The following is a 264,330-nucleotide window of genomic DNA, read 5'->3' on the forward strand; positions in this document are numbered from 1 at the left end:
GTTCTTAGCCGTCTATGGTTAACATGACAAAAGCTTCGAGGTCTAGGATAAGACACAAACAGTCATGGTCCGTTATCTACTATGGTTTGTAGCGATGAATAGATTTTGAGTTCATGAATTACTTCTCATTTCACATTGCAGTTCATCAGTTAAATAAAAGCATGTACAGTCCATTCATTAAATACAGTAGATGAATCACGTGAGATATACATGTTTTGTAATTTTTCCCGACCCAAGTAATCTGTCAAATTAGTTGCAATTTTGTTAACTTTTGTCAGTATACACATAACTTTGCCAGTGCATGTAATTTGAAATACTAGACGTTTATCTGTTTTAGACATTATTTAGTTGAAGATAATCCAAAATTATTGTTCATCAGGCTTTTTGAAAATGAGTTTATTGGCTTTTGGTAATGGCACAAATTATTCTACGCACTATTGCGCAATCACAGTAATGTATTGATCATGCTCAGAAGGGAAAAAATGATAGGTATAAAAAAATGTCACACCACACCAATGTAAGATTAAGAAACAAAACGATTTGTCACTCACCATGTTGATCCCTCTGGGTAGAGAGAAGGATCGGTAGGGGTATCTCATCACCAGTCCCTCATCCCACAAAACTGGACTTGGACTCCTTATTCTTCCCAAAGATTTCTGCCGCAATTCTGGAGGACCTGCTGTTCCTACCACACCCATTTTCCTCTCCCTCTCCAGAGTTGACAATGTGTTCTCCTTCTTCATCTTAATGTCCTTCAGCTCATCCTCCCTCCGGACGCTGTCAATGTCCGTCTCCAGGTAAGCTTTCCCCACAGGCATTTCTATGGGACCCTGCTCCTCCTGCATCCTGCCCCGCTGCAGTGCCGCTGAGCAGGGCAGACTGCTCCTCCACCGGCACTCCACTTGGATCACGTCGTCTCCTGACCCTGTGGTGGTGCTGGGGCAGGTTCTGGGGCTGAGGGAGCTGGATCTCTGGGGAGGAGGGGGAGGCGGCAGTTTCTGGAAGGCCTCCAGGCTGCCTGGGACGAGCACTCTGCCACTGACGTCGTCCAGGAAGTTTGAGAACTTGAGTTTGGCTTCGATCTTTTTCTCCAGCCAACAATAATGCACTGACGTGTTGATCGCATTGCCGCTGTTGCTGCTGCTGCTGGTGGCTGTTGTGGTGTTCTGGCTACTGGAGGTCAGGCTCTGCACGGAACCAGCCCTCCTCCCCCTCCCTCTCCCCCACCAGGCTCCCCCTCCCCATGCTGTCTGTTCTGCCTCCTCATGCAGCTCCACGAGGCTGCATGGCCCTCCCTGGACTCCGTGTGGACGAGTTCTGCTGTGAGGCCCCCTGGCTGAGCTGGAGCTGTTGAGTCTGGCCTGGAAGGCCTCCTGGCTGTGCTTCCTGATGGAGCTGCGGAGCAGGCAGGCCTCCCCGGAGCTCCAGCTGTCTAGGCTGGCGTAGGCCTCACTGCTGCTGCTGATTCTGCTAGGGCTGGGGCTGGATGTCAGGCTGCATGGGAAAGACCTGCTGGAAGTGGGGGCTGAAACATCAGATTCCTCCAACCAGAAATGCATGAATCCAGGGCAGGAGCCAGAGGTGGTGGAGCCTGGGGATAGCTTGCCCAGCCCAGCCCCCTGAGAGAGCAGGGATACTGGGGAGGCTATCCCTGTCCTGTCAGTCAGCATGGAGCTTCTCTGCATGGTAGCTACTAACTAGATCATTTTGGTAAGTGTTGCAGCACTCCCTCACTGTCTCAATCAGCATTAATGGCTGGACCATTGTTCAGTGCACATCACTCATTTTAAAGTGTTCAGGTCCAATTCTGTCCTGTTCTGCCAGTCAGATTGACCTAGGACCAGTCTGGTTCGTTAACACCCCAGGACAAACGAGTGGCCCCCTACCATGCCAATCTGTTTCAGGACCACCCTAACTCAGATATTAAACTAGGACCCCCTGTGAGGGGTGCCACATTGCCCGTTCATGCCAATCTTACAAAATGATCACTGTAGCCTAAATGTGTGGCCCACATACTATAACCCCCATCCCCCCTGTAACAGCCAGGCTAAACTGAGAGCTGTGTTAGTTACTACCCCAAAATCCACCCTATAAAAAGGCTCAAACTAGCATAACAGGAAAACTGCAAAAATACAGTTCCCTCTAATTATATCCCACAAAAGCAGCAAGCCAAGCAACCTTGGAATATCTAAGTTTAATATGTTCATAGGAAGTATCAAGCAGTTCAACAGGCCCTGCTCTGAGAGCACAGTCAAAGTCCTTAATTAGACCATCTATAGATAGCATTGGAGCCAATGAGACTTGTTATGCCTTTTCCAGGTCAGTGGCTCCAGCAGGGCATTGGTCACAGATAGAAACACATGGCAATTGATGGGGAGAGAGAGAATAATGGGACGCAATGTGAGAGAGGGAGACACTAATGGATAATAATCAAGTAAACAGTCACTTGTATGGCATACAAGCTACAGGCTACTGTGGCCTATATTTTCGCAGTACAAAAAGCACAGATCTGTGCAAACAATACTGTAAACCTTATTGTAATCTGGCAGCTTGATTTAATTTTAAACTTTTCTTCTACAAGGGGCATTATGAGGGCGTTATGAGGAGGCGCTGACGCTGTCGTACACATCGATCCAGAGCATCCCAAACATGCTCAATGGGTGACATGTTTGGTGAGTATGTAGGCAATGGAAGAACTAGGACATTTTCAGCCTTATAATGCTGAAACATGGTGTGGTGGCGGCGGATGAATGGCACGACAATGGGCCTCAGACTCTCGTAACGATAACAGTGCATTCAAATTGCCATCAATAAAACGCAATTGTTTCCATTGTCCATAGCTTACGCCTGCCCATACCATAACTCCATCGCCACCACGGGCACTCTGATCACAGCGTTGACATCAGCAAACCGCTCGCCCACACATCTGCCATCTGCCCGTTACAGTTGAAACCGGGATTCATCCATGAAGAGCACACTTCTCCAGGGTGCCAGTGGCCATTGAAGGTGAGCATTTGCCTACTGAAGTCGGTTACCACGCTGAACTCAGTCAGGTCAAGACCCTGGTGAGGACGACGAGCTTCCTTGCAACAGTTTCTGACAGTTTGTGCAGAAATTCTTCAGTTGTGCAAACCCACAGTTTCATCAGCTGTCCGGGTGGCTGGTCTCAGACTGAAGAAGCTGGACGTGGTGGTCCTGGGCTGGCATGGTTACATGTGTTCTGCGGTTGTGAGGCCGGTTGGACGTACTGCCAAATTCTCTAAAACGACGTTGGAGGCGGCTTATGGTAGAGAAATAAACATTAAATGTATGTCCACATGCTACAGCACAAGGTGCACCTCTGTAGTGATCATGCTGTTATATCAGCTTCTTGATATGCCACACCTGTCAAGTGAGCAGATTATCTTGGCAAAGGAGAAATGCTCACTAACAGGAATGTAAACAAATTTGTGCACAACATTTTTGAGAAATAAGCTTTTGTGCGTATGGAACATTTCTGGGATCTTTTATTTCAGCTCATGAAACACTTGACCAACATGTTGCGTTTATATTTTTGTTCAGTTTATATAGGGAATTGTTGACATGCTGTCAAATTTTTATTCTCGATGAAATTTTATTTATACTTTTTTCAATGCATTTTTTCATACCTTTCTTTAATATTTTAAAGATAGAAAGATGATCGGCTATGTGTAAGTCCGGTTTGCGAGTCTCTTAACAAAATTAAATCAAAATATTTAGGCTGACATCATCCAGTGTCCCAAAATGTGTATTTGTGTGATATGCAAATATGTGCATACTTAAATAAATATAACCTAATTTTCATATTTATTACAATATTTCCCGAAAATGTTTAATATAAAAAGTATTATATTTGTGTCCACGTTCAACTGGTATGAGTTGATTGTGATATGATTATGAAAAAAACTACTTTTAGGGTGTGGTGTGTAGCCTTAAATCACACTGCCAGATTATAATGAGGTTTACGGTACTTTTTGCACAGATCTGTACTTCTTTTGCACCACAAAAACGTCACCCTATTTTTCTACTTGTCAATCCCTATCTTTGTAGTTTCTACCCTTATCAGGGTTGGGGTGAATTCCAATTCCACATTTTCCTCATTGAAAAACATGGAAGAGAATAGGAATTGGAATTTCAGTGTACTTCTTGGATTGACCCCAACCCTGACTCTGATCCTTAAACTTGGAGGGATAAGCAAAATCTACATCAACAGGCATGAGTGAGTATAAGGGGAATACTGAATATACTGTGCATACTCTATTCAAATGAGAGAGCCATAGCTGTGATGTTCATCAATATTCAGCACGTTACATAACTTGGTCGATAACGCCTCTGTTCCTCTGTGTGTGTGAGAGCAGAGGGGTGTGTGTGAAAGATTATGATTGGCTATCGAGTGGCAGATAGTCAGACAGCAATGAACTCTACTTATTGCAATGGAGCAGCAGGCCAATTGAGTCACATTATACTCATCCCTGTACCAAGCTCTCCAATTTGCATGCACCCTAACTAGGGAGCCGTTTATTAACATACCCCACCCAAAATGCTCGCTCGGAGCTCGTATAATGATGCCTGCTACAGTCAGCATAATCACAGAGGATGCCCTGGATCAAAGAGCCGAGATCTGAGATCAGGACGACAGCCTAGCCCCACAGTGTATCCCTATGAAGTCAACTTTGATACAGCCATAGAGATACAGTATAATAGTATTCTAGTTCATTCTGTGGATACAGTATATTGTGGTTTAGCTAGTATCTGTATTGTAAGTCTCTTGCTGGGTAAAACCCAGACTCTACCAGTCTCCTGGGTGGTCATTAGTGGTCCATCCGTTATGTAGGGCTTGAGCGATGGATGTGCTGGGGGGGGCCCTGCGCATGCGTGCCCCCTGGTGTTGGGCCCCCACACCCTGCCTGCTGCTTCAGCCCAGACGGTCCAACGGGCCCCGAGGGGCCACCAGCCTGTCTGCTGCTGGGTAGGACAGTCAAGCCTGGCCTACAGTACATGGGGCTCTGTCTCTCTATTTCTCTCTCTCTCTCTGCCTCTCACTCTCTGTCAGTCTGTCTGTCTGTCTGTCTGTCTGTCTGTCTGTCTGTCTGTCTGTCTGTCTGTCTGTCTGTCTGTCTGTCTGTCTGTCTGTCTGTGTCTGTCTGTCTGTCTGTCTGTCTGTCTGTCTGTCTGTCTGTCTGTCTGTCTCCCCCTACCTATCCCCAGACTTTTCTCGACAGTCTCAGCCTCTCTTATGATAAATGTTTTTAATAATCTCTTTTCATTCTCAGGAGGAGAGGGGAGGTAGCCAATTTAGAAGTATCGCCCTGACAGAGAGAGACTGTCAGTCCGTGGCTGCTGCTAGGTAATGTTCCTAAAATGAATTCCTGCTATACAGGCAGTAGAGGTGGAGATAATTGGGGGATGCTTGTTCAATGGTTGCACTGTATTTTGCTCCCCATTGTCGACTGGTTCTGGGGCTCCGGGCCTACATGGACCTGCCTGGCTGGTCAGGGGGTCTCTGGAGGGAGGAGTCGGCGGCATCCGGTCGACTCGTACTAAGCTCTTGTTTATTGCAGGGAAAAGGCTGTGTGTGGCTGTACAGTATGTCTCAAAGCAGTTACTATGGTATTGTCTTGAGTCTGGGAGATATGTCAGTAGACCTATTAGGTCCCTCTCCCATTCTGTTAGTCTGTCAGTCATTGATCTGTCTCTCTCTCTGCATGCTGGTTGGAATCTCTAGGGGGGGACCCCCCCCCCATTCAATTCAATTCAATGGGCTTTATTGGCATGGGCAACTGGAATAGACAATAAAAGGAAAATAAACAAGGGAAACAGTGAAGAATACACTGTTTTAAAATAATATAGACATTTCAAATGTTTTATGACTGGCTATGTACAGTGTTGTAACAATGATGAAGAATTAAAAGTAGATGAAGAATTAAAGGATAATTAAATAAATAGATAAATATAGGTTGTATTTACAATGTCGTTTCTGCTCCAATGGTTTCCCCTTTCTTATGGCAATGGGCCACAAATCTTGCTGATGTGATTCCACACTGCGTTATTTCACTTAACACGTATGGGAGTTTATCAATGTTTGAATTGTTTTCAAATTCTTTCTGGGTCTGTGTGATCTGTGGGAAATATGTGTCTCTAATGTGGTCATACATTTGTCAGGAGGTTAGGAAATGTAGCTCAGTTTCCACCTCATTTTGTGGGCAGTGGGCACAAAGCCTGTCTTCTGCCAGGTCTGCCCAGGTCTGTCTTCCTCTCTCAATAGCAAGGCTATGCTCACGGAGTCTGTACATTATTTTCATTGATTTTATTTTATTTTGTATTTTTTTTACGGGGTGGATCAGCTTTAATATTGCGGATAGATTGTTGCTTCCATCAATGTAATTGTCTGCATCATTTCCAATGTCCCATATATGTATTTTGTAAATATACACTATCGTTCAAAAATTTGGCGTCACTTAGAAATGTCCATGTTTTTGAAAGAAAAGCACATTTTTGTCCTTTAAAATAACATCAAATTGATCAGATATACAGTGTAGACATTTTTAATGTTGTAAATGACTATTGTAGCTGGAAACAGCTGATTTCTTTTATGGAATATCTACATATGCGTACAGAGGGCCATTATCAGCAACCATCACTCCTGTGTTCCAATGGCACATTGTGTTAGCTAATCCAAGTTTATCATTTTAAAAGGCTAATTGATCATTAGAAAACCCTTTTGCAATTATGTTAGCACAGTTGAAAACTATTGTTCTGATTAAAGAAGCAGTAAAACTGGACTTCTTTAGACTAGTTGAGTATCTGGAGCATCAGCATTTGTAGGTTCGATTACAGCCTCAAAATGAACAGAAACAAAGAACTTTCTTCTGAAACTATTCTTGTTCTGAGAAATGAAGGCTATTCCATGCAAGAAATTGCCAAGAAACTGAAGATCTCGTACAACGCTGTGTACTACTCCCTTCACAGAACAGGGCAAACTGGCTCTAACCAGAATATAAAGAGGAGTGGGAGGCCCCGGTGCACAACTGAGCAAGAGGACTAGTACATTAGAGTGTTTGAGAGTGTTTCTAGTTTGAGGAACAGACGCCTCACAAGTCCTCAACTGGCAGCTTCATTAAATAGTATCCGCAAAACACCAGTCTCAACGTCAACAGTGAAGAGGCGACTCTGGGATGCTTGCCTTCTAGACAGAGTTGCAAAGAAAAAGCCATATCTCAGACTGGCCAATAAAAAGAAAAGATTAAGATTGGCAAAAGAACACAGACACTGGACAGAGGAACTCTGCCTAGAAGGCCAGCATCCTGTAATCGCCTCTTCACTGTTGACATTGAGACTGGTGTTTTGCGGGTACTATTTAATGAAGCTGCCAGTTGAGGACTTGTGAGGCGTCTGTTTCTCAAACATGACACTCTAATGTACTTGTCCTCTTGCTCAGTTGTGCACCGGGGCCTCCCACTCCTCTTTCTATTCTGGTTAGAGCCAGTTTGTGCTGTTCTAGACCCCAAACTTTGGAATATATACATACACATATATATAACATTCATACATATACACATATATATACCTACAAACACATACACATATACATATACACTTTTTTAAAGAATATACCTTCCTTTATTATTCCCTGCAAACCCTTCCCCAATTGGAGTAAACTATTAAACAATAACACATAGGCTTGTACTTCCAGCTTATACATACTATACACATTTTACAGACACAATCTATTTTACAATAGTTATTATATTTTGTTTGTTTTTAGTCCTGGCCTTCCTCTACTTCTGATGTAGAAGAATTTCTATTTGCCATATATTGTAACTGTACTTTTCACAAAAGTTCTGAACCTATATACATTTTACAGACCCCGTATGTTTTACATTTGTTATCTTGTTGTTATTAGTTCCACTCTTCAGCTCCATTCAACCCCTCCCATTTATCTCTGAACACCATCCATTTTGGATTTCTATTTGCCATATGTTTTTCAGCTGTGCTGTGATGCTTCACAAAAGTACTGAACATTTTTATTCTCATAGTTTCTACAGATTGTAAATTAAAGATAAACATTTTTGCTTAAATAATTATTATATTATTGATCGATTGACTATGACTTTTCAAATCACCCACTATCTGCAGCTTTAGTTCTAGGTAAATGTTGCAGGTCTTCAGAGTCTGTACATTCTTCATTTGAGATCAGTCACAGTGGTCAGGTATTCTGCCACTGTGTAGTCTCTGTTTAGCGCCAGATAGCATTCCAAATAGTTCTGTTTTTGATTTCTCATAATTTGGTTGGGTCTAAATGTGTTTCTGTCCTGGGGCTCTGTGGGGTCTGTTTGTGTTTGTGAACAGAGCCCCAGAACCAGCTGGCTGATAATACTCTTCTCTCTGTTCATCTCTAGGCGAGGGCTTTGTGGTGGAATGCATGGGCATTGCTTCCTTTTAAGTGGCTGTAGAATTCAACGTCTCTTTTCTGGATTTTGATAATTAGTGGGTATCGGCCTAATTCTGCTCTGCATGCATTATTTGGTGTTTTACATTGTACACAGAGGATATAACTGCAGAATTCTGCATGCAGTCTCAATTGGGTGTTAGTCCCATTTTATGCATTTTTGGTTGGTGAGCGGACCCCAGACCTCATAACCATATAGGGCAATGGGTTGGATAACTGATTTAAGTATCTTTTGCCAGATCCTAATTAGATGTTGAGTTTTATATTCCTTTTGATGGCATAGAAGGCCCTTCTTGCCTTGTCTCTAAGGTCATTCACTTGTGGAAGTGACTTGTTGTGTTGATGTTAAGGACCAAGTAGGTGTAATTCTTTGTGTGCTCTAGGGCAACAGTGTCTAGATAGAATTTGAATTTGTTGTCTGGACCTTTTTTGGAACACCATTATTTTTGTTTTACTGAGATTCAGTTTCAGGGCCCAAGTCTGACAAAATCTGCGCCAAAGATCTAGGTACTGCTTTAGGCCCTCCTTGGTTGAGGACAGAAGCACCAGATCATCTGCAAACAGTAGACATTTGATTTCTGAGTCCAGTAGGGTGAGACCGGGTGCTGCAGACTGTTCTAGTGCCCTCACCAATTCATTGATATATTGAAGAGGGTGGGGCTCAAGCTACATCCCTGTCTCACCCCACGGCCCTGAGGAAAGAAATGTGTGTGTTTATTGCCAAGTTTAACTGCACACTTGTTTGTGTACATTGACTTTATAATGTCATATGCTTTCCCCAACACTGCTTTTCATCAATTTGTATAGTAGACCCTCATGCTAAATTGAGTCAAAAGCTTTTTTGAAATCTACAAAGCATGAGAAGACTTTGCTTATATTTTGTTTTGTTTGTTTGTCAAGAATGGTGTGCAGGGTGTATTAACGTGGTCTGTTGATCAGTATTTTGGTAAGAATTTCTTGATTAGGTTATTACGTTCTTCATCAAACAATTTCTCATTGTTGTTAGTTGTCTTAGGTTTTCTGCTGGAATGTTAGTTGATAGGTCAAATATATTGTTCAGGCTTCCTCCTGTTCCTAAGTTTATACCTTCACTACTGCAGGAAAACATCTTGTCTAGGAGGGATTGGATTTGCTGTTGGCCAATAGTTTTTTGGTAGGTTTCTACACTACCCTCCTTCCATCTATAGTATTTCTTAGTAGTATGCAGTTTGTTCAGCTTCGATGTCTCATGGTTGATTATTGCTCCGTTCAAGTAGATTCTGATTTTGCTGTGATCTGATAGGGGTGTCAGTAGGCTGACTGTCAATGCTCCGAGTGACTCTGGGTTGAGGTCGGTGATAAAGTAGTCTACAGTACTACTGCCAAGAGATGAGCTATATGTACAGTATACTTACCGTAGGAGTCCCCACGAAGCCTACCATTGACTATGTACTGCGACAGAGCTGCAGGAGTTGTGACCTGTTTTTGTTGGTTATGTTGTCGTAGTTGTGTCTATGGGGGCATATGGGGGAGGGAATGCTGTCACCTCCAGGTAGCTGTTTGTCCCCCTGTGTGCTGAGGGTGTCAGGTTCTTGTCCAGTTCTAGCATTTAGGTCACCACAGACTAGTACATGTCCCTGGAGCTGGAAATAATTGATCTCCCCTCTAGGATGGAGAGCTGTCTTCATTAAAGTATGGGAATATACAGTGCCTTCGGAAAGTATTCAGGCAGTTTGCCATTTTTTCCACATTTTGTTAGGTTACAGCCTTATTCTAAAATTGATTAAACCGTTTTTACCCTAATCAATACACACACAATACCCCATAATGACAAAGCAAAAACAGGTTTTTGAAATTGTTGCTAATTTATTTAAGAAAAAACTGAAATATGACATTTACATAAGTATTCAGACCCTGAAATACAGCATATACATATGAGATGAGTAAAGCAGTATGTAAACATTATAAAATTGACTAGTGTTCCATTATGAAAGTGTCCAGTGATTCCAAGTCTAAGTATATAGGTGCAGGGTTGCGTAACCAGGTGGAAGCCGGCTAGTGATAGCTATTTAACAGTCACTACACCAAGTCTGATGGCTTGAGATAGAAGCTGTTTTTCAGTCTCTCGGTCCCAGCTTTGATCCACCTGGACTGACCTCGCCTTCTGGATGATAGCGGGGTGAATAGGCCGTGGCTCGGGTGGTTGATGTCCTTGATGATCTTTTTGGCCTTCCTGTGACATCGGGCGCTGTAGGTGTCCTGGAGGGCAGGTAGTTTGTCCCAGGTGATGCGTTGGGCAGATCACACTTTCCTATGGAGAGCCCTCTGGTTGCGGGCGGTGCAGTTGCCATACCTGGCGGTGATACAGCCTGACAGGATGCTCTCAATTGCTCATCTGTAAAAGTTTGTGAGGGTTTTAGGGGCCTGGTCGTAAAGGCTATTCAAGTCCAGGGTGGAGTGGTGGGCCAGGTAAACATTCGGTTTATAGGCACTAGTCACTGGAAGTACTTACGTTTACCCGTTTTATGGTAGCAGGGTGGAAGTATTTTTGTGGTAGCAGGGTGGAGATAACCACTTGTGCGTTGGGGAAGGTAGAAGAAGCTTTTTCAATCACTCCCTTTCCTGCTGTGCCCACCCTTTCCTGCTGTGGTCTCAGGTCGTTTGTGCCTGTGTGTATTATTGTGTGGCTGGGCGATCCTTGTTGGTCCTCAGACGATAAGGTCTAAGGTCTGTCTGTCTGTCTGTCTGTCTGTCTGACCTAATGACCACCCTAACACAGGCAGGTGTTATTTGGGAGCCAAACATCTCTGAGTTGAAGTTGTTTATGATTTCGAGCAACATCGTGTGATAGATAAGATAAATCTCCAACCCTGAGACACAAAAGCAATCATCCTCACCACTGTATCCTCACACTCAAGAGCAGTTAATGCTATTCCTCCCGAGATAGATCCTATTTTGTCAGTGAACACTACTAGGACACTTTCCCTCTCATCTCTAGGGCTAAGTGTCTTATCAACAAAAATCCTGCTTTCTCCATTCTTTGAAAAAACACTGGCAATGCAACCATTGATTTTAGCTTGTTTGCGGCAGTCTTTCAGAGAATTGTTCACCTGTTTCTTTTCTTTGGGCTTCAAATTTGAATTGGATCTTACGAATGTGTGTTTCTTCACTTTGCTGTGGGTGTCAATAACAGGTGATCTTGTGAAAGCCATGATGGTATAGACCTGGCAGTCAATATGACATCAATAACCCATCTCATGCTGTCGATGCCAGCAAACGGCTATAGGGGCCTTTCCGTGAAAGCTCACAGTGCAATCGAATGAACCACACGGATAAACTGAATAAGGTAAGACCCATTCTGGAGAAAGTAAGATTGGTTTCCTGGGATCTCAGTGGAACAACGCCGTTAGGTCTGCAATAACATCAGTTACCAACCAATTACAGTCCTACAAACCGGAGAACTTAGAAAATAAACATCTATTGCTTAGAGGAGCAGTGTGAAGCAGCAGGATTCGAACCGGATTTGCACAATTCAAGGCTGTTATCCCACTGAGCCTTCAGGTCCCAGTTTACTCATCACACCCATACGGTAAAGCAGGCCCGGACCCAGAATGAATCATTTGGACGGGCATTTGATTTCCAAGGTGGGGGCGCGTATTATTTTCAGGGATGTGCCAAGTGCCAACAGCTTACTTTATTGAGATGTAAAACTTCAATTTATACAATGGGTTGGAATTCCCATTGTTATAGAGCATTTCAAACCTGTAATAAAATGCACAACATGCATAAGCCTACCCATGTCCACGTTCCACGTGTTGACGTGGCTTGCTGCACATCGGCTTCGGCATTACCGGTACATTGATCTCTAACTTCAGCACAATGGACAGTTCCGTATATTTGTATCATGCATGGCCTAGTACCTACACGACATAGGAACCACACTGAAATCTAAATTAAATTCAAATGCTTTTACTAACACTCATCGCAGCTGCTTAAATCACCTTTATGATAGGCTAATGCAAATCTTTGATCGCATTTGCAGAGCAAGGAAAGATGAATTCATGACAGTAATTAAGTAGATTGGGAGGCATCCAAAATGGAATATAACAATACAATTACAATAATCACTCTGTTAAATTATAGGCTATAACACATTTTTCGGTACATTTTCTTAACCAACTTGTGCGCTCAAGACCATTCGTTAAGTAGTCACATTATGGTTATTTTGAACAGATCACCACCGCTTGTGTAAAATTATAGTTTAACAAATTCTTATCAAATAAGCTTATACGATCAAATTCATTGCTTCCAAACTACAACAATAATAACACAAAAATCTACAATAATAATAACACAAAAAACTTCTTTAAATACAAAGATCACCTTATTTCAACATACAGAGCATCCGGAAAGTATTCAGACACCTTGACTTTTTCCACATTTTGTTACGTTACAGTCTTATTCTAAAATGTATTAAATACATTTGTTTCCCCCATCAATCTATACACAATACCCCATAATGACAAAGCAAAAGCAGGCTTTTTAAATGTATTAAAAATAAAAAACTGAAATATCGACCTTGAGATATTTCTACAACTTGGAGTCGACCTGTGGTAAATTCAATTGATTGGACATGATTTGGGAAGGCACATACCTGTCTATATAAGGTCCCACAGTTGACAGTGAATGTCAGAGCAAAAACCAAGCCGTGAGGTCGAAGGAATTGTCCGTAGATCTCCGAGACATGATTGTGTCAAGGCACAGATCTGGGGAAGGGTACCAAAACATTTCTGCAGCATTAAAGGTCCCCAAGAACAGTGGCCAGAGACCGGACTTTCTGCCAAAGTTGCTTCAACAAAGTACAGAGTAAAGGGTCTGAATACTTATGTAAATGTGATATTTTTTAAAATATAAATTTGCCAAAATTTCGAAAAACCTGTTTTTGCTTTGTCATTATGGGGTATTGTGTGTAGATTGATGGGGGGGAATAAACTGGAAAAAGCCTGTAACGTAAATTTTTTTGGGAAAAAGTCAATGGGTCTGAATACTTTCCGAATGCACTCTATACGAAGGAATCCGTTGAGAATGTCCATGTCATATCAATAAAGAGTAAATTATTCCATATCATTGCTGTGTTGTGGCCAGATGTTTTAAGACTACTTGTTGCAGCAGATGAGGCACTATTTTTAGCAAACAAATTTCTAATATCCATTTTGACCACGATGAAGAAAACAAGTTAAGGTAGCCTACTCTTGAACATGACATTCCGAACGATCACAAGGCTGTTTACATAATGCTCCACCCACTATTCATTTCACTCATCAAAAAGAGAAATGAGCTTCATGATGCATTTATGATAGGTCTAAATCCCTGTCAGTCAGAATTTCTTGAGCCATATTTATTTTAACAAGAAAAAATGTTTTGCAGTAATTAAAACTTTAAATGGCCAAATATCATACATTAGTGTTATAGCAACAACAACAAAAATATTAGTCATGCAAAGTTTCATTCAACCATGCATTTTATTTGGACGGGCTAGGAGGTGCGGTAGGGCGAGCATGGCTCCCTAAGGCCCACCCACAACGCCAGGCCTGCAGTAAAGTAATATATTGAAATATATGGTGTTAAATTTAAAATGCACTTTATTTACATTTGATATTATGTTTATGAAATAGATCAATTCCTTTAATATATTTTGAAAATATATGTATAAATAATACACCCATCTGTAAAGTATGTAACATAGAGAAATGCACAAGCGATGGGCTTGTAAAGGATGCCAGAAAACATATCAAAGCTACGTGAACATACAGAGAGTCTTTTAATAACTTTTCTATGCTGAAATCTTTTTTTTTTTTTTTTTTTTTTAAATGCTGAAATATCAAATGATCCCTCCTGGAAAACGACCTGTGAGACAAAAAAAAAATAGCGTAAACATCACTGCAACTTCAGCCAGGCGTTGCTGTCAATTAAAGCTAATTAAATGAACCGTAGCGGAAGGATTGTTCAGTGTCGAACCTCAAAAGGGTAGAGTGCCTGGGCCAAGTTTCTGCCTGTCAACATCGAATGGCACAGTCATCGGTGCCATGAGTGTTGCATGCTGGGCAGGGAGCGATCCAGGCCCCTGGTATGGAGGCGTTGTGGTGATCCCACCAGGGTACAATAGCTTGGGATACCTGCCCCCTAGGCTTCCTTGATCTGCTGTTAGAAGGAAAGGTGTTAGCAGGAGATCATCAGAGAGGGCTATCAATGGCTGGCACAGTCTTGGAGTTAAACCTCGTGTAGTCTAAAGCACTATTCACCTGCTTTCATGGAGTAAGGATTCACTCCTTTGGGGAGACTAGAGTTCCCCAGATACATCCCCATCGGGGGAGGAGGTGGAACAGGCTTGTTCTGGAAAACATATCAACACATTTGCAAATGTATTAGTAACGTTCTTACAGTTGAAATACAATGGTCATCCACTGCTTTAATGACGTGAATTAAAGTGAATACTTCAGTCTTGGGCATGGGACTGGCATCAACCCATCTGTGCAGGTTTTGGTCCCAGACAATCTAAGGAAGAAGATAATAAAGACAATGTGAATCAAGACACTGAGAAATAGATGAATCCACTAGAGTGTCTCTATATACAATATACATAACAGGTTCCTTACAGAATTAGGCTTGTCATCTGGTATCCTTGTCATCTGAGGAACTTCTTCCTTTTCACCGAAGAACCACCTGAGCCAGCCTCCACTGTTTGGTCTTTTCTGTACTGGGGGTGCTGGGCGCTGAGGTTTAGCCACCGGCCAACTGCCAGCCTGGCTCTGAGGATTGGCCTCGGAGTGTTCTGGCTTGGTGATGGTCATTAAAGCAGGATCCGCCACATATCTACTCCGGATATCTGTGACGAGTGGGAGAAATCAAGCCACTCTGCTTGTCACCGTACAGAACAATCACCAGCTGACAGTGTAACTTGCAATGATACTTTGTTACAACCCAAACACAACCAGACTACAGGCAAATGAATTAATTGAGTTAAATCTGTATAAAGTAGACACTTAGACAACACACTCATAAGATAAGGCTTTTCTTATTACCCTTTCTCCTGGCATAGAAATTTCCACAACGTGGAGCATTCACTCCAGCATCCCAGGATCCCACCATGGGGATGATGGGAGGTGGAGGTGATCCATGCCATTCCATCTGTTCCATTCCATTGTTTTTTATAGGGATGATGCCTTGTTGGAATGATTGGTTCTTGTTGGGATCCTCCCTCTGGATGATTCCTATCGGGAGGATTCCGTCCCACTGTGCAGGGGTGATGTTTTTCGGTTGGATCCCCTCCGCTTCAGGTGCCACAGGCATGTTGTCATCAAGGAGCTATCCAGTACAGGTGGAATATAGGAGTTACAAAGACATAATTACCATTACCATTCCAGTCATCATCATCAACATCATCACAATCCCAGGCATCATCATCAATCTTCATAACATCATGATTACACATGACTCATTCTACTCTTGCTGAGACGAATCTACTACCTGAGAGAGGGCACTCTGCAACTCAATAAACTGCCTCTGCATGGAATTCAGCTGCTCATGCATGTGGTTCATTGACTGCTGCAAGTTGTTCACCTGGTTCTGGGTTCTCTGCGTCTCATCCCTAGCGGTCATCAGGAAGTTAAAGATGACTTTAAGATAAAGAGACTTCACCATGTCCATTGGACCATCTTTCAGATTCTTTCTCACCCAATTCCCATTTCATTAGGATGCACCTCTGTGCAGATGTTACATTTCATTAGGACTGCACCTCTGTGCAGATGTTACATTTCATTAGGACTGCACCTCTGTGCAGATGTTACATTTCATTAGGACTGCACCTCTGTGCAGATGTTACATTTCATTAGGACTGCACCTCTGTGCAGATGTTACATTTCATTAGGATTGCACCTCTGTGCAGATGTTACATTTCATTAGGACTGCACCTCTGTGCAGATGTTACATTTCATTAGGATTGCACCTCTGTGCAGATGTTACATTTCATTAGGACTGCACCTCTGTGCAGATGTTACATTTCATTAGGATGCACCTCTGTGCAGATGTTACATTTCATTAGGATTGCACCTCTGTGCAGATGTTACATTTCATTAGGATTGCACCTCTGTGCAGATGTTACATTTCATTAGGATTGCACCTCTGTGCAGATGTTACATTTCATTAGGATTGCACCTCTGTGCAGATGTTACATTTCATTAGGACTGCACCTCTGTACAGATGTTACATTTCATTAGGACTGCACCTCTGTGCAGATGTTACATTTCATTAGGACTGCACCTCTGTACAGATGTTACATTTCATTAGGACTGCACCTCTGTGCAGATGTTACATTTCATTAGGACTGCACCTCTGTACAGATGTTACATTTCATTAGGACTGCACTTCTGTACAGATGTTACATTTCATTAGGATTGCACCTCTGTACAGATGTTACATTTCATTAGGACTGCACCTCTGTGCAGATGTTACATTTCATTAGGACTGCACCTCTGTGCAGATGTTACATTTCATTAGGATTGCACCTCTGTACAGATGTTACATTTCATTAGGACTGCACCTCTGTGCAGATGTTACATTTCATTAGGACTGCACCTCTGTGCAGATGTTACATTTCATTAGGACTGCACCTCTGTGCAGATGTTACATTTCATTAGGACTGCACCTCTGTGCAGATGTTACATTTCATTAGGACTGCACCTCTGTGCAGATGTTACATTTCATTAGGATTGCACCTCTGTGCAGATGTTACATTTCATTAGGACTGCACCTCTGTGCAGATGTTACATTTCATTAGGACTGCACCTCTGTGCAGATGTTACATTTCATTAGGATTGCACCTCTGTGCAGATGTTACATTTCATTAGGACTGCACCTCTGTGCAGATGTTACATTGTGTTATGTAGAAAACCCTTACCCTGACATGGGCTCATGGACCAATGGGATCATTGGTATGTCTCCCTGCTCCTGGTTCACTAAACAAAGAACGCGAGGAAGATTAGAGGACAATGCCTTGGTTCAGAAACGACAGATTCAGCACACCATGACTATTGGACTGTACAAATGAAGTCAAAATCTCCCTCCATTGGTAGTTTTGGAAAAGTTACCAGTATTTTTCAACCTTACATCAGTCCAGTCAGTGCTTACCTTCAGGAGAGTTATCCATGGTTAGCTTTCTCAGAAAAAGACAATCCTTGTGAAGTGCACTCCGTCTGGGTCAACAATACAATGATCCACAGCCTTCAGGCAACTTTCTGTCTTGTGGCTGAATGACGGAACCACAGAACAGCAGTGGTATTGCTCAGTGTTCTGACATATTGAGTCATAATCATGACTGCATAGCTAATAGTTCATCTAGGTTAACAACGCCATAGTAACCAAAGACTCTTCTATTGATTGTGACATAATCAATCCACAGTTCCATTTAATTCTATATCATGTGGAATTGAGATTGAATAATGGACATTTATTTTATTTATTTCACCTTTATTTAACCAGGTAGGCAAGTTGAGAACAAGTTCTCATTTACAATTGTGACCTGGCCAAGATAAAGCAAAGCAGTTTGACACATACAACAACACAGAGTTACACATGGAGTAAAACAAACTTACAGTCAATAATACAGTAGAAAAATAAGTCTATATACAATGTGAGCACATGAGGTGAGATAAGGGAGATAAAGGCAAAAAAAGGCTATGGTGGCGAGGTACATACAATATAGCAAGTAAAACACTGGAATGGTAGATTTGCAGTGGAAGAAAGTGCAAAGTAGAAATAGAAATAATGGGGTGCAAAGGAGCAAAATAAATAAATACAATAGGGGAAGTGGTAGTTGTTTGGGCTAAATTATAGATGGGCTATGTACAGGTGCAGTGATCTGTGAGCTGGACATGTAGGCTACAATCCTATGAGGATTATTATGTCTAATGCCAGAATCAGGACACAGGAAACCACAAGGCCTAGTGGAACACTGACGTTTGCACTGCGGAAAAGTAAAGCCATTCTAAAACCCACTGAAACTCAATACGTCTAGCTTTTAACTATGCACAGAACCATCTTTGTTACACTAGAAGTCTATAGTAGAGTCCTTGCTGAACATCTGCTTCCAAACTCTGTGTTATAGGCCAATGTCTTATAAAAAATGTTATCACTAAACAACTGAATAAGTTCCTCTATAAATAGACCTGCAATAAGTTACAGTGAGTTGATAGTCATTTGGTTGAATTACAGTATTGTAGGCCCCTCCCAGATTTTGGTCGGTGAGTAGGCACTGCTGTGGGAATCATCCTGCTCCTTCTTGTAAGGAACGGGGCCAGCTGACCTCAATACATGTCATTATCATATCACAGTTTCCTGTTGGCAAGAAGCAGCCGTATCACTGTGTGTGTGTCAGTCCTATGTAACACAGCCTAAAGATGTGCCACATGCTAGCCCCCTGGCAGCACGATACAGTCAAGTGCTGTCGCTGTTGTTGACATCCCTGTAGACACCAAAACATCCCCATCCAATCCCGACACACAATTACCACCAACAGATAGTGTTCATACAAACCCTCTTCAAAGATTATCCGGGAAAAAAACCCACATAGGAGACGGATTGGGGCATGTGGCTATCGTTGAGACCCCCCCCCCCCCTTACCTTCTGTTTTCATCCACAGACATGATAATACTCACCTTCTTCTTCTTTTTGATGTTCTTGGGCTTGAACTCATTCTGGGAAGCACAAACACATACAGGTCAATCCCAGACATCTATAGCACTAGAGCAACAGCCACAATCAACCATCTGTTGCATAGGTAAGTGCATATTGCTAGTGGATGAGGTGAACTACCTATTTTACAAAGTAAAATGCTTTGAGAATTTACAGAATAAACACCCTGATCTCCACCTTCACACAAGCATACACCCACACACGCGCACACACACAGCTAATTATAGTGCCTGTGTGATGAGGACGAGGTGTATCTCATAGAAACCAGCGGGGCTACTTTGTGCCTCTAATCCTTTGTTATGATTTGTGTCTTAAACAAGCAGTGCCTACTCAGTCCTCCTAGTGTCAGCACCCAGAGTATCCATGGCAACTGCAGGCTGGGCCCAGCTCATGGAGATGCAGTCTGTTGCCCAACAGGCAGAAAGATACCTCGTGTACACTAAATAGTGTGAATGACAGTGCTCTCCTATGGGGCGTTCCTCCAAGTGCATGGAAGAGAGGGTTTTGATCAACTCTGGTTCCAGCAGGGGGAGGCTGATTGATGCAAGGTTTTACTCCGGGGTCTGAATGAGTTTTCTACATCTGAATGCTATAGTTCACGTGAGAGCCAAAAATGCTAAAGCAAAGGCCAATGTAAACATCACAAACCAGTGAACAAAACAATTCAGCTATTTTGTAGCCATTAGCACCATCTATTGGTGAGATTTGATAATAGATCAAAACAAATCGAACATTCAAATCCATTTCTAACCTTTTTATTCAACCTCGCTGCAACACTGCACACGATCAACCCTTTAAAGCAACAAAAAACAAAATCTTGATATTCTTAAATATAGAAATTAGAGTTAAAAGAATGTGAACAATTCCTCAAATATGTTTTGTGTAAAATCGTTTAAAAACGACATGTGCAACATGAAATAGACTGTCCTTTTGCATAATGTTTATTTCAATTTTAAACTGTAAGCGTAACGCCTGACATGTAACATTTTACAAGCGGAACAGTAGATATGGTCAACTAGCTTTCTTGATATTTTGATAGAGCCTGATACAGCTTTACCTGCAAGTTGAGGTTAATTGGGTTTAAAAAGTCATGTTTTTTATGGAATAGGAAAAACGAATATACTAGAAAAATGAATGAATAGTAAAAAGTGGAATAGATATTAAGTGTAAATAAGTGAAATAAAGCCTGTTTTATATGGTAGCCTATGCATGAAAACCAAAATGCTTCACTTTCATATCAATAAGTATTCTACAGTTGAAGTCGGAAGTTTACATACTCGTTTTAATGACTCCAACCTAAGTGTTTTTCAACCACTCCACAAATTACTTGTTAACAAACTATAGTTTTGGCAAGTCGGTTAGGACATCTACTTTGTGCATGACACAAGTCATTTTTCCAACAATGTTTACAGACAGATTATTTCACTTATAATTCACTGTCACAATTCCAGTGGGTCAGAAGTTTACATACACTAAGTTGACTATGCCTTTAAACAGCTTGGAAAATTCCAGAAAATTATGTCATGGCTTTAGAAGCTTCTGATAGGCTAATTGACATAATTTGAGTCAATTGGAGGTGAACCTGTGGGTGTATTTCAAGGTCTACCTTCAAACTCAGTGCCTCTTTGCTTGACATCATGGGAAAATCAAAAGAAATCAGGCTAAAAAATTGTAGACCTCCACAAGTCTGGTTCAACCTTGGGAGCAATTTCCAAATTCCTGAAGGTACCACGTTCATCTGTACAAACAATAGCATGCAAGTATAAACACCATTGGACCACACAGCCATCATACCGCTCAGGAAGGAGACACGTTCTGTCTCCTAGAGATGAACGTATTTTGGTGTGAAAAGTGCAAATCAATCTCAGAACAACAGCAAAGGACCTTGTGAAGATGCTGGAGGAAACAGGTACAAAAGTATCTAAATCCACAGTAAAACGAGTCCTATATCGACATAACCTTAAAGGCCGATCAGCAATGAAGAAGCCACTGCTCCAAAACTGCCATAAAAAAAGCCATACTACGGTTTGCAACTGCACATGGGGACAAAGATCGTACTTTTTGGAGAAATGTCCTCTGGTCTGATGAAACAAAAATAGAACTGTTCAGTCATAATGACCATCGTTATGTATGGAAGAAAAAGTGGGAGGCTTGCAAGCCGAAGAACATCATCCCAACTGTGAAGCATGGGGTGGCAGCATTATGTTGAGGGGGTACTTTGCTGCAGGAGGGACTGGTGCATTTCACAAAATAGATAGCATAATGAGGGAGGAAAATTGTGGATATATCGAAGCAACATCTCAAAACATCGGTCAGGAAGTTAAAGCTTGGTCGCAAATGGGTCTTCCAAATGAACAATGACCCCAAGCATACTTCCAAAGTTGTGGCAAAATGGCTTAAGGACAACAAAGTCAAGGTATTTGAGTGGCCATCACAAAGTCCTGACCTCAATCCCATTGATGTGTGCGAGCAAGGAGGCCTACAAACCTGTCTCAGTTACACCAGCTCTGTCAGGAGGAATGGGCCAAAATTCACCAAACTTGTGGAAGGCTACCCGAAACGTTTGACCCAAGCTAAACAATTTAAAGGCAATGCTACCAAATACTAATTGAGTGTATGTAAACTTCTGACCCACTGGGAATGTGATGAAAGAAATAAAAGCTGAAATAAATCTCTACTATTTTTCTGACATTTCACATTCTTAAAGTGGTGATCCCAACTTACCTAAAACAGGGAATTTTACTGTCAGGAATTGTGAAACTGAGTTTAAATGTATTTGGCTAAGGTGTATGTAAACTTCCGACTTCAAACGTACCTTGTAAATGCTCCCTTTCATACCTTTACTACGCACATATCTGTTCCTCTATGCAAAGGATTTCAAAGCGATGATAAACCGCAGTACACGAAACCATGACACGCATGGGCAGAAGTCTAGATGCACGAGTGAGAATATACAGGTCAAAATAAAGGAAACAAAAATATTGTGTCTTAATAGGCCGTTGGGCCACCACGAGCTAGAACAGCTTCAATGCACCTTGGTATAGATTCTACACGTGTCTGGAACTCTATTGGAGGGACGAGACACCGTTGTTCCACGAGAAATTCCATCATTTGGTGTTTTGTTGATGGAAAACGCCATCTCAGGCGCCGCTCAGAATTTCCCATAATTGTCCAATTGAGGTGCCAGACAGCCATGGCATATGGTTTACATAGTTGTCATGCTCATCAAATCATTCAGTGCCTACTTGTGCACTGTGGATGGGAGCATTGTCATCCCATAGCGTTTGTAGGCAAAATAATGGCATGCCCTGTATAAAAATGCTGGATGGGATGCTAATTGCTTAATTAAGTCAGGAACCATACCTCTGTGGAAGCACCTAATTTCAATATACTTTTTATCCCTCATGTACTCAACTGTTTCCATTATTTTGGCAGTTACCTGTAAAATACATGTTTGTCTCTGCAGCAAATGAGACCAAATGTCCTTCTCTAAAGATATAAAACACTTTCCTAAATACACTTTCCTGTGTGAAATGTGAACACACTTCATGACATACATTTTCACACAAAAACTAGATACTACATTCTGTAATTAACTGGAATATGATGTATATTGCAGGAAAGTTCTCTCCCTTTTTTTTCTTATGAAAGAGAACATTAGGAGACATTGTAAACTTGTTTTATTTTTGCAAAAATCCCTGAAGTGAGTAGTACATTTTTAGTACAGTATATTCTGATAAAAATATTTTTGTAGAAGTGGCTTTATTTGTTTTATACAAAACCCAGCACAAAAAAAACTGCTGATGACAGGGTCGTGCGCAACTATTTGCATAATGTATTATACCTTCCCACCCCTAGGAAGCTCACTACTTCGTGTCTTTGGAATGCTGCTCAATAAATATCCCCTTGTGGTACTTCTGTCCAATCCCATAAGGCTCGTGTGCAGCGGTAGTCCCCAGCTCCTTGGCACCTTGGAACATCTGGTCATCAAAGAAGATGTGGGGCTGGATCTTCTGCAGGAGGGGCCCTTTAGGGGCCCCGGCTAGGAACAGGGCCTCATCGATCTCCAGGCCCCAGCTCCTGAGGGTCTTAAGGACGCGGACCCCTGAGCTGGCTGCGCTGCGGGATGTTACTAGGTAGGTACGAATGGGGCAGGTCATACGCTCGTTCTTGGCGTAGAACTTCCTCTGGAGCATCCCCAGGGCCTCCAGGAAACCCTTTAAGGAACCCTGAGTGAATGAACGAGACACAGGGTTGCATCATTTTTATATCTAAGCAAATAACACATCAATGGGTTCCACTTTATTTGGATATTCTCCTATTATAGATGGTCTTCAGACGTTCAAACTATCACCAATCAACCAACTACCACGGATGATATGCAACAACTTGCAAGGGTTAAGGTTTGGTCTAGGATTAGGGTAAGCGGGTGTGTTAGTTAAAAAGTTTATTGATAGTAAGTTGAACATCTATAACCCTCTATAGGGAGACTCCAAATAAAGTGTTACCCATCGAGGAAATAAAATGTAATATCAGAATCGAAAAGCTAAAAGAAAAAAAAAAAATGGAGGCATGTACTCTCATGAACACCTGTGCAAGAGGTTTGTTCTCAAACTCCTTCTCATGCTCAAAGAAGGTGTCCAGGCCGTGTTGTTTCACGATGATCTCCGACTCAGAGAAGAGGACGGCGTCCCCGTCAAAGGCAACTTTCAGCTGTGTGTCGGAAAGCTGGTTCTCCACATCTCCAGACGCAAACATGGTCGCTGCTGCAATGCCTATTTATAAAGACATTATAAGGGGCTTATACATGCTCATAACAATGGTATCATAATGTATTACATCTGTAGGCTATATTATACCTATGAAGCGTTACCACAATGTACGTCTACAGTTTTTTTTAACTCTGTTACAAATGTAGTATCCATGCTAACCTAAAACAGTTTAGTCCCTATAGGACAATAAAAGAACGCAGCATTATCAACTACCCTCCTCAATGGCCTCTACGACTTTCTCTCCATCCTTTGAGAGGTACAGGTTGGTCATGTAGGCCTTCAGATAGCCAATGGGGCTTTCCCCTCCCGTCAGACAGAATCTTTCAATGTTTAAATCTGTCAGGTAGAGTGAAAAACATATCAGCACCCCATAGAAATGTGATAGTATAGTCAACAGGCTGGTAGCCAAAGATGGCCACATCCATGCAAATCAGGCATATAACTGTTAAGAAAAAAAAACATTTGGTCACAAAATACCAGTCATTCAATGAAATGCAGCACACAAGTAGTGAGTCTTATAACCATAGAAATATAATTACTAGAATTACTGGCCATTGTATTTCTCTGCTTATAGCACTGTAGTAGGCATGGCTGAGCGTGTCGACCACGAACCGTAGTGGTTGATGCTGTTGATGAGGCGCACCCCGACCTGGGCGTGGTTATTGGTCATTAGGACGATGTCAAACAACTCGTCGCTGTCGGGGTAGAGCCGCCTCAGCCGTGCGTTCACAGTCATCAGAGCCTGCAGAGTGTGTGTTTTTTAGGACAGAGTTGACACAGGGATAAAGTCAAAACCTGACTGGTGGGTGGTAGAGCAACTACTTATAGGTGGTTGCTTCAGACTATTTAGTCCCAAGTTGCAACATATACATACGCAGGCAGGCACGCTCACATGTACTGATAAATGCACAGGGGCGGACGGGGACAAGAATTCGGCCTGGGCATTTTATCCACACCAAGCCCACGTCGCTGTGTAAACCACCATCCCTCCCACCATCATGTTACCACCCCCGGCATGCCACCAACCACACAATACCCTGACAGGCAATAGTGCTGACATAACATTGGTAGTACAATACAGCATTTCTCAACCATTTTCTGTTCCAGTGACTGGCAACACATGGTCCTCTTTAACCAGCTCATTTTCTTTTTTATAAACATGTAAAACCACCACTGGAAATACAACTCACCACTAAACTGGGCCTCTTCTCTAACCATTTTGGTTTGCCTCCCTGTTGTGCTGTCTATTAGTCTAAGCATCGTCTCTGCTGTCACTCTGTGCTGCTTTTGTTCTGTCTGCTTAAGCATTAGACGTTATAAAAGCCAAGCTAACAACTTAGGCTATATATCGCAAACTAGTGCCCGTCTTATATGTTCTCCTGAATCAGCACGACCCATGTTGGATTAACTCTTAAACTGGATTAAATCAAGGTTTATCTAATAATCATTTTAAACCTAGTTTTAAATTAATCCAAGTTCATTTAGATTAGAGGAAGGATTTAATTTTAGTTTTCACTTCAAACCTAGATTAATTTTAAACCTGTTGCTCAATGAATAAAAACTTAGATTGGAGATTAAACCATCTCAAGTGGCAGTTTAGAATTAACTGCTAAAAAAATATGGCAGCATATCTACTGTGGAGAAACCAAAATGACAAGAGTTCCTCAGAGAATAATTAGAGACAAGTTGAATCCTGTCGAGTTTTATGATAATTAACTAATTATTAGGCTATTTACGTGCCCATTTTGTACAACAACTGAATTGCGGCTTATGACATGCCCAGCCTTGATCCGAATGATGATGTTGTGCAACATGCTGTAACGGGCCTGATTACGCTAACATTGTAGTGAAGTTGCATTAATGCTAGTTAACGTGCATTATAGGCATTGATATTTACCAGTTATTTATGCTTACTAAATATTGGTGGTTCGAGTTGTCCGTCATCATAGGGTGATGACTGAAAAATACTTTTGGCTGTAACTGTTAAAACATTGTACTGCAGTGGAGGATGGGGAAGACCATCCTACTCAGTGAATTTCAAAAATGTTTCAATAGTGAAACATTAAAAAAAGTAATCCATTTTAGATACAGTAAATATATTCACGTCACCAAATAACTGATTAAAATTCTGTTTTGCAATGAAGGACTACAGTAGCCTCAACAGCACCATGGTGTAGCCAGAGGACAGCTATTTTCCGTCCTCCTCTGGGTACATCAACTTCAATACAAATCCTTGGGAGGCTCACGGTTCTCACTAGGGATGTGACAAATGAACAAATTTAAAAGCAAAGAAAAAACCCCCCCATCAAATTCCATGTCAACTCACAATGCAGAATAACAGTCCTATTAAGCATGTACGACAACTAGGGCCAGTCATTGAAGTTACAGCGCATTCTGAAAATAATCAGAAACCTTGGACTTTTTTCACGCTTCGTTACAGCCTTATTCTAAGATGTATTAAAATACTTTGTTTCCCTTAATCTACACACAATACTCCATAATGACAAAGCAAAAACAACAGTTTAGAAATTTTTGAAAAAGTATCAAATAAAAAACAGAAATAGCTTATTTACATAAGTATTCAGACCCTTTGCTAGGAGACTCAAAATTGAGCTCAGGTGCATCATGTTTCAATTTATCATCCTTGAGATGTTTCTACAACTTGATTGGAGTCCATCTGTGGTAAATTCAATTAATTAGACATGATTTGGAATGGCACACCTGACTAGATAAGGTCCCACAGTTGACAGCGCATGTCAGAGCAAAAACCAAGCCATGAGGTCGAAGGAATTGTCCTAGGGCTCAGATACTGGATTGTGTCAATGCACAGATCTGGGGAAGAATACCAAAACCTTTCTGCGGCATTGAAGGTCCCCAAGAACACAGTGGTCTCCATCATTCGTAAATGGAAGAAGTTTGGAACCGCAAAAACTCTGCCTGCCCAAACTGAGCAATTGGGGGAGAAGGGCCATGGGTAGGGAGGTAACCAAGAAGCCGATGGTCACTGACAGAGGTCCAGAGTTCCTCTGTGGAGATGGGAGAACCTTCCAGAAGGACAACGATCTCTGCAGCACTCCACCAATCAGGCCTTTATGGTAGTGGCCAGACAGAAGCCACTCCTCAGTAAAAGGCACATGACAGTCCGCTTGGTGTTTGCAAAAAGGCACCTAAAGACTCGCAGACCATGAGAAACGCAATTCTCTGGTCTAATGAAACCAAGTTCGAACTCTTTGGCCTGAATGCCAAGCTTCACGTCTGGAGGAAACCTGACACCATCCCTACTGCGAAGCATGGTGGTGGCAGCATCATGCTGTGGGGATTTTTTTCAGCAGCAGGAACTGCGAGACTAGTCAGGATCGAGGGGGGAAAATGAACGGAGCAAAGTACAGACAGATCCTTAATGAAAAGGTTCACCTTCCAACAGGAAAATGACCCTAAGCACACAGCCAAGACAACGCAGGAGTGGCTACGGGAGAAGTCGCCGAGTGTCCTAGAGTGGCCCAGCCAGAGCCCGGACTTAAACCCGATCAAACATCTCTGGGGAGACCTGAAAACAGCTGTGCAGCGACTCTCCCCATCCAACCTGACAGAAGTTAAGAGGATCTGCAGAGAAGAATGGGAGAAACTCCCCAAATACAGGTGTGCCAAGCTTGTAGCATCATACCCAAGAAGACTCAATGATGTAATCACTGCCAAAGGTGCTTCAACAAAGTACTGAGTAAAGAGTCTGAATACTTAATGAAATGTCATGTTGCTTAAAAAAAATATATAACCATTTCTAAAAACCTGTTTTTGCTTTGTCATTATGGGCTATTCTGTGTAAATTGAGGAACAAAAAAACAACAATTTTAGAATAAGGCTGAAATGTAACAAAATGTGGAAAAAGTGAATGGGTCTGAATACTTTCCGAATGAATTGTATATCTACCGCAGTCATATACCCTTGAAAGCACCTCAGCTATGACATGTTTGTTTGTCTGTAAGGGTAGTGTTTTTTTAAATGCCAAATTGCTATGCCATTTTACTTGTCTGTAAAGGAATGCCACTTCTGAAACGGAATAAGGTCATCACTAGCCGACCAGAATTGTCATTCAAATAATCACGAGCTGCCTGCCTGCAGACCACTCTCCAGAATAAAGTACTTTGAAGTTTGTTAAATACCGTGACATTAGAAAACATCCACTAGGAATGAACTACTAAGACTGAGTATTTTTGGAAAGGAGGAGACTGATTAGTTGCCGTACTTCCGCGAAGACAAACACTTGCATCTTTCATAATGAGCTACAATGGGTCGGAGAGAGAGGGGAGGGGCACAGTACAGGTAGGTCGGCCACCAAGCAGACGGAGTCAGAACCATGCACTAGGCTTATCAATCTGCAATCAAAAGTTGTATCTGGCACCTTCAGTAAAGAAGGGCCTATCAGCAATAAATATGCTAGGATATTCTACACGAAAACGGCTCAAAAACACACACTTGCATCATTTGCAAAGAAAAAGAGCAGGCTAGCCAGCTGCACTGTAAATGTTTTACATTTTAAGGATGCATATTTTTTTTGTTTAAACATTTTAACATTCACACCCACTCAGACTACGCAGAAATGATGACTTCCGGAGGACATCCTCCAACCTATCAGAGCTCTTGCAGTATGGACTAACATCTTGTCCATCCAATCAAAGGATCAGAGAACTAATCTAGTCCTTAAAGCATAAGCTACAGCTAGCTAGCACTGCATAAAGTGTGGTGCGTAGTTGACCCAGAAAGAGAAAGACTATAGTAGAACAGTTAAATTAATTTCTTCCAAAATTAATGAGAAGCAGAGAGAGCTAGCTATATTTCATTGTATTTTTTCCCCCCTTCAGAGTTTACCTTTCACTTACTTAGCTAGTTAATGCAGTTAATTTAGCCTACTCAACAACCTGCCTCAGAGAGGACTGCTATTTATGGTAGCTGGCCAAGCTTACCTTGACTTGCATTCATTTATTGCCAACGGGGCCACCGTTGTAACTGCTTGCTGTACTGCATGATTGTACACATGGATTGTATTGTGGGTTTACTAAATGTTTTTTTTGCCTAGTCACAGACAGCTGTTGTGGACTGAAGTCCAAATTCGAGTATCAGGTAGTAGCATAAACCTATCGATGTTACATTGAGCTGGGTGAATGGAATATGAATGACAGTCATCCAATACGCTTGCAGTAATATAAATAAGGGCATGCTCATAAAAAAATAATAATAATTGTCCTACAAAATCATGAATGGCATTAACTGCCACTGGTGTACAGTAAATATATATTTTGCATTTGTGAAATTATTTTGATGTGATATGAAAGTAGGGGGCTTTGTTTCTAGAACCTCAATGCAATTGAGAATCGATCTGTGTTTAAATTCATATTTTGGCTGTTTTTGCTGCCAGAGCCAATTCACCTATAAACAGAAAATGTAATACCCTTACCAAAAGGATTGCAGTCAGAATGCTGTACAACTGTAGTACTGTAGTTAGAATGCAGTATAACTGCAGGAGGCTGCAAATGCTACATCCAAAATAACTTTTTTTACCACAGTAATTTTGCAGTGTAACTGCAGTTACAGTGCAGTATAACTGCAGTTCTTGCAATCACTGCGTCCAAAATACCACAGTCGACTGCAGTTAGTGCACTTTTACTGCAGTTTCAAAACCGCAATAATTGTAAGGGCACCCTCTGCCTTTTCCTCGCACAGACATACAGGTAGGCCATATCCTTCAATCACTCTCTGAATGAACCTACCTTCACTAGAGGAAACGCCACCCCGGGCATGAGCGGCTCATTGTCGCGCTCCTGTTGATAGGCCACATACTTCTCGACCCCATCTTCTTTGTAGATCTTCCCCTCTGCAACCATGTTGAACAGGGAGCGAGAGGAGACGGCGATAGTAACGGCATATTGGGGTTTGGGCTGTTTGCAAAACAAGCATAGTAAAGAAAAAACGATACGAGACTAGCAGCAAATACACCCGTATTGACACTTCTTTTATCTACAAAAGGCAAACAAGAAATGCGAACGTATCACTTACAGGCCTGGGTTTGTTTGTTTTTAAACTGTCAAAAAAGGCTTTTGCTGCTGTCCAGTCTTTTTCCTCTCCAGCCTCCGTGGCTGTTGGATCGGTAGTTTTGATTTCAGTCATATTTGGCCTGGAAATGAAACGTTTTTAGTCTGATAATTCCGTAACAGTGATTACCAATTAGACGACCAGACCAAGCGACTACAGGAAATGCTTGCGCGATGGTGAAAATGTTCGTGTGTTTTTACCCATGATGCTCAATCACATGAGGTTGGTGGCATCTTAATTGGGGAGGACGGGCTCATGGTAATAGCTGGAGCAGAGACAGTGGAATGGTATCGATACATAAAACCAGGGCCCTAGTCTTTTGGAGGCTCTAAGTGAGATTTGGTTGGGGGGCTCCCATCTCGTGGCAAAACATTTTAGTGCCCCCCCTCTTGACGGTGGAGAGAAAATGTTAAAGCTGCAATATGTAACTTTTTGGACAACTTGACCAAATTCACATTGACATGTCTGTTATAGATCTGTCATTCTCATTGACAGCAAGTCTAAGAAGTGTATGTTCTATGTGCTCTATTTCTATGATTCTCGTTCTTAAGTTTAGTTGTTACAACTTTTACTTTTGGTTTTGTACACCAGCTTCAGACAGCTTAAAATTCAATATTTTGGGTAATGGAAAATATATATTTCACAGCGGTTTAGATGCTACAATGATTATCTACACTATACTTGTTTTGTCACATAAACAGAAAGTAAGCAAATTATTAGAATTTTAGCAACCAGGAAATGGCGGAGCGATTTCTGCATACTGCATCTTTACACATTTTGCAAAGAGGCATAGAGAAAATGTGGCAGTTTTAAAGCAAGTTTTCTTCAATTCTACACGTTTTGTAATGACTTATGACATGTTAATATGATATCTGAGTGAGAATGACTAACAAAATCAATGGGGGCCCCAGAAGGTCAGGGCCCCTCGGCACGTGCCCTGCTTGCCCAGTCTGTATTCAGACAAGATTACTACAAGTTTAGGACATGGCTAATTGAGTGACTGTCAGTGACTTACATAACGAGAAAAACTGCTGATGCACAACCACATTTCGAAATTGCACCTTTTGTGTTCTAATATTCTTACTCTTAATAGTAAGTTGAGACCCTAGCTGTGTTCGAATACCCATACTAACATACTGTATACTACATACTTCATGAGTATATACTACATACTATATACTATTAGTTAATTTTAGTATACTGTAAACGGAACAGTATCCTTTCAGTTGAGTGTACTAGCTCTTTGCCAGTCTACCGGAAGTTGATGCTGCTGCTATGCAACCTCTTGCTAGCTAGCTAGCATAACAAATTACTAGTTAGACATTTTACGACTTCGGGTGTGTTGTTAAATTCAATCTGAAGTGCCAGAGTGCGCTTGTAAATGAAGTGCATTGTCAGATTGTCCGTTTGTAAATTCTGGACGCTCAGGCCGAGGAGTATGGTTGATTTGAGCGTTCTGACCTTACAACGGCAGTCAAGCACCCAAGCTAACGTTGGCTATCTTGCTAGCTACTGACACAAATGAGAGTGACCATTTTACTCGCCCTAGCAGAGCTGGTTAGGCAGTTTTCATGTTATCCAGAGCGTTGGTGACTAACTGTGTTGCTGGCAACAATTGCCTTAACTGACACCGGCCATATTCAACCGATGTTGAGCACTCGTAAATTCATTATTCTGACCTCTGGTACACTCAGAAGAGAGTGCTCTGAAATCAGAGTAGATAGCCAGAGCGAATTTACGAAAGCACCCGAATGTCCATTGAGAACGCACAACGACTATACCATTTAGCTAAGCTAAGAATGACAGGAATAATCAAGTCAATAAACGTTGGGTAGTTAGTTAGATAGCTTATTGTTAATACACTGGCAAGTTTGATGTATAAGTAGCCAATTAACGTTAGGTAGCTAGCTAACATACTGGTACATACTGCTGTAATGATGTGCTATGTGGTTCGAAAGGAATGCGTAGCTAACAAATTGTCAGCCAACATAACGTGTAAGGTAACTTATTTGAAAAGTAATTACTTTATTACATTGCTCAACATTTTGTTAACATTTCTCATAATTAGTTATAGCAATGAATTTGAATCCGTTATCGTTGGACTTCGGCAGTATATTTTCTGCCATTTTCTTCTAATCTGAAAACGATGTGAAGCTACGCCCATTTCCTGAAGAATTGCATTATGGGCCCTAAAGTATGGAAATAGTGTCCTCTGCGTGTATATTTCATATTTTGGTGAATTTAGTACGACATCCAGGAACTTTGGCATACTAACTATATCCATACTACGACCAATAAGCATACTATATACTCAATTCACGCCACAAATAGTACGGTTAGTGTGGGTAGTATGAGTATTCGAACACCGCTCCTGACTGAGTTCCTAAGTGACCACTTATGTCGCTTTTGCCTGGAACCGGCCCTGCATAAAACACATGGGTTCCATGCATTTGATGCCATTCTATTTACTTTCTTCCAGTGTGACTAAAACTAGCCTGTCACTAAAACCAATACTATTGCCATCAACTGGCTGTGGTTAATCCTTACCACATACATGTGAAGTTCTCCTTTTCTTTCCTAAATTCCTTTCCTTCTTTCCTTGCTACCTTTCCTTTCCTTCTTTCCTAGCGTCCTTTCCTCCTTTCCTAGCTTCCTTTCCTCCTTTTCTAACTTCCTACTGTATTTTCTTCCTTTCCTCTCTACTGCCCGTGGTTAATCCCTACCACATAAATGTGGACTCCTCCTTTTCTGTCCTAGATTCCTTTCATCCTTTCCTTCCCCCGCCTTTCCTCCTATCCTACAGCCTTTTAGTTTCCTCCTTTCCTAGCTATCATTCCTCCTTTCCTAGCTTCCTTTCCTTCACTTCCTCCATTTCCTCTGCTCCTTCCTTATCTCCTTTCCTTTATATCCTTACCTTTCCTAGTTCCTTTTCATCTTTCTTCGCTCCCTTTTCCTAGCTTCCTTTCCTTCTTCCTTTGCTCCTTTTCTTTCCTAGATTAATTTCCTCCTTTCCTCGCTCCCTTTAATTTCATCCTTTCCTGGCTTCCATTCCTATATTCCTTCCCTACCTCCCTTTCCTATTCACCATCCCTATCTCCCTTTCTTTATTTCCTTTCCTAGCTCCTTTCAACCGTTCCTATCTCCCTTTCCTTACTTCCTTTTCTTTTCTCCTTTTTTTCATAGATTTCTTTCCTCGCTCTCTTTCCTTTCTTCCTTTCCTAGCTCTGTTTCTTTTTCTCCTTTCTTGGCTTCCTTTCCTTCCCTACCTTCCTTCCTTCCTTCCTTCCTCTCCTCCTTCCGTATCTCCCTTATCTCCTTTCTTTGCTTCCGTTCCTTATTGATTTAATTTCCTCCTTTTCTTTCCTAGATTCCTTTCTTCCTTTACTTACTCCCTTTCCCTTCCTACTTTCCTAACTCCTTTTTCCCTCCTTTCCTAGCTTCCTTTCTTTTCCTCCTTTCCTAGGATTAACCATGGCCAGTAGAGAGGAAATCAAAGGAAGAAGGAAAGGCAGGAATCTAGGAAAGGGAGCTATTAAAGGAGGAAAATAGATAAGCTAGGAAAGGAAATTAAATAAGGAAAGGGATATAGAGAAGGAGGAGAGGAAAAGGAGGTAGGGAAGGAAGCTAGGAAAGGAGGAAAGGAAATACATCTAGGAAAGTAGAAAAATAAATGGAGTTAGGAAGGAGGAAAGGAAAATGACAGAGGAAAGAAGAAAATGAATCTAGGAAAGAAAAGGAGTAGAGGAAAGTAAGCTAGAAAAAGGAGCTAGGAAAGGAAGAAAGGCGCTAGGAAAGGAAAGGAGACAAGGAAAGGGAGATAGGGAAGGAGGAGAGGAAATGGATGTTGGAAAGGAAAGGAAGTTAATAAAGGAGCAAAGGAAGCTAGGAAAGGAAAGGAACCTAGTAAAGAAAAGGAGTTGACATATATGTGGTAGGGATTAATGGCAGCCAGTAGATGGCTATAGTATTAGTTTTAGTGACAGGCTATTTTTAGTGACAGGCTAGTTTTAGTTACAGGCTGCTGTGGAGCTGCAGCTGGATGCATCTCACGATGCTCGCTCTGTGTCATTCTGAAGAAAAAAAAATACTAATGTTCCCAGGCTACACATTTTAAGCACATTACCTGGCTACTTTTTGCATAAAGCCAAAGCCCGCCATATAGTTACTGTTTATCTGGGCGTTATTACAATTAATTGTAATAAAATTGATAAAAACACAGAACATGCAATAATGGGAAAACTGATTAATATTTAAAACTACACAAGATGATCCCACAGGTGAAGAAGCCAGATGTGGAGGTCCTGGGCTGGCTTGGTTACACGTGGTCTGCATTTGTGAGGCCAGTTGGACGTACAGCCATATTCTCTAAAACGATGTTGGAGGCAGTTTATGGTAAAGAAATTAACATTAAATTATCTGCCAGTACCTCTGGTGGCCATTCCTGCAGTCAGCATGCCAATTTCACGCTCCCTCAAAACTTGAGACATGTGTGGCATTATGTTGTGTGACAAAACTGCACATTTTAGTGTCCTTTTATTGTCTCCAGCACAAGGTGCACCTATGTAATGATTTGTGTCCAACATTTGAGAGAATGAACATTTTGTGCATATGGAACATTTCTGGGATCGTTTATTTCAGGTCATGAAACATGGCATCAACACTTTACATGTTGCGTTTATTTTTTTGTTCAGTGTATAAATATTACAAACATTTTTACTTTACGACAGTATGCATTACATAAAATAGCCTATTTGATACACACATAATGCATTCATGTTGACCTATACACTTTTGTATGCATAATCCATCATGCAAATGACCAATTATTAAACGATTTATTGCAAATATCCTACTAGTTCTCATTGCACCTTGACAGGTAGGCTACAGTCAATGTGCGGTGCTGATGAACCGCATCAAACAATGCCCCCCTCCTTCAAACACAAGAATAACTTCTCCCGAGTTTTCACCCCCTCGCCTTGGACCAGTCCGAAACAGAACATCATGGCGATTGATGGTAAGTACACCGTCAACTTGCATGGGACATAGCTAGAATGCTTAGTGACAGTACCATTTATTCAGCAAGATAGATGTCTAGTAATGATATAGATGCACATTGCGTTGTCCCGTCTGCTCGGGCTGTAGGCGGTCTACACAGCGAGACGGGGTGCTGAAGATTAGGCGCAAGAGGCAGGGATGTTGCAGTACCTTCACCGGATGCGCGCGAAGTGGTGTTGAAGTTGACACCGACCAATAAAATAAACGTGACTCGGTCATTACGTTGTTTTAGCTTAGTCGTGTGCATGAAGGTGTCGAAATCTTGATAGGCTACACACATGCTTCCTTAGAAACAGGAGTAAGTGTTCAAGTTTATTATAGGATAATGGGATGGGAACTGTAGGAGCGGTGCAGTCAGATAAATGCTGTCAAAGGTAGCCTACCTGTCAGTTTGTCTTTTTAAAGCTCTGAAAATGTCTAGATTAAAAACTGCACGTCATACACATTTATGGGCTACTTGGTCACGTGTACTCGCACGTTGGTTGGTTGCGATCCCATCTCAGCATTGGAAGTGCTGCAGTCACACCTGGCAAAGGTGAGAGAGAGAGAGAGAGAGAGAGAGAGAGAGACTGTCAGTTGGTGAATGTGCTGGTCTTTAGCCAATGCTCATCTATACTTTACTGGTCATTGGTGTAAATACACAAAATGTTTATAAATTACTTAGGCTATTGCTTTTTTTTGTAACCTATATCCATTTTTTTTATGAGGCAGGCTTCGGCTCAACAGAAAATTGGCGTTGACAGCAAATAGGAAGCGTTTTCTGTAAGCTACAGATATTGCCAGAAGATAGAAAAGCGTTTGCCTATTTTCAAGTGCTTTTGATTTTTACCTGACTTTTTTTGCTAGACGGCTGACGGAAAATATAGAAATATATTAATATAGAAGCGATAGAAAAAGTAGTCACAACTGTTGATATAGGGCTACTGCCAAAGTAAAAACATCATTCATTCTAAGCAGTAGCCTGTTTTGCACACTTTGAGCAACCTCTTGTTTTTTTCCCTTTTCCTCTGCAAAAAAATGTCAACACGGGGAAGGACCGCTTTAACCAAGCTAGTCAAGTGGCTTAGACTCACAAGACAGAGTCGTGTTGAGGTTGATTTTTGTGAAAGGAGAAAGGTTGCCTCAGTGCCCTGACTGCCCTTGCTGCCTTATTGACCTCAGTGATGTATTTCGATTTCCTCCTTCAACGTGGACTTCCTGTGTGTGCTCTGTCTCTGCAAACTCACACCCCATAGAGATTATAGTATACATTCAGTAGTGAGAGGGTAGTTTGAGGGTCAAGAGCCTGAGCTACTATGCGACTAACTATAGTATTAATATATATACTCTCTCTGTAGACAGTAAAGTAAGTCCTACACGACATAGTGACAAGTATGTGTGTTGTTGCATGAGTGCATGTGCCTACGTGTGTGTGTACCTTGCATGTGCCTGTGTGTGTGTTTGTGTATTCGTTTGTGTGTTTGTCTTTATTGTCTTATGAGTTTGTGAAGGTTGGGATACAGGGTTAAGAACATTGATCTATTTACAGTGCGTTCAGGAAGTATTCAGACCCCTTGACCTTTTACCCATTTTGTTACGTTACAGCCTTATTCTAAAATTGATTAAATAAAACATTTTCCTCATCAATCTACATACAATACCCCATAATGAAAAAGCGAATGTATTAAAAATAAAAACAGAAATACCTTATTTCCATAAGTATATACCTTAAATAATGTAGCAAAATGTGGAAAAATTCAAGGGGTCTGAATATTTCTGAATGCGCTGTATATAAGTATACTCTGTGTTCTCTATTCTATTTTACTTCTCAACGTTTAAATTAGACGGTTTAATGGACAGACACGTTCTGTTCCATTTTAAACCCCTATTCAGTTATGATTCCTCCCAGATAAGGAATTGAACCCTTTAGTGAATTCCTCCAGTGAAAGAGCTTCTCATTATGTAATGGGACAGTGCCTTGATACATCTAATTGAACGCGCTTAAACACTTGATAACCCCATGAGATTAGTTGGCTCGAGTTAATTAGTGTGACATCTGCCTCAGTAGCCTGAGGAGGAGCCAATCATAGGAGCCAGGGCAATTTCTTAACCTCTGACCCCTGACGCTCGTATCCCCTTAGGTGGTGGTGGTGGGAGGAGCTGTGGGGTGCATGAGCTCATCTGTGCCAGACGAGGTAAGATCAGGGGGTTGCCCTGTTTGTCTGTCTGTACTCTACTGTACTCTATGCTTCCTTGACTGTCTGCTTGACTGTACTTGCATCCCCCTAAAAGTAGAGAGATGGCTCCATCAAAGCACTTAGCTATCTGTTTTGCTTGTTTGGAACTTTTGAGTATAGAGGGCTACTCTATTGTTACACACTTCTAGAAGATTCTAGATCTGTGTGTGACAGTGGAGGCTGGCGGGAGGAGCTATAGGAGAACGGCCTCATTGTAATGGCTGAAATGGAACGGAGTCAAACGTGGTTTCCATGTGTTTGATACCGTTCCATAAATTCCATTCCAGCCATTACAATGAGCCCGTCCTCCTAAAGCTCCTCCCAACAGCCTCCACTGGTGTGTGAATCAAGTTTTAGACCTCTTCTCCAGAGAAGGCAATAGTATTCATTATTTATTTACCACAGAGGTTTTGTTTCGTATATGGGGGGGGCAACGTTTTCAGATTAACCAATTGCGTTTAAATAAGCGTGCCCTACGTTTCCTTAGTAACCTCAAACATGCTGGACTGCTATGGCTGACCCTGTAAAACAACACATTTCGCTGCACCTATCTGGTGTATGTGACAATAAAACGGTTTTGTTTTATCTGAATGTAAACAGCGAATTATGCAAAGAGGAAATACTAGAATAAATATGGCAGTTTTCTTTACTTCTCATCAGTATTTCAATGTCATATCGTAGACTCTCTTTTTTTTCATTTGAATTTTGTGGACAAACATGGTACACATTTGTCAGAGTAACTCGGCTGTTAACATATATTCCATTAGTTGAATGTCAAATGTTCATGGTCTTTTACTTTTAATTAGTGTTTTTTTTTTGTGAAGAGAATATTGTGGCAGTTATCTAGAAAACAGATGTAGCCCTGAGGCTTTGGAGTTCAAGTTCACATACTGTACAGCAGAATGCGCTTGTTGTTTTCTTTCTCTGATGCTCGGTTCATAGATTGCCCTTGGGAAAACACAACACACACACACACAAACGCATGCACGCACGCACACACACACCCCTACCCATTCACATCCACCCATGCACACACACACACACACACACACACACACACACACACACACACACACACACACACACACACACACACAAACTCAGCTGCTTTGGAAACTCATCATACGAGCCCATCCCATCTGTCAGTATGAGATGAATAAGTCCACTGTGTCCATGACCTCACTCACCATCAGCCTCTATTGCCTTATAACAGTAATCCTCAGTGAGTGCAGAGCGGGACAACAGCATCTCACTCCGAGTGCTGATCTATGATCAGCTCTCCCTGTCCATATAATCATATTCATTCATCTCTAAAAGGCATAACTGATCCTACATCAGCACTCTGAGACTTTGTGAACACAGGCTCGGGTCAGGTTAGCATGGGGCTAGCTAATAGCTAACGCTCCACCAGCGTCTGTCAATGAGATAGGCATCCGGTTACTGCAGGTGTTTGAATTATTTAGGAGCAGTTGACATGCAAACAGCAGTAGCTTATGAAGTGTCACCACCACACTCAGGTCAGGGACAGGGACATACAGGACAGTTGAGCCTGGCTTTTGAACTTCAGGGTCACTTCAGGACCTAATTTGACTCAATTACTGGAATTGTCGTCAGTGAGAGAGGATAGGTACTGTAACTGTGTTGGGTGTTGAGAAGAATCAAGGAATTTTCGACCAAACACGAAAGATCACCTCATGGTCTCGAAGCGTTGTTACAGCTTTTGGTTACGTTGGACTCAATATTAGGATCATAACCGATTTTTGTGTTTTTTTTAACTTATTAGAATGTCCTTTTCTTTGTGTTAGACTCAATAATTGTATTGGATAACCGGATTACCACTAAGGGGAACAGCACACAACGCTGGTGTTTTGACAGAATGGAATAATTCACCATAGCCAAGGCGTGAAGCAATTGAGACACATACACAATCGAAAGCTGCTAGAATGGAGGTGAGCTGTGCACGTGGGTTATTGTTCTCTTATCTCTCCCTCTCTTTCACTCTTTCTGCTGAGCTTTGACTATCAGTCTTTCCGTGTTTGGGAGGAGGAGGAGGAGACAGGAGAAGCCACTACTTCTTGTCTGTTCTCAGGCTTCAGTGGTCTCTGCCTGTTGCCATGGTGAGAAGAAGAGATAGTCCACGAGAAGTCGTTCCTTCTAAACTCAGCCAGGGTTGGATGAATGGTGGACCTTTTCCTGTGGAGATGTAGTGTGAACGAGAGCTGTAAGGCCTTCACTCCTCAGGCAATAGACGTTTTCATATTGATGAACGTCCGCCCACGATACTCTGCCAATGGCCCTTCATAGTTGCTGAATTATTCTCAGTGTTTCTGAATTGTTCTGTGGCAGTGCATGTGCATATCAGATCGAAATGGAGGCTCTCGTGGACTTTTGGTGTGTTTTCCAAGCTTTTCTGGCAGGTCTGTGTTATTTCTGTAATTGAACGCCCACTCATGCACCTGTGGCTATTCCATGGCCTGTATATTATTCATTAACTACCCCTGTTTCCATAACTACAATTCCAACTACAATCCCAAATGAATGGGAAAGATAAGCACCATATCATTTCCAGATCTTATTTGGTGCTATACTCTTTCCATTCATTTGGGGTTGAGGCATTTAGATGGATCGACAGAATTGATGGCGTGAGACCTGGATTCGTCTTGACGTCTGGCAAACGTACATTTTTGACTGTAATATCCCTTGAAAGCTATTTGTGCTCTGTTTGTCCCTGGATCTGCTTATCAGTGAAACTCAATGCCTCAGAGGTCTCCGTTAAAAATAACACATCGGCAAGAAGAGTGGGATGCTGCTTAGTAACATGAGGTGTTGTTGGCCTGCATAAGTGTCTGCTGAGCCTTTGAAGTGAAAAATGAATCACGAACTGACCTGTACCGTAATGGGGAAGCTATCGGGGTTCTCAACTCATTCACGAACTGACCTGTACCGTAATGGGGAAGCTATCGGGGTTCTCAACTCATTCACGAACTGACCTGTACCGTAATGGGGAAGCTATCGGGGTTCTCAACTCATTCACGAACTGAACTGTACCGTAATGGGGAAGCTATCGGGTTTCTCAACTCATTCACTAGGGAGCATTCTCGCACTGCCTCCTTCATTTGTCTCTGTTTGTCTTCTCCCCCTCTTCCTTTATGTCTATGTATGTTTGTCTCCCCTCTCTCTCTCTCTCTCTACTCAGTGTCTCCTGAGCTGCTAGGGGTCCTGTCCTCCATTGCAGCCTTCATGGGCCTGATGGCTCTCTTTTTTCTTTACCTCAGCAACAAGCTGTCAGTGGAGAGCATAAGCGACCTGTCATGTCTCGACGACTATAGCCCCGACCAGCAAGGTAAACACGTCAAGGTGTATAACATGCAAAGTCTGTAAACAGTTTGTTTATTGTTCAATGGGCCTGAGATAGTTTCTCGGACCAAGATTAAGCCTAGTTCTGGACTGAAAATAATATTTTTCTTGTCCAGGTTTAGGTGTAATCTGGGCCTGGGAAATTGTCTCAAAATGATATAAATAAATCCATATACATTGCCTTATGAAAGTATTCAGACCCCTTGACTTTTTCCACATTTTGTTACGTTACAGCCTTATTCTAAAATTGATTATATACATTTTTTCCCTCAGCAATCTACACACAATACCCCATAATGACGAAGCAAAAACAGGTATTTAGACATTTTAGCAAATTTATTAAAAAGAAAAAACGGAAATACCTTATTTACCTAAGTATTAAGACTCTTTGCTATGAGACTCAAAATAGAGCTCAGGTGGATCCTGTTTCCATTGATCTACAACTTGATCGGAGTCCACCTGTGGTAAATTCAATTGATTGGACATGATTTGGAATGGCACACACCTGTCTATATAAGTTCCCACAATTGACAGTGCATGTCAGAATAAAAGGGAATTGTCCGTAGAGCTCTGATACAGGATTGTGTCGAGGCACAGATCTGGGGAAGGGTACCAAAAAATGTCTGCAGCATTGAAGATCCCCAAGAACACGGTGGCCTCCATCATTCTTAAATGGAAGAATTTTGGAACCACCAAGACTCATCCTAGAACTGAGCAATTGGGGGAGAAGAGCCTTGGTCAGAGAGGTGACCAAGAACCCAATGGTCACTCTGACAGAGCTCTAGAGTTCCTCTGTGGAGATGGGAGAACCTTCCAGAAGGACAACCATCTCTGCAGCACTCCAGCTATCAGGCCTTTATCGTAGAGTGGCCAGACGAAAGCCAATCCCTACAGTGAAGCATGGTGGTGGCAGCATCATGCTGTGGGGATGTTTTTCAGTGGCAGGGACTGGGAGACTAGTCAGGATCGATGCAAAGATTAACGGAGCAAAGTACAGAGAGATCCTTGATGAAAACCTGCTGCAGAGCTCTCAGGACCTATAGTCACTGCCAAAGGTGCTTCAACAAAGTACTGAGTAAACGGTCTGAATACTTATGTAAATGTAATATCATTTTTTTTTTATATACATTTGCAAAACCTGTTTTTGCTTTATAATTTTGGGGTGTTGTGTGTAGATTGATGAGGAAAAAAATGTGTTTAATCAATTTTAGAATACGGCTGTAACACATCAAAATGTGGAAAAAGTAAAGAGGTCTGAATACTTTACGAATGCACTGTATATTGATTGTCTGACTAACAATTTAAAACTCTCATAATCACTGTTGAGATACATGCTTGTGGGTGAGAATGTTGTGAATAGACATGATCCCTATTTCCAACCACAAATTGTCCTCCTCATACATGTATAAAGTGTAAGTCATGGATTTCAGATAGTAATACCTTTCCCACACACTCTCATGAACCAAATGTCCCTGCCAGAGCTGTGATTATGATATAATCTAGAACCCACCAGACAGTGTGGAGAAGGACAGCAGCACCAGCCATCAGCGAATCCAACCAACATGGCATTCTTCAAGAGCTTCGGTCAGAACCTGCCATCGGTCAGCATCTCCTCCATCTTGGATTCAGTCAGCAGCAGAGTGGACGACCTAGCCAGCGCTGTCACTGATGCCACCTACAGCGTCAGTGACCAGCTGACCGAGCTCAGCGACCAGGTCATCAAGAAGGTGCAGACAGAGGAGGAGGAGGCTGCAGATGCGGCAGAGGGGGGCCAGGACAGCAAGGAAGGGAAGGCCCAGGAAGGGATGGCCGAGTCAGTGAGGAGCAAAATCAAGCGGCAGGCTTCTGAGGCCTGCTCAAGCCTAACAGACTACAGCTCCAAGCTTAACCAATCCAGTGACTATGGTTTGAAGAACAACCAATCGAGTGAAGTGACCGCAGATGACTATGTTCCAGCCCACTTGGAATGGGTGTGGAAAGACGGAGGCTGGCGAGTCGTAAAACCAGGGGAGAGTTCTGCGGGGGACAAGGAACCAGAAGAAAAAAGGAAGGAGGAGGAGAAGAATAAGGAGGAGAAGGAGAAGACGAAGGCGGATAAAGGGAAGAAGAAGAAGAAGGAGGAGGAAAGGCTGAAACAGGAGGAGGGGAGGCTGAAACAGGTGGAGGAAAAGAAAAATAGTCATGGAGAGACCATCAAGGAAGAGCCTAAAGATATAGAAACCAGCTTGTCCTCTAAAGAGAACCACACTACTTGTCAGGACAAAGAGGGCCAGAAAGAGGACAAATCCAATGTGCTCCACCAGAGTGACGACCGTAGCGATCCACCACAGTCTCCTTGCCCCGAGGAAGACTCGAGAGCATCCAAAAAGAAAAAGAAGGGGGAAGCTGAAGAGGAGGAGAACGAGGTGAGCCCTGGGGGAGACGGAGAGCAGAACGAGACTGAAGCCGCTATATCTCCCGCTTCTGAGGGAAAGGAGAAAGAGTGTGACAAGAAGAATAAGAAGAGGAAAGGGAAGAAAGAGAGCAAGAAGAAGAAGAAGAGAGGGGATAAAGGTGAGAGGGTGTCCTGCTTCCCTCCAAATGTCTCTCTGGATCTCTCCTACTCTCTTCTACCACATTCCATCCCTCTTCTTCACTTCTGCTCTTCATGTCTGTCTGTGACGTTAATTAACTGAAGTCATGGGTTCTAAAACTGGAAACAGATCCTATTTTAACAGTCATGGATGGATCAAAATACATCTGTCTGCAGCTGTCATGTTTACACTTTCAGTTCTTTCTCCTCACTGCTTTACCTATTTCTCTCAAATGATTGTTGTAGATGTGATATCATGGACGCAGCAGAATAGCTTATAAGTTAGAAATATGATAATTCTCTTCTCTGACGTTCGGCCAAGATCAAGTGTAGTATCCATTCTTATCAGTCTGCTATCTAATACGTCCCCTAACTGGAGAACATGAAAACATTTTTTGGAACAGGGTCCCAAAAAAATATCCTTACATTTTTTTTGTGAGGACACATCCTCTGTGGTCTGTGAGTGGAGATGTGTCTTATGTCGGCGGATTGTGATGATGTACTATGATCTTGTGTGTGTATCTGTTTGTCCAGACCAGAGCTGCCCAGAACGTGGCTCTGAGGAGGATAGTGAGGAGGACAGACCAGGGAGACATTCTGAACCCTCAGCCCAGCACAGAGCCTCAGTCTGGGATAACAGACAAAAACACACCAGCGATCACAGCAGTGAAGCCTCCATTGGACAAAGTGAGAAACTCATTGATGTGACAACATACACGCATACACACATCCGAGATGTTTACTAAGTCACAGAGGAATCGTATCCATCGCTCTGTTCCACAGCCAACAATATCCAGAGGATGAGACGGGGCTCTCCCCTCAACGAGAACCAGCCTCCCCCGTATCAGGACGAGGATAGACCGGTCCGGGTGTCTCTCTCATGGTCGGAGGTAGGGGGCCTGGGGGAGTCGAACCCTGACGGCAATGGTACAAGGCACTCCAGCAAGGCCAGCGTTGACCAGGACACTGCGAGTTACCTCAACAAGGGCTATGATGAGGATGTACCTAGTGACAGCACTGCCATCCTGGGACCAGAGGTGAGCTAGGACAAAGACACTCATGCACAAGATGGTGGACTGTTAGCATTTTCCATAGGACACTGTGTCACGCTAGCCGAGCATGCCAACACTACCTGAGCATGTTCACTGGCGTAGCACAAACCCCCACAAGGCGGGGGGGCAATACACATGTCTCTCAGCCTCATGGCAAAATGTGTAGAATAGCAGGCAATTAGCTCAGGGATTCTTGAAAGTCGGGACAATCCTTGTCCTGCAGGGAAACTCAATTTTATTTCGTTGCATTATTTGAGCTTAAAATGTACATTTAGGGGAATGTTATAAGGAAAATATTTTTTCAAGAATTTTCTATATACTTTCGATATACCGTTCTAACGTTTGGGGTCACTTTGAAATGTCCTTGTTTTTGAAAGAAAAGCACATTTTTTTGTCCATTAAAATAACATCAAATTTATCAGAAATGCATGGTAGACATTGTTAATGACCATTGACTACTGGCCTTTTAATCAGAGTTGCAAAGAAAAAGCCATATCTCAGACTGGCCAATAAAAAGAAAAGATTAAGATGGGCAAAAGAACACAGACACTGGACAGAGGAACTCTGCCTAGAAGGCCAGCATCCCGGAGTCGCCTCTTAACTGTTGACGTTGAGACTGGTGTTTTGCGGGTACTATTTAATGAAGCTGCCAGTTGAGGACTTGTGAGGCGTCTGTTTCTCAATCTAGACACTAATGTACTTTGTCCTCTTGCTCAGTTGTGCACCGGGGCCTCCCACTCCTCTTTCTATTCTGGTTAAAGCCAGTTTGCGCTGTGAGTAGTACACAGCGTTGTACGAGATCTTCAGTTTCTTGGCAATTTCTCAGAACGAGAATAGACTGACGAGTTTCAGAAGAAAGCGCTTTGTTTCTGGCCATTTTGAGCCTGTAATCGAACCCACAAAAGCTGATGCTCCAGATACTCAACTAGTCTCAAGAAGGCCAGTTTTATTGCTTCTTTAATCAGACCAACAGTTTTCAGCTGTGCTAGCATATTTGCAAAAGGGTTTTCTAATGATCAATTAGCCTTTTAAAATGATAAACTTGGATTAGCTAACACAATGTGCCATTGGAACACAGGAGTGATGGTTGCTGATAATGGGCCTCTGTACGCCTATGTAGATATTCCATTACAAATCAGCCGTTTCCAGCTACAATAGTCATTTACAACATTAACAGTGTCTACACTGTATATCTGATCAATTGTATGTTATTTAAATGGACAAACATTTTTGCTTTTCTTTCAAAAACAAGGACATTTCTAAGTGACCCCAAACTTTTGAATGGTTGTGTGTGTGTGTGTGTGTGTGTGTGTGCGTGTACATATATTTATACACTGCTCAAAAAAATAAAGGGAACACTTAAACAACACAAGGTAACTCCAAGTCAATCACACTTCTGTGAAATCAAACTGTCCACTTAGGAAGCAACACTGATTGACAATAAATTTCACATGCTGTTGTGCAAATGGAATAGACAACAGGTGGAAATTATAGGCAATTAGCAAGACACCCCCAATAAAGGAGTGGTTCGGCAGGTGGTGACCACAGACCACTTCTCAGTTCTTATGCTTCCTGGCTGATGTTTTGGTCACTTTTGAATGCTGGCGGTGCTTTCACTCTAGTGGTAGCATGAGACGGAGTCTACAACCCACACAAGTGGCTCAGGTAGTGCAGCTCATCCAGGATGGCACATCAATGCGAGCTGTGGCAAGAAGGTTTGCTGTGTCTGTCAGCGTAGTGTCCAGAGCATGGAGGCGCTACCAGGAGACAGGCCAGTACATCAGGAGACGTGGAGGAGGTCGTAGGACGGCAACAACCCAGCAGCAGGACCGCTACCTCCGCCTTTGTGCAAGGAGGAGCACTGCCAGAGCCCTGCAAAATGACCTCCAGCAGGCCACAAATGTGCATGTGTCTGCTCAAACGGTCAGAAACAGACTCCATGAGGGTGGTATGAGGGCCCGACGTCCACGGGTGGGGGTTGTGCTTACAGCCCAACACCATGCAGGACGTTTGGCATTTGCCAGAGAACACCAAGATTGGCAAATTCGCCACTGGCGCCCTGTGCTCTTCACAGATGAAAGCAGGTTCACACTGAGCACGTGACAGAGTCTGGAGACGCCGTGGAGAACGTTCTGCTGCCTGCAACATCCTCCAGCATGACCGGTTTGGCGGTGGGTCAGTCATGGTGTGGGGTGGCATTTCTTTGGGGGGCCACACAGCCCTCCATGTGCTCGCCAGAGGTAGCCTGACTGCCATTAGGTACCGAGATGAGATCCTCAGACCCCTTGTGAGACCATATGCTGGTGTGGTTGGCCCTGGGTTCCTCCTAATGCAAGACAATGCTAGACCTCATGTGGCTGGAGTGTGTCAGCAGTTCCTGCAAGAGGAAGGCAGTGATGCTATGGACTGGCCCGCCCGTTCCCCAGACCTGAATCCCATTGTGCACATCTGGGACATCATGTCTCGCTCCATCCACCAACGCCACGTTGCACCACAGACTGTCCAGGAGTTGGCGGATGCTTTAGTCCAGGTCTGGGAGGAGATCCCTCAGGAGACCATCCGCCACCTCATCAGGAGCATGCCCAGGCGTTGTAGGGAGGTCATACAGGCACGTGGAGGCCACACACACTACTGAGCCTCATTTTGACTTGTTTTAAGGACATTACATGAAAGTTGGATCAGCCTGTAGTGTGGTTTTCCACTTTAATTTTGAGTGTGACTCCAAATCCAGACCTCCATGGGTTGATAAATTGGATTTCCATGGATTATTTTTGTGTTATTTTGTTGTCAGCACATTCAACTATGTAAAGAAAAAAGTATTTAATAAGATTATTTCATTCATTCAGATCTAGGATGTGTTATTTTAGTGTTCCCTTTATTTTTTTGAGCAGTATATATATATTACTGTATATACACACACATATGGCAATAATCAACATTAACTGTATAATTATATTTTGTAGTTTCTTACAATAGCCCTCTGTGACTTTATAAAATATTTCTCTCAAAACTATGATTCATAAAAGATGTGTCCGGAGATTTGGTCAGATTTGTAAAAACTCCGGAAAGAGCAGGATCAGCTTTACTATAAGGACCCCTTATCCATGTCCTCATTACATGCAGTGCAACATGGCCACTCATGGTCTGTAAAGTAATGTTTTTATTGGGATTCCATATTTTACGAGTGTTTGTATTGAACTTTTATTTGTAGAGGCAAAAATATGTCTGTTTTGAGAATCTGTTGTCAACTCCGTGAGTGGCTTGTCAACTACGTCACTGATGGCTAACCCCTCAATATCCTGGAAAAATATTTCATTCACTGTTCTACAGCATATGCTTAAACAATGGAAGCATTTGCTGTGCTAGACCTGTTTGCTTAATAAATGTTTTTTTATGTTTTAAATCTAGAAAAAGATGCCAAAATGCTAAGAAATTTGCCCTAGTGCATTTAATAGTGCTATTAAACAAAACAAAAAGGAGTTTGGAGATTTGTATGACATATTTGATCAAGGCCTTTAAACACTTGTTGGTGAAATGCCTTTCATGGTGTCTGACGGAGTTGACAGAAATCCATATAGTTGCATTTTATGAGAAATAACATGGTGTGAAAGCTAATACTTTGATCTATCAAAATATGTATTTCACATTTTGTTAATATTAAGACAAATATGTGTGGGAGATTATCCCGTCTTTCCAGAATCCCTGAGCTTGCTCGTACCTTGTGGTTTCATGCATTAAATATGAATCTTATCATCCCCTCTCTCTCCTCTTTCCCTCTCTCTCTCTCCAACACCCTCCCCCCTCTCCCACAAGATGGTTCGCTATCCCATCTGCCCTTCACCCAGTGCTCTAAGGGACTATATCTACCCTCACTCTGTGATGTCATAGATGAGGACTGACTAACAGATTCATGCATTAAAATGCATATTTTCATTATCTCTGTCTCTCTCGCTCTCTCCCTCTCACCCCTTCCCCCTCACTCACAGGATGGTTCATCCTCCCAGCTCCCCGGTGGCTATGAGCCTGAGCCACTGGCTAAGTACGGCACGCTGGACGTGGCCTTCGAGTATGACTCGGGCAAGCAACACCTCGCCGTCACTGTCACCGCGGCGACCGACATCCCCGTGCTCAAACAGACAGGCAACATCGCGTGGCAGGTGAAAAAACTTTACTGTTGTACTTGTCTTACTTGCTCTCACATGTAAACATATTTTCTTACTAGCACTGATTTTACTAATAGCGTTTATTTTCCAAGAAAGTTTAACTTGCAATGATTGTGATATGTGATTGTACCTACTACCTTAGTTGCCAGCACTGACTGCAAGTCACCCTGGATGAGAGCATCTGCTTCAGCTTAAATTACGTTGAATTATACAAAAAGAGAAATAATATATTATATGACATTATGAAGGCTCATGCATGCCTATAGCAAGCTATAAAGCATTATACCAAATTCTCATCCTGGAGATCTACCACCTGTAGGTTTTTACTCCAAACTTAATTTAGAACACCTTATTCTCATTGTTAGCTGTTCGCCAAGACCTAACTAGCTGAATCAGGTATGTTAGGTGAGGTTTGAACTGAAAACCTGCCGGACAATAGATCTCCGGGAAGAGGTTTGGGTAGCCCTGCTTTACGTAAAGTGCTACCTACAGTGCATTCGGAAAGTATTCAGACCCCTGGATTTTTTCCACATTTTGTTACGTTACAGCCTTATTCTAAGATTGATTAAATAAAAACATTTCCTCATCAATCTACACACAATACCCCATAATGACAAAGCAAAAACAGTTTTTTAGAAAATGTTGCGAATTTATATTAAAAAAACAGAAATACCTTATTTACATAAGTATTCAGACCTTTTGCTATGAGACTCAATATTAAGCGAAGCTGCATCCTGTTTCCATTGCTCATCCTTGAGTTGTTTCTACAACTTGACTGGACCTGAGGTAAATTCAATTGATTGAACATGATTTGGAAAGGCACACACCTGTCTATATAAGGTCCCACAGTTGACAGTGCATGTCAGAGCAAAAACCAAGCCATGAGGTCAAAGGAATTGTCCGTAGAGCTCCGAGACAGGATTGTGTTGAGGCACAGATCTGGGGAAGGGTACCAAAAGATTTCTGCAGCATTGAAGGTCCCCAAGAACATAGTGGCTTCAACATTCTTAAATGGAAGAAGTTTGGTACCACCAAGACCCTTCCTAAAGCTGGCCGTCCGGCCAAACTGAGCAATCAGGGGAGAAGGGCCTTGGTCAGGGAGGTGACCAAGAACCCGATGGCCACTCTGTTAGAGCTCCAGAATTTCTCTGTGGAGATGGGAGAACCTTCCAGAAGGACAACTATCTCTGCAGCACTCCACCAATCAGCCTTTATGGTAAAGTGGCCAGATGGAAACCACTCCTCAGTAAAAGGCACATGACAGCCCTCTTGGAGTTTGCCAAAAGGCACCTAAAGACTCTCAGATGATGAGAAACAAGATTCTCTGGTCTGATGAAACCAAGATTGAACTCTTTGGCCTGAATGCCAAGCGTCACGTCTGGAGGAAACCTGGCACCATCCCTACAGTGAAGCATGGTGGTGGCAGCATCATGCTGTGGGGATGTTTTTCAGCAGCAGGGACTGGAAGACTAGTCAGGATCGAGGGAAAGATTAACGGAGCAAAGTACAGAGATCCTTGATGAAAACCTGCTCCAGAGCACTGTCGTGTCTGTGACTATCATTAATGTGAAGACTGTTATTTTATCAAATCAATTATGTGTAATTATTATTATTACATGATTAAACTAATCATGTATACTTTAATTAACTAGGAAGTCGGGGCACCATGGGAAAATGTTTATAGTGTCTCTATTTCCCAAATGGACTCTTTCATATATTTTCAATATCTTATCAAAACAGTCACTTATTAATGAATTGTACCTCATCAGTTCTCATTACTGAACGTCACAATCCCTTCGATATCTGCACGAACCCTAGCATAAATTATGAAGTGATATACAAATTGGCTTAATTATTTATTTATTTACTAACTAATCAAATCATAGAAAAACATGAAAACACACACAATTAGTTCATACGTGGGGTATTACATGATACAAAGAAAAAGTCCCTAGCGGACAAAACCGATATGACAGCTTGGTAGACAAAGGAAAGACTCAAGGGCGGGAAACTCATAGCTGATAACTACACTCATAGGAATTGCTAATACTTTACATGAACGACCACTCATTGGAAAATTATTTGCAATTTACATATTTACGAGCGTATGTCTTGACTCTCTCTGTGGTCGCCAGTCCATCTGCTGGAGAGAGTCGACAGAAAAGTCTCTGGTTGTGTTCCCCAGAAGTCAGTCTGTCGTAGTTGTTATAATGGATACTTCGGTGTCCCATTCGGAAATCTTCTTGGAATCAGATGCGTTTACCAGACTAAAGTATTTAAACAGCTGCAGTCTGAATAATTATTCTTTAGTTTGTAGATGTCTTTGCCATTTCAACGTGGGAATGATCTCCACGTTCTCTGGTCTTGTCCTCTGGTAGAGTTGTAGTTTAAACCACTTCACACAGCAGCGTCACCAGGCATGTTTTGGTCTTAGGAATTCAACCGTTTGCAACCTTAGCTTACACCGTGGCTTGCGTGGTCTGCTGTGAATTGTGCCATGGGGGCTTTTATTCTTGAGTAGAAAAGGGCCGTCTCATCATGTTTGTGCCCACCTGGGCATGGCTACTGACTGTGCATAAGTTACCATAAAACAACCAATTCTCATTTAGAAGACTAAATCACATTATCTTTCCAAAAGTATTCTTGTACTTATTCATCCATCTTATACAACATTCAGAAGTAAACCTGATGGGGGGGCACGATATACACCCAAAAGACCACGTAGTGACAGCACTCAGGACCTCAGACTGGGGCGAAGGTTCACCTTCCAACAGGACAATGACACTAAGCACACAGCCAAGACAACGCAGGAGTGGCTTCGGGGACAAGTCTCTGAATGTCCTTGAGTGGCCCAGCCAGAGCCCGGACTTGAACCCGATCGAACATCTCTGGAGAGACCTGAAAATAGCTGTGCAGCAACGCTTCCCATCCAACCTGACAGAGCTTGAGAGGATCTGCAGTAAAGAATGAGAGAAACTCCCCAAATACAGGTGTGCCAAGCTTGTAGCGTCATACTCAAGGCTGTAATTGCTGCCAAAGGTGCTTCAACAAAGTACTGAGTAAAGGGTCTGGAAACTTATGTAAATGTGATATTTAAGTTATTTTTCTTTTTATACATTTGCAAAAATTTCTAAAAACCTGTTTTTGCTTTGTCATTATGAGGTATTGTGTGTAGATTGATGAGGGGGAAATAACAACGTAGTCTATTTTAGAATACGGCAATAACGTAACATTGTGTTAAAAGTCAAGGGGTCTAAATAGTTTCCGAATGCACTGTATGTAGGTACACCTGGTATTACTGCCCACTAAGAAGCAGCGGGCCAAGACGGGGGTGCAGAGGGGGCCGTGCCCAGTGTTCACAGAGACCTTCCGCTTCTCCCGGGTGGAGCAGGAGGCGCTGGCGGACCACGCAGTCCGGTTCCGCCTCTACAGCGTGAGGAGGATGAAGAAGGAGAAGGTTTGGGGGGAAAAAACAAACATGTATGCAATAGTTGTTGTAAGTCACTTTGGATAAAAGCATCTGCTAAATGGCATATATTATTATATTATTATTTATGTTAGGTGTTGGGCGAGAAGGTTTTCTATTTGACTAAACTCAACCTGCAGGGCAAGATGGCGCTGCCCGTTACACTGGAGCCTGGCACTGCACTAATGGTGAGTGGCTGCGAAGATGAGGGTAAAAAGGGGTGTGTGTATGTTTGTTTTACTATACTTGTGAGGACCAGAAAAGAGAATTCGGACAAGTGAGGACATTTGGCCGGTCCTAAAAAGGAAAAGGATTAGGTATAGGAGTTAGGGTTAAGTTAGGTTTAGGGAAAATAGGATTTTGAATGGGCATCAATTGTTGGTCCCCAATTTAGTGTAGTAATACACAACTGTGTGTCTGTGGTAGGGGTCTGTTTGTGCAATTTCTTGCCAATAAGACACAACCTGATTTGCATGATGTCCACTTAGATAAATGATCTTGGCATTTTTCCTATTTTGTTGCCTTACAACCTGGAATTAAAATAGATTTTTTTGGGGGGGGGTTGTATCATTTGATTTATACAACATGCCTACCACTTTGAAGATGCAAAATATTTTTTATTGCGAAACAAACAAGAAATAAGACAAAAAAACAGAACTTGAGCGTGCATAACTATTCACCCCCCAAAGTCAATCCTTTGTAGATCCACCTTTTGCAGCAATTACAGCTGCAAGTCTCTTGGGGTATGTCTCTATAAGCTTGGCACATCCAGCCACTGGGATTTTTGCCCATTCTTCAAGGCAAAACTGCTCCAGCTCCTTCAAGTTGGATGGATTCTCAATTGGATTGAGGTCTGGGCTTTGACTAGGCCATTCCAAGACATTTAAATGTTTCCCCTTAAACCACTCGAGTGTTGCTTTAGCAGTATTCATAGGGTCATTGTCCTGCTGGAAGGTGAACCTCCGTCCCAGTCTCAAATCTCTGGAAGACTGAAACAGGTTTCCCTCAAGAATTTCCCTGTATTTAGCGCCAATCATCATTCCTTCAATTCTGACCAGTTTCCCAGTCCCTGCTGATGAAAAACATCCCCACAGCATGATGCTGCCACCACCATGCTTCACTGTGGGGATGATGAGAGGTATGGGTTTGCGCCAGACAGCGTTTTCCTTGATGGCCAAAAAGCTCAATTTTAGTCTCATCTGACCAGAGTACCTTCTTCCATACGTTTGGGTAGTCTCCCACATGCCTTTTGGCGAAAAATGTGTTTCCTTATTTTTTTCTTTAAGCAATGGCTTTTTTCTGGCCGCTCTTCCGTAAAGCCCAGCTCTGTGGAGTGTATGGCTTAAAGTGGTCCTATGGACAGATACTCCAATTTCCGTTGTGGAGCTATGCAGCTCCTTCAGGGTTATCTTTGGTCTCTTTGTTCCCTCTCTGATGAATGCCCTCCTTGCCTGGTCCGTAAGTTTTGGTGTGCGGCCCTCTTGGCAGGTTTGTTGTGGTGCCATATTCTTTCCATTTTCTAATAATGGATTTAATGGTGCTATGGATTTAATGGTGCTCCGTGGGATGTTAAAAGTTTCTGATATTTTTTTATAACCCCACCCTGATCTGTACTTCTCCACAACTTTGTCCCTGACTTGTTTGGAGAGCTCCTTGGTCTTCATGGTGCATCTTGCTTGGTGGTGCCCCTTGCTTAGTGGTGTTGCAGACTCTGAGGCCTTTCAGAACGTGTGTGTGTAATATATATATATATATACACTGAGATCATGTGACACTTAGATTGCACACAGGTGGACGTTATTTAACTAATTATGTGACTTCTGAAGGTAATTGGTTGCACCAGATCTTATTTAGGGGCTTCATAGCAAAGGGGGTGAATACATATGCACGCACCACTTTTCTGTTTTTTTTATTTTTTAACTTCACCAATTTTGACTGTTTTGTGTATGTCCATTACATGAAATAAAAATCCATTTAAATTACAGGTTGTAATGCAACAAAATAGGAAAAACGCCAAGGGGGATGAATACTTTTGCAAGGCACTGTTTAATGGTACAGTAACTCGTAGACTAACCTCGTCCCCAGCTTCGAATTGCTGGCGCATGGAGCCTGGTGACAGTGTGGGACTTAGTGGGTGTGGATTTACTGAGTGACATGATAATCAATTCAAATTCTGAGCAACTCACACGACTATGAAGCGTGGCTCCAAAATGAGGCGGCAAAGTGTTTATGGTGCACCATGGAAATAATTTCCTGGAACCCGAGGTAGTAGGAACAGATATCGTAGTAGGAACACAAAACACAACGTCTTTTAGATGGTAGGTTCATATAGCCAGCTATCTAAACTTTTAGTAATCATGGTCGAATTACCGACCTGGGCCCCCATTGATTTTGTTAGTTACGCTCACTCAAATATCATATTAAAACATGTCTGCAAACATTTCTCTCCACCCTATGGTAAAATTTGTAGAATTGCATGAAATTAGCTGTAAAACGGCACATTTTTGCCCCATGGCAAGTAGAGTAGAATTGCATGAAATGAGTTATAAAATGACTAAATCTTCTCTTCACTCCATGGAAAAATGTGTAGAATTGTAGCAAACGTTCTTTAAAACAGCAACATTTTCTCTACACCCCATGGCAAAATGTGTTGAATTGCAGGAAATTTATTCAAACTTTTTTTTTTCTCTCCTCTGTCAAGAGGGGGGCTGCTAAAATATTTTGCTCGCAAGGCTAAGGCCAGCTCTGACTGCATGTGTGGATATGGATGTGGGTACACCGACCGGCGAGCCACTGCGGCTTCTCATGTTGAGTTTAGATTTTTTTGTTGCTCCCACCCTTCAAAGTTGCCCATCTATACACTCGATGGTGATGGACTGAGAGATCAGCCAATTAAAACCAGCGGTTGTTTTATGCTCTCCTGTGGCGCTTGAAAACCAGACGAGAGAGCTTTAGACAAAGCATACTCTCACCCAATCCAAGCCATTCAGTTGCATTGTGCTGATTCCTACCTGCCTCTAACTCTGCATGTGGTGTTGTCCGTCCTCTCCTTTCTCCCTACAGGGCTGTGGGTCGTTGGTGAGTGTGTCCCGTAGTGCAGGGGCTCTGTCCTACCGTTCCACCGGGGACTCCACACCAGAAATTCTACTGGGCCTCATCTACAACGCCACCACTGGTAGGCTCTCTGCAGAGATCATCCAGGGCAGCCACTTCAAAAACACAGCCTCAGACAAACCTCCCAGTGAGTAGACAAATAACGTTTCTATTTTCTGTTGTGTCTTTGATAATGTTATGGAGTAGTTGGGTGGCTTAGCATTCAAATCCATAGAACTGAATACCTGTTCTTTTTCCTAGTTTTGTTTGTCTACCAGCTATTTCAGTCTTCATACGGTCTTATCTCTCTTCTTTCCTCCCTCCGTTGTGGCCCCCAGGTGGTCTGTTTTGTTGTATGAAACAGTTCATAGGGGGACAACTTTACATCATGAGAGGTGAGCCCTCTGTTATCAATCCATGTACCTCTATCTATACCAGAGTCACTGTCTGTTCCTCTCTGGGTCTACTGATAGGGGGATACCTAGTAAGTTGTACAACTGAATACATTCAACTGAAATGTGTCTTCCGCATTTTAACCCAACCCCTCTACATATTGTATCGTGAAAAAGAAACAAAAAATGGCTGGTATCAAAAAGCTATTCGTATTCTATTGTGGGTCAACATTTCTTGAATATTTTTTTATTTTACCAGGTTAGTCTTGTTGAGATTAAATCACTTTTACGAGAGACCTGGCCAAAATAGCAGAACACAAAGTTGCAGACGCATTTGACAAACTGTATTGCGTTGTTTTAAAAACATGAATTTACACATTGAACAGCAAGATGTATTGGGAAAGCATGGTGCAACTAAGGGTCAAACATTGACAGCCCTGCCCCCCCCCACACTTTATTTTCCATCGTAGTGTTAACTCATTTAAAGGGATGGGCTCCTGTAATTTCAGGGCCCTTTGAAGCTCGTTCCAGGCAGAAGGGGCAGAGAACTGGAATGACTTGAAGATCTTCGAAATACACCATTTTCTATTATTCTCCACTAGATGGCAGCCTCTCACCATCTTCCTCCTCCCTTACCCAGACACCTATGTGAAGTTGACCATGCTCGACTCCAAGGGCAAGGAGATGTCCAGGTGCAAGACGTCAGTTTGCCGCGGCCAGCCCAACCCCACTTACAAGGAAACCTTTGTCTTCCAGGTGAGAGAGGAGGGAAGAGATATGACGAAGGAATATATTTTAAATACATGGACCCTGTTAAACAGCCCACCCCATCTCTCATCTCCCAGGTGGCCCTCTTCCAGCTGTCCGAGGTCTCCCTGGTGGTGTCCGTGTACAGCCGGAGGAGCAGCATGAAGGCCAGGGAGAGGGTGGGCTGGGTGTCCCTGGGGCTCAACAGCACCGGAGAGGAGCAGCAGGTCCACTGGAGCCAGATGAAGGAGGCCGGGGGACAGCAGGTGTGCCATTGGCACGCGCTCTTGGAATCTTGAACAGGTCTTAATCTTTTGATTCTCATTATCTCGATGACGGAGGAGGAGAAATATGGAGGCAGAGGAAGATTATGGGGTATCTTGATCTCGGTGTTGAAACGGGATTGGTTCCTTGACCTTCCGTCAGAGATGCAGACGAGGAACCATCTACCAATGCTATGCATATGAACCTGGAATGGGATGTGTGAGGGTGCAGCGCTATGAGAGGCATGTGGAGTCTCTGTTCATTAAGTGCTGCTTTAAATACCCTTTAATATGTAAAACAACCACTTGACCTGAGAAAGACTGACTGGTTCTTAGCAATGACTTCCTGCTCCTGTCATTGGGGACTGTCAGACTGATCTTTTAATACAACAGCTGATAGACCTGTTATGAACTGATCCTGAAAGACGAAACTGCTACTGAAATGGACCATTCAGTCTCAGATTGAGGCCAATTGTGTGTAATTCATTTCCCATATTCTGGTCCACAATAATATTTTTGCATGTAATTGTTTACAGAAGATGATCAAAATACGACCATACATATGTCGTACAATGGATCATTTTCATCATGAACCGAGGACCAAAGAGTGTGTGGAAGAGCAACGACCAAAACAAGCCAGCCCCCTCACATTCTTCTGGAGTTGTACCGGCCATAGAAATAGAATTACAAGAAGGGAAAAAGCCCCTCAGACCACTGCAATTTAAATAATACAATCATGGATTCACTCAATATGGCCGACATGGTAATTCTATTTCTAATGGTACTGACTTCAAATAACACCAGCATCAGTCATTTCTCGACTGACGCTCGCAGCCATTGGTAACAGGTATGATTGCAATGAGACTATTGCCATGACTTGTGACATTATGCAACATTCATTTGACTGATTTGTAATATTTTTATTTTTTGTTTTGTTTTTTTACAGCTGTTTCATCTCTTGTTATAATACTGTATTTTTGTGTGTGCAGGTGTTCAAGAACACAAAATACATCTTCAGTGGTCTTGCATCATCTGAATCACATTTAGCATCATTTGAGAATAGAAAAACTATTTGTTTTGTGGCTCACTGAATCAGACAACTCTGTAGCCTATACCATCCTTATAAAAAAGACCCATCGCCTTTCATGTATTACATATTCGAGCAACAGTGCCTTCAGGAAGTTCACATGACTTTTTCCACATTTTGTGTAACAGCCTGAATTTCAAATGGATTAAATTGATTTTGTCACTGGCCGACACACACTACCCCATAGTGTCAACGTGGAAATTGTAAAACAAAATAGAGAGATATATAGATTTAAAAATGACAAATATCTTGAGTCAATAAGTATTCAATCCCTTTGTAATGGCAAGCCTAAATAAGTTCAGGAGTAAACTTATGCTTAACAAGTCACATAATAAGTTGCATGTACTCTGTGTGCAATAATAGTGTTAATAGTGACTACCTCATCTCCATACAATTATATTTATGTGTGGGGTAAGGTCCCTTGCAAAGAAGGGCACCTTTTGGTAGATGGGTAAAAAAAACAATCATTGAATATCCCTTAGAGCATGGTGAAGTTATTAATTACACTTTGGATGGTGTATCAATACACCCAGTCACTAGAAAGATACAGGCGTCCTTCCTAATTCAGTTGCCGGAGAGGAAGGAAACAGCTCAGGGATTTCACAATGAGGCCAATGGTGACTTTAAAACAGTTAGAGTTGAATGGCTGTGATAGGAGACAACTAAGGATGGATCAACATTGTAGTTACTCCACAATACTAACCTAAATGACAGAGTGAAAAGAAAGCCTGTACATATTACAAATATTCAAAAACATGCATCCTGTTTGCAACAAGGCACTAAAGTAACACTGCAAAAAATGTTCCAAAGCAATTAACTTTTTGTCCTGAATACAAAGCGTTATGTTTGGGGCAAATCACTTTACTGAGTACCACTCTCCATATTTTCAAGCACAATGGTGGCTGCATCATGTTATGGGTATGCTTGTAATCAGGAAGGACTGGGGAGGTCTCCTGGATAAAAACTAAACACAGGCAAAAATCCTAGAGGAAAACCTGGTTCAGTCTGCTTCACCATTCAGCAGGACAATAACCTAAAACCCAAGGCCACTTACCAAGAAGACGGTGAATGTTCCTGAGTGGCCAAGTTACAGTTTTGAATCTACTTGAAAATCTATGGCAAGACTTAAATGGTTGTCTAGCAATGGTCAACAACCAATTTGACAGAGCTTGAAGAATTTTTAAAAGAATAATGTGCAAATGTTGCACAATCCTGGTGTGGAAAGCTCTTAGAGACTTAGCCAGAAAGACTCACAGCTGCCAAAGGTTCTTCTACAAAGTGTTGACTCGGGTGTGAATACTTATGTAAGTGAGATTTCTGTATTTCATTTTCAATAAATGTACAAAAATGTCAAAATACATGTTTTCACTTTGTCATTATGGGGTAGTGTGTGTAGGTGGGCGAGAAAATATATATTTAATTCATCCCCACTACAGTAAGCTCTTCCATAGAAATATAATCTAGTCATTATATTTCTATGTAAAGAATCACTGGTGAATCAGAGCATTATGGGTACTGAAGTTATGCTACAAAGGTGTACAGTATGACAAGCAGGATTCCACACAGTGTGTCATGCTGACTCTGACACAGGGTCTGTTTCACATTTCACTGTGAAACATGTTTGATGGCTGCCATCGAGAAGCAGCGGTGAACACTCGTCTCTCGTCCTAGCACCACACCCCTGCTTTACTGTAACAAGAACCCCCCACCTCCCTCTCTACCCTGGCTGGAGATGAGGGGAGTATTCTCTCATCTCCCTCTTGTGAAGTTAGTGGCTCAGTGTTTCGTTCAGGCTTGCTGCCCGACGCCCCACTCCCATTGGGCCAGGGTTTCTACAGTGTGCAGCCACACCTCGCAGCATGGAGTCATGGAGAGATGGGTGACATATTGCACTGAGATCCACAGTATGCTGACAGAAGTAAATCCCAGAGTCTAACTTCCAGTATCATTGATTAAGCTGAACATGCTCATAGTGGCTAATAACGTGTGAGAATAGAGAGCGTCAGGAAATGTATGCCTACTTTTTAATTTCTGCGGTGAAAGGAGGAGACAGGTAGTTGGACGACAAAAGAACAACATGACTCAGAGACACGCTTTAAACTAACGTCGAGAGATTTTAATTCCATGTCTGGCCTTCAACGGTTTGTTTCACCCTGTCATCAGTGGTCAGTCTGGTACAGAACAGGGCAGGCAGCAGTAGTTGCAGTTGGCTGGGAGCCTAGCCCAGGGTCCTATTCATTGGGGAACACTAGCAAACAGCTTTAAAGCGTTTTTTTTTTTTTTTTTTGACCAACATCAGGTAGGGACTTCCTGTTTCAGTCTGTTTGGTGCCTAATGAACAAGACCCAGGGCTGGGCGTGTGGGGGGGAGAGAAACAGTCCCATGAGCGCATAGTTTCAGAGCACAAACAGCTAGCTAGAGGAATGATTGGTGGCTTTTTCCTGGCCCTCTTTCTTCATCTGTTGACACTAGAAAAACCAGCTGTGTCATTGTCCGCCGAGTGGGAAAATGGGGAGGGGAGAGGTGGGCCTTCCAAAGCACTGCATGAGACGTTACCCGAGTCGACCCCTCCCTGCCCCGGGAAATGTTAGGAGTGTGTCTGTCAGCCAGGTAATTATGCAGGCAGCATCTGGAGCTCAAACTCAAGCCACTGGTATGTGTGACTGCATATTATTGCAAATGGACTGACTGAGTCAGTCAAAAACAGGTTTGAGCACATACCCAGACTGTAGTGGTCTCCAAGACTTGATCTCAGATCAGTTTTGCTTTTCACCTCTTAAAAAGGTTCAGGTTAGGATTGGCGCAGGCTAGAGATGAGCCCTAGATCTGTGTTTTAAGTCGAGCTGTCAATGCCACCTGCTGGTTCTCGTTAGTGTTCTAATGAGGCACACACACTGGTTGAATCAACGTTGTTTCTACGCCATTTCAATGAAAGGACTTTGAACCGACGTTGAAGTGGGCCAGTGATGCGTGGTCAGTCAGGCGAGGAGGTTCCGTTGACCAAGGTCACGTTTCATTTTATTGCAGACATTTCTATTCACAAAGTTAACCCCTTCAGAAGCAAGCCTTAGAATGACCCATTTTCTATATTCAATTCAATAAATATACAGACATCACGGGGACGATAATGTGGAGTTCCTTAGTTTGAACTTCCCAGAATCAAATAGATTCCTATTGCTGATCAACAGTGTCATCACATCTCCTGAATCATCTGAAATAAAGGATCTAGTGTTACAGATTAGATCCTCAAGTCAAATCAATGGAATGAAGCCAGAAAAGGTCAAAGTACGTTAATTAATAAGGGCTGTATAGGCACTGCCATTTCAATAGGTGAGGGGGGAGGCAACTTTTTTGTTTTAGGAGGGGGGATACTGTCTAAAAGGGGTGAGGGGGCAAGGGTGTACCAGACCGCATCCTATTAACAAGCGTTCACATTGTGCACTTTGCAAAACATTGTGCTGTTTTTCAGCAGTTAAAAATCGTACCTATTTGGCAAAGAAAACATTCATTGAGCATCAATCGTTACAAAATGAAACTTGAGGGACCTGACGTGGAGACGCTGTACAGAGAAGCAGCTCATTTTGGAGGTTAATACTGAATGGAACTGTGATGATGATGATGAGGGATAGAAACACCAAAATATCTTCTGTCGAAATAAGCTTGTTTTTCAGTTTCTTGCACTAAGGTCTGAAATATTTATAGACTTGTGTTTCCCACAAGTGCCCAATTGAAACCATTATTAAATGTTCTGGGATCAGCTTCTCCTCCCCCAATCCTAACCTTAAAAAGGTCCAATGCAGCCATTTTTATCTCAATATCAAATCATTTCTGGGTAACAATTAAGTACCTTACTGTGATTCTTTTTGACCATTTTAATTGAAAACAAACAAAAATAGCTTCTTAGCAAAGAGCAGTGGTCTGAGCTGTTATTGGCAGAGAGGTTTGAAACAGTCTTATTTACCACCTGGTAATGTCACCAGGCAGGCCAAAACTCCCTCCCACCAAAACAGGCTGAAATGTCTGTCTTTGCAAACAGCTCTTACACGAAAAAAGGCATTATAATGTTCACAATTTCACAGTATTATTCCAACCTCACAGTGTGGAAATGCATGATAAAACCCCAAAATCCACTGTTTTGACTGCACTGGGCCTTTAACCATTAGTGGGGGAAATGCAAAACTGACCCAATATCAGAATCTAGGGGCAAGTTCACCCTCCTCCATTACTGAACACTTCATTAGAGGACTGTATAGGAACGACTACTCCGTCATTTAACGCCGACCATTGATAGGTAGCCTAATACCGCCAAGGTCCAGAAAGTCACAAAAAGCCGTGTAAACGCTCAGTGACAGCTGGAGACAACCATTCTGAAAACAACTAGGCCTACTAAGTGTTTCGGTCCAGCTTCAAACCATTGTAGTCTGCTGTAGCATTAACAAACGTGTTAGGTAATTGCTTTCCCATTTTCCTATGAATATTTGAGTGATTATTTTTGGGGGGGGGGGGGGGGGGGGGGGGGGGTAAATGTATAGAACGTGTGACCTAATGGTCCTGATCTTTAGTCTCCATCTGTAGTCATTGAGAGGCAGAGTGACAAACAGGACACTGTCTGGAGTTAGCTTAGGTCTGCCCATAGAAACAAAATCTACTCTGAGAATGCCATGGTCTGAGGGGCTTTTCCCATTCTAGTAATTCTATTTCTATGGGTCTGCCAGACAAGAGGGTCTGGCGACTGATAATCCCACGTCGAGATTGAGGTTTACAAAATTAAAAACCACGTGAAAAAAAAAAATACTTCTGCGACCATCAGTGCTTCTCTCGCGGTTTCATATACAAGAGTAGAGTATATAAATGTAAAATGAGTAAAAAAAAATAAAAATAAAGAAATGAGTGCAATGACAAACCGTATATGCCTTTGCCCCTTTGTTTCTCTCCCAAAAGGTTACATGTCTAGCTAGCGATTCAGGAGCTCAGGGCCCACTGCCACAGTCCACTGTCTCTCGGTCTCTCTCTCCGTGTCAGTTTAAAACCAGTCTGTTTACATTGTCAGTTTGAGTTTGGCTCTGAGAGTCAAGTCAAGTTAAGTCCTTGGGTAGGCAGTGTTAACACCTCTCTTGCCCATAAAAAGTGGCGCAAAAAAATGTATCTGTAGTGGTTGCTGATAAAACACACAGACGACATGACAGAAAGAAAAAGAAAAAATGAAAAGGCTTTTTGATTGGCAGCGGCCCTTCTCTGCTTCCAGCCTATCAGGGGTTCCAGTAAAGGTGTGGGGGAGCGGGTCTGAGGGAGTTGTTATTGTACATCCTAGATCCAATTATTGGGTGTAGGCCCTCACCCCCAAACCTCCATCCATCTCAGAACCAGCCCTCTCTGCTCCCTCTTCTGCCTTTCTTCCGTTTTGCCTGAGTTCCTCATTATCTTGCTCCGTTCTGCCCAACTTCCTTAGCTGGGCCTAGCCCTGGGCTAGATGAACTTGAAGCACTTAGTCTTGTCGTGGGGCAGACGTGTCTTGAAGAGCACAGAGTCCACGCGGAACTGTGTGTAGAGTAAAGGCATGTAGCCGTACACCTTGACAAAGAAGTTGATGCACTTGTGGCGCTCGTGGAAGTGAGAGTCATCGTGCGACAGGGCTTGCGGGCAGCCGGGGCAGCGGAAGGTCCAACGAGACGTCACCTAAGAGGGAGGAAATGGAAAGGGTGTGTCTGTGTGTATCTAATCACAATGCTACAACCATTTTGATTGCTTTGTCGATACCATGAACATGTGGTCGTAAAATATGGCAGTGTGTGCCAATGAATACTGGGACAGAATACTTGCACAGAATTGTATACCATGACACATATTACAGTGCATAAAATGAAGTTGACTCTTAGGGTTGATTCTCCAGGAAAAGGAAAGTCACTCATTGGTTATAGGAGGTTACTTCCCACCACATGCATTATTCACCTGCCTTTTTCCTACCAGGGCCAACTTGCTGTCAAGTCATACACGCCATCGAAGCCTGTTCTAATTCCTGAATGGAACACCTGGGAATATTCCAAGATTCCGGGTCCCACAATTCCCCCTGGCTCGATTGGCATAATTAGTCTGCTAGCCATAAATATGTATATACTAGTATAAATGTCTTGCAAATAGATGTCGAGGGAAACGCAAGCGTAGGGCAACAATCCAATCTTGTTGTGCTCTGATTTATAATTTGCCACAGAATAATGAGCATGTCAGGTTGAGTAATGGTTGGCTAAGTGAGCAGAAATATAAATAAACAGTACCCGGGGTGTGTGTGTCTTTTTGGAGTAATACGTGGGTGTGTGCGCCCCACTGACCTTGATAGGGGGCTTTCGGGTGATGTGTGACACCAGGAAGTTCATGGCGATATCCTCGCAGTTGATGTACTCGTCCACCATGTCGCGGATGGCCTGAGGCATCACATACGAGTACAGGTACGCGTAGTACTGCAGCAGAGAGACAAAACATATGAGGGAATCAACCGGCGTTCCGTTCATTAGAACATGCAACGGTTTAAAACATTTTGCAACAGAAAATGAAAATGAGCAAGTCCAATGGGACAGCAGGATAGCCTAGTGGTTAGAGCGTTGGACTAGTAACCGAAAGGTTGCAAGTTCGAATCCCCGAGCTGACAAGGAACAAATCTGTCGTTCTGCCCCAGAACAGGCAGTTAACCCACTGTTCCTAGGCCGTCATTGAAAAAAAAAAAAAGTGTTCTTGCCTGACAAAGGTAAAAATAAAAAAATGGACAAGTCATCCCTCCCTGTTTTATGTTATTTTCTTCCGTTTGGTGCCTAATGAATATGGCCCAGGTGGAATGAGGAGAGGGTGAGACAGGTCAGACCAAAGAACGTACAAGGAAGTCATGAAGAGAAGGGATGAGGGTGATGCATCTTATAGAAGACAGGTACGTTTTGGAAAGTATTCAGACCTCTTCCCTTTCTCCATTTTGATACGTTACAGCATTATTTTAAAATTGATTAAATAAAACATTTTACTCATAATTTTACACACAATACCCCATAATGACAAAGTGAAAACAGGTTTTTAGATTTTGTACCCACATAGGTTCTCAGACCCTTTACTATGAGACTTGAAATTGAGCTCAGGTGCATCCTGTTTCCATTGATCATCCTTCAGATGTTTCTACAACTTGATTGGAGTCCACCTGTGGTAAATTAAATTGATTGGACATGATTTGGAAAGGCACACACCTGTCTATATAGATTCCACAGTTGACGGTGCATGTCAGAGTAAAAACCAAGCGACGAGGTCAAAGGAATTGTCCGTAGAGCTGCGAGACAGGATTGTGTCGAGGCACAGATCTGGGGACGGGAACCAAAATATTCCTGCAGCATTGAAGGTCCCTAAGAAAAAAGTGGCCTCCATTATTCTTAAATGGAATTAGTTTGGAACCACCAAGACTCTTTCAACAGCTGGCCGCCCGAACAGATTTAGCAATCGGGGGAGAAGGGCCTTGGTCAGGGAGGTGACCAAGAACCTGATGGTCACAATGACAGAGCTCCAGAGTTCCTCTGTGGAGATGGGAGAATGTTCCAGAAGGACACCTATCTCTGCAGCACTCCACCAATCAGGCCTTTATGGTAGAGTGGCCAGGCGGAAGCCACTCCTCAGTTAAAGGCACATGACAGCCCTCTTGGAGTTTGCCAAAAGGCACCTAGAGACTCTCAGACGATGAGAAACAAGATTCTCTGGTCTGATGAAACCAAGATTGAACTCTTTGGCCTGAATGCCAAGCGTCACATCTGGAGGAAACCTGGCACCATCCCTACGGTGAAGCATGGTGGTGGTGGCAGCATCATGCTGTGGGGATGTCTTTCAGAGGCAGGGACTGGGAAAATAGTCAGGATCGAGGGAAAGATGAACAGAGCAAAGAACAGAGAGATCATTGATGAAAACCTGCTCCAGAGCACTCAGGACCTCAGACTGGGGCAAAGGTTCAACTTCCAACAGGACAACGACCCTAAGCACACAGCCAAGACAACGCAGGAGTGGCTTCGGGACAAGTCTCCGAGTGTCCTAGATTGGCCCAGCCAGAGCCCGGACTTGAACCAGATCGAACATCTCTGGAGAGACCTGAAAATAGCTGTCCAGCGATGCTCCCCATCCAACCGGACAGAGCTTGAGAGGATCTGCAGAGAAGAATGTGAGAAACTCCCCAAATAGAGGTGTGCCAAGCTTGTAGCGTCATACCCAAGAAGACTCGAGACTCTAATCGCTGCCAAAGGTGCTTCAACAAAGTACTGAGTAAAGGGTCTTAATACTTAAATGTGATATCATTTTTTTTTATATTAGCAAAAATGTCTAAAAACCTATTTTTGCTTCATCATTATGGGGTATTGTGTGTAGATGAGGGAAAACAACTATTTAATCAATTTTAGAATAAGGCTGTAACGCACAACAATGTGGAAAAAAGTCAAGGGGTCTGAATACTTTCCGAATGCACTGTATGATATAATAATATATGCCATTTCATGCTTTTATACAAAGTGACTTGCAGTCGTGCATACATTTTACATAACGGGTGGTCCCGGGAATCAAACCCACTATCCTGGTGTTGCAAGCGCCATGCTCTACCACCTGAGCTACAGAGGACCACCGAACAGACCTATGTGCAGCATAGAGGTCAGGGCTCACAGGGTTGAAAGGTGTCACGACGGGGGAGGGAGAAGGGGAGTACCTTGTGAAAGAAGGCGGCGCCCGTCAGCACCATGGAGAGTTCACAGGAGTAGTTGGAGTTGTAGAGCCATGACTGGTGGTTGACATCCCAGGCATGGAATCTCCCGGGGAAGCCCACGATGCGGTCCCTGGCCTCCCGCCACACCCTGATCCACACAACCAGACCAAGAGAAACATGACGAAAAAGGCAGCAATATACTGGGGAGAATGAGCTGCGACCACAATATATTCATCTTGTATTGTACATGTAGGCCGTTAAAGGAAAATCATACAGCTGACAAAAAGGTCTCCACAGCTCGTCAGCAAGGACAGCAATCTACAAGGAGAAGAGATATGTGTTCTGTTGCGTGTTATTTTCGGACGTGCACACAGACACACGCGAGACTACAAAGACGTGCTCACTGAGTGAGGAGTATCAACTGCTACATGTAGTTATCAGACGACACGTTCCTACTTCTGGAAGTCTCCAAAAACATGCTTGCACGTATAAGAGTATAACCTCTTCCCTTGGAGATCTAGTACATTCACATTACATCCACGCTATAGAAAGTCCCAGTGGGAATTTAGCGGTGGTTCTAGGTGAGGAAAAAAATTATTCCAGGATATTTCATGACAAATGACCCCATTCATACGGTGCCTGCCTGGACACGCTGCAAAAGTGGTAAAACCTTTGAACAATGCTGCAGTCGGGGATTTTGGGAAGCTGTTCAATGGTCATTTCAATACTTGATATTTACCCATTGATTCTTGAAGAATGTAACTTATGAATACATTACTTATGGGCAATGATCTATCTTTATCATAACCCAAAAATATAGGCTAAGGTTGTATTTCTCCATTGTTTACAAACAACAAAGAATGTAAACAAAGTACGTATAGCTTCAAGATTCGGTTAAAATATGAACAAACATGTCCAGTCATTGCGCCTAGAGCGCTGTCTATGGATTTGAGAGGTGTTACATTCCCTAGCTCAGTTTTTTTTCTTCTCTCCTCTGTTTTGAATCCCACAACATAGCTTTGCACATGGCCCTGATGTGATATTCAAGGTGAGTCAAGTCTAGTGCGCTTGAAAAATCAACATGGTCCATTTCTTTCTTGTTGATCTGTCAGGGTCAGTTGCATTAGTGTATGTTTTGGTTTATGCTGTGGTACTGAGCTGAAAATGCTTTTAAAATGTCAGTGTGCGTTGAATGTTTTTTTTTCTTCATTATTATACATTTTATTTATTTTTTACTTTTGGAATAAGTGTCGATTCACACGACGCTTGTCGATATCTGTAGACAGATCATCGGTCTGCTGGGTTCCAAAGAAAAATGTATCTCTTTGAAAATCAATGAAGCACAAAACAAAGTACACTTTCTTTCTCCAAAGAGCTTTGGATCCAATGACTGGTCCCAGACTCCCCTCTAACTGACCTGAACCCAAACATAATCTCGTCATGGCGGAGGTGGGCGTCATCGTCGATGGACAAGATGGCCTCCGTCTCCACGGCATCCCAGGGCAGGAAGCGGTTGTTGAGGCTGTTCTTCTCCGTGCGCACCACCTGCAGGACAGGAGAAGTGTTAAATAGAAAATATGAGTATTTTCTTAATTAGTTCACTGTTAATACGATCCCAAGAATGTGTGCATGTCGGTAGTCAAGTTTTCAAGATGGTGTTTGCTCTGTACTTAAAAGTCCTCTGTTTTGCATCACTATCCATTTAATGTCGAATTTCATGAAAGTATAGCACAGGGTAATGGTCCAAAATCACTCAGCCCCCCTTTCTCAACAGCTTTATTAGGCTAACCCATCTAACAAAAAACATGAAAGTATGGAATGATCTAATAGCATTCAATAGTTATGCGGTTTGTCAAATGTGTGGACCAATTAGGCTATTCATTCAAGATCATTAAACTATCCTCCCATATCTCCCTACACAGAGGTAATCTCTTTCCTACAGACAGTGTAATTGGGATACTTGAGTATTCCGTTTAAGTTCCATTCTAAAAGCCAGACCTATTCTGTGGACGTCACACCTCCTATTTCCTTTATATCAGCTGGTGTAATTTGTCCGGCTGTCCTGTAGAGTTGTAAGTGAAGCAGGGAGAGCAGATGAAATCAGCATCAGCAGCTAGACCAATGTGCTTGAGCACACTCTCAGACACCCACGGCCTTCCAAGACTGCTGCGCCACAACACAAGTTACACTATTTGCATTTCAGAAAAGGGTAGACGAGCAGGGCCTTTCAGATCACTCTCTCCCATTCAATCATATTGTTCAGTCTGAGCAGTGAGCACTAAGCAGCGGGGCATGTTTAGTATTCAGCGGCGGTGGAAAGTACTCACCACGATGGGCAGGCCGATGTCTGGCCACAGCAGGTCGTCTGAAGGAGGCTTGGGGGAGTTCCACACCACCACCACCTTGTTGAGGTAGGGCAACCCGTTGAGCCTTTCCAGGGAGTTCATTAGCACCTCCTCCCTTTCGTAGGTCAGCATGACCACTGTGAACTGCTCCCGGGGCACGTTACCACCCAGCGCTGCCTGAAACTCCTTCCCCGAGCCCCCAGCACCGCCGCCAATGGGGCGGAAGCCCGTGCCCGAGCCCAGGAACTTGGCCTCCGAGGGCAGCACGGGGTCCAGTGGCGTATGGGGGAACAGATGGAAAGGCCCCGGGGCACGGTTCCAGGTCTGGTAGGTGTTGGCTGACGTGTAGGTAAAGTTGCGGAGGAAGCGCGGCGAGGCGTAGGGTGGCTCCGTCTCCACGGGGCCCAGGTCCAGGTCACCGTTGTCGGCCAGGTTGGCGTCCGTGCCAGCCATCTTGCCTGCTTTGTGGGGGATCTCCTGGGCGGGCTCCTCGCGGATGGGTGCGGCAGGCACCTGGATGCTGGTCCGGACGCTGGCCAGGATGGTGCCCAGTACATTCTCCGAGGTGGAGAAGTAGGTCTCCCACAGGAAGCGGCCCTGTCGTCGCATGGCCAACAGGTCGTTGTCTGATAGGCTGCGCAGCAGGAAATGCAGCTCGGTGATGCGGGGCTTAGGCACCATGATGGCTGCCTCGCTCCAGCGGATCAGCTCATGGTAGGGCAGCCTGGCGTGGTCCCCAAGCACCACAGGGATGGCCCCCACTTCTAGGGCTTCAAACAGCCTCATGCTACTGCCTGCCGAGGCCACCAACTGACAGTCCCCGGGGGAGATGACCAGGGCGAAGGTGGAGGCCTTGAGGACCTCGAGCCGCTCCTCCCTCTCGCCACACAGAGCCCACTCGGTAGGCAGGCTGGGCCGTGGGGTCTTACAGGTGAACTCCACCAGTACCTGGTCCAGGTGGCTGTCCTGCACCGCCTTGAGCGTGCCGATGATGCGGTCGTCATAGTCGGCTGGCGCATCTCCCTCCATCTCCTCCTCAAAGGACTGGTGCGGTCCCTCCTGCAGGCTACTTCGCAGAGACTCCACCTTCTCGCCCTGGAAGGTGAACAGGTACTTCCTTTTGACGGGCACCTGGGGCGGCACCTCCAGGAAGTTTGGCTCAGAGAGGGCGTGGACCAGCGGGGACACCACCAAGTCAAAGCCCTCGCGGTACTGCTGCTCCAGGAAGGTGGACTGGGCCACTGCCGCTCGGCCCGTGCTCACATTGTACAGGAAGTTCTGCGTCATAGACTTCCTGGAAAGATGGACCAGGAGGTGGTTGTGTCCATCGGACCTCCAGTAGGGCAGAGCCTTCAGCTGCTTCTCCAGCTCCAAGGGAGCCGGGAGGGGGGAGGAGGGAGTCTCCTGCAGCTCCCCAACCAGTACCACATACAGACAGGCGATGCTGGGGTTGTTCGTCACGTAGATGCTGCTCTTTACCGAGGTGGCGAAGGCCTGCTTGACCAATGGGTCCAGGGACTCACCCCAGGGGTAGGAGGCCGTGTCATACACGTACACAGGGAAGCCAGAGGTCAACGGGCAGCGGGCGTAGTCGAAGCAGGAGCGCAGGCGGCAGGCACGGGCAGACTTGGGCGGGGGCAGGCCCGGGTCGTCCTTGTCAGGTAATAACCTCACGGGAAGCGAGAGCTTGGGCTGGTTCTGGGCCATCAGCTCTTTGTATGAGTGCTCCGTCTGGCTGATGACATTCTTCAGCTGCAGCAGGTCCTGCTTGGCACTGTCGATGCTCCGCTTGCACGCCTCGATGCGCAGGTTGAGCCGGGAGATCTCCCCGTTCAGCTCCTGCCGCTTTGCCTCCAGCTGTAGCAGCTCCTCACTGACTGACTCACGGATGCGGCACAGGTCTTGCACGTGCTTGGCCTCGCATAGTTCGCCGCCGGGCCGCGGGCCGAAGATGCGCTTGTCGGGGCCGCCCGCCTCGTCGATGGTGGTGAGGTAGTAGTGGGCGATGAGTGGGAAGAAAACCAGGATGAAGAAGAGCATGAAGCTGAGCCAGGTGAGGCGCACGCGCCGCAGCAGCCACGGCTGGCCGCCAGGCCCCACCCCGCCACCGTTACGCTGCATCATGGGTTAGGGTCACTGGGCTTAGCTCAGCGCCGCGCCGGAGTCTCTACTAGTCTACAGGGATCAGCAGCCATGGTGCAACCTCGTCAACATGGTGAAACAGTGTGTCTGAAAACCATCAGAATTGTTAAATCCACTTGTTTTGTCCTCATAAAATGTAATCTGAGTGGATCTACTTGATTGTGGTTTTCCTTTTGGTATCAGATGTAGGGGGACTTCACCTTTGTCTTGCTGGTGTGCCATAGTTCAAACAAGTCCTTGCCATCGTTCCTCTTGTATGGTGTAGTTGTATTTCTGACCTACGTGAGTAAACTGTCGGGTGGAGAGGAGCCCCGTTTGGGAAACGCTGGGGAGGGAGGGCATGGCTGGTCACAGTCCTGCAGAGTGGCATCATGGGTCAGCTGCTACTGCCCTGGTTGTGCCCATTTTCTAGGTCCCGGTTGGGTCTGTCAAAGAATGAAAGGCCTCCAAATTCTCCTCCAACGTTGAATAACAAGACCTGAAACTGATAGAGAGAAACTATGTCAAAATGATAATATGTAAGGTCACTTAGTTGGCATTCTAGTATATCAGATTAAAAAGAAAAAAAATCCAGAAAAGTCCAGCCTTCACGTCATAGCCCAAATTAAGTACCATACCAGAATTCTGATGATATCACTAGGATAAATAACATTCTTAACAATTAAATTGTGTGCGTGACATATGTTTTAAGTTAACACAAAAATGCATCATTTTAACATACATTTGAACATAAATACAAACTAGCCAATGTGAAACTGTATTTCCCCAAATAATGTTTCTTTGATGGTTTAAACATGGTTGTGTTAACATGACGATGAGTGTAGTTTTTCCATCCCTCTCCACAACCCTGAAACAGAGAGCAGTAACCTGGCTGATAAGCAGCACTGTGCATACTGTATCAAAAACTGCTGACACAAGGTAAGGTTCATAGTAACAGCATCTCATCCCTCAAGGCAACATCCTCATTAGGAACTAACGGTTTTCACCTCCTTGCTGGCTTTCCCAGGCTAAATCACAAAGGAGACAGGTCTTCCTGTTGAACAGCTAATTTCTAAGAAGAGAGACTGCAGAATCACAATACCAACTAGGCTACTCTGTGTTGGAGGAAACAGAAACAACAAAGTTTTGGGTTTGCAATCAGCAGACCATTAGCAGATAAATCAAAGTGCTGATAGGAAAGACATACTGATTAAAATGGTACGGGCAGCCAGGGACAGGAGATGAGACCAAAAAGCACATTTTGGGCATTTGCTCTCAGACAAGAGTCCTAATGCATCAGATAAGAATGAAAATAGCCTATTCTCCAGCAGACCGAAGACAAAAAAGGCATGGAACACAAACTAATCAATGCTGGTTCACACCAGTCTTGGGGAAGGCGACAGAATACAAACAGGACAGAACTAGACTATCTAAAGGCCAGAGAGTACAGTATCCTCACTGCTCCGTATTGGTAGATAAGGCTTGTTTGGCTGAAGGCCTATAAACTAGGCCTACACACTAAACCCAAAACATTATGTTCCCTGATAAGACTAACATTACAAAATGGAGTTCAGAATGAGATTTCACATGGACATATAATATCACAAAATACAAAGTGTGAACAAGTACGTGTTTACCTTGGCAACAGACAAGGTTCAGTTGCAGATGAGCCATAAACTCACAGTCCTGATAACTAGGCTGCACCATTCATTGGGCTACTGTGAGACCTAATCTGCAGAAGGGCCACTTTCACTGCTGTCCGATTATAACATGTTTGCCTGCTTTCTCGATTATAACACATAGATTACTAAAAGCTTTGTGGCGATTTGGAGACTCAAGCATCCAGCATATGCATTTTTCTCCCCTAATGGAGCACCTTGCAATATGGCCACACAGGTCTGCTCTTATTTTCCACACTGTACTCTAGCTATCTGGGGCTAGCCTTGCTGCTATCAGGGGCTAGCCTTCTTAACACAGTGTGTGCCATTACAGCAGCCGTGGTCATCAGCACAGCTCCCAGCAGGTCAGCTCCAAAGTGCTACTGTGTCACATGACGTCATCTCTGCCTGCTGGCCCTTGCACCTCCGAGGTACCACTGGAAGACAGAGGTGCTGGCACTCGAACCCTCTAGGTGCCACTTGGAGACCCGGGAGTGTGCCTATCAGGAGCCTCCGATTAATTGCTGCGGGGCTGGGATGCAGATCTACAGTGTAATGGGAGGCAGATGCTGCAGCCTCTCAGGTTGCGCCACATCTAATCTGGGGCCATAAACACACAGATTAGAGCCCCAGCTCGTGTTAGGCCTTGGGTGAAACACGGTCTCATCTACAACGGCAGGACTTCGGTAATCCTCAAAGTGCATAATCTTTACTCTATACCACAGAGTTTAATCTGTAGAGCATGGATGTGGAACACACAAACACACACATCCACACCAGTGTTTCCTCTTGAAAGTTTTGTAGCAGTGGGGGGGAAAGGTCACGGAGTAGATAGACTTCTACAGTCCAGTGGGACTGAGAAGCTCAGTTCTGGTGACCTTTTAAAAGGACATTCTAACAAAAATATGTTTAAATAAATTATGCTGACACCATCTCAAAAAAGAAATCCACATTGAGAAATGAGCCCAATAACATATTGGTAAACTTTGCATGGCCCATATTATTAGGCATGTTATTAGCAATAAGAATTGCAGTGTTTTCCACAAGTGAATAGAAAACATAGCCAGCCAGGCGTCTCCGGTGGGAGCTCTATTTTGGTGGCCTCTGGTACATTCTAACGCCTAGATTCCATCTGAAATACACAGCAAAATTGTTGCATACTTGAATACGAGTTTACCTCTCAGATTGGAAATATTTGTTGTGGTATTGTGTAGGAAAGCCATGACTTTACAATTTTAATGACAGAAAATGTATGAATTCAGTATATTGTAAGTTGTTTTGGATATTGTCTAGGTCTAGGCCTACAGGGCCTTCAGAAAGTACTCATACTCCTTGACTGATTCCACATTGTGTTACAACCTGAATTCAAAATGGACTAAATGGATGTTTTCCCCCTCACCCATCTACACACAAAACTCCATAATGACAAAGTGAAAACACATTTCGAAATTTTGGGAAATGTATTAAAAAAATACAATTGCAGAAATCTAATTTACATAAGTATTCATACCCGAGTCAATCCTTTGTAGAAGCACCTCTGGCAGCGATTACAGCTGTGAGTCTTTCTGGGTAAGTCTCTAAGAGCTTTCCACACGTGGATTGTACAATATTTGCCCATTATTCTTAAAAAGAATAATCTAAAAGCACCGTCAAGTTGATCATTACTAGACAGTCTTGCCCTAGATTTTCAAGTCGATTTAGGTCAAAACTGTAACTAGGCCACTCGGGAACATTCAACGTTGTCTTGGTATGCAACTCCAGTGTAGATTTGGCCTTGTGTTTTAGTTTATTGTCCTGCTGAAAGGTAAATTTGCCTCCCGGTGTCTGTTCCAAAGCAGACTGCCAGGTTCTCCTCTAGGATGTTGCCTGTGCTTATTGCAGTATTCAATTTATTCTTATCCCCCAAAAAACTCCTTAGTCTTTGCCGATGACAAGCATACCTGTTACATGATGCAGCCACCATGCTTGATAATACTAAGTGATGTGTTGGACTTTGCCTCAAACGTAACGCTTTGTATTCAGGACAAAAAAAATGCATTTCTTTGCCACATTAGTGGCAAAGAAAAAATCATGTTAAACACTATTATTAAAAAAAATCATGTTAAACACTATTATTGCACGCAGTGAGTCCATGCAACTTATGATACTTTTAAGCACATATTTACACCTGAACTTATTTAGGCGTGCCATAACAAAAGGGGATGAATACTTACATAAATCTGAAATGTCGAGTCAATGAGGGGCTATGCGTTTAGCGGAGAGGACCTGACCGTCCACGGAGTTTCATTATTTTCCAGAGAAAGCATAGAGCCCCGAGTTGATTATCCCTTTTATACCATGCCTATAATTTAACACATTTGCTGCTAGAAATGTGTCCATTTGCCGATATAATTGCGTTAAACATCCACTGAAGTAGCTTGCAATTTTACTAGATAGCTACAGTAGGCGCCTTCGTAACCAAACGATCAGTCCTAGCTTGCTTTCATGAAAATCAAATTCAGCAATGCCAACGATGTTTTCAATTAGACTTTTGCATTCAAAAGCAGCTCAAAATATATAACATGAAAAAATTAACTATAGCCATTGAATTCTACCGTGCTGATATACTGTGCGTTATAATCAGAAATGAGTATTCAGCAATGACATGGTATAACAATTTAATCGATTTTTAAGTCAGGCTGTAACAAAATGAGAAAAAAGTAAAGAGGTGTGATTAACTGTACATGATCAGGACTAAGAGAACTAAGCCAACAAACCTGTTAACAATTAACTTTCTCTTGAGATGAAAGTCTTATTTACAGTTGTACTGCAAGATATGAATTTCCGCAATGTATGTTTTTCAAATGATGTATTTTTATTTAAACAGAACAATGTAAGGTTTCGTTTTTTCAGGTTTCCACGTTTCCCCGTTTTCACTCTGAAAATCAAAAGCCCACAGCAATGCTTAAACCGCATCAGGAGACCACTTTTGAGGTCTGGGAAGAATCTGGAGGAATTTTAGGTGTAGTTGCTCTTTATTTGTAGTGCACGTGTGATGGTAGAGGTTGCGAAACAAATACCCACTGGATTGATTAAAAATAATTAGGATATCATTCTGCCAGGGAAGCATAACTTGTTAACTTGTAGTTAACATTTAATTGAGAAGGTTTTTGGGAAAGCCTTTTCATCTACCAGAAGAATGTTTTTATTAGCATCCTCGCTAATGGCCACACAAAGCGTTAGACGCCCGCACTGCACACGCACACACACACACACACACACACACACACACACACACACACACACACACACACGGGCCTTCACTTTGCCTCTTCAGAAAGTTTCATTTTTGACAGGTTTTGGCGAGAGTGAAACCGCTAGCTTCGCCTCTCCCTGTCACCGTTCGCTTGGTGACTGACCGGCGCCTATCCTATCAATAGATCACTAGAAGATGCATATCGTTCATTCTAGCTGGAGAGGGCTCGGCGGACTAGCGGACTAGCGAACTGAAACTTTTAAATGGAAAGTAGCCTGGTTAATATTAAGTGGAAAATGTAACCGGCTGATTAGCCAACACCCGGTGCTAATGGAAAACATTAGCATTATCACCTTTAGCCCAACTGAAGCAGCATAAAGAAGCAAAAAATGCTCGGTTAAAAACAACCCAATTTGGGTACTTTGGTAACCCAGCACTGGGTAAATATTGGACTGAACACACGATGGGTTATGATTTAAAGTTTTCATAACAATCGGAAATCGGTATTTTTGGACACCGATTATTATTATTTATCTTTTTACATCTTTATTTAACTAGGCAAGTCAGTTAAAAACACATTCTTATTTTCAATGACGGCCTAGGAACGGTGGGTTAACTGCCCTGTTCAGGGGCAGAACGACAGATTTTTACCTTGTCAGCTCGGGGATTCAATCTTGCAACCTTACGGTTAACTAGTCCAACGCTCTAACCACCTGCTTTACATTGCACTCCACGAGGAGCCTGCCTGTTACGCGAATGCAGTAAGAAGCCAAGGTAAGTTGCTAGCTAGCATTAAACTTATCTTATAAAAAACAATCAATCAATCATAATCACTAGTTAACTACACATGGTTGATGATATTAGTAGTTTATCTAGCCTGTCCTGCGTTGCCTATAATCGCTTAGGTACACGTTGCTCCAAATTGTACCTAACCATGAACATCAATGCCTTTCTTAAAATCAATACAAAAGTATCTTCTCCAACACTTTGTTTTTGCATTATTTAAACCAAATTGAACGTTTCATTATTTTTTTGAGGCTAAATTGATTTGAATGATGTATTAAGTTAAAATAAGTAATAATCGGCCGATTAATCGGTATCCCCCCCCCCCCCCCAATAATCGGTATCGGCGTTGAAAAATAATAATCGGTCGACCTCTAGTTGAGTTGCATGAATAACTCAACATGTTGGGTTATTGGGATTACCCAAACAGGGGTTAATTTAACCAACAGTTTCTTACTTTCATGCTGGATTTTATCCCAACAATGAGATTTGCATATGATTTTAGGGACCTCATAGGTCTGTATGCCTCATTGAAGCTACACTATACAACTATACAAAAGAACAGGAATACATTTTACACAGGTGGAAAGCCAACACGTCCAGTTTTCTGATCTGATCTGCTGGGTCATATCGTAATAACTCGGCACCAAAACACATGAACCATCACCTGCAACCCAGCAGTTGGGTCAACCAAACAACCCAGCATGTTTTAGTGTAGTGGCAATAAATAAAGAGACTGAAACATGGGGTTGCCTATCTGCATTTAATCAATTGAGCTCATCATTAGCTAGATCCAAAATGTGATCTTTTAACTAGTTAACATGCATTTAATTAAATTGAAGTCCCAAAAAACCTGCACAAACACAGTTAATATAATGTAGGCCTATCTGTTCGGGTAACGTGATTCCAGTTCATCTGTTCTTTTGTATAGTTACCACAGTTATTCATTGGATGGTTCTCCCATCGATCGGGTTCCCGCCCATAAATATCTGGGCATTTGGATTGAATGTGTTAAAAAAAAGTACGAACGAGCTAGTTAAAAAGCAAAGATTTAAATAGATCTTGCCTCACTGTAAATAGCAGGAAGCAGATTGTACAGTCAACTTTCCTGCCAGTTCTTGACTATGGTGACACCATTTACCAGATTGCAGCAGCCACTACTCTTAAACCTTTGGATGCAGTCTACCATAGCGCCGTTCGCTTTATCACAGGTGACAGTTTTAATTACTCACCACTCCATCCTGTATCAAAAAGGTTGTCTGGTCCTCATTTAACTACCGTAGATAACTTAATTATTCCCTTTTTGTTTACAAAGCTCTACTACAAAAGCTTCCGACTAACCCAACTCCGCTGTTAGAATATAAAAACATGATACCAAACCCTTTCACAAAGACGGTTAACTCGTGAGGTTCCTCGGGTCTCCACCGAACTAGGTAAATCCACTTTTAGTTTTAAAGCATCTCATTGCTGGGACCAACTACAAAATACAGTCTACAAAACATTATGAACACCTGCTCTTTCCATGACAGACTGACCAAGTGAAAGATGATGCATTATTGATGTCACTTGTTAAATCCATTTCAATCAATGTAGATGAAGTGGAGGAGACAGGTTAAAGAAGGATTTTTAAGCATTGAGAGAACTTAAAAGCATGTATTACATGTATTGGGGTCCAGAACCGTAGATTAATTTCAAATTCAATAGAAGAATCTTAAAATTAATTCTAAAACTCACAGGCAGCCAGTGCAGAGACCTTAAAACCAGTGTAATGTGTGCTCTCCATCTGGTCTTGGTCAGTACACATGCTGCAGCATTCTGTATGTTTTGCAGTTGACCAATAGCTTTCATGGGTAGACCAGACAAGAGAGCATTACGGTTGTCAAGCCTGCTTGTAATAAAAGCATGGACGAGTCTTCCTCCATCAGCCCGAGAGAGAAACGGTCACACCTTGGCAATGTACCTCAGGTAGTAAAAAGCTATTTTGGTCACATTCCTAATGTGTGATACAAAACGGAGTTCAGCATCTAAAATAACACCTAGGTTTTTTACCTGGTGTTTTATCTTTATTGCCCGTGAACTAAAATGTGCAGCCAGATTCTCAGCTCTGTGCTTTGACTCCAACAATAAGTACCTCGGTCTTGTCTTGATTTAGCTGGACGAATGTGAGCCATTCAAGTATTTAAATTACTAATACAGTCTAATAATTCATCTGTGGCGCTAAACTCCTCTGGTGACACAGAAATGTGAAGTTGTGTATCGCCTGCGTAGCAGTGGAAATCAATGCTGTGCTTTCTGATGACGCTGCCTAGGGGTAACATATACAGTTGAAGTCAGAAGTTTACATAAACTTAGGTTGAGTCATTAAAACTAGTTTTTCAACCACTCCACACATTTTTTGTTAACAAACTATAGTTTTGGCAAGTTGGTTAGGACATCTACTTTGTACATGACATAATTTTTCAATTGTTTACAGACAGATTATTTCACATATAATTCACTGTATCACAATTCCAGTGGGTCAGAAATTTACATACACTGAGTTGACTGTGCCTTTAAACAGCTTGGAAAATTCCAGAAAATTATGTCATGGCTGTAGAAGCTTCTGATAGGCTAATTGACATCATTTGAGCCAATTGACATCATTTGAGCCAATTGGACGTGTACCTGTGGATGTATTTCAAGTCCTACCTTCAAACTCAGTGCCTCTTTGCTTGACATCATGGGAAAATGAAAAGAAATCAGCCAAGACCTAAGAAAAAAAATTGTAGACCTACACAAGTCTGGTTCATCCTTGGGAGCAATTTCCAAACGTCTGAAGGGACCATGTTCATCTGTACAAACAATAGTACGCAAGTATAAACACCATGGGACCACGCAGCCATCATACCACTCAGGAAGGAGACGCGTTCTGTCTCCTAGAGATGAACGTACTTTGGTGCGAAAAATGGAAATCAATCCCAGAACAGCAGCAAAAGACCTAGTGAAGATGCTGGAGGAAACAGGTACAAACGTATCTATATCCACAGTAAAACGAGTCCTATATCGACATAACCTGAAATGCCGCTCAGCAAGGAAGAAGCCACTGCTCAAAAACCGCCATAAAATAGCCAGACTATGGTTTGCAACTGCACATGGGGACAAAGATCATACTTTTTGGAGAAATGTCCTCTGGTCTGATGAAACAAAAATAGAACTGTTTGGCCATAATGACCATCATTATGTTTGGAGGAAAAAGGGGACGCTTGCAAGCCGAAGAACACCATCTCAACTGTGAAGCACGGGGGTGGCAGCATCATGTTGTGGGGGTGCTTTGCTGCAGGAGGGACTGGAGCATTTCACAAAATAGATGGTATCATGAGGAATGAAAAGTATGTGGATATATTGAAGCAACATCTCAAGACATCAGTCAGGAAGTTAAAGCTTGGTTGCAAATGGGTCTTCCAAATGGACAATGACCCCAAGCATACTTCCAAAGTTGTGGCAAAATGGCTTAAGGACAACAAAGTCAAGGTATTGGAGTGGCCATCACAAAGCCCTGACCTCAATCCTATTGAAAATTTGTGGGCAGAACTGCAAAAGCGTGTGCGAGCAAGGAGGCCTACAAACCTGACTCAGTTACACCAGCTCTGTCAGGAGGAATGGGCCACAATTCAGCCAACTTATTATGGGAAGCTTGTGGAAGGCTACCTGAAACGTTTAACCCAAGTTAAACAATTTAAAAGGCAATTCTACCAAATACTAATTGAGTGTATGTAAACTTCTGACCCACTGGGAATGTGATTAAATACATAAAAGCTGAAATAAACCATTCTCTCTAGTATTATTCTGACATTTCACATTCTTAAAATAAAGTGGTGATCCTAATTGACCTAAGACAGAGAATTTTTACTAGGATTAAATGTCAGGAATTGTGAAAAACTGAGTTAAAATGTATTTGGCTAAGGTGTATGTAAACTTCCGACTTCAACTGTACATTAGTGTGTCTAGTTTGAGAAACAGACGCCTCACAAGTCTTCAACTGGCAGCTTCATTAAATAGTACCTGCAAAACACTAATCTCAAGTGGTGACTCCGCGATGCTTGCCTTCTAGGCAGAGTTGCAAAGAAAAACCCATATCTCAGACTGGCCAATAAAAATAAAAGATTAAGATGGGCAAAACACAGACACTGGACAGAGGAAGATTGGAAAAAAGTGTTATGGACAGAGAAATCTAAGTTTGAGGTGTTCGATTACAAAGAAGAACATTCATGAGATGCAGAAAAAATTAAAAGATACTGGAGGAGTGCTTGACGCCATCTGTCAAGCATGGTGGAGGCAATGTCATGGTCTGGGTGTGCTTTGGTGGTGGGAGATGTGTAAAGGGTAAAAGGGATCTTGAAGAAGGAAGGCTATCACTTCATTTTGCATCGCCATGCCATACCCTGTGGACAGTGCTTAATTGGAGCCAATTTCCTCTTACAACAGGACAATGACCCAAAGCACAGCTCCAAACTATGCAGAACTATTTAGGGAAGAAGCAGTCAGCTGGTATTCTGTCTATAATGGAGTGGCCAGCAGAGTCACCGGATGTCAACCCTATTGAGCTGTTGTGGGAGCAGCTTAAACCGTATGGTATGTAAGAAGTGCCCATCGAGCCAATCCAACTTGTGGGAGGTGCTTCAGGAAGCATGGGGTGAAATCTCTTCCAATTACCTCAACAAATTGACAACTAGAATGCCAAAGGTATGCAAGGCTGTAATTGCTGCAAATGGAGGATTCTTTGACAAAAGAAAAGTTTGAAGGACAATTATTTCAATTAAAAATCATTATTTATAACCTTGTCAATGTCTTGACTATATTTCCTATTCATTTTGCAACTCATTTCATGTATGTTTTCATGGAAAACAAGGACATTTCTAAGTGACCCCAAACTTTTGAACGGTAGTGTATACAATACCAGTGAAAAGTTTGGACACACCTTCTCATTCTAGGGTTTTTAATTTGACTATTTTCTACATTGTAGAATAATAGTTAAGACATCAAAACTATGAAATTACACATATGGAATCACGTAGTAACCAAAAAAGTGTTAAACAAATCAAAATATATTTTATATATTTGAGATTCTTCAAAGTAGCCACCCTTTGCCTTGATGACAGCTTTGCACACTCTTGGCATTCTCTCAACCAACTTTATGGGGTAGTCACCTGGAATGCATTTCAATTAACAGGTGTGCCTTGTTAAGTTAATTTGTGGAATTGATTTCCTTCTTAATGCGTTTGATCCAATCAGTTGTGTTGTGACAAGGTAGGGTTGGTAAACAGAAGATGCCCTATTTGGTAAAAGACCAAGTCCATATTATGGAAGAACAGCTCAAAAAAGCAAAGAGAAACGACAGTCAATCATTACTTTAAGACATGAAGGTCAGTCAATTTGGAAAATAGGGCCGGGCAATGAAGTTATAGCTACTGTAAACCTTTACAGACATAGAACACCGCTACATGTTGATCGTGGCAATTGATAACTTTTCAGACGATAAAAAAAAAAACATGCCGCATGTACCTTTTCCAACAGTAGAATTCTGCTCCTGCATAAAATATTCTGTATTTTTTCCCCTGACAACAATAAACGTTGCTGATTGACGTGCTGCAGTGTTGTTTTTTATGCTGTGTTAGGTAGATGTGTTTATTTATACTAAATGTCTTGGTAAGTCACGGTATTTAACTAACTTTAAAGTACTTTTTTAGGAGAGAGTGGTCTGCGCGCAGGCAGCATGCGTCAGCTCACGATTATTTGATTGACAGTTCTGGTTGCCTAGTGATGGATTTTAGTCCCGGTTCAGACGAGGCATTCTTTTACAGGCAAGTAAAATGTCTGTTCATATCACCAGCGAAGGTTTCATGTCGGCATAAAAAAAACGTAGTGTAGCCTACCCTAACAGACATTCCATAGCCAAGGCACTTTTAAGGAGCCACATTCCATTGTCTGAAAAGCGTAAATCGATCCAGGCTACCGGAAGCCTACTGCAATTTCATATGAGGCAAAAATGAAGAGCAGGCTAACCCGTGCCTGCAAGACTGGCCCGAAGACATCAGTGCCACAAATAGGCTAGGGTTTCCTTAACTCAGTCCTCGGGACCCCAAGGATTGCACATTTTGGTTTTTGCCCAAGCACTACAACACAGCTGATTAAAAAAATATGCTAATCATCAAGCTTTGATCATTTGAACCAGCTGTGGTGTTAGGGCAAAAAACTAAAAGGTGCACCCCTTGGGGTCCCGAGGACCAAGTTCGGGAAACGCTGCTAGGATAGTCTACCCGCAACAGACCGGAGACTGCAGAAGAAGGCAGAAGGGTACTCATACATTTTGGTAATCTGAATGTCGCAATGTCTTGTATATTCACCAAGTAGCCTCAACTTCCCAGGCCTTTAGAGCCTATCGGCTATAACATGGTACATAATATTTTTTGGTGATAACTGAACTGTGATTTTAATTAAGTGGAGAAAAAAAAAAATCTGTTAGGGATTTTTCTTAACGTTTTAAGGATCTCAACTTTGTTTAAACGTTTTAATGTTTAAACCTTCACACCCCTAGTCTCAATGCTAACTCCCTGCTTAAATAAAGGTTAGAAGATACACTATACATTCAAAAAGTGAACACCCCTTCAAATTAGTGGATTTGGCTATTTCAGCCACACCCGTTGCGGACAGGTGTATAAAATTGAGCACACAGGAATGCAAGCTCCATAGACAAATATTGGCAGTAGAATTACCTTACTGAAGAGCTCAGAGACTTAACGTGTCACCGTCATGGGATGCCACCTTTCCAACAAGTCAGTTTGTTAAATTTCTGCCCTGGGCAACTGTAAGTGCTGTTATTGTGAAGTGGAAACGTATTGGAGCAACAACGGCTCAGCCGCAAAGTGGTAGGCCACACAAGCTCACAGAACGGGATCGGTCTGTCCTTGGTTGCAACACTCACTACCAAGTTCCAAACTGGAACTGGAAGTAACATCAACACAAGAACTGTTCGTCGGGAGCCTCATGAAATGGGTTTCCATGGCTGAGCAGCCGCACACAAATGTAAGATCCCCATGCACAATGACAAGTGTTGGCTGGAGTGGTGTAAAACTCGCCACCATGGGACTCTGGAGCAGTGGAAACGCGTTCTCTGGAATGATGATTCATGCTTCACCATCTGGCAGTCAGGCGGACGAATCTGGGTTTGGCAGCTGCCAGGAGAATGCTACCTGCCCCAATGTATAGTGCTAACTGTAAAGTTTGATGGAGGAGGAATAATGGTCTGGGGCTGTTTTTCATGGTTCGGGCTAAGCCCCTTAGTTTCAGTGAAGGGAAATCTTAACACTACAGCATACAATGACATTCTAGACAATTCTGTGCTTCCAACATCATGGCAACAGTTTGGGGAAGGCCATTTCTTTTTTCACAATGACAAGCACAACGCGACCTCACTAATGCTCTTGTGGCCTAATGGAAGCAAGTCCTCGCAGCAATGGTCTAACATCTAGTGTAAAGCCTTCCCAGAAGAGTGGAGGCTGTTATAGCAGCAAACTCAATATTAATGCCCATGATTTTGGAATGAGATGTTCGATGAGCAGGTGTCCACATACTTTTGGTCATGTAAAATAGAAATCCACCCCTGGTAACAAGCCCTCTGCCTGTACTTTTCACAGAAACCACTTCTATGTCACAAAAAGTATGTGTAGAATGTTCTAGCATCTTTAAAGTGCGCCTCGACAGAATTGTTTTCTTAAATGTTCCATATTTTTTGGGGCGTGGTGGCAATTCATTTGCAGTGGCACAGCGCCACAGCTAAATTACTTCAGGGGAAACACTGATCCACACACACAGTATTGATCATGCCAGACACCGCTTATGTGAGAATCAATGATAATCTAATCATCGGCGTTGCGAGGCAGTTTTATGTTCAGCTCCTAATCGACGGCAGCGCCGGTTTGCACTTGCACATTCGGAGAAAGACAACCACAAGGAGGTACAGACTGAGGCTGTAAAAAGCAGCCCGGAACGCATTGTATTACAGCGGCATGCATTACGTTACGGTTTCTTTGTCTTCACCTTAAAGCGGCTACATCAACAGGAACATGTAAGGCTTGGGCCACCTCTATTATTTCAGCTCTATTTCAGAATTCTGCAACATGATCAAATCAGGAGGCCCGGGCTGTTCTCCCGGGAGGGGGTAGAGGCAGAAGCACAGTCTGATGACCCAGATAAAGGAGCAGCCAGTCGAGGAGTTAGTCAGAACGTCGGTGCTCAGAGCCGGGGAACAGAGCTGTCTAATCTAATTGCGATTTCAAAGTTAATTTCATTTCGGCCGTATAGTGAGGCTGCTATGAACTCTTGAGCTATTAATGTCTAGCTAACTTTTTTAAGTTATAGAATGTGCATCAGGTGACAATGACAGGGCAACATGATGAAGTTGGCATGAGGAAAGGGGAGTAAAAAAGGGAGAATTGAGCATAGAATCATGAAAAGGGCCAAATGTAAGCCTAGTTAGTTAGGCTGGAAGGCTTTAGGCCTATATCTTTATGGTAAAGAGGAAGACCAGACAGATGTAGACTGGGCTCGTCAGAGCGTAGGGCCCTATAAAACCTGTGATGCGGCGAATGCGGACGGAATCACAGAATCCAGTTATTAAAATTGAATTCAACAATATTCCAAATGGTTCTAACTTTAGTAGGTAATCAACTAAATGTATTAAACTAGAAAATGTATTTGCCCAAGATTATGACAAGACAACAAAATGCAAAATGCATAAGTGATACATATTTCCCTTCATCTTTTCTGAAGAGGCATTGGCGCGGGAATGCCCGTCTGTGTGTGTATGTGTGTGTGCGTGTCTACCACTTTGTGTAGCCATTAGCAATGATGCTAACTAATGACTGTCTTCCAATAGATCGAATGGCTTTCCTGAAAAATCTTCTAGTTTAAATGTTCAAATTGGATGTTCTATAAAAAAAAAGTGTGATTGAGTGAAAGCTAATAAAAAAAAAAGGAGGAATTGGGCAAAAAATACAAAATGGCCCTAAGAGAAGTGAGTAAGGCAAGCATCAGTGGCTCTAGTTTCGGAGGTTGAGACGAGTTGAGCCACGACTGGCTAACCCTCCAGACAGAGTTTAAGAAGCACAGTCAGAGGAACAAACTTCCCAGTTCCCACACTATCATTTCGCTAGGCAAGCGACAAGTGCATCTCTAAATGTTTGAACAGTCTCTCTGCACATTGGCTGGGTGAGTGAAAGAGAGGGAGTCCTAGGACACTTCTGGCCAAAATATCATATCAGGGTTTAAAAAAATTAAAAAAAATTGACAGTAATTTATATTTTTGAATAATAAAAGTTCTACATTGCTTTATGAGAAGTGCGTGACCCTAGAGTGGCAACACACACATTCTAAGTGATTTCAATGGGTCTTTCTCCATTCTGATTGTTTTATACTGTTCAAATTCAACCCCCAAAAAATTTCAGCATTTTCAATTTCTGCATTTCCTGCACTCATTTGAGATCATTTCCACACTGGCACTTAGGGCTGCACGATATGGGCAAACAATCTAAGCCTTATTTTTAACAAAATGTTGCAATTGCGATTTGACTTGTGATTTAGAGCAAAACACATGGGTGAACAGTTGGAATCATGAAAATAGAATGATTATTCTAATTCTATAGTTATAATATAATAGCGGGCACTTTGAATAGTGTTTGACAACAAATGAAAATGCCAAGGAGTTATTGTGACAGGTAGGAACCAAGTGTCGACAAGTGCTTCTTAGGGGGCCATATAATCTTTGGCTACATGTAATGTTCTCTCTTAGCTACCTCATGTAGCTAACATTCTTGTTTCGCGTATTCCTCTTTGATTTAAAAAAAATATACTAGTGCACAAAAAACATGAATGTAGGTCTACACAATCACAGGGATTATCAGGCTGTTTAGCTAGTTATGTTTGCTCTGACAGTACATGTATTAGCTAGCTGGCGATTAGTATTCGTGATTAGCGGCTAACAATATTTGGCCCCAACTTGCTAAGAAATGACAAACTTGCTGTTTGCAGATGTAAGAAGCAAACTAACAGTGTAATTGTAAACAGCATCGTCGTCGTCAACATTGTTGCATGTGCTGCATTGACCGCGTGGTCGAGGAACGACAAATGCACTCCATGAGTGACAGGGGGCGAGGCAAGGTCTGTGTGGAAAGCGGCATGGAGAGAGAGAGCGGAGAAAGATGACTAAAGCAAAGTAAACTATAAAAATGGACATTACACACGGCGGATCACATTTAACAAACCAAACATTCAAAAACCGTTATAGAAGGTAAAGTAAAAACCCAAACTGGTCCGTGCATCAATACCGGTATATCGTAAAATACGTAATACCGTTCAGCCCTAGGAGAGAAGGATGGCAGAGACAGAGCTGGCAGTCAGGCACATCCAGAGAGAGAGCGAGAGAGAGATTAGATGTGAGTGGACTCAAATAGACCGGGGGCATTGTCTCAACTAGATTTGGGGATGGCAGGAAGAGAGATTTTGTAGCTTGTCTGCGGTTGTCAGTGTGAGTAATGAAAAAGTTTATGCAACACCAATGAAGAAAAAAAAAAATAAGTGCACAGACCTGAGGCCTGCGAAGTTATTTTTAATGTGAATTTGACAGAGAACCAGACAGACAGACAGTGAGAGAAAAATCCGTGGGCAGACAGAAGGAGAGATCACACAGACTGCATTTTTAATAAGGCCCAGTGTACTGTGTGTACACTCCTCCAGATGGGTACAGAGATCGCACTCTGACGCTTCGATTTTTCTGTTATTGTTCAGTTCTTGCATCTGTGTTGTAAAGTAGCCTATAGTTCCGCAACGCACAACTTATTATATAGGTCTTAAATGGAAAGGTTCACGCATGTTGAATGTTATTGTTTTTCTACATCTGAGTGATGTTCTGTCGATTCCCTGGGTCATTTCATGTTTGAAAATACATCTGTTCACAAAAAAATATTGTTCTCAGAGTTATTTAACACTGTAAATGGAATTCAGTGGTTTTGGGTGGATTTTTATTTGAATTCACACAAAGCATACTTCAGATGACATGGTTAAAGCTGGCTGACCATTGAGGACAGGGGGCCTCGGTATACCTCGAGGGGGCATCATCGTTGAGCAGATATACGCCAGTCATGAACAGCACGAGGGACTTAGGGATCCAGAATCAGAATGCACAAGACTTTGCACAGAATGTCTGAGTTTGCTGCTTGCTGAGGCAGCAACTGGCACAGGCCTCTGGAGGTGCTCTGCTATTGAACAGATGATCCCAGCAGATGACACTCTCTGCGTCCCAAATGGCACCCTGTCCCCTACATCGCGCACCACTTTTGACCGGGCCGTGCGCTATTCAGGGAACAGGGTGCCGTTTGGGACGCAGACACTGTGTGAGCACTAAGCGAGTACGGAGTGAGAACAGTATCTGAGAAATGTGCCTGCGCATGTCTGATTTCCTAATAGGGTCCCTCCCTTTGTGCTTCAGTAAACTACCAACTGAAATCACAAACTTCACGGCAAGGGGAGTATTCTCTGAGGAGAAGAATGAGGAAGGAGGAAGGTAGCTTTGGAGCAAGGTGAGAGGGCTGTGGGAGGGAGTGGAGAGCAGCAGCTGTTTCAGCCATGGCTCATGCCTCATCTGCAGCCAGCTGACTGCCCTGAGGGCCTGTCTCTAGCTGAGTTACAGTGGACCCACAGAGAGGAAGAGAGACACAGAGAACCTTCTTCTAGGACTCCTCATTAAAATCAGATAACTCAGCACCAATAACTAACAATGAGCTGGATTGTGATCAGACCGTGTCTGTGGTGGTGTACATACATTGGTAATTGGAATGCTCTCCACCACTGTGTGTGCAGGTATAGGTCCCGTGTGGCTCAATTGGTAGAGCATGGCGCTTGCATCGCCAGGGTTGTGGGTTAAATTCCCACGGGGGGACCAGTACGAAAAAGCATGTAAGTCGCTCTGCATAAGATTGTCTGTTAAATGACTAAAATGTTTATAAAAACGGTGTGTTCCACTGACAGATGGGCCTGGGTGCCTCCAAGCCAGCTCTCCAAATATGAGAGACTATAAAGAGCTGTTGTTTGAGTGTAGTCCTGTGGACAAGAACAGAAGCAAAAGCCATGATGCATAATTTAACATGTTGAGAAAGACTATGTCCAGCCAAGTAAATATTTAACAAAAGTAAGTGTGCAGGCTATCTACCCATTTTGATTGGAATTTATTTACCTTGAACTCCCTCTGCAGAACAGGCTGCCCGTGTCTCCCCAACAACTGGGTTTCTCAATGAAAATCAGTGCACACACATCAAGTGTGGCCAGCTATTTCACTGACAAGCTCTATCCTTGTTTGGCACGGTCTGTCTCGTGACAACAACAAAAATGATCGGGTTTCGTTTTCGAGACATACTCCTCATACAACCAAGCGAAGAACGTTGAGTGTGACCCTGTCTGTCCGTCTGTCCGTCCGCGCCACATCGTTTAGTCTGCGCACCACTACGTTGGCAAGACAACAACAAAAAACGACAAGATAGACAGTCATTTTAATGTGAGAGGCTCAGCATTGTCAGGATTTTGAAAGCCGTGCACTATATGCCTGGTATTAGAAAACTAGGCGACGCATGGCCCGTGTGACGCATTGGTGCACCCATCGTCAGGATGAGAATCCATCTTCACAGGGGATTTACAAACTAAAGGGCTGTGAGTTATTGCCGTTTGACCCTTTCATTAGCGCAATCAAATTACAGACAAAGGCCTCACGGCACTCGTTAAATCCTATGTGCCAGCCTAATTTGGCTAGATAGAGGAGGGAGTGGGGTGAAATTAAGTTAGTAGACACTAGAGTAGCCTACATGTCAAAGTCCGGTTCTGTACACGGACAGCGTTATGGAGCAGCAGAGCAAACATCTATTGTTATGAATGAAATACTGCAGCAAAAATGTCTGCAAGCAATACATTACAAGCACGTGCGTGAGCGAGCGAGGTGAAACCGCAGTAAATGCAGAAGCACTGACCAGAAAAACAGCCCATTTCCCTAAAATACTTATGACACGAACAAACTGAAAAACACCTACATTTAAAGCTCCTTGCTTTATTCCCAGTTAGCCTCGCAGGCAGCTACATTCAAATGATTTTGAATCATGGGAAACATCTGATACAGATGGGGTAGTGCAGGCCCCTCCTGATATCGGCTGTAAATCTACCGGGAGGAGAATGACCATGGGCTCCAAATGAAATGCATTAATTCCCTTTCCAGGTCTTTCCAATCACAGCCTTTGCTCACTTACTTATTCTCTGACCGGGAGTCTTTTGCATAAGTGTATTGGCTATAAAGCTCAACGCTATTTTTCTTATGTCATTGAATGCCCCCTAAAATGCACATTTCTACTCTTTTTCTTTTTTACACTTTAGGCAGCAGATCAAACAGTGCGTAGGACTCTGACGCAGTTCTTGATGAGGATGGATTGGCGCCCATTTAATCATGAGCTGAGGACCAGCGCTCGCTTTGGTATTTGAAGGGCAGGGCAACCTTAATTAGTCAACCGGGCTGTAATCAAGCATCGTCTCCAGCAACGCGAAGCCAGACATTACACCCCACAAGCACTGCGACGGCTTAGCGTCACAGCATTACAACAGGTCATTCAAGGGAAGTGAGAGAAGAATTTGAGGGGAAAAAACAAGTTCCTTTTTGTATTCTAGAGTGGAGGCGGCTGGCTTCGGTGATTGATTCCATTTCAAATTCCCTGCGGCTGACGCTCTCTCTTGGAGTGTCAGACGCACGCACACGGACACCTCTCCCCTTCTCTGGTCAGGACTGACATCCGCAGCGGTGCGAGTTGCAGCCATCCGAGGCGAGGCGCTGCAGTGAAGTGCCCCAGGGCAGAGGGCACAACAGGAGACGCTGGCTGTCTGTGCTAATGGAGAAACTAAGTAGCGAGCTGCAGAGGAAGCAGCACAGGCCAGATCAGCCATCCATGGCACACAGACAGACAGCACTGCAGTCAGTCAGCAGGACCTTGTGCCAGGCAGAGAACAGAGACCAGTTTAACCCACAGACAGGATCTGTCAAGCAGCGCAATAACGAACAGGCAAACACACAGAAAAATAACAGGTGCTCTGAATGTTAACGCCACAGCATATTAAAGTCTACCTGCCAAACATTGTCAGTGTAATGACTCAAGCTTAGTCAATATAACTGTACAGTGCTACAGTTTCCTTTTGGGAGGGCGGAGTTTGTGCAAGAACTCTCCATTTCTAACAAATATGAACACAGAAAGTTGATCATGCAGCTGACTAAATTAAAGGGATACTTCAAGATTTTGGCAATGATGCCCTTTTTCTACAGATGAACTTGTGGATACCATTTTTATGTCTCCTTGTCCAATATGAAGGACGTTCAAGGTAGTTTCGTGAGCCAATACTAACTAGCGTTAGCACAATGACTGGCAGTCTATGGGTATCTACTAGCAGATAGCGCACTGTTCACCTGACTCTGTGAAAGTAGATAAAGGCCCTCATTGTCAAAATCCCAAATATCCCTTTAAGCAAGATAAACAGAGATTAGAAGCAACCCAATGGAAACAGCGGTGTAAAAAATCTGCCGAATTAGCCTAACACTTGCACACAGCAAGCCAGTTCTAAATAAATAAATCCTACCTCTTGTAATCTGGCCACAGCAGCGGTGGCAGTCCTGGTTTCCAGGGCCTCCTGAGAGCCTCTCTCTCTCGCTCTATCCCAGCCTAGGAAGCTAGCTTAGCCCATCACAGATGGAGATAAGCCCTGCCAACAGCTGCCAGCCCCCCCCCCATTCTCCAGACTCTCTTGGATTGTGGGAGAGGAGCCAGGGTGATTAGCCCCGACCATGGGGGATTTACTTCGGTATACCGCCCCAATGGAGACGGCACACCAATCTTAACAGTTAACGGAAACATTCACAAGGCATTTCACCTCTGGCTACATTTCACTTGTATGCATTTTGTACGTCAATGAAAGAGCAACAGTGAATATCTGGCGTTGGAGACCGCCATTGATCCATTCCAGTAACAAGCAAGCACCATTCCAACAGCATCTAGCCAATAGCTTTCAAGAGCCCAGAGGCCAGAAAACAGAGGGCCATGGCACTAGCAATTTGGTCTGAAAAGGACCCACGTAGACCACGTCCTGTTCATTGACAGCCTATTCACAGGACGTTATGTTCTGCCACCACTAACACAACACACTGACTGGGCTTCCATTCAAATATTTACCCTTGGCCCGTGCTAGGCTAGCTATTTATTTTTAACTGCTTTCATCTTAACAACACATATGTTTACATTGTGTGGGGGTGGGATTGCCATCGGGATCCTCTGGGGGGGAAAAAAATAGGGCAAACGGGGCTCGGGAAAATTGGAGCTTGGGAGAGGATGGATTAGCTAAGTAATCCCGATAGTGAAGCAGGGCCAGGATTTAACATGCGTGTTCCTCTGCTATCCACCGTCTATGCCAAGAGCACATGAATTCTGCCACCTCTCTCCCTCCCTCTCACATACCAACATTTTATCACAGTGCGATGCCTTTACTCTCCATGCTGATTTAATCTGCCTCTGATCCCTTCATGTTCTCTACCTACACAGTGGACTACTCTGCATATTCTCTGAAATGCAATGAACCGAACTTCAGAAGTGGCGCTTGGCCCGTATAAATACCTTTTCCCCTCTGACAGAGAGAGAGAAAATAAAACAGATGTTGATGAGTCAGGCTTTAGAGCCCGCCCTGCAACACCAACATTCATCGACAAACACGGCCAAACTTCTGCACCCTCTCAGCGCTGTCGGGAGAAAGTCGAGCAGACACTGCAAAAGGAAACACCTCTGGCTTATTTGCTCATTTATTGTCATTAAACTGGCACCAGTAGACATCGCTTGCACATTCAAAAAATGAAGTAATTCCCCACGCACATAGACGCCTGAGCAATGGATCAAACGGAGCAGCTGCATCCATTCTCTCACAGGAGCTTCATGAAATGGGTTTCCATTGCCAAGTAGTCGTAGACATGCCTAAGATCACCATGTGCAATGCCAAGCGTCGGCTGGAGTGTTGTAAAGCAACGGGACTCTGGAGCAGCGGAAACGCGTTCACTGAAGTGATGAATCACGCTTCACCATCTGGCTGTCTGACGGACAAATCTGGGTTTGGCAGATGCCAGGAGAACACTACCTGCCCCAATGTATAGTGCCAACTGTAAAGTTTGGTGGAGGAGGAATAATGGTCTGAGGCTGTTTTTCATGGTTTGGGCTAAGCCCCTTAGTTTCAGTGAAGGGAAATCTTAACACTACAGCATACAATGACATTCTAGAAGATTCTGTGCTTCCAACATGGGTAAGACCCTTTCCTGTTTAAGTATGACAATGCCCCCAGTGCACCAAGGGAGGTCAATACAGAAATGGTTTGTCAAGATCGGTGTGGAAGAACTTGACTGGCCTGCACAGAGCCCTGACCTCAACCCCATCCAACATCTTTGGGATGAATTGGAACACCGATTGCGAGCCAGGCTTAAATGGCCCAAGATCAATGCCCGACCTCACTAATGCTTGTTGCTGAATGGAAGCAAGTCCCCGCAGCAATGTTCCAACATCTAGTGGAAAGCCTTCCCAGAAGAGTGGAGGCTGTTATTGCAGCAAAGTGGGGGACCAACTCCATATTAATGCTCATGATTTTGGAATGAGATGTTTGACGAGCAGGTGTCCACATACTTTGTATTGCATTTTTTTTTTTGAGGTGGAATGAAAAACATACTTTTTTTCACAAATTGTGCTCTGATGGACTAACAGATACTCTAAATCATGATTCCTTAATATGAAAATGTATATTATTTAATTACATGTTATTTGTGGTTGACATGATAACCACTAAAAAGCAACTATATCCTCTATAAATAATACACAAGTAAATACGAAACAGTTGATTAGGTTACCTTAGGTACAACTTAAAGATCGATGGCAGTGGATAAGAATGCAGAAGTGTTTGGGCTGAAGCACCACAAGCACACTAATAACCAAGGCGGCTGAATTAATTAAACTGTTTCAAAGTCAATCTGAAACTTTCCACAAGATCAAACTATGCATTGAAATCCTGTAACATGAAGTTCATAATGTCACCACTTTGTATTGAGAAGATTCACTACACTGCTTTACAACAGTCAAAGGTCATGTAAAGAAATCATTTTCTCCATCTCTGGCTTGTTATCACATAATGTACTAGCACACGCTAGCTGTTCATTATGAAAATGTTTTCTTACTGAAATCAATGTAAACTACACTGTTATCGAATTCAAAATGTATTGGCTATATATTTCAACTGTAAATGGCGTGCGCTGGTGACTGAAAACGGCAATGCAGGAAAATGCTTGCCGGAATGGTTTTAGTCACGCGCTCTAATTTATCTAGCTAACAATATTCTCATCATGAATGAAGCACATGGCCTGAATGATAGATCTTCAACAACTCAGGGTTTCCCAAACTCGGTTTGTTTATTCACTTCTTGATCAGTCTTCTTGATCAGTCAAAAAGTCCTGAGTAAAGTAGGCGCAGCCACATAGGGCTGGGTGATATGACCAAAATATCACATCACAGTATTTAAAAAAAAAAACATGGTATTTTATCTTTTTGAATAATAAATATTCTACATTGCTTTATGAGTAGTGCATGACCCTAGAGTGGCAACACACACATTCTAAGTGATTTCAATGGGTCTTTCTCCATTCTGATTGTTTTATACTGTTCAATTAAACGTCCACATAACATTATTTTCAGCATTTTCCTGCACGCATGTGTGGTCATTTACACACTGCCACGTAGGTTTGCACGATATGGGCAAACAATATGGGCCTTATTTTTAACCAAATGTTGCAATTGCGATTTGACTTGCGATGAAGAGCTAAACACTTCGGTGAACTGTTGGAATCAGTGGGCACTTTGAAGTGTTGTTTGACATGACAACGAATGAAAATGCCAGGAGTTATTGTGACAGGAACCAAAGTGTTAATAAGTGTTTCCTAGGGGACCCTAGAATCTTTGGCTACATTGAATCTTCTCTTTTTTTATTTTTTTTATACCTTTATTTAACTAGGCAAGTCAGTTAAGAACAAATTCTTATATACAAAAAGGCCTCCTGCAGGGACAGGGGCTGGGATAAAATAAAAAATATAGGATAAAACATCACAACAAGAGACACCACTACACTACATAAAGATAGACCTAAGACGACAACACAGCATGGCAGCAACACATGAAAACACAGCATGGCAGCAACACAACATGGCAGCAACACAACATGGCAGCAGAACAAAATATGGTACAAACATTATTGGGCACAGACAACGGCACAAAGGGAAAGAAGGTAGAGACAACAATATATCACACGAAGCAGCCACAACTGTCAGTAAGACGGTCCATGATTGAGTCTTTGAATGAAGAGATGGAGATAAAACGGTCCAGTTTTTGCAGCTCGTTCACTAGCTGCCGCGAACTGAAAAGAGGAGCGACCCAGGGATGTGTGCGCTTTGGGGAGCTTTAACAAAATGTGACCGGGAGAACGGGTGTTGTATGTGGAGGATGCGGGCTGCAGTATATATCTCAGATAGGGGGGAGTGAGGCTAAGAGGGTTTTATAAATAAGCATCAATCTTGCAACAGGTATATAGGGATGACCAGTTTACAGAGGAGTATAGAGTGCAGTGATGAGTCCTATAAAGAGCATTGGTGGCAAATCTGATGGCCGAATGGTAAAGAACATCTAGCCTCTCGAGGGCAACCTTATCTGCCGATCTATGAAATTAAGTCTCCGTAGTCTAGCATGGGTAGGTTGTTCAGTTGAATCAGGGTTAGTTTGGCAGCAGGGGTGAAAGAGAAGTGATTGCAATAGAGGAAACCAAGTCTAGATTTAACCTTAGACTGCAGCTTTGATATGTGCTGAGAGAAGGACAGTGTACCATCTAGCCATACTCACAAGTACTTGTATGAGGTGACTACCTCAAGCTCTAAAATCTCATAGGTAGTAATCATACCGGTGGGGAGAGGGACATTCTTCTTACAAATCCACATGACCTTTGTTTTGGTGTTCAGAACAAGGTTAAGGGCTTAGAAAGCTTGTTGGACACTAAGAAAGCTTTGTTGTAGAGCGTTAAACAAAATCCGAGGAGGGGCCAGCTGAGAATAATACAATCATCTGCATATAAATGGATGAGAGCTTCTTACTGCTTGAGCTATGTCGTTCATGTAAATTGAGAAGAGCGTGGGACCTAGGATCGAGCCTTGGGGTACTCACTTGGTGACAGGTATTGGCTGAGAGAGCAGATGTTCTGACTTTATACACTGCACTCTTTGAGGTAGTTAGCAAACCAGGTCAAAGACCCCTCAGAGACACCAATACTCCTTCGTCAGCCCACAAGAATGGAGTAGTCTACCGTATCAAAAGATTTGGCCAAGTCAATAAAAATAGCAGCACAACATTGCTTAGAATCAGGGGAAATGGTGACATCATTTATGACCTTTAAGGCTGCAGTGACACATCCATAACCTGAGCGGAAACCAGATTGCGTACCCGAGAGAATACTATAGATGTCAATTAAGCCAGTCAGTTGATTATTGACAAGTTTTTCCTACACTTGATAAACAGAGCAAAATAGAATTTGGCCTACAACAGTTAGGATCAGCTTGATCCCCCCCTTTAACCTGTTGGGGCTAGGGGGCAGTATTTGCACGGCCGGATAAAAAACGTACCCGATTTAATCTGGTTACTACTCCTGCCCAGTAACTAGAATATGCATATAATTGTTTGATTTGGATACAAAACACCCTAAAGTTTCTAAAACTGTTTGAATGGTGTCTGTGAGTATAACAGAACTCATTTGGCAGGCCAAAACCTGAGAAGATTCCAAACAGGAAGCGCTCTCTCTGACCATTTCATGGCCTTCTTGATCATCTCTAACCAAAACAGGGGATCTCTGGCATGACGTGACATTTTCTAACGCTCCCATAGGCTCTCAGAAGGCGCCAAAAAGCTGAATGGTGGCTTTGCAGGCCATGGCTGAAAAACATTTGCGCATTTTGTAAGTGGTCGATCTGAGAACAATGATACTGGAGGCGCATGCCCGAGTCGACTCTATGTTTACTTTCTCTCTCTTTGAACGAAAACAACCACTCCCGGGCGGAATATTATCGCTTTTTCATGAGAAAAATGGCATAAAAATTGATTTTAAACAGCGGTTGAAATGCTTCAAAGTACGGTAATGGAATATTTAGAATTTTTTTGTCACGAAACGCGTCGGGCGCGCAACCCTTATTTACCCTTCGGATAGTGTCTTGAACGCACGAACAAAACGCTGCTATTTGGATATAACTATGGATTATTTGGGACCAAACCAACATTTGTTATTGAAGTAGAAGTCCTGGGAGTGCATTCTGATGAAGAACAGCAAAGGTAATAACATTTTTCTTATAGTAAATCTGACTTTGGTGAGGGCTAAACTTGGTGGGTGTCTAAATAGCTAGCCCTGTGATGCCGGGCTATCTACTTAGAATATTGCAAAATGTGCTTTCACCGAAAAGCTATTTTAAAATCGGCCATAGTGAGTGCATATAGGAGCTCTGTATCTATAATTCTTAAAATAATTTATGTTTTTTGTGAACGTTTATCGTGAGTAATTTAGTAAATTCACCGGAAGTGTTCGGTGGGAATGCTAGTCACATGCTAATGTAAAAAGCTGGTTTTTGATATAAATATGAACTTGATTGAACAAAACATGCATGTATTGTATAACATAATGTCCTAGGTGTGTCATCTGATGAAGATCATCAAAGGTTAGTGCTGCATTTAGCTGTGGTTTGGGTTTATGTGACATTATATGCTAGCTTGAAAAATGGGTGTCTGATTATTTCTGGCTGGGTACTCTGCTGACATAATCTAATGTTTTGCTTTCGTTGTAAAGCCTTTTTGAAATCGGACAGTGTGGTTAGATTAACGAGAGTCTTGTCTTTAAAATGGTGTAAAATAGTCATATGTTTGAGAAATTGAAGTAATAGCATTTCTAAGGTATTTGAATATCGCGCCACAGGATTACACTGGCTGTTGAGTAGGTGGGACGCTTGCCCATAGAGGTTAAATAAAGGGTGCACTGCAGCTGCCTTCCAAGCAATGCGAACCTCCCCAGAGAGGAGAGACAGGTTAAAAAGGTCAGAGATAGGGTTGGCGATGATAGGGGCAGAAACCTTAAAGAAGAAAGGGTCTAAACCATCTGACCCAGATGCTTTTTTGGGGTCAAGTGTAAGGAGCTCCTTTGGCACCTCAGACTGCAGGGGGAAAGACGGAAGAGCATCGGGGATAGACACATTAGAAGGACTGGGAGATGAGGAAATGTTGGACGGGTAAGGAGGCATGGCAGAGTCAAATAGGAATCGTGACTTAATGAAGTGGTGATTAGAGAGCTCAGCAATGTGCTCGTCAGTAACAACATCGACATTAAGGGACATGGGTAGCTGTGAGGAGGGTTTATTCTCCAGGTCTTTAACCGTTTTCTAGAACTTCTTGGGGTTATTAAATAGCTTCATTAAATAGTAACCGCAAAACATCAGTCTCAACGTCAACAGTGGAGAGGCGACTCCGGGATGCTGGCCTTCTAGGCAGAGTTGCAAAGAAAAAGCCATATTGCAGACTGGCCAATAAAAATAAAAGATAAAGATGGGTAAAGGAACTCTGCCTAGATGCCAGCATCCCTGAGTCACCTCTTCACTGTTGACATTGAGACTGGTGTTATGCGGGTACTATTTTATTAAGCTGACAGTTGAGGAATTGTGAGGCGTCTGTTTCTCAAACTAGACACTGTAGTTGTCCTCTTGCTCAGTTGTGTACCGGGGCCTCCCGCTCCTCTTTCTATTCTGGTTAGAGCCAGTTTGCGCTGTTCTGTGAAGAGAGGAGTACACAGCATTGTACGAGATCTTCAGTTTCTTGGCAATGTCTCGCATGGAATAGCCTTCATTTCTCAGAACAAGAATAGATTGACGAGTTTCTGAAAAAAGTTTTATTTCTGGCCATTTTGAGCCTGTAATCAAACCCACAAATGCGAATGCTCCAGATACTCAAGGCCAGTTTATTTGCTTCTTTATCATAACAACAGTTTTCAGCTCTGCTAACATAATTGCAAAAGGGTTTTCTAATGATCAATTAGCCTTCTAAAATGATAAACTTGGATTAGCTAACACACCGTGCCATTGGAACACAGGAGTGATGGTTGCTGATAATGGGACTCTATACGCCTATGTAGATATTCCATTAAAAATAATCTGTTTCTAGCTGCAATAGTAATTTACAACATTAACAATGTCTACACTGTATTTCTGATCAATTTGATGTTATTTTAATGGACAATAAATGTGCTTTTCTTACAAAAACAAGGACATTTACAAGTGACCCCAAACTTTTGAACGATAGTGTGTGTGTATGTATGTATGTATGTATGTATGTATGTATGTATGTATACATCTATACACACACACACACACACACACACACACACACACACCTATATCTATACACACACACACACACACACATACTCTACCGGTCATAAGTTTTAGAACACCTACTCATTCAAGGGTTTTTCTTTATTTTTACTATTTTCTACATTACAGAATAATAGTGAAGACATCAAAACCATGAAATAACACATATGGAATCATGTAGTAACCAAAAAAAGTGTCAATCACCACCTTCCGGAGACACCCGAAACCCCACCTCTTTAAGGAATACCTGGGATAGGATAAAATAATCCTTCTAACCCCCCCCTTAAAAGATTTAGATGCACTATTGTAAAGTGGTTGTTCCACTGGATATCATAAGGTGAATGCACCAATTTGTAAGTCGCTCTGGATAAGAGCGTCTGCTAAATGACTTAAATGTAATGTAAATGTTTAACAAATCAAAATATGTTTTATATTTGAGATTCTTCAAGTAGCCACCCTTTGCCTTGATGCCAGCTTTGCACACTCTTGGCTCTGTCGCATACTGGGTAAGTACATATTCAACGGTAGGCTGTGGAAATTGTCAAGGGGTCTGAATACTTTCCGAAGGCACTGTGTGTGTGTGTGTGTGTGTGTGTGTATAACACACACACACACACACACATCATTTAGCAAACACTTTTTTCCAAAAGAGACTTACAGTCATGTGAGCATACATTTTAAGTATTGGTGGTTCCGGGACTCCAACCCACTATCCTTTTAGTGCGATGCTCTAAAAACTGAGCAACAGAGGACCACATAACATTTGGTTTTTGGGCATGCTTTTTGAAGCATCTTGCCATAGGCCCTACCACTCCCATTGTTTCAATAGCAGTGATGCTAATACTAGCTGTGGGGTAAATAAATAAAGGCAACTAAGCCATATTCTCTATCATTTTCTCTTAGGATCAATGGATGAAACACTGTCAATAAAATGAACTATATATACATTTGATGTACCGCCCCTTTTACAGAATATACAAATTAAGTGTAATTTTCCTCAAATAACAGTCTGTTTTGGTTATTTTATTGCAGAAGACATTATTTACATGTCTAATGATGTTTTGCTATGATTGTTTCTTTTTCCAATAGTTTCTTATTGGGGTCAAAATGACCCTAGTTGGTAACCCATGCATGTAAAATATCAATATAGCTAACATATGAAATCCAAAAAACTATAGTGTTAAGGAAACCTGAGGTTTGCAATTAACTCTATTTAGTACCACTATCACTAAGTAGTAGCTTTTCTGGGGACCTCTACTGAGGCTTACAGTAACAGAACAACATAACAACATAACAGCCTTGTCCCAAGTCCTTGTTGTTGGTGTGGTGTCACCCTTCTTCGTACCATGATTCACTCCATGCCAATGGCACTGAATTGGTTAAGTGTCGTGGCAAGCCAACTTCATTGCAGCATGCAAATCAAATGGAAAAAAGACTCGCTAGTTGCATTGACTAGGTAACCTGCTAGCTTACTAGTTAGCTGCAATAAACATTTTACTTGCCTGTAACACTGACACCAAGTACTGGTTGGTCACCTTAATCATGTAATGTCTGTACACTACATGGGATCCCGAGTGGCGCAGCGGTCTAAGGCACTGCATCCCAGTGCTTGAAGCGTCAATAGACACCCTGGTTCGAATCCAGGCTGTATCAGCGGACAACTGGCCCAGCGTCGTCCAGGTTTGGCCGGTGTAGGCCGTACTTGTAAATAAGAATTTGTTCTTAACTGACTTGCCTAGTCAAATAAAACTAAATTAAAAAGTATCGCTAGCTAATGACTTACTGCTGGGTTGATGTGCGTGTCGTGTCGGTCAGAGATCAAAGCAAACACGCTCGCGAGGGTACTAAGAACGACCGACTCAAACACAACGCTGGCTTTTAATAGCGAAATACTCGAGGCGGAATGGCTAAGTTCATTACTGAATAGTTAAGAGTACAACAAGATAAGGGGATTGGAGAAAAGGCAAAGGGGGACCATGTCTCATCTGACCAATAAACCAGCTAGCCACAACAGGCATTTACTTGCTAGCAGACGAATGTTAGTTTAGCTAGCTAGTTAGCTTGCTACTCACCCGGTATGAAGCTCCAAAATGTCTCCAAATAAAACCTTCGAAAGGCTTCAAAATATATGTCACGTTATGCGAGTTGATAACAAAATGGCATGCTCGGTGTTTAATGTAACCATGTACGCGTAGCGAGCTCGCTAGATCCCCCTGTGTGCACGATCAATTTTACATTAAGCTGCATTGTTGGAGAAGGCTAGGCAAGCATACTGAAGCATTCTGGGAGTGGGAGTTGCTGAACCTTGGACAAACTGGAGCGGTGAAGTGCTACACCGTGTGGCCATAAAAAGTACACGGTGTACTGAGCAGTTGTGGTTGTACTGTTACACGGAGTATGCCCACAAGATAAAACAATACATCCATAAACAGTCGATTTCATCATTTAAACTATGTAAACTAAGGGGTATGTAGCAGGGGCATCATATTAAGCACGACAGCCTCTGACAAGACTTTACCGGTGGCACATGGCACAGCGCAGGAGGTACTGTAAAACCCCCTCCAAACCCTAAACTATTATGGCATTAGGCTTAGCAAGTATTGAAGGAGGCAGCCAGCTGCCCATAAAAGCACATCTATCATGTTACAAAGTGAGAGGTATTAAAACTGCCCTGCTTGTAGACCATGCATACCTCTTTTGAGCAAAGGAAAATCATACATACATTTCATTTACTTATTTTGTATGCTTCTTCATCTGTAATTAAATCTAGAGCAGCATTAATAAAGTAAGCACTATGTAAAGGCTTTAAAAGTAGCCTACACCGTACAAACACAGATTAAAGGGTGTTAGTTGTCATAATCTTTGGTACAAACTAACGATGTGTATAAACCCTGGATGGCAATTTCTAATTTGACACGTTTATTCTGTGTTGAAGCCGCTGCGCAGCCATCTTGTTATTCCTCTTCAAGTGTAAAACATATTTCGGAAGCTATACAAATGCATTTATTAATTTATTCTGTTACAGACACCTTACTGCATACTTTCAAATTATGGCATGTGAGCTAGACATAAACGATTACAAATTAAAACATTTGAAAAACTTTTTTTTCGAGCGCTAATATTGCTGTCCTCACAACTTAAATACATGTAATTTTGTTCTTGAAACATTCAATTGAAATACTGTCTAATTCCATTCATTTCCATGGACTGCTCCTTCCAGGGAGGGCCATATGGCCAATACATAGCATCTGCTGTCCAGGGTTTACATACATCGTTGGTAAAAGCACTCGGACTATGACAAAAGAGATTGCTGCATCTGACAGCCTGCACAGTAGAGGGCGATAAAGTGCTTATCTAGCTGTAGTTAACTGATTTACAAATAAAATACCAGTAATAATAATAATAATAATTTTTTATTTGTTTATTCATAATACAAAACAACAATAGGATACGGTGCACTGGGTGAGTTTCACGGAAGAATACTGTACCAAGTTATCTAGTTGAATAAACTAAGTTTGAGCCTATTCCTGGAAACATTGAACCACTGTAGTTTACATCAATTATAATTCCTAAAGTGGAAGTTGGAAAAGTTTATTTGAGTGTTTCAGTGAATGGTTAGTGAGGGAGGCCCTGCTCTCTCGCTTCCCCAGTTGTTTAGTTAATTTTCATTCCAATCTCCTTTGCATTAGCGTAGCCTCTCCTGTAGCCTGTCAACTATGTGTCTGTCTATCCCTGTTCTCTCCTCTCTGCACAGGCCACACAAACGCTTCACACCGCATGGCCGCTGCCACTCTAACCTGGTGGTCCCAGCGCGCGCGACCCACATGGAATTCCAGGTCTCCGGCAGCCTCTGGAACTGCCGGTCTGCAGCCAACAAGGCAGAGTTAATCTCAGCCTATGCTACCCTCCAGTCCCTCGACTTCTTGGCGCTGATGGAAACATGGATTACCACAGAATACACTGCTACTCCTACTGCTCTCTCCTCGTCTGACGACGTGTTCTCGCATACCCCGAGAGCATTTGGTCAGCGGGGTGGTGGCACTGGAATCCTCATCTCTCCCAAGTGGACTTTCTCTCTTTCTCCCCTGACCCATCTGTCTATCTCCTCCTTTGAATTCCATGCTGTCACAGTCACTAGCCCATTCAAGCTTCACATCCTTATCATTTTTTGCCCTCCAGGTTCCCTTGGAGAGTTCATCAATGAGCTTGACGCCTTGATAAGTTCCTTTCCTGAGGATGGCTCACCCCTCACAATTCTAGGTGACTTTAACCTCCCTACGTCTAACTTTGACTAATTTCTCTCTGCCTCCTTCTTTCCAATCCTCTCCTCTTTTGACCTCACCCTCTCACCGTCCCCCCTACTCACAAGGCAGGCAATACGCTTGACCTCATCTTTACTAGATACTGTTCTTCTACTAATCTCACTGCAACTCCCCTCCAAGTCTCCGACCACTACCTTGTATCCTTTTCCCTCTCGCTCTCCTCCAACACTACTCACTCTGCCCCTACTCAGATGGTATTGCGCAACGGCACCTCCGTAACTTCAGGCTCTGAACAGTCCCTACACCCAAAGAAAGGCACTGCGTTCATCCACCTCTGGCCTGCTCGCCTCCCTACCTCTGCGGAAGCACAGTTCCCGCTCAGCCCAGTCAAAACTGTTCGCTGCTCTGGCACCCCAATGGTGGAACAAGCTCCCTCACGATGCCAGGACAGCGGAGTCAATCACCACCTTCCGGAGACACCTGAAACCCCACCTCTTTAAGGAATACCTGGGATAGGATAAAGTAATCCTTCTAACCCCCTAACCCCCCCCCCCCCCCCCCCCCAAAAAAAAGATATAGATGTACTATTGTAAAGTGGTTGTTCCACTGGATATCATAAGGTGAATGCACCAATTTGTAAGTCGCTCTGGATAAGAGCGTCTGCTAAATGGCGTAAATGTAAATGTAACTTACATCGCTACACCAAACATGTCTAACAAAACAAAACACAGGTATAAACAAGAAAATACTAAATACATACAAAACATTTAATATATACAAAAAATATTTTTTAAAGAACAACAATTCTAGTGCAATTGCATTCACTCAGAAAAAATCTCATTATAATGACTCAGGAAGATGTTACTATTTTTTTTATTCACTAGGTATAATTTCTCAACAAGATAATTAAATTCAATCAAAAATATTTGTAATTTTGGTATAGAATTCTGGAATTTTGGTTTGTGTCTAAAGTATTTGGCAATTTTTTTTATAATTCACAATCATTTCAATTGTCTTGTTATCATTGCAAAAGTAATCCTTCATGTTAAAATTCTTGGGTAGTGTTCAAAAAGGTAAATAAGTATTCTGTAAGGTTTTCCCAAAATGGTATTTATGCTGCAATAGTTTATGTGTCGGTGGGCTAGGGTCAGTCTGTTATATCTGGAGTATTTCTCCTGTCTTATCCGGTGTCCTGTGTGAATTTAAGTATACTCTCTCTAATTCTCTCTCTCTTTTTCTCTCTTTCTTTCTTTCTCTTCTTTCTTTCTTTCTCTCTCTCAGAGGACCTGAGCCCTAGGACCATGCCACAGGACTACCTGGCCTGATGACTCCTTGCTGTCCCCAGTCCATCTGGTCGTGCTGCTGCTCCAGTTTCAACTGTTCTGCCTGCGGCTATGGAATCCTGACCTGTTCACCAGACATGCTACCGGTCCCAGACATACTGTTTTCAACTCTCTAGAGACAGCAGGAGCGGTAGAGATACTCTGAATGATCGGCTATGAAAAGCCAACTGACATTTACTCCTGAGGTGCTGACCGGTTGCACCCTCGACAACCACTGTGGTTATTATTATTTGACCCTGCTGGTTATCTATGAACATTTGAACATCTTGGCCATGTTCTGTTATGATCTCCACCCGGCACAGCCAGAAGAGGACTGGCCACCCCTCATAGCCTGGTTCCTCTCTAGGTTTCTTCCTGGGTTCTGGCCCTTCTAGGAAGTTTTTCCTAGCCACTGTGCTTCTACACCTGCATTGCTTGCTGTTTGGGGTTTTAGACTGGGTTTCTGTACAGCATTTTATGACATCAGCTGATGTAAGAAGGGCTTTATAAATACGTTTGATTGATTATCACAGATTTACATTCATAGAACAAGTGAGTCAGATTTTCACATTCTTTTTTGCAGAAAATGCAGATATCATCAATAGCCACAAATTTGGATGACATAGAATCTTGTGTAGAATCTTAAAGTGCACTTCCTTAAATTTGTTTGGTATACAATATTTGTAAGGCATCAACCAAGACAACGTCAGGAATAAGCATGTTCCAGAAAATGTTTCCTCTAGGCATAAGTTGGTTCCGTGAATGGGAAATTTGTCTTATGTATTTATTACAACAAGATTTCTCAAGTAAGCCAACGCCTTACAAACTGAGATCTGGATAAGCTCTGTGATCACCACCAAAGCTAAGATGAGTTTTCATTAGTGTAGTTGGACCACTGGGAATGGCTTTGATCACAGAAATAAACTCTCTGAAAGGTATTGGAAACTCATTCAATGTTATAGATTGTGCATATGCAAGAATATTACCCCTGTTGTCAAAAACATCAAAAACAAAGTAAATATTCCTCTCATGTCAGCTAGGGTAGAACAATGACTTATTCCTTACAGATATGTTTGAATTATTCCACAAAATAGCTTTATGATGGGAAAAATTATGAAGAAAACATATTTTCTAGGACATTAAAGCTTGTTGGTGAAACCTAGCCAATTTAGTGGGTAATGTTTCAGGAATATAATTACATTTCAGTAAAAATTTAAAACCCCCAAACTTATTAAACACATTGTTTGGAATTAAATACCAATTGATTTTGTATTGACCAAACATCTTTTCAACCAGTTGATCTTGAAAGTGTTATTTATGTCAACAAAATGCAATACTTCCAGACCTCTCAGCTCTTTCATTTGAGAGGACTGACTTTTTTAGTTTGTGAGACTTATTTTTCTAGATGAAGTCAAGAAAGGTCTTGTTGATCTCTTTAGAGGTAGAGGGATTTACTAATAAAGATAATGAGGGGTACACAAAGCGAGACGGTACCTCTGCCTTGGACAGAAGCACTCTCCCAAGTATAGACAGATAGATCCCTTTGTAATTATAAAAAATATTCTTGGTTTTCTTAATTTTAGGAGTGGCATTCATATGTTGTCTATGTGTTTTTTGGACAGATGTATTCCTAAATATTTAACACAGTCCTTTACAGGAATATTTTATGTCTTTATCATCAGAGTCATATAAACATAAGGTTTCACATGTAAAAACTTTCAGTTTTAATCCAGATGCAATAGAGAATGCAGTGATAAAATACCCGTAAGAATATCCCTGTTGTCGCGCTATTGATGACGTCAGGAATGAGAAAATATTCGACAACATGGAGAAGAAACATGTGTCCGCATTTGCATTGTACCAAAATGCGCTATTAACATCGACTCCTGAAGTTAAAACATCATCTGTGAAGGTACTTTGGGTTAAGTTATTACTACTGGTGTTTGCTCGCTTGCAAGTTCAGATAGGCTATGTTTTTTTTTTTACAGTGTCCTATTTTGTCGGCAAACATCAACTGTGTTGACAAATCAACTGAAATAGCTAGAAAATGTATGTAATTTGAAGTTGGCTTCTTCCATAATGTGTATATAAGTAAGTAACATCTGTTTAAAATACTATTGCAATATGCATCTGCGCAATTGACTGTTGATTGCCTAAAACCATTTCAAGGCTGACTGCCTCTGCCTACTGGATGCTTTTGTAGATTACAGCAAAGAAGCGGAAGGAAAATGGTATCCAGCCCCCCAAATCCATCAAAAAGACCAAAAGGAAACGGATGGGCAAGCAGGTCATAAAAGCGGCACAGAGAGAGGAGCGGGTGGAGAGTCTGACAGAGGTTAGTTTGGGGCATCAGCATATAGCCTATGTAATTGTTTGACTGTGGTTCCCTTGGTTTTTCAGTCATTGTGCGTGTTTGAGATAAAACTACATTTGTATTCAAACCGAGCAGAATCGCTGCTCTACAATCACTTAGCATCCCAAATAGCTCGAGACTGATTGTGATCAATATAAGCTCTTCTGTGCCTCGCTGGTCAAACTGACCCCCTTACACAGACTGATTGTCTGGTTGCATGCAGGAGGTACAGTGTGGAGAGAGAAGCGGAGTGGCACTAGATGCTCTGCTGAGTGACCTGGCTAAAGTCAGCAACAGCAGGGTGAGAGCCAGCAAACTTTTCCAGTGGCTCATCCACCCAATTTCCTCCAAGAGTTTCTTCAGGTAATGATGTCGGTGTAGCTTTTCACAGTACAGTATTGTAGTTGATTGCACAGGAAGATATCCGTTGTTAACTATTGACTTCCTTGATCTTATAGCGATGCATGGGAAAAGAAGCCATTTTTGATCAAACGTCAGAATCCAGACTATTATACGGGACTGTTCTCCACAGCAGAGTTTGATCGCATTTTAAGACGGGTAAGGTGTCATGACTAGCTGCACATCTTCTGTCTTTTAGTATCATTTTTGTTGCTCAAATAAGGTTTTTCCTATTGATATTTTCAGGATGACGTTCAGTATGGGGTGAACCTGGATGTCACCAGCTACAGAAACGGCAAAAGAGAGACACACAATCCTCCAGGGAGGGCTCTCCCATACACTGTATGGGACTTCTATGAGGTAGAAAGCCAAGTGAAAGTCTACTGATTGTCAAGTTAATTTACAAAGTGTGAGCAAGTGTTGGTTAGATCATACCAATGGCTGTGTAACATGTTCTAGTTAGAAGTCCTTAGTACCTCAGCATAATATTGAAACTGTTGTCTTCCATGTCGTCCAGAGTGGTTGCTCCCTGCGTATGCTTAACCCCCAGGCCTTCTCCTCCACTGTGTGGAATGTGCTGTCCATCCTCCAGGAGCACTTTGGCAGCATGGCAGGAGCCAACATGTGAGTGACCCTCTCTGACAATCTATCTGACCAGTGAGATGCTCTCACACAACATTGAACGTTATTGAACATGTATGGGACAGTGAACATCATTTCCTCCTGGGAGGACAAACTATTCTGTTGTATTCTTACCGCATGCTGATGCACTTCCTCATGACATTTCAGTAAAAATGTACTTTGTGTCCCCAGGTATTTGACACCTCCAGGAACACAGGGCTTTGCTCCACATTACGATGATATTGAGGCCTTTGTGGTTCAGCTGGAAGGGAAGAAGCACTGGAGAGTTTACAACCCCAGGTGACTAGTTTCTCAGTAAAATTCCCAAAAAGGTGATCAGCACCATCAACCCATTTTGACCTTGATTCATGTCAGTAAACTCTGCTGAGAAACAAATATATTTTGTGGGATGTGTGTTTCCTGTCACTTTTCAGGTCAAAAAATGAGGTCTTGCCTGTCGTTTCCAGTCGTAAGTAGTCTTTTGTCCACTGTTGTGCCTATGAATAGACAATAAGCATGACAGATCACTCCCCTGTTCCTCAGCCTCATTCCTTACAGATGGCTTGGTATTCCTCCTCCAGCTAACTTTAGCCACTCAGAGATCGGGAAGCCCATCCTGGAGGTGGTCCTGGAGGCTGGGGATCTCCTCTACTTCCCCCGAGGGTTCATCCACCAGGGGGACTGCCTGTCGGATGCTCACTCCCTCCACATCACTGTCTCATCTTACCAGAGGAACAGTTGGGGAAACCTACTGGCAAAGGTTTGTTATTAACCTGCTTAATCCTATGCATTCCTTGTGTGGGACATTGTCCAGTTCTTTGTCTAATTTTGTATCAATAAATACACTTACACTTTGAGTAAGAAAAAAACTGAAAATATTGCAGGATATACAAAATGGCATGTCTATACAAAAAAAATTATTTACTTGTAAGTATAGGCTTGTATTGTGTATGATGCAGGACATGATCTCTTTGACAGGTGGTCCCAGCAGCCCTAGAGATGGCCATGGAGGAGGATGTGGACTTCAGACGAGGCCTGCCTGTGGATTACCTGACGTACATGGGGGTGCAGAACTCAGACAAAGTACTTCAGATGCCACCATTTACCTGTGCCTGGTTTCCAATGTACAATCAACCTCGAAGCACCCACCCTCAGCAGGGGTGTGTTCAGAAGGGTGACACGTTTGAAGATAGAAACGCTACAGAGCTGACGCCTATGCCCCATTGCAAAGAACATCTGTTCTGCATAATCTATTTATACCGGAACATACTGTAACGTTGCACCCTCGTAATGGCCCTCAATCTACCTGTGCATGTATAGGAGGATCCACGCAGGGCCCAGTTCCTATCCAGAATAGAGGGTCTGATGAAGAAGCTATCAAACTTTGCCCCTGTGGATGCTGCTGTGGATCAGAAAGCTAGGGACTATCTCCATGACTGTCTCCCCCCGATGCTCACCGCAGGTACCACAAGGTTTTACTTGAAATTGTGATAGGTGGTTGTTTTTACCTACTTCAGTTGAAACCACTTATTGTAAGTCACTCTGTATAATAGTTGCTAAATGACTCAATGTAAATATTCACTCTAAAATGTCACATTCTAAATTGACTTCTGCGACTCCACCAGTGTAAATGATTCTGGTGATTATCCACAGAGGAAAGGGCCAGCAGTGTCCAGGGAGCTCCTTCCAGGTGGGAGAATGGAGAGGCTGTGGACATGGGTGTGGCCATCAGTGGCCAGATCAGAGTCAGACTCATCCGTTCTGGAATCGCCAGGTAGCTCTCAGCATTAAACATAAAAGCATGGCTATAAAGGGTTGACCTTTCCAGAAAAGACCATGACTTACTTTTGTGCCCCTGCAGGTTATGCAGTGATGGAGAAGCAATCTGGCTTTACTACACTGCCGACAACTCCAGAGTCTACCACAAGGAGGAGCCCAAGAGCGTTGAAATAAAACCAGAGGTATGAATGTTTGGGTCTCTGTAATTGCCTTTCTAATATAGCAGTGATGTGTGCCTGTCTGATATGCTGCACTGCAGTGATAACCTTTATGATGTAACTCTTTCAGCACACAGATGCCATGGAGTTTCTGATCCATGCATATCCCAAGTTTGTGACAGTGGGCAGATTGCCATGCAAGTTGGCTGAGGACAAGGTGTGTTTCTCAACATGTTATGCAACATTGCTAAAACGTATGCTTTCTTCTGCATAAAGTCTAACCACATATGCATCTCTGTAGTGCATGGTCAAGCCTTGATGATATACAGTGTTGGACTCTGCACTGCAGTTTTCTTAAAGATGTAATTCCCTGCTCTTCCAGGTGTCCTTGGCTGAGCTGCTGTTTAAGAGAGGGCTTATTCACACTGCAGAACCTCTGCAGCAATCCTGAAGCGTTTCAAAATAAGTGTCTGCCACGCCAGCATCATTCACTTCACTATTATGTGTAGGTAGAATTGATTTTTAGGACAGGTCATTAACTCAGTAGTCCATCAGCATTGCTCTCTACAACATTCATCTAGACTTTTCAAAAACTGTTAGTAATAGATCTGTAAAAGCGCTTTTACAATGTTACCCTTTACTTGTTCAGTAAGTATTGAATTAAACTTACTTGCATATTGGTGTAAAACACTCCTTGTTTGTGTGTGTTGCTAATGTCCAACTTTGCCTTACTGCTATAGTTGTGTATACTTAAATCACAAATGAATGACTAGAGGTTAAGATGACAACAGGACATGTTTATTGGTTGATACAGTGACTGAAACGTATCGGGGTGCTTGATTTGAAGACCATCCAGAAAGTGTAAATCACACAACAGGAGATGTGACTAACGCACAATAAATATTCCAAGACAGGTGGGTCTACTTCCAGGTGACTTCCTCGCCAGGCTTCAGCTCCCTTTTTATAGGGGAGAAAATTCAGAGAACCATTAGAACCCACTTAGATTATTGCTAAGAATGTATGCTTTCATATGTCTAGATACTGTCATGCCTGATTCACACTGGGACAAAGCCATACTGGCCTGGTTTCACATCCACTAGTTGCTTGAAAAGAAAAATCTGCCAGCACAGTATGGTTCGCATCTATAGTGTCAGTGTGTGGGTGCTGCAAATCTATAACTTACCTGCTGTACAATGCGCTTTTGTTCCTGAAAGCGGTCAGCTTCTGGTCCTGTGCTCTGTCCATGTAGATCCCGATCACAAAGCCAAGGGGGACAAATATGTTAACCCAATGGTCACGCATCAGGGCAGCAAAGTTCACCATACTTCCTGTTGGTGTCAAAACACACATTTAGTTTACTGTATGCAACCAAATTGTACAACAAATATTTGGTGCAGCTATAGCTGTGTAGCAGCATAAGTGTTTCTATTGTCAATTTCATAAGCAGTTGGTAAAGGATGAACGTCATAACATTTGGCAATCAATTAGCTACAGTGGTTTCATCTAGCAAATTTGTCAAATTGCACATTTGCTAAATTCTAGTAATAGCTACAGTACCAGCCAAACGTTTGGACACACCTACTCATTCAAGGGTTTTTATTTTTACTATTTTCTACATTGTAGAATAATAGTGGAGACATCAAATAAGAAATAACACATGGAATCAAGTAACCAAACATTTTTTAAATCAAAATATTTTATTTGAGATTCTTCAGTAGCCACCCTTTGCCTTCATGACACTCTTGGCATTCTCTCAACCAGCTTCATGAGGTCGTCACCTGGAATTAATTTCAATTAACTGGTGTGCCTTGTTAAAAGTTAATTTGTGGAATTTCTTTCCTTCTTAAAGCATTTGATCCAATCAGTTGTTGTGACAAGGTAGGCTTGGTAAACAGAAGATGCCCTATTTGGTAAAAGACCAAATCTATATTATGGCAAGAACAGTTCAGATAAGCAAAGAGAAACGACAGTCCATCATTACTTTAAGACATGAAGGTCAGTCAATCCAGAAAATTAAGAACTTTGAAATTCAGTCGCAAAAACCATCAAAGTGCTATGATGAAACTGACTCTCATGAGGATCGTCACAGGAAAGGAAGACCTAGAGTTACCTCTGCTGCAGTGGATAAGTAAATTTGAGTTACCAGCCTCAGAAATTGCAGCACAAATAAATGCTTCAGAGTTCAAATAACAGACACATCTAAAGATCCACTGTTCAGAGGAGACGGTGTAAATCAGGCCTTCATGGTCAAATTGCTGCAAAGAAACCACTACTAAAGGACACCAATAACAAGAAGAGACTTGCTTGGGCCAAGAACTACCAGCAATAGACATTAGACCAGTGGAAATCTTTCCTTTGGTCTGATGAGTCAAAATTTGAGATTTTTGGTTCCAACTGCTGTGTCTTTGTGAGACGCAGAGTAGGTGAACGGATGATCTCCGCATGTGTGGTTCTCACTGTGAAGCATGGAGGCGGTGGTGTGAGGGTGTTTGCTGGCGACACTGTCTGTGATTTATTTAGAATTCAAGGCACACTTAACCAGCATGGCTACCACAGCATTCTGCAGCGATATGCCATCCCATCTGGTTTGCAGATCGTGGGACTTATTTGTTTTCAACAGTACAATGACCCAACACACCTACAGACTGTAAGGGCTATTTGACCTCAACCCAATTGAGGTGGTTTGGGATGAGTTGGCCCGCAGAGTGAAGAAAAAGCAGCCAACAAGTGCTCAGCATATGTGGGAACTCCTTCACACTGTTGGAAAAGCATTCCAGGTGAAGCTGGTTGAGAGAATGCCAAGAGTGTGCAAAGCTGTCATCAAGGCAAATGGTGGCTACTATATACTTAATTTTATTAACAGTGTTTCATCCATTGATCCTAAGAGAAAATGATAGAGAATATGGTTTAGTTGCCTTTATTTACTTACCCCACAGCTAGCATTAGCATCAACGCTATTGAAACAATGGGAGTGGTAGGGCCTATGGCAGGATGCTTCAAAAAGCATGCCCAAAAACCAAATGTTATGTGGTCCTCTGTTGCTCAGTTTTTAGAGCATCGCACTAAAAGGATAGTGGGTTGGAGTCCCGGAACCACCAATACTTAAAATGTATGCTCAAATGACTAAGTCGCTTTGGATAAAAGTGTCTGCTAAATGGTGTGTGTATGTATGTATGTATGTATGTATGTATGTATGTATGTATGTATGTATGTACACATACACAGTACCTTCGTAAAGTATACAGACCCCTTGACTTTTAACACATTTCCACAGCCTACCATTGAATATGTACCCAGTATGGAACAGAACCAAGAGTCTGCAAAGCTGGCATCAAGGCAAAGGGTGGCTATTTGAAGAATCTCAAATATAAAATATATTTTGATTTGTAAAACACTTTTTTCGGTTACTACATGATTTCATAGTTTTGATGTCTTCACTATTATATTACAATGTGTAAAATAGTAAAAATAAAGAAAAACCCTGGAATGCGAAGGTGTGTCCAAACTTTTGACTGGTACTGTATACCAGCTGGTTACCTTAGCTAATTTGTGTCCACACAACTGCTATCAGCAAATATTCAATTTCTGACAAGAATGAGTGTATTTGCTCAAATCTAGAAGTAGCTAGCTATATCAGCTGGTTACCATAGCTAGTTTGTCTCCACAACTGCATCAGCAAATACATTCATTCCAGGTAGCTACCGGTAACTATTTTTTTAGCTAGCTATTAGCTATCGTCAACTATAGTTTAAATCATTAGCATATCTGTGTTATTAATCTAAACCAGCAAGCTAGCTCACCTTCATGGACTCAATAGGACCAGCTAACATCGTTAGCTAGCAAGCAATATGCCTCGGTTCTTCCCATAATAATTCTACAGTATGTTTAAATTGTATTATATACATTTTAAGTATTACACTGCTACATAAATACTTATAACGACTTCAAACTAATAAGTAATTTATAGGAAGGCATTAAAAAAAAGTGACATTTTACCTAGTCTTGGCCTTCTACTTCTCTTGCTCAGAGGACGTTGGACCCTACCAACTGCTCTAAAATGGTGTTGTTGAATCTTTAAAAAATATTTTTAATTCAATATGCCTTGAACTTCAGAATATTAGAACATTCGTCTGGGGGATAATTTCAATGTAAAAAAACGGGTGCTTTCTTCTTTGAAAATAAAAGTTATTCTATTCACGATGCGATAAATATGATTTGATGGTACCTCCCCAGTGACCTTTCACATTTTCAGCGGCAAGCTTCCGCTTCGTTGAAAGACGTGTTGACCATCGTTGCTGAAAATGCCATAATGTTAGACTGTTCATGTTATTGATTTCTTTGCTCAATTTTTGTGAAATCTTACATGGCACTTTATGGTATGTTACTCTATGGCCCATTTTTATCGGACAGTTAGTCTGATGGCCAATTTAGCATGCTAGCTAACGTTAGCTAGTTTGGACTGCAAACATACAATAGGTAGCTTGGCGTCTCTAACTAGCTCTGTATGAAGAATAGTGTTAATAATTGCAGTGTAAGTGTATCATGTCCATGTACCATTCATGGACCATGTCTGTTCACATTTTTATAAAGATCAGACCTGCAGACTTGTTCGTCGTCAGTCATATTTTCTGCATGTGAAAGTGGATCGAAATATATAGCCATCTTGTTGATAACTAGGTAATGGTCTGTGTCTTGTCCCTGTAGTATGACAGCTGAGGAGAATGACTTCTATTATCAAACTGACCGCTGTGTCAGGGGTGCAGGAGGAGTCTGCCCTCTGCTACCTGCTGCAGGTGGATGAGTTCCGCTTCCTCCTGGACTGTGGCTGGGATGAGAGCTTCTCTATGGACATTATTGATTCCATGAAAAGGTAGAACACACATAATCTAAGCCAGTAGTTCTCAATGGGGTACTTGGTAAGACTCAGAACATAGAACTACTGATTGGTTACACATGAAGGGGTACATGTGCAGAGCAAAATGTGATTGGAGGTACGGATTGAGAATCACTGATCTACGCAATCTAGACATTGTCTTTGATTCCTGAAGTCAACAACTAGAACTTATCCATGTCAATCAGATCTCTTACGGGCCATTGCCCTTTTCAATAGGTATGTCCACCAGGTTGATGCAGTGCTCCTCTCCCATCCTGACCCCCTGCACCTGGGGGCTCTGCCCTACGCCGTGGGCAAGCTGGGCCTCAACTGCCCCATCTATGCCACCATCCCGGTCTACAAGATGGGTCAGATGTTCATGTATGACCTGTATCAGGTAAGGGCAGGAGTGTGTTAACCCGGTCCCAGATCTGTTTGTGATGTCTTGCCAACTCAGCAGGACAGCACAAACAGATCTGGGACCAGGCTAGGTGATGTCCTACACCCGCTTGAACAAGAGGTGACAGTGCACTGTAAAACTATTCTCACAATTGGGATCTGTTGCTTTGGTAGTCGCGCAACAACACTGAGGACTTCAACCTGTTCACCCTGGATGATGTAGACTGCGCTTTTGATAAAATCCAGCAGTTGAAGTACTCCCAGATTGTAAATCTGAAAGGTCAGTAAAACATGTATCAGTCTTACATAATGATTGAATGATCATATTTCTATTGAGTAACCTCCTTGTTATAGCTGAAACACTGGTTCAATCGACCTTTTTACTTTTCTGGACAGGGAAAGGACATGGTCTGTCCATCACTCCACTTCCTGCTGGTCACATGATCGGTGGGACCATCTGGAAGATCGTGAAGGATGGGGAGGAGGAGATTGTTTACGCGGTGGACTTCAACCACAAGCGAGAGATGTGAGTAGAGACTGGATAGAGCATGTTTATTTTGCTGCTGAACCTTCAAGGTACAGTACAAGACCAAAAGTATGTGGACACCTGTTCATCGAACATCACATTCCAAAATCATGGGTATTATTATGGAATTGGTCGGATCAATTTGAAACGGCTGTGCGGCAATAATGACCTGACCTGTGTCCCATAATGAACCTGCATTTCATATAGAACCTGGCTAATAATGACTGGCCATCTTTTAAATTAGCATGTCCTTGCAGGGCTTGACATTCAGGTACACTACATGATCAAAAATACAGTGCCTTGCGAAAGTATTCGGCCCCCTTGAACTTTTTGACCTTTTGCCACATTTCAGGCTTCAAACATAAAGATATAAAACTGTAATTTTTTGGGAAGAATCAACGACAAGTGGGACACAATCATGAAGTGGAACGAAATTTATTGGATATTTCTAACTTTTTTAACAAATAAAAAACTGAAAAATTGGGCGTGCAAAATTATTCAGCCCCTTTACTTTCAGTGCAGCAAACTCTCTCCAGAAGTTCAGTGAGGATCTCTGAATGATCCAATGTTGACCTAAATGACTAATGATGATAAGTAGAATCCACCTGTGTGTAATCAAGTCTCCGTATAAATGCACCTGCTCTGTGATAGTCTCAGAGGTCCGTTTAAAGCGCAGACAGCATCATGAAGAACAAGGAACACACCAGGCAGGTCCGAGATACTGTTGTGGAGAAGTTTAAAGCCGGATTTGGATACAAAAAGATTTCCCAAGATTTCCCAAGCTTTAAACACCCCAAGGAGCACTGTGCAAGCGATAATATTGAAATGGAAGGAGTATCAGACCACTGCAAATCTACGAAGACCCGGCCGTCCCTCTAAACTTTCAGCTCATACAAGGAGAAGACTGATCAGAGATGCAGTCAAGAGGCCCATGATCACTCTGGATGAACTGCAGAGATCTACAGCTGAGGTGGGAGACTCTGTCCATAAGACAACAATCAGTCGTATACTGCACAAATCTGGCCTTTATGGAAGAGTGGCAAGAAGAAAGCCATTTCTTAAAGATATCCATAAAAAGTGTTGTTTAAAGTTTGCCACTAGCCACCTGGGAGACACACCAAACATGTGGAAGAAGGTGCTCTGGTCAGATGAAACCAAAATCAAACTTTTTGTCAACAATGCTAGTTTGGACTGTCAATGCTAGTTTGGACTGAAATAAAAACAGATGATGTAGCTGTACAATTCTAAATCTCAGCTCTGGGAAGTCTGTATGAGTAATAAAGGACACAGGTCCTCGAAATGAAAACAGGTACAAGAGAACAGTATAGGCTCAGAGTACAGTCCAAACAAAACATTATGTTTGGCGTAAAAGCAACACAGCTCATCACCCTGAACACACCATCCCCACTGTCAAACATGGTGGTGGCAGCATCATGGTTTGGGCCTGCTTTTCTTCAGCAGGGGCAGGGAAGATGGTTAACATTGATGGGAAGATGGATGGAGCCAAATACAGGACTATTCTGGAAGAAAACTTGATGGAGTCTGCAAAAGACCTGAGACTGGGAGGGAGATTTGTCTTCCAACAAGACAATGATCCAAAACATAAAGCAAAATCTACAATGGAATGGTTCACAAATAAACATATCCAGGTGTTAGAATGGCCAAGTCAAAGTCCAGACCTGAATCCAATCGAGAATCTGTGGAAAGAACTGAAAACTGCTGTTCACAAACGCTCTCCATCCAACCTCACTGAGCTCGAGCTGTTTTGCAAGGAGGAATGGGCAAAAATTTCAGTCTCTCGATGTGCAAAACTGATAGAGACATACCCCAAGCGACTTACAGCTATAATCGCAGCAAAAGGTGGCGCTACAAAGTATTAACTTAAGGGGGCTGAATAATTTTGCACGGCCAATTTTTCAGTTTTTTATTTGTTAAAAAAGTTTGAAATATCCAATAAATTTCGTTCCACTTCATAATTGTGTCCCACTTGTTGTTGATTCTTCACAAAAAATTACAGTTTTATATCTTTATTTGAAGCCTGAAATGTGGCAAAAGGTCAAAGTTCAAGGGGGCCGAATACTTTCGCAAGGCACTGTATGTGGAGACCTGCTCATCAAACATTTAATTTCAAAATCATGGGCATCAGTATGAAGTTGGTCCCCCAACATATTGTAAATCTTTCTTCCAGCCACCTGAATGGGTGTACGTTGGAGTCGGTGAGTCGTCCCTCTCTGCTCATCACAGACTCCTTTAACGCTACATACGTGCAGCCGCGTCGCAAGCAAAGGGACGAGCAGCTTCTAAGTAAGTTAATCAACTCTCACTCATGTGTGCAGTAATGCTATCCTGATCACAAATATGTTTATGCTGTCTTGCCAACTCCTGTGGTCACTGTCACGTCATGGCCATGGCTAGACAGCACACACATATCTGGGCCCAGGCTACAGTAATACCTATTAGTTGAATATTAAAAAAATGTCTGATCCGCCAATCATTTCCCCCTTCAGCCAATGTGATGGAGACGCTACGCGGCGACGGCAACGTGCTGATTGCCGTGGATACGGCGGGCCGTGTGCTGGAGCTGGCTCAACTGCTGGACCAGATCTGGAGGACGAAGGACGCCGGGCTGGGGGTCTACTCTCTGGCCCTGCTCAACAACGTCAGCTACAACGTGGTGGAGTTCTCCAAGTCTCAGGTCTCGGCCACACGCATACCCTTTTCATTACATGGTCACACACTACCAGACAATCTTTAAAACACTTTTAAGTGTTTGTTTCAGCCTGCCTGCAGTGCCAGATTGGTGGGGTTTGCACTTTTGGGATGGTTCCATTGATTCAGTTGCACCATGCAAGCTCAGTGAAGCAGAGCTAAAGTATTTGAAAGATCTCATATAATATTTGAACCCAGGTCTCTAGCTCACTCACCAGGAGGAGATGTGATCAACTTTGTGCCAATGTTCACTTTTCAATAGTGTTCACTGCTCGGTCATACACTTTGTGAAAAGTATTACAACGATTGCCTTTTGTGGGATGGATTTAATCTTTTTCACAATGTTGTTGTAACAAATGGCGCATGTCCTGCTAATATTGTGTGATAATCCTGTCATTGTAATAGGCATGTTAACAAGAGACATCAATCTGGCTGTTATATTCTCCCCTACAGGTGGAGTGGATGAGTGACAAGCTGATGCGTTGCTTCGAGGACAAGCGCAACAACCCCTTCCAGTTCCGCCACCTGTCCCTGTGCCACAGCCTGGCAGACCTGGCCCGCGTGCCCAGCCCCAAGGTGGTGCTCTGCAGCCAGCCCGACCTGGAGTCAGGCTTCTCCCGCGAGCTGTTCATCCAGTGGTGTCAGGAGGCCAAGAACTCAGTGATCCTCACCTACCGCACAACGCCCGGCACCCTGGGCCGCTACCTCATCGATAATCCCGGGGAGAAGATGCTAGACCTGGAGGTGAGACTAGGACAGGGATCGGCAACTAGGTTTGGTTTCGGGGGAATTTTTCTGGGCTAATACTCAACGGGTCAGAACATAATTAGTATAATAGCAGCCCAATTCATAGGCCTACACTACAAATTGGACACCATTGGTCCAATGCAGCCATTTTTATCTCAATATCAAATAATTTCTGGGTAACAATAAGTACCTTACTTAGAGTGTTTTGAATTAAAATGGTCAAACAGAAACAAAAATAGTTTCTTAGCAAAGGGCAATTTCTCAAGCAAGAATTTTGCTATGATTGTCTGGGAATGGTCTGAGTAGGGAGGGGAAGACTGAAAATGTGCTGTTATTGGCAGAGAGGTTTGGAACGTTCTTCTGAGTCTATTAACTAATTTGCCGCTTGGTGATGTCACCATTGAAGGCCAAAAACTCCATCCCACCAAAACATGAATAAAGTTTGAATCAGCTCTTACACTAAAAGGGCATTATCATCATTTTCACAATTTCACAGTATTATTCCAACCTCGCAGTGTAGAAATGTATATAAAACATCACGATTTTGACTGCACTGGGCCTTTAACACATCTGGTTAGTATAATGAACATTAATAAACGCAACATGCAACAATTAAAAAAATGTTATTGAATTAAAGTTCATATATGGAAATCCATCAATTTAAATATATAAATTAGGCCTTATCTATGGATTTCAAATAAAAAATGTATTTGTCACATACACATGGTTAGCAGATGTTAATGCGAGTGTATTCCCATGACTGGGAATATAGATAGCTTAAAAAAAGGTAGGGGTGTAGATCAGAGAACAAGGCAGTATCTGGTGTGACCATCATTTACCTCATGCAGTGTGACACTCCTTTGCATAGAGTTAATCAGGCTGTTGATTGGGGCCTGCTCTTCTTCAATGTCTGTGCGAAGTTGCTGTATATCAGCTTCCAGGAATTGTGTACAGATCCTTGCAACCATTGGGCTGTGCATTATCATGCTGAAACATGAGGTGATGGCAGCTGATGAATGGCACAACAATGGGCCTCAGGATCTCTGTCACGGTATCTCTGTGTATTCAAATTGCCGTCAATAAAATGCAATCGTGTTTGTTGTCCGTAACTTATGCCTGCCCATACCATAACCCCACCACCACCATGGTGCACTCTGTTCACAAAGTTGACATCAGCAAACCACTCGCCCGCATGTCCCCCATACAGGTGGTCTGCGGTTGTACAGTCGGATGGATGTACTGCCAAAACTTCTAAAACGACATTGGTAGCGAAATTTACATTCAATTCTCTGGCAACAGGTCTGGTGGACATTCCTGCTGTCCGCATGCCAATTGCACCCTCCCTCAAAACTTGAGACGTCTGTAGCATAGTGTTGTGTGAAAACTGCACATTTTAGTGGCCTTTTTTAATGTCCACAGCACAAGGTGCACCTGTGTAATGATCATGCTGTTTAATCAGCTTATTGATATGATCACTAACAGGGATGTAAAGAAATTTGTGTACCACATTTGAAAGAAATAAGCTTTGAGCGTATGGAACATTTCTCGGATCTTTTACATTTCAGCTCATGAAACAAGGGACCAACACTTTACATGCTGCTTTTTATATTTTTGTTAAGTGTCAATTCAATGACAATAACATAATCATTTCTATCTGATTACACTGATACAATCAACAAAGTCTTTACTAAATTTGTTTTTTTTAAATGTATTTTTGTGCGTTGATTGGGGAAAATCATCTTGCAATCAAGAGAATGTCGCTCTCAAAACAGTTTAAGGGAAGACTGGGCACAGAAATATGCATTCTTACCATATTTCTCCAATGTCAAACCAGTGTCTTTTTTGCAACGAAACTGTTGCCGTTTGCAAATAATGAAGTCTGGGACGTCCTTATGAATCTTAGCATGGTAGCCTACTTTCAAAAGTTAACTTTCCACCCAGACAGCATCCCGACAGATGCAGACATTTTTTTAGCTTAGAGTGACAGGATAGCAAATTCCATTTTTTTTTGGTCTATTTCGAATATAGGTCGTATCACAGCTTCAAAATGTCATAGAGACAAACCATATGCATCAGTCAGATATTTTGCATGCATTTTAAAAAGCTTGTTTGTAAGGTAAGGCATCAGTGTTGAGCATCGTTATAGAACGCTTTATGTAATCAGGGTCCTTTTTTATTATTTCATTTCAAAATATTAAGCTAACAATAGGGAGGGTATCCCTTCTGTCCTTTTCTTTAACAAAGGATATGTCATACACTCACATACCCCCCTCAGTTGAAGTCCTGCTTTAAACCGAACACTCCAAGCCCTTCACGGACACGGAGGTATTTAAGGAGGGAATGGTGACAGTATTGGAGGATTTGGCTACCGACAAATCTATGGAAAGCATAAATGCGTCTGTCAAACAGGTAGGCCGACTCTGTATTTCTTAAATAGGAAGAAACGGTCGAATTCAAATGAAGAAAATGAATTACTCAAATTACTTTCAGCCTTATTCGCTGTCCAGCTCAGTTGATTGTAGGCGGCCGCCGCTTCACGTTTCATTACTAGGCTTGTCACGATTCCCAAATAGTACAAACAATAGGATACCAGGCCGAGGATCACGATACCGAGTAGTATCGCGATGCCATGGTGGAAACAAATCGGTGGCCTAGCATCCTGTTCACCCCGTGCCCCGGGCGCTTGTTCGCGTTTTCTAAACCTCCAAAAACCTGTCACTGAAATTCACACTTCTACTCAATACAACACATTGAATTTAACTTCACACTGTTAAGTGTATAATATAATACTGCATAGAATGACTCATTTGCCAATATTTGCAAAGGCATACCTGTGATTTGGCTGGAGGAATGGGAAGAAGGAATATGGGATGGCATCAAACACATAGAAACCGTGTTTGATACCATTCCTCCTATTCCGCTCCAGACATTACCACGAGTCCGTCCTCCCCAATTCAGGTGCCCCCAACCTCCTGTGATATACCTGCATAATGATCTGCATGTCATTGTGTCAGTGAGGAGAACATACTGCATAATGATCTGCATGTCATTGTGTCAGTGAGGAGAACATACTGCATAATGATCTGCATGTCATTGTGTCAGTGAGGAGAACATACTGCATAATGATCTGCATGTCATTGTGTCAGTGAGGAGAACATACTGCATAATGATCTGCATGTCATTGTGTCAGTGAGGAGAACATACTGCATAATGATCTGCATGTCATTGTGTCAGTGAGGAGAACATACTGCATAATGATCTGCATGTCATTGTCAGTGAGGAGAACACTGCATAATGATCTGCATGTCATTGTGTCAGTGAGGAGAACATACTGCATAATGATCTGCATGTCATTGTGTCAGTGAGGAGAACATACTGCATAATGATCTGCATGTCATTGTGTCAGTGAGGAGAACATACTGCATAATGATCTGCATGTCATTGTGTCAGTGAGGAGAACATACTGCATGAAACCATCTTTCCTCTTCAGTTAACACAAACTCACAACACTCTCTCTCTTTCACAAGCACACATACACACACTGCTTCCAATTTTTCAAACGTTAGACACCAAACAGAATGTAAGGAATACCAGAAATAGATAGCTGTTTGATATAGTTTAGGCTTACATTAGTTAGGCCTTGTATGAATTATACCTTTTGAAGTAGAAGACCCTTTTCCTTTCTTCCTGTGCCAATCAAATCTGCCTAAATCTTTTGTCAAGTTACCAGGTTGTTAGCTTGCTAGGTAACATGACTGAACAACATTGTTTATCAAACCAATAATTAACGACCCTGGATTAGTTTAAAAAGGCCCGCGTCATGGTTTGTGAAATGATATAAAATGCGCGCGAATCCCGATAGAAAGAATAAAAGGCATCTGGTACTATGGGTCTTTTTTTTATTTTTATGTTTAGGCTAGAGACAAGCCTATTTCTTTGCTGTAAAGCTGCGAACATGCTTGTCGCAAAGCGGTGCTCCAGTTCCCCTGCCTGACACTCCGAGTCTGCATGACAGTGAACTTGCAAAGTCTACTCAGACTGGTCCGTGCTCTGTTATAACAGGCGATGAAAGGATACAATGTATCAGCTTTGCGCACTAATCCAATGTAACAAATGTACAATTCTAACAACAAAATATTCATAAGGGTCTGGGTCTGCATCCCTGCTCGCCATCGCGGTTAAATTATATTGGGGGGGGGGACTGATGGAGGAATAGACGCGCGCAAAGAGCGGACAGAGTGAAGCAGGTGAGTGAGCATTAGTAAGGGATGCGGCTGGCTGTTTCCAGCTGACACAGGTGATATGCGCATGGAAGGGAAGTGGATATTGGACCTGCATATACAAGTGTCTGTTGCTTCAATTCAACTGAATTTATAAACCAAACTAACTTTATAAAATGTTATAACCGGCACCAGCAGGTTCTTAATATCGGTAGGGCTGAACAAGTTGGTAGTATCATATGAAACGGTACTACAGTATTCTATAATGTTATTGTAAGTGTCATGACGTTTTGGTACCTTGATATTACACCATGGTACCGGTATACTGTGCAACACTTTTCAGCACAACCTAGCTCGTTTGCCTTATTAGTTGACTGTCTCTTGCGCTCTCTCTCCTCATGGATTGAAGTTGAAATGTATCTTCTGCATTATTTTGGTGGGGTAACTTCTTCTTGGTACATTACATTTGGATCCGATACTTAAAAAAACAAACATTTTATGCATAATTAATATGGGGGGGCTTTGGGGAACCCAAAAAATAGAAGAGCAGCTATGCGGCCATTTTGGCTCAGAGTGATAGCTTTTTGGATTTATTTATTTTGGTGCAGCATCTCCCTAGGGCTCTTCCTGTCTCTGTTTCCGTCTCAACTCAAGCGTGGAACAGCTTGATGTGTCACTGGCATTCGCACTGTTCCTTCCCCCCCCCCTTTTTTTTTCTCCATTTCATTTTCTTGTCATGTTGACAGATTAGAAAACGGGTGAAGCTGGAAGGCAGGGAGCTGGAAGAATACCTGGAGAAAGAGAGAATGAAGAAGGAAGCTGCCAAAAAACTTGAACAAGAAAAAGAGTGAGTCACTGACACTGTTTGTGTTTTGGGCCTCAACTTATTTACAATATTTGGGCACCGTGAATACTATTCCCAGACGTGGGTATTGTTCTGTGTGTGTTACGCGCATGTGTGCGTGGAGGACGTACTATACGGATTCATGAAGTTGGTCTCCGGGAATGAAGAGGTTTGTTTTTGAGATGAAGAAACACAGCAAGATTGTGTGTGTGTGTGTGTGTGTGAGTCTAATATATTTGTGTCTCTCAGGGTGGATGTGGACTCCAGTGACGAGAGCGACATGGAGGATGACCTGGAGCTGCCGGCGATGGTGAAGACCAAACACCACGACCTGATGATGAAGGGAGACGGCGTCCGCAAGGGCAGCTTCTTCAAACAGGCCAAGAAGTCCTACCCCATGTTCCCCACCCACGAGGAGAGGGTCAAGTGGGATGAGTACGGAGAGATCATCAGGTACTGTAGTCATTAAACTATTACCCTTTTCACACTAAGGCGCTGATCCAAACTGAGCTGTGCTGACCCGGTTATGCATCAACCATAGATGCTGGACAAGGGAAATATCAGCGCCAGTACAGTTCGGTTGGCACAGAAGTGTAAAAATGCTCTACACAGACTGTCTTTTACCTCGGTAGAACCTAGAAATCGAAACATGAAACCCGTTTGAATAATGAACTATGCATTGGATTTTTTTGTTGAAGCAGAGCTAAATTCACACGATGATGTATTAATTAATGACTGTCTCCAGACCGGAGGACTTCCTGGTACCGGAGCTCCAGGCCACAGAGGAGGAGAAGAACAAGCTGGAGTCAGGCATGGCCAAAGGAGATGAACCCATGGACCAAGACTCCTCATCCAAAGTACCCACCAAGTGTACCTCCACTACAGAGAACCTAGAGATCAAGTAAGTGGGCCTACCCACCTAAATTGAAAGCAGACTTCTTCAATATGATTCATATTTATATTGTAATGATTTACAAGGAATACATAGTGCTGAAACGTACATTTGGGATTTTAATTATCCTTGTGGATATGCCAAGACTCTAGTTATTTTAATTTGCGCAAAATATTAAAAGTACCTTAGTATTTTTCTCTAATATTATCAGGGACCCCCTCTCAGGCAAACCGGCGACCCACCCCCATCATACGTTAGCAAGAGAAAAAACATTCACGTGTCTTTTCGTCAAGTGAATGATAATGGCATGTAAAAGTAATCTTTTTTATTCTTATTTATAGCTTTGGTAGATCGTTTTTTTTCATTATTTTGATCTCCCCACATAATTGTAATAGGAAGTGTAAAATCTAACTGCCTATTAGCTAGAAAGGTAACTCAAACACATTTTTGAAAATAAGAGGTCTGCGGACTGCCGGTTGAATACCCCAGATAGTATTTTTTTTACATCGCATTTAAAGTGACTATCTTAATAATTAATATTTAAAATATTGAGAAATTATAAATTCTTATCTGATCATACTGTGCAGAGCCAGGGTGACGTACATCGACTATGAGGGGCGTTCGGATGGCGACTCTATCAAGAAGATCATCAACCAGATGAAGCCGCGGCAGCTGGTGATCGTGCACGGCCCTCCCGAGGCCAGCCTGGACCTGGCCGAGTCCTGCAAGGCCTTCACCAAGGACATCAAGGTCTACACGCCTAAGCTGCAGGAGACTGTGGATGCCACCAGTGAGACACACATCTACCAGGTCAGTCGGGTTATAATTTTACACAAAATGCCATGCTAATTTAAAATATATGAATGTGAATAATTGACATAGAATGTTGTGTTATCACAATTCACCAATCAGAAAGTTGATAGCTTTAGTAACTGTAACTAATCTAACCCAGGTCAAGCCATCTTAGAATTCTCAACTTGACAATGGGTCAATTTGGTATAAGGTTTATAATAATAATATTATAACATATGCCATTTAGCAGACACTTTTATCAAAAAGCGAGTTACAGTTGTACGTGCATAAATATTACGTACAGGTGTTCCTGGGAATCGAACCCACTATCTTGGCATTACAAGCACCGTGATCTACCAACTGGGGTACAGAGGACCCAGTTAAGCAGTTTGTTTGTGTGCAGAAACCTTTTAAATGTTAAGCTTAAGCACTTTCTGTCATATATACATGGAATATTTTCTTCTTCCTCCTCAGGTGCGGTTGAAAGACTCGCTGGTGAGCTCGCTGCAATTTTGCCGCGCCAAGGACACGGAGCTGGCGTGGATCGACGGCGTGCTGGACATGCGCGTGGTCAAGGTGGACACGGGCGTGCTGCCCGAGGAGGGCGTGGTGAAGGGGGAAAAAGGAGCCGGCGAGGAGGCCGTGGAGGACGGCGAGCTGGCCATGGACGTGACCCCCGCTGACGACGGCACCACAGACCATAGCGTGGTGGCTCAGCAGCGCACCATGAAGACGCTGTTTGGCGAGGACGTGCGCGAGCCGTCGGAGGAGAGCGACGTCATCCCCACCCTGGAGCCCCTGCCCGCCCACGAGGTGAGAGAGCGAGAGATGGAGGGGAAGAGGAGATGTACTGTAGCGAGAGATACTGCGGATAGACTGAGGGGAGGGCAGAGAGTAGGGGAGGGTTGGCTGTAATCTCTTAGTTCAGACAAAGGGAGAGAGGAGATGTAAAGAGGGTAAGATAAGGTTGCTTTGTTCTCAGTGAAAGAGGATGGGGGAGGGCTGACCCCGAGGGCGAGGGAGACGGGTGTTGATCCCGGGACCATTTTTATTCAGAGAGGGAAATGATAGGTTGAGTGGTTCCTCTCTAGGTTTCTTCCTAGGTTCCTGCCTTTCTAGGAGTTTTTCCTAGCCACCATGCTTCTACATCTGCATTGCTTGCTGTTTAGGTTTTAGGCTGGGTTTCTGTACAGCACTTTGTAAAAAGGGCTTTATAAATACATTTGATTGATATGACAATAGACACAAAGAGCAGCAGAATGCACAGGAAGAAGGCTAGCCTGTGGTTAATTTAGCAACAGAGAGAAGGGAGTGCACGTTGAGGGAAATTATTGATAGTTACATATCGCAATATTATTTTTGGATGATATTATATTGATATTTGACTCTGTATATAAAGTAACATCTATTTGATTTAGCTGGATAATGTTAGCTAGTGCTAGTCGGCTGTACCTGCGCCAAATTTTTCATCCAGTAGCTTGTTCTCCATCTTCTTTTTAAGTAGTTTCTCTGCAGCAGACATATAGTGAGCAATATGTTTGGGACATCAAATCGCAGCAAAGTCGCAGTATCAAATCGCAATACATATAGCATTGTGAGAATCACAATACGTATGGTATCGGCACAGAAAGATCGGGATAATGTCAGATTGTGAGGTTCCCAGCCCTAGAAAATATATGGTTAGGGTTCTACAGAGTCCACAGTCAATAGAGTCAAGCTGATCTGAGATCAGATGTAAAGAAGCTATTACATTTACGTCATTTAGCAGACGCTCTTATCCAGAGCGACTTACAAATTGGTCCCCCTACCTCTGCGGAAGCACAGTTCCCGCTCAGCCCAGTCAAAACTGTTCGCTGCTCTGGCACCCCAATGGTGGAACAAGCTCCCTCACGACGCCAGGACAGCGGAGTCAATCACCACCTTCCGGAGACACCTGAAACCCCACCTCTTTAAGGAAGAGGTAGATATAGATGTACTATTGTACATCTAAAAAAAATAGATATAGATGTACTATTGTAAAGTGGTTGTTCCACTGGATATCATAAGGTGAATGCACCAATTTGTAAGTCGCTCTGGATAAGAGCGTCTGCTAAATGACGTAAATGTAATGCCACCTTTCCAACAAGTTAGTATATCAAATTTCTGCCCTGCTAGAGCTGCCACGGTCAACTGTAAGTGCTGGTATTGTGAAGTGGAAGCGTCTATTACCAACAACGGCTCAGCCGCGAAGTGGTAAGCCTCACAAGCTCACGGGACCACCAAGTGCTGAAGCACGTAGCGTGTAAAAATCGTCTGTCCTCAGTTGCAATGCTCTACCGTGTTCCAGACTGCCCCTGGAAGCAACGTCAGCGCATCAACTGTTTGTCGGGAGCTTCATGAAATGGGTTTCCATGGCCGAGCAGCTGCATACAAGCCTAAGATCGCAAGATGCAAAATGCCAAGCGTCGGCTGGAGTGGTGTAAAGCTCGCCGCCATTGGACTCTGGAGCAGTGGAAACACGTTCTCTAGAGTGATAAACCATGCTTCACCATCTGGCAGTCCAACCGACAAATCTGGGTTTGGCGGATGCCAGGAGAGCGCTACCTGCCTTATTGCTTAGTGCCAACTGTAAAGTTTGGTGGAGGAGGAATAATGTTCTGGGGAAGTTTTTCATAGATCGGGCTAGGCCCCTTAGTTCCTGTGAAAGGAAATCTTAATGCTACAGCATACAATTACATTCTAGACGATTCTGTGCTTCCAACTTTATAGCAACAGTTTGGGGAAGGCCCTTTCCTGTTTCAGCATGACAATGCCCCCGTGCACAAAGCGAGTTCCATACAGAAATGGTTTGTTGAGATCGGTGTAGAAGAACTTGACTGGCCTGCACAGAACCCTAACCTCAACCCAATCGAACACCTTTGGGATGAATTGGAACTCTGACTGCGAGCCAGGCCTAATCGCCCAACATTAGTGCCCGACCTCACAATTGCTCTTGTGGCTGAATGGAAGTCCCTGCAGCAATGTTCCAACATCTAGTGGAAGGCCTATCCAGAAGAGTGGAGGCTGTTATATCAGCAAAGGGGCGACCAACTTCGTATTGATGCCCATGATTTTGAAATGAAGTGTTCAATGAGCAGGTGTCCACATTCTTTTGATAATGTAGTGTACCTGGATGTCAAGCCCTGCAAGGACATGCTAATTTAAAAGATGGCTAGCCATTATTAGCCTGGGTCTATATGAAATGCAGGTTCATTATGGGACACAGGTCAGGTCATTATTGCCGTGAAAAAATTGGTGCGACCAAACCATGTGCTGATGCCATCAACTGAAAAAGTTTGATTCGCACCAGTGCCACAAGTGCAAAAAGTTTGTCTCGAGCCCTGAACAAATCCAGAGTCCAACTGATCTGAGGTCAGATTTACCAATATATAAACTGTATGGTTGTGGTTCCACAGAGTCCATTCAGTTCAACTGATCTAAGATCAGAGGTGGGTTCAATAAGGTAAATATTTTGAACTTTATCTAACACATTTGTTTTGTGTTGGCCATGAAGTTGTAAAATTTTGCTAATGTTAGCAAAAAGCCTGAGAAGGTAGTGTGCAGCGAATGTACGTGTCTGTTTCGGATCTAAACTGCCACTACAAATAATCAAATCAAAGTTTATGTAGACCTTACAGTGAAATGCTTACTTACGGGACACAATGCAAATAGTCCGTTAGCCATTTGATTACCTGTTCAGAAGTCTTATGGCTTGGGGGTAAAAGCTGTTGAGAAGCCTTTTGGCTTGCGGTAGAAGAGAGAACAGTCTATGACTGGGGTGGCTGTGGTCTTTGACCATTTTTAGGGCCTTCCTCTGACACCATGTGGTGTAGAGGTCCTGGAGGGCAGGCAGCTTAGCCCCAGTGAATGGGGGCGTGCTCAGTCCTCCTTTTTCTGTAGTCCACAATCATTTCCTTTATCTTGATCACGTTGAGGGATAGGTTGTTATTCGGGCACCACCCGGCCAGGTCTGACCTCCTCCCTATAGGCTGTCTCGTTGTTATTGGTGATCAGGCCTACCACTGTTGTGTCGTCTGCAAACTTAATGATGGTGTTGGAGTCGTGCCTGGCCATGCAGTTGTGGGTGAACAGGGAGTACAGGAGAGGACTGAGCACGCACCCCTGAGGGGCTCCGGTGTTGAGGATCAGCGTGGCAGATGTTTTGTTACCTACCCTTACCACCTGGGGGTGGCCTGTCTGGAATCCAGGATCCAGTTGCAGAGGGAGGTGTTTAGTCCCAGGATCCTTAGCTTAGTGATGAGCTTTGAGGGCACTATGGTGTCGAAAGCTGAGCTGTAGTCAATGAATAGCATTCTCACATAGGTGTTCCTTTTGTCCAGATGGGAAAGGGCAGTGTGGAGTGCAATGGAGATTGCATCATCTGTGGATCTGTTTGAGCGGTATGCAAATTGGAGTGGGTCTAGGGTTTCTGGGATAATGGTGTTGATGTGAGCCATGACCAGCCTTTCAAAGCACTTCATGGCTACAGATGTGAGTGCTATGGGTTGGTAGTCATTTAGGCAGGTTGCCTTAGTGTTCTTGGGCACAGGGACTATGGTGGTCTGCTTAAAACATGTTGGTATTACAGACTCGGACAGGGACAGGTTGAAAATGTCAGTGAAGACACCTGCCAGTTGGTCAGCATGTAGCCATGTAGGTTTTCTATGACTTGTAGTTGGAATAGCAAAGTCATTTGCAGTTTGATTATTTCCTCTAAATGCCACAGTAATCCTTAGAAAATATTTTGTTTCATGTTTCACCGTAGCATTTTTGAATGTTCATTCAAATTGTTTCTAAGGCTGCATTTACACAGGCAGCCCAATTCTGAGCTTTTTTTTCACTAATTGTGTCTTTTGACCAATCAGATCAGCTCTTTTGCCAGTAAATGGGCAAAAAATCTAACATAGTCCTTAGAGTCATACTGATCTGAGGTCAGATGTACATAAACTGTATGGTTGTGGTTCCACTAATCCACATAGGATGCGTTTACACAGGCAGCCAATTCTGATATTTTGGCATGACCATGGCAAAAGAGCTCATCTGATCAAAAGACGAATTAGTGGAAAAAAATATCAGAACTTGGTTGCCTGTGTAAACGCAGCCATAGAGTACAACTGTTCTGAGATCAGTTGTATATAATGTGTTCTGGTTCTAACCCATACACACCCTGTCTAACTCACAGATCCCAGGCCACCAGTCGGTGTTCATCAACGAGCCGCGCCTGTCCGACTTCAAGCAGGTGCTGCTGAGGGAAGGCATCCAGGCTGAGTTTGTGGGAGGAGTGCTGGTGTGCAACAACATTGTGGCCGTCCGCAGGGTGAGTGAGTCCGTCTGTCTGTCCTTCTCCCCAGCACACCACAGTACAGCCACAGTCATTCATTTAGTTCATTCAGCTCGCTTTGACCGCGTAAGCCAACCCCAGCCCTGGCCTGCTTCATGAGAAAGGGGAAATGGGGTCCAAAGGTTGCGTGGGGTAGCATGTTTTTCAGCAAAAAGCTGTGACTGTGCCATCCAATTGCAGACCTCTATTATATATGTATGTACCTATTATCTAACTTTAATTTAATTGAAAACCAATTCTTATTTATTTACAAGAATTCTCTGGGGAAGGAACGATGACGCAGGATTAAACAATCCATTTTACTCAGTTGGCAATAAGTAGTTTGTAGACTGAAGGGGCAACCTATGTGTAAAGAAACCATTTCTGCTGCGTACTAAAGTCAGCACCACTCCATCTCCACATCTATTTGTGGATGTTAAAGGGGGGTAAATGGTTGTGACTATGCGTGACCCCTCTAACCCTTGTCCGTATCCCCCCCCCTGTACAGACGGAGGCAGGGCGCATCGGCCTGGAGGGCTGCCTGTGTGATGACTATTATAAGATCCGCGAGCTGCTCTATCAGCAGTATGCTGTGGTATAGGAGAGACGAGCGGCCGCGGAGACGGCGTCGGCCGTTACATGATCACACAGAGACATTCCATTTGGGAGGAGAGAGAGTGGAGAGGAGAGCGGACTGTACCCAGAGGACCACAGTGTTCTAGGTGTTCTCCACACACAGGCTACCTGAGCTCCCCTCGAGCATCTCCAGCTGTTTAACTTCCAACCGCTGTGTTGATTTCTCCTTTTTTACCCCCTTTGTCTGTTTACTGTTATTTTTTTATTGTGCGTCTTTCCCCCCGCAGTGAGAGACAGATGGGCTCTCCCTTAGTGACCTCTCCTTCATGCGAACACATGATGTGCGAACCAACGGTAACCCTTAGGGTCTTTTTTACTTCTCCTCAAACGCCCTCAGCTCTGGAGAAAATACACCACACACTCGCTGGAGAGTGCCAACATCACTTGACATAGGCTGAAATGGTTTCTGTTTTTTTTGTTTTCTACAACTCATTAAATTACATTTTTTGAACAATTTAATTGGTTTGTGTCATATATATTTGCTGTTGGTTGAGAGGGGAGCCAGACTTGTATATGTACTGTATGTCGGTCATTTCAGTTAATGTTTCAATGAGGGCAATTTTGAATGGGAATTCCAGTTTACTTCCTGAATTGTGTGAATGGAATTGACCCTGACTGTATGTAGTATCATTTTAAGGGGCTTTGCTCTACTGTGCTGCTGCAGTTCTGGTTTGATAACACTAGATGGAGACATTTTTCTGCCTCTTCCTCCCTCTACCTCTGTCACACACAGCAGCAATTCCAGGGTTGAGAGATGACGTTGTCCCTGCAGTGATATCTTGGGAAATTAGCATAATTCACTCAGTTACGTACATAACAAGGTATAATACTTAATTCTCTAATGTTTATATTTCAGGTAACTGAAATTAGGTTATATAGTTAAGATAGAGACTGAGAGGAAAGTGAAAATGTATTTAAAATGGCTTGCTGATTTGGGATATCTTCTAATCCACATATAAGGTCAATGTTATTATCCCTGTGAAGTTTAAATTCACCATTGTCTCAGGAGACTGCTTGGGGGGAGGGGGTGTCCCAAATTGCCAAATTAACCAGAGCCTTATGGTGAAAAGTAGTGCACTATAATGTGAGTAGGGTGGTGTGACTGTGATGATGCTAAGATGGAGGGGGGGGGGGGTGCGAAGCAGCCTTTTTCTCCTCGGCTGCGGTGTGTCATTGGCTGGCTGAAGTCCGCTGCTGCAGCAGTGGTGGCACATCGTCTCAGCCCATTACGCTCACAGACGGGCAGACAGTCAGTGTTGTGCGAATCCCCGGGGTGGCCCCTCGCCTAGCCACCTTACCACATGGGCAGTTGTGGTATGTCACTGCCGTGGCTCAACCCACAACAAAGGACGCCCCTACCATACACACAATCTTTCTCTCCTCTCTCTCTCTCTCTCTCTCTCTCACTCACTCACTCACTCACTCACTCATATATACACTACACACACTCAGTGACCTATCGGCATGGGTCAAAGCACCTCCCCTACCATACACACAGTGACATCACTTCACCCTCAGTCGTTGTCGACTACCAAACTCTGCCCAACCTATGGCCCCGCAGCCAGTCAGAGTATGGTGGGCCACGAACGTTTTAGTCTGGGCCGACCCGACGAAGCGAGTGGACGGTAGGGAGAGGGGGATCATGCACATGAATGGATGGAGGGAGTTATAGGCATGAGCAGCATGGATGGCTGGCCCACTGATGCGCAGCTAGGTTAGTTTTGTACAGAACAGTTGCGTAACATATAGTTTTGCACTTTAGAAACATTAAAATTTAAATGCCCCTTTTTATAATCCATGGCACAGGCACACACACACAACATTTGCGGCAGAAAATATGCCTTTATTCTCTCTCTGTGAACTTCAGTAATCCCTTCTGTGACAGTAAGAGAGAGATAGAAAGAGAGAATGGGATAGAGATAAACCGAGAGAGATGGAAAAAGAGAGGCTCCTGCCCAGTCACTACTTTTCATTTTGATAATTGACAGCGGGAACACTAGAAAGGTCCATCAGCGTAATCCTCTTAGTGTTTATAATGTTGACTGTCACAGAAGTCCCTATTTTAATGTAACGAGCAGCTAAGGCCCCACTTTGCCCCCAGGAGGCAGGGAGGAGACCTGAGCCCTGGATGCATCCCAAATGACACCCTATTCCCTAATGCACTACTTTTGACCAGAGACCTATGGGCCCTGGTAAAAGTAGGACACAAAATAGGGAACAGGGTGCCATTTGAGAACCACAGAATTTCTCCCCTTCTCACTCAACAAGTGCCCTTCTCATTTGTGCCATGGGATGGGTGGAGGACAAGCAAGGGTATTAGGACAAAAGCAAAGTTACAAATTGGGCATCTACTCTATGTGTATTTATTCATAGCTCTGTGGAGGACAAATTAATTCAACCTAATCCCGTTGAATTCCTGGTGGCCTCTCTTTCTCCCTCCCCTTTCTTCTTCTCTCTGTATTAAGCTGACCACTTAATGCTGCCAGTGACATCAGTGGAATAATGTGAAATAGGAGTTGTTTTCTAAGAAAGAATGTTTGAAACAACATGTGGCACAGGCACAAAAAGCAAACCATTTGTTGTCTGGGCTTCCAAAGGTAGGCTATGTTTGAGCAGTTCCACGTGGGTGTGAAACACTCCTGATTCGCTGCATACGGGTAGGATGAGGAGGTAGGATGAGGAGGGGTCTACTTTCACTTTCTCTCTACCCCTCTCCCCCGCCCTCTCTCCGTCTCTCTCTAATTCGCTCTACTCTCTGGGGCTGGGTAATCCCTCTGTGCCAGTGTCTTCAAGCAGTAATGGCCCTTAGCAGGGGAGCCAGTCATGCCCACCCACTCATAAGACACATGGAGGGGGCTGGTCTGTCTCAGGGGGCTGCTGGGGATGCGATGGGCTGAGCATCCTCCTTTGAATTACACAATTACTAAGGTGATCCTCTTACGCAACCGGCTCCTCACACGGGCCCACAATACAAGGTAGGCGATCCCTGTGAGCATAAATCCATCCACAAAGGCAGGCAGCTCGATGACAGATTATCCCCCAGGCCAATAATACAGGCAGCTGCCATATTGCCTTTGTGATAAAACAATTGTGCATTTGTGGATTGAGGACATTGGGTTGGGGTGATATGATCAAATCGAAATCAAGTCAAATTTTATTTGTCACATGTGCCGAATACAACAGGTGAATGAAATGCTTACAGTGAAATGCTTACTTACAAGTCCTTAACCAACAATGCAGTTAAGAAAATACAAAAAAAAGTAAGAGATAAGAATAACAAATAATTAAAGAGCAGCAGATAACGGGGGGGTTGCTATGCAAATAGTCTGGGTAGCTATTTGATTAGCTGTTCAGGAGTCTTATGGCTTGGGGGTAGAAGCTATTTAGGAGCCTCCTGGACCTAGACTTGGCGCTCCGGTACCGTTTGCCGTTCAGTATCAGAGAGAACAGTCTATGACTAGGGTGGCTGGAGTCTTTTACCATTTTTAGGGCCTTCTTCTGTCACCGCCTGGAATAGAGGTCCTGGATGGCAGGAAGCTTGGCCCCGGTGATGTACTGGGCCATATGCACTACCCTCAAAAGTGCCTTCAGGTCGGAGGCCGAGCAGTTGCCTTGCCAGACAGTGATGCAACCCGTCAGGATGCTCTCAATGGTGCAGCTGTAAAACCTTTTGAGGATCTTAGGACCCATGCCAAATCTTTTCAGTCTCCTGAGGGGGAATAGGTTTTGTCGTGCCCTCTTCACGACTGTCTTGGTGTGCTTGAACCATGTTAGTTTGTTGGTGATGTGGACGCCAAGGAACTTGAAGCTCTCAACCCGCTCCACTACAGCCCCGTCGATGAGAATGGGGGTGAGCTCATCCTCCTTTTCCTGTAGTCCACAATCATCTCCTTTGTCTTGATCACGTTGAGGGAGAGGTTGTTGTCCTTCCACCACACGGTCAGGTCTCTGACCTCCTCCCTATAGGTGTTCTCATCGTTGTCGGTGATCAGGCCTACCGCTGTTGTCATCAGCAAATTTAATGATGGTGTTGGAGTCGTGCCTGGCCGTGCAGTCATGAGTGAACAGGGAGTACAGGAGGGGGCTGAGCACGCACCCCTGAGGGGCCCCGTGTTGCGGATCAGCGTGGCGGATTTGTTGTTACCTACCCTTACCACCTGGGGGCGGCCTGTCAGGAAGTCCAGGATCCACTTGCGGAGGGAGGTGTTCAGTCCCAGGGTCCTTAGCTTAGTGATGAGCTTTGAGGGCACTATGTTGTTGAACGCTGAGCTGTAGTCAATGAACAGCATTCTCACATAGGTGTTCCTTTTGTCCAGGTGGGAAAGGGCAGTGTGGAGTGCAATAGAGATTGCATCATCTGTGGATCTGTTGGTGCGGTTTGCAAATTGGAGTGGGTCTAGGGTTTCTGGGATAATGGAGTCCATGTGAGCCATGCCAGCCTTGCAAAGCATTTCATGGCTACAGACGTGAGTGCTACGGGTCGGTAGTCTTTTAGGCAGGTTACCTTAGTATTCTTGGGCACAGGGACTATGGCGGTCCTCTTGAAACATTTTGGTATTACAGACTCAGACAGGGAGAGTTTGAAAATGTCAGTGAAGACACCGAGCGCATGCTCGGAGTACATATCCTGGTAATCCGTCTGGCCCTGCGGCCTTGTGAATGTTGACCTGTTTGAAGGTCTAACTTACATCGGCTGCAGAGTGCGTGATCACACAGTCATCCGGAACAGCTGATGCGCTCATGCATGTTTCAGTGTTACTTGCCTCAATGCGAGCATAGAAGTTATTTAGCTCATCTGGTATGCTCGTGTCACTGAGTAGCTCTTGGCTGTGCTCCCCTTTGTAGTCTGTAATAGTTTGCAAGTCCTGCCACATCTGAATAGGTACGATTCGATCTTAGTCCTGCATTGACGCATTGCCTATTTGATGGTTTGTGAGATGGCAGTGCAGGGTTTCTTATAAGCTTACGGGTTTGAGTCCCGCTCCTTGAAAGCGACAGCTCTGCCCTTTAGCTCAGTGCGATTGTTGCCTGTAATCCATGGCTTCTGGTTGGGTATGTACATGCAGTCACCGTGGGGACGATGTCGTCAATGCAAAGCAGTCCTGTAGTTTAGTGTCTGCTTCATCTGACCACTTTCTTATTGACCGAGTCACTGGTGCTTCCTGCTTAATTTTTGCTTGTAAGCAGGAATCAGGAGGATAGAATTATGGTCAGACTTTCCAAATGGAGGGAGAGGGAGAGCTTTGTACGTGTCTCTGTGTGTGGATTAAAGGTGGTCTAGAATTGTTTTCCCTCTGGTTGCACATTTAACATGCTGATAGAAATGAGGTAAAATGGATTTAAGTTTCCCTGCATTAAAGTCCCCGGCCACTAGGAGCGTCACCTCTGGTTGAGCGTTTTCCTGTTTGCTTTTGTCGGTATACAGCTCATTGAGTGAGGTTTTAGTGCCAGCATCGGTCTGTGGTGGTATGTAGACACCTATGAAAAATACACATGAAAACTCTATGGAGATAGTGTGGTCTACAGCTTATCATGAGCTACTCCACCTTAGGTGAGCAAAACCTTGAGACTTCTTTAGATATTGTGCCCCAGCTTTTGTTCACATATATGCATAGGCCCCCGCCCTGTGTCTTACCAGAGGCTGCTGTTCTGTCCTGCCGATGGAGTGTATAACCCGCCAGCTGTATGTTCTTAATGTCGTCGTTCAACCACGACTCGGTGAAACATAAGATATTACAGTTTTTAATGTCCCGTTGATAGGATATACGTGCTTTTAGCTCGTCCCATTTATTTTCCAGCAATTGAACAGTAGCTAGCAGGACGGAAGGCAAGGGCAGATTAGTCCTTGCCTTACTTGGACTAACAGTATACACTTTGACACTGTAAAGAAGCATTATGACCATCATAATCATATAAGCCAGATAAGCCTATCACTTTCATGCCCTTATATCAGTCATCAGTCAAAAATAGGTTTTCTTGTCCTGCTCATGAAATCTGTTCCTGCATTCATCCCAGTCATCAACAACAGAGCATTGGGATGGGTGCATGTTGGACATAAATGTGTGCGTAATTACAATGATCATTTAATACGGTCAGTTTTTAAAAACATTATAACATAGCCTAGGTGTCAACGTTATGTTTATGGTGTAATGGAATGTTTTGCCTTGTGTGGTTGGTTTTGTGGGTTTTGACATTCTTATGAAGGTGTCATAACCAGCCATAAAATAACGCAATATATATCACAAAAGGCCTAAATATGTGTCATGACAGTGTTATGACCATATTATAACAGGTTTTGTCAGCTGTTATGACATTAGGACATGGTTATGACCGTGTCATAATGTTATGACGCTGGGTGTCAAGTCAAGCAGAACCTGCTAGTCAAATTATTATATATGACGCCGTAGCCTTTTTGTCTTCTACCAAAACGATCAGATGGTTGTTCGACATAACGAAGCTTCGGACGTCATTGATCACGTGCTTCTGATAAAGGATACAAGCATCAGCACAATGTTTCGAAAATATACTTCTTAGCGATTTCGAAACCTGACTTGGAGCTACGGTATCAAACGTAACATCAGGACTCATTATGCTGTTTGGAGAATTCACAGTTGAAGTCAGAAGGTTACGTACACTTATTAAATCTCGTTTTATCTACCACTCCGCAAATTTCTTGTTAACAAACTATAGTTTTGGCAAGTCGGTTAGGACATCTACTTTGTGCATGACACAAGTAATTTTTCCAACAATTGTTTACAGACAGATTATTTCACTTATAATTCACTGTATCACAATTCCAGTGGGTCAGAAGTTTACATGCACTAAGTTGACTGTACCTTTAAACAGCTTGGAAAATTCCAGAAAATTATGTCATGGCTTTAGAAGCTTCTGTTAGGCTAATTGACATAATTTGAGTCAACTGGAGGTGTACCTGTGGATGTATTTCAAGGCCTACCTTCAAACACAGTGCCTCTTTGCTTGACATCATGGGAAAAGGAAAAGAAATCAGCCAAGACCTCAGAATTTTTGTTGTTGTAGACCTACAGAAGTCTGGTTCATCCTTGGGAGCAATTTCCAAATGCCTGAAGGTACCACATTCATCTGTACAAACAATAGCACGCAAGTATAAACACCATGGGACCACGCAGCCGTCATACCGCTCAGGAAGGAGACACGTTCTGTCTCCTAGAGATGAACGTACTTTGGTGCGAAAAGTGCAAATCAATCCCAGAACAACAGCAAAGGACCTTGTAATGATGCTGAAGGAAACAGGTACAGCAAGGAAAAAGCCCCTGCTCCAAAACCACCATTAAAAAAGCCAGACTACGGTTTGTAATTGCACATGGGAACAAAGATCGCACTTTTCGGAGAATTGTCCTCTGGTCTGATGAAACAAAAATAGAACTGTTTGGCCCTAATGACCATCGTTATGTTTGGAGGAGAAATGGGGAGGCATGCAAGCCGAAGAACACCATCCCAACTGTGAAGCACGGGAGTGGCAGCATCATGTTGTGGGGGTGCTTTGCTGCAGGAGGGACTGGTGCACTTCACAAAATAGATGGCATCTTGAGGCAGGAAACTTATGTGGATATATTGAAGCAACTTCTCAAGACATCAGTCAGGAAGTTAAAGCTTGGTCGCAATTGGGTCTTCCAAATGGACAATGACCCCAAGCATATTTCCGAAGTTGTGGCAAAATGGCTTAAGGACAACAAAGTCAAGGTATTGGAGTGGCCATCACAAAGCCCTGATCTCAATCCTATAGAACATTTGTGGGCAGAACTGCAAAAGCGTGTGAGCAAGGAGGCCTACAAACCTGACTCAGTTACACCAGCTCTGTCAGGAGGAATGGGCCAAAATTCACCCAACTTTTTGTGGGGAGCTTGTGGAAGGCTACCTGAAACGTTTGACCTAAGTTAAACAATTTAAAGGCAATTCTACCAAATACTAATTAAGTGTATGTAAACTTCTGACCCACTGGGAATGTGATGAAAGAAATAAGAGCTGAAATAAATCACTCTACTATTATTCTCACATTTCACATTCTTAAAATGAAGTGTTGATCCTAACTGACCTAAGATGGGGAATTTTTACTATGATTAAATGTCAGGAATTGTGAAAATCTGAGTTTAAATGTATTTTGCTAAGGTGTATGTAAACTTCCAACTTCAACTGTAAGTCCTAAATGATATATACTTGCTGCCCTATGTTCTATCCATTTGTATATCCATGCCCTTTGTACCTATTCCTTTTAGTCACCTGCTACTACTTTGTTTTGTCTGCAGCACCTTATGTTGATCTTAATGTGTTTCCCTCATCTCCCTTCCAGACCACATCCTAAAGCATATCCTTGGTATCCACACCATTCCTATCTCCAATGCTTTACAAGCCACAACTGCTGTTCATTTGTGTGTGTAATACCGCTAAATCTGTATTGCTGCTTCATCAGCTCATTTGCATTCTGACCGATGTGCAATAGCGGTAGGAACAGTCCTGAACATAGTTTACAGTCCACCCTAGCCCCAGTCCTTTCCTTCAAAGCTCATGAGGCATTTCTAAGCTATGTTCTTCAAGAATCAGTGGGTATATTTCATTCATTTATAAGTCCAAAAATGTATGTTGCAACTAAGGATTCCAACTTTTAAAAATGATTTCACTCCTGGTTCCCTCCCCATTCGTTGTGCAATAAGATGTATTTTTGCTTTGTACCTGGTCTGACATGACGGCATCCTTCTCGAGAATTTTCCATTCATCTTTAGACTGTTTCAAAAGAGCAATAAAGTTAAAAAAGCTGTAAAACAAAAGATGGCAACACAGTAAAGTAGGGAGCTGAACTGAAGTAAACATGAAAGTTTAATATGGTTTTGTTTTTGTCACATCAGGGCATCAGCCAAGGTCACATCCTTATCAATTTTCCATTCATCTTTGGACCGTTGCACACAATAAACAAAATAAAAGCTGTAAAAAGACAGATGGTAAAGTAGGTGGGTGTGCCTAAACTAAAGTAAACTGATGTTTTCATTCTCAAAGTTTAGAACCATCTATATTGAACAAAAATATAAATGCAACATGTAAAGTGTTGGTCCTATGTTTCATGAGCTGAAATAAAAGATCACTGAAATGTTCCATAAGCACAAAATCCTTATTTCTCTAAAATGTTGTGCACAAATGTTTACATCCCTGTTATTGAGCATTTCTCCTTTGTCAAGATAATCCATCCACCTGACAGGTGTGGCATATCAAGAAGCTGATTATACAGCATGATCATTTTTGGCCTTTTATTTTTTAAATAAAAGGCCACTCCAAAATGTGCAGTTTTGTCACACAACACAATGCCACAGAAGTCTCATGTTTTGAGGGCGCATCCAATTGGCATGTCAACTGCAGGAATGTCCACTAGAGTCATTGCCAGAGAATGTTTATTTCTCTACCATGAGCCCTCATTTTAGAGAATTTGGCAGTACGTCCAACTGGCATCACAGCTGCAGACCACGTGTAACCACCACAGCCCAGGACATCCACGTCTGGCTTTTACACCTGCTGGATTGTCTGAGACCAGCCACCTGGACAGCTGATGAAACTGTGGATTTGCACAACTGAAGAATTTCTGCACAAACTGTCAGAAACAGTCTTAGAGAAGCTCCTCTGCATGCTCTTCGTCCTTACCAGGGTCTTGACCTGACTGCAGTTCAGCGTCATTACTGACTTCAGTTGGCAAATGCTCACCTTCGATGGCCATTGGCATGCTGGAGAAGTGTGCTCTTCACAGATGAATCTCGGTTTCAACTATACTGGGCAGATGGAAGACAGTGTGTAGGGCGTTGTGTGGGCGAGCGGTTTTATCGATGGCAATTTCAATACACAAACATATCGTGATGAGAGGCCCATTGTCGTGCCATTCATCCGCCGCCATCCGGCCATCCGCCGCCTTCATGTTTCAGCATGATAATGCACAGACAAAATGTTCGCAAGGATCTGTACACAATTCCTGCAAGCTGAAAATGTTCCAGTTTTTCCATAGCCTGCATACACACCAGACATGTCACCCATTGAGCATGTTTGGAATGCCCTGGATCGACGTGTACAACAGCATCTTCCACTTCCCGCCAATAACCGGCAACTTCGTACAGCCATTGAAGAGGAGTGGGACAACATTCCACAGACCGCAATCAACAGCTTGATCAACTCTATGCGAAGGAGATGAGGCAAATGGTGGTCATACCAGATACTGACTGGTTTCCCTACCAACATATGCATATCTATGTTCCCAGTCATGTGAAATCCATAGATTAGGGCCTAATGCATTTATTATCAGAGATCGGTGTCCAAAGATCGATTTCAGTGAAAATGTCAGTCGGAACTAGTACCAGGACCACGCAGGTCCCCTAAACAGGGGACTTTACATCTAAGAGGTTTTAATATCCTCAGATCTTCCATAATAAACTGAACAAAAATATAAATGCATCATACAACCATTTCTAAGATTTTATTGAGTTACAGTTCATATAAGGAAATCAAAAATTCATTAGGCTCCAATCTATGGATTTCACATGACTGTGAATACAGATATGCATCTGTTAGTCACAGATACCTTAAAGGTAGAGGCATGGATCAGCTAACGTCATAGTTAACATAGCTACTAGAAGTAACATGTTAGTAAAGCCGCTACAATGATGCAGTAAAGTGTACAGTCAGCAAGCTGTTTAGCAGTTAAACCAGCGGGCCCTGGTGGCAATAAATTAATAAAACCAAAAGCTTACCTTGACTTGGAATAGTTTCAGAGTTAGATAGCCATAGCCAGCTAGATGACATAGCATCCCTCTCTGTTTGCGCCGAGTGTTTGAGTAGGCTAATCTAGCTAGCTCCAGTGAAAGTAAAACAATTATGAAATACTATGGAATATAGCTACTCTCTCTCTTGCTTCTCCTTCATTAAAAAAGTTAATTTGTTCAACTATTCTCTTTCTCTCTTTGAGTCAATATTTTATGCACTGCAGTGCTAGCTAGTTTTAGCTTATGCTTTCAGTACTAGATTCATTCTCTGATCCTTGGATTGGGTGGACAACGTGTCAGTTCATGCTGCAAAGAGCTCTGATATGTTGGAGAACATCTTCCGGAAGTCGTCATAATTACTATGTAAGTCTATAGAAGGGAGAGAGAACCATGAGCCTCCTAGGTTTTGTATTGAAGTCAATGTACCCAGAGGAGGACGGAAATTCTTCCATTTTATCTAAAAAGGATAGCTTTCCATATTTCACAATTTAAAATCAAATGAAATTCACTGAGGAGGACGGTCCTCCCCTTCCTCCTCTGAGGAGCATCCACTGACAGTCATTTTCAATGAGCATGTCAGCATTCCAACTTGTCAACATTCTTTTATCAGCCTGTGAACATTCTATTGTATAGGCTCCCATACAACAAGATATACTAAGGTGTGAATTTTTTATTTTTTTAAATCATATATCAATTTGATAAGGGCCTTGTGGGGAACAATTTAATACCATCAAACCTTTGGACAAGTGAGAAAATGTACTACAGTAAGCAGCGACTGAAATTGTATTTTAAAAGCCTGTGGCTCATCTGCTTTATTGCATCACCATATAGAGTTGTCCTTCTTCGGTGAACCTCTCCACTCCCGCATTTGTCCTATACGTTTCCCAGTCGAGCCACATCATATTTTGGATCCTGTTTCTGAAACTAACAGTATTACTGTTGATGGGGCGGGTTTATTACTGTTAATGGGGAGGTTTATTACTGTTACTGTTAATGGGGGGGTTATTACTGTTGATGGGGGTTTATTACTCTTGATGGGGGTGTTTTATTACTGTTAATGGGGGGGTTTATTACTGTTAATGGGGGGGGGTTATTACTGTTAATGGGGGGGTTATTACTGTTAATGGGGGGGTTATTACTGTTGATGGGGGTGTTTTATTACTGTTAATGGGGGGGTTATTACTGTTAATGGGGGGGTTATTACTGTTAATGGGGGAGGTTTATTACTGTTAATGGGGGGGTTATTACTGTTGATGGGGGGGTTTATTACTGTTAATGGGGGGGTTTATTACTGTTAATGGGGGGGGTGTATTACTGTTAATGGGGGTGTTTTATTACTGTTAATGGCGGGTTAATATTGTAAATGACTATTGTAGCTGGAAACGGCTGATTTTTTTATGGAATATCTACATAGGCATACAGAGGCCCATTATCAGCAACCATCACTCCTGTGTTTCAATGGCATGTTGTTCTATCTAATCCAAGTTTATCATTTAAAAAAGTTATTGATCATTAGAAAACCCTTTTGCAATTATGTTAGCACAGCTGAAAACTGTTGTCCTGATTAAAGAAGCAATAAAACTGGCATTCTTTAGACTAGTTGAGTATCTGGAGCATCAGCATTTGTGGGTTTGATTACAGGCTCAAAACGGCCAGAAACAAATGACTTTCTTCTGAAACTCGTCAGTCTATTCTTGTTCTGAGAAATAAAGGCTATTCCATGCGAGAAATTGCCAAGAAACTGAAGATCTCGCACAACACTGTGTACTACTCCCTTCACAGAACAGCGCAAACTGGCTGGGAGGCCCAGGTGCACAACTGAGTAAGGGGACAAGTACATTAGAGTGTCTAGTTTGAGAAACAGACACCGCACAAGTCCTTAACTGGCAACTTTTGAATGATAGTGTATATATTTTAAAATACTTTTTTATTGATCTATACAATATATTAAATATTTTTCACTTTCTAACATTCAAAATAATAGATATCTCTAAATGTCACTACAACTCTACACAGCACTGCTGGGACAAGCCAATGTTCTTGCCCTAAGTACTTTAAACAATGCATAAACAAAAATGGTTGTAGTTTAAAGGACTTTAATGATTAATTATTAATAAGCAGTTCAATATAAACAAAAACGTGTATGATGTATTTGTAATTTTTTAAGTGTTTTTCGTGGTCCTGCATCTCAGTGCTTGAGGCGTCACTACAGACCCTGGTTCGATACCGGGCTGTATCACAACCGGCCGTGACCGGGAGTCCTATAGGGCGGCACACAATTGGCCCAGCATCGTCCGGGTTAGGGGAGGGTTTGGCCGGGGTAGGGCGTCATTGTAAAATAAGAATTTGTTCTTAACTGACTAAATAAAAGTAAAAAAATTCAAATATGCTTTGTAGTCAAAACAGTTGATCTTTGCCAATATGTCATTGTGGCACATTACATCTACCTGTGTTTGAGAAATAAATATTTTATGGGCAAGGTGTGTTTGCCTGGCCTGGCTGTATCAGAGGTGACACTCAATGGGTGATTGAGTCCAATTGTTATGGAGCTGATATCAGTCAGGCATAGTGCTGAAGATGACTGCTGGCTGCAGAATGCATAGACTAGGCTCTTTGCCGCTTCTCTCTCTGTGCTGTTTACTCTTCACACCCGACCAGGCATACAAACAGACCTGCGGCGCTGCTGCTGCCACAAAACCAACGCTCTACGTCGATGATGAATATTACATTTTTCCTGCAGCGAGAAGTAAATTCAGCACTTCCACAGGGACGCCCAGTGTACACAACGAGGCTGTCGGGTGCTGTTTGTTTTATTTGTATTTATTTTTTATTTTATTTCACTTTTATTTAACCAGGTAGGACAATTGAGAACAAGTTCTCATTTACAACTGCGACCTGGCCAAGATAAAGCAAAGCAGTGCGACAAAAACAACAACACAGAGTTACACATAAACAAGCGTACAGTCAATAACACAAAAGCAAAGAAAAATAGAAAGATCTATGTAAAGTGTGTGAAAATGTAGAAGAGTAGGGAGGTAGGCAATAAAAAGGCCATTGAGGTGAAAATAATTACAATTTAGCATTACTGGAGGGATAGATGTGCAGATGATGATGTGCTCGTAGAGAACCTGGGGTGTAAGTAATAATATGGGGATGAGGTAGTCAACTCCAGCTTCAGAGATTTTTGCAATTCATTCCAGTCTTTGGCAGCAGAGAACTGTAAGGAAAGGCGGCCAAAGGAAGTGTTGGCTTTGGGGATGACCAGTGCAATATACCTGCTGGAGCGCATGCTACGGATGGGTGTTGCTATGGTGACCAGTGAGCTGAGATAAGGTGGGGCTTTACCTAGCAAAGACTTATAGATGACCTGGAGCCAGTGGGTTTGGCGACGGATATGTAGTGAGGGCCAGCCAATGAGAGCATACAGGTTGCAGTGGTGGGTAGTACATGGGGCTTTGGTGATAAAATGCATGGCACTGTGATAGACTACATCCAGTTTGCTGAGTAGAGTGTTGGGGGCTATTTTGTAAATGACAAGTCAAGGATCGGTAGGATAGTCAGTTTTACGAGGGTATGTTTGGTGGCATGAGTGAAGGGGGCTTTGTTGCAAAATAGGAAGCCGATTCTAGATTTAATTTTGGATTGGAGATGCTTAATGTGAGTCTGGAAGGAGAGTTTACAGTCTAACCAGACACCCAGGTATTTGTAGTTGTCCACATATTCTAGGTCAGAACCATCCAGAGTAGTGATGCTAGTCGGGCGGGAGGGTGCGGCAGCAATCGGTTGAAGAGCATGCATTTAGTTTTACTTGCATTTAAAAGCAGTTGGAGGCCACAGAAGGAGTGTTGTATGGCGTTGAAGCTCGTTTGGTGGTTTGTTAACACAGTGTCCAAAGAAGGGTCAGATGTATACAGAATGGTGTCGTCAGCGTAGAGGTGGATCAGAGAATCACCAGCAGCAAGAGCGACATCATTGATTTATACAGAGAAAAGAGTCGGCCCGAGAATTGAACCCTGTGGCACCCCCATAGAGACTGCCAGAGGTCCGAACAAAAGGCCCTCCGATTTGACACACTGAACTCTGTCTGAGAAGTAGTTGGTGAACCAGGCGAGGCAGTCATTTGAGAAGCCAAGGCTATTGAGTCTGCTGATAAGAGTGTGGTGATTGACAGAATCGAAAGCCTTGGCCAGGTCGATGAAGACGGCTGCACAGTACTGTCTTTTATCAATGGCGGTTATGATATCGTTTAGGACCTTGAGCGTGGCTGAGGTGCACCCATGACCAGCTCTGAAACCAGATTGCATAGTGGAGATGGTATGGTGGGATTCGAAATGGTCGGTGATCTGTTTATTAACTTGGCTTTCGATGATTTTAGAAAGGCAGGGCAGGATGGATATAGGTCTATAACAGTTTGGGTCTAGAGTGTCTCCCCCTTTGAAGAGGGGGATGACTGCGGCAGCTTTCCAATCTTTGGGGATCTCAGACAATACGAAAGAGAGGTTGAAAAGGCTAGTAATACGGGTTGCAACAATTTCGCCGGATAATTTTTGAAAGAGAGAGTCCAGATTGTCTAGCCCAGCTGATTTGTAGGGATCCAGATTTTGCAGCTCTTTGTGGCATCCGATAGGGTGGGGGAAGTTGAGGGAATGGTATGGGGCGGCGTTAGCACATGGGAAACTGACATTAAAAAAGGCCAGTCCTGACCACAGTGTTATGCTATTAATACAGAACCGGAGACTACAGAACCGGAGACTAATACAGACCGGACTCCCTCCCTCTCTCCTCCACCAGCTCCCGAACAGTTAGCAAAATATTATTTACAATACCAGCGAGGCATTAAAGCAAGGTGTCAGACTTCCTCCTTCAGCTCTGTCTCACCCAGGCCCAGGCAGCCTCTCCTCCGCCATCCTCCCCCTACCCTCTCCTGTCCCCTCTAGAGAGATGGACACGTATGCTCGCTCGGCTGTCTGTGTTGCTGGTGGACTCAGCAGAATTTGCCACTCATGTACAGTATGGTATATCCCAGCTCACCCTAGCAACTTGACATCTGAACCCATCCAAAAGAACATATCACTGTCATCATTTTTCTTTCTCCACACTACAGATGCAGTTTACGTAAAGCCTGCTACCAACTTTAGAATTGAAACAAATAATGTAGCATGACAATGCAGGCATTGCTCAATTGAATTGTGAATATTGGGGCATGAATCACCCCACTGCTGAGGTACACAGCGGGAGAAACTGTTGTATTGTTGAACACACCGATTGTTATGTGTGTCACTCAGTCCATTGTTAACGCCATCAACACTTGTCTTTCCCGAGTAAGGACATGACGCATGCTTCCCACAATGAGGTTAGTGTTTTTTTGTTGTTGCTTTTGCATCAAAGTCCACACACACACACACCTCTATCTCTCTGTCTCTATTTCTCTGCTGCAGGTCAGATACACTGCGATGGGTCCCACAGAACGAGCAGGAGGAAGGGCCTCCCGAGTGGTGCAGTAGTCTAAAGCACTGCATCGCAGTGCTAGCTGTGTCACTAGAGCTCCTGGTTCGAGTCCAGGCTCTGTCGCAGCCGGCCGCAACTGGGAAACCCATGGGGCGGCGCACAATTGGCCCAGTGTCGTCCGGGTTAGGGGAGGGTTTGGCCGGCAGGGATGTTCGTGTCCCATCGCGCACTAGCGACTCCTGTGGCGGGCCAGGTGCAATGCACGCTGACACGGTCGCTAGGTGTATGGTGTTTCCTCCGACACATTGGTGCAGCTGGTTCCCGGGTTAAGCTGGCATTGTGTCAAGAAGCAGTCCCCTTGGCTGGATCGTATTTCGGAAGACGCATAGCGTCTCTCCCGAGTCCGTACGGGAGTTGCAGCGATGGGACAAGACTGTAACTACCAATTGGATACCACAAAATTGGGGAGGAAAAAAAGTAGCAGGAGGGAGCAAGCAGGTGATGTGTGTAGATTTGCAATAACAAGGGACAGGCCAGGGAGTGTAGCACAGTGGATAACGTCCTGTAAGCAAGCCCTGGCACGGCTCCCCGATTGCCTGCCTGCTGTGTGGGCCGTGGCCTGGGGGGAACTCATCCCTTGACATGTGTGTGTTGCTGGCTGGTGACCGATGCTGCAGGATGGAAGGACCTGGGGCTGGATTAACCCTGTGAGACCCACGTTACCTAAATTGCATCATTTACAGGTAAAATGTATTTCATTGTCTTATAGACACATCAAATGACCAAAAGTAAATATATTTTTAAATGTATGCTAAACGAGGTCAGGACAACCAAATATTACTAAAAGTAAGTCAGATGTTCTCCATACGTAGAACACACCACACAAATAGTTGGTCCTTTCAAAAATATAAATTTTTGATAGCGCAATACAAACATTTGGATTGATCAAGTTGGTACGTTTTGCCATTTCAGATGTGTATATACCATTAGACAATAGTTTCCATCATGTCAATGCTTTTTCTCCATTTTAATGGGATTTGTATATAATTTCAGTTTTTTTAGCACAATTTTAATACCATTGAAGCCCATGGTGGCGTTTTTGCAACGATTCCATAAAATTGTTCTACAAACTTGAAATTGAAAAACATATTTTCATAATCAGTGGCCAGTAAGTATTTCTGAAGGGTAATCCATTTTCTTTCTCTAATTTGGATCTATGCTTTGGTCTCACAGGGTTAGAAAGCCCTCCCTGATGACAGAGATGTTTGCCACTGGAGGGAAGATGACAGGCTGATTTCTGACAGGCTGCTTTTTCTGACAGGCTGCTTACTGACATGTCAACCTGACCCCTGCGGATTGGTCTGTGGCTGTGTGCGGCATCTTTCCTCTCCTGCCTGTTATCTTGGTAGTTGAGGTGACCTGCGGGGCCCAGGGGGAGGTGCGCAATCTCCATCCCACAGCGCCTCAAGATCAAGGCTATGGTCTACGGCGGTCTACCCTTATGAGACAAGTTTGTATGGTTTGTAATTGCGGGATGATCCAATTGCTGATTACTTTTTTTTACAACGCCCCTCATTTTGACATTACCACAAATGACTTCAGTGACGGCAGACTCAGACAGAAGTGCAGTATGTAGCGAACATGTAGCAGCGCAAGAATTCAGTTTGAGTCATCAGGCAAGCACACAGGTGCACATAAATGCTTGGACACATGGTCATGCACATAGACACCTTCATATATTACTTATCAGGGGCGCAACTTTGGTTTTAGAAGGGGGGGTTGGGGGGGTGTAATGTGTATATATATTTTTTTTAAATGTAGGGGGTAGATCAGCTTTAATATTGCAGATATATTGTGGCTTCCATCAATGTAATTGTCTGCATCATTTCCATTCCACCATATTTTTTTTGTTTAAATATATTTTCCTTTATTATTTTCCCCTAACCCTACCATCCCTCCCCTAAATGAGATAAACGAATGGAAAACAACTCTTAGGCTTCTACTTCCAGATTATACATTTGTCCCTTGACACAGTATATTTTACAATAGTTATCTTTTGTTTGTTTTTAGTCCCATCCTTCAGCTCCACTCAACCCCTCCCATCTATCTCTGAACACCATCCAGTTTTGTGCTGTGATGTTTCACAAAAGTTCTGAACATTTCTATTCTCATAGATTCTACATATTGTAAATTAAAAATAAACATTTTTGTCACGACTTCCACCGAAGTCATCTCCTCTCCTTGTTCGGGCGGCATTCGGCGGTCGACGTCACTGGCCTTCTAGCCATCGCCGATCCACTTTTCATTTTCCATTTGTTTTGTCTTGGTTTCAATTCCCCAATTACTTGTTCATTATTTAACCCTCTGTTCCCCCATGTTTGTTTGTGAGTAATTGTCTGTATGTAATATGGTCCGTTATTGTGGGCTCGCATTATTGCGTTGTATTTGTTTGTATTTTGAGTAAATACGTTTTTTACTCATATCTGCTGTCCTACGCCTGACTCCTCCACACCAGCTCACACAGACTTTTTTACAGAATGACTCACCTGAAATGGAATCAGCAGGAGCAGACGACCCCCCTTTTTGCGGTTGAAGAGTGCGTCCAGCAGCACGCGACCATGTTACAACGTCTGGGCACCGCCATGGATCGCGTGCTGCAGACGATGGATAGATGGGAGAGAGAAGGAGGTCCTCCAACGCCTCCACCAGCCCCACTACAGCAGGCTCTACTGGCCACCCCTCCTTCACCCGGTCCCAGCGGGATTCGGCTCGCACTCCCGAGGGAATATGATGGGACGGCTGCCGGATGCCAGGGGTTCCTACTCCAGCTGGAGCTCTACCTGGCGACCGTCCACCTGGCTCCTTCGGGACTTGAGAGCGTGTCCGCCCTCATCTCCTGACTCTCAGGTAAAGCCCTGGAAATGGCCAATGCCGTATGGCGTAAGGGAGACGTGGCATTGGACCATTACGCAGAGTTCACCCGCCGCTTTCGGGCAGTTTTCGACCACCCACCTGAGGGTCGAGCGGCAGGTGAACGTCTGTTCCACCTGAGGCAGGGACGAGGAGCATGCAGGATTTCGCTTTGGACTTCAGGACCCTGGCCGCCAGCGCGGGATGGAACAACAGGGCCCTTATCGATCACTACCGGTGCAGTCTGCGCGAGGACGTCCGTCGGGAGTTGGCCTGCCGAGACACCACCCTCACATTGGACCAGCTGGTGGACCTGTCCATCCGGCTGGACAACCTGCTGGCCACCCGTGGATGTCCGGATCGGGACCCGTCAGTTCCATTCCCCAGCACCTCGATCTGACCCTCATGGAGCTAGGAGGTGCTGCATTTAGGGCGACCGGAGGAGGGGCCAATCCCTGCACCATCTGTGGCCACAGAGGGCACACTGCTGGTCGGTGCTGGGGGGCTTCCTCAGGGAGTCGAGGCAGCAGACAGGGCACTATCGTGTCACCCCAGGTGAGTCGGCACCAGGCTCACTCAGAGCCCCCTGTTGCTCACATGTATGTGTTTATCAAATTTCCTGAGTTTTCCCCGCATTCCCAGCATAAGGCCCTCGTAGATTCAGGCGCAGCTGGGAATTGTATTGACCGTTCATTTGCTCATAGTTTAGGGATCCCGCTTGTTCCTGTAGATATGCCCTTCCCTGTGCACGCCTTAGATAGTCAACCATTAGGGTTAGGGCTGATTAGGGAGGCCACCGCTCCACTTGACATGGTTACGCAGGAGGGTCACAAGGAGAGAATCAGTCTCTTCCTTATTGATTCTCCTGCGTTTCCTGTGGTGCTGGGTCTACCCTGGTTGGCCTGTCATGACCCCACTATTTCGTGGCAACAGAGGGCTCTCAAGGGGTGGTCACAACAGTGCGCAGGGAGGTGTGTGGGAGTTTCCATCGGTGCGACTACAGTGGAAAGTCCAGACCGCACGGTGGTCACTGTGATCTGATAATACCCCGATAGTCAATACATGGGCGCGCTTCTTCACAAAATTGGATCTCAGGAGCGCTTACAACCTGGTGTGTATTCGGGAGGGGGACGAGTGGAAGACGGCATTTAGTACCACCTCAGGGCACTATGAGTACCTCGTCATGCCGTACGGGTTGATGAATGCTCCATCAGTTTTCCAGGCATTTGTTGACGAGATTTTCCGGAACCTGCACGGGCAGGGTGTAGTGGTGTATATCGACGACATTCTGATATACTCCGCTACACGCGCTGAGCATGTGTCCCTGGTGCGCAGGGTGCTTGATCGACTGTTGGAGCATGACCTGTACGTCAAGGCTGAGAAATGTCTGTTCTTCCAACAGTCCGTCTCCTTCCTACGGTACCGCATTTCCACTTCATGGGTGGAGATGGAGAGTGACCACATTTCAGCCGTGCGTAATTGGCCGACTCCCACCACGGTAAAGGAAGTGCAGCTGTTTCTAGGGTTTGCCAACTTCTATCGGAGGTTTATCCGGGGTTTTGGTCAGGTAGCGGCTCCCATTACCTCACTGCTGAAGGGGGGACCGGTGCGACTGCAGTGGTCGGCTGAGGCAGACAGCTGAGGCAGACAGGGCTTTTGGTCACCCGAGGGCTCTGTTTACCTCAGCTCCCGTGCTGGCTCATCTGGATCCCTCTTTGGCGTTCATAGTGGAGGTAGACGTGTCCGAGGCTGGGATAGGAGCCGTGCTATCTCAGCGCTCAGGTACGCCACCGAAGCTCAGCCCCTGTGCCTTCTTTTCGAAAAAGCTCAGCCTGGCGGAGCAAAACTATGATGTGCTTTACAGCCCCAGCAGAATAATAGAATTTCTGAATGCATGATATTCCGTTTCACTGGCATATAGTGGGCATTTTTCTCTAAATAGAGATGACTAGAAGGGCCATTTGTATGAACATAACAAGATTCAACAACTGAGACATAAACTGAACAAGTTCCACAGACATGTGACTAACAGAAATTGAATAATGTGTCCCTGAACAAAGGGGCTGTCGTCAAGGCTCTGAAGGTGTGGAGACATTGGCTTGAGGGGGCGAGACACCCTTTTCACATCTGGACTGACCACCGCAATCTGGAGTACATCTGGGCGGCGAAGAGACTGAACCCTCGCCAGGCAAGGTGGGCCATGTTTTTTACCCGTGTTCACCCTGTCCTACCGACCAGGTTCCCAGAACGCTAAGGCAGACGCAATGTCCCGGATGTATGACACAGAGGAGCGGTCCATGGATCACACTCCCATACTCCCGGCCTCTTGCCTAGTGGCACCGGTAGTGTGGGAGCTGGACGCGGACATCGAGCGGGCGTTACGTACAGAGCCCACTCCTCTCCAGTGTCCAGCTGGGCGTCTGTACGTTCCGTCTGCTGTCCGCGACCATTTGATTTATTGGGCACACACGTCACCCTCCTCTGGTCATCCTGGCATCGGTCGGACAGTGCGTTGCCTTAGTGGGAAGTACTGGTGGTCCACCTTGGCCAAGGACGTGAGGGTTTATGTTTCCTCCTGCTTGGTGTGCTCCCAGTGCAAGGCTCCCTGGCACCTGCCCAGAGGGAAGTTACAACCCCTACCCGTTCCACAACGACCATGGTCGCACCTGTCGGTGGACTTCCTGACGGATCTTCCTCCCTCACAGGGCAACACCCTGATCTTGGTCGTGGTGGATCGGTTTTCTAAGTCCTGCCGTCTCCTCCCTTTGCCGGGTCTCCCTACAGCCCTACAGACTGCGGAGGCCCTGTTCACTCACGTCTTCCGGCACTACGTGGTGCCTGAGGACATAGTCTCTGATCGGGGTCCCCAGTTCACGTTCAGGGTTTGGAGAGCGTTCATGGAACGTCTGGGGTCTCGGTCAGCCTCACCTCAGGTTTTCACCCCGAGAGTAACGGGCAGGTGGAGAGACTAAACCAGGATGTGGGTAGGTTTCTGCGGTCATATTGCCAGGACCGGCCGGGAGAGTGGGTGACGTTCATCCCCTGGGCAGAGATGGCCCAAAACTCACTCTGCCACTCCTCCACTAACCTCTCTCCCTTCCAGTGCGTCCTGGGGTATCAGCCAGTTTTGGCACCTTGGCATCAGAGTCAGATCGAAGCTCCTGTGGTGGATGAATGGTTTAAGCACTCGGAGGAGACCTGTGACGCCGCCCATGTACACCTGCAACGGGCCGTGAGGCGGCAGAAGACGAGTGCCGACCACCACCGCAGTGAGGCCTCGGTGTTCGCACCAGGGGACCGGGTCTGGCTCGCGACCCGAATCCTGCCCCGCCGCCTGCCCTGCCGGAAGCTGAGCCCGCGGTTTGTGGGCCATTCAAAGTCCTGAGGAGACTGAACGAGGTATGCTACAGGTTACAGCTTCCCCCAGATTACTGTATTAATCCTTCGTTCCATGTGTCTTTCTTCAGGCCGGTGGTGGCTGGTCCACTCCAAGAGTCTGAGGTGCAGGAGGTTCCTCCACCCCCTCTGGACATCGAGGGGGCCCCGGCGTATGCTGTTCGAGCCATCCTGGACTCGAGGCGTCAGGCGAGGGGCCTTCAGTACCTCATAGAGTGGGAGGGGTACGGTCCGGAGGAGAGATGCTGGGTACCGGTGGAGGACGTCTTGGACCCTTTGTTGCTGCGGGAGTTCCACCGTCTCCATCCGGATCGCCCTGCGCCTCGTCCTCTGGGTCGTCCCCGAGGTCGGTGTTGGCGCGCTTAAGGGCGGGTACTGTCACGACTTCCGCCGAAGTCGGTCCCTCTCCTTGTTCGGGTGGCGTTCGGCAGTCGACGTCACCGGCCTTCTAGCCATCGCCAATCCACTTTTCATTTTCCATTTGTTTTGTCTTTGTCTTACACACCTGGTTTCAATTCCCCAATTACTTGTTCATTATTTAAACCTCTGTTCCCCCATGTTTGTTTGTGAGTCATTGTTTGTATGTAATACGGTCCGTTATTGTGTGCTCGCAATATTGTGTTGTATTTGTTTGTATTTTGAGTAAATACGTTTTTTACTCATATCTGCTGTCCTGCGCCTGACTCCTCCACACCAGCTTACACAGACTTTATTACAATTTTTGTTAAGAGTATTATTATATTATTGATCGATTGACTATGACTTTTTAAATCACCCAGCAGTGCTATTTGCAGAGGTGGACATAACTTGACAGTGGGTCTGGTGGTCCTCACATTTTCTGGGGCATCGAAAGATAATTTCTACACAATCTAATATGACCCATGGCCCTTCTAGTCGTCTCTATTTAGAGAAAAATGCCCACTATATGCCAGTGAAACGGAATATCATGCATTCAGAAATTCTATTATTCTGCTGGGGCTGTAAAGCACAAAAGGGGACATATTTGCATATGTTGTGGTCTTGTGAAGGCTGGCTGAATTCTGACAAAGAGTATGTTCTTTTATCGCAACATGTCTACAGATTCTCCCTTTTCCCTGTTTTTGTTTGCTTGGAAATGTTGATACTGGAGACTGTTATCAGAAGAAACTGTGTAACCTGACATTTTTAGTGGCTAATAAATGCATTGCCATGTGGTCCCGTGTGGCTCAGTTGGTAGAGCATGGTGTTTGCAACGCCAGGGTTGTGGGTTTGATTCCCACGGGGGACCAGTATGGAGAAAAAATGTATGAAATGTATGCATTCACTACTGTAAGTCGCTCTGGATAAGAGCGTCTGCTAAATGACTAAAATGTGAATTGGAAGGATGGTTATCCACCCACAATGTATGGAAGACATGTCAAGTTATGTAAAGCATCACTACATTTGATGTTTGCAACTTTCATAAGGTCTGGATGCCTTTATATGGAATACTGTACAACGAAAGCGGTCTTTATTGCCTATTTAGGCAACTCCTAGCTGCTGAGTTGCTCAGTCCTGGCTCTGGGGGTCTGCTGTACTGTTGTCACTCTGGCCTTGGCCTAACAAACCTGAAACCAATAATGAATGTTTCACTAAGATCCCAAGGCTGAGTGGGGTGTGTTGGGTTGGGGCGCTGTAGGGCCGTGGACCCCTAGGGGCAGGACGGGGTGACCCAGCTATATGGTGTGCAAGTAAAAAGAGCTCTACAGTACTATTAGGCCTATGATATGAATTATATGGAGGGTGAACTGTTTCTGTGTGTTAATATGTAGGTGTATGTGTTTTCATTCAACTTTTGTTTTCCAAACCTTTCCCTTGAGACATAAAAAAGAAAGGAAGTGTTAGGGTGAGAGTTCAGTTACTGACTTGACAGGTGGGGGTCGGGCGTGTAGGCGGCTTGGGTTGGCTGAGCGGTCTGGCTGAAATGTTATATAGAGGATGTCTTAAAGACAATACAAAAGTCTTTGTACTTTATTTGTAAGAGTTGTTGGACCATTTTTTTCAATTTTCGCCTAAAATGACCTCAGGACCTGAAGCAAGGATATGCATATTATTGATACCATTTGAAAGGAAACACTTTGAAGATTGTGGAAATTTGAAATTAATGTAGGAGAATATAACACATTAGATCTGGTAAAAGATAATACAAAGAAAAAAATGATTTTTTAAAATCATCTTTGAAATGTAAGAGAAATGCACAATTTATATTTTGGCCACTAGATGGAAGCAGTTTTAGACTGATTCAATGAATCATTGCATTTCTGTTCAAAATGTTATATCAAGACTGCCCAAATGTGCCTAATTGGTTAATTCATAAATGTTCAAGTTCATACATTTTCAAGTTCTACTGTAAATTGGATAGTGCAGTTAGATTAACAATAATTTAAGCTTTCTGCCCATACTATATCCTGGGAAATGTTCTTGTTACTTACAACTTCATGCTAATCACATTAGCCTATGTTAGCTCAACCATCCCACGCGGGGGTGAATAGTAAAAAGAAAAACCCTTGAATTAGTAGGTGTGTCCAAACTTTTGACTGGTACTGTAATTCACCTCAATTTCATACTAAACTCAGCAAAAAACAGAAACGTCCTCTCACTGTTAACTGCGTTTATTTTCAGCAAACTTAACAGGTGTAAATATTTGTATGAACATAACAAGATTCAACAACTGAGACATAAACTGAACAAGTTCCACAGACATGTGACTAACAGAAATGGAATAATGTGTCCCTGAACAAAGGGGGAGTCAAAATCAAAAGTAACAGTCAGTATCTGGTGTGGCCACATTAAGTACTGCAGTGCATCTCCTCCTCATGGACTCCAACAAGGCACCTGGAAGTTCCCGGGATATTTCTGGGGGGAATGGCCCTAGCCCTCACCCTCCGATCCAACAGGTCCCAGACGTGCTCAATGGGATTGAGATCCGGGCTCTTCGCTGGCCATGGCAGAACACTGACATTCCTGTCTTGTAGGTAATCATGCACAGAACGAGCAGTATGGCTGGTGGTATTGTTATGCTGGAGGGTCATGTCAGGATGAGCCTGCAGGAAGGGTACCACATGAGGGAGGAGGATGTCTTCCCTGTAACGCACAGCGTTGAGATTGCCTGAAATGACAACAAGCTCAGTCCGATGATGCTGTGACACACCGCCCCTCTCCACCTCCAAATCGATCCCACTCCAGAGTACAGGCCTCGGTGTAACGCTCATTCCTTTAACGATAAACGCAAATCGGACCATCACCCCTGGTGAGACAAAACCACGACTCGTCAGTGAAGAGCACTTTTTGCCAGTCCTATCTGGTCCAGCGACAGTGGGTTTGTGCCCATAGGCAACGTTGTTGTCTGTGATGTCTGGTGAGGACCTGCCTTACAACAGGCCTACAAGCCCTCAGTCCAGCCTCTCTCAGCCTATTGCGGACAGTCTGAGCACCGATGGAAGGATTGTGAGTTCCTGGTGTAACTCGGGCAGTTGTTGTTGCCATCCTGTACCTGTCCCGCAGGTGTGATGTTCGGATGTACCGATCCTGTGCAGGTGTTGTCACACGTGGTCTGCCACTGCGAGGATGATCAGCTGTCCATCCTGTCTCCATGTAAAGCTGTTTTAGGCGTCTCACAGTACGGACATTGCAATTTATTGCCCTGGCCACATCTGCAGTCCTCATGCCTCCTTGCAGCATGTTCACGCAGATGAGCAGGGACCCTGGGCATCTTTCTTTTGGTGTTTTTCAGAGTCAGTAGAAAGGCCTCTTTAGTGTCCTAAGTTTCCATAACTGTGACCTTAATTGCCTACCGTCTGTAAGCTGTTTGTGTCTTAACGACCGTTCCACAGGTGCATGTTCATTAATTGTTTATGGTTCATTGAACAAGCATGGGAAACAGTGTTTAAACCCTTTACAATGAAGATCTGTGAAGTTATTTGGATTTTTACAAATTATCTTTGAAAGACAAGGTCCTGAAAGGGGCCGTTTGTTTTTTTGTTGCTGAGTTTAGTATATCAAACTGTGAACATCCCAGTGGCCAGGGTCAGTCAGTGAGTAAAGGGTGGATGCTGCTCAGGAAAGATGCAGACAGATATTAGATTGGGTTTTTCCAATTCAGCACTATGAAATCGGGCAGGCATCTTCCCTTTTTTTCTCTCCCACTCGCCAAGTGCCCTTTTGGGTAGTGGTATAATTATAGATTGTTGGTATACATTTTTTTTTTTTCGGTTGTTCTGAACTCACTGCACCAAAGTCTACCCCTATCCCGTCCGTTGGTCTGCCCTGTATGGAGATTGCCGCCTGGTATCCAAACATGCATTGTGATGCGGGTCATCGGTCGTGTGTGTGTGTTGCAAGCTATCTAGTTTAAATATAAACAGTACTGCCACACCAGCATAAGATGTGATTAACATTCGATTTACATCATTCGCTTTGGTTGGCTGATAGCCTATGCGCAGCAGCGCTTCATCATTTATTTCATTATAGAATCATAGCGGGGGAAGGTGCTGGAGGTGTTGCAGCACCCCTGAGGAATTGAAATAAATGTGTCAAAATTATAGAATAACTGCTGTCTGAAAGAAATGTAATAATTCGGAATAGCCTACTGCACCATGTGTAGGGCTATAATTTAGCCACAGAGGATCAATAGCTTCTTTTAAAAATAGCCTTGCTGTGGATTGCCTGTCTCCCAATAACAAGGCATAGTCTGCAGTCGGGATTGCACCTCAAATCTGTCAGTGAACAGCATGCAGACAAAACAGGCCTTTCGTGATATTTCAAATACAATGAAGGGAAAACACAGGTTGGAAAGGAAATGACTCCTGCTGAAAATAAAATACTAATCTGTCTGCTGTAGGCTACCAAATTATTGTATCAACCTCCAGATAGGCCTATTGAGCGAACATTGTTTAGTCTTCAAGTGAGAGTATTTTGGCACAAGCGCATCGGCAAGGCCAGTGAGCAGCACATCATTGGGTGAGTCAGTGAAACTGGAAAGCTTTTTTAGGATTATAATTTCCTCCTCATATTGTACAATAATTGTCAACACACACCTGGTCCTACGGTAGGCTGTTGATGGATTCAAGAGGTTGTTTTTATTGATCTCAGTTTGTCAAAGTAGCCTGTCATTTCAATCATTTGTGCAGTAAGCTATTAAAAATATTATGCCAAAGTCTCCAGTCATGCACATTTACATAGAAGTGCGTGAAATGTGTTCATAAAAAAAGGCCATTTTTTTTCCTGGACCTAGGCTACTAAAGATGTACAACTTCTGTAAGCACTGCTACCGCTCAATGCCACTACGCAAATACGATGATACGCATGCAATGCTTTAAAGGTGTTTTTTGGGGGGGGGGTCAAAGAAACAGAAGTTCTAGATCAGAGTGGTCGATGAGCTGCTGTCAGGATTTCAAGGTGGATGGTCCAGTGTTTTCAGTTCAGTTGTAACCGAGCCATAGACAAGAATATTATCCATTGCCGCAAACTATCACGTGTCTGCACATGACACCCTGGGAAAAGTTGCAGTTGGAGGAATCCGGCGAGGTGTTTTAAATGGACCGAAGACTCTAGTTTAAAGGAAAACTGCACCGGGAGCGACGGAGTTGGCGATAGTCTCATCATCCGCACGCGTATTATTCTGCTCTACGACGAATTTAAGGGGAGGTTTTCGAACGATGTGACATGACTGCTACCCGAATGTAACAATTAGGCTAACCTTGATGAAATCCGATTGCGCTCTTCCGCCCCGTATTAAATGAAACCAGTCGGGTGCGCACAGTTCTGCGGCCATATTTAGTTTAATCATTTAACTGAAGAGGATGCTTTAAATGTACATTCAGTAGAACATTGAAGGCTACCTTGAAGACAACCCGGAATAGCCCCCAATTAATTTCAAATGCCATGGTAGCTTATTTGCTTAAACGTAAAGGTCCGAATCTGGGGTTTGCGAGATAAATGCTGAATTGATTGGAGACCTTCGGAATTGACCGCCCTGTCATTCATTGCCTGTTGTGTAGGCACGGAATTTTCACGCGCTGTTCTAGCAATCCAACAGCTGAACAACATTGTCTAGGTAGCCCATCCAAACTGACCGCCACACTACTTCGCATCTGCGCCCCGGCCACTTGAAATGAGGACCGCGTCCCGAGCCTGTTCTGTGTGAAGCCGCAAAAACGGGCAATACCTTCCGTCTCTCCCGTCCGCAGTGAGGCAAGGACAATAAGTCCCCGTTTGGCCGTGCTGCAGCCATGGACCAGGACGAGAACAAGAGCGTCTCGAAAAAGACCATAATCACAAAGATTTTCAAAGTTCGCAGGAGGAGAGAGATGCTTTTCGTGCAAGTGTGTTTTCTCTGCAGTGTCCTCTGCATGGCATGGAGCATGTCAGTATTGCTGACAAAGACAGGTGAGTGTGAGCCGGGGAAACTGCTGAGAAACGTGGGGCAGGGAGGACAGCTGAGAATTCTGCGGTGTAATAGTGCACCCTCTAACCAGCTAGCCATTAGTTATATACAGAGAATTGTCTTTCACCACGCTTATAAAAATACATGTTCAAGGACATGCAAGCACAGCATTGACCGAATCATTTATGGTGCCCCCCCCCTCCAGCATTTCCAGATATTCATCTGCATCAAACCATGTTGAGATAAGATGGAACCACTGATAAAGTGCATGGTTATTGCTCATAATTATTCAGTGCAAAATGCTTAGTGAAGTGATGGTTTATAACAATGTCGAGAGGTTTTGAGAAACTCTGCATTTAGTCTCAATGTCGACGCAGTGGCTGTTTGCCTCGGCATTATGACCCAACGCTCTCATGACAACTCCCATATTCATTGTGAGGATACCTCTGCGATATGGGGTCACTATAATTTTTCTTCATCGTGTTCGACTATGCGTTGGTCTGTCCGTATGCCGCAGTGTGCGCGGCTGCAACACGCTAAGAAGCGTGCAAGGTGGCTTACACCTCGACAACCATATACATCACCTCGGATGTAGGCTGTCATAGAACCTCAACAATATGTTATCGTGTGGGTTGGTAAACATTTGGTTTGAGCGTTGTCACCCTATGGCAGATGCCTGTCCCAGGCGCGAGAGCAACCAACCTGGCGCACCAGTCGCTCAGCGTTTGAGAGAGAATGAGCGTAGGCTTGTGGTAATGCTGGCATCATCGTGTCTCGCCCAGGGCTTCACACACCGTTGCACACTGGACAGGGCCGGCTCTATCCTTTTGGGCCCCCCTTTCCTGCAATTGTATATATTTTACCATGGGGCTGCGAGAACATTTAGCAATTGTATAACGTTTCCTGAAATTCTACACATTTTGCCATGACTTATGTCAAGTTAAAATTATCTTAGAAAGTGACGAACAAAATCTATGGGCCCCTGGGCCCCTGGACACTTGCCCTTCATGCCTGGTCGTTAATTTGGATGTGATTACTACAAGTTTAGATAGTTGGCTAGAATAATTTACCAATCTAAAAAATGTTAGCTGACATTGGCTAATTGAGTGACTGAAATAAGAGAATCTGCTGATGCACAACCACATTTCAAAACTTGCACCTGTTTGTATTCTACTATTGTAACTCAATAGTAAGTACAGACCCCGACTGAGTTGCCCATTCCTGGGCTATATGGTAGGCTATACACAGTTGCAATTTAACCTGTGGCATCGATTATTAGAAACATTTATTCTCATGTCAAAATAGACTAGTGCAAATAGGATCATTTTGTTCAGAAAGTCAGTCTTGTCCAAAATAGTTTTGTGAGTTAGTCATGACTTACTTGAGGGGTAGGTTGAGTTGGACATTGCTCATTTGCCCACTCACGGGATACACAGTTGCAATGATTGGACTCTATCCAATCCTACCGCCCATCAGCACAACAGATGCATAAACACATCATGCATTTAACTTGAGAAATACTGCACCAAACACCTTAATGTCAAATTGTGCAAATTACATTTCAGCAAAAAAATACATTTCTGGAGTTATCCTATATTCATGGACTGTTTTGGGGAAATTACACTGGCTTTGTTCATATGGTGTCTCATGGGAGACAAACCTTTAACTGCCACATCAAACCACACCCAAGACTGAAATTCGGTGTGTTCAATCGCTCTTTAAGTTTGATGGCTGACCATGTGTGTGACATGCCCAAAAACCAAAGGTCATGGGCCCCCACGCACTTGTCATAAATCACCTCAGGCACATGTGAACATTCAGGATGAGTTGCCAACACATTAGGAATATGTAATCAGACAAGTAGCCCTGTCCGTTTGCTTTTGAACAGAACTGGACTGATAAGCACTGTCACTGACATTTTGTTATGACAGGAATAGAGATTTCACCCTAGATCAATTACAAATGACCAATGGTTGTCAGTCATCCTTTCTTTAGGCTGTAGCGTTTAGGATTGACACTAAGCTCTGAGAGCACAACTTAAACAAAGGACTGGGAGTTTTTTAAAGGACTGTCTGGTTTAGGATTTCTGCTGTCACCTTGGCACAGCGGTCAGAATGCAATGAGGAGAGAGAGATGAGAAATCCAGTTTTAAGGGTAATTATTATATACAGTTGAACAGAGGCACATGGGGGGGAGGGTTTGGATGGAGGTTAAGTGTTGGGATTGTAAGGCCTCTAGGTTGGATAGGAATAATGTTAGGAATTGTGTCTTGTAAGGCCTTGGAGAAAATATTGGATGTGAGGGTCTGGAATGGAGATATAAAAGGGTAACATTAAGAACACAACTTAAATGGTGCAGACATGACAAAGTAGTACCATGTGATTATGGGGAATAGGCTTAACATATAACTTAGGAGACTGCCAGGATAAACGTAACAAATGAGCATTAGCATGGATATAAGGGATATGACAAGTTTAAACAGCATAATATACATTGTATTCAACACTTTTCTCAGAGAATAAATATATATACAGTACCAGTCAAAAGTTTGGACACACCTACTCATTCCATGGTTTTTCTTTATTTTTACTATTTACTACATTGTAGAATAATAGTGAAGACATCAAAACTATGAAATAACACATATGGAATCATATAGTAACCAACCCCAAAAGTGTTAAACAAATCAAAATATATTTTATATTTAAGATTCTTCAAAGTAGCGGCCCTTTGCCTTGATGACAGCTTTGCACACTCTTGGCATTCTCTCAACCAGCTTCATGAGGAATGCTTTTCCAACAGTCTTGAAGGAGTTCCCACATATGCTGAGCACTTGTTGGCTGCTTTTCCTTCACTCTGCGGTCCAACTCATCCCAAACCATCTCACTTGGGTTGAGGTCGGGTGATTGTGGAGGCCAGGTCATCTGATACAGCACGCCATCGCTTTTCTTTTTGGTTAAATAGCCCTTACACAGCCTGAATGTGTGTTTTGGGTCATTGTCCTGATGAAAAACAAATGATAGTCCCACTAAGCGCAAACCAGATGGGATGACGTATTGCTTTAGAATGCTGTGATAGACATGCTGGTTAAGTGTGCCATGAATTCTAAATAAATCACCGACACTATCACCTGCAAAGCACCATCACACCTCCTCCTCCATGCTTCACGGTGGGAACCACATATGCGGAGATCATCCGTTGACCTACTCTGCGTCTCACAAAGACATGGCGGTTGGAACCAAAAATCTCAAATTTGGACTCATCAGACCTAAGAACAGATTTCCACCAGTCTAATTTCCATTGCTCGTGTTTCTTGGCCCAAGCAAGTCTCTTCTTTTTAGTGTCCTTTAGTAGTGGTTTCTTTACAGCAATTCAACCATGAAGGCCTGATTTCACACACTCCTCTGAACAGTTGATGTTGAGATGTGTCTGTTACTTGAACTCTGTGCTGCAATCTTAGGTAAGTTAATTGCTATTTCTGAGACTGGTAACTCTAATGAATTTATCGTCTGCAGCAGAGGTAACTCTGGGTCTTCCTTTCCTGTGGCGGTCCTCATGAGAACCAGTTTCATCATAGTGCTTGATGGTGTTTGCGACTGCACTTGAAGAAACTTTCAAAGTACTTGAAATTTTCCTGGATTAACTGACCTTCATGTCTTAAAGTACTGATGGACTGTCGTTTAATTTTGATTATTTGAGCTGTTCTTGCCATAATATGGACTTGGTCTTTTATCAAATAGGGCTATCTTCTGTATACCACCCATACCTTGTCAAAACACAACTGATTGGCTCAAACATATTAAGAAATTAAGATATTCCACAAATAAGCTTTTAACAAGGCACACCTTTTAATTGAAATGCATTACAGGTGACTACATCATGAAGCTGGTTGAGAGAATGCCAAGACTGTGCAAATCTGTCATCAAGGCAATGGTTGCTAATTTTGAAGAATCTCAAATATAAAATACATTTTGATTTGTTTAACACTTTTCTTTGGTTACTACATGATTCAATATGTGTTATTTCATAGTTATGATGTCTTCACTATTATTCTACAATGTAGAAAATAGTAAAAATAAAGAAAAACAATAGAATGAGTAGGTGTGTCCAAACCTTTCACTGGTACTGTAAATGAAAAGGCCCTTTATCAGTCACAGCCAATGGCCGGCGGAAGGATAGGGCATCACCAAGCAAACTAAAGCATGCTGCTTACAAAGGGAACTGGAGAGTGAAAAATGTAGAGGAGAGGTGATTAAGAGAGTGGGAACAGGTGTGGTCGGAAGGGGTGTGGCCTAGGGTAATTGGAAGCATTTGGAGTCCTGTAGAGTGCCATTACCCTTCACAATAATACCACATGGGCCTTATGGGGCTTTCAAGACAACTCGGAACTAAAAAAAAAAAACTAGGTTAAATCATGACGTCAGTGATCTTCATGTCGGAAATCTGAGCTCTAGAAAGATGCCCGAGTTTCTGACTTGGAATTCCGAGTTGAAAGACAGAGTTCCCAGTTGTCTTGAACGCACTGATGTAGGAGATTTCCCAGTTCAGAGTTCCAACAGTAGTGGAACATGTCCATCTGCGTCCACTCAGGCCCCTGAGCGCAGAAACCCACCATAAATCGCCTCATTATGCTATGTACTGTAGGCCTATGTCCGACCGCACTGATATGTTGGAGTTTTTATTAATTACATTAAAAACAACAAGAGGCTTAAAAGATTATTCTGGAATGATATACAGACAAGCTTGCCGCAAATCTCTTATCTCCAAAAGACGGGATCTAAGGGGACCAAAGTTAAAGCTTTATGGTCAGTAATGGCTTGCCTTTTTTTTGCATTTAATCAAGGTTGAATGACCTGTGCACCGTGCGCCGTGATTGTCACCATAAGAGGGTATTTGATAAGAGAGCATGCTGTGAGCCTACCATGATTAGACATGTCACATGTTTGACCATCACCTTTTGTGAGGCGAGGCAGATGTTGGAGGCAGGTGTTTGATCAGAGAGAAATACAGGTATAACCCCTCACCTCCCCTCCATTATCCCCCTTTAATTCTCCCCCCTCCCTAATCCCCTCTGAACGCATCTGACTGCTCTCCATATTGCTCTCAATCCCAAATCACCATAAGAATAGGAACCAGGCATTTGTAATATGCCCATGTCCCTTTTCTGACTCCTGTTTATATGGATGGGAGTACTCTGGGGTTGTTTGTCTGTGACAAATGTAGTGCCAACAGAATAAGGGCAGATGGATGGGAATTGAGTGAAGGATTACTTAAGGGTTATGTCTCTCTGTCACTCTCCATTTTCATTGGAGCAGGGTATGTCTCCATGATGAAGATGGGGAAGGTAGAGTACTTTTGAGAGTATGCCAGGTGGTTACAGAGCTAGGGCCAGGCCTGGTCTGACAGGTGTGTGTGCTGTAGGGGTGATGGTGAGGGAGATGGCACTGGGAAGTCTCAGCAGTGTCAGGGCAGGAAGGCGGAGAGGAGCCGTGTTTGTGTGGGAGCCGTTCGTGGCACAGGAACTTGGCAGAGATTGATGGGTGTCATTGGTTCATCTCGCTCGCCAGCTAATTGGACTGGGTTGCAGGATGATTATGCCCTCTGTTTCTCTCTCTCTCTCAGTGTAGTCCTGATAGGGCCCTATAAAATCTGTTTTATTTTTTTCCTGATTCTGTGAATTGTTTTCTCCAAAATTCCATTTTGTTTTCCCAGTATTGTCAGGTTTTTTGCTGACACCATTTTGAGAAAAACAAAACAGTTGCATGTTCTAAATCCAGAACAATGCTTAAACCAGATCAGGAGACCACCTTTGAGGTCTGGGGAAAAAAATACATGTCGAATTTTGGATGTAGTTACCTTTTAATGTACGTGAGCACCAGCCAGAGACCAGTGTTTCTTAGCGCTCATGTGATTGCAGAGTTTGCTAAACAAATGGCCACTGGACTGATGCAAATATTCATGATATCATTCTGCCAGGTAGACATGGTCTACTTTGTAGTTCACATTTAATTGAGGAGATTTTTGGGAAAGCCTTTCCATCTACCAGCAGACAGTTATCGTTAGCATTGACGCTAACGGCTACACAAGGTGAAGACTAGACATACGCATGCAAACACCTCGCACAACACACCAATGGGAGCATTCCTGTTCCGTTTCAGAAAGTTGCATGTAAATATGAATTTGTTTGCATTTTGTTTATGTTTATGTTTATGATTAACTTGAGCAAATTAATGCATTTTCGAATAACTTCAATGTATTTAGTTTATTTCCTACTAAGTTAAAAACATTAAAAAACGGCAAACATTTGCCTCCACCCTATGGCAAAATGTGTAGAATTGCAGGAAATTGCCTGTAAAACTGCAACATTTTCTCTTCGCACCGTTGCAAAATATGTAAAATTGCAGCAAAATGCACAGAATTACATTCCCATCAAAGTTGCCCATCCCTGATCTACAGCTACCCTTTGGTCTCCCATTCAAGGTTTTAACCAAGCTCAATCCTGCTTGGCTATGATATTTGTTACTGACCATTACCAATGTGCCATTGTGAGAGTGATTGTTGAGAGATCCCCACTTAAAAACTAAATAGATTCACTGCTACTATCAAAGTCATCCTCAAGGGTAATAAGTTTAACAGAGCAAATAAAATTTGTCCATACTTGTATCAATCATCAATGACGCTATTTAGGCCTATATACTGTAGCATTTGAAAAGTCATCAACAGCAATTGTTTTGAATTCAACCCATAATTCAACTAAAAATGGACAATACAATAGGCCTAGGGTTTCAAGCTCTGGTTGATTTCAAATTTGATGATATTTAATGATATTATTGAATTGTGTTTGGTTGTCAACACAACAAAATATCAACACTTTGCCCTCAGAACAACCTTAATTCGTCGGGGCATGGACTCTACAAGGTGTTGAAAGTGCTCCACAGGGATGCTGGTCCATGTTGACGTCAATGCTTCCCACAGTTATCAAGTTGGCTGGATGTCCTTTGGATGGTGGACCATTCTTGATACACACAGGAAACTGTTGAGCGTGAAAAACCCAGCAGTGTTGCAGTTCTTGACACAAACCGCAACGTGTGGCACTTTCTACCATACCCCGTTCAAAGGCACTTCCATTTTTTGTCTTGCCCATTCACCCCTGAATGGCACACATACACAATCCATGTCTCAATTGTCTCAAGGTTTAATAAACCTTTAACCTGTCTCCTCCCCTTCATCTACTCTGATTTTGAAGTGGATCTAACAAGTGACATCAATAAGGGATCAAAGCTTTCACCTGGATTCACCTGGTCAGTCTATGTTATAGAGATAGCAGATGTTCTTAATGTTTTGTATATTCAGTGTGTATGTTGGATTCACATCTCCATCTCAACCAAAAATCTAAGTTAAAGAATAGGACAAAATAAAATCAAACTTCGGTTTAAAAGCGCATTTAAAGTTTGATTTGATTTGGTCCTACTCTATAACTTAGATTTTTGGTTGAGATGGAGACGTGAATCCAACATATCAATTATTCATTTGTAGTCAAACTGGAATTAATGCCAGAATAAATCAGTGGCACAGATGGAACTATTCAAGCAGAAAATACATCTCCTTCAAATGTTGATATCTGGTTGCGTTGACAACCAAACACAATTCAATATCACTTTTGAAATACAACAAATAGCCTTTTGACTTGTCGACAAGTTAACAAATGATATGTTGGATTCATGTCTCCAACTCAACCAGAAATAAAAGTTAAAGAAGGAGATTAAGCCAGTGGCTCGGATGGAACTGTCCAAGCAGTAGATAAATATCCTTTTAAATGTTCATTTTTGGTTGCGTTGTCATCAAAACACAATTCAATATTACTTTTGTAATGCAGTAAATACAGCTTAATGTTAAGGCCATTTTACAAACCAATGTAACATTCAACCTTAAAATCCATGGCCACATTTCTTCTCATGTAATAATCTAAGGCATGCATGTTCAATATATAGTAGCATGCATAGGTCAACATCGCAGGTCTGTGGAGATCTTCACAATTGCTGTAATAATCTGTGCAGAATCAGTTGCACCATGTGCTTTTAATGTAGTCTCAACTGCAATCCAAGTCACTCGGGCACCCGAGTAGTGCAGTGGTCTAAGGCACTGCATCTCAGGGCTAGAGGCATCACTACAGATCCTGGTTTGATTCCAGGCTGTATCACAACCAGCTGTGATTGGGAGTCCATAGGGCGGCGCGCAGTTCCCCAGGGTCGTTAGGGTTTGGCTGGGGTACGCCATCATTGTAAGTAAGAATTTACCTAGTTAAATAAAGGATAGAAAAATACACATTTGGTTCTCCTGTGATATCGCATTAGTCTGTATAAATAAACAAAATATCTGATGTTGAATTCTCATTTGAACTTTGCTGTGCTTTTAAATGGTTCAAATGCAGTGATAGACATTTGGTTGACAACTAAACCAAAAATCAGACTTTGTTTTTCCATTGGAATTTGGTTGTGCTTTTAGATGGTTGAAAGCACAGTGATAACACATTGGAGGTTTAACTACAGTTTGACTGTCTTTTTGAGTAGGTGAATATAGGTTGTCATCTCATTGATCAACGTCTCAAACCAAATATTACCCAATTGTCCATGTCAAAATTACGTAGGGTAATGTCTTTGTTTTCTGCTTCAAGGAAGCAAATTAGTTTTGGTTTTCAAGCACCTAGCTTGTTCTGCCTCGCAATTTTCATGGTTTCATCCTGAGGCTTCTATCTATTATAGAATTCAGATGTCGTAACGCATCTTAATGTCTTAACTCAACGCTCGAGTCTGGTTGGTCTGTTCAGTTCTTGACCGTGACTTGACCAACAATCAATACCCTAAGGGAAAGGTTAGTTAGTCAGTCATTCGGTTAAGTCGCTAATCCTTTTCTGTTGGGGGTTGAAATCAGTGAGCCTATAATCTAACTGGGGTCCAACACTGACAGTTTGTAAATCTGGGTTCTTTGCACATTGCAATCTCATTGAAAACCTTCGAGAAATGACTGATGGAAAGCCAGAAGCGTCGCAAGTTGGCCGTGTGTATGGGTGATTTGCATCCAGTAATCGGGAATTAAACAGTTCTCATTTTGTATTCATCCCACTTGAAACATTCAAACCTGAAAGGATGAGGGAAATTCATTATTGAAGCCTACTCCATCCTACAATGCGATTAGTTGTCAATCTAGTTTGAGGTAGAATTTCCATGCATATCCATTTCGTTTCAAGTGATCAACATTACAATCACTGTCATGATTTATGAATGCATCTGTATTTTTCAGCACCTTTTTCACAGATACATTGGTTATGTCTCGTTCAATGATACTCAGTGGTGAGAAAAAGTACTCAATTGTCATACGCGTGTAAAAGTAAAGATAATACCTTAATAGAAAATGACTCAAAGTCACCCAGTAATACTTGAGTAAAATTCTAAAAGTATCTGGTTTGAAATGTACTTAAGTACAGAGGTGGAAAAAGTAAATGCTATACATCAAATGATTTATATTATGCAAACCAGATGGCACGTTGTTATTGTTTTTTACATTTTTCGGACAGCCAAGGGAACACAGACATTATTTACAAAAATGCAGTATTTGTGTTTAGTGAGTTCGCCAATCAGAGGCAGTAGGGATGACAAAGCGTTATATTGCTAGGTGCGTGAATACAATGATATTGCTGTCCTGCGTGAGCATTCAAAATGTTGAAAGGACTTTTGGGTGTCAAGGAAAATGTATGGGAGTAAAAAATGTCTTTAGGAATGTAGTGGAGTAGAAGTTGTCAAATATATAAATAGTAAAGTACAGATACCCCCCAAAAAACTGCTTAAGTAGTATCTTAAAAGTATTTTTAATGAAGTACTTAATAACACTGATGTTACTCAACTTCTTTATGTAACATGGCTATGATTTTCTATGAGCAAGGATACCTCTTTTCTTCCAGGGTACGGAATAACATTAAAAAATGGACACGAGAAGCATGAACATTGGGGAAGGAAGCTCATGGGACATGAACCCGACAACGACAATGAGACCGAGACCGAGTCAAAGAACTGCACAGAGCCAGGTATGCTCCCATCACTGGGGAAAACTACTGTCGACCATGGCAATAGTTTTGTATTTATTATTTGAACCCTGATTACTGTTATATAGAGCTTGCCAGCTTGTAGTCCTGAAAAACGTACATGAGTTACCTCTGGTTCGTTCAGCCATTCCTATGGGGGAAATGAATGGGGAAAGAATGGGGTTTTGGGATAAATACAGAAAATAAGGTCAGAGGTTAACACAGGCTCAGGAGATCTTATACGTTTTGTTCTATGAGATAATATTAGTCAGTTAACATGACCTTTATGAATTATGAAGCCTTTATGCCTTATGTTCTTGTTTTAATAATATACCCACATGGAAAAATGCTATAGTATACTATGGTATAAATACTATAGTATTCACTGTAGTATTTTTGCACACTTTGCTGTAGTATTCATCAGGGTTACCCAACTTGTGACCGTTTTATTTGGCCCCCCAAGATTTCTGAACAAAAAGTGATGTATTTTTTATTTTCTTTGAATTTTCATTATTGGACATAAAAGATTGTAAAAACACCAGTTATTTTAATTTTGGAAATCTGTTCCCAATTATTCCCATGCATAATAGAGACACATGATCATATACAAATGTAAGCAAAGTTTGAAATGATCATGTTTTTGTCAAAAATGTTATGTATTTGTGATTCTTGCCGTCTACAAATTATTTGTAATTATGTTCCGGCCCCCTGACCATAGGATCACCATAAAAAACAGCCTGCGTCTGAATCTAGTTGAGGATCCCTGCTGACATGCCGTAATGTTAAATAATGGTGTTGTATTAATTGTGACAGGCTCACGTTTTACTGGTACAGCGTACCCCCACTATTTATTTTACTGGGACGCCGTACCGAACCGTACCCCCTTACTTTAACCCCTGAATGTGTTACAGCAACGAAATCACGCTCTCCTGCTGCGCTACGATGTTAGTGGCTGTGACGTAGGGTTCAGCCAGTAGTTGATGAACAGTCGGAAGAGTGAATGAAATGGTAGGAGGGACACCCCAGCTTCAAATGGTGTCAGATTTCGCATCCTGCTTCACAAAGGCAGAAGAGACATACTCCTGGGTTCGTGAGAATCACGGCTAACGCTCCAGCAAGCCATTTCCATCTATGGTGTCTACAGATTAATTTATAAGTGAAAATGTCAGTCGGAACCGGTACCAGAACAACGCAGATCCCTAAAACAGGGGACTTTGCATCTTTAAACACTCTGAGGGTGACACAAGGTAACAGACACTTTTGGAAGGTTGTGTTGCCGGCTATTTATAGTTTCTTTGTGACACATTTGGCCCAATGGAGATTGAGTGTCTGTTTCTCATTACCAGCCACAGCTAGCAGAATCCTTTGGGGGCCTCACTGAAAGTGTTGAGGGTTGAAGCATCGTCTTATAAGAGGAAGTTTTGTCAGTGTTAAGTGTTGAAGTGTTTACTTCAATCTAGGCCTCCATGATTGGAATATGAGTTAACACTTATTTTTAACACTAACACATTTTCAACACTTTAACACTACAAGTGTTTGCCTATCTATAATTTGAGGATGAGTAATTTATTTATATTTTTATATTACTCTCCAAGTATATTGGATTTGTATTGTCAAGCACTTTGAACATTTAGAGCATTAACTAATTTAAATACAATAGGGTCCTTTTGAGATGAGTGCCAGTTGACAAGATTATGTGCTGAAAATTTTACTACTTCTAATCCAGAGGGGGATTACCTTATTTTTTTTTTGTTTACGTCTTCTTGCCCACTGCAGGCAGACTGCCCCACTCTACCCTTCTCCTGGCAAACAATATGTTTTATAATCTAAAATCCTGGCTATTTTACATGCTCTGCTCATATGAGAGCACAGTTTTGTTTCCAGGAATAGGCTCAGTGTGACCAAGACGCCCACCTGACATCCTAGAGTCTCCACAAGCGCTCCCCCTCAGCCTCGGCCATCTGGGGCAGGGCATGGAGATATGGGCTGGGGATGGCACCAGGGTAGTTCATATAGATGGATGAGAATTATTATTATCCTAGGCTTTTTTTGTATCCTGAGTATGTGCCCCAGCTAAAGCTGTGCGTAATTAGGCCAGTGTTTGTGAGATGAATAGATTATTTTCCGCCTGATTTGGTCTCCTCTCTCCTCCTCATCATTATCTCTTCGCTCAGTACTTCTGGGTTCACCAGAGGTGCTAATGTTGATCAGAGCTGGATGACGCTTAATGATGACCGTTGTCGTAAATTAGGTTTATTGTCCGTTCAGCAATATTACATTCTTAGAAATACATTTTTTTCTATAAATAAAGCTACAAATTACGTTGCTGGTACACTAGACTATGAAGCACAGAGATCAAATAAAAAACAATATATAATGATATTTTACTTCATTCAAAGAATCATTATATGGACTGGAATGCTTCCGTATTCTTTCTTTTTCTTTTTTGACCCGTCACTCACTTGAGTCATTAACCCTCACTCTGATCTAATTAAAACGTGTGTTTTAGAGATTTAATTTCTCCTTTGACTGTCCCAGTGATGAATGCAAACTGTAGTACTGCTGTAACTGTAGTTCTGCTTAATTTGAAAGCAGTACTGTTTTATTGCAAAGCTCATGTTTTATTAGCCCTTACAAGGTGACGTGATCCAAATTGGCGAGGGAACAATTTGTTTTTCACTTGTACATTGTTACAGGCACTTACTCAAATGCTGCGGGTCTTTTAAACAATTTCATTTCTTTCAGGCCCCCAATGCTAATTTAAAGCTGCAGACTTGACACCGCTTAAGTAAAAAACCAATAATGTCTCCGTGCTTTCTGGAAATGCTATAATGTCCAAAAGTTATGGGCGGAGCTAGAAAGTTGGCTGTTAGAAGTATTACAGTAAACCTCAGTCTGCATATTTCAAGACATGGAATATGTGTCACGACTTCCACCGAAGTCGGTCCCTCTCCTTTTTCGGGCGGCGTTCGGCGGTCGACGTCACCGGTCTTCTAGCCACCGCCGATCCACTTTTCATTTTTCCATTTGTTTTGTCTTTGCTTTACACACCTGATTTCAATCCCACAATTACTGTTTCATTATTTAACCCTCTGTTCCCTCATGGGTTTTTGTGAGTGATTGTTTGTTGTATTGTGGTCCGTATTGTGGGCTTGGTAATTCTCTGTTATTTTGATGACTTTGAGTAAAGTTACTTTTATTTACTCATCTCTGCTGTCCTGCGCCTGACTCCTCTGCATCAGCTACACATAGACCCTTACAGAATCACTCACCCTGAAGAATGGAGTCAGCAGGAGCAGACGCCCTCCCAGTTCCAGTGGAGGAGCGCGTTCAGCAGCACGCGACCATGTTGCAACGTCTGGGCACTGCCATGGATCGCATGCTGCAGACTATGGATCATTTGGGGAGAGGAGGAGGTTTTTCAGCGCCTCCACCAGTTCCACTACAACAGGTCCTACAGTCCACCCCTCTTTCCCCTGGTCCCAGCGGGATTCGACTCGCGCTCTCGAGGGAGTATGATGGGATGGCTGCCGGATGCCAAGGGTTTCTACTACAACTGGAGCTCTACCTGGAGACCGTGCACCCGGCTCCTTCGGGGCGTGAGAGTGTGTCCGCCCTCGTCTCCTGCCTCTCAGGCAAAGCCCTGGAGTGGGCCAGCGCCGTATGGTGTGAGGGAGATGCGGCGTTGGCTCATTACGCAGAGTTCACCCGCCGCTTTCGAGCAGTGTTCGACCACCCGCCTGAGAGTCGAGCGGCGGGTGAACGTCTGTTCCACCTGAGGCAGGGGACAAGGAGCGAGCAGGATTTCGTCTTGGACTTCCGGACCCTGGCAGACAGCGCGGGATGGAACGACAGGTCCCTAATCGATCACTACTGGTGCGTATCCGGGAGGGGGCGAGTGGAAGACGGCATTTAGTACCACCGCAGGGCACTATGAGTACCTTGTCATGCCGTACGGGTTGATGAATGCTCCATCAGTTTTCCAGGCCTTTGTTGACGAGATTTTCTAGGAACCTGCATGGGCAGGGTGTAGTGGTGTATATCGACGACATTCTGATATACTCCGCTACACGCGCCGAGCATGTGTCCCTGGTGCGCAGGGTGCTTGGTTGACTGTTGGAGCATGACCTGTATGTCAAGGCTGAGAAATATCTGTTCTTTCAACAGTTCGTCTCCTTCCAAGGGTACCGCATTTACACTTCAGGGGTGGAGATGGAGAGTGACCGCATTTCAGCCGTGCGTAATTGGCCGACTCCCACCACGGTAAAGGAAGTGCAGCGGTTTCTAGGGTTTGCCAACTACTACCGGAGGTTTATCCAGGGTTTTGGTCAGGTAGCGGCTCCCATTACCTCACTGCTGAAGGGGGGACCGGTGCGGATGCAGTGGTTGGCTGAGGCGGACAGGGCTTTTGGTCACCTGAAGGCTCTGTTTACCTCGGCTCACGTGCTGGCTCATCCGGATCCCTCTTTGGCGTTCATAGTGGAGGTGGACGTGTCCAAGGCTGGGATAGGAGCCGTGCTCTCTCAGCGCTCGGGCACACCACCAAAGCTCCGCCCCTGTGCTTTCTTTTCGAAGAAGCTCAGCCCGGCGGACCAAAACTAGGATGTGGGGGACCGGGAGCTGTTGGCTGTTGTCAAGGCTCTGAAGGCGTGGAGACATTGGCTTGAGGGGGCTAAACACCCTTTTCTCATCTGGACTAACCACCGCAATCTGGAGTATATCCGGGCAGCGAGGAGACTGAACCCTCGCCAGGCAAGGTGGGACATGTTTTTTACACATTTTGTTTTCACTCTATCTGACCGACCAGGTTCCCAAAACGCTAAGGCAGACGCACTGTCCCGGATGTATGACACAGAGGAGCGGTCCATGGATCATATTCCCATACTTCCAGCCTCTTGCCTGGTGGCACCGGTGGTGTGGGAGCTGGACGCGGACATCGAGCAGGCGTTACGCACAGAGCCCACTCCCCCCCAGTGTCCAGCTGGGCGCCTGTACGTTCCGTCTGCTGTCCGTGACCGTTTGATCTATTGGGCCCATACGGCACTCTCCTCTGGTCATCCTGGCATCGGTCGGATGGTGCGTTGCCTTAGTGGGAAGTACTGGTGGTCCACCTTGGCCAAGGACGTGAGGGTTTATGTTTCCTCCTGCTTCGTGTGTGCCCAGTGCAAGGCTCCCAGGCACCTGCCCAGAGGGAAATTACAACCCCTACCCGTTCCACACCGGCCATGGTCGCACCTGTCGGTGGACTTCCTGACGGATCTTCCTCCTTCACAGGGCAACACCACGATCCTGGTCGTTGTGGATCGGTTTTCTAAGTCCTAGTCCTGCCGTCTCCTCCCTTTGCCGGGTCTCCCTACAGCCCTACAGACTGCGGAGGCCCTGTCTGAGGACATAGTCTCTGATCGGGGTCCCCAATTCACGTCCAGGGTCTGGAGAGAGTTCATGGAACGTCTGGGGGTCTCGGTCAACCTCGCCTCAGGTTTTCACCCCGAGAGTAACGGGCAGGTGGAGAGAGTAAACCAAGATGTGGGTAGGGTTCTGCAGTCATATCGCCAGGACCGGCCGGGGGAGTGGGCGGCGTTCATCCCCTGGGCAGAGATGGCCCAAAACTCACTCCGCCACTCCTCCACTAACCTCTCTCCTTTCCAGTGCGTACTGGGGTATCTGCGGGTTCTGGCACCGTGGCATAAGAGCCAGATCGAAGCTCCTGCGGTGGACGAATGGTTCAAGCGCTTGGAGGAGACCTGGGACGCCGCTGACCGTCACCGCAGCAAGGCCCCGGTGTGATTGGGTCTGGCTCTCAACCCGAAACCTGCTCCTCCGCCTGCCCTGCTGGAAGCTGGGTCCGCGGTTTGTGGGGCCATTTAAAGTCCTGAGGAGACTGAACGAGGTATGGTACAGGTTACAGCTTCCCCCAGATTATCGTATTAATCCCTTGTTCCATGTGTCTCTCCTCAAACCGGTGGTGGCTGGTCCACTCCAGGAAGCTGAGGTGCGGGAGGTTCCTCCTCCCCCTCTGGACATCGACGGGGCCCCGGCGTATGCTGTTCGAGCTATCCTGGACTCGAGGCGTCGGGCGAGGTTCCTTCAGTACCTCGTGGAGTGGGAGGGGTACGGTCCGGAGGAGAAATGCTGGGGGCCGGTGGAGGACGTCCTGGACCCTTCGTTGCTGCGGGATTTCCACCGTCTCCAACCAGATCGCCCTGCGCTTCGTCCTCCGGGTCGTCCCCGAGGTCAGTGTCGGCGTGCTGCTGGAGCAGTGCGTCAAGGGGGGGGTACTGTCACGACTTCCGCCAAAGTCGGTCCCTCTCCTTGTTTGGGCGGCATTCGGCAGTCGACGTCACCGGCCTTCTAGCCACCGCCGATCCACTTTTAATTTTTCCATTTGTTTTGTCTTTGTTTTACACACCTGATTTCAATCCCACGATTACTGTTTCATTATTTAACCCTCTGTTCCCTCATGGGTTTTTGTGAGTGATTGTTTGTTGTATTGTGGTCCGTATTGTGGGCTGGGTAATTCTCTGTTATTTTGATGACTTTGAGTAAAGTTACTTTTATTTACTCATCTCTGCTGTCCTGCGCCTGACTCCTCTGCATCAGCTACACATAGACAGATACAATATGGGAGTGTAGTGAGATACCCAATGGGTTGGACGCTTCTCTTCTCGTCACTCATCTTGAAAAAACGTACACTAAAAGCATCAATACACTAAAATCACACAATCTAATGATTTATTATTGAAATATCGAAATAGCATGGGGTACTGAGAAAAACTAATTGGTACAATTTAAGGCCAAGTGGCAAACAATAATGCAGGCACTAGGGGTGGGGGTGTGAACATGCAGGTCTAGGCAGATGAGATGAAGTCATTGTTTGTGTGCATCTCTGCAAGTTGTTGTTCGTATAATTTTGTATCTGGAATGATTTTTTTTTATATATATAAAAAAGATTTGAATGCTAAAAAGCAAAGTCGAACTGAAAAATTAAGCAAAGGTTTTATTATGGCTTAGTTTCTAATATGTAATAATCCCCTGGGGGATTTTTTGATTACAGTGGTTTTAGATACTGCATCACACTAATCTGGAAGAAGGAACAAGGGAGGGAGGGATGTGGAGGGGGAGAGGTGTGCGTATGTTGCGTGTTTATGGCATGGGGTGAGCAGGGGTGGCGTGAGAGGAGAAGGTGAGTCACACTGCCCCCAAAATTGAAACGTTATGGCGCTGGCAGCCATGATACGGCTGTGTCTGCGTTTGTGTTTGTTTGTGTGTATATATACACTACCGGTCAAAAGTTTTAGTACACCTACACATTGAAGGGGTTTTTCTTTATTTTTACTATTTTCTACATTGTAGAATAATAGTGAAGACATCAAAACTCTGAAATAAAACATGGAATCATGTAGTAACCAAAAAAGTGTTAAACAAATCAAAATATATATTTTTATTTTAGATTGTTCAAAGTAGCCACCCTTTGCCTTGATGACAGCTTTGCACAATCATGGCATTTTCTCAACCAGCTTCATGAGGTATTCACCTCATGAAATTCCCACATATACTGAGCACTAGTTGGCAGCTTTTCATTCACTCTGCGGTCCAACTCATACCAAACCATCTCAATTGGGTTGAGGTCGGTTGATTGTGGAGGCCAGGTCATCTGATACAGCACTCCATCACTCTCCTTCTTGGTAAACTATGCTAGAGGTGTGTTTTGGGTCATTGTCCTGTTGAAAAACAAATGATTGTCCCACTATTGCTGCAGAATGCTGTGGTAGTCATGCTGGTTAAGTATGCTGTGAATTCTAAATAAATCACTGACAGTGTCACCAGCAAAGCACCATCACACCTCCTGATCCATGCTTCACTGTGGGAACCACACATGCAGAGATCATCTGTTCACCTCCGCTGCGTATCACAAAGACTCGGCGGTTGGAACCAAAAATCTCAAATGACATTTTATTTGTCACATACATGTGTTTAGCAGATGTTATTGCGGGTGTAGCGAAATGCTTGTGCTTCTAATTCCGACAGTGCAGCTATATCTAGCAAGTAATATCTAACAATGTCACAACATATACCTAATACACACAAATCTAAGTAAAGGAATGGAATTAAGAATATTTATATATATGGACGAGCAATGTCAGAGCGGCATAGACTGAGCTACAGTAGATAGTATAGAATTCACTATATACAGTTGAAGTACGACCCTGCCTCACACAGGAAGCGGCGCAGGTCCTAGTCCAGGCACTTGTCATCTCCCGTCTGGATTACTGCAACTCGCTGTTGGCTGGGCTCCCTGCCTGTGCCATTAAACCCCTACAACTCATCCAGAACGCCGCAGCCCGTCTGGTGTTCAACCTTCCCAAGTTCTCTCACGTCACCCCGCTCCTCCGCTCTCTCCACTGGCTTCCAATTGAAGCTCGCATCCGCTACAACTCCATGGTGCTTGCCTACGGAGCTGTGAGGGGAACGGCACCTCCGTACCTTCAGGCTCTGATCAGGCCCTACACCCAAACAAGGGCACTGCGTTCATCCACCTCTGGCCTGCTCGCCTCCCTACCTCTGAGGAAGCACAGTTCCCGTTCAGCCCAGTCAAAACTGTTCGCTGCTCTGGCACCCCAATGGTGGAACAAGCTCCCTCACGACGCCAGGACAGCGGAGTCAATCACCACCTTCCGGAGACACCTGAAACCCCACCTCTTTAAGGAATACCTGGGATAGGATAAAGTAATCCTTCTAACCCCCCCCCCCCCCAAAAGATTTAGATGCACTATTGTAAAGTGGTTGTTCCACTGGATATCATAAGGTGAATGCACCGATTTGTAAGTCGCTCTGGATAAGAGCGTCTGCTAAATGACTTAAATGTAAATGTAAATGAAGTCGGAAGTTTACATACACCTTAGCCAAATACATTTAAACTCAGATTTTCACAATTACTGACATTAATCCTAGTCACAACACAGCTGATTGGCTCAAACGCATTAAGGAAAGAAATTAATTTGATTTGATATTCCACAAATTAACTTTTAACAAGGCATATTTGTTAATTGCAAGTTGAGAGCTACAAGTTCCTTGTTGTCCACATCACCAACAAACTATCATGGTCCAAACACACCAAGACAGTTGTGAAGCGGTCACAACAAAGCCTATTCCCCCTCAGAGGACTGAACATTTTTTCCATGGGTCCTCAGATCCTCAAAAAGTTCTACAGTTGCACCTTCGAGAGCATCCTGACTGGTTGCATCACTGCCTGGTATGGCAACTGCTCGGCCTCCGACTGCAAGGCACTACAGAGGGTAGTGCGTACGGCCCAGCTTCCGCCACCCACCAGGCGGTGTCAGAGGGAGCCCCTAAAAATTGTCACAGACTCCAGCCACTCTAGTCATAGACTGTTCTCTCTTCTACCGCACAGCAAGCAGTATCGGAGCGCCAAGTCTAGGTCCAAGAGGCTTCTTAACAGCTTCTACCCCCAAGCCATAAGACTCCTGAACAGGCCAAAGAGTTCAATCTTGGTTTCATCAGACCAGAGCATCAGGTTTCTCATGGTCTGAGAGTTTTTTTTTTTTTTTTACCCCTTTTTTCTCCCCAATTTCGTGGTATGCAATTGGTAGTAGTTACAGTCTTGTCTCATCACTGCAACTCCTGTACGGACTCGGGAGAGGCAAAGGTCGAGAGCCATGCGTCCTCCGAAACACAACCCAACCAAGCCGCACTGCTTCTTGACACAATGCACATCCAACCCAGAAGCCAGCCACACCAATGTGTCAGAGGAAACACCGTACACCTGGCGACCTGGTCAGCTTGCACTGCGCTCAGCCCGCCACAGGAGTTGCTAGTGCGCGATGAGACAAGGATATCCCTGCCGGCCAAACCCTCCCTAACCCGGACGACGCTGGGCCAATTGTGCGCCGTCCTATGGGCCTCCCAGTCGCGGCTGGCTGCGACAGAGCCTGGGCTCAAACCCAGAATCTCTGGTGGCACAGCTAGCACTGCGATGCAGTGCCTTAGACCACATTTTTCTGGGATTGAAAGTCAAACAGGAAAATAGAGTGCTGATTTGACCGCTTCACATCAAACTACATGAGCCTACGGTGTCAGGAGAAAAGGAACCATGCATTTACCAATGTTCATTTCAGAGAAATTGTACAATGACACATTGGTGATATTCAACAACAAGAGGGTTTTTTTTTCAAAAAAGTTACATATCCAGTTGCAGCGTGTTCAGATGAGTCCGTTAAGGCAGGTTTCGGAGCTCTGCGAGATTTCTGTGATTTTCTGTGATTTTCTGAAACAACACACACTTGTTCAACCCTCTGTAAATAAGTCAGTTCTTAACAGAAACACTTAAAACTCAATATTCTATAAGAGCCTAACGTTCAGATTCCTGTGTCAACCAGAAATGCCTTAAAATGGTGTCATAGGGGCTGTTTGAAGGGTTAAAAAGGTCAGATCTTTCCACAACTTCATATGTGTGACTAGGCAACCCTCATGAACTGTAAATCAGTCATTTATCTCATCAGATGTCAAAGAAAAGCTCTCTCAAACACACACACAGCAAGGACGGAGTGACACAGTGCGGTGCTTAAAGACACAAAGAGCCTGCAATGGCATTACCATTATCTCTAGGCTGAGACGAGTTCAATGAGACGCCCCGCTTGACCGTAGCTTGCTCGGTATGAGCGCAGCGACCGTGAGAAAACTAGGCCCAAAATGATGCCTGCACCAATATGTCAAGTGCTTATGGGTGACAGTGAGAGAACCATTAGGGTTAGAAGCACAATTCAACCTCAGGAGCGTTCCTGAGGTCCTCCCGATCTGTGCAAACCTAACCTTGACCCTGTGGCATTAACCCTTCACAGTGAAAAGAAGGTGTTTAGATCAAACTGTGTGCAATGACTTCTCTCCCCATAGGAATACATTGACAATTCTCCTAAATTCAACCTGAAGTTTATGTGGGTTATGAATGCCTTATGAACCTGTCTTCTATAACAATCCATCAGGCTACTGTGAGGTCTACCTGTGTCAATTCTAAGGTTCCTGGAGCAACCGGAAAATGTTAAAATCACCCTAGAGCTATTGTCATATAAGCAACATGCAGATTGTGAAAATCACGCAACTCAACCATCTGTTATTCAGTCAATTCTTAAGGTAGAGACTTCATATTCAGGATTCTGTTTATGTTTACCCCAAAGACAACGTGTGTTGAGTAAGAACTTCCTGTGACAACGGGAAGTGGTTAAAATAGCCTAGAGCTATTGTCATATGGTCAACCTGCATGTAGTGAAAATCACGCAACTCAACCATCTGTCAATCAGTCAATTCTTAAGGTAGAGGCTTCTTATTCAGGATTATGTTTATGTCTACCCCAAAGACAACGTGTGTGAAGCAAGAGCTTCCTGTGACAACCGGAAGTTTTTAAAAACAGCCTAGAGCTATTGTCATATTACGTGCGCATAGTGAAAATCACCCATCTCAACCATCTGTCATTCAGTCAATTCTTAAGGTAGAGGCTTCTTATTCAGGATTCTGTTTATGTCTACCCCAAAGACAACGTGTGTGAAGCAAGAGCTTCCTGTGACAACCGGAAGTTGTTAAAAATAGCCTAGAGCTATTGTCATATTGCCACCTGCAGATAGTGAAAATCACGCAACTCAACCATCTGTTATTCAGTCAATTCTTAAGGTAGAGACTTCTTATTCAGGATTCTGTTTATGTCTACCCCAAAGACAACGTGTGTGAAGCAAGAGCTTCCTGTGACAACCGGAAGTGGTTAAAAACACCCAAGAGCTATTGTCATATTACGTGCGCATATTGAAAATCACCCATCTCAACCATCTGTCATTCAGTCAATTCTTAAGGTAGAGGCTTCTTATTCAGGATTCTGTTTATGTCTACCCCAAAGACAACGTGTGTGAAGCAAGAGCTTCCTGTGACAACCGGAAGTTGTTAAAAATAGCCTAGAGCTATCGTCATATTACGTGCGCATAGTGAAAATCACGCAACTCAACCATCTGTCATTCAGTCAATAGCATAAATGATGAGCTTTTTTGAACAAAACTACATTCGTTATGGACCTGGGATTCCTGGAAGTGACATCTGAAGAAGAGAATCAAAAGGTAATGGATTATTTACATAGTATTTTCGATTTTAGATCTCTCCAACATGGCGGTTAGTCTGTATCGCAATGCGTATTTTTCTGGGCGCAGTGCTCAGATTATTGCAAAGTGTGATTTCCCAGTAAGGTTATTTTTAAATCTGGCAAGTCGATTGCGTTCAAGAGATGTAAATCTATAATTCTTTGAATGACAATATAATATTTTACCAATGTTTTCTAATATTAATTCATTATTTTGTTGCGATGACTTGACTGCCGGTTATTGGAGGGAAACGATTTCCTCAACATCAACGCCATAGTAAAACGCTGTTTTTGGATATAAATATGAACTTGATAGAAGTAAAAATGCATGCATTGTCTAACATAATGTCCTAGGAGTGTCATCTGATGGAGATTGTAAAAGGTTAGTGCATAATTTTAGCTGATTTTATGGTTTTGGTGACGCCTGTCTTTGAATTGACAATACAGTACACACAGCTATTGTCAATGTACTCTCCTAACATAACCTAACTTTATGCTTTCGCCGTAAAACCTTTTTGAAATCGGACAACGTGGTTAGATTAAGGAGATGTTTATCTTTCAAAGGGTGTCAGATAGTTGTATGTTTGAAAAACTTGAATTTTGACATTTATTAGGTTTCAAATTTGCCGCTCTTGACATGCACCTGCTGTTGATAGGGTGCGCCACGGGTGGCACGCTAACGTCCCACATAGCCCCAAGAAGTTAAGGCCATTGCTCGGGCACCGAATGAACTATCGAGCCGAAACTTGGGATTCGGGGTCGCCTCACATAGGCCTACACATAATGTCAGAGCTGGACCCGCAGCTATAACGTAACTATGTGTTTTATGTTTTTTTATGGTTAAAATTGAAAGCACTGTGAATTATGGGCCTTCTCTGACATATGTGATAGTTGGCTTCTATACGAGTTGGAAAAAGTGGATTTGGTGTCAGATGGTATCAGTTTGGTGTCAAAATGACATCTAATTGACTGATGGACGCTGACTGCTGGGTGACGAGCAATGGAGAGGAACCACAGTCACTGCCCGGCCATCCCGAGTTCATCGAGCCAGTCAATAATGCATTTCTGCAGTATTTTTGAGCATGCCTAAATTTGTGATGCTAAATGCCCATTGAATCATATTGCAAACGTAACGCGCAATTTTGCAAATGTAACGCGCATTTGCAATATGATTCAACAGCAAAAAATATCACCAAAGTTGACATGATGAAATCAACACAACGAGCGATGGGGAGGAACCACAGTCACTGCACGGCCATCCCGAGATCATCGGGCCAGTCAATTATGCATTCTGAGCATGTCAAATTCGTTAAAAATGTTAAAAGCAACAGAGTCCCACTTCTCCCTCATCATACATGACAAGTAGACCATCTGCGTTGATTCATGTCTTAACATAGGGATATATATCATTTGGGCAGTATAAATGCCATTTGGACCATGGTTCACTGACTTTTGGGTTTGGAAACCGACTTCCTATGATCGTACATGGTAAACGGACAAACATACTGATTTGGCACATTCAATACTTTCATACATGTATAATTGACAAAAAAAGGATTGGACATTTCATTTGCACATTTCTAATGGCATTTGGCAAAAAATATAAATATGTCACTTTTGACTTCCTATGAAATCATATTCCAAATGCACAAATCATATGCCTTATGCACAAGCAAATATGTCACTTTTGACTTCCTATGAAATCATATTCCAAATGCACAAAACATATGCCTTATGCACAAGCAAAAACAACCCAAAAAATTCTGTCAATAAAATATGTCAAAAGTATGTCCATACAGCTCTTATACATGTGTAATTGACATAAAAATCGAAAAAATTTCGAAAACGGTCCAGAAACCACTTTTTAAGGTTTGAAAAGTTTTTAAAAAATATGTCATTTTTTCAAAATTTGACTCTTGGGACTTGAATTGTGTTACATTTGCAATATGAAAATTCACTGCGGAGAGCTCTAGCTATCTATTGGATATTTCCTGTGATTTGGCACATGCAATACTTTCACAATTGACAAAAAAAGCATTGGATATGTCATTTTGCAAAAAAAATGAACAAAAAAAATGTCACTTTTTTCCTATGAAATCATATTCAAAATGCACAAAACATATGCCTTGTGCACAAGCAAAAGCAACCCAAAAAACGACGTCAATAAAAAACGTCAACAGTATGTCCATACAGCTCTTATACATGTGTAATTGACATAACAATCGAAAAAATTTCGAAAAACGGTCCAGAAACCACTTTTTTATAAGGTGATAAGTTTTTAAAAAAAAAATCATTTTATCAAAATCTGAGACTTGGGTAAGAATTGGGTATCATTTGCTGTATGAAAATCCAAGGTGGAGCACGCTTGCCATCTAAAGGAAATTTGGGGTGTTACAATTGGCAATTGCCATCGGAAAATTGCCATATGATTGGCCCGGAGATGGGCCGCTTTGGGTGGTTTTTGCAATCGTGTGTATGATTCGTGCTATGCCAATATGTTCCCATGTTATTTTGTCCAAATCAGGGGGGTATTCCCTTACATCTCCACAGAGAAACTCTAGAGCTCTGTCAGAGTCACCATCGAGTTCTTGGTCACCTCCCAGACCAAGGCCCTTCTCCCCTGATTGTTCAGTTTGGCCGGGCAGCCAGCTCTAGAAAGAGTCTTGGTGGTTCCAAACCTCTTCCATTTAAGAATGATGGAGGCCACTGTGTTCTTGGGGAGCTTCACTGCTGCAAACATTTTTTGGTACCCTTCTCCAGATCTGTTCCTCGACACAATCCTGTCCTTGAGCTCTACGGACAATTCCTTCAACCTCATGGCTTGGTCTTTGCTCTGACATACACTGTCAACAGTTGAACCTTCTATAGACAGGTGTGTGCCTTTCCAAATCATGTCCAATCAATTGAAATTACCACAGGTGGACTCCAATCAAGTTGGAGAAACATCTCAAGGGTGATCATTGGAAATAGGATGCACCTAAGCTCAATTTCGAGTCTCATAGCAAAGGGTGTGAATAGTTACGTAAATAAGGTATTTCTGTTTATTAATTTTAATGCATTTGCAAACATTTCTACAAATCTGTTTTTGCTTTGTCATTATGGGGATTGTGTGTATATTGCTGAGATGTTTTATTTTATTAAATCAATTTCAGAATAAGGCTTTAACGTAACAAAATGTGGAAAAAGTCAAGGTGTCTGAATACTTTCCGAAGGCACTGTATATATGTAGGTATATGTGTGTATATATATGTATGTGTGTGTGTCTGTGAGAGAGACAGGGCTGGAGGAAATGAGGTACAGTAGAGGCCGTAGTGTTGGGATACTTGATTTAAGGGGTGAGTGCCAGGGCCTGGGACGTGTGGCGGTGAGAAGCCGTAGCCTGCTCTCCAGCCCACCCTCCCTGCTCACCCTCCTTTGGTGGCGAGTCACGCAGGTTAGTCCATTTTGGGGAAACACCAGAAGGCATTTTAAAAGGGGAATTACACAAGCAGGGGATTATGCTGCTACCGCATAATGGAACAGGAAAAACAGCAAAAACAATACAGGGCCTTGTTCATTTGCCACCAAACGGGAGAAAGCGGACTGAAACGGGGAGGTGGCTACACGCAATCGTTTCCCGGCCGCATCAGGAAAAGTTGAGCAATCAGTTCGTTATCAGAAATCTCGTTGTTTACCTAGCAGTGGACACGATCACGTGCAGCTTCAAGTGCAGCTCATGCAAGTTAACAAACACGTAATCAGATAGTTATCGTCTACAACATCGCAGATGTCATCTGAGGGTTGATTACAAAGAAAGATAGCAAGCCAGCGAGGCAAAGTGAAATATTAGGAAGGTGTTGCTAATGTTTGGTACACTCAGAGTACTTGTTGAACATAGCTATAACTATCAGTCTCTAGTGTTTTCATGTTCGTCACTTAAGTTTGTCAAGGTCTCGACATCAGCGTTAGCGTGATAAACAAAACATTGCTCTATTGCAAATGCTCATTTCCTTTTTTCGTTGCAAAACGTTTTAAAATGTTGGGTGCCCTATTGAACAGAACCCAGTAGACAGAATTGGTGAGTGAGTGTACCAGGAGGCTGAAAAGATTTGGCAAGGGCCCTCCTCAAAAAGTTCTACAGATGCACCATTGAGAGCATCTTGACTGGCTGCATCACCACTTGGTACGGCAACTGCAAGGCAACCGACTGCAACGCTCGACAGAGAGTGGTGAGTACCGCCCACTACATCACTGGGCCCGAGCTCCCTGCCATCCTGGACTTCCATACCAGGCGGTGTCAGAGCTCAGAGGAAGTCCCAAAACATTTTCAAAGACTCCAGCCACCCAAGACTGTCCTCTGCTACTTCATGGCAAGCCATACAAATGTACCAAGTCTGGAACCAAAATGACCCTGAACAACTTCTACCCCACAAGCCTTAAGATTGCGAAGCAATACTGCTAAATAGCTAATCAAATGGCTACCCAGACTAACTGCATTGAGCCTTTTTTGTTGTTGCACTAACTCTCTTGCACTGACTCTATGCGCACACACTGGACACTACCCACACGCTCACACCTATTTACACTGACACCCCAACACACACGCACACACTACATACTCCCACACACACGTAACATGCATACACATGCATACTGACGCCACACACACGCTCACACACACACTTTCACACTCACCACAGGCTGCTGCGTCTGTCTATTATCTATCCTTTTGCCTAGCCAATTTACCCCTACCTACAGTGCCTTCAGAAATGATTCACACCCTTTGACTTTCTCTACATGTTGTGTTACAGCCTGAATTTAAAATGGATTACATTTTGATTTTGTGTAACTGATCTACACACAATAACCAATAATGTCAAAGTGGAATGATATTTTTTTGAACATGTTTATAAATTCATAAAAAATGTAAATCTGAAATGTCTTGAGTCAATAAGTATTCAACCCCTTTGTTACGGCAAGCCTCAATAAGTTTAGGACTAACAATTTGCTTAACAAGTCACATAAGTTGCATGGACTCACTCTGTGGGCAATAATAGTGTTTAACAAGATTTTTAAATGACTACCTCATCTCTGTAGCTCACACATACAATTATCTGTAAGGTGCATTTCAAACACAGATTCAACCACAAAGACCAGGGAGGTTTTCCAATGCCTCACAAAGAAGGGCACCTATTGGTAGATGGGTTAAAAAAAAGAAATATATTGAATATCCTTTTGAGCATGGTGAAGTTATTAATTACTTTCGATGGTGTATCAATACACCCAGTCACTACAAAAGATACAGTTGTCCTTCCCAACTCAGTTGCCAGTGAGGATGGATACCGCTCAGGGATTTCACCGAGTCCAATGGTGACTTAAAAACAGTTACAGAGTTTAATGGCTGTGATAGTAGAACACCGAGGATGGATCAACAGCAGTGCAGTTACTCCACAATACTAACCTAATTGACAGAGTGCAAAAAATGTGGGGTAATTTTGACAACCCAGCACTCGGTCAATATTGGGCAAACACAGCATTGCTTGGGTTGTGCTTCTAACCCAACACCTTGGGTTGAGCACTTGACCCTACTGCTGGGTAAATTACACTATATTGCTGGGTTAAAACAACCCAGTGTGTTGGATTGTGACAAACCCAGCACATTGGGTAGGGGGATTGACCCAGAGGTCATTCTAATTTCAATTTTGCATGCATATTTTAGCCTTCTCTACCATCCCACCCCCTCCCTGTCCTACACATACACTCAAGATACAATGTTGAATTTCAAATAATTCATTTCTATTCCCTGCATTTCAGAACATACATCATGTCAGAAAATGTACAAGAATACATTTTTAAATAGCACATTGAAACAAAGCCCTATTGTCTAAATATGTATTAATCCACAAGATAAGACTACATAAGATAGGATTGTTTATTCAAATTAGTTTTTATTATTTCATGAACCGACAATTCCAAACATCAGACTAAAGCCTCAGTTGAAATTGATGTGAACACTCCGATTGCAATCTCAGTAAAAACAAAGCATGCATGCGTGTGACACTGTCTGTCTTAAGTGGTATTAACACAGATCTGTCTATCAGACAGTGCCAGAGCTAATCAATGGATATTCCCATTCACTGACACACTACAGCTATCTTAGGTGACGGCACACACACACACCATGCTGTTTTGCCATACAATAATGGTCTACATTTGGGTCGAGGTAAAACCATTGTTACACAGAACAAGTCTAAAATAAACATTTGAAGGTCACTACTAAGGACATGGACTAATAACTCATTACTTAATAACTGTATATCATTCATAAAGCACTTTTCACAATCCCCAATGTAACATTTGTATTTAAAAGAAATTGTGATAGAATGAAAGTGTACCAGAACGCACTTCAGTAGTTGAACTAAAGGCAAATAAATAGTGCCTTAAGAGCATATCAGCATTGGAACGAGACACTTATGGCTCATCCAGCCATTGATCTACTCATTCACAGGAACACATCAGCCGGAGGGCTGTGCTTCCTCCTGTCACTTCTCACACTACATACAAGAGCAGAAAATTATCCACTATTGTTCAGTGGAAAAAAGACATTCGCGCAACCGACGTACTGTGAGCTATTCTGTTCCTGGTAGCCGATACACTGTGGTCTGTAGAAGTTCCCATGCTGGGGCACAGTGGGAAAGTTGTTATCAAGCACATAATAGGACTTGAAGCACACATCCAGTGCCACAAGCAGTGTACCATGCTCCAATGCCTGTCCACTAATGACCGTAAACACCTGTGAGCTGTCCCCAAGAGACAACACAAATGGGTTGGGTCTGGTCACCTCCGCCTGGTGCAGTTAATCAACCATGTTGGTCCCAACCTGTTGGTGAAATCATTTGATTTTAGAATATGAGGACTTGTGCAAATCATGGAGGCACACTGACAATGCCATCACACATTGTATTTTGTATATTTTATAGCCATTTACATCAATCAACACCCAATCCCTGTTTTATGCCTACATCTTCCATTCATTTGTGGCTGGAGTTCATAGGTTCATTTACACAACACTAGCCATGTTTCCATCCAACCATTTCATGCGGATGAATTACCTGATGCATGAAAAAAGTGAGAGCTGATGGAAACATGAAATGCTGGTGCAATTTTATAAATGCCTACAGACAATTTGTTCGTTTGACATGGTGGGATCTTTTTGTGTAGTTAAAATGAATTATGCGAGAAATGGCGGTGGAAACTCAGCAGTTTATTAGCTACAGATGAAATAAGTTATGATAAACTTCACAGGATTGTGAAAGTGCAAGGTGATGAGATTGATGCTCCTTTCCAATAAATATTGAGGGTCTAATTCTGGTGACATGATCGATGCTTGGCGGCCGTTTCACAATATAAATATCGCTCTTATCCGTAATAATCTCATAATATAGATTGCCTACCACAACTGTATGTGCGAGCTGTTGACTAGAGCGCACGTGCCAAGACCAGAGTGGGCACATTTGCTATATAATGCAACAGTTTGTGACAAAACCATCAGTAGAGTTGAAAATATGATGGAAACCCATTTAACTTGTATATTTTTTATTCGGTACATAGGAATTTAATGGCAAAATTTATTTTTATGTACACTACGTCATCAAGCACAGCCTTTTCGCCGCAAAAGTCAGTTTGCTGGAAACATCTCCAGTGGGAAAATGCGCAACAGATTTTGGAATGCTGTTCCTTTCATTCAAGGTTTACAAAATGCCATAATCTAATTATCCCATCAATTTCCCTATGCCAATGTCTTCCAGCCTATCTTGTAGACTGGTGTTGGGAGGACCACTGGCAGAAGTCTTAAAGCAATGTCACTGTCGTGGAAATTCTAAAGAGGGACACTTGAAGTGTCCATTTGCACACACTGTATATAGACTTTCTTTTTTCTATTGTGTTATTGACTGTACGCTTGTTTATTCCACGTGTAACTCTGTGTTGTTGTTTGTGTCGCACTGCTTTGCTTTATCTTGGCCAGGTCGCAGTTGTAAATGAGAACTTGTTCTCAACTAGCTTACCTGGTTAAATAAAGGTGAAATATAATTTTTTTTTTTAAAGTAAATCTTAAATTTATCATTGTTTATTATCAGCGCACTGGAGTGGTTCCAACCAACTCAATGCACCAAGTACACATGTCGATCAGGAGCTCTATTGGGGCAGTCCCTTTAGATCTCTTATATACAGACAAGTTATATTTGCATGATTTAGCTTATTCATCATTCATAATTAATGAATAATTAACATTTGCTTCATTCATGTGACCGACCAATACTGGGTCATACATGTGACAGACCAATACCTCACGAGGCTTCGTCTCTCTAAACTGAGACCTTGAAACTGAGATATCTTTCATTATCAAAACAAGGGTCTCGGGCGTAATACCAAATTGCAGATATTGATAGTGAGGATTCGTTCAATTAGTTACTTGCACGAACACAGAAATGTGTTATTAGAAAAGCACAAACATAGAACACAGAAATTGGTTAATAGAAAAGCACAAACATAAAACGTTCCATCACATTTCCTCCTCTTATCACTCAATCTGTCACGTCCTGACCAGTAAAGGGGGTTATTTGTTATTGTAGTTTGGTCAGGGCGGGGCAAGGGGTGTTTGTTTTATGTGTTTCGGGGTTTTTGGTTAATGTTCTATGTTAGAAATATACTATGTTCTTTCTAGGTCTTCTATTTCTGTTTAGTTTAATTGGGTTGACCTTCAATTGGAGGCAGCTGTTCCTCGTTGCCTCTAATTGAAGGTCCTATTTAGTAGGGGTGTTTTTTCCATGGGTTTTGTCGGTAGTTATTTTCTGTATAGCTGGTAAGCCTTATAGAACTGTCTCGTCGTTATTTTTGTTAAGTGTTCACGTTTATCCAAATAAAAGAAGAAGATGAGCACTGCTCCTTGGTCCACTTTTTACGACGCGGCTGACACAATCTGTGATAATTATCATTATCGCGCTGGTATAAAGGATTTGGAGAAAGGCGCAGGAATACACAATAGGGGTTTTTAATACACCCAAAACAAACACGTATACAAAAACACTGGGCTGTATGGGACGATACCCGTAATATACAATATATAATGGACGCCGAATAACAGCTGCACCAATGCATAGGTACTCACACGACCAACGGACATGGGAACAATAACCGACAAAGACAGAGGGAACAGAGGGCACATATATAACAAACTAATCAGGGGAAATGGGAACCAGGTGTGTAATCAGACAAGACAGTCTGGGTTGATGATAATGAATCCCGTTCAGTGAAGCCTAGGAAGCCGGTGACGTAGACCTCCGGAAGTGGTGAACAGAATGAGTAGCAGTACTGGGGGGATACGTAACAGTACCCCTCCTCCCCTCGACGCGCTGCACAAGCAGCGGGACCACACCGACCTCGTTCTGGGCGCCGATGGTGAAAATCCCTGGTCAGCGAAGAGTCCAGAATGTCCCCTGCAGGAATCCAGCACCGCACTTCTGGGCCGTACCCCTCCCAGTTGATGAGGTACTGGAGACGCCCCCTCCCCCCTCGAATCCAGGACCACACGGACCGAGTACGCCAGACCTCCCTTGATGTCCTCCTCAGGACTTTACCCGGCCCCACAAACTGCGGGCTCAGCTTCTGGCAGGGCAAGCAGAGGGGAAGGTTCCGGGTGGGGCGCCTCGCTGAGGTTGCGGTCGGCCTGTTCCTTGTGCCAACGCACAGCGCTGGAGACGAGTGTGCGCAGCGTTCGGTCTGGCTCGGATGCCAAGGTGCCAGGGCCGGCTGATACCCCAACACATACTGGAAAGAAGTGAGGTTAGTGGAGGAATGGCGGAGGGAATTCTGCGAGTACTCCGCCCAAGGTAGAAAATCCACCCATTCCCCCGGCCGATCCTGACAGTAACACTGCAGGAACCTGCCCACCTCCTGGTTGACCCTCTCCACCTGCCCATTTGCTTGAGGCCGATACCCGGAGGTGAGACTGACCGTGACCCCCAGGCGTTCCATGAATGCCTTCCATACCCGTGAGGTGAACTGAGGGCCACGATCTGACACAATATCCTCCGGGATCCCTTAGTGCTGGAAGACATGGCCGACGGAAGCCCAGGCAGAGGAAGGAGGCGACAAGCTTTGGAAAACCAGTCAACAATGATGAGAATGGTGGTGTTCCCCAGGGAGGGGGAAGGTCAGTGACAAAGTCCATCGAGAGGTGAGACCAGGGTCGTTGTGGAACCGGCAGGGGATGGAGCTTTCCATAAGGAAGGTGTCTGGGTGTCTTTGACTGAGCACAGATGGAGCAGGAAGACACGTAAACCCGGACATCTCTAGCCAAGGTGGGCCACCAATACCTCTCCGTTAGGCAGTCGATGGTACGGACTATCCCAGGATGACCCGACACAGACGCCGTGTGCACCCAAGAAAGGAGGCGGTCCCGCACACCTGTGGGCACGTAGGCGTGGTTCTCCGGGCACTGTGCAGGTGCGGGTTCCGTACGCAGGGTCTGCAGTATGTCGGCGTCCACGTCCCATACCACTGGCGTGATGATGCGGAACGGAGGGATGATGGGGGTCTCCTTTCCCTGCCTCTCCTCTGCGTCATAAAGGCGAGACAGGGCGTCCGCCTTCACATTCTTCAATCGTGACCTATAGGAAATCGTAAATTGGAATCTGGCAAAGAACAGAGCCCACCTGGCCTGTCTCGGTTTTAGCCTCTTCGCTGCCCTGATGTACTCTAGTTTGCGGTGGTTCGTCCACACCAGGAAAGGGTGTTTGGACCCCTCCTGCAAATGCCTCCACGCCTTCAGAGCCTTCTTGACCGCCAAGAGTTCCCGGTCCCCTATGTCGTAGTTCCTCTGGACGGGGCTCAGCTGCTTAGAATAGAAAGCGCAGGGCCGCAGCTTTGGAGGGGTTCCGGTACGCTGGGACAGCACTGCCCCGACTCCTACTTCTGAGGCATCCACCTCAACGATGAAGGGGAGTGAGGGGTCAGGATGTGCCAACACGGGAGCAGTGGTGAAACGTGCCTTCAGCATCTCAAACGCCCTCTCTGCCTCCACTGTCCAACAAAGCCGCTGGGGACCTTCTCAGCAGGGAGGTAAGAGGTGCTACCACATTGCTGAAGCCCTGGATGAACCTCCGGAAATAGTTGGCGAACCCCAGGAATCACTGGACTGCTTTCACGGAGTTGGGGAAGGGCCATGACCTTCCTGCGCTGACACATTGCTCCTCCATCTCCACTCCCTCCGTGGAGATGAGATAGCCGAAAAAGGACACAGACCGCTGGAAAAACAAACATTTCTCCTGTTTAACATATATATATCATGCTCCGACAGTCTTCTCAGCACAGACCTGACTAACGAGACATGCTGGACGCAGTCAGCTGAATAGACCAAAATGTCATCTATATAGACCGAGATACTCGTAATGACCCATGGTCATGGAAAAAGCAGTCTTCCATTCATCGCCTGAACACATGCACAACAGATTGTAGGCCCTCATCACGTCCAGCTTCGTGAAGTACTGTGCCCCATGCATTTGTTCGATGAGGGTTGGGATGAGGGGTAAAGGATAGCTGAACTTGACAGTGGCCTTGTTCAGTGTTCAATATTCAATGCAGGAGCGCAGTCCCCCATCTTTCTTCTGGACAAAAAAGAAGCTTGAGGAGGCTGGTGACTTAGAGGGCCGGATAAAACTCTGCTGGAGACTCCTGTACATAGGTCTCCATAGCCTCGGTCTCTGCATAGGAGAGGGGATAGACATGTCCTCTTGGGAGGGCTGCGTTAGACAACTGGTCAATGGCACAGTCCCAGGGGCGATGGGGAGACAGGCGTGTAACCTGGGTCTTTGAGAAAACCTGTTGCAGATCCTGGTACTCCTCCGGTAAATCCAATTGAGGAGCACAGCCCGGAATTTCCACCATAGTGGTGTTTACAGGCACCGTGAGACACCTCCCCTGACACTCCTACGACCAACCCAGCAGTCTCCACTCGGAACTAAAACAATGGGGTGCGTGGGGGTGTCTATAATCAAGAATGTGATCTGTTCTGAATGAGTGTCATGGGTCAGCAAAGAAACAGGAACAGTAATGTGATGTACTGTCCCTATTGGACGATTATCCAGGGCTCGAACTGGAATGGGTGACTGTAGGGGAACCAAATGAATGCTTAATGCAGTGGCCAGTGCGCTATCTAAGAGATTCCCGGCAGCTCCGGAATCAATCAGAGCTAACGGGAGTGAAGGGCTAGAGTACTCAGGGAATTTAACGGGAAAACACACTGGTTGATTTGACAGACAAGGAGAGGAGACCTTGCCTTCTACCTGGGTTGGCGCAGGGGAATTCCTTGGCTTGTCACCTCCTCGACTCCTAGTGGATAGAGAGCAGGTCGGGGAGAAATGACCCCTTTCTCCACAATAGAAGCAGAGGCCCAGATTCCTCCTCCTCCTATACTCTGCCTTGGGCAAACGTGCCGAGCCCACCTCCATCGGCTCTGGCCTCGGAGCAGGGGTAGCCATGGGCTCTGAATTCCGTGCAGGTCTTCTTCATAACCGTAGGAGGTTGTCCAACTGGATCGCCATGCTGATGAGCTGGTCGAATGACAGGTTGTCATAACAGTAGGCTAACTCCAGCTGTACCTCCTCCTGCAGTCCGCTGCGGAAAACGGTGACCAGAGCCAACTCGTTCCATCCGATGGATGCCGCGATGGTCCGGAACTCCGGGGAAAACTCCGAGGCGGTCCTAGATCCCTGGCGTAGTCGGGGTAGATGCTCACCCTTCTCTCAGCCCTCCACAGGATGATCAAACACTGAGCGGAAGAGGAGGGTGAAGCGCTCGTAGGCCTCGACCTCTGGTCTGCCCATCTCCCAGACTGCGGCATCCTGGTCCAGAGCCCGTCCGGTCAGTGCTGAGATGACGGTGGCAACACTGTCTCTTCTGGAAACAACCCCGGCATAGCCAGTGAGGTACAGGTTGCTTTGCAGAAGGGCTCCGGGAGGGACTGGGGTATTCCATTGTCTGGCTCCGATGGGACGGAGGTAGGTCGTGGTGTGGGAGCTGGTACCGGGATCGGTCCTGGAGACTGGAGGGACTGCACACTTCTCTCCAAGCGCAGGATGGTTGCCAGCACACTGTCCATGGAGATACCGAGTCTGGAGAGACAGTCCTTGTGGTGCTGTACTGTCCCTGCAATGATCGCCAGTTTGGCCTTTTCTGTTGTCTCCATTTCGCAGGTTGGTTATTCTGTCACACTGGTATAAAGGATTTGGAGACAGGCGCAGAAACACAAAATAAGGGTTTTTAATACACACAAAACAAACACGTATACAAAAACAAAAGAGTGAGTGTAAACCTTGTTGAACAACACGTGACGATACCCGTAATACACAATATATAAAGCACGCAACATAACAGCTGCACCAATGCATAGGTACTCACATGACCAATGGACATGGGAACAATAACCGATAAAGACAGAGGGAACAGAGGGCACATATATAACATACTAATCAGGGGAAATGTGAACCAGGTGTGTGTAACCAGACAAGACAGTCCGGGGTTGATGATAATGAATCCCGTTCAGTGAAGCCTAGAAAGCCAGTGACGTAGACCTCCGGAAGTGGTGAACAGAATGAGCAGCAGTACCGGCGGGATCCGTGACAATCATTACATATTAAGGTAAGCATTAGATTATAGCTTCTATCAAAATGTTCTATACTCCTGTTAAAGTAAGAGAAATCAACACAAAAACCAGACACTTCATCATTTCAAGCCCTTCATTCTGGGTTGTACAATCCTTGTAAAACCATGGCTTAAGACCTTTGCTTCATACAGTTAAACATGTGCTTCATTACACAATTTCATTAATGGATTCTGGCAAAGACATTTCAGCTGGAGCTTTTTTCGCGAGTGGCATGTTAATGAGAGATCAGTATCTCAATGCATTTCTAGTCTGAAGTACTATATATTTTGCAGTGTTCAGACCTCCATAATCAACCTGATACCCCAAATAAACAATTCTGGATAAGCCTAAATTAATTACGGGGACGGTTGACCACCCCCCTCCCTCCCGGCACTCATTCTTCTGGAATTTAGTTCGGATTCCCAATGGCACATGTTCAAAGTGGATGGCAGCATGAGAGAAGTTTGGACGGGATCTCTCTCCATGCTCACTCCACGTGGACTCATGTCTCACTTCTGAGAAAAAAGACATGAGAGAAAAGGCCGTTGATAGCTTCGACTGGATGCTGTGTACAGGTTGCTGGCTTGGACTCTGGTCTCAAGGTAGAAGTGGTGAAGGACCTTACTGAACGCCATTGTCGCCATTACTTCAGCCGGTTAGAGGGGTGAGGTTTACACTGTTCTCGGACAAATTATCCCTTCCATGCATCTAGATACCATCTGTGATCACCTTCGCCATAACCTTGAGAGAAGACAGACCAGAACAACAGTTTAGTTTAGGGCATTTCTGATTCAGTAATCCAGACAAATGATTTACTGTATGACAAATGATTCACTGAATGACAAATTATTACTACTACCAATTTTCTTAATACAGAGTTCTAAAACAAATTTCAAAGAGAATAACAACATCATTTTTTCCCCTCAAATTGGCTTATACTCCCCTATCATCTTGGCGATCTCACAGCAGAGTTACAGAGTCAGGGTGTTAGAGGGATAATCCTTCGGGAGAAATTCCGACCATCCAGCAGAACCAATCTGGACAGATCTGGTGAGATTTATTATTGAAATAAGACAAAAGCAAAATTAAACAAAACAGCCACAGCAATACACATACAGTTGAAGTCGGAAGTTTACATACACCTTAGCCAAATACATTGAAACTCAGTTTTTCACAATACCTGACATTTAATCCTAGTAAAAATTCCCTGTCTTAGGTCAGTTAGGATACCACTTTATTTTAAGAATGTGAAATGTCAGAATAATAGTAGAGAGAATGATTTATTTCAGCTTTTATTTCTTTCATCACATTCCCAGTGGGTCAGAAGTTTACATACACTGAATTAGTATTTGCTAGCATTGCCTTTAAATTGTTTAACTTGGGTCAAACGTTTTGGGTAGCCTTCCACAAGCTTCCCACAATAAGTTGGTGAGTTTTGGCCCATTCCTCCTGACAGAGCTGGTGTAACTGAGTCGTGTTTGTAGGCCTCCTTGCTCACACACGCTTTTTCAGTTCTGCCCACAAATTTTCTATAGGATTGAGGTCCAGGCTTTATGATGCCCACTCCAATACCTTGACTTTGTTGTCCTTAAGCCATTTTGCCACAACTTTGGAAGTATTCTTGGTGTCATTGTCCATTTGGAAGACCCATTTGCGACCAAGATTTAACTTCCTGACTGATGTCTTGAGATGTTGCTTCAATATATCCACATAATTTTCCTACCTCATGATGCCATCTATTTTGTGAAGTGCATGAGTCCCTCCTGCATCAAAGCACCCCCACAACATGATGCTGCCACCCCCGTGCTTCACAGTTCGGATAGTGTTCTTCGGCTTGCAAGCCTCCCCCTTTTCCCTTCAAACATAAAGATGGTCATTATGGCCAAACAGTTCTATTTTTGTTTCATCAGACCAGAGGACATTTCTCCAAAAAGTACGATCTTTGTCCCCATGTGCAGTTGCAAACCGTAGTCTGGCTTTTTTATGGCGGTTTTGGAGCAGTGGCTTCTTCCTTGCTGAGCGGCCTTTCAGGTTGTGTCAATATAGGACTCATTTTACTGTGGATATAGATACTTTTGTACCTGTTTCCTCCAGCATCTTCACAAGGTCCTTTGCTGTTGTTCTGGGATTGATTTGCACTTTTCACACCAAAGTACGTTCATCTCTAGGAGACAGAATGCGTCTCCTACCTGAGCGGTATAACGGCTGCGTGGTCCCATGGTGTTTATACTTGTGTACTATTGTTTGTACAGATGAACATGGTACCTTCAGGTGTTTGGAAATTGCTCCCAAGGATGAACCAGACGTGTGGAGGTCTACAATTCTTTTCTGAGGTCTTGGCTGATTTTTTAAAAATTTTCCCACGATGTCAAGCAAAGAGGCACTGAGTTTGAAGGTAGGCCTTGAAATACCAATACCACCTCCAATTGACTCAAATGATGTCAATTAGCCTATCAGAAGCTTCTAAAGACATGACAATTTTCTGGAATATTCCAAGCTTTTTAAACCAAAATGTGTCTTCCGCATTCAACCCAACCCCTCTGAAACAGAGAGGTGTGGGGGGCTGCTTTAATCGACATCCACGTCTTTGGCACCCAGGGAGCAGTTGTTGTTGGGGATTAGCTGCCTTGCTCAAGGGACTGAACGGCAGAATTTGCCGCCTTGCTGGTTTGGGGATTTGAACCAGCAACCTATCAGTTACTGACCCAACGCTCTTAACCGCTAGGCTTAACCGCTAGGTGGGATATTTTAAGGGATAGTTCACCCACATTTCTAAATTAAATACTTTGAGGGAATGGTTGATAAGCCAGGTCAAATGATTGAACAAAGGCAAGGGAGTGAGGAAAGGGCAAAATTAATAGGGGCTATTTTAGCTTCGAGGTTAGAAAGGCAGGCCAATATTTGAAACCCCAAGCTGCCTGCGGGGAAATCTGCAGAGAGTGATCCGTCAGCCAGAGGGTTACTAGCTACAATATTTCTGTATACTAAATACTGCTGTTGTGCCCTTGAGCAAGGCACTTTACCCCTAAGTGCCCATGAGCTGCTCCTAGCCTGTGATGTGTGTCAGTTTGGTCACTGTGACAGAATAGACTATCTATGGTATCTGTGCATGTAATGTATCTAGTCCCAAAGTGGCTGATTGGTTCTAAGAGTCTCTGGCGAAGTTAAGTCTTTCTAGTTTCCATTAAGATTATATTATAGGTTATCGATGACAATGTGGAAGAATGCTGTTTTACACAGGGTCAATCTGTGTTTTTCTCCCCCAAAGCTCTGTCTCCACTCTCAAAAGGAATTACTCAGGTTTACTTACCCTCAAACTTTGCAATCAAAGGGGCCAGGTTCCCTCATTCGGTGTATCTTTACAAAGCTGTCCATTCATTAGCATTGACCTCTGTATCTAAGAACCGAAAACAAGAAATGCTACAAACATAGTTTAGCTAGCTGGCTCTAGCTAACTTGGCTACATCAAATTTAAGGTAAACTCTAACATTAGCTAGCTAACAGAATTTGCATCCATCCTCCTCAACTTCACAAGTCCGACTAAAGCTGCCACTGTCAGAAACCATTGAAAACCAGTGCAGTAACGTTAACGAACTCAATCAATCACCATGCAAGCATGAGATAAGCTTGCCAAATAGCTTGGTGAAATTAATCCAGATGGAGAATAAGTAAAATCTCCAGCTAATTTAGCTAACGTAGTTAACGAGTGAAACCATGCCCGATACAGTCCAGAAGAAGTGTCACACTAAGGTAGCTAGGTAGCTAATAACTTTAGTTAGCTACCATTACAGACACAGACATAGCTAGCTAGCTAGCTAGCTAGCTAGCTAGCCAGCCAGCTAGCTAGCCAAATGCCAACAAAAAACAAACATTTAGTTATATTCTGCGACACCACTTCCGTAAGCTAGCGTCGCGAGCATGGTCGCGAGGCTAATGTTAGCTAGCTATCTAATGTTACCACAGCCAGAGATATTAGCACAGAAAATGATATTAGCACAGAAAACACTCAAGATAACATTAGCTAGCTACCTAATTATGATAGGATAACCTATTTAACCTGAATGACCATCAAATTCATAATTCGTAACGTTTGTTACTATCGTTTTCACGGTTTTCAGTAAGCCAAAACACCTTCAGTCTGTCTAAATAACGTTAGCCGTTTTCCACTTGTCAGTCACTCAGTCGCACTAGCTAGAACTAGAATACTTCCAAGTTTTCTGGTGGACTTCACGCGCTTGTGGTGGGAGAATTAACCCACCTGCTGGGTCAAATATCCATAACCCAACTTTAATAATAACCCAGCACCAACAATCCAACCTTGCTGTATTTACAGAAAACAACCCAACTATATTGACCCAATGCCTGCAACCCAACAATTGGGTCATCCAAACAACCCATCATTTTTTTGTGTAACTTACATGTCAAAACCATGCATGCAAGAAGCCTTGACCTCTCTGGTGCACACATATTTCTCTGTCCTCAAGTTTGATTGAATGCCTCAATCTGTATTTTTGCCTTGTAACTGATTGCTTCTAGAAAGAGAGAAGGGACAACACATGATCAAGATGAGCTAGCTATTAGTTTAAATCAATTAAAGATCTAATTGTTACAAAGAAAGAATATATGGGCTACATTTATGAGGAAAAATACATGCATTTACTTACCTTATTGATCTTGTGTAGAGCTGATAGACATACCCAAGACGACAAAGCTGTTATCGCCGCCAAAAGTTTTGTACAAAATATTGACTTAGCGGTGTGAATACTTATGTACAGTTGAAGTCGGAAGTTTACATACACTTATGTTGGAGTCATTAAAACTCGTTTTTCAACCACTCCACAAATGTCTTGTTAACAACTATAGTTTTGGCAAGTCGGTTAGGACATCTACTTTGTGCATGATACAAGTAATTTCTCCAACAATTGTTTACAGACAGATTATTTCACTTGTAATTCACTGTATCACAATTCCAGTGGACCAGAAGTTTACATACACTAAGTTGACTGTGCCTTTAACAGCTTGGAAAATCCAGAAAATGATGTCATGGCTTTAGAAGCTTCTGATAGGCTAATTGACATCATTTGAGTCAATTGGAGGTGTACCTGTGGATGTATTTCAAGGCCTACCTTCAAACTCAGTGCCTCTTTGCTTGACATCATGGGAAAATGAAAATAAATCAGCCAAGACCTCAGAATTTTTTTTTGCCCTCCACCAGTCTGGTTCATCCTTGGGAGCAATTTCCAAACGCCTGAAGGTACCGCATTCATCTGTACAAACAATAGTACGCAAGTATAAACACCATGGGACCACGCAGCCGTCATACTGCTCAGGAAGGACACATGTTCTGTCTCCTAGAGATGAACGTACTTTGATGTGAAAAGTCCAAATCAATCCCAGAACCTTGTGAAGATGCTGGTGGAAACAGGTACAACATTACCTATATCCATAGTAAAACGAGTCCTATATCGACATTACCTGAAAGGCCGCTCAGCAAGGAAGAAGCCACTGCTCCAAAACCGCCATAAAAAAGCCAGACCACAGTTTGCAACTGCACATGGGGACAAAAATCATACTTCTTGGAGAAATGTCCTCTGGTCTGATGAAACAAAAATATAAGGGGGATGCTTGCAAGCTGAAGAATACCATCCCAACCGTGAAGCACGGGGGTGTCAGCATCATGTTGTGGGGGTGCTTTGCTGCAGGAGGGACTGGTGCACTTTACAAAATAGATGGCATCATGAGGTAGGAAAATGATGTGGATATATTGAAGCAACATCTCAAGACATCAGTCAGGAAGTTAAAGCTTGGTCACAAATGGGTCTTCCAAATGGACAATGACCCCAAGCATACTTCCAAAGTTGTGGCAAAATGGTTTAAGGACCACGAAGTCAATGTATTGGAGTGGCCATTACAAAGCCAAGACCTCAATCCTATAGAACATTTGTGGGCAGAACTGAAAAAGCGTGTGTGAGCAAGGAGGCCTACAAACACGACTCAGTTACACCAGCTCTGTCAGGAGGAATGGGCCAAAACTCACCAACTAATTGTGGGAAGGTTGTGGAAGGCTACCCGAAACATTTGACCCAAGTTAAACAATTTAAAGGTAATGCTACCAAATACTAATTAAGTGTATGTGATCTTCTGACCCACTGGGAATGTGATGAAAGAAATAAAAGCTGAAATAAATCATTCTCTGTCACGGTTGTCGTTAGAAATGGAGGACCAAAACGCAGCAGGGACATGTATACTCATCTTCTTTATTTACGGGAAAAGAAGGATAAAAAACAAACAAACACGTATACAAAAATAACAAAACGATGAATGACAAAATAACAGTCTTGAAGGCAACACAGGAAGGCAACACAGCAATCCAAGAACAATCTCCCACAAATACACAGACAAACACACCCAACTAATATAGGACTTCCAATCAAAGGCAACACCAAACAGCTGCCTTCAATTGGAAGTCCACCCCAATTAACTCAACATAGAAACACACTTACTAGACTACACATAGAAATACATAAACATAGACCATAACTCAAAACCCGGAAATAATAAATCAAACGCCCTCCTAACTGACACACCACCCTGAACCACATAAAACGAATACCCTCTGCCACGTCCTGACCAAACTACAATAACAATTAACCCTTATACTGGCCAGGACGTGACAGTACCCCCCCCCCCCTTAAAGGTGCTAACCCCGGAAGCACCTTAAAAAAACAAAAAACCCACAACCCCAAACAACAAAACAAAAATTCCCCTCTACTAAAGGGAGGGAAGGGAGGGTGGCTGCCGTCAACGACGGCACTGTGCTACACCCCCCCTCCCCAACCCACCTATATCTGGAGGTGGCTCCGGTTCTGGCGGCTCGGGGCAGTCTGGGCAGTCTGGCGGCTCGGGGCAGTCTGGCCGCTCGGGGCAGTTTGGGCAGTCTGGCCGCTCGGGGCAGTCTGGCCACTCTGGCAGCTCGGGGCAGTCTGGCCACTCTGGCAGCTCGGGGCAGTCTGGCCACTCTGGCAGCTCGGGGCAGTCTGGCCACTCTGGCAGCTCGGGGCAGTCTGGCCACTCTGGCAGCTCGGGGCAGTCTGGCGGGCGGCTCTGGCGACTGTTGACTGGCGGGCGGCTCTGGCGACTGTTGACTGGCGGGCGGCTCTGGCGACTGGCGAGGCTGGGTTTATGCACTTGAAGCCTGGTGCGTGGTGCTGGTACTGGGCGTACCAGATTGGGAACACGCACCTCCAGGCTAGTGCGGGGAGCGGGAACAGGACGAGTCGGACTGGGCTCACGCACCACTGGCTTGGTGCGGGGAGCAGGAACGGGCCGGGCCGGACTGGGGACACGCACCACTGGCTTGGTGCGGGGAGCAGGGACGGGCCGGGCCGGACTGGGGACACGCACCACTGGCTTGGTGCGGGGAGCAGGAACGGGCCGGGCCGGACTGGGGACACGCACCACTGGCTTGGTGCGGGGAGCAGGAACGGGCCGGGCCGGACTGGGGACACGCACCACTGGCTTGGTGCGGGGAGCAGGGACGGGCCGGGCCGGACTGGGAACACGCACCACTGGCTTGGTGCGGGGAGCAGGAACGGGCCGGGCCGGACTGGGGACACGCACCACTGACTTGGTGCGGGGAGCAGGGACGGGCCGGACAGGACTATGGACATGCACTGTGGACTTTGTGCGGGGAGCAGGGACGGGCCAGACAGGACTGTGAACACTCACTGGTGAACTGAAGCGTGGAGCCGGTTTAGCCACTCGTCCTGGCTGGATGCCCATCCTAGCACGGCATGTGCTGGGCATGTCCACCGGACGCACCGGGCTGTGCGGGCGCACTGGCGACACAGCGCGCAACTCCGCATCCCATAGCTCCTCCTCCAGATCTTCCCTCAGCAGGTCCTCAATCAACCGCCTCATCTTCGTCTCCTCCTCCGCCGTCATCCCCCACGAGAGCAGTGGTCTGGGCTCTTCCTCTGCCCTTCCGGACCACCCCATTAGTCCCCCCCAACATTTTCTTGGGGGTGTCTTCCGGGCCTCCTTGACCGCCGCCTGCGACTCCGTCCACCGGCTGGCATTACCTCCTCGACCTGGGAATCCTTCCGCCAGGGTCCTTTCCCCGACATGATCTCCTCCCAGGTCCAGAACTCCTTCCCCTCGCGAGCCCATCTCTCGCGCTCCTTATCCTCCCTCTGCTTGGTCCTGTATTGGTGGGAGATTCTGTCACGGTTGTTGTTAGAAATGGAGGACCAAAACGCAGCAGGGACATGTATACTCATCTTCTTTATTTACGGGAAGAGAAGGAAAAAAAAACAAACAAACACGTATACAAAAAATAACAAAACGATGAACGACAAAATAACAGTCTTGAAGGCAACACAGCAATCCAAGAACAATCTCCCACAAATACACAGACAAACACACCCAACTAATATAGGACTTCCAATCAAAGGCAACACCAAACAGCTGCCTTCAATTGGAAGTCCACCCCAATTAACTCAACATAGAAACACACTTACTAGACTACACATAGAAATACATAAACATAGACCATAACTCAAAACCCGGAAATAATAAATCAAACGCCCTCCTAACTAACACACCACCCTGAACCACATAATACAAATACCCTCTGCCAAGTCCTGACCAAACTACAATAACAATTAATCCTTATACTGGCCAGGACGTGACATTCTCTCTACTATTATTCTGACATTTCACATTCTTAAATTAAAGTGGTGATCCTAACTGACCTAAGACAGGGAATTCTGACTAGGATTAAATGTCAGTAATTGTGAAAAACTGAGTTTAAATGTTTGTATTTGGCTAAGGTATATGTAAACTTCCAACTTCAACTGTAAATTAGATTTTTCTGTATTTCATTTTCGATAAATTTGCTAACATTACTAAATGTGTTTTCACTTGGGATATTGGGTGAGAAACATATTCAATCAATATTGAATTCAGGCTGTAACGCAAACAAAATGTCGAATAAGTCAAGGGGTATGAATACCTTCTGAAGGCAGTGTGTGTGTGTGTGTGTGTGTGTGTGTTTACCCAGCCATGTGCTGGGGAGGTTGAGGGAAGGTTGGAATGTGACAGGGAGGCACAGCTTGGACTGGTACGTCAACTGCCACATGCCAACAGTGGGATTTGCAGTGTTGACATGGTATCTGGGTGTCACGGCAACATACTCAATGTGAGGCCTGACCCTGACCAGCAACTTTTTGTCACCTTTTATTTGAGGGTATTTTCATTTTTGCCCAATAGGAACTGAATGGTGAATCATGTATTATCATTTTAGGGTCACCTTTATTGTAAATAAGAATAGAAAATGTTTCACTATACTTCTACATTAATGTGGATGCGAACATGGTTATCGATTATCATGAATTAATCATGAATGATAAGTGAGAAAGTTAGAGGGTCAAAGATCATACCCCCCAGAAAATAACCTCTAACCAATAACCGGAGAGGTTTGCGTTTTTGGGGGGTATGATTCTGTAACTTTCTCACTAATCATTCATCACAATTTATGTAGAGCTGAATTTTTAAATGTTAGCTTAGCTGTCCAAATAAATACGGAGGAGTGTATGATGTCATTCGTCATGCCTGCCAATGATGTCTGTCTGGTGACACAATGAGTAATTATCTACAAATAATGAGTCACTGCTTCGTGATCGGTTACTTGCAGGTTTAATCATTTATATTTTACTACCTAGGATCACAGGCCTAATGCCCAGACAGTTGTGGCCTATAGGATCTAGTATGCGGCAGGAGATTGTTGGATAATGACCTTATTGACCTATCAGTGGCTTGGTTAATGACTTGGAAACTTAGGATGCTCTAATGCCCACGTGGTTAGCACTAGCAGGCAGAGACTTTTTCCTTGTAAACCCTCCAACACCTCCTCTGCTTGGGCTCTGTGGATTACTTCTGGAGCTGATTAACCAACCCACTGAAAGGTCAATAAGGTCATTATCCAACAATCTCCTGCCACATACTAGATGTGTGTGTGTGTGTGCGTAGAGAAGATTGATGAACAAAAGTGTTGCCATTTATTGCATAAGTAGACGCCACTAGTCAGGTGTCCAAACAGAGAATCCAGTGGTTTATTTATAGATGTGTAGTTTACTCTTTAGATGACTTTGTGGTTTTCTCTATCTCTCTCGCTCTCTCTGGCTTAACAGTTAGACTTCCCAAAGAAACAATCCCGAGCGAACGTGACAAAGGAGGAGCGACTTTTTTAGTTATTCTACTGTTATCCTTTTCAGAAGGTCCTTTGAGCATAGGATGTATTTACTTGGTTTAAGAATGTAGCTTGCTTGTTTATGTCAGACATTTTAGTGCAGGTGTACACCGAATGACGTTTTGGAAAAATATATCAATAGAATGCTCATCTATTTAACTAGGCAAGTCAGTTAAGAACACATTCTTATTTGCAATGACAGCCTACCGGGAAAGCCAGTTCCACTACATGTTCTTGTTCAGGGGCAGAACGACAGATTTTTACCTTGTCAGCACAGGGATTCAAATCCTGTTAAAAGGTCATAAAAACATCCTGCATTATATTTATATTTTTTGCTGAGTCAGACGGCTCAGCTCCAGTGATGTAACGCAACTGTGACAGCATGCACTGCTACTATTGTTGGCATGTAAAGTAATATGATAGAAGTTAACATATTATTTAAGGGGACCATACTATTTTAACCTTGCATGTGTTCTATATGTCACTAAGACAATGTCTCTTTTAGCCAACTACTTTGTGGTTTGTTATGACAAAACAACACAAAGGTCTTCCAGCTGAAATTGATTTGCATGAGTATGACTTTGTGGTCTAGGACCCTGTACACACTCAAGTTGTGCAACTGATGTGAAACAAATTTGTCACAAGAGTTGTGACTTGTGACACAAATGGGTTTTTCTGTACAATAAATGTTACACAGGATTTGTTACCTCATAGGGTAAGAGTTGAATACCCTGCGCTATACCATCTTTAGAAGGATAGTTTAGTTTTGGAGCAACATTTTATTAGCATGTCGTTACATAATACGTTGGTAATTGCATTTTAAATGCATAGCAATGAGCTGAGTTTTTGTAACTACTGTACACAAGGAATAGTCACTGTTCCATATTCCACTTATGTAATAACTTGATTATTATGCAATTATAAAGCAATGTAACAATGTTGCAATGTAACAAAGTTAATACACATGTATAAGAACTTGATGTAAAGTGTTAGTTTTACCTTATGCCACTCATTATGAAAATATATTTGTTAGTCATTTTGAAGCTGCACAAGTGGTCTACTCTAATGATGAGGTGAATCTATGTCCCTCATGTATTTCATTATAAGATTAATATCTGAAAGCCCTCCAAACCATAGTTAGACTAATTCAATGAACTGTTGTAGTTTTTGGTTCTTCATCAAATATTTGGCAGCCATCAAATACATATTTTTTTTGTTTTCAAATAACTAGCATATATTCAAATACCTTCAAATATAATTTGGTTTTCTGAGAGGTTGTCACGTCCTGACCCTGGTATGAGGTCATTTTTCCCTAGTAGATTGGTCAGGGCGTGACAGGGGGGTGTTTTGTCTATGTGTTTTGGGTTTTCTGTTTTCTATCTGGGTTGTCTGGAGTTTCATTCTATGTTGTCATTTTCTATGTTGTGGCCAGGTATGGTTTCCAATCAGAGGCAGCTGTCTATCGTTGTCTCTGATTGGAAGCCATACTTAGGCAGCCTGTTTTCCTTTAGGGTTTGTGGGTATTTGTTTCCGTTTAGTCTAGTGTACCTGATGGGACTGTTGGTCGTTTTGTTGTTGAAGTGTATTTCATTAAAGACAAAGAATGAGCACTATACACGCTGCGCCTTGGCCTCCATTCAACGACCCCTGTGACAGAGGTATTGAAAATAGTTAAATAATATTTTATTCTGAGACCTGTATTTGAATAAAGAAAATAGTTACCTTTTAGTTGAAACTCTATAAAATCTATATTCGACCACCATGAGTATTTGAAAAGTTGGTATTTTCAAATAAACTAAAATATGCAAAAATGTTCTGCCCAGGTCTGGTACGGGGCCTAGTTGACTCACTGCATGTGATATGAAGTTACGCTATGGCAATACACAAATGTATGGTGTGCCACAATATATTCATATCAGTGCCAATTTTGGACATTTAGGTGCAACCCAGATATTCCTATTTTATGTAGGCTAGGTGGTGAGAGACTGACTTTAGATTTTTGTTGACCATGTTCAAGAATGTTGATTCCAATCCAACAAGAACATTAGGTTATTTCAAGGTTGACTCATGTTGAAGCTGAACGATATATCCTACTCTCAAAGGTATCCCACAAGGTTACCACAGAGACACACTGACGCATTGTTTCACACTAAAGAACTGCAACAACGCGCAGAACGCAGCAGAGACTTCCCAGTGCAAAAATACCGTCAACTCTGATCCACTGACTTGTCAAATGTGCCACCTTTTTAAACCTCAAGCCTACACTTGTGGAAAACGTACCAATTAACTTATCTATATGATGCAGCACTTTGGTTAGGTTTGGGATGCGACATTTAATCAAGCAGCATGGGAGCACCCTCCTTCTGCCGCCGCTGTGCTCTGCCTGCTGTAGTGGTAACCTAGCGATCTCACTGCCTATCCCCGTGTGGAAACGTCTGTTGAAGCATGTTCATATCTGGACTGACCTCTGCAGAAAGGAAACGGGCTAACTGTGTGCAGATCGTGTCTGGTACACTGTTTACACTGCTACGAGAGCGGGAGAGAGGTGAAGACCCCCTCCGCCCGCCCAACTGTGCGCTAGCTCCCAACTCTCGGAGGCGTCCTCTAAAGCCTTTTGGAATACTGACTGTCCAAACAGCAAGTTGCATGTGACCAAATCGGATTGTGTGTTGCGACAGCAGTCCTTTGCTGGCATGGCTACTCTAGTTGCCATAGTAACAACGCGTGTGTGCGCAGTGGTGCAGACTGATTGGTGGTGGTGCTCCTGCTTCTTATCACTCAGAAGTTATGTAAGGTGACCACAATGCCTGCCATGGACCTTTCCCAGTTAATTTGAATGTTCAAAATCATAGTGTAAGAACACTTTTAAAGCCTTAAGGGATAAGATTATCCAACTTTTAAAATGTGTCCTTTTTGGCTAGCCAAGGCAGTCAACTAGCTAGCTAGGTAGCTGTTTAGCTTTCTAGAGCATTCACTAATTTGTTTGTAAACAATTATCAAGCTAATTAGCTACCACGTGTTCTTGTCAAACTGTCAACAGAGTAGCTTGCAAGCAACAAGATATGCTAAATAACAGTCTATAAACATTTTACATTTACATTTTAGTCATTTAGCAGACGCTCTTATCCAGAGCGACTTACAGTAGTGAATGCATACATTTCATACATGGCCCCCCGTGGGAATCGAACCCACAACCCTGGCGTTGCAAACACCATGCGTTGCAAACACCATGCTCTACCAACTGAGCCACTTGTGGGCAAATAAATCAGATTTGACCGTTCAGTCACAAGTTGCATGGTCAGGAATCAGATTTGTATCTGACTTTTCAAACCACCTACGAAGGTCTAAACGCAGTGTTTCATTGTTACGTTACATGCCGCTCAAGTAGCCTAAAGACCCTTATCCGCAGCTGCCATGTTCTAAATAATTGCACCTGTGATCTTGTGAGCAGTGGAGCCTACGCAACGCTTTTGCCACATTACATGGTTTCATAAATAAAATGGGAAAAATATAATGAATGATGAAATGTTGTTCCGCACTGAATTCCACATATTGCTTTCTTCGCTTATATCTGTAATGACATGCAGCATCTGACCTTGAGAAGACTCTCCATCGATTGTATAAGGCCTTACAGAGATTTCAGAGGGGGGTGTGGTGTCACGTGGCAAAGGACCGATACCTGTGCTAATATAAACAAATCACGCTACTAGCGGAGAGCCACTTCCACGGATAATGACCAAGGAAATCCTGGACCCATATCAGAAGTTTACGGTCCTTTTTTTAACCTCATCCCTCTTTTTACCTGTATGCCTACTGGGGGAAAGGATGTCAAAGACTTCTGTACATCTCATATGATATCCCTTCGAAGAGTTGGGCCAAAGCAGCATTGCCAAGGAGGATTCAGAACTTGGGTTAGTAAATCAGTCATCAGCGCCATCTAAAGTTAATAGGCGGTGGATTTCGTTAGGCGTGTGGGACAGGTTCATTGTCTCAGGGGACAATTGTAATTTAATGGGTCCATATGCGACAGAAGATCACAAGGTATTGGTGTGTTCTGTGTTAAACTGTGCGTAGTACTTCTATGTGAATGGTAATGCATGATTGTTTCAGTTTCTTTTCAAATTATCTGTGGTAAGCATTTTTATCAAGCCACATGCAAATGCGGCAGTACATCAAAACAAGTCCCTACGGTCTATCTGATCTAAATGTAGCCCACTGTGTATTTTGGACAATCTATGATTATATAACTTCATGCTCTAGTATCCTTGCTGCCTGGCACATTACTGTACATTATGTAAGAGATAGGAAGAGAAGGCACATGCAGGTGGGTGTACATCTGACCTCGTGTGGACTTAACACCATTCCTAATACAGCCACTAGCTGGTCCCAAGGAGGGCCAGTCTGTTTCTTTTTGCTGCGGCCAGATGCTCATAGGAGTGACCACGGTCTTGGGCAGTACAGGGGTCAGTACTGGGGTCAATACAGTCAGCGGTCAGCCTATAATCCGGGTTGCCTCCCACAAATTAGATATATATACAGTACCAGTCGAAAGTTTGGACACCTATTATTTTCACTATTTTCTACATTGTAGAATAATAGTGAAGACCTTTCCCTTTCCCTTACATCAAAACTATGAAATAACACATGGAATCATGTAGTAACCAAAAAAGTGTTAAACAAATCAAAACATATTTTATATTTGAGATTCTTTATAGTAGCCACCCTTTGCCTTGATGATAGCTTTGCACAGTCTTGGTATTCTCTCAATCAGCTTCATGAGGTAGTCACCAGCTTTACACACACTTGGCATTCTCTCAACCAGCTTCACCTGAAATGCTTTTCCAACAGTCTTGAAGGAGTTCCCACATATGCTGAGCACTTGTTGACTGCTTTTCCTTCACTCTGCAGTCCAATTCATCCCAAACCATCTCAATTGGGTTGAGGTCAGGTGATTGTAGAGAACAGGTCATCTGATGCAGCACTCCATCACTCTTCTTCTAGGTCAAATAGCCCTTTCACAGCCTGGAGGTGTGTTTGGTCATTGTCCTGTTGAAAAACAGATGATAGTCCAACTAAGAGCAAACCAGATGGGATAGCGTATCGCTTCAGAATGCTGTGGTAGCCATGCTGGTTAAGTGTGCCTTGAACTCTGTGAAGCGTTTTTTTGGGCTGCAATCTGAGGTGCAGTTAACTCTAATGAACTTATCCTCTTTAGCAGAGGTAACTCTGGGTCTTCCTTTCCTGTGGTGGTCCAGTTTCATCATTGCGCTTGATGGTTTTTGGTACTGCACTTGAAGAAACATTTAAAGTTCTTGAAATGTTCTGCATTGAATTACCTTCATGTCTTAATAAGGTAATGATGAACAGTCGTTTCTCTTTGCTGATTTGAGCTGTCCTTGCCATAATATGGACTTGGTCTTTCACCAAATAGGGCTATCATCTGTATACCACCCCTACCTTGTCACAACATAACTGATTGGCTCAAAGGCATTAAGAAGGAAAGAAATTCCACAAATTAACTTTTAACAAGGCACACCTGTTAATTGAAATGCATTCCAGATGACTGAAGCTGGTTGAGAGAATTCCAAGAGTGTGCAAAGCTGTCATCAAGGCAAAGGGTGTCTACTTTGAAAGTTCTCAAATATAAAATATTTTATTTATTTAACACTTCACTATTATTCTACAATGTAGACAATAGTCAAAAGAAAGAAACTCTGGAATGAGTAGGTGTGTCCAAACTTGACTGGTACTGTATATATATAAAACATTTTATTTGTGTGTCAATTTCGACCAGCTCACCAAACAAAAAATGGTCCGTCCCATCTGGCATTTGCCAGAATTGCCAGATGGCCAATCCGCCCCTGTTGGACAAGTTCAGGTATTACATCCTGGCTTTATAGGTTTCCAAACATTTACTCCCTACTGAACACAAGATCCAGTTTATGCTTTTTAAGTATTACCTCACTGTCTTTTTTTAGGGGTTGAGGAGGATCCTTTGGTAACATAATGCAAATTAAGTAATGTTGACTTGAACATTTAAAAGTCTTACCAAGCTCTTTGTCAGTGCCGCCACCACACAAGGTGAACTCATCCTTGGTTATGGACAAGGGGGCATCTGGGACATCAGTCACATTACTGACACACCGTGATGATGTTGTTTTCTCTTCTCAGCTATCAAGGAGTTCCCTGAAGACATGTTTTCCAACAACGAGCGCAAGAGTGGGGCCGTCCTGCTGCACATTGTAGCGGTAAGAGAGCGCTTTGACTGCTTCTATTACTAGGTATAACTCTTTTATCACTAGCCCAGTCCAAAATCAACCTCTTGTTCCCACACCTAGTTAGTGGACACTTCTTGATTGCCCCTAATACTGTAGGTATGAAAGGTGTAAGCAATATAAGAATGACTCTACCTAGACCTTACTCTAAGAATGATGTGCTGGAGTTTCCACCAGTGGCGTCATGCACGACAAATGTTTGTGGGGGCACTGATGGCATCATTCAATATTTTCACATTAATACTTTTTAATCTTTTTTTTTATATAATGAAAATGTAAAATATTTAAGGGTCATAGGACCCCTCAGTTTCAATGGACATCTAGTACCCCCCCCCCCCCCCCCCACACACATTCTTTCAGATGTACAAGTATGATTAAGAGGTGTCTCGGTAGGGGGCTAAGGCTTGAATTTGGACCTCAGCTTGATCTCACATCGGGAGAACTACTTCCCCCTCTTCCCCCTCTCAAGGCCGACCGCGGTACTCCAGGCATTGTTTTGCAGAAAACAGTATCCCCCATTGTATTGAATGAAAAAATTGCAATCTTCGTGGTCAAACTTTGTGTAAATAACAATGTTTAGAAAACAATCATGATACCAATAATTGGATATAATACACCATTTGCATAGTTAATTGTTTAATTCCAGCATTTTAATCAATTTCTTTGTTTCCTGCACTAATGTGTTGTCATTTACACGCTGTCACGTTTCTTTTGTCTTAGTATGCCTCTATTTTTTTTTAACCACACTTTTCCTGTGACAGAATAATGATTCTCCTATTTGACTGTGCATTTTCAGGCAGTTCTTACTTTGGTCACTAGAGGGCGTTCGGGCTATTTCTAAGGGTCTGTGCTCCTGAAGTTGTTGACTGTTTTTGTGCTTGCCAGCAGTTCTCAGCTGTTAGCAGCAAATGGCAAGCAGTTTCTTACTGGCAATAACAATTTATAATTGCCATCATTTGTTTGAGTCATTGCTGAATTTTTTTATGTAACAAATGAAACATTAAACCTCGTAAATAATACATGGTAGTTCATGGTAATCTTGTAAACAATTCATTTAGACCCTGCGTTTATTTTGAAAAATGCACTTATTTGCTGAAATGTGTGCCTTTGCACAGCAATTAAAAGGGACAGGCACTTATTTGAGACAATGTTTAATTGAAGTTTTACTGTAAAAAGTACAATTTACTTGCTAATGAGAGCCTGCAGTACCCTGGTCGACCTTCAACTTGAGTTACTCAATGAGAGGGGGCAGCACTGAGAGAGCCAGCAACGTCACTTCCTGGAGTAACTCAAACTGTGCATGTTATTTCTCTATGAGATGCCATCTTTAACTGACTTCATTTGGCTTCAATGCGCTACTGAGTCTTCTTCATGCGTCGCACCGAGAGATAAACACCTCTCTGGGAAGAAAAAGGGCGAGGGTGTATGCTTCATGATTAATGACTCATGGTGTAATCATAGCAACATACAGGAACTCAAGTCCTTCTGCTAACCCGACATAGAATTCCTTACAATCAAATGCCGGCTATATTATCTCCCAAGAGAATTCTCATCAGTTATCGTCACAGCTGTGTGTATACCCCCTCAAGCAGACACCACGACGGCCCTCAAGGAACTTCACTGGACTCTATGTAATCTGGAAACCATATATCCTGAGGCAACATTTATTGTAGCTGGGATTTTAACAAAGCACATTTGAGAACAAGGCTACCTAAATTCTATCAGCATATTGATTGCAGCACTCGCACGGGCAATACACTCAATCACTGCTACTCTAACTTCCACGATGCATACAATGCCCTTCCTCGCCCTCCCTTCGGCAAATCCGACCACGACTCCATCTTGCTCCTACCGTCTTACAGGCAGAAACTCAAATAGGATGTACCCGTGACTAGAACCATTTAATGCTGGTCTGACCAATCGGAATCCATGCTTCAAGATTGTTTTGATCTCGCAGACTGGGAAATGTTCCGGGCAGCCTCAGAGAATAACATCGATCTATACGCTGACTCGGTGTGTGAGTTCATAAGGAAGTGCATTGGAGATGTTGTACCCACTGTGACTATTAAAACCTACCCTAACCAGAAACCATGGATGGATGGCGGCATCCATGGCTGAATATAAACAGTGTAGTTATTCCCCCAGCAAGGCAATCAAACAAGTGAAATGTCAGTATAGGGACAAAGTGGAGTTGCAATTCAACAGCTCAGACACGAGACGTATATGGCAGGGTCTACAGGAAATCACACGGCTGCTGGCCCAGACGGCATCCCTAGCCGCATCCTCAGCGCTGTCCAGCTGACTGGTGTATTTATGGACATATTCATTCACTCCCTATCCCAGTCTGTTGTCCCCACATGCTTCAAGATGGCTACCATTGTTCCTGAACCCAAGAAGGCAAAGATAACTGAACTAAATTACTACCGCCCCGCAGCACTCACTTCTGTCATTATGAAGTGCTTTGAGAGACTAGTCAAGGATCATATCACCTCCACCTTACCTGCCACCCTAGATCCACTTCAGTTTGCATACAGCCCCAACAGGTCCACAGATGATGCAATCGCCATCACACTGCCCTATCCCATCTGGACAAGAGGAATACCTATGTAAGAATGATGTTCATTGACTACAGCTCATCATTCAACACCATAGTACCCTCCAAGCTCATCATTAAGCTGGAGGCCCTGGGTCTAAACCCCGCCCTGTGCATTTGGGTCTTGGACTTTCTGACGGGCCACACCCAGGTGGTGAAGGTAGGAAACAACATCTCCACTTTGCTGACCCTCAACACAACACACAAGGGTGCATGCTCAGCCCCCTCCTGTACTCCCTGTTCACCCATGACTGCGTGGCCATGCACGCCTCCAACTCAATCATCAAGTTTGCAAACGACACAACAGTAGTGGGCTTGATTACCAACAACGACGAGACAGCCTACAGGGAGGAGGTGAGGGCACTCGGAGTGTGGTGTCAGGAAAACAACCTCTCACTCAATGTCAACAAAACAAAGGAGATGATCGTGGACTTCAGGAAACAGCAGAGGGAGCACCCTCCTATCCACATCGAAGGGACAGTAGTGGAGAAGGTGGAAGTTTTAAGTTCCTCGGCGTACACATCACAGACAAACTGAAATGGTCCACCCACACAGGCGGTGTGGTGAAGGCGGCTCAACAGTGCCTCTTCAACAGCTTACAGACGACAACAGCTTACAGACGGTAGGCAATTAAAGTCACAGTTCTGAAAACTTAGGACACTGAAGAGGCCTTTCTACTGACTCTGAAAAACACCAAAAGAAAGATGCCCAGGGTCCCTGCTCATCTGCGTGAACGTGCCTTAGGCATGCTGCAAGGAGGCATGAGGACTGCAGATGTGGTCAGGGCAATAAATTGCAATGTCCAAACTGTGAGATGCCTAAGACAGTGCTACAGGGAGACATGACGGACAGCTGATCGTCCTCGCAGTGGCAGACCACGTGTAACAACACCTGCACAGGATTGGTACATCCAGACATCACACCTGGTGAACAGGTACAGGATGGCAACAACAACAGACTGTCCGCAATAGGCTGAGAGAGGTTGGACTGAGGGCTTGTAGGCCTGTTGTAAGGCAGGTCCTCACCAGACATCACCGGCAACAACATCGGTATGGGCACAAACCCAACGTCGCTGGACCAGACAGGACTGGCAAAAATTGCTCTTCACTGATGAGTCGCAGTTTTGTCTCACCAGGGGTGATGGTTGGATTCACGTTTATTGTCAAAGGAATGAGCGTTACACTGAGGCCTGTTTATTGTACCTTTATTTAACTAGGCAAGTCAGTTAAGAACAAATTCTTATTTTCAATGACAGCCTAGGAACAGTGGGTTAACTGCCTTGTTCAGGGGCAGAACAACAGCGTTTTACGTTGTCAGCTCAGGGATTCGATCTTGTAACCTTTCGGTTACAATTCCAACGCACTAGGTTACCTGCTGCCCCAGGTAGCTACCTGCCTGTACTCTGGAGTGGGATCGATTTGGAGGTGGAGGGTCCGTCATGGTCTGGGGCGGTGTGCACAGCATCATTGGACTGAGCTTGTTGTCATTGCAGGCAATCTCAACGCTGTTTGTTACAAGGAAGACATACTCCTCCTTCATGTGGTACCCTTCCTGCAGGCTCATCCTGACATGACCCTCCAGCATGACAATGCCACCAGCCATACTGCTCGTTCGGTGTGGGATTTCCTGCAAGACAGGAAGGTCAGTGTTCTGCCATGGCCAGCGAAGAGCCTGGGTCTCAATCCCATTGAGCACGTCTGGGACCTGTTGGATCAGAAGGTGAGGGCTAGGGCCATTCCCCTCAGAAATGTCCGGGAACTTGCAGGTGCCTTGGTGGAAGAGTGGGGTAACATCTCACAGCAAGAACTGGCAAATCTGGTGCAGTCCATGAGGAGGAGATGCACTGCAGTACTTAATGCAGCTGGTGACCACACCAGATACTGACTGTTACTTTTGATTTTGACGCCCCCTTTGTTCAGGGACACACTATTCCATTTCTGTTAGTCACATGTCTGTGGAACTTGTTCAGTTTATGTCTCAGTTGTTGAATCTTGTTATGTTCATATCAATATTTACACATGTTAAGTTTTCTGAAAATAAACGCAGTTGACAGTGAGAGGATGTTTCTTTTTTTTGCTGAGTTTATCTATCACGTCAACTGTACTGAAATAGGATTATATTATTCTCTCACACAATGGTAAGGAACAATAGCCTGGTCCCAGATCTCTTTGTGCGGTCTTCCCAACTGCCATGGTTATTTGGCATGACAATGATCATAGGAGTTGGCTATACAGCACAAACCCGGGATCTGGCAGCAGGCTAGGAGAGTACTATGCACTGCAGAAAATGTTTAAGCAATAAATACAGTTTTCAAAGTGTTGGGATCAATCCCAAATCAATCCGGTGTTCCTCATACTGTGTTTTATTTGATTTATTTTGCTCCTTTGCACCCCAGTATCTCTACTTGCACACTCATCTTCTGCACATCTACCACTCCAGTGTTTAATTGCTATATTGTACATATTTCGCCACTATGGCCTATTTATTGCCTTACCTCCCTTATCCTACCTCATTTGCACACACTGTATAATAGACTTTTTCTATTGTATTATTGACTGTATGTTTGTTTATTCCATGTGTAACTCTGTGTTGTTGTTTGTGTCACACTGCTTTGCTTTATCTTGGCCAGGTCGCAGTTGTAAATGAGAACTTGTTCTCAACTAGCTTACCTGGTTAAATAAAGGTGAAATATTTTTTTTTTTAAACCTAGCCCCTACCCAACTAGTCAGTTGTTTAGATCTGAGAGGATCGGAAGGGTATTATTCTACCTAATCCAATAGTAGCTGTTCCGTCTTTCCACCAGATATGATAGTTAGCATTTTCACCACATTTCTTACTTGATGTGTCTAATCATAGCTGTATCTCATCTTCTTTGATCTAGTGCTCTTCTGTATCTCATCTTCTTTGATCTAGTGCTCTTCTGTATCTCATCTTCTTTGATCTAGTGCTCTTCTGTATCTCATCTTCTTTGATCTAGTGCTCTTTACGTTCATCCTTCACCTCTTCTTCATTCCTTCATTGAGATCTTCCAAGTTTCCTATCTGTTCAGCCAAGTTAACGTTTCAGACACACATACACACTGACTCTTCACTCCCGTCTCGACAGGCCCTCTATATGTTCCTGGCCCTGGCTATAATCTGTGACGACTACTTTGTTCCGTCGCTGGAGAAGATCTGTGAGGTGAGAGACCCTTGTCAGGACACACAATCTAATCTGGTGAAACTGGTCTGAGATATTAGCATGGGCCACCATGGCTCTAGCATTATGTCCTAACCACGGGTGAGTTTTCAGCCAACTTAGTAGCTGGGGCAGCACTTTGCTTCTCTCGAGTAATGCTTTTTAGAATCAATATGTTCTGCGTGAACTGAATCAAATCTTCCTAACAAAGTACTTTGCTATTCTATGAGTGGTCTTGGTTGTCAAGATGATAACTAAAGGGCCACATTAACCTACAAAGCGTTTGGGAAGCTCAGCCCTGACTAACCACTCCCGTCTCCTCTCTCATTCTCTCTTTCGGTCTGTTAGAAACTAGACTTAAGTGAGGATGTTGCCGGAGCCACTTTTATGGCAGCTGGGAGTTCCGCTCCTGAGCTGTTTGCCTCCATCATTGGTAAGACATGACACGCACAAACGCCATCGCGCACACACACACACACATCAATGCACACTCACACACTCGTTTACACAACACAGAAAACTTGGAAACCCAGAACTAAAATCCTGTCAAATCTGATTGTATTTGTCACATGCTCCGAATACAACAGGTGTAGACTTTACCATGAAATGTTTCCTTACGAGTCTTTACCAACGATACAGAGTTTCAAAAATAAAATAGTAATACATAGTAAAATAGTAATACAATAAAATACACAAGAATATAGCTAAAATATTACAGGGAGGACCAGTACCAATGTGCAGCGGTACGAGGTATTTGAGGTAGATTTGTACATGAAGGCAGGGTAAAGTGACTAGGCATCAGGATAGATAATAACTAAGAGTGAAATAAAGTACAGAGGAGCAGCAGCAAATGATGAGTGTAAAATTGTATGCGTGAATGTACTTGTGTTTGTGTTGCTGATGTGCGTGTATGTGTGTGCGCGTGTATGTAGTGTGTGTGTGGGTTTTGTTTTGTGTGGGAGTGTAATTACATCAGATGCTCGATTAGGTTCTGGGGGAGATGTATGATAAAAGACACTAACAACGTCTCCACCTCCCTAAATGGAAATTCAGCCAAAGCATGTCCAATCCACGCCCGACATTTGAAAGACGTGAACACCTGCGAATGTGTGATTTGTCCAAATGACCAGTGACAAAAACATTCACATCCCACAGTCTGTTGACAGACGCTACGATACCATTCAATCCTAGATTTTTATTTAATCAGATGTAGTTGCAGGGTACAGTGAAATTCTTACGCTCCGAGCTCCAACAGTGCAGGGGTAGGAAGTCCGGGGGGGGGGGGGGGGGGGGACAGTCGGAGCAGGTAGCTGACTATGGTGGCTATTCAGCAGCCTGATGGTCTGAGGGTTAGCCATGATGCTCCTGTACTGCCCACGTCTGACTGATGGAAACGGGGAGAACAGGCGTTGGCTCAGGTGGCTTAGGTCCCTCATAATTTTAGGTGTCCTGGAGGGCAGGCAGTGTGCACCCAATGGTACCCATAGGCACCCTATTTCTGTCCACGAGAGATTAACCAACACACCAACATCAAAATTCAACAAAAAGTCAGACACACCTACGCACCAGGGCTGGGGTCAATTAAAATTAAAGGCAGTCAATTCAGGAAGATATTTTAATTGAAAATTCCAAAATGCAAAAACATATGAAATAAATAGCTACTCTTCAGTTTATTGAGAAGTCATTGAAAATAGCTGCAGTTTTTTAGTTATTTTGAATTGGTATTTAAGTTTACTTCCTGAATTGACTGCTTTCAATTCGAATTGACCCCAGCCCTACTACACACACACACACACACACACACACTCTCCCAGATAGTTGTTGTCAAGGCTGATTGTGGTTGGCTGCCTCCCCCTGTACAGGTGTCTTCATCACCCACGGTGACGTGGGGGTGGGGACAATCGTCGGCTCAGCGGTCTTCAATATCCTGTGCATCATCGGCGTGTGCGGAATATTCGCCGGACAGGTGTGTGTGTTTCTGTGCACATGCACATGCACATACACGTGGCTGTTTCTGTGGGTGTGTGTCTGTGTGTGTGTGTGTGCGTGCATGTGGGTCTTGTTTAGTGCAGCATATGCATTTAGATCACTTATGGCTGAGAAGTAAATAGAAAGATTGAGTTCTCCTATGGGGAACCATATCTACATGTCTGATAGTTAGCAATTGCTCACAGCTGTCGTTAGTCTCTGGAAAGCATATTTCTGGTCCCGTATTCACAAAGACTAGGAGTGCTGATCTAGGATAATTTTATCCTTTTAGATCATAATGAATAAGATTCTATGGAATGGGGGGACCTGATCCTAGATCAGCATTTCTAGTCTGAGACGTTTTATACACTATATATACAAAAGTATGTGGACACACCTTCAAATGAGTGGATTTGGCTATTTCCGCCACACCATTGCTGACAGGTGTATGTGTATAAAATCAAACACACAGACATGCAATCTCCATAGACAAACAATGGCAGTACAATGGCCTTACTGAAGATCTCAGTGACTTTCAACGTGGCACCGTCATAGGATGCCACCTTTCCAACAAGTCAGTTCGTCAAATTTCAGCCCTGCTAGAGCTGCCCCAGGTAACTGTAAGTGCTGTTATTGTGAAGTTGAAACGTCTAGGAGCAACAACGGCTCAGCAGTGAAGTGGTAGGCCACACAAGCTCACAGAACGAGACCACCGAGTGCTGAATTGTGTAGCGCGTAAAAATCGTCTGTTCTTGGTTGCAACACTCACTACTGCGTTCTAAACTGCCACTGGAAGCAACGTCAGCACAATAACTGTTTGTCAGGAGCTTCATGAAATGGGTTTCCATGGCCGAGCAGCCGCATACAAGCCTAAAATCACCATGCGCAATGCCAAGCGTCGGCTGGAGTGCTGTAAAGCTCGCCGCTATTGGACTCTGGAGCAGTGGAAATGCGTTCTCTGGAGTGATGAATCACACTTCACCATCTGGCAGTCCAACGGACAAATCTGAGTTTGGAAGGTGCCAGGAGAATGCTACCTGCCCGAATGCATAGTGCCAACTGTAAAGTTTGGTAGAGGAGGAATAATGGTCTGGGGCTGTTTTTCATGGTTTCGAGCTAGGCCCCTTAGTTCCATTGAAGGGAAATCTTAACGCTACAGCATACAATGACATTGTAGATGATTCTGTGCTTCCAACTTTGTGGCAACAGTTTGGGGAAGGCCCTTTCCTGTTTCAGCATGACTATGCCCCCGTGCACAAAGCGAAGGTCCATACAGAAATGGTTTATCGAGATCGGTGTTGAAGAACTTGACTGAGCTGCACAGAGCCCTGACACCTTTGGGATGAATTGGAACGTCGTCTGCGAGCCAGGCCTAATCGCCCAACGTCCGTTCCCGACCTCACGAATGCTCTTGTGGCTGAAGTCCCCACAGCAATGGTCCAACATCTAGTGGTAAGCCTTCCCAGAAGAGTGGAGGCTGTTATTGCAGCCAAGGGGGGGGGACCAACATTTGTCCACATACTTTTGGTCATGTAGTGTATCTGCAGGGATGTGATCTCTTTCCTGACTGACTGTTTCTCTCTCTCTTTCTAGGTTGTAGTGTTGGGTTGGTGGTCTGTTTTCCGAGATTCATTCTACTACGTCTTGTCGATCCTCGCTCTTATTGCGGTAAGTCTGACAGTAAAATGAACATTAAATGTACTGTATGCGACCATAAACAATATATTTATTTAAGTATTTTATTAGGATCCCCATTAGTTTTTCCGAAAGCAGCAGCTACTCTTCCTGGAGTCGACACAAAACATGAAACATGACATAATACAGAACATGAATAGACAACAACAGCTCAAGGACAAATTATATTGAATAATTCCTTACTGCCATTATTTTCATTTCTTCCTGTGCTCTTTTTCCCCCCTCAGTTCATCTACGATGGGAAGGTAGTGTGGTAAGCGAGCCCCACCTCTTTTCGATTGGTCCTTAAATAATACCTTGATGTGATGGAATTTGCGTTAGTTCCGTGTCTGAACTGTGGGGCTCCTTATTGGGTGATGTGATAGGATTTAATTGGGCTTCGTTGGGTAACTGAGATACGATGTGATTTCAGTGGTTGTCTCTCTGTTGTGTCCGTCTCAGGTGGGAGAGCCTGGTGTTGGTGGTCATGTACTGTGGATACATCCTCATCATGAAGTAAGTGCTGCACTGCTGAGCCAGTGACTTTAGAAAACTCAAGGCGTCACGCCCAATGAAATTGATGTGGTGGGGGAGACAGATTTACGTCATTAAGGTATCTTCTATATTCCCATAGAAATATACAAAGACTCAATGCAATGATATTGAATTTGAGTGCCCCTTGATTTTCTGCGGGCTGGAAGATTTTCACCTGTCTGTCTCTGTCCGGCTGGGTGTCTGCCTTGGTTCATCCAGGTCACTCCCCTAGTAATAGCCTGTCTCTCACTTGTGCTCCGACTGCCCTTCTATGACCCATTATGATGCCACTCAGAGAATAGCCTACTACTCGCTGACCATTTCAGATACCATCCTATCTTGCCCATACGGTTCGCTGTATAACCTATGTGTGCATACATACAGTATGATGTAAAATATACAGCATGGTTTCACATTTACCAGAAGTTGCAGGACTGAGTTTGCCACAGTTATTGTACACGTGAACAGTTGCAAACGTTTTGCTGCAGTTCACTGTATACATAGGGACAGTTTCCAGGACCCAGATTAAACCTAGTGCTTGAATACAAAGATATTTGAATTGAGATTAAGTATGTTTATTAATCGCTGTTCAGGAAACTGTTCCTTAGAATTTACAGACCACTGCATAGTGTTCAGTTATTGTTTATTGGGTGTTGATTAAAAGTGAGGCGTTAACCAGTGTCCCTCTCTCCCTTCTTCTCCCAGGTTTAACCAGAGCTTGCAAAAGTTATTCGCGAGTAAAGACGACAAGGACAAGAATCAGGCCAATGGTAACGCAGCGGCCAGCAGCGAGATGCAGGATGGTAATGCTAGTTATGATGACAATGTGTGGGATGCCGACCCCATCATTGCCTATAATCAGCACGGCAGTAGGTAAGGCTAACCAGGCAGGCTGTAGTACACAGCAAGGCTTCTCTCGAGACATGGGCTTATTCTCTGCATCTTTACTTGTCTTCTTTTAACCCCAAAAGTTGAAGAAGACTAAAATGAACTATTGGTCGTTTCTGATCAAATAGGGTTGAGGGAATGGCGGGAATTCTAGTTCAAATGTCATTAACTTAGATGACTCATCTTTGCATCTGTCCCATTATGGCATCTGAGCGCACGGGCAGCGCCATTGAATCAATCTCCATTTTGAAGTAGTCAAATTTATTCTGCTACTCCTTCCAACAAACAAACTGAAAGGGTGCATACTGCCACCTGGAGTATGTTGTTTGAACAGGTATAAAGCCAAGGTTGGCCATTTTACTGCCACCTGTAGTTATGGAATGTAGACCATCTTCGACCGTCTTTGAGCATGCTTTCTCACGTGGAAAAGTATTCTCAAGCTAAAGAGGGAACGTCCACTTACACAGACAGGAACCGCGGCCATTTTTTCAATGGCGGTCTTTATGCAACATCGTCATTAACCACCGTCTTTGAGTTGACTACTTCAACATGGTATAAGTCCTCCATGCGGTTGCCCATGCTAAAACAGGCTTTTGGACTCTATAGTTGTCTGGATCTAAGTCTATAAATTGGGCAGGAATATGAACTTGTGGGTTCATGGGAGTTGGGTAGGACTTCCTCTGTCAGTGTGGTGGAGGTGTTGCAGTTCTACAATCTCCATTCTACTGTGCCGACTGATAATGGGTAATAGGTAACCTTCAGCTCAACCACAGCACTTGGCACTCTATCTCTACCAGAGGAGGCTGGCGGGAGGAGCTACAGGAGGATGGGCTCATTGTAATGGCTGGAATGGAAATGTGGAACGTATCGAACATATGGAAACCACGTTTGACTCGGTTCCATTTCAGCCATTGCAATGAGCCTGTCCTCCTATGGCCCCTCCCGCCAGCCGCCTCTGATCTCTACCTTTCTCTCTCTTCCTGGCCGCCTTATCTTTGGTATTCATGTCATAAGAGGGTTGTAACTTGTCTAGATGTGGCATATCTTCCACTTTCTTTCCACTAATGTCAAAGCGCCTGTCTGTTTAGCCTTACCAAACCCACTGTTGCTTAATGTGTGTTGTGTTTCTGCATGCTAGATTGCCGTGTTTCTCTGCTTGTCTCTTGAGGTATCAACCCACTGACTTGTGGTAATGAATATCAAAATATAGGGAATGTTTATGTCAGCTTTGTTTTCTTAGTATGCATGTCAATTTATATGTAATTAATAAACTTAAGAGTTGTATATAGAACCCTTATCAGACCCTGAATTCGGCCATTTTACCAGAAATAGGCATAAAACACAAGAGGAAACTTCTCACGGCAAGGTGTTTTTACACCTTAAATGGATTTTTGGTGTTTGATGTTTTTTGTAGCATGTTTGTGTGTGAGTCAGGGTTTCTGTTAGTTGGTAATAGACGTCATTTGGCTGATTTAATTAATTGAAAAGCCGATGAAGATAATTGCTGCTGGCCAATTGTCCGGGAGAAGAAGATAAAATCCCATTGTGAAATAATGCTTTATAGCCTCTTCATTGATGGAAATACCAGTCGATGTAAATACATGACTGGTCATGCTTATCGGTCTATACGTATATTTGCATAATTTTGTGGAAATAAATTGGTGCGTGTACAGTATTTTTGTTATGCATCTCATTAATCACACGCGAACAGCGTACAGATACAGGACCTTTGAGCGGAAAATCTGTCAGACAACGTGAGTGCTGCTGCTACAGTAGCTCAAACAGCAAATGAATAGCCAACCGAAGGCATGCTTCAACACCACTTGGCAATGAGCTGGAGGCAGTATATGCATTTTGAAAACATATACTTAATTGTTTGAAACCCAAACGTTTTACTACATATTACGAGGCATGTCTTACCTTCAAAATAGCCTAGACAAAATCAGACCATATCCGTGGAGGCAATTATTTTCTATAAACTTTCATTGTCCAGTAGCCAAAGGCACAATCCTAGTCTTATTAACAACCCATCCTAGTTGTTTCATCAAATCTCCCCTCTTTCTACATTTCTAACTGTGTTTTCATCTCTGTCACATGAAACCGCTGGCTTGTGCGGTGCACTTTGACAATGGTGTTTTCCCGTTAATTGCATGATGGAACAAACATTCACACGTAGCCTACGGCCTTGGTCAACATATTAAGCTAAACGTTCTGATCTGTTGCATCAGACTCATTGCTTTTGAACTTCTTTTTTCATGTGGCTTTGGCTCCTGGTTGTATGAATTTGGGATCTATCGTCCCACAATTGTCCCAGAGTCTGTTTGGAATAGGCTATTTCTTTCTCGACAAGCTGACAAATAGAATAGGTCAACTTTTCTACTATGGGGGATAGAATATTGACATAGGGTAGTGATTTTACTCCTCTTGTTGGCTGAGGAAACCAAATGTGGACAGTTATTCTTCATCTTCAAAGTGCACATCAGAATTCCGTAAGAAGGACATCGTTGCATCCTCGGTTTGCATGATCTGTTCATATGAATTACCATAATCTAAATGCGATTTCTGTCATTCTGAGCACCGTGGGTGGACGCCCTAATCCGGTTATGCACCCAATGCATATGGGTCTGGTACATTTCTCAAATGTCCGGTAAATTAAAATGCTGCTCTCAAATGTCCAGCGCCACACTTTCCTAACAGAAACCGTGGTGTGTGTATGTGTGTGTGAGAGCGAGCGAGCGTCTGTGTGTGTATCAGTTTTGAAGGTCTAACGTGTCTGTCCGTCTCCAGTCAAGCCCAGTAAGGCTTACAGTCGTGGGTCTGTGATCATGGTCGATGAGATGATGCATGCCAACCCTCCCAAGATGCGCTTCCCAGAGGCCGGCCTCCGCATCATGATCACCAGCCATTTTGGCCCCAAGACCCGGCTGCGTATGGCCAGTCGCCTCATCATCACTGAGGTATGGATAGAGAGTGATGTAACTGCAGGAAGATGGTTTGTTTCCATGTTAGAGAATGCAATGATCTCATTTGTATAGATTTGATAGTGCTGTCATTGCTGTATTGTTGACTGCCTGGGTCATATTCACTAGGCATCAAACGAGAAGAACAGACAAAAAAACTGACTGAATCAGGGGGGACTATCTGGACTTGGGGTTCAATACTCCCTTTCATTTTTCATTGAACAACATTTTCCGATGTGTGCCCTAATGAACAACTCCCTGTTTTGCCTCTTCCTGTGACAGCGTCAGAAGCTGGTCCAGGGTGCCAACGGAGTGGAGACCCAGGTGTTGGAGGGGAAGGTGGATGTTGAGAACGGCAACGTGCCCGAGGACAAGCCTGCAGAGGAAGAGGCCGAAAATGAGACAATCTCTCCCTTTCATATCCCTGGTGTGTGTGTGTGTGTGTGTGTGTGTGTGTGTGTGTGTGTGTGTGTGTGTGTGTGTGTGTGTGTGTGTGTGTGTATTTGCGAGTTGTTTATCCAGACAGAGCTTGACATTATTGTGGATAATACATGTTTTGATGTTAAGATATGGCTCATAAGATTTAAACATTTGCTTACACTTCAGTAGATGCGGTGCCCTTATGACTAATTCTAATGATCTTTGACAGAGAGTTATGTGCATGACAAACACTGCTCCGATATGTGTATGAAACCTCCAAGTGCTTTATGATGGAAGTAGCTGATGAGTTAAATTGGTTGTGTTAGTGCTGGGCTAGACCAAATACCTGCACCTTAACCCTGCACCTTCGAGACTGCTGCCCTATGTTCAGTCATTGAACACTGGTCACTTAAATACTGTTTTACCCACTTCCTATGTACAGTGCCTTCGGAAAGTATTCAAACCCCTTGACTTATCCCACATTTTGTTAGGTTACAGCTTTATTATAAATGTATTAAATTGTTTGTTTCCCTTATCAATCTACACACAATACCCCATAATGACAAGCAAAAACAGTTTTTTTGTATTATATATAAAAACACTGAAATATCACATTTACATAAGTACACAGACCCTTTACTCTTACATAATACGGCTATAAAGCAGGGGTGGGCAACTCCGGTCCTTGAGAGGCTGATTGGCGTCGCACTTTTTCTCCATCCCTAGCAAACACAGCTGATTAATCAAACTGCATTCTAAACTAAGATCCTGATTAGGTGATTATTGGAGTCAGGTGTGTTAGCTGGGGCTGAAACAAAACTGTGACATCAGGCCCTCGAGGACTGGAATTGCCCACCCCTGCGTAATGTAACAAAATGTGGACACAAGTCAAGCGGTCTGAATACTTTCCGAATGCACTGTATGTACTGTATTCTAGTCATTGCTCATCCTATATAACTACTGCTGTATACCTTTTCTATTCATATACAGTCCATAATGTCTTTACACCACATCAAATACATATGTATATTTATATTCCGGACTCTGACATTGCTCATTCCAATATTTCTTAATTCCTTTTCATTTTGGGGATTTGTGTGTATTGTTTTGCATTGTTAGGTATTACTGCATCGTTGGAGCTAGGAACACAAGCATTTTGCTACACCCGCAATAACATCTGCAAAATATGTGTATGTGACCAGTAAAATTAGATTTTACCTAGTTTTTCCAGGACCAGAACACTGTTCTAGAATGAGTTGTACGACCTCCTAGGGAGTTATTCCTCGCCACTGTGCTTCTGCTTGCTCTTTGCAATTCTGGGCTTTGTTACTGTATAGCACTTTGACTTGATATCATATTAAAAGGGCCTTATAAATACTTGTGGTTGATTTTACCTGCCCCTTTAATCCTACAGTGGGCATCAGCAGCAAGTGCAAGTGGCTGATCGCGTGGCCCCTGCTGCTCCTCCTGTTCTTCACCATCCCCAACTGTGCCAAGCCTCGATGGGAGAAGTTCTTTATGCTCTCCTTCATCCTTTCCACTGTCTGGATCGCCGTCTTCTCTTACTTCATGGTCTGGATGGTGAGTCTCAGGGTACGGTAGTGAACGTGTTTCATTATTCTTGTGGGGACCAGAAGTCCCCACAAGAATAGTAAACAAACTAAAATTTGACCAACTGGAGACATTTTGTTAGTCCCCACGAGGTCAAATGCTATTTATACGGGGTTTAGGGTTAAGGTTAGAATTTGTGTTAAGGTTAGAATTACGTTAAGGGTTAGGAGCTAGGGTTAGGGTTAAGGTTTTTGGGTTAAGGTTAGGATTAAGGTTAGGGTAAGAGTACAGGTTTGGTTTATGGAAAATAGGATTTTGAATGTCCCCACAAGGTGTGTGTGTGTGTGGAGGAGGGGTGTGTGTGTGGGATTTGTGTCTGGCTGTTCTGGTCACTTATCAGTTGTAATGTGTGTGTGGTCACAGGTCACCATCATCGGCTACACCCTTGGCATCCCAGACGTCATTATGGGTATAACTTTCCTGGCAGCGGGCACCAGTGTACCGGACTGCATTGCCAGTCTCATCGTTGCTCGGCAAGGTACAACTCTACTTTCTGTAATTTCCCTTTAACGGTTTGTGAGGATGGAAATGAAGGGCATCTACTCATTGAAAACAAAAGGTATCTTTGGACTGTACCATCTTTGGCATCTTGTCTTAAGGCTTTTCAAAGTTAATTCTGGACGTTGCTTTTAAGTAAAATGCTTGTATTTGAATGACAACTATTTGTGTTTAGGAATGGGTGACATGGCGGTGTCCAACACCATCGGCAGTAATGTGTTTGATATCCTGGTTGGGCTGGGGTTGCCCTGGGCGCTACAGACCATGGCGGTCAACTACGGCTCTGAGGTAACAGCTATAGGGAACGGAGTAGGGTTCAGTTGCCCCTTTTCGCTGATCTTGGATCAGTATAGCATTTCCCCCCACAAATGTTTAAGGTTAGAATAGGGGGATGGGAAGCTGATGCTAGATCTGTACCTTCACCCTGGAGCATAGGGAACAGCTTTCCTTGTAGGGAGCATTGAGAGATTACTGCTTTGCTTGACGTACAACTTTGTAACTCAATGTGCACTGTAAATGCGTGTACTTTAGTAGTCATCTTTCAGGAAGCGTATACACTGAAATGAAGTCAAGTGATGTTGACTCTGAGCACTTGAGTTGAAAGTGTTCATCAGTCATGTTTTGGAGAGGGAATAACACATTTTTTAAGGACTAAATAACAAGTGTTTCAGTACTGTGTGATTGAATCCTTGACCCTACTGTTTCTCCAGCTCTCTCCTCCTCTCCCACACTTCAACTAGGGGTGCATCTCGATAGTATAAAGCATACTCCTGTCCAGAGAGGAAGCCACTTAAGACTATTGAGACACACCCCGTGGTTTAACTATGACCACAGCCATGTATTTAGAGAGTTGGCCAACTTTTATCATTTAGTATATTGCTTTAATCTATACAGTTGAAGTCGGAAGTTTACATACACTAAGGTTGGAGTCATTAACTTTTTTCACTCCACAAATTTCTTGTTAACAAACTATAGTTTTGGCAAGTCGGTTAGGACATCTACTTTGTGCATGACACAAGTCATTTTTCCAAAAATTGTTTACAGACAGATTATTTCACTTATAATTCACTGTATCACAATTCCAGTGTTTCAGAAGTTTACATACACTAAGTTGACTGTGCCTTTAAACAGCTTGGAAAATTCCAGAAAATGATGTCATGGCTTTAGAAGCTTCTGTTAGGCTAATTGACATCATTTGAGTCAATTGGAGGCGTACCTGTGGATGTATTTCAAGGCCTACCTTCAAACTCAGTGCCTCTGCTTGACATCAAGGGAAAATCAATAGAAATCAGCCAAGACCTCAGAAAACAATTGTAGACCTCCACAAGTCTGGTTCATCCTTGTGAGCAATTTCCAAACGCCTGAAGGTACCAAGCTCATCTGTCAAACAGTAGTACACAAGTATAAACACCATGGGACCACACAGCTGTCATACCGCTCAGGAAGGAGACGCGTTCTGTCTCCTAGAGATTAATGTACTCTGGTGCGAAAAGTGCAAATCAATCCCAGAACAGCAGCAAATGACCTTGTGAAGATGCTGGAGGAAACGGGTACAAACGTATCTATATCCACAGTAAAACGAGTACTACCGACATAACCTGAAAGGACGCTCAGCAAGGAAGAAGCCACTGCTCCAAAACCGCCATAAAAAGCCAGACTACGGTTTGCAACTGCACATGGGGACAAAGATCGTACTTTTTGGAGGAATGTCCTCTGGTCTGATGAAACAAAAATAGAACTGTTTGGCCATAATGACCATCGTTATGTTTGGAGGAAAAGGGGGGATGCTTGCAAGCCGAAGAACACCATACCAACCGTGAAGCACGGGAGTGGCAGCATCATGTTGTGGGGGTGCTTTGCTGCAGGAGGGACTGGTGCACTTCACAAAATAGATGTATGTCCACAAAATAAAATTGTGGACATATTGAAGCAACATCTCAAGACATCAGTCAGGAAGTTAAAACTTGGTCACAAATGGGTCTTCCAACTGGACAATGACCCCAAGCATACTTCCAAGGTTGTTGTAAAATGGCTTAAGGACAACCAAGTCAAGGTATTGGAGTGGCCATCACAAAGCCCTGACCTCAAGCCTATAGAAAATCTGTGGGCAGAACTGAAAAAGCGTGTGCGAGCAAGGAGGCCTACAAACCTGACTCAGTTACACCCGCTCTGTCAGGAGGAATGGGCCAAAATTCACCAACTTATTGTGGGAAGCTTGTGGAAGGCTACCTGAAACGTTTGACCCAAGTTAAACAATTTAAAGGCAATGCTACCAAATACTAATTGAGTGTATGTAAACTTCTGACCCACTGGGAATGTGATGAAAGAAATAAAAGCTGAAATAAATCATTCTCTCTACTATTATTCTGACATTTCACATTCTTAAAACAAAGAGGTGATCCTAACTGACCTAAGACAGGGAATTTTTATTAGGAATAAATGTTAGGAATTGTGAAAAACTGAGTTTAAATGTAATTGGCTCAGGTGTATGTAAACTTCCGACTTCAACTGTACATTAAGTTAATAGTATTTTTAAATATTCCCCTTGTAATGTTAACTATGACTTCCCCTCTAGGTCATTATCAACAGTCGAGGACTTCTCTACTCTGTGGTGCTGCTGCTGGGTTCTGTGGCTTTAACGGTGAGAAGATTCTGTCCTCTGTAGCTCAGTTGATAGAGCATGATGTTTGTAATGCCAGGATAGTGGGTTCGAATCCCAGGACTACCCATAAGTAAAACTAAGTTGCTTTGGATAAAAGCATCTGCTTAATGGCATATATTATACATGTATTGCATTATACGACTGACCAGAGTCTTACTTTGTATAGAGACTACAGTATCTATGTCTCTGCCACTGAACAGTCTGCCAGTGTATTAGGCCATGGAACCAATGTTTTTTTCAAAGGGAGTCATCCGTTGACTGATGATAGACAACGGAGAAGATTGTCCAACAAAAAACACTCAGGCCGTCATTGTAAATAGGAATTTGTTCTGACTTGCCTAGTTAAATAAATAAAAAAAATATATTTTTAATGTACATATGCAACTTTGAGTTGACGGACAAAAACGGACAGTTGATGAATGCATATACAATTTCATCCGTGTTCTTGCACCGCTGTGTGGCCTTAGATTTTTATTGGAATGGTTCTGTTTTGTGGATATGGATAATGCTACTGTTTTGTCTCAAACTCTTCCCGTGTGTATGTTCGATTTAAAGAGGCACTATATAGAAATCGCTCATTTCCTGGTTGCTCAAATTCAAATGGTTCACTTAATTTCAGTCTAAAGTTCCGTGAAAGTATTTGCCCCTTTCTGATTTTCTCAATTTTTGCATATATGATACTGAATGTTATCACATCTTCAACAAAACCTAATATTAGATAAAGGGAACCTGAGTTTACAAATAACAAAAACAATGTATACATATTTTATATATTTCATTAATAAAGTTATGCAACACCGAAAGCCCCTGTGTGAAAAAGTAAATGCCCCATAACACTCACTAACTGGTTGTACCACCTTTAGCTGCAGTGACTGCAACCAAATGCTTCCTGTAGTTGTTGATCAGTCTCTCACATCGCTGTGGAGGAATTTTTGGTCCATTCTTGCATGTAGAACTACTTTAACTCAGCAACATTTGTGGGTTTTCAAGCATGAACTGCTCATTTCAAGTCCTGCCACAACATCTCAATTGGGATTAGCTCTGGGCCATTCCAAAACTTCAAATGTGTTGCATTTTACTCATTTTCATGTAGACTGTGATGGTTTGGGGATGCTTTGCTGCCTCAGGACCTGGACGACGTGCCTTATAGAAGGAACCATGAATTCTGCTCTGTATCAGAGAATTCTACAGGAGAATGTCTGGCCATCCGTCGTTGAGCTGAAGCTGATGACTGAAGACAATGATCCAAAACACACAATCAAGTCTACATGAAAATGTCTAAAAAGCAAGTTTTGGAATTGCCTAGTCAAAGTCCACACCTAATCCCAATTGAGATCCCTTACGAAAAAAGAGTGTAGTCAGAGTGCAGTATAACTGCAGTATGCTGCAAATACTGCATACAAAGTTTTTTTACTGCAGTAATTTTGCATTGTAACTGCAGTTATAGTTTGGTATAACTGCTGTTCAACTACAGTATAACTGCAGTTATTCTGCAATTACTGCACTTTTACCGCATTTTTTTTGTAAGGGATTCTGTGGCAGGACTTGAAATGAGCAGTTGATGCTTGAAAACCCACAAATGTCTCTGAGTTACAGCAGTTCTGCATGAAGAGTGAGCCAAAATTCCTCCACTGCGACGTGAGATACTGATCAACAACTATAGGAAGCATTTGTTTGGAGTCATTGCAGCTAAAGGTGGCACAACCAGTTATTGAGTGTAAGGGGGCAATTACTTTTTCACACAGGGGCTTTCGGTGTTGCATAACTTTGTTTATTAAATCAATTAAATCATTATGTAATTGTTGTGTTACTTCTTCACTCAGGTTCCCTTTATCTAATGTTAGGTTTGGTTGAAGATCTGATAACATTCAGTATTAAAAATATGCAAAAGTAGAGAAAATTAGAAAGGGGGTAAATACTTTTTCACGGCACTGTAAAGTATGTGACAAAACAAGCAAATATTGTGTGGATAATCATTCTACCGTCTAAACCGCTGTGAAATATATTTTCCATAGCCACAAATATTGTATTTTCAGCTGTTTGAAGCTCGTGTACAAAAGAAAAAGTAAAAGACACAAAAACGAAACTGAAGAACAGGACGCATAGAAAAATAGCACATAGAACATATCTACCAGTTGTTAGACTTGCTTTCAATGATAATGACAGATCTGTAACACATAGGTCGGTCGCCCCAAAAGTTACATATTGCAGCTTGAAGTGATAAATTGGTGTTATTGGAAAAAAAAGTGTCTAATAAGCTCAATTACATGAATGGATTCGATTAATTACATTAACAGGTGTCTTTTAATTTAATTAGCTAATAGTTTCCTATTTATTTATTTTTTAAATGATCATATGCTGAAATAAAGTATAACAATTTAGAACAATTTATAAATGTAAATATTTCTGTCCCATTCTAAACCATGTGTGTGAGCACGCGTGCCTTCTTGCGTGTGGCAGAGACGGATGAACAAAAGTGTTGCCAGTAATTTCTTGATGAACCATCAGCCACTGTTCAGGTGTACATACAGAGGTCTGATATACCTCTGACTATGGTCGCGTTCCCCTGCTCGGACGTTGCATGCATCAACCAATGTTTGCGTGCATGTCATCGACAGTCAGCCACCAGTTTGCTGTAACATATGATGTCGTTAGCTGATATGTAATATCAAGGCATTGTATGATAAGACATTGTAAGGCATTGTAAGATCTGGCATGCGTCAGTTACGCCTGGGCATAGGAACACACAATAAGTATGGTGTACTGTGTGTGTGTTCCACCTCTGCAGGTGGGGGGGATCCACGTGAACCACTGGAAGCTGGATCTGAAGCTGGGTATCTACACGCTGGTCCTCTACGCTGTCTTCCTGTGTTTCTCCATCATGATCGAGTACAACGTGTTCACCTTCGTCAACCTGCCAATGTGCATGGAGGAGTAGCTAGACCCTGCCCACCCATGCTGACCTCTGAACCAGGAAGCTCCATCCCCTCAATCCCAGAGAGCAACCAATCACAAACAACCTTCTTCGCCGTCATCCACCACATTACTAAACCTTGTAACCGAATCTCCTGTCTGTCTGACTCCATCTTTCATTGTCATGACAGACCTGTTGACCTCTTCATCTGCTCATTGTCTTTAAATCGGTCTCTCCCTGTGCTTGGACTCGCTTTCCCATGAGGCTTTGTTCTGAGGAGTGGATGGACACCTCTCCATGCCTCAAACGTCCTCCCCTCTCACATCCAACAGACTGGACCCAGTGTCAGACTAATCTGTTTTCCATTTACCCCCTCCAACTATCTCTAGTCTTACTGTGCTTTCATTAGCGTTCCATCAAAGGCTTTAGAATTAAGGGGATCCTACACTACCTACAGTCTCCCTCTTACAACAACCCACACATACCTCAGGTTAGGGTTAGTCGTAAACCCCGACATTGACACTCAACCATTTCTCCCACTCTCCCCCATCAAAACCTTTTCTCTTAATTAACCTCCCCACACCACAGATCTACCCAAAGACCCTAGGAAGAAAACACGACCTCACCCGCTCGCCCTCAATCTCTACCTCTCCCCCAAATCCCGCTTGTGCCCCCACCCTTTGGAGGAGGAACTTTTTTTTGGCAGCTCTTCTACTCTTTCTGGCCTGGACCCCTCTGACATGGTCCGAGCTGTGATAGTTTCCTGTTTCCACATCACTACGTCCCACACCTCTGCACCAGACACTCATCTTTCAATCCTCAATCTACTACTCTTTTACTCTTCACTTCTCTCCATCACCTCTTAAGAAGGACATTTTGTCAGGAATCTTTATGTAAAATGAGTCCGCGGTCAACTCAAAGCTGAGACTGAAAGAAGAGCGCGTAGGATGTATATTTGCAGCACTGCACAGTGTTAAACTTGTAAACATGTATTTTCTTTTCATTTTATTTTTGTATCGTGTGGGTTTTTGTTTTTCAAACGGGGGTTTAAAAAAGACTATGAAATATGTAGAGGAGAGCTTGTTGCAATCATGAAGTATGTTGCCTGTTTCACGGTAAGGAATTGCGCACGGAGAAAATGCTTTTCTTGCTTTTTGCTGTAAGGAGATTTGGCCCCCCTCGAAGGGAGGGCGTCTGGCTGATGGAGGCGACTCTATAACCCGTTGTGCTGAAAGTTCAGCTGTTGTTTTTTTTTCCTCCGTCAGAAACTGATATCTCTCACACACCCTCCAACTGCAAAACACTAAAGAGAGGAACGACTCACTCCGGATCTTGGGGAGATGCAACAAATACGTCACTGAATGGAAGGATACGGTGTCATCTTTGGAATGGTGTCCATATTAGGACATCTTCACACAGCAGCATGGAGAAATGTGTATTGTATCACAGATGATCGCAATCGGTCTGTTCTTCTCATCTTCTGTCGTTGACCCCCCCCTTTGACCACTAGGGGGCAATGCTGCCCCCTCACTCTGATCTGTCTGTGCATGGCAGGGGTCTTAAGCAACCACAGCTGTTTGGTTATCAGGGAATATTTGGAGCCTCTGAAGTTCCAGTAGGTGGCGCCATTGGTGGTGTTCGCTCAATGTTAATTACATGTAGATATTGCACTTTAAAACAAGCAAAGCCGTCCTCTCATTCTGAGTCAACTAGTGCTTCCTTTGAGTGTCTGTATGTACATTATATGTGAGTGTGGGGGTGGGGGCACACCCGTGAGCACACAGCAGTCTGTCTGCAGTGCATTGTACTTACTGGGAGTATAAACGCAGGCTCCTCGGCAGTACGAAAAGTGATAGGCTGAAGGGCGTGCGTGCGTGCGTGGCCGCCACCCCCCCCACCCACTTTACAAAAACGGCAGCTACAAGCTACTGCAATCTGAGACATTTGACATCATGCAAAAACACCTGCGGAGACTGAGTCTACAATAAGTTGGAAAGATTTGCTTTAATACGGGAGTGTTAATGACGAAAACATGACCTTCCCTTTTTGTGTTGGTAGCAGGTACTTGTATATGCAATCTCAATGTTATGCGTTCTGTGTGTTGGAATTAGAAGGGCCCCTATGGAGGTTGCCATAATGTTAGGGGAACATTTGAGCTCGCTTGTGTGAATGACAGCTGAGGAACCGAGCCAGAGGACATGGATGGAACGTTCTGGAATGGGGGATTCTGTGTGTGCGGGGAGTCCGACCCTCCTGGCGCAAGGGCATTATTCAACCACCAACTCTACCTGAAGACCAGAGGGGAAGGACACCAGCCGGGAAGCTGGGAAACACCCCCCAGGCTACAGATGGTTTAGTCCAGTGTACTCTGAACTTTCTGGAAATTCTCCTCCAGGAAAGACAACTTTGTGAGATGAGATCTCATCTGTGTGTGTGTGATGAACCTGAGTAGCAGACATTTTAGGAGTTGGACCCCTAAGCTGCTACTCCCGGGGGAGGTTTTTGACTCCAGCTGCGTTCTCTTGGAAGGAGGTGACCACATAGGTCCTCAAGACTCTCAACCCCACCCTCCCCCCCATCCTCCTCATCACATCCCAATGCCATCAATGCTACCCGTATCGTGTGTCCTCCACCTCGCTCGACTATCAATTTATAGCAGTTACCCTCACTGCACTGTATGCCCCCCAGTGGGTTTTTTCCCTGTAGAAGAGTGAAAAAGTATTCTCTACTAGTGCCATTTGGATTTGATTCTCATTGTTTCCTTCTTGTTAACGATTGTCGCATTCTCAATCTTTTCGTTCGTTGTCATTAACTTTACATACAGTGGGGCCCGAAATTATTGACACCCTTGATAAAAATGACAGTATAAAATAAATTATTAAAATGCTGAGCTATATTGTATGCAAAAGAAAAAGGGAAATGATGTGATTTTATACTAATATAATTGCTCAGAGAAAGAGATTTTGTTTAGCAAGTAATATATTTTTTTCATCAAAGGGTAGGGGTCAAAATGATTGACACCCCTGTTTTCAATACTTCACCTTGTGAGGATAACGGCACTGAGGCTTTTTCTAGACATTGGGAGGAATCATAGATCATTCCTCCGTACAGTATCCTTCCAGATCCTTGATATCCTTTGTCTGCGCTTATGGACTGCCCTCTTCAATTCAAACCACAGGTTTTCAATGGGTTTCAAGTCCGGAGACTGAGATGGCAATTGCAAAATGTAGATTTTGGGGCCCATTAACCATTTTATTTGTGGATTTTGTGTGCTTGGGGTTATTGTCTTGCTGGAACATCCACTTGCGGCAAAGTTTCAGCCTCCTGTTAGAAGGAACCAGGTTTTTTAATGGTAAAATTGGACCCCTACTATTTTCATTAAAAAATGATTTATTAAACAACATCTCTTTCTCTGAGCAATTGGTAGTATATTAGTATAAAATCATAATCTCCCAATTATTTGTTTGCATACAATATAGCTCAGTATTTGAATTATTTATTTTATACAGTATTTTTTTCTCATCTTTATCAAGGGTGTCAATAATTCAGACCTCATGGTACATATATAGAGTTGAAGTCGGAAGTTTACATACACCTTAGCCAAATACATTTAAACTCAGATTTTCACAATTCCTGACATCTAATCCTAGTAAAAATTCCCTGTCTTAGGGCAGTTAGGATCACCACTTTATTTTAAGAATGTGAAATGTCAGAATAATAGTAGAGAATTATTTATTTCAGCTTTTATTTCTTTCATCACATTCCCAGTGGGTCAGAAGTTTACATACACTCAATTAGTATTTGGTAGCATTGCCTTTAAATTGTTTAACTTGGGTCAAACGTTTCAGGTAGCCTTCCACAAGCTTCCCACAATAAGTTGGGTGAGTTTTGGCCCATTCCTCCTGACAGAGCTGGTGTAACTGAGTCAGGTTTGTAGGCCTCCTTGCTCGCACATGCTTTTTCAGTTCTACCCACACATTTTCTATAGGATTGAGGTCAGGGCTTTGTGATGGCCACTCCAATACGTTGACTTTGTGGTCCTTAAACCATTTTGCCACAACTTTGGAAGTATGCTTGGGGTCATTGTCCTGTTGGAAGACCCATTTGTGACCAAGTTTTAACTTCCTGCGTGATGTCTTGAGATGTTGCTTCAATATATCCACATAATTTTCCATCCTCATGAAGCCATCTATTTTGTGAAGTGCACCAGTCCCTCCAGCAGCAAGGCACCCCCACAACATGATGCTGCCACCCCCATGCTTCACAGTTGGGATGGTGTTCTTCGGCTTGCAAGCGTCCCCCTTTTTCCTCCAAACATAACGATGGTCATTATGGCCAAACAGTTCTATTTTTGTCAGACCAGAGGACATTTCTCCAAAAAGTATGATCTTTGTCTCCATGTGCAGTAGCCTATAAGAAGCTTCTAAAGCCATCATTTTCTGGAATTTTCCAAGCTGTTTAAAGGCACAGTCAACTATATGTCAAGTATATGTCAACTTCTGACCCACTGGAATTGTGATACAGTGAATTATAAGTGAAATAATCTGTCTGTAAACAATTGTTGAAAAAATTACATGTCATGCACAAAGTAGATATCCTAACTGACTTGCCAAAACTATAGTTTGTTAACAAGAAATGTGTGGAGTGGTTGAAAAACGAGTTTTAATGACTTAAGTGTATGTAAACTTCCGACTTGAACTGTACATTTTTTAACAGCTTTTTGGGTCACAGGAACAAGCATATACCTGAGTTGATTCAGAATGTAAAATGTTTTTGGGGGTTTGTTTTCCATTGTACATTTCCGTTAGTGTGTCATTGGTTTTAAGTGGTGGGTTTGGGTCAACACCTGTGTGGTCGTGTCCTTGGACCATTACCAAATGTACCCCTAGATTCTACGCATTATGCACTTGTGGAGATCTGAGAGGATTCGACAGGTGTAAGCAATCAGTAATAGCTCCACATAGCCACCTAACGTCCAGGTTCAGTGCAAGTTTCACTATATTGCGCTAATACTGTTATTGGCTTTGGGGTTTTGCTCGATTTCGAGGGTTGATTCTGTTTGGGTGTGGCTTGCCCTGATTGGAATCATCCTTGTTGGTCAGGATGTGTTGTACCTGTCACCTTGTTAATCAGCCAATAGTTTCACCTGTGCTGGCACAGTGTTCCAGGGGAAATGGAGATGTTGGAAGAGCTATACGGCTGTTTAGCAGTGGAGGCTAGTGGGAGGAGCTATAGGAGGACGGGGGTCATTGTAATGCATTTATTCCATTCCAGCCAGTACAATGAGTTTGTCCTCCTATAGCTCCTCAACACCAGCCTCCACTGCTGTTTAGCTCTTCCTCTTTAAGTTTGTAAACAAAGCTTTTTACTGTATCTTGTGTCTCACCTAAGTTGTTTGCTTTTACTTTCTTCAATTTGTCTGATATCAGGCAAGTCAGTGGGCGTCCATGGTGGGTGCTAAGACGCTAGTCGGGTTTGCTTGGCCAGCACCCAGTCAGTAAGCACCTATATGGATGCCTTTCAAAACACACTTTGAAACCAAACCTGTTTCGCTCTGGTTGTCAACGGCTCAGTTGTTCGTTCCCTATTTCTTTTGAGAAACGATTTGTATTTATTTATTGGGGAATGTAACAACACCAATAAAATCCTTGGATCTCCACAAGTGAATAGAGCATAGGGTCTAGGGGTTGCCTTGGAGTTGGGCACTGGTTGCCAGGTCCTGAAAGTAACAACAGCACAGCAGCTCACACTGCTCCTACTGTTTGACTATTTAAACTCATCCAACACACACATCCACATATCCTACCAGTTTATCTCCCACAAACGTTTATTATCAATCACTTTAAAAAAAAAACAAGTCGAATTCAGATACCATAAATCATGTCATAGCTCTGCATTAAAAATACATGGAAACCATGTTGTACACAATAAAAGAGCACACAGAGCCACATACACCCAGGGCAACATTTATTTAGTGCAAAAGAATTATAAAAAGTGTAACAATTACCGTAAACCTCATTATCAACCGAGTAGTTTGGGTCCTGAATGCTGATTGGCTAAAACAGCATTTATCCGTGTGTATATCAGGCAATATACCACGGGTGTGAGGCAAAAATACTTGTTTACTGTTCTATTTATGTTGGTAACCAGTTTATAATGGCAATAAGGCACCTCGGGGGTTTGTGATATATGGCCAATATACCACGGCTAAGGGCTGTGTCCAGGCACTCCACTTCACGTCAAGCGTAAGAACAGCCCTTAGCCGTGGTATATTGGCTAATATACCACACCCTCTCAGGCCTTGTTAATTATAATCTGGTAGTGTGATTTCATTTGAAACGTTTCATAGTGCAAACGAGCTGTGCAAAGAGAAAAAAAGTACCATAAACCTCATTATAATCTGAGAGTGACATCATTTTTTAAAACACTTTTCTTCAACAATGAGTGTATAAAGAGACCACTATTTATGTATTGCTCGGGTAACTAAACTCTAGTTAAATAACCGCCTCTTCATAACACACATTGTTTAACCCTCAAGCTGGGGTCATCGTCGAATATTTCATGACTTTGTCGATCAACATGTTCTTAACAAATCTAAATCATTGTTAATGTATGAATATGGACTTTTTAAAAGACCCCAGGCAAAAACACCTAATTCTGCTTATAGTAATTTGATAAATGGGACCTTTATTTGAATCTAGGTTTCTCTGGAGACATGGTAACAAGTTATCCATACCACCAGAGGGTGGAGAGGGACCTGTATCATGGATTTTGACCAGATAGACAGATCACCTGCAGACATATAGCTTCCCATGTACTCACCTAAGATTGTACATTTCTATACCACATATCGTATGACTGTGTACAAAACCAAAATTACCTTATTTTTGTGCATATAAAAATCTGCCAATGGTATACAAAGTCTGCCAAAGGTATAAATACTTAACAATACAAAACTCGGATACACTCTGAATCTACATAGAGAGCTGTATTGGTGTGTATTCTCCGAAAAGTAGTTATTCTAGGGCAAATCTAAAGTATTTATTTAAATACAGGTTTCTCTGGAGACAATAAGTTCTACATATCATCAGAGGGTGGAGGGGGGCCTTTATGTACTCACTCGCCTATGGTTATAACTAGGTATGACCGTGTACAAAATCTAAATTAACTTCGATATATGCTTATTTGCAGTCAAAGCAGCTCATAAAAGTCTGTCAGTGGTATGAATACTTGGTAGAACTGTAGTACAGAAACCAGTTACCCTCTGAATGTACACATAGTGCTGTATAGGTCGTTATCAATAAAACGTCACAATAAGGTGCATAGCGTTCGATTTGCCTGCTCCGCTAAAACCATTGACAACTACGTTCTGTTTTCAAGGGATTGTTTAATACATTTTAGAACTATTTGGTTTTAATATCGTCACCTCTTGAAGAGTATAGCCAGAACTACACATGTCCGAATATTCCACATTTAGCTCTATCGTCAGAGTTATACAGCAAGTAACTGCATGCTTGTCATGACCAGAAAACATCAATTGATCGTGTATTTTCAGATACGTGAGGGTAGCCTATCCATTTGGCATGTAGCTAGATTAGGAAACAACATGTGTAATTTAGCTTGCTTCATCAGAGATTAGGCTTTTGGAAAGAGCTTGACATTGGCAAGTCCTCGTCCTGGTCAAGTTGTCAATTAGACTACTGTCATCACCACTATAGGCAAGCAAATGAATAAGTATGTGACCGACCGCCTTGATTCGGTCTTATGTAGCAAAATTAGAAATTATGTTTTTTACATTGGATAAAAGTAGAGACTCAGAGCTAGAAAATTGTATATCATACATTACAGTTGAGGAATAATGGGAAAGTCATTCTGCTTTGAAAGTTGATTAAACTTGTAACCACACTTTTGAGAAAATGGCCCTTGAATGTTTTGGTAAACCTACTGGAGAGCTCTTCTTTGTCTACACTCATTCAGCATCGTTCACACCCTCTGTAGCCTTAGCCCCACCCATCTCTTTAAGGATTCACATGTCAGGCCATGTACTAAACAACGAAAAAGTTCAAGACTAAAGGCTGGTTTATACTAAGTCTATTGACAGTTGTCACAGTGACATCATGAACATTTTATTGTCGTCCAACATCAAACTTATCGTTGTCGTTATAAAAAGTATGAACACAAAAACTACAGGCTGCATGACATCAGCAGCATGGTGGTCCAAAATAGCATAACTAATGTAGTTTAACACCAATAAACCCACCCGTTTAAAAATCTATTTAGTATATGTCAATCTAGCAAACCAGGCAACTTAAAGCAACTTTATAAACAATGTTTTGGTTCTTTCTGGCTTGTTAGCTAGCTAGCTAATGTTATGTTAGCTGGCTAGCCAGTTCAAATAATGACCACATCATATAGCTGACAACATCTTCACTTTAGCTCATTTGTCTTCATTATTACAGGAAAATAAACTCACAACAAGATCATTATTTACAAGTTAATGGCGAGCCAATTACAGAAAATATCTTTCTACCAGATAATTTTTGAACTTGGACACTGTCTCGTTGGCCTAACGTTAAATACTAATTTGACTTTGGTGCAGGTCATGTTCTTCACATTACTGTTTCTGGTAAAAACATACTTTTGCAATTCTATTACATGATATTTTTTTTATTAAAGATGCGTTAGAAAGGATTACCTACACATACTGACCAGCTCATGTTATAGACAGAAGCGAGCTACATGGCAGACCAATCCAAACTCATCTCTCGGCATTTCCAGCCCATCCATTATCTCAGCCAATCATGGCTAGCAGGAAGGTTCTTGTCTTTTTCTGTGGCTAAACCAGGTAGGCTCGTAATTTAACAATTGTATTTGTATTTACAGATGGCATACAAGTTTTTTATTAAGGCACATTAAAGTTTGCATGTTCCAGGAGGCATTTCTGCCAAAAAACACATTTTGATTTTTACGTTCAAATGCCTCTCATGGGAAGCAGTGACGCACGACATACGCCTAGTTTCCTGAAACAAGTCACATATTTAGATATACAGCCATCTAGTTTATCCCCTGAAAGTTAGCTTGTTAACTAGCCGTATTGACGTGATCTATTCTTAGCTAGCTAGCCAATCTGACTTGGTCCATCCATTAATATAGCCTATCCTGTCTGTCAGCAGCAAACGTGATTAAACACGTAAAAACAATGTTGAAAAGGGGATAATGCTAGCCAACTTCGCTTGGTAGGCCTATGTTGGTTGGAGAAAAAAGTACATTAGGTCTACTTATCACTATGTTTAGCCAACTGTACAAAGTTTCTACCGGTAGCTTGCAAAGTAAACATTATCAGCTAACTGACAGTACATTGGCAAATGCACCCTTCTGCTGCTTGACAGACAGACCCCACAAAGGATGGGAAATGAACCTAAACCACTCATACTTGTCAGGTATAGTTCACTTACATTTTACATCAGTCATATCTAATTAATGGTGGCCAATATTGAGAGATATTGTGAGGCTAACCTCATGTATCTGAAATGACATGATTAATTGATGTTTACTGATCATGAAAAGCAGGCAGCTACTTGCTGTATAACTCTGATGATAGAGCTAAATGTCCTCAATTGTTTTGCATGGAATAATCTGAAATGTGTAGTTCTGACTATGCTCTTCAAGAGGTGATGATATTGCAACCAAATAGTTAACATGTATTTAACAATCCCTTTGAAACTGCCCCCCCCCCCCAGCAGACAAATTGAATGCTTGGCATCTTATTGTGAGGTTTTATTAATAATATTGGTGTGTATTCTCCCCCCAAAAATATTCTACTGAAAATATTATAAATACCAGAATTCCAATAATAACCTCCAATATACTTTATGTGCAAGTTGTTATGATATTCTAGATGCTATACCCTTTGGTTTAAAGTAACTTAAAGGATTCGGGCATGCTTTTTGAAGCATGTTACCATAGCCCCTACCACTCCCATTGTTTCACTAACATAGATGCTAACGCTGGCTGTAGATAAAGAAAACTAAGCCATAGATTTGGTCAATGTCTTTCAGGGTTAAATTATTTCAAATGTTGGTGTACTGCCCCTTTAAATGGCAGTCAATTTTAACACAAATTCATATTTTCTTCAAAAAACTGAAAACTAAATGATACTATAGTAAAATGGTAAATGAGCTTTTCAGTACTAAGGTGGAATTGTACTTTGGAAAAAAGCTGCACATTATATAAAGGATTTTTTTTTTTTTTTTACAATATATGCAAATTAACTGTAATTTTGCTAAAATAATAGTCCAGATAACATTAATGACATGTCTAATGATGTTTTGATAATAAATAAGTTGATATTTTGCTGTGATTGTTAATTCATAATTTCTTATTAGGGTCAAAATGTCACTTGATGGTGAAGAAGTTTCACATTTTGTCACGCTGTTAGATTGAGGTTTACGGTATTTTTTGCTCTTTGCACAATTTGTTTGCACTATGAAAATGTTGCCCCCACACACACACACACATACACAAACGTTTAATAACTAGAACTACTGAACACCGGAGTGGAACCATATGTAATTCTCTTGAATGAATGCGACCAGATGCACTGTGAGCTCAATGTGATGTGGGAGTCATTTGTCAACCAATAAAAATGGGAAAACATAATAACAATAATAATCATATTAATAATAATTATTATTATTATGATAATACACTTATGATAATATATATATATATATATACACACACATATACACAAAAGTCTGTGGACACCCCTTCAAATTTGTGGATTTGGCTGTTTCAGCCACATCCGTTGGTGACAGGTGTATAAAATCGAGCACACCGCCATGCAATCTCCATAGACAAACATTGGCAGAAGAATGGCCTTACTGAAGAGCTCAGTGACTTTCAACGTGGCACCGTCATAGGATGGCACCTTTCCAACAAGTCAGTTCATCAAATTTCTGCCCTGCTAGAGCTGCCCCAGTCAACTGTAACTACTGTTATTGTGAAGTAGAAATGTCTAGGAGCAACAATGGCTCAGCCGCGAAGTGGTAGGCCACACAAGCTCACTGAACAGGACCGCCGAGTGCTAAAGTGTGTAAAAATCGTCTGTCCTCGGTTGCAACACTCACTACCGAGTTCCAAGCTGCGTCTGGAAGCAACGTCAGCACAATAACTTTTTGTCAGGAGCTTCAAACTATCTGCCCCAATGCATAGTGCCAACTGTAAAGTTTGGTGGAGGAGAAATAATGGTCTTGGGCTGTTTTTCATGGTTCGGGCTAGGCCCCTTAGTTCTAGTGCAGGGGAATCTTAATGCTACAGCATACAATAACATTCTAGACGATTCTGTGCTTCCAACTTTGTGGCATCAGTTTGGGGAAGGCTCTTTCCTGTTTCAGCATGGCAATGCCCACGTGCACAAAGCAAGGTCCATACAGAAATCAGTGTGGAAGAACTTGACTGGCCTGCGCAGAGCCCTGACCTCAACCCCATCGAACACCTTTGGGATGAATTGGAACGCCGACTGTGAGCCGGGCCTAATCGCCCAACATCAGTGCCCGACCTCACTAATGCTCTTGTGTCTGAATGGAAGCAAGTCCCTGCAGCAATGTTCAAACATCTAGTGGCAAGCCTTCCCAGAAGAGTGGAGACTGTTATAGCAGCAAAGCGGGGACCAATTCCATATTAATGTCCATGATATTCGACTAGCAGGTGTCCACATACTTTTGGTCATGTAGTGTATATTTAATGTAAAGTTAGTTACTATAAAAAATTATCGAGGACATCTGTATAACTTATATGAATGTATTGTCTTGCTGTACTGGACATATCCAACCGATGCATTTTACTGTAAAGCAATAATGTGAAAAAAATTAAATGGCAAAATAGTTCCTGTACATTTGTCTCAAAGTCCTTGAATATAGGTTATGAATTAAACATCAGAATATGGTGCAGAGCGTTTGATTTGGCTGCTGGGGGGCAAGGAGACTCCCAGCTTCGCTGAAATGATTGACAACTAGCTACATGCCGTATTCAAGGGATTGTTTTAGTCCAGGTTGCAGATAATGGACGTTGAGGATTTTTCTACAATAATCACAACATATTGACACAATTACAATCTTTATAAAATCTAATTTCAGAAATTATATGTGGAAAAATGTATTTGAGTGAACATTATCAAACCAGCAGTAGATGAAACAGAAAGTTAATTCTTTCCTCCATTGTTGGAGTAGTGAGCGGCCACATAGTTGTGAGGGGCCCTCTTGTTGAGGGTCAGCATGGTGGATGTGTTGTTGCCTACCCTCACCCCCTGGGGGCGGCCCGCCAGGAAGTCCAGGATCCAGTTGCAGAGGGAGGTGTTCAGTCCCAGTGTCCTTAGCTTAGTGATGAGTTTGGAGGTCACAATGGTGTTGAATGCTGAGCTGTAGTCAATGAAAAGCATTCTCACGTAGGTGTCCCTTTTGTCCAGATGGGAAAGGGCAGTGTGGAGTGCAATAGAGATTGCGTCATCTGTGGATCTGTTGGGGCAGTATGCGAATTGGAGTGGGTCCAGAGTTTCTGGGATGATGGTGTTGATGTGAGCCATGACCAGCCTTTCAAAGCACTTCATGGCTACAGATGTGAATGCTACGGGGTGGTAGTCATTTAGACAGGTTACCTTGGTGTTATTAAGCACTGGGACTATGGTTGTTTGTTTGAAACATGTAGGTATTACAGACTGGGTCAGAGAGAGGTTGAAAATATCAGTGAAGACACTGAGTACACATCATGGTAATCCATCTGGCGCTGTGGCTTTGTGAACGTTAACCTATTTAAAGGTCTTGCTCACATCGGCGACAGAGAGCATGATCATACAGTCGTCTGGAACAGCGGGTGCTCTCACTCATGGTTCAGTGTTGCTCGCCTTGAACCGAGCATAGAAAGCATTTAGCTTATCTGGTAGGCTTGCGTCACTGGGCAGCTCTCGGCAGTGTAATAGGATTCGATCTTAGTCCTGTATTGACTGCTTGATGGTTCGTCGGCGGGTGTAGTGGAATTTCTTATAGCCTTTAGCTCAGTGAGGATGTTGCCTGTAAGCAGGAATCAGGAAGAAAGAGTTATGATCCGACTTGCCAAATGGAGGGCAGGGGAGAGCTTTGTACAGTATGCATCTCTGTGTGTGGAGTAAAGTTGATCTAGAGTTTTTATTCCTCTACCAGTGACAAACTTGGCTGTTATCGACATATGGCAGTAGACAAACGAAATCTAGCTCACTTATATTGCCAGCTGGAAAAAGACAGCCTCAAATTAATTCAGAAACAGAGGAAGAGGATAATTAGCTATAGCAATTTGATATTACAACCGAATAGTAGAAATGTATTTAAACAATCCATTGAAAACCTGCACAGTTATGAAGACGGCATGATAGTGTCTCTTCCCCCTCAGGAGGCTGAAAAGATTTGGCATGGGCCTTCGGATCCTCAAAAAGTTCTACAGCTGCACCATCTACAGCATCTTGACTGGCTACATCACCGCTTGGTATGGCAAATACACTGCCCTCGACCGCGAAGCGCTACAGCGGGAGGTGTGGACAGCCCAGTACATCACTGATGCCCAGCTCCCTGCCATCCAGGACCTCTACTCTATATCAGGCGGTTTTAGGAGGCCTGAAAAATTGCCAAAGACTCCAGTCACCCAAGCCAAGCTATAAGACTACTAAATAGTCATAAGACTGCTAAATAGTCAATGAATGGTTACCTGAACTATGCACTGATTCTATGCACACTCACTAGACTATATATACATACTATACTGAACAACAATACTGTATAAACGCAACAATTTAACTGAGTTACAGTTCAAATAAGGAAATCAGTAAATTGAAAGGAATTACTAAGGCCCTAATCTATAGTTTCACATGACTGGACAGGGGCACAGCCATGGGTAGGCCTGGGAGGGCATAGGCCCAGCCACTGGGAGCCAGGCCCAGCCACTGGGAGCCAGGCTCAGCCACTGGGGAGCCAGGCCCAGCCAATCAAAATGTATTTTTACACACAAAAGGGCTTTATTACAGACAGAAATACTCCCCCCCCCCCCAATGCACACTCCCTCAACTTGAGACATGTGTGGCATTGTGTTGCGTGACAAAACTGCACATTTTAGAGTGATGCACCTGTGTAATGATCATGCTGTTTCATCAGCTTTTTGATATGCCACACCTGTCAGGTGGATGGATTATCTTGGCAAAGGATAAATGTTCACTAACAGGGAAGTAAACAAATTTGTGCATAACATTTTAGAGAAATAAGCTTTTTGTGCCTATGGAAAAATTCTGGGATCTTTTCTTTCAGCTCTTGAAACCAAAACTTTACATGTTGCGTTTCTGTTTCTGTTCAGTGCCTTTGGAAAGTATTCAGACCCCCTTGACTTTTAACACATTTTGTTATGTTATGGCCTTATTCTAAAATTGATTAAATAAGTAAAATCCTCAGCAATGTGGAGATGGGAGAAACTTCCAGAAGAACAACCATCTCTGCAGCACTCCACCAATCAGCCCTTTATGGTAGAGTGGCCAGACGGATGCCACTCCTCAGTAAAAGGCATATGACAGTCCACTTGGAGTTTGCCAAAAGGCACCTAATGACTGTCAGACCATGAGAAACAAGATTCTTTGGTCTGATGAAACCAAGATTGAACTCTTTGGCCTGAATGCCAAGTGTCACATCTGGAGGAAACCTGGCACCATCCCTACGGTGAAGCATGGTGGTGGCAGCATGCTGTGGGGATGTTTTTCAGCGGGAGGGACTGGGAGATTAGTCAGGATTGAGGCAGCGATGAATGGAGCAAAGTACTGCGAGATCCTTGATGAAAACCTGCTCCAGATCGCTCAGGACCTCAGACTGGGGCAAAGGTTCACCTTCCAACAGGACAACAACCCCAAGCACACAGCCAAGACAACGCAGGAGTGGCTTCGGGACAAGTCTCTGAATGTCCTTGAGCATCCCAGCCATTGCCCAGACTTGAACCTGATCGAACATCCATGGAAAGACCTGAAAATAGCTGTGCAGTGACACTCCCCATCCAACCTGACAGAGCCTGTGAGGATCTGCAGAGAAGAATGGGAGAAACTCCCCAAATACAGGTGTTCCAAGCTTGTAGCGTCATACCCAAGAAAACTCGATGCTGTAATCGCTGCTAAAGATGCTTCAACAAAGTCCTGAGTAAAAGGTCTGAATACATATGTAAATGTAATATTTTTTTTATTAGTAATACATTTGCACAAATGAAATGAAAACTGTTTTTGCTTTGTCATTATGGTGTATTGCGCGTAGATTGATAAGGGACATTTTTTTAAATCAATTATAGAATAACGTAACAAAATGTGGAAAAAGTCAAGGGGTCTGAATACTTTCCCGAAGGCACCGTATATACACACACACTCACTCACATACACTACATTGACACTCCCACACAAAACCCACATACGCACGCACCACACACATAATACACATGCATACTTACACAACACAAACCCACACACTTTTATACACCATTTGCTGCTGCTACTCTGTTCTCTATTTGACAAATTATTATCTATCCTGATGCCAATTCACTTTACCCTCCCTTCATATACACATCTACCTCGTACCGCTGCACATTGATCTGGTACTGGGACTGTATATAACTTCATTCTTGTGTTTTATTTTATCCTTATGTTACTATTTAATATGATTTGAATTATTTTAAAACTACATCAATGGGAAGGGCTCGAGAGCAAGCATTTCACGGTAAAGCCGACACCAGTTGAATTCAGCGCATATGACAAATATTTTGATTTGAAATAATAATTTGATTTGAAAACGGCACGCAGTTGTCAATGGTTTTAGCGGAGCTGGAAGTCTCCTTGGCCCCCAGCAGGCAAACTGAACGCTCTGCACCTTGTGACATTTTATTGACAACGACCTATACCGGTTGTATAAAAAAGTTAGTTTTTAAATGTAGCACTTGAAACATATTTTGACAACTGTACTGTGCTTATACTTGAATGTATCAGCTGCAGTGTGTGTAGATCTGTCATGAGGGGAGAAATGCAAATTAAAAGTCTATAGACCAGCATATGATCACAGCATGTTAATCTTCCACTGAATATGTACCAGCAGCCAGCAACCCTTTTGATTTTACTGCTACAGTACTTGGGTTCACCCAGTGAAGAGATTTGTTCTTACAGTCATGTCTAGGAGGTGGCACAAGTGTGAGAATGCAAGAGCCTCCTTACCGTCACAGAAGATGCCCATTTTTTATATAACTACTTAACTACTTCAATTATTTACACTATAAGAAAAAGTACAACTTTTCTAGTTTTGGCAGAATAGCGTTATTGGTTAAAGGGATAGTTCACCTAAATTACAAAATGACATATTGGCTTCCTTACACTGTAAGCAGTCTATGGGCAAGATAAGACACCAACATATGGCTAGCTGTCTTATCTTTCCCATAGACTGCTTATAGAGTAAGGAAGCCAATATCTAATTTTGTAATTTGGGTTTCTATCCCTTTAAGTGAAACTGTAATGCCAAACCATGGTTCCATTTCCATCACAACTGCCTTTCGATTTCAATTCCAAACTTCTTAAATCTGGATAAAGCCCTCTATAGATTCCACCATGATGGGTGACCATCTCCCCGTCCATCCACGCCGTACATCACATCCAGGATGTAGCCAGTGGTGCTTCTTCGCTATTCAATTACCCACTAGGCTAATATGTTTGGGTGGCTTGGGGTTAAAAGCCCTCCTGTAATTCTCTCAGAAACCGCTGTAATGTTTTTTCAACACTTTCCCTGGATAACACTAGTGTTGTTCCACAAAAAAAAATTGTAATCAGTTTTTTAAAGAGTAGTTCAATTGGGGCAAAAAAATCTGTGAAGTTAATGGTAACTATATTAGCATTTTCCAAATAATGACCAAATCATCTAGAAGTAATTTTGAGATACTTTAGGATGATTTGGACAGGAAGGGCGAGGATATTAATAGTAATGTGCAATGTAATTTTGTTTCCGATACTTGATATATTTAATTAAATAAGATACCTAGACTTTAGCTTTTTAAGAGTGAACTAGATGGTAATTGTACATGTACAGTGGGGGGAAAACGTATTTGATCCCCTGCTGATTTTGTACGTTTGCCCACTGACAAAGAAAGGATCAGTCTATCATTTTAATGGTAGGTTTATTTGAACTGTGAGAGACAGAATAACAACAGAAATGTTATAAATTGATTTGCATTTTAATGAGGGAAATAAGTATTTGACCCCCTCTCAATCAGAAAGATTTCTGGCTCTCAGGTGTCTTTTATACAGGTAATGAGCTGAGATTAGGAGCACACTCTTAAAGGGAGTGCTCCTAATCGCAGCTTGTTACCTGTAAAAAAGACACCTGTCCACAGAAGCAATCAATCAGATTCCAAACTCTCCACCATGGCCAAGACCAAAGAGCTTTCCAAGGATGTCAGGGACAAGATTGTAGACCTACACAAGGCTGGAATGGGCTACAAGACCATCGCCAAGCAGCTTGGTGAGAAGGTGACAACATTTGGTGCGATTATTCGCAAATGGAAGAAACACAAAAGAACTGTCAATATCCCTCGGCCATGCAAGATCTCACCTCGTGGAGTTGCAATGATCATGAGAACGGTGAGAAATCAGCCCAGAACTATACGGGAGGATCTTGTCAATGATCTCAAGGCAGCTGGGACCATAGTCACCAAGAAAACAATTGGTAACACACTACGCCGTGAAGGACTGAAATCCTTCAACGCCCGCAAGGTCCCCCTGCTCAAGAATACATATACATGCCCGTCTGAAGTTTGCCAATGAACATCTGAATGACTCAGAGGACAACTGGTGAAAGTGTTGTGGTCAGATGAGACCAAAATAGAGCTCTTTGACATCAACTCAACTCGCCGTGTTTGGAGGAGGAGGAATGCTGCCTATGACCCCAAGAACACCATCTCCACCGTCAAACATGGAGGTGGAAACATTATGCTTTGGGGGTGTTTTTCTGCTAAGGGGACAGGACAACTTCACCGCATCAAAGGGACGATGGACGGGGCCATGTACCGTCAAATCTTGGGTGAGAACCTCCTTCCCTCAGCCAGGGCATTGAAAATGGATCGTGGATGGGTATTCCAGCATGACAATGACCCAACACTCACGGCCAAGGCAACAAAGGAGTGGCTCAAGAAGAAGCACATTAATGTCCTGGAGTAGCCTAGTCCGTCTCCAGACCTTAATCCCATAGAAAATCTGTGGAGGGAGCTGAAGGTTCGAGTTGCCAAACGTCAGCATCGAAACCTTAATGACTTGGAGAAGATCTGCAAAGAGGAGTGGGACAAAATCCCTCCTGAGATGTGTGCAAACCTGGTGGCCAACTACAAGAAACGTCTGACCTCTGTGATTGCCAACAAGGGTTTTGCCACCAAGTACTAAGTCATGATTTGCAGAGGGGTCAAATACTTATTTCCCTCATTAAAATGCAAATCATTTTATAACATTTTTTACATTCGTTTTTCTGGATTTTTTTGTTGTTATTCTGTCTCTCACTGTTCAAATAAACCTACTATTAAAATTATAGACTGATCATTTCTTTGTAAGTGGGCAAACGTACAAAATCAGCAGGGGATCAAATACTTTCTTCCCCCACTGTAGTACAATTGGTGGGACTTGCTTCAACTCTTTCAAATTATCTTTGTGGTAGATGTTTTAAAAGCAGATATACTGTATAGTCAAAGTTAAATTTGCTAAAATAATTGGTCTGATTACTTTATAGACTACTATATCAACCTTATTACTTTGGATTGTGGGGCAGTTGTTGCGTGTGTAAACTGAAAGAAGACAGTCATGTGGACAACACTCTTAGGAAAGCAAAGAAACTGACTCAGATAAATACAGTAGTTGCACAATTTACTTTTGTAAAACCTTCAGTGTAAATTAAGTATGATTTTAGTTTAATGATATAATGATTAGAAAGTTATGCTATTATTTGGGGAGAGAAATATGATGGTGCATCTAGTGATGACAGCTCTTTAAAAATATTTTTCTGGTAGTTGAATAATAGGTTTGAATGTAGACCTACTGATAGATAGGTGTAGGTCTATCTAAAAAATAAACTCTTAGGCTAACAGTGATCAAAAGTACATTTCCTGAAGAAAATGTGGTGTGCTTGCTAGCTTGTTTTAAAGTATGTATGGTATTGAAATAAGTTATAGTAGTGGTAGTGTCTGCAGTAGCAATGGTGGTGACTGGTTATAGTTGAAAAAGTAGGTTTGGTCAGTAATTTTGGTTTAATAGTGGTGGTCAGTTGTTGTATGGTCAGTAGTTGCGTGGTTGTGGTCAGTTGTTTGGTAAGTAGGTGTGTGGTTCAGTAGTTGTGTGGTTGTGGTCAGTAGTCTTGGTCAGTAGTGGTCAGTAGTTTGGTAAGTAGTTGTGTGGTTGTGGTCAGTAGTGGTCAGTAGTTTGGTAAGTAGTTGTGTGGTCAGTAGTTGTGTGGTTGTGGTCAGTAGTCTTGATCAGTAGTTTGTTAAGTAGGTGTGTGGTTCTGTAGTTGTGTGGTCAGTAGTTGTGTGGTTGTGGTCAGTAGTGGTCAGTAGTTTGGTAAGTAGTTGTGTGGTCAGTAGTTGTGTGGTTGTGGTCAGTAGTCTTGATCAGTAGTTTGTTAAGTAGGTGTGTGGTTCTGTAGTTGTGTGGTCAGTAGTTGTGTGGTTGTGGTCAGTAGTGGTCAGTAGTTTGGTAAGTAGTTGTGTGGTCAGTAGTTGTGTGGTTGTTGTCAGTAGTCTTGGTCAGTAGTTTGGTAAGTAGGTGTGTGGTTCAGTAGTTGTGGTCAGTAGTTGTGTGGTTGTGGTCAGTAGTTGTGGTCATTTGGGGCGGCAGGTGGCCTAGTGGTTAGAGTGTTGGGCCAGTAACGGAAAGGTTGCTGGATTGAATCCCCGAGCTGAGAAGGTAAAAATCTGTCATTCTGCCCCTGAACAAGGCAGTTAACCATCCAAGGCCATCATTGTAAATAAGAATTTGTTCTTAACTGACTTGCCTTGTTAAATAAATGTAAAATAAAAAAGTCAGTAGTTTAGTTGTTGTGGTCAGTAGTTGTGGTTGTGTGGTCAGTAGTTGTAGTAAGTAGCTGACTTGTTGGGGGAGTGGTCAAAAAGGCAGTTGTTTGGAAAAAGTTTGGGAAAAATGTGTTAATGCAGTTACTAAAACAGCTGTAACGTTAGACCCGTAAAATATTCAGTATTTTTGTTCTGCGATCAGATTTCAATAGCAGATAAATAGACGAAGATGTTATACCCTACATTTTTTTTGTCTAACTGTTTGGGGAAATGGTCAAAATGTATGTTTATAGGAAGTTACAGAAAATGTTGTTGATACGGTTACTAAAACAGCTGTAACTTTTTATCGGAATAAGATATTTTTGTTCAAACGTCAGATTTGAATAACAGAAGGAGACTAAGATTTCATACCTTAACCTTTTAAAAGTTGTTGGCGAAGTGGTCGATGTTTTGAGGGAGCAGGAAATTGGCATGCTGACTGCAGGAATGTCCACAAGAGCTGTTGCAACATAATTTTATGTACATTTCTCTACCATAAGCTGCCTCCAATGTCATTTTAGAGAATTTGGCAGCACGTCCAACTGGCTTCACAACCGCAGACCACATGTAACCACGCCAGCCCAGGACGTTCACATCCGGCTTCTTCACCGGAATTGTCAGACCAGCCTCCTGGGCAGCAGATTGAACCGTGGGTTTGCACAACCAAAGAATTTCTCCACAAACTGTCAGAAACCATCTCAGGAAAGCTCATCTGCGTGCTCGTCGTCCTCACCAGGATCTTGACCTGACTGCAGTTCGGCAACGTAACCAACTTCAGTGGGCAAATGCACACTTTTGATGGCCACTGGCATGCTGGAAAAGTGTGCTATTCAGATGAATCCCAGTTTCAACTGTACCGGGCAGATAGCGTGCACAGCGTTGTGTGGGTGAGCAGTTTGCTGATGTCAATGTTGTGAACAGAGTGCCCCGTGGTCGTGGTGGGGTTATGGTATGGGCAGGTATACTGGACTCGCTAAATGTACAGTAGCTCTTACCCTGCTATCCAGTTAGCTAAACACTCATTCCAATAACTCCATGAGAAGCAGGGTGCCGTTTTGGAAGTCTACTTAAATAAGTGTGAAACTGCAACAAAAGCAGAAGGACATAATGCACAGAATATCTTACACAATAACTGTACTAAATATATGAAATAAAGTTATTAAATGCAAATGTTTATAGGTATGCTTGATATTACTAAGCTAGTTGTCTCCCCTATGGAGAAACAGCAGACGCTGATGCTAAGTAGCTAACTAAATTCATAATACTTACAGAAACTTCAAAACAATGGTTGATAATCATTCATCTTGTGTTAATAAACAAATGTACTTACAGACATTGTGTCTTACAAAGCTTATAAAGAAGGATTGTAACTACTCTGTCAGACTTGCACATCTTTCAAATTGCTTCACTTCTGGAACTGCTTCCTGTCACATGACACAAACAGGTAAATTCTGCACTGCTGCACTTGAACTACCACTAGGGGGTGCTAAAACAGGTCCAGAACAGTAGGCATAAGCTACGGACAACAAACACAATTCCATTTTATTGATTGCAATTTGAATGCACCGAAATACCATGACGAGATCCTGAGGCTTATTGTCGTGCCATTCATCTGCCACCATCACCTCATGTTCTTCCATGGCCTGCATACTCATCAGATATGTCAAATCATGAGGCAAGTAAAAAACAGTAGCCTACATTGTCCCTCTTTTCAACGCTTCAATATTTTTTAAACTAAATTAACCTGATTGAAAAGTGCTGGAGCAAATGCCAGTTGGGTCATTCCGACAATAGAGTGACTTTTCTGTCCACAGGAAATACAACTTTTATTATTCAAAATGTTTCTTCATTATTTTACAGTTAAATAGTTAAATTCTCTCTCATCAATAACACAACATCATGATTATTGTATTGACCATATTTTATTTAAAATGTTCACTTTCAACCCTGTCCATTTACGAAAACAACCCCTTCCTACAATGACACCACATTCAGGAAGTGTCATAATTTCTTTGGTGGGAAAACAATGGTGCCAAGCTAAATAAATATATACCCTCAGTATTATCAAAATGTTCCATGTTGTTAGTCTGTATGTCCCACTCATAAATAAAACATATGTACAATGCATTTGGAAAGTATTCAGACCCCTTGACTTTTTCCACATTTTGATACTGTAATAAAGACACTGACAGTCGAAAAGCAGGTGATACATTTAATAAAACAACAAACATGGAACGAGACAACATAGCAGTGGCGTCTTCACATAAACACAGAAGCAATTCTGACTGGGGAAAGAACCTAACAGAGTACCAGATATAGGGTAGGTAATAACTGATGTAATGGAGTCCAGGTGTGCCTCATGATGAAGTGCAGGTGCGCATAATGATAGATGCCAGGACCGGTGGTTAGTATACCAGCGACGTCGACCTCCGGAGGAGAGGAGCGGGAGTAGATGTGACAGTTACATTACAGAATCAGGATGCACTAGCTCAGTTTCGAGTCTCATAGCAAAGGGTCTGAATACTTATGTAAATAAGTGGTATTGTGTGTAGATTGATGAGGAAATGCATTAATTGAATTGATTTTAGAATTAGGCTGTAACATAACAAAATGTGGAAAAAGGGAAGGGGTCTGAATACTTTCAGAATGCACTGTGTATAAGATTTTTTTAAATTATAGAGAAAATTAAAATGAACCAAATGTCCTCTCTTCTCTCTCAACCATTATCTTGTGCTCTGATGAGCCTCTTCTTCTTAATGCCCCTAACAAGCGTTCCATTCAGACTGCTTTACCTCATGAATATATCACTCATGAAATAATGGCCTATACAGGTTTTGGCCTACATATCTAGCTAGTAGTCCAACTGCCATTTTAGAGTTCTGGAGGAAAAACTATGTTCTTCCAGCCATCTGTGGCAGTATTTTGGGGCATTTTGTTTCGTGTTTGTTCCCTGGTATTTTTGACTCATTCCCACTGTTTCTGCAAATTGATCTGCTCACAGTGATGGATGGATAGTGGGTGGTAGGTAGGCATACTGGGCTGATGTTGAGAGAAACTACACTCAAAGTAGCAAGTTCAAAAAACAAACATTTGTAATAACACATATAAAATAACACATACAGAATCATGTAGTAACCGAAAAAGTGTCAAACAAATTGAATCAAAATATATTTGATACTTGAGATTAAATAGTACCCACAAAACACCAGTCTCAACGTCCACAGTGTAGAGGCGACTCTGGGATGCTAGCCTTCTAGGCAGAGTTGCAAAGAAAAAGCCATATATCAGACTGGCCAATAAAATGAAAAGATTAAGATAGGCAAAAGAACACAGACACTGGACAGAGGACACTGGACTCTGCCTAGAAGGACAGCATCCCGGAGTCGCCTCTTCACTGTTGACGTTGACACTGGTGTTTTTCAGGGACGATTTAATGAAGCTCCCAGTTGAGGAATTGTCAGGTGTCTGTTTCTAAAACTAGACACTCTAATGTACTTGTCCTCTTGCTCAGTTGTGCACCGGGGCCTCCCACTCCTCTTTCTATTTTGGTTAGAGCCAATGAGCGCTGTTCTGTGAAGGGAGTAGTATACAGCAGTGTACGAGATCTTCAGTTTCTTGGCAATTTCTCGCATGGAATAGCCTTAATTTCTCAGTACAAGAATAGACTGACGAGTTTCAGAAGAAAGTTCTTTAGAACACAAGCATTTCGCTACAATCGCAATAACATCTGCTAAACATGTGTATGTGACCAATAAAATTTGATTCGATTTTGTGAAGCATTTATTTGGGCTGCAATTTCTGAGGCTGGTAACTCTAATGAATGTATCCTCTGCAGCAGAGGTAACTCTGGGTCTTCCATTCCAGTGGTGGTCCTCATGAGAGCCAGTTTCATCATAGCACTTGGTTTTTGCGACTGCACTTGAAAAAACTTTCGAAGTTCTTGAAATGTTCCATATTGACTGACCTTCATGTCTTAAAGTAATGATGGACTGTCATTTCTCTTTGCTTATTTGAGCTGTTCTTGCCATAATATGGGCTATCTTCTGTATATCACCCCTACCTTGTCACAACACAACTGATTGACTGAAATAATTAAGGAGGAAAAATATTCCACAAATTAACTTTTAACAAGGCACCTGAAGCTGGTTGAGAGAATGCCAAGAGTGTGCAAAACTGTCATCAAGCCAAAGGCTGGCTACTTTGAAGAATCTCAAAATCAGAAATATATTTTGATTTGTTTAACACTTTTTTGGTTACTACGTGATTCCATATGTGTTATTTCATAGTTTTGATGTCTTCAATATTATTCTACAATGTAGAAAATAGTAAAAAAAGTAAAGGAAAACCCTAGAAAGAGTAGGTGTTCTAAAACTTTTGACCTGTAGTGTATAGAAAACCTAGTCAGAGAGTAGAATAAAGGAATGGATACCTCCAGGTATCTGTTTCACAACATACAGTATATTGTTTTTTGCAGAGGATATGGTTTGAAACTTTCCTCAATCCTGTTTTTTTTGTATTAGATATAAGTTTTGTTTTATATAAATCTTTACATTAATACAAATTAATCCGTAACAGATTGTAAATTCCGTTCCATACTTTACTAAACTGATCAATGCACACCATATAGCCCAGGGGCCTTAGAAATGCCTTCCTAAGAACTCTAAATATGTCTTTTCTAAACCTCCACCCCAAACCTTGTTGTTGTAGTATTGTTGTTTTGCGTACAGTATATTGCATATTTAACGCTGTATTATATGAACTGTTTTGATAGTTTAGGATTTTACTATTTGATAATTGTATGATTGTAAATTGGTTTATAATTCAGTCTATGACCGTGAGAAACCAATGAAACCTAATACTACTACCTGTCCCAGACCTGCTGTTTTCAACTCTCTAGAAACAGCAGGAGCGGTAGAGATACTCTGAATGATTGGCTATGAAAAGCCAACTGACATTTACTCCTGAGGTGCTGACCTGTTGCACCCTCGACAACCACTGTGATTATTATTATTTGACCCTGCTGGTCATCTATGAACATTTGAACATCTTGGCCATGTTCTGTTATAATCTCCACCTGCCACAGTCAGAAGAGGACTGGCCACCCCTCATAGCCTGGTTCCTCTCTAGGTTTCTTCCTAGTTTCTGGCCTTTCTAGGGAGTTTTTCCTAGCCACCGTGCTTCTACACCTGCATTGCTTGCTGTTTGGGGTTTTAGGCTGGGTTTCTGTACAGCACTTTGTGACATCAGCTGATGTAAGAAGGGCTTTATAAATATATTTGATACTACTTCAACTACTAATATAAATGTCAACCCCAATAATTATTTTACAGAGCAGACTTTGAACTATACATTTTTTCTTTGATGTTCAAATAAGGACAGAAGGGTACATTTTCTCTCAGGGACTTAACCGTTCTTCCAATATCTCACTCAGTATTCTGAACAGTGCTCTTTCTGGCACCTTCAAGGTCTCTGGACTACCTCCAAACATTCCTAAGTGTCTCTGGGTCTGAATACTGTTCCATTTAAAATTCCAATTTGACCTTCATGCGCCTTCTAAAACTGTCTGGGAACCTTGCATTTAGATTACATTAAAAAGCAATAGCAAAAAAGTTGAGGTCAGTGATTGTGGCACCCATTTTGAAAAGCAGATTTATTAAAGATAGATTAACAGAGACACATACCATATTAATTCTTATTTGTGTTTATGACATTCCAATTTAGGCATTTAGATCCCACATGCAGGGAGAAATTACCATGACACTGAATTAATAGGCTAATAGATCATACTGCAGTGTGACTCTCCGAGTTCGATTGTATTAGGGCACGTAACAGAAAACGTTTTTAAACTGTCCTGCAACAGAAAACGTGTTCCATGGTTCCTTGAGATGTATATAGGCTTTGGGCTTCGCCCAGGTCACTTCTTAGCCACACCTATAATACAGATGAATAATACAGATTCTTCTGGAAACCAATCTGGAAGCCATCACTACCTGTCCGTTCAGTTTGAAGAACGTTTTGGGGATAAGTGTCGTTCAGTTCAAACCTTTACGCAACTTTGCAAATTTTCATCAATTTTCTTGAACAGACTGAGGTACGTTTGCGCCGTCTGGTGTGACGGGGTTTGGCTTAAAGCAATGATTAACGTATTCAAAGGGAATGCTGAAAGCTTTCTCCAACCCACAACCTGGGTCTTCCTTTCCTGTGGCGGTCCTCATGAGAGCCAGTTTCATCATAGTGCTTGATGGTTTCTAGATTGACTGACCTTCATGTCTTAAAGTAATGATGGACTGTTGTTTCTCTTTGCTTATTTGAGCTGTTCTTGCCATGATATGGACTTGGTCTTTTACCAAATAGGGCTATATTCTGTATACCTCCTACCTTGTCACAACCCAACTGATTGGCTCAAATGCATTGAGGAAAGAAATTCCACAAATTAACTTAACAAGCCACACCTGTTAATTGAAATGCATTCCAGGTGGTTGAGAGAATCCCAAGAGTGTGCAAAGCTGTCAAGGCAAAGGGTGGCTACTTTGAAGAATCTCAAATATTGTAACGTAGACGCTGGGAGTTGAGAAGCAGGTGGTAAGTTAAATACAACAAAGAACATGGAACGCCACTACATAGGAGTAGCGTCTTGAAGTGAAATAATACTGCCTGGGGAATGAACCTAAGGGTGTGCCAGATAAAGGGAAGGTAATGGAGTCCAGGTGTGCCTCACAATGATGCGCAAGTGCGCGTAATAATTGATGACAGGTGTGTGTAGTGGTTGCCAGGACTGGTGGTTAGTAAACCGGCAACGTCGAATGCCGGATGGGAGGAGTAGACGTGACAGTAGCCCCCCCCCCTCCGACACACAGCTCCAGCTGCAGGACGGACCCGGCCAGAGGGATGGCCCCGAGGACGAGGAGCGGGTCGGTCCGGGTGGCGAAGATAGAAATCATTGATGATGTTGGGATCCAGAATGTCCTCCACCGGAACTCAATAGCGCTCCTCTGGGCCGTGCCCCTCCAAGTCCACCAGGTACTGAAGCCAACCCCCACAACGTTGGGAGTCCAGTACGGATTTGACCACATAGGCGGACTTCCCTCAATGTCCAGGGGGGGCGGAGGGGTGTCGTGGGGGACAGCATCAGCCAGAGGACCAGAAACCACCGGCCTGAGTAGGGAGACATGAGAAGAAGTTGCGATGCGTAGTCACTGGGAAGCTGTAACCTATACGTCATGGTGGTGAACCCGTCAGAGGAGGGGAGATCAGTGACAAAGTCAATGGATAGATGAGACCAGGGACGCTGAGGCACGGGAAGGAGTTTCCTTGCTGGAGCGTGCCGGGGGGATTTGGTTTGAGCACATACGGAACAGGAGTTGACGTAGCGAATAACGTCCTGCGCCAAGGTAGACCACCAATACTACTCAGAGATAGATTGAGGAGTACGAGAAATACCTGGTTGTACAGGGACAACAGCCGTGTGCCCAGGTCAGCAGCTGATCCCTTATCCCTTTGGGAACGTAGATGCGCTCATGAGGACAGGTAGTGAGTGTGGGCTCCCTCTCCAGACCCTGGCGAATGTCCACATCCCAGACCACAGGGGCAACGACTTGAGAGGAAGAGATTGTGGGTGCATTCAGGACAGGATCCTCGCCCGAATCGTAGAGAGGGGCCAGTGCATTGACTGTGGTGGTCAGCGTGAAGTCAAATCTTGTAAAGACAAGTTGCAAAATACATTTAAACATACATGTATTCAATTATTGCACCCACACTGCTCACGTGCGCCAACGAGCATCTGCGTTGCCAAGTGCTTAAATAGAAGTCAGTTCTAGAATGAGAGATAACTAGAAAGGATTCGGTTGACCATTTTATGTGTGGAATAATTGTCGGAGTAGAGGACCTTGTGCATTTCAGGTAAAATAACAAGTCAACGTTTATTTCCCATTTGAATTAGCAAGCAACAGCAAGCTAGCTAAATAGGACAAATTAGCTAGCAACTGCAAGCTAGCTAGCTAAATTGCCATACATGTTTAATGCTTTTTGACCTGTCCCCAAATTAATATAATTGGTTCAGAGTTTGTTTTGATATTTCAACCTGCGTGTCGTGATCACGTTTGGTGTGGGGGGACAAAATCTATTTGCGCACGATGGTGCACGCCGGTTTGGGTACGGTGTTAGCCACCATTACACACTGTAACAACATTTCTAGTCCATACCAGTCATTTACAATTCAACCAAAAGTGGTGGTAAAATGCCCCCCATGTATTTCTCACGGGGCTAATTGTAACAGGCTGCAGGGTTAATTATTACACGGTCTTCAATGGCAAAAATTAGAGGTAATTGAAATCTTCTCTGATTTGAATCTGATATAAAAATATTTTCATGTTATCTTTTAGGCATGTAATATTGCCCTAAAACAGAGTAATCAAAAATATACTTTTAGAATTCAAAAGTATGAATATGACTTGAATATGAATATACTTTTTCTAGGGTATTATCTTAGTTGTATTGGCAAACTTGATGTAAAGATGTGACAGTTTATTTCATTATGTGAATGTGTCTAAATACCATTGCATTTTAGGTTAAGGGTTCATTGTAACAAATGTTACAAATGTTACAAGGCAGGCAGGCAGTCGAAATCATGAATCAGTTGGCATCCTTTTTATGGATATATACAAAGAAATGGAAAAAAAGGTAAAATTGAAACAAAGTACAGCTAGTTTTCAGTCTTTCCAGCTTCAGTTTGAAGTTGGCTAGCTCCTCTGAACAACTGTTTCCTGACGAGAGAGCACATTTTATATGCCAGGAGAAATCGCTACTTATTAGCTCATTGTTACGGATGTATCCAAATGTCACTAGAAAACATCTTAAACAAATGCAGCTACTTTGCTGTTATTCTGTCTGCACTGTTTGACGTAACTGTAAGTTAGCCGTAGTTGGCTAGCTAGCAAGCAAGGGATAAGAATTTTGCCAGCCAGTATGGCAATGGAACATTTAGAACGAACGACTGATACAGAAAGATAAGAATGAAATGGGCATGGTCCAATTATCTGAACAACCAAGTTTAGCTTTCTTAATGAACCAGAAAATCTATAGTTATTTCTGGCTGTCTGTTGATGTTAGCTGGCTAAGTCATTGAACCTGCTTTGTAGTACACTCCTGTGTTTTTATTTTTAT

The 264,330-nt window shown here is 43.1% G+C and overlaps 8 protein-coding genes and 1 non-coding gene across 13 annotated transcripts; 5 read left to right on the top strand and 4 right to left on the bottom strand.

Annotated features, from left to right (window-relative positions):
* Positions 1 to 14,309: 14,309 nt before the first annotated feature.
* LOC115175222 (uncharacterized) lies at positions 14,310 to 17,789 on the bottom strand. The gene is made up of 9 exons (XM_029734467.1): positions 17,633 to 17,789; positions 17,403 to 17,460; positions 15,974 to 16,094; positions 15,529 to 15,811; positions 15,103 to 15,332; positions 14,942 to 15,001; positions 14,749 to 14,839; positions 14,465 to 14,647; positions 14,310 to 14,353 (listed from the first exon to the last, which is right to left on the bottom strand). Exons 1-8 carry the CDS (start codon positions 17,649 to 17,651, stop codon positions 14,466 to 14,468), a joined length of 1,044 nt encoding a protein of 347 aa, XP_029590327.1. The 5' UTR covers positions 17,652 to 17,789; the 3' UTR covers positions 14,310 to 14,353; position 14,465.
* Positions 17,790 to 22,858: 5,069 nt separating this feature from the next.
* LOC115174597 (cytosolic 5'-nucleotidase 1A) lies at positions 22,859 to 30,290 on the bottom strand. Of its 2 annotated transcripts, none has more exons than XM_029733287.1 (6): positions 30,019 to 30,290; positions 29,733 to 29,900; positions 24,580 to 24,709; positions 24,181 to 24,303; positions 23,774 to 23,970; positions 22,859 to 23,424 (listed from the first exon to the last, which is right to left on the bottom strand). In XM_029733287.1, exons 1-6 carry the CDS (start codon positions 30,127 to 30,129, stop codon positions 23,062 to 23,064), a joined length of 1,092 nt encoding a protein of 363 aa, XP_029589147.1. In that variant the 5' UTR covers positions 30,130 to 30,290; the 3' UTR covers positions 22,859 to 23,061. The 2 variants fall into 2 exon arrangements, with proteins under 2 accessions (XP_029589147.1, XP_029589148.1); XM_029733288.1 differs by having other exon boundaries at positions 23,786 to 23,970; positions 30,019 to 30,285.
* A 4,708-nt stretch (positions 30,291 to 34,998) lies between these two features.
* Positions 34,999 to 57,458, top strand: LOC115174598 (synaptotagmin-14-like). The gene is made up of 12 exons (XM_029733289.1): positions 34,999 to 35,068; positions 37,230 to 37,283; positions 40,522 to 40,668; positions 43,789 to 43,941; positions 44,038 to 44,291; positions 48,293 to 48,463; positions 51,753 to 51,926; positions 52,031 to 52,123; positions 54,999 to 55,176; positions 55,367 to 55,423; positions 56,061 to 56,176; positions 56,266 to 57,458. Exons 1-12 carry the CDS (start codon positions 35,056 to 35,058, stop codon positions 56,464 to 56,466), a joined length of 1,611 nt encoding a protein of 536 aa, XP_029589149.1. The 5' UTR covers positions 34,999 to 35,055; the 3' UTR covers positions 56,467 to 57,458.
* Positions 43,552 to 43,737, top strand: LOC115175259 (U2 spliceosomal RNA). Its single transcript, XR_003871977.1, has one exon. It is a non-coding gene; the product is annotated as a U2 spliceosomal RNA (small nuclear RNA).
* Positions 57,459 to 59,608: 2,150 nt separating the features above from the next.
* Positions 59,609 to 101,224, bottom strand: LOC115174599 (exostosin-like 3). The gene is made up of 6 exons (XM_029733290.1): positions 101,009 to 101,224; positions 68,552 to 71,195; positions 67,642 to 67,769; positions 66,228 to 66,372; positions 63,844 to 63,972; positions 59,609 to 63,193 (listed from the first exon to the last, which is right to left on the bottom strand). Exons 2-6 carry the CDS (start codon positions 70,691 to 70,693, stop codon positions 62,984 to 62,986), a joined length of 2,754 nt encoding a protein of 917 aa, XP_029589150.1. The 5' UTR covers positions 70,694 to 71,195; positions 101,009 to 101,224; the 3' UTR covers positions 59,609 to 62,983.
* A 5,068-nt stretch (positions 101,225 to 106,292) lies between these two features.
* On the top strand, positions 106,293 to 110,523 carry LOC115174601 (ribosomal oxygenase 1). 2 transcript variants are annotated; one of them, XM_029733296.1, is made up of 15 exons: positions 106,293 to 106,432; positions 106,724 to 106,855; positions 107,097 to 107,236; positions 107,332 to 107,431; positions 107,519 to 107,632; positions 107,790 to 107,896; positions 108,086 to 108,193; positions 108,328 to 108,362; positions 108,475 to 108,653; positions 108,872 to 108,976; positions 109,214 to 109,355; positions 109,547 to 109,667; positions 109,755 to 109,854; positions 109,961 to 110,047; positions 110,213 to 110,523. In XM_029733296.1, the coding sequence occupies exons 1-15, from the start codon at positions 106,346 to 106,348 to the stop codon at positions 110,279 to 110,281; spliced, it is 1,626 nt and encodes a 541-aa protein (XP_029589156.1). In that variant the 5' UTR covers positions 106,293 to 106,345; the 3' UTR covers positions 110,282 to 110,523. The 2 variants fall into 2 exon arrangements, with proteins under 2 accessions (XP_029589156.1, XP_029589155.1); XM_029733295.1 differs by lacking the exon at positions 108,328 to 108,362 and having other exon boundaries at positions 108,437 to 108,653.
* An 83-nt stretch (positions 110,524 to 110,606) lies between these two features.
* LOC115174602 (NADH dehydrogenase [ubiquinone] 1 beta subcomplex subunit 1) lies at positions 110,607 to 114,079 on the bottom strand. The gene is made up of 3 exons (XM_029733297.1): positions 113,827 to 114,079; positions 111,014 to 111,158; positions 110,607 to 110,787 (listed from the first exon to the last, which is right to left on the bottom strand). Exons 2-3 carry the CDS (start codon positions 111,151 to 111,153, stop codon positions 110,751 to 110,753), a joined length of 177 nt encoding a protein of 58 aa, XP_029589157.1. The 5' UTR covers positions 111,154 to 111,158; positions 113,827 to 114,079; the 3' UTR covers positions 110,607 to 110,750.
* Positions 113,431 to 132,262, top strand: LOC115174600 (cleavage and polyadenylation specificity factor subunit 2-like). Of its 3 annotated transcripts, none has more exons than XM_029733293.1 (15): positions 113,431 to 113,524; positions 114,535 to 114,700; positions 114,941 to 115,100; positions 115,277 to 115,382; positions 115,499 to 115,628; positions 117,817 to 117,932; positions 118,136 to 118,323; positions 118,791 to 119,081; positions 124,051 to 124,151; positions 124,398 to 124,601; positions 124,894 to 125,049; positions 125,628 to 125,850; positions 126,307 to 126,645; positions 131,033 to 131,167; positions 131,679 to 132,262. In XM_029733293.1, exons 2-15 carry the CDS (start codon positions 114,552 to 114,554, stop codon positions 131,769 to 131,771), a joined length of 2,391 nt encoding a protein of 796 aa, XP_029589153.1. In that variant the 5' UTR covers positions 113,431 to 113,524; positions 114,535 to 114,551; the 3' UTR covers positions 131,772 to 132,262. The 3 variants fall into 3 exon arrangements, with proteins under 3 accessions (XP_029589153.1, XP_029589152.1, XP_029589154.1); XM_029733292.1 differs by lacking the exon at positions 113,431 to 113,524 and adding an exon at positions 114,063 to 114,206 and having other exon boundaries at positions 131,679 to 132,261; XM_029733294.1 differs by lacking the exon at positions 113,431 to 113,524 and adding an exon at positions 114,256 to 114,361.
* A 27,564-nt stretch (positions 132,263 to 159,826) lies between these two features.
* Positions 159,827 to 238,551, top strand: LOC115174603 (sodium/potassium/calcium exchanger 4). The gene is made up of 17 exons (XM_029733298.1): positions 159,827 to 160,737; positions 170,694 to 170,816; positions 213,051 to 213,127; positions 218,853 to 218,927; positions 219,273 to 219,357; positions 220,787 to 220,890; positions 222,486 to 222,560; positions 222,815 to 222,840; positions 223,029 to 223,082; positions 223,806 to 223,903; positions 226,776 to 226,945; positions 227,231 to 227,375; positions 228,783 to 228,949; positions 229,343 to 229,457; positions 229,653 to 229,765; positions 232,053 to 232,118; positions 234,928 to 238,551. Exons 1-17 carry the CDS (start codon positions 160,581 to 160,583, stop codon positions 235,075 to 235,077), a joined length of 1,800 nt encoding a protein of 599 aa, XP_029589158.1. The 5' UTR covers positions 159,827 to 160,580; the 3' UTR covers positions 235,078 to 238,551.
* Positions 238,552 to 264,330: the final 25,779 nt, after the last annotated feature.

Source organism: Salmo trutta, chromosome 35 (assembly GCF_901001165.1).
Source record: "Salmo trutta chromosome 35, fSalTru1.1, whole genome shotgun sequence".
NCBI classification, from domain to species: domain Eukaryota; kingdom Metazoa; phylum Chordata; class Actinopteri; order Salmoniformes; family Salmonidae; genus Salmo; species Salmo trutta.

Excerpts from the sequence above, each read along its gene's own strand:
- LOC115174601 (XM_029733295.1), top strand. The coding sequence starts at position 106,346 with ATGGAGAAGAAACATGTGTCCGCATTTGCATTGTACCAAAATGCGCTA. Across the intron at positions 108,977-109,213 it reads GGGTGCAGAACTCAGACAAA|GAGGATCCACGCAGGGCCCA; the intron begins GTACTTCAGATG and ends GTGCATGTATAG. Across the intron at positions 110,048-110,212 it reads GCAAGTTGGCTGAGGACAAG|GTGTCCTTGGCTGAGCTGCT; the intron begins GTGTGTTTCTCA and ends CTGCTCTTCCAG.
- LOC115174600 (XM_029733293.1), top strand. The coding sequence starts at position 114,552 with ATGACTTCTATTATCAAACTGACCGCTGTGTCAGGGGTGCAGGAGGAG. Across the intron at positions 114,701-114,940 it reads ATTATTGATTCCATGAAAAG|GTATGTCCACCAGGTTGATG; the intron begins GTAGAACACACA and ends CCTTTTCAATAG. Across the intron at positions 115,383-115,498 it reads CCAGATTGTAAATCTGAAAG|GGAAAGGACATGGTCTGTCC; the intron begins GTCAGTAAAACA and ends TTTTCTGGACAG.
- LOC115174603 (XM_029733298.1), top strand. The coding sequence starts at position 160,581 with ATGGACCAGGACGAGAACAAGAGCGTCTCGAAAAAGACCATAATCACA. Across the intron at positions 223,083-223,805 it reads GGATACATCCTCATCATGAA|GTTTAACCAGAGCTTGCAAA; the intron begins GTAAGTGCTGCA and ends TTCTTCTCCCAG. Across the intron at positions 227,376-228,782 it reads CTCTCCCTTTCATATCCCTG|TGGGCATCAGCAGCAAGTGC; the intron begins GTGTGTGTGTGT and ends TTAATCCTACAG.
- LOC115174599 (XM_029733290.1), bottom strand. The coding sequence starts at position 70,693 with ATGATGCAGCGTAACGGTGGCGGGGTGGGGCCTGGCGGCCAGCCGTGG. Across the intron at positions 63,973-66,227 it reads GCGCCGCCTTCTTTCACAAG|TACTACGCGTACCTGTACTC; the intron begins GTACTCCCCTTC and ends TCTCTGCTGCAG. Across the intron at positions 63,194-63,843 it reads CCCGAAAGCCCCCTATCAAG|GTGACGTCTCGTTGGACCTT; the intron begins GTCAGTGGGGCG and ends CCTCCCTCTTAG.
- LOC115174597 (XM_029733287.1), bottom strand. The coding sequence starts at position 30,129 with ATGACTGAAATCAAAACTACCGATCCAACAGCCACGGAGGCTGGAGAG. Across the intron at positions 24,304-24,579 it reads CAACAGCATCAACCACTACG|ATTTAAACATTGAAAGATTC; the intron begins GTTCGTGGTCGA and ends TCTACCTGACAG. Across the intron at positions 23,971-24,180 it reads CGTAGAGGCCATTGAGGAGG|GCATTGCAGCAGCGACCATG; the intron begins GTAGTTGATAAT and ends CTTTATAAATAG.
- LOC115174602 (XM_029733297.1), bottom strand. The coding sequence starts at position 111,153 with ATGGTGAACTTTGCTGCCCTGATGCGTGACCATTGGGTTAACATATTT. Across the intron at positions 110,788-111,013 it reads AAAAGCGCATTGTACAGCAG|GGAGCTGAAGCCTGGCGAGG; the intron begins GTAAGTTATAGA and ends CCCTATAAAAAG.
- LOC115174598 (XM_029733289.1), top strand. Across the intron at positions 55,177-55,366 it reads AGCCTCAGACAAACCTCCCA|GTGGTCTGTTTTGTTGTATG; the intron begins GTGAGTAGACAA and ends TGTGGCCCCCAG. Across the intron at positions 55,424-56,060 it reads ACAACTTTACATCATGAGAG|ACACCTATGTGAAGTTGACC; the intron begins GTGAGCCCTCTG and ends TCCCTTACCCAG.
- LOC115175222 (XM_029734467.1), bottom strand. Across the intron at positions 15,812-15,973 it reads TGCAGAGTGCCCTCTCTCAG|CTCCTTGATGACAACATGCC; the intron begins GTAGTAGATTCG and ends TGTACTGGATAG. Across the intron at positions 15,333-15,528 it reads TTTCTATGCCAGGAGAAAGG|ATATCCGGAGTAGATATGTG; the intron begins GTAATAAGAAAA and ends CACTCGTCACAG.